This window comes from Microcebus murinus, chromosome 3, assembly GCF_040939455.1.
Source record: "Microcebus murinus isolate Inina chromosome 3, M.murinus_Inina_mat1.0, whole genome shotgun sequence".
Lineage (NCBI taxonomy): Eukaryota > Metazoa > Chordata > Mammalia > Primates > Cheirogaleidae > Microcebus > Microcebus murinus.
Genome location: NC_134106.1, coordinates 101,602,501 through 101,814,364, shown reverse-complemented (window position 1 = coordinate 101,814,364; position 211,864 = coordinate 101,602,501). Strand labels below are relative to the sequence as shown.

The window sequence follows — 211,864 nt, the reverse complement described above, 5'->3', positions numbered from 1 at the left end:
GACCACAGGCTTAAACCACAGAATTTATTGTCTCACAGTTCTGGAGACTAAAAGTCCGAAATCAAGGTGCCAGCAGGGTTGGTTCTTTCTGAAGGCTGTGAGGGAAGGATCTGTTCCAGGCTTCTGGTAGACGAACAACTTCTCTCCACATCTCTTCACACCATCTTCCTTCTGTGCATATCTGTCTCCAGATTTCCCCTTTTTATAAGGACACCAGTCACATTGGATTAGGACTCACCCTAATGTCCCCACTTTAACTTGATTACCTCAATAAATAACACATCTCCAAATAAAGTCACATTCTGAGGTACTTGGAGTTAGGAATTCAACAAACGAATTTGGGGGCCCACGATACCACCCATAACAATGCCTATATAAAATAATGAACCTAAATTTCAAGACCGCCTTGAGGCTTAAATGAGATACTTACAGTATCTGATACAGTACCTGGCATATAATAGGCAATCAAATTATAAAGTAACAGAAAAAATGATTTGACAAACAGCAGTAATCTAGTAATCTAAGTACAGTCCCTAAAAAAACCTTCCACTAATGTAATAAGTTGACCGTAAAATTAGTGAAAAGGTTATTTTCCTTTAGAGCCAGCCAAATGTTGCAGATGTAAGTGTATTTGGGTGACCTGAAAACTTGGGAAATGATTTAGGATTTAAAGTTGGCATTATAAGGATCTAGAGATCCACCCAACAAGAGATCCTTAATTTATCTGTGCGGAAATTAAAGTTCTTTTATTTGCAAAGGGCATTCATTTTTTCATCATATATTTTTTTTTTCATCATATATTTTTCAATTGATTGCTAATGCCAGTCTCTGTGGTACATGCTGGGCATCAGAGGTTAAAGAGATAGACTGCCAGCTCCCAAGAAATTTTTCATTAAGTGATGGAGACAGATGTAACAAGCATTTACATAACAAAATATGATAATAGGGGTAAAAATAGAATGCTACATAACCACAATCCAACTGGGGTGTTGGGGAAGATTTTTTAGAGGAGATAAGAGTTGAGACGGCTTTGATGGACAAAAAGCTGTTACCAAATTAAAGGTTAACTAGACAATAGAGGAAGGGAAGACATTCTAATCAGAGTTATATCATTTGAAACTTTCTAAATATATAAAGTAAAAATTTTCTTATAGAACAGTAAATATGCAGTCTTTGAAGAACAACCACATTATGTTCAACATTAGCATGTAAGTTGAATAGCAGATCTTGACATCATGAGGTGCGCGTGTGTGTGTGCACACGTGTGTGTTTTAATATTGAACCACTTGGAAAGTACTTAGTATGCCATATTATAATTTGAAAGCTCTAAACCTAAAAGCCTATTTCTACCTAATAAGCAACATCGTTGGCAGATGAAAGAATTCCATGTCAATGTGCACCCACGGTAGCAGGATTGAGTGGGAGGGGACCTCTGTAAAAGCTAGTGGCTTACCATCATGAGGGAAAAAAGAATTAGCAAGGGCAAAAAGGCTTCCAAGAATTTGAAAAATAACATTCATTCATTCTTTGGCTGCCAGGGAGCTCAAAGGTAAATTTGCTATGAAATTTTAATAACCATATAGAAATTTAAACCTATATAACAGTTTACCTTTTTCTCTCAGTTTTTATTCCTCTATTCTATCAAAGTGGTGGTTGTATATACATACTAGTAGAGAATAAAAGAAGAGAAGCAATTGAATTTGGGATGTGTTTAGTTTGACATGCTTTTGCTACATGCAGGTGCAAAAGTATAGTAACTGTTTAAATGCAACAGGGGGAGAGAGAAGAAGAAGAAGAAAGATGGATTTAGTGTAAGGAATTTACTCACATGATTATGGGGGCTAAAAAGTCCCGTGTGTGTGGTACACAAGAATCCCAAGAGAGCCAGTGGCATAGCTACGGTCTGAGGACAGAAGAAAACCAATGTCTGGGCTCAAGCAGTCATGCAGAGAAAGAGTGAATTTTCCCATTCTTCACCTTTTTGTTCTATTCAAGTTCTAAACAGATTGGATAACGCCCACTCACATTAGGGAGAGCAGTCTGCTTTACTCAGTCTACCATTCAAATGCTAAGGTCATCCTGAAATATCCTCCCAGACTCACCTAGAAGCAGTGTTTAACTATGTATCTGGGCACCCCATGGCCCTGTCAAGTTGACATCAAAATTAATCATCACACCACCATATCTTAGTGACTTCCAAATCTGCTTCTCTAGCTGAGAGCTATCTTATGAACTCCAGACTCATACTGACAGGCCCACTCGGATGCCTAGTTAGCATCTCAAGTTCACATATTCAAAAACCATGCACCTGCCATTCTCCCCAAATCTACTTCTTTCTGTGGTCCCCATCTCAGTCAATGGCCACTCTGTCCTTCCTCACATTCACCAAATCCTGTTGACTTTATGTTTGAAACAGAAAAATAATCTGGCTTTTTCTTACCACCTTACATCTATCACTCTGGTGCAAACAGCCATCAACTCTTGCCTGGGTTATTGCAATTTTCTCTTGTCTTCCTGTTTTTCCCATGTTCTCCAATGTCTATTTTTGACACATCTGCTGGAAGTCATGTTATTTCTTTCCTTAAAACCCTCAAACAGATTGGAGTAAAAGCAATATTGGCTGACAGTGTTCTGCCTGATCAGAGAGGCCCCAGTTACCTCTCTGGCCTCGTTTCCTGTTGCTCCCCCGCTCGTTTCATCCACTGGAACCATTCAGTCTCATCTTGCTCCTGGAGCAAACTAGGCATAACCTTGCCTCCGGGCCTTTGCATATACTTTTCCTTCTGCCTAGAATGTTCTTCCCACAGATGTCCACAATAGTAACTTCCTCATCTTTCTCATTCAGCTCTTTTCACAGATGTTCCCTTCTTAGTGGGGCCTTATCTGACGATTCAATTTAAAATGACAACCCTGACATCTACACATTATAACTTCCATGCCTGAACTAGCTTTCTCCACAGCTCTTGTCACTGCCCAACCTATTATAGATTGCACATACTTACAATGTCCTTACTTAGCTTTCCTCGTACCCCTATTACTACCTAACATATTATAGACTGCATGTCTCACAAGAAGGTGAGTTCCATGAGGGTAGGCATTTTGTCCCCTGAGCCCAGAAGAGTGCCTTGCAGAGTAAGTGTCCAATTAATATTTGGTGGATATTGAACAACTCAATGACTGAACACATAGATCTGGAACCCAAGTAGGGAAAAGAAAAGGGAGGGGGCTGTCACTCCCATGTGAGTGGAAGCTGAAATTGTGATATTATGATCAAGGGGAGATCACTGAGGCAGAATGTATTAAGGCTGGTGCTAAAGTAATTGCAATTTCAAGCAGTGAATTTTAGATCATTCTAACTAAGCTAAAACATCTTTATTAATCAGAATAGCAACCATTACAAGCAACACATTTTTGTCAATGAGAAATAAGTTTGTTTATTCCTGTAGCATAAAAATCCATGTTTCACTATTCAACAGACTCTCGGAAAGCATTTTCTGCATCCTGCTGGTGGTGGAAGCATTTTCTCTACAGAAAGTTGTGGAGATGCTTGAAGAAGTGGTAGTCGGTTGGCAAGAGGTCAGGTGAATCTAGCGGATGAGGCAAAACTTCGTAGCCCAATTTGTTCAAGTTCTGAAGCATTGGTTATGCAATGTGTGGTCAGGCGTTGTCATGGAGAAGAAGTGGGCCCTTTCTGTTGACCAGTGCCGGCTGCAGGCATTGCAGTTTTCGGTGCATCTCATCGATTTGCTGAGCATACTTCTCAAATGTAATGGTTTCACCAGTATTCAGAAAGCTGTAGTGATCAGTTTGGCAGCAGACCACCAAACAGTGACCATGACCTTTTTTGTGGTGCAAATTTGGCTTTGAGAACTGCTTTGGAGCTTCTTCCTGGTCCCACCACTGAGCTGGTTGTCCTTGGTTGGTGTATAAAATTCAGTCTTCGTGGCACGTCACAATCTGATCCAGAAACGATTCATTGTTGTTGCATACAATAAAAGAAGATGACATTGCAAAGTGACGATTTTTTGATTTTTAGTCAGCTCATGAGGCATCCACTTATTGAGCTTTTTCATCTTTCCAATTTGCTTCAAATGCTGAATGTAGAACAGTTGACGTTGGGTTCTTTGGCAACTTCTCATGTAGTTGTAAGAGGATCAGCTTTTTTTTTTTTTTTTGAGACAGAGTCTCGCTTTGTTGCCCAGGCTAAGGTGAGTGCCGTGGCGTCAGCCTAGCACACAGCAACCTCAAACTCCTGGGCTCAAGCAATCCTCCTGCCTCAGCCTCCCAAGTAGCTGGGACTACAGGCATGCGCCACCATGCCCGGCTAATTTTTTCTATATATATTAGTTGGCCAATTAATTTCTTTCTATTTATAGTAGAGATGGGGGTCTCGCTCTTGCTCAGGCTGGTTTCGAACTCCTGACCTCGAGCAATCCGCCCGCCTTGGCCTCCCAGAGTGCTAGAATTACAGGCGTGAGCCACCGCACCGGGCCAAGAGGATCAGCTTTGATGATGAAAAAGTTCTGGTGATAGTTGTACAACATTGTGAATGTATCTAATGCCACCGAATCGTTGACTTAAAAACAGTTAAAATGGTCGACTTTATATTGTATATTTTACCGCAATAAAGACTCAAAAATATGTAAGAGCTTTAAAATGACCCAGGAATTCCACTTTTAATGACTTTTGTCGAAATAAAGCAAAATGTGAGCAAAGATGTTTATCAGAATGTTATTTATAATTGCTAAACAACTCTTGGAAACAAGACCATGGTCACATAAATGATGGCACACTCCCACTAACCTAGCAGCTCAGGAGACCGGGAACCGTGTCTGTTCTTGCTCTCCATTCATTTCATCTCCACCACCTTCCGTGCGCTTGGCACCTGAAAGACACTCAACAGATACTTGCTGATTTAATTAATAAGGTGAAATGCGATGTAGAAGCATATTTATAAAATATTTTGATGACATAGAAAAATGGTTTGATATAGTAAGTGAGAAACAACACGATAAGACTTGTGTATATAATTGGATTTCAGCTACATAAAACAAGAGTTCTTGGCATGTGAAATAATGGATTCTCTTAAGCCAATCTGAGTTGTAGTTTATTATACCCAAAAACATCCCAACAGATCCTTCCACCCACACAGGAACTTTACTTATAAAAATTTCCTCATGCTTTCCCAGAGATTATTAGAGAAAAATCCAGAAAGTAGAAAGAGTAGTTGTACCATTAATAAAAGTTACCTGACAGCAAGGGAAAAAACAGGAAAATTATTTAAACAAAACACAAAAGAGCAACCATAGTGCCACAGAACACAGCTGGCTGTAGCCATTCAGTATAGGATCAGACAGTTTTATAGACCTGAATAACTTTTTCAGCTAAGAATAATAATCGATATTTTGTAATGAGGATGCTGAGTCACCAATAAAAATGTCCAGGTTGGGCAATCTATTCTGTTTGAGAAGATAGTGCATTATATGCATTATATAACACAGTTTGGAAGGATTTTCATTAAAATGTTTAAAATATTTAAAAGTTTTGATGCTTAACAGGGGTAAACAGAAATTAAATTCTTCTAGAAAATTCACTTATTTTCTCAATATTGTCGAAGAGAAATTAAAAGCTATTTTATTTGACAATCTAAAATTCTTGTATTTATGTTGGAAATTGGGTTTCCCTAAGACCTGGAGTGCATAGCGGGTCACCTGGAATGGAACAGAGGGCTTGTTTAAAATGCAGTTTCCTCAGCCCTTCCTCCAAAGACTCTGGGGTGGAGCTTAAGTACTGGACCTTTTAACAGGGACCCCAGATGATCTGGTCTAGAGACAGTAGAATTAAGCTATGAAGACTTCATTTAGGAATTGCTATAGAGTTCCCTGCTTTACTAAGGCTCCAGCTCAGAACATACTACTGCTTGCTACTCCACACAAGAAGAGGTAGATAGCCTCACTTCTTAGTTTATAGGAAAGTACTAACCTACCTAGCTACTGTATTTTTAAGATAGTTGAGGACCAGATCTGCCCTAACTGTACCAAGATTGTATTGTTATGTTTTTGACTTTAAAAAACTCTTACTCTGCCATTAATAAAATTTAAAGTAAAGTTGGGGTTAACAACTATATCTCAGATTTCATATTTATTCTTGATAAAAATGTAATATCGTGTATGCTATTAGTGGTCTCCAGTGTCAATTCAGTATTTTAGTAGAGTGTTTTCACTGGGGTGCTTGGGCACTGTCGCTGCTTTCTCTGACTCCTTGAGATGTTTAATCCCAAAATCTGATACCTAGATGAAGGGTGAGTTATTTGTAAGACACTAGGAAAAGCATTAGTGAATATAGAAGAACCATAATCAAATTTATTACAAGACTGAAAAGTTTGGGGATTTACTTGGACATGGCATTGATATTTTTCTCCCTGATTCGACCTTAACCAAATAATCATGAAGCTTTAAAAAGTATCATGTTAACACTTTCCAAAATAGTTTTCAATATGGGAATTATTTCAGAATTCATTAACTTCCATTATGTCAATTTTCTGCCAGTCAAAGAATTTTTATTACTGCTTCTCCTCCCCCCCCCCTTTTTTTCCGTGGCAAGTCTGGGCTCAAAACGACCTTCTAGCCACCCAGATTTCCTTAGAAACATGTCTTTTTGCTGCCTGAAATATCTGTTCATTCTTCAAACCTCAGATCATATATTTCCTCCTCCAAGAAGCCTTTTCCCAATTGCCCGGGCAGAGCTGTGGCCCTACAGCTGCCATCACAGCACTCGCCATGCTGCAGTGTAATAACCATGTACGTGTCTGTCTCCCCCAAATAGACTATGAACAGGTCAAAGGCAGGCCCCATAGCTGGAGGCCAGACATTCATTCTGAGCATGGGGATAGAAGAGGGCATGGAGTGTTTGACAGACCTGACAGAACTTGATGACCAATCACATATGGGAAATGGAAGGACCAGAGAGAATTGAAAAGGTTTCTATGATTTCATTCATTCATTCATTCAACAATTCAGTAACTACTTATAAAAGAGTGTCTAGATGATACTTCATTAAGAAAAAAAGGAAATATAAGGAGAGAAGCAACCTGGGGGGATGAGATCAGATGAGAATATGTTAAGCTTAGTTGCCTGCAAAGGCTCCAGGTAAAGCAAGTCTGGAGAGGAGAAGTGGGGTCCAGGCTGCAGATGAAGGAGGAGCCATCAGCAAATAAGGCCTGGGCATGACCAGACACACAATTGGTGGGGCCTGGTGAAAAATAATAACATGGGGCCCCTTGTTCAGAAAGCAGGGGAAAAATTCCCTAAAGGTACTAAGATTCTAAAACATAAAGCACTTCCTTTCTGCCACTCTGTCCCTCTCTGAACATGTCTTGGAATTTTTATTTGCTATTTGATGTTCTAAATTTAAAATTTTTACATTATTGGCATAAATTTTACTATTCATGTTTATATTGGGCAATGCCAGGTCTAAATGTAAATATTAGAACATTTAGTTCCTGCGTGAAATCACTGAAATCACACAATTCTGGGGTGAAATTACACCCCAAAGGGTGTCCTGTGCTGGTGAGAAGAAATGAGCACTATTCCACACTCAGGGAAACTAAAAGGAGGAGGAAAGGATTCCCCAGGCACAGAGTGGTCCAAAGCATCAGGGAAGACTCACTCGGCAAGTTCAGACTGTCACAGGTGCTTGAGGGCCGGGGCAGGGACTCAGAAGGTCCTTATGCACTTGGGCCAGACCACTGCCATGTTTCCTGTTCCCTGTCCCACCAGCCCCCAGACCCGCGGACTACACCTCAGCAAGGGGTGAGGAAGTCAAGTCAGGCGTCTCCCCTTTCCACGGGTCAGATGGATAACCCTAGGGTGTCACAACCTCTGCACCAAGATGCACCAAGGATCTGGGCGGTAAGAGGCTGGCCCCCACCACGTTGCCCACTCTTGAGCTGTGGTACTGCTAGCCTGGGGTGGGGACAGCCACCACTGCCAGGCCTTACCTGGAGATGCCCCGTGAGTGCAGGTGCAAGGCCCCCAAACCTGCCTGCACCTGCACTCAGACCCCCGCCAGCGAGGAGGGCAGCCGCAGTCGTGGCAGGGGGTGTAGGAGGAGGACAGGCAGGGCCCAGGGTGGGAAGGGCGGAGGAGCAGGTGACCAAGAACCCTTCCCAGAAGGCAGCCAGAGGTGGGATGGCACCTCAGCTGAAACGCTAAGTCCCTGGCACATGCCTCGCTCACAGAAGGCAAGTTCAGAGATGACTTTGTAAGGACTCCAGGACGGCAGGTGCAGAGCGTCACACCGCCGGGTGGCGCCCTTCTGAGTGCGGACCCGCTCAAGCGCAGTCACTGCTCGGGAGCCGGGAGGCCAGCTCTGGTCTGCGACGTTGCCCACGGGGATGAGGAAGAAGAGGACCAAGGAGGAGGGAACACTGGGGGAGCCGCGACATGAGGGAGCTATGTGGTGGGGGGAAAGAGCAAAATAAGAGCAGAAACAAAACAGCGCAGCAGACAGAGAATTAGGCCCGGAGGCCGAGAGAAGGGAGAACTACAGCAAAGGCCTCTCCTTGGAGGTCTACAGATATGTTTACTTGTCCTATGAGCATTTAAAAAAATGCGAGGCAATATTTAGACATTAGAAACATTCTCATAAACACCAAGATGTTCTTTAAAGAAAAAAAATTTTAAAAACTTATCAATGCTGTGTCCACGTTCTCCCATGGCCCAAATCAACCAGAGAGAGCAGCAGCTGCTCCTCGGAAGGGACGCATGCCGCCACCGTTTGCCAGCTCCCAGTGACTCACCCTGCGCCCGAGTGTGCAGCTCCGCGGACCCGGCGTCCCCGCGCAGACCGCAGCCGGCCGCGCCACGTGCGTCTGGGGCCGCGGGTCTACACTGCGGGTCTGCACTGCGGGTCTGCACTGCGGGTCCAAAGCTGCGGACAGGTCAGCTAGGAGGGGCCTCAAAATAGGTCATGGGGGCCGGCAAGTGGGGAAACGTCGGTACTCTTAACGAGAACAGTCTGAATGGGGTTCCAGGGTGGAAGCCAGATGGCAGTGGGCTGAGAAGTGAATGGGAGGCGATGAAGCTGAGACAGCGAGGGCAGAGACTCATTTTTCAAGCATTTTTTTTTTTTGTCATAAAAGAGGGTGATGGAAAAGTAGATCGAACCCACCCATCTATCTCTCTTCCTCCCTCAGACTCCCTCCCACACACCCTCTATAACTAAATAAAGAAGGAAAGCAACATGAAATGAAGCAAGAGCTCTGTTTGAAATTTTACACTTTAGAAAAAAAAAATCAATTCAAGAAGCGAAGTGGAAATTAACTGGGATTTTTTACTGTTCCCTGTTGTAGCGTCATACTCAAAGAGATCAGCCATGAGCATTTACTGCTGCTGGTATGGGTGGTTAGAAAAAATAAAATTAGGTTGTTTGTAATGAATTCACAGGTTTTTATATTTTTCGGCTACTTTAAAATTTTTAGCCTATGACAACCTAGTTTTTTATGTCAAGTTTTAGGAAAAAAACCCATATTGTTTATATTGTGGAAACGTAGCAGAGTTACACAATTTAAGAGCTACTCTAAAAACCCAGAAAACTATTTGACAGTCCTATATTTTAAAATAACAGGTAAACTACTCAAATTCTAAGACGTTGTGTGGAATAAGCAACATTCCCCCTTTCAATTGTTGAATAAACTAATCTTAAAATAAATGATGGCATCTGTTTCCACCTACTACACTGTTGTTTGGATGTTTTACAGGCTTGTTTGTTCATACAGAATGGAATTTGGAAGGTCGATATTTTATTACGAACATATTCGGGTTTGAAATTAGGAGGCTTTTGCATTTTACGAAGGGTCTAACTTGGTCAAGTACACCCTACCCAAAAAGTGGAACTTCTCAGAGTTATGAGGGCTTAATGCCTCTCGCTTGGTGCTACTAGAAATGATCTTTGATTTGTTAACAGATTCTGAGAGGGGATTTAGGTCAGGTTTTGGAATCCTTGCAAAGTAATCAGATTTCAGCTCTGGCTTCCGCTAGTGTGACAAAGTACCGGAAGCCCGCTCTCCCCTGCGGCCTGCCCTCGCCAGCTGTGCAGAAGGCTGTGGGCTGCAGACTTTGCCAGGCTCTTGCGAGATGTGCAGATTTCAACACTTACTGGTGAGATTCTGTGACTTTGAGTGGATGTCAAGTACATGACATAAGCCACACTTATTTTTTAAAAAGAAGAAAACTGTTTAATTCTTTTGTTCTTGTTCTCCGAGAATTTATAGACGTTAGCTAGCCTTTACTTAATAAATTGCTAGATGTCTTTAAGAAAAACACTTTGAGCCACTACCTACAACTTTAAGGACCAACCGTTGACATCAATCAATAACTTCAGCCTCCACACTAAGCTGACACTAGTCACACAGACCGCGTCTCCATGAAGTCAGCAAGCAGCTTTGCAAACATCAGCCTGACCACTGGCCCAGCCTGCGCTTGGACGCAGGTGGCACCTGGAGTTACAGGGGCGAGTGTGCCCAGGGTGTAGGGAGGGGGGGACTTTGTCGCAGGCAGAGGAAGTTGATGGGAAGGAGCTACGAGGATGGGAATATTAGCCATTCTCGCTGCCTCACTTCCCTGTGCTTCAGCCACTCTTTAGCTACAGCATTGAAGCTGCTATCTGCAAACCCAGTGGATTTTTCTTTAACCTTTATTCTCCTTAACACCTTGCAGGATGTGATAGTCTTGGCAAGGCCGATTTGTCATGAAATCTCCTCCATTGGTTTATGTGGCACGAACTGTCTAGGTCCTCCTGCTATCTCCCTCTCTTTTCTAACCAGCCTCTCTTGCCTCCTACATTTCACCTCTCCGCCTGCCCCCGCAGTCCTGTGCGTCTGGCTTCTCTACTCTGCCCTTGGTGATCTCATCCAGTGTCCTGTTTTTGGTTCTCTCTTCTACGCAGATGATTACCAAAGCATGCTAAGTAGACTCGACTTCTTTGCCAAGTTACAGACCGATGTCAACAAGTAGTGTAGTGCAAAGAGCTAGGACATTAAAATTTAAGTTAAATGAGATCATACATGTGAAAATTGAACGTGCCATATGGATGTCAATTGTTATTTTCTGCCTTCCACAGCTTACAAGCCACTTTTATTCTTCCTGACATCTCCTAATGATCCCACCTTCCAGTTACACGGCAGGGGGGGAAATCATGGTGCCAACTTTGAGTTTTCCTCTCTCGTTCATCTCATCCAACCAAGGGCCACAGCCTCTAACGACTGCATTTTTAGTATTTGTGCCAGTCTTTTGCATCCTTTCCTTCTTTCCAACTCACTATACTCACACTAAGCAGGCAGTCTCTCACACCCACCCCCAACCATAGCCCTTGACTCAGGCCTCAGAGAATCTCCATTGTTTATCAAAACCGAGTATAAACTTTTCTACCCAGGATTTGAGTTACTCCAGAACATAGATTTCTTATGCCTCTGTAGCTTTCTTACTTGCCATCGTCCTATTCAATCACTGTGCTCCAGGCAAACTGGATGATTTTCTACTTTCCAAAAACCCCTCCAAACACTCCCACCTCTGGACATGGGCTCAGGGCAGTCTCCCCAATGCCTTTCTGTCTTCTCCCCTTATTCTGTCTTCAAGGCAGCAGGGCCTGGCTCCAGGCAGGAGAATAGAACCCACTCTAGGTGTTTCAAACACAGGGAATTTGATATAGGGATTGATTTCTAAGATGCTGGAGGGGTTGGAAGAGCAAAAGGGAAGAGGAAAGGGGCTGAAGGAGCAAGAAAAGAAGCTACATCTAACCCCCAAATTCACACCTGCTGCTGTGCCACTCGTCAGTTCTGGCTGTACCAATGGGGTGCCACCTGGACCAAGCTGGGACTGCTGACGGCGCTGCCCCTGCCTGGGCCGCTGCTCCCCACCTGCCAGCAGCCCTCACTCTCAAAGCCAGAGCAGGACTCCTCTCTCCATTCCTTTGGATTTCCCTCTGGGCGCAGCTGGCAGGGAAGCCCAGAAAATGTTGTTTTCAGACACCGGGCCCTACCTCTACAGAGCAGAAGATGGAAGGGCAGGTGAAAGTACAAGACAACAGGTGAATGTTGGACAAGGGCCCAATGCAAATACCTCTATTTCCTGGAGTGTTTCCTGACTCCTCACCTCTTCCCCCCAATGCTGACAGCTCCGGGAAACTTCTCCCTCCTCTGAAGTTTGTCGGCAGGTCTCTTCAACTCAATTTAAAATATATTGTTGAGGACCCTCTCTGTACCAGCACCATGCTAGGTGCTGAAAACACATCTATGAGTAAGATAGAGTTGGCTTCGGTCTCCGGGAGCTCCATGGAGTTTAAGGTCTTGTTGGGAAGACATAGAATTAAATTACATATAGCTTGATGAGCCCTGAAATAGGTAAAGTACAAGTGTCAGAGGGCACAAGAATGGTGTTTAAACCAAACTGGAAGAGTCAGGAAGTGCTTCCAGAGGAAGCCAAAGAGGTAGGGGCCAGGGAAAAATGCATTTTTTTGTGACAGGGTCTTGCTCTGTCACCCAGGCTAGAGTGCAGTGGTGTCTTTAGAGCTCACAGCAACCTCAAACTCTGGGGCTCAAGTGATCCTCCTGCCTCAGGTTCCCAAAGTGCTAAAATTATAGGCATGAGCCACTGTGCCCAGCCAAAAATGCTCTTGATAGAAACAAAATCACTTCCAAAGGCCCAGAAGTGAGAGAGAGCACGTCATATGCAGGAACCAAAATGTGTGAGGTATAGCCAGCATAAAGATTTTGAAGAGGAGGATGGAAAAGAGGAGAACAGGGAGGTTTAGGGCTGGAGGGGAAAATAGGTGTCACAGGATGCAAGGCCTAGCAAGCCACTTTTAAGAGCCTGGAGTTGGACTTAATCCCAAGGACAGTGGAAGCCATTGAAGGTTTATGGTAGGAATGTGACAGGATCAGGGGCTCATTTTAGGAAGTTCATGTTGGCTTCAGGGCAGAGACAAGAGTTAAGGGAGGCAAGGCAACTATTTAGGATGCTGTTAAAGAAATAAAAAATAGTAGCTGAGACTAGGTTATGGCATTGGAAAGAAATGGTGGGTGGACTCAGGAGGTATTTGGAAAGTAGAGGTGATATGGGCACCTGGGAAGTGGGGGGTTGAGGGTGGCTCTTACACGTCTTCCCTGCCCGAAGCAGCTCCATAAATGGAAGTGACTCTGCTGAGATGGAGACTATAGAAGGGTGTGATGTTTTGGGACTGTATTAGTTTCCTATTGCTGCTGTAACAAATTATCACAAACTTAGTGACTTAAAACAACACAAATTTATTATCTTATAGGTCTGGGTGTCAGAAGTCCATACAGGCCTCCCTGGGCTAAAATCAAAGTGTCAGCAGGGCTGCATTCATTCTGGAGGCTCCCGGGGAGAATCCATTTCCTTTCCTTCCCTTGCTTCCACAGGCCACTTGCAATCCTTGGCTCATAGCCCCTTCCTCCATCTTCACAGCCAGCAGGGTAGCACCTTAGATTCCCTCTGTGACTCTGATACTTCTACTTTCCTCTTAGAAGGACCCCTGTCATTACAGTGGGCTGCCCAGAGAACCCTGGGCCATTTCCCCATCTCGAGATCCCTAACTCAGCTCATCTGCAAAGTCCCTTTTGCCACATGAGATAACATACTCACAGGGTTCAACGGTTAGAATGTGGACATCATTTTTCTGCCTACCACAGAAAGTAAGTGCACGGATGAGTTCCATTTTGCACACATGGAACTGTGGCACAGCCAAGCGGTGATGCTGTGTAGAAAGCAGGATACCTGGGCCCAAATCTTGGGGGCAAGATTTGCTTGATCATCTTGATGTGAGAATCATCAAACTGTAGATGGCCATTGAAAACAAAGAAGTGGACGGGTTCACCCTGGCAGAATATTTAGAGTAAGAAGAGAAGAGGGATAAAAACGTTGAGAAACAGCATCCTCCAGCAGATAAGCAAAGAGCATGCTATAATGGAGAATGACCACGAGCGGCCAGGGAGGCAGGAAGGACTAGGAGTGTCCTCTCTTCAGGGCCCCGGAGTACCCATCTCCACTTCTGCGCACATCTTTGCTCAAACTGGGCCTTCGCTGAGTGCGCGCTTCACGGTGTGCGCACTCCCCGGCTGCCAGCCCAGACTGAGGCTTGTCTCTTATTCCTGATCTAAAATTCCAAGAAAGTCTGATGCCTCCAGCTTGAGTCTAGGCATTGGTCCAACCCCCAGGACTGTCCCTGACACATAATAGGCACTTGATTAATGTTCATTGAAGAAATGGACACCCAAGTCAGAGACTCGCCTGTGGTGTAGCCACCAATGACCACAGACATTGTCCTAGAGCACAAATCTGGCTCTGCGAGACCCAGGAGGGCCAATTTCACGGAGGGTGCACGTGCAGGCTGAGCAGACAGCCGGGGCACGGCTGTCTGCAGTTCCCAGCACGAGGCTGGCTTCGGCAAATCTCTGTGGATTCACCTACGGGTGGGGCTCCGGGGAGTCCCTGCCTGGCCACTAGTCGCAACAGCATGTTTGGTGACATGTTGTGGGCAAGTAACAAACCTGCACAAGCTCCGTCATCCGTGGAGCTTGGAGACGCTTAGAGACACTTCATCTCTATAAAGCTCCCCTTCGCTTGAGATTTAGATCCCATCTTACTGCTCCCGACTGTAGGATTCCGTTCACCTGACATTCTGGAAAAGGGACAGTGGCCACCAAGGGCGCTGGGAGTGGCCAGAGCACTTGACTACCAAGGAGTGCAAGGGAATTTCTTATGGTGATAGAAATATGATTTCGTGACTCTATGTATTTGTCAAGACTCATAGAACTACACACTGAAAAAGGTGATTTTACTGCTTGTAAATCATACTTCAATAAACCTAAGTTAAAAAAAAAAGAAAAGAACCATTTTCCTTCCTTGCTGACACTTATGCATGCATTGCACCCCTGATTTTTCTGTTGTGTCACCTTCTACCTTGAAGTCTGATTCCTCAGGTCAATTTAAATATAGGTTACCTGACAACATAAAGTCAGTGTGTCTGCAACTGTAATTTGAGTTCCCTGGGACAGTGGGCAGAGCTTAGTTAGATTTTGATTGTTTTTCGTTTAGGTGACTCAGTACTCACTAATTTTGAGGGTGTATGTTTTAATCCAGAATAGTGATTTCAATTTTGATTGATATTTTGTTAGCCTTTCACTTATGGTGTCCGGCCCGGCTCTTTCCTCTTCTCCTCTGAAGTCACATGTTAAAACCTCACTATCTGGCCGGGCGCGGTGGCTCACGCCTGTAATCCTAGCACTCTGGGAGGCCAAGGCGGGCGGATTGCTCAAGGTTGGGAGTTTGAAACCACCGTGAGCGAGACCCCGTTTCTACTAAAAATAGAAAGAAATTAATTGACCAACTAAAAATATATATACAAAAAATTAGCCGGGCATGGTGGTGCATGCCTGTAGTCCCAGCTACTTGGGAGGCTGAGGCAGGAGGATCACTTGAGCCCAGGAGTTTGAGGTTGCTGTGAGCTAGGCTGACGCCATGGCACTCACTCTAGCCAGGGCAACAAAAGTGAGACTCTGTCTCAAAAAAAAAAAAAGACCTCACTCTCTGTTACTGTGCAGATATGAAAGGTTCTAATCAGACAGCATGCAGAACTAAATATTAAACAGGAAGATGCAATGTCTAATTATTTCAAATGTGCATGGTACAAAGAGGACCAGAGTTTCTACCATTTTCTCTTGGAAAGGAACGGAACTGTAGACTTCTGGAGTATCATGTTAATAATTTCTTTTCTTCCCAGTTGGACAAGCAGCAGCCTGAAGGCTGGCAGGCGGAACTTGTGTTTGCAATGCCACAGTCTGTGATTTTAAAAGATATCAGGTTTCTAGAAAAAATAGAAGTCTACTTGTGGAGGATCAGGGAGGGATTTCCCACCCAGAGTGAGGCCTTGGGGAAAAAGGATTGTTTTGCCATAGTCATTTGCCAAAAAAAAAAATCTGATTTCCTTGAGTTGCATAAAAAGACAAATCATGGTTTAAAGATTTAATTTTTGTCTTGTGCCTGGAAGAATTTGGCATGTGAATTCTTGGTTTTAACAGTTAGGTGTTTAACATCACCCATAGCTTGCCCAGCATGTAGGAATACTTGTTGAAATTACTTTCATTTCAACACAACAACCAACAGAATGATATGATCAGGAATTTTCTTTTTGCAAGATAGCTTGAAGTTGGTATACACCATAAATCTGACAGATGTATGAGCCTTAATATTTTCATCCAGTAGTATCTTTAAGCCTTTAAGACAGGGACCAGCAAACTGCTGCCATGGGTCAAATCTAGTGTACCACCTGTTTTTCTACATAAAGTTTTATTGAAAAACCACCACACCATTTGTTTACATATTATCTATCCATGGCTGCTTTTTCATTACCTTGTATAGTTGCAATAGAGACAATGTGGCTCACAAAGCTGAAAATGTTTACTATCTAACCCTTTTCCAAAAAAGCTTGACGATCCCTGCCCTAAGAGATTACATTTTCCGGCCTTCTTACTTTTGAAGATAAGAATGGAGAGATAGCATCTGCAGTGTGATAATCTCTCATAAGCAAAGATATTTTATTTTGAATAAAAATAGTAAAAAATTAGTGAAATTATTGGCTTTTTTTCACTACAGAAAACTTTAGGCAAAGTTTCCTGTTGGCCCTCTTTGTGATATATGAGATTTAGGTCTATGTATCTGTGTCTTCATGTACCCTAGCAAATAAATCACTGAAAATAACTTGTCAGAAAAAGCAATAATCATTCTTAAACTCTTGGTGGGTGATAGAGCAATTTAGGCACCTGCAAGCCTTAGAGATCCTCTCTTTGGGGATAAAAATGGGCACATGACATACACTCAAACTGCGTGTACAGTTTCGAGAGTTTGCAGAGGTCTGAGGCTAGTGTGCTCAGTCCAGGTAAATTATTCCTTTATCGAAGGATGAGTCTCCATAGGCAGAAATCCAGGCATTCTTATCTTTAAAAGTAAGAGAAGGGGTCATTGGGTGTCAGGGCAGTTCTGGCATCCATGAAAACATACCTCAGAGGCAGTCACTCTGTTTTATATAATCTGAAGCTTTAAAGAGTTTTTAGGATGAAGATGCTGGAGTTTCAGTCCTGGTTTCTGTGTGATCCTAGACTCAAACAAAAACCTTTGAGAGCCTCCGACTTGCAGAAGCTGCAATCGGGTGGTTAGGGCATTCCCAGTAACAGAAGGCAGTTACCGACGTCAGAGGTTAAAAAATATGCCTCCCAGAAATATGCAAACACTGCACAACTTTGAGAGTTCCGTGAAGGCCTCCCGCACCTGATTACAAGGACTGAGCTACTTTTTATCCCTTTCAGTTTTGTCTCCCTGTTCGTGTATAGTGGAAGTCAGTTCTGCAGAACAGCTGGTCTGTCGAGGTAGGATATCACATACACCTGGAGCAGCAAAAAGATGACCCAGCCAAGTTAAAGACGGGGAGCTGGGAATCCTCCAAAGTCTCCACTGGCATGTGACCCACATGCCCAGGAGTCCTGGTCAAACAAGGGTGTTTATCATTTGCATATAGGCATTGTTTATTCAAAGAGGAACAGAGGGAGTGATTTGCAAGTCCCTGCCAAGTTGCATAAACAGTTACTTAATCTTCCCCCCAAATTCAAATGTGAGATTGAGTGCTGCTGTGGTAGGCTCGGCTTCTACAGAAATCTCTTTTGTGGATCTTGCCACTGTGAGTCAGGAAAATATAACTAGCTGGAATGGTGGAACCACTGAGGCCCTACCCATGCCCCGCATCCAGTCCCTGTACTGTGCTGCAGGTGTGGAAGGGGAGCAGAAGCCATGGGCATAAGGTGAGTTATAACCACCGAATAGCCCTGTCTTACGGGAACAGGCCGGACTGACACCTGTATCCGGTTACCTTGCTTACCAAAGTCATTCTGGGAGTGCAGAGCCCCACCGCTGGCTAGCCAGCCGTGCTCTGTGTCCACAGGCCTCACAAAACACTGCCAGGAGCCAACACAGCAACTGCTTTTAGTCCTGATGAAGTAAAAATAAACCAAAAAATCTTACCTGCGTCTAATAAACTTTTACCTTGAACACTTGGTGATTCATTACTTAGCCTAGATATTTTCTCTGCTAAATCATATTTGTTTCCGTAGGTATGTGATCAGTTTCTTTTTTTTTCTGTATGAGAGAGGAAAAATTAGAAAATTCCACATTTGCATGTAGCAGCTTCCTCTCCCCTCAGCCCTCAAGACTCGAGATAAGTTAGTAGAAATGAGCTCAGCCAGTAGCTAACCAAGTGGCCTCGGACAAATCCCTTGACCCCTTTGGACTTGTTCCTTCAGCTCCAGAAGGAGAGCTTAGGAAGAGATGATTTCTAAATTCCCCTCTAAATCTGCAATGTGATTTTGTAATTGCTTTGGAATACCTTAGGACATTCAAAGAACCTTTGACTCCCACAGCGAAGAAGGAACGCGGCCTGTGTATTATTTAAACAACTGAACTGCGATAAGGTTTTTCCCATTAAGGCATTTGGTGCAGGCAAGCATTTTATAATAAACTTCCCATGAGCTCATTTAAAGCTCCCTTTAAAAGCAAACATATTTTTCAAAGTGAGCTCCTTCTAATTACGTGCTATTTGAGCTTCATGTTTCCTTCCAATCTTGAGCTCTGGGCATCTGTGTATGCCCAGGCAAAGTCCATAGCTCTTAAGAAAGATAATTGGTTTGATAAAGATTGTAGTTACAGTGACTAAGGGGTATAAACTAAATGGATTTGTCCTAATCTCCCTTCCTGAGTTCTTCTTGCTCTCCTGGATCACAGCCTCCACCATCTAAAACAGTCCTGTAAAAGCAAACACGAACTCCATGCCTGCCTGTCGCCGAGCACTGGTCTGAGGGCTAACGTTAAATGTAGCTCTTCCAACATTGCAGGCACCATTCTAAGTCCTTTATATTTGGTAATTTACCAACTTATTTCTACAATCCTATAAAGCACTTGTATTATCCTTATTTACCAATGAGGAAACTGAAGCACAGAGAGGTTAAGTAACTTACTCAAAGTCACACAGCTAATAAATGGCAAAAGCAGGATTCGAAGGTGGTGGGGGAAGCTCCGGAGTCCACATACTTAACCTCTTCACTATACTGCATTATACTTGAACAGACATAGACTTGGGGAGCAATGTCTTACAATAGAAGTTTTTAAAATGTCATTTCATCAAGTATTTTACCATCCAAACATAGGCTAGTCTAAAGATGATTTGGAAATGACAAAATGGTTTCCTTTTGATAATCTTTCAGCACCAAATCATCAGCTCCAAGGTTATATGAAACAGCCGAAGTTGTATTCTTTTCATCTCTACTCCCATAATGGATTTCTGAAAAAGCTACCAGAAAAGCCCACTTTAGGCCATGCTGGAGTTCACAGGTCAGGTTGCCTCCATTTAAAGCAGTTAAGGTTAGAGCCTGGGAGGCTGAAATTACTTTTCTCAGTTGGGATACAGAAAGTCTCTACCTAGGAGTGGTAACCAGAATAGGCGTTCTTTGTGTTCACGCACACAGCCCGTAGAGCCTCTGCCAAGCCCATCTTACAGAAGAGGAAATCAAGGCTCAGAACATTGGATAAACCTCCTGGGACCACACACCTAATGAGAGCCCACGCCAGGGCTGGGGGATTCTGACTAGTAGCACTGGACAGTTTCTATCTGCCAAGCAAGATCTTGGAAGAACAATTGCAAAGTTATTTCTTTTAAGAATCTTCAGATATAGTTTTGTGGGGTGATCGCCGTTAATCTCAAAGCCTAATAAAATGGTTCTACCATCAAAAACATTTGCTTTCATTTAGGGCTGGGTAGGTGGGTTCCAGCCTGGTGTTTTTGACCCAAATGATGGATTTGGTGGCTAAGAAGAGAGCTCATTGAAGTAGTAACACATTTAAAGCTGGGTATTTTCATGATGTGAAAGTGAAAATAAAAGCACTTTTAATATCAATTTTTGTAAGCATTTGTCACTTACTGTGATCGAATTTGTGATGAGGAATGAAAGAAAGGTTGTAAAATAGCAGTGTACATCCATTCGCCAGGATTATCATGGGAAGGCCAAGTTATAATGGTTAAAAGTTAAAAATTAGTTACCTTTCTCCATGCTACGACTGGATAAGCACATTAACAGTTTATAAAAGAGGTTGTGAAACCTCTTGAGGGAAAAAATATTATGTAACCAGTTTAGCGGGGAGAGACTGGCCTCACCCCGCATCTCAGTGGGGGGCTGGACTGCATGGCTGGGAGGTTCTTTCCTGTTTCATAACTGTTATTATTTCTTTGGAAGGGTTTATCTTTTATTGCTAATAGCATTTCACTCTCCTCCATCCCCTCAATGTACGTCACTACCCACACCCAGGACCATTATAAACAACTACCCACCATGGGGCACTAACCTTCGTGAAGTAAAAACAGCAGTCTTTTCTGCCAAACTTCACTGGACTTTGTTGTTAGGGTTTTTGAATATCTAGCTGAACCTAATCTAACAAAATATATGTGGACATCAACTGTAACAATGACGCTGAGTGAAAATTTTAAAAGGTATATTGAAGAGAGATTAGAATTATTATGAGTATAGCAGCTCTAATATCTTAGGAAGAACAGTCTCTTTGATTAGCATTAAAAACATGGTTAGTTTTATAGTAATGTCATTCATTTTTTTCCTCTACATAATGTTCATCTATTATAAGCAGACAGTAAGGCACTGATACATACAAACTTTAAATTGTTTTAAATATCTTGCTTTTCACAATTATTCCCACCACCAAACATGTATTCCGGTAGCTGGGCAAGAATATCCCAATACTAGATTTAAATGATGGACAGGCAGAATGTGAAGTTGCACAGATAATGGGAATTAAATTTTCATTTTGTTACAAAAATGTGGTCTTCAAATAAAAAAGATGCAAACATTCTGTCTTCCTCATGCTCCCAGAGGCAATCTAGGTGGGCTGGAGTTCCATTTCTATATATTATCAAGGAGACTTTAGCTAATTGTTTAATATTGCTGAGACTTCATTTCTTCTTTATAATAAAATGGGTATAACAAAAGAAACTGATTCAGAGAGTTGTTGAAGATCAAATGGACGTATACATTATTCGTAACACAGTAAACATTCGAGACAGTTTAGTTATTATTATATTTCATTACTAATAGTTAATACTTATTGAGGGCTTAACTTGTACCAGACCCTGTTACAAGGGTTTTACTCATTTTACTGGTAATATTACAAAAATCCTGTGAGGAAGGTACTACCTACTGTGAGGTAGGTATATATCCCCATTTACAGATGAAGAAAAGGAGGTACAGTGATTTTTAAAGCAATATTTCCAATGTCACACAACTGCTAAATGGTAGGGCTGGGATTTGAACCCAGAAAGTCCAGTTCCAAACCTTTTCACTTAACCGCTACAACTACACACTAGTACCTCTTAGGCCATGGTACTTAACTCATGGCAGGTCACTGATACAGAAAATTAGCAGCAAAAGTTCAAAATAGTGGGTGATGCATATGTGTTTCTAAACCAAAATATGTACACTAGGGGCTAGAAATCTTTTGCACATACAGAAAATGTCACTGAAAAAATAACAAAAATGACTGAAAAATGAGGCATGCCCATATATACTCAGTTACTGCTGGAAGAAAAGTAAAAAAAAAAAAGAAAAAAAATTCAAATCTTTAATATGAAGAGACAAATCAAGAAAATAATATAAACAGCCTACAAACACAGGAGGAAATTGTTCGCCTAGTAATTGAGGTAACAGTTATATCCAGAGAGTGTGGAAGAGCTATCTCAGCACAAATTTAAATAACCTCCTGCCGGGCAATTTGGCAAGTGGGTATCAAAAGCCTTCAACAGGCTTGCCTTCTACCCGGAAATTCCACCTCTTGGAGTTTACTCTGTACAACGGAATGCATAAACATGTTCACTTAAACATTATTTATAATAAAAAAATTAGAAAAACCTAATGAGGAATTTATTATGCACGTGGCCCTGGGAATTTACTCTAAGGTATAACCATGGATGTGTGCAAAGATTTATCAACACAAATGTTCATAATAGTGACTAGTAAATAATAGCAAAAAAAATAATAATAAAAAAATAAAAAAGGAAGGAAAATGACCTCAGCTGTTAAAAAGGAAGAATGAACTAAGCTGTATCGTAGTTATATAATGTGGAAAGTATGTTTTAAATGTCCATGAATACGCATATGAAAAAGGCTCAGAGGGCCGACGCTCAGAGGTTAGCAGTCATAATCTCAGAGTTGCAGGATGAAAAGTGAATTTGGCTTTATTTTCTTTGTGTTTTTCTGTGTTTTCCAGATTTTCTGCATTGAGCATTTGTTAGTTTTGTACTAGGAAGTATAAAAATATTATAATAAATGGAAAGAAGTAGTGTGTGTCATTGACATAGCCATCCTGGGCTCACTCACCCATCCCCAATCCCATCAGTCAGCCCAGTAAATGGACTGCCCAGATAGGGTGTGCCTGGGCCCGGTGCCTGTCGCTGCAGCCAGGAGGTGGGGTCAGCCAGGAGGAGAGAAGGGAAAGGGCGGCTCCCCAAGGGTCAGCAGGGTTCTGTGGATAACAGAAATTGGGGAGGAATGTGACAGGGGCAAAACCACTACAACAGAGAGCATTAGCAACCTTGAGCCATTTAGGCCTCTTGTGGTGGCAAGTGACAGGAAAGTCAATCAGAACTGGCGACAACAACAAAGAGAATTTGTTGGCTCACACAGCTAAAAAGTCCAGAGGTAGGGTTGGCTTCGAGTGCCTGTCACCTAGCCAGGACGTGGCTCTCACCATCCTCCAGTGGTGACAGCTCCATCTCCAGACGCCACACAAAGGCTCCTGCAGCTCCGGGGTCTCCCAAGGAAGCCAACTGCCCTGGCAGCTCCTACACCCCCATGCTCACCCACGCCAGCGTGATCCAGGGACAGGGAATCTCTCGTTTGTGTTTTCCACACAAGTCCTGTGATTGTCACCTCTCTCATCAGCCCAAACTGGATCACAAGCCCATCCCTGACCCATCAATGTGGCCTGAGGAATAAGGCATGTGGAAAATGGGTGTGAGCTGAGTAGAGTCAGTCCATCCCTGGGTGGCGCCAGTCCCATTTGGGCCACCAAGGACAGCAGAGGAGCTGTGTGTTCTCAGGGAAAATCAGGGTGGGGAAGGAGGGGTCCCTGCTGAAGAGGTAACCAGCAAATGCCTGTCACAGCTCTGTCACAGCCTGACATGTTTTAGACTCCATACAGTTGCTCATTTTAGAACAGGAAATATTTATTAAAACTATTATCTGCTTGCAGCTTAATGTATTCCTGGCATTGCAGATTATTGCCAACTCACATGCGTAAATGAAGAAGTATATATTTATCACAGGTCTTCAGCCTCATCCCAATTTTGGTCTTTCAAATGGGCCTGCTGTGAGAGAGAGAGAGAGAGAGAGACAGAGAGAGAGAGAGAGAGAACTGGAGAGGAGAGAGGGAGGGAGGGGCAGAGGGAGAGAGGGGCAGTGGAGGGGGAGGAGGAGGGAGAGGGAGGAGGAGGGAGGGGGAGAGGGGGAGGGGGAGGGAGAGGGAGAGAGAGAGGAAGGGAGGGGAAGGGAGAGGGAGGGAGAGGGAGAGAATGACACAGCATCGTGTAAGGGGTCCTGCACAGCCCACACAGGCAGCCTCTCTTCCCTTGGGCTGTAATAACCTGACAACAGTTTTTTTCAAATAGACATATATATTTTCATGAAAGTTTGCTTAGAGAAACATATGGGGCTTTGAAATGTCAGCACACTGGGAAGAAAGCAGGAAGTGTAGAGAATTTGTGCTCTTGTCTCCTATTTACAGAGTGGGTTCAAAGTCGTGTTGGGTTAGTAAGAAAAACAAACAAAATGATCCATGCCTGCTCCAGGTGACATCTGTCCACTAGGACAGTCACTAGCTTTTGGTTTTGAAAGGTGTTCGGTAGATGGCACAGGCTAGGGCTGCGATGTTTTCTTTTCACCTCCAGAAGGAAGTTTGCACAAATCCTCTCAGAGCCAGCCTCTCCTGCGATAAATAAATGTGTCTCTGCCAGAGAGAGCAACAAGGAAACCTCAGCGCCTGACAGCTTAAGAGGGGGAAAACATCGCCAAGGCTAATGTCATTGCAAAAGAGGGACAGCTTTGAAGGTTATGTGATTAAAAATGCTCTGCACAGACAATAGCGGGGCTTGGCATATGATGTGACTAACTGATCTGTTTTCCCATGTGGCAACTGCTGCAGAAAAATTCCCCATCTTGTCTCATATGAGTCAACAGAATTCTGCAAAAGTGTCATAAAATGTCACTGAAAACATTTCTGCCACCTCGACTCAGAAGATGATGATGGTGGCATCGAGAGAGGAGGGCCATGGAGCAAAGTGGCCCACCTGGCCACCAGAGGTCTGCCACACATAAAGAATGGGGACCCATTGGCCTGTTCATGAGGAGCACACGAGGACAGGGACTTCCAGTGCCACCACAGTGAGCCCTGCCATGACCTTGTGACTTCGCCAGCACAGTCACAGGATGTCCCAACAATTGGACCACTGAGCACGGTTCTGCATTAACGGGCAGCAAGGGGAGACTTCATTTCTCTAATCTCTGACTCTTGCCAGGACCATTTTATCTGCCGAATTTTCCAGGTCCAAGCCCCAGGTCCTGTGAGACTTCAGGGGCCCATAAATGTGGCTAAATCCCAGAAGGAAATCATTATCGGCTCTAAAAGACACAAAGAACAACCTGAATTAATAAATGCTTATATAAATGCCCATGAAGCACAGAATTATACCCATTTCATTAATGGTCAAATTGATCGTCTATAAAAATTTTATTACATTTGAAAACAATTTTAAGGCTAGATTTTATTTTGCTTTAAGAGAATTCCCAAGTGTGCATGATGACTGCTGAGAATCAGAGCCAAGTGAAAATTAAATGAATCACTCATTGCCAAATGATTTCAAAAACAAAATTATGATAGTCCTCTGGAAAAATTTCAGCCAAAATTCTGTTTCGTATGGAAGGTAAGTGCATTTCAGTATCCTTGCTAAGATGCGGGTGGGGCCTCGAAAAGAAAGGGTAGAGAGGACACAAAGGAACCGTCTGGAACCGCTGATTATTCCTGACCATGCTTGGTCGCAGGGGTCTTTCCTTGCAGGCATCCCCGCACTACAAGCGGTGCAGGGGCCGGGGCGTGCAGAAAGCTGAGCAGAGTGACTCCCTGTCACTGGGTAGCAGTCAGCAGATATTTATGTGCCTACCACACTGCAGGTGACATTCTCCAGCTATGAAAACTAACTCCTGAAATGAGGTAGCTTACAGTCTAATGGGAGCAAAGACTGTCACCAAATAAGTTAAACATATATTAGAGGGAGCAAGTGCTAAGGTGAAGAGTACAGCAGAGAGAGGGAAACGAGTATAGCCATTTTGGAAAGTTGTATGGAAGTTCCTCAAAAAACTAAAAATATTAATAAAAGGACCATATGGTCGAGCAATCCCACTTCTGTGTGTGTGTCAAAGGAATTGCAATCAGTGTGTTGAAGAGACAGCTGCGCTGTGTTCATTTCAGCTCATGCACCATAGCCATCATAGCCCACGGAGGAATGGATAAGGAAAACGTGGTATACACACGAAATGGAATACTATGCAGCTTTGAAAAATAAGGAAATTCTGTCATTTGTGACAATGTGGATGGAACTGGAGAACACTATGGTATGTGAAATAAGACAGGCACAAAAATACAAATACTGTCTGATCTCGCTTATTATGTGGAATCTAAAAAAAAAAATCAATCTCACAAATACAGAGAGTAGAAAGGTGGTTCCCAGAAGCTGGTAGGGTTTTGGGGGAGAAGGGTGGGAAAAGAGAAAATGATAGACAAAGAGTAGAAAGTTTCAGTTACATTAGAGGAATAATTTTGAGTGATCTGTTGCACTGCATGGTGTCCACAGTTAATAATAAAGCATTATATATTTTTCAATTCCTAAAAAGATAGATTTTTTTTTAACGTCCTCAACCACAAAAAAATAATCTGCTAAGGCGATGAGTATGTCGATTAGGTGGATTGACTCTTTCTACAATGTACGCAGAGATCAAAATATAACATTGCACCGTATGCATATATATAATTAGTATTTGTCAATTAAAAAAAAACAACAGAGGGAAAATGTTGAAGTTTGAGATTTTAGACATGGTAGCAGGGGAAGGCCTCGTCCCGCAGGGGCCGTGTGAGCAAGGCGCTGAAGTCGGGGCGGGGAAGGCGTGCTGCTGTGCCAGGGGCAAGGAGCGCGCCAGGCCGGGGACACAGAAAGCGCAGTGGCGAGTCGCGAGCCATCTGGGCGGCTGGAGGAACAGCAGCAAGGGGCCAGAGAGTGGCGGAGGAGCGGTCAGGCTGAGGCTGGTCTTCGATAAGGCCGGGAGCTGTCTGGGAGGCGACGGGCCGGGCCTGGAGGGCCGCGGTGCGGATCTGGGCTCTATTCCGGCGCGGGGCGCGGCTGGAGGCCGAGGCGGGACGCGCTGCGGTGTCCGAGTCACCCAGCGCTGCGGTGTCCGGGTCACCCAGCTCTGGGGTGTCCGGGTCGCCCAGCTCTGGGGTGTCCGGGTCGCCCAGCGCTGCGGTGTCCGGGTCGCCCAGCACTGCGGTGTCCGGGTCGCCCAGCGCTGCGGTGTCCGGGTCGCCCAGCTCTGGGGTGTCCGGGTCGCCCAGCGCTGCGGTGTCCGAGTCGCCCAGCGCTGCGGTGTCCGAGTCGCCCAGCTCTGCGGTGTCCGGGTCGCCCAGCGCTGCGGTGTCCGAGTCGCCCAGCTCGCTGCGGCTGCGGCGTCCAGCGCAGAAGAAGACGGTGCAGGGCAGGAGCAGGGAAGCCACAGCTTTCGCCGTGACGACGACTGTGGCCACGGGTCACGACCAGGAGTGTGGTGGAGAGGATGAGAACAACACGCCGGGCCGTTTCGACTACACATCTTACTCGTGTCTGTGCGCACGCACGCTTCCCCCTCTCCCCACCGGCCCCACGCGGGTCAGGGGCGACAGCAGCGACCCCCCCCTGAGCTGGAGCGTCACCGGGAGCCCAGCCGGCCTGGCGGTCCCTCCCCGTGACAGTGCGCCTTGCCCGCCGGACCCTCGCGCGCCCCCGGGGCCCGGCCACGGGCCGCCCTGGCAGGGGAAGCGGACGCCGCGGTTAGAGCATGCAGCCCAGAAACACGACAGAGGAAAAACGCAGCTACTCTTTTGTTTTAGGAACCAGTTCGTTGCTGGGGATTTCTTTTGTCCTTGCTGCCAGTGGCCGCCCCGCGGAGGTCACCAACTGCCTTTGCCTGCAGAGCGTCGGTCTCCCTGGCATCCGTTTCTTCCGGGAGCCCACAGCCATTGTTTTCAGAAGCGCAGACGATGTTTGCACATGTGGGCTAAGCCCGGGCCTTGCGCCTGACGTCGGGGATATGCACTTTCTCAGCGCGGCCGCTCTGCCTCCCGGCCGGGACTGCGGCAGCGCCCGGCAGCGGCGGGCCTGCGCTAACGGCGCCGGAATGGAGCAGGCATTAATAAGACTCGGGTTTTTTTTTATTATTATTATTTTGTTTTGTTTTTTGAGACATCGTCTCACTCTGTTGCCCGGGTGCTGGAATGCAATGGCATCATCATAGCTCACTGCAACCTCAAACTCCCCAGCTCACAATCCTCCTGCCTCAGCCTCCCAAATAGCTGGAACTACAGACACCGTGCCACCGCGCCTGGCTAATTTTTGTACTTTTTGTAGAGATGGAGTCTTGCTATGTTGCTCAGGGTGGTCTCGAACTCCTGGCCTCAAGCAATTCTCCAACCCAACGTGCTAGGATTACAGGCGTGAGCCAGAGCGCTCAGCTTAAAAAGACATTTTAATAGTGTAAAAGTGACACATGTCTGCTTAATAACATTCATACAATACAAACTTTTAAAAGTTAAAAGTAAAGATTCCTACTGTTTAAGGTGAAGCCACCTGAAATCGCTTGATTTATGGCCTTCCAGTTCTAGATGCTTCTGGGTCCTCTCCCAAGCTACTTCTTTAGAAGGAGCTGTTGTACTAATACGCACTTTAGTAAGTTCACCAGGTCATTCCTATACACTCTAAAGTCTGAGAGACTCTTGTTCATGGCGTTTCTATTAACACAAAATGTGTGTGCATGCATATAGTTTTACACACACACACATATGCTTGTAAAAATTAAACACACACCTGTATGCACAAAGACATTGATGCAACACAGACTGAATAAAGCTTGGCTATTTTGACTCCACATTATATCACCGATAACCTCCGCTGTCAGCATATTCGGCGATAGCTCGTAATTCTACACAGCTGCTTGGTGTTCCATGGTAGGCATGGACGTGCGTTGTTTCACTGACCCCCGTTGGGAGGCATTTGTGCTGCCTTTGGTTATTTGGAGCTGATTTTGTGTCCCACTTTGCAGCTGTGTGCCCTTGGTCAAGTTACTTAACTTTATAACTCACTTTCGTTGATTTATCTGCAGAGTGAGGTGACTCTCAGTCTCCTCTAAGGTGGTTGTGAGGATTGAAAGTGTTTAGCTGAGGGAAGTGCACAACCTTGTGCCCAGCACGGAATCAGAGACTGAACAGTGGTTGAATGTCAGTTATTTTCGGCCCAGCCTCCTACTTTGGGATCTAAGAGTATAGTGTTCTAAGACAAGCCTCCAGTGCCCCAGCTGGGATCTTGCAGGGGTGTCTGTCGCCTGAGGTCAAGGGGGCTACCTGTGCAACGCTCCACAACCTGAGGGCTCGGATGAATGTGACTCCGCTCTGGGCCACTGTACTTACTGCCACGACACACACAAAAACAAGTTTGAATCTGCTTTGGAGAACATTTCTTCAAACTGTGTTGGACTTTCTTTCCTTTCGACTTTTAATTTCGATATAATTTCAGACATGTGCAAGTTACAAGACTGGTACAGATTCTTTGCCCACATCCCCCAAATGTCAACAGTTACCACATTTGTTTTGCAGGCACGAACACGCATTTTTGTCCTGAGCTTTTTGAGAGTCAGTTGCAGTCAGTTGCCCAACCCTTCCCAGCTTGTCTTGAGAGTTTCCTGACTTTTACAATTGAAAGTCTTGCATCTGGGATTTCCATCAGTCCCAGCAAACCAAGACGGTTGGTTGCCGCCGTGATGCCCATTTACCTGTAAATACTTCAGTGTGTTTACTAAAAATAAGGCCATAACCACTGTATAACTATCAAAATGTGAAAATTAACTTTGATACAAAATCCTATTTGAGCTGCAGACCTTTTTCAAATTTTGCCTATCTTCCCAATAATGTCCTTTATAAAAGCAAAACCCCAGATGATGCATTAGATTCACTTGTCATACTTCTTTTCTATTCTTTAATCTGGATTACCTCCTCAGTTTCCGTCTCTCACATTGACATCTGTAAGCCTATGGGCCAAACATGATGTAGAATATCCCTCAAGCTAGGTTTGTTTGATGTTTTCTCACGGTTAGATCCAGGTTATTTATTTTTAGCAGGAATACCACAGAAGTGAGGTACATACTGTTGATTTATCACATGTCAGGTATATTAACTTTGATCACTTGAATGAGGGGTTTTCTGCCAGGTTTCTCCACTGTAAAGCTACGGTTTTCCCCTTTGCAATTAATAAGTATGTTAATATGTGGGGAGATATTTGAAGCATCAAATATGTGGGGAGATATTTGAAGCATTTTGTAAATGCTTCTCATTAAACGCTCACACTTGTTTTGGTATTCATCGATAATTCTTGCCTGAATTATCAGTTATTTTTATGATGAGTTACTCAGTGGTTGGACTTTCTTTTTGAAAATGTTTAAAGGTGGAGAATCTTCACTAAAAGAAGTGTGGGGGGTTTATGGAGGAGACAGGCAAGTTACAGGTAACTGCAGTACAAATGTAACAATTGCTCTGTAAAAAACATAAAGGAAGGGAGGGAGCTATAAGCCCCTGGGCCAAAGCTGGCCCAACACCCGTTTTTGTAAATAAAGTTTTATTGGAACAGAGCCATGCCCATCTACTTACTTACCTAGTGCCTATGACTGCTTTTGCACAGTGATGACAGTTCAGAAGGTGCAACCAAGAACACGTGACCCACAAAGCCTAACATACTTGCTCCCTGGCCCTTACAAAACGTTTCCTGACCCTTGATAAAAGGGCTGTGGAGAGAACTCTGCTGAATTGAACTTGAGTTCTTTTTGTTTTTGAGACAGAGTCTCGCTTTGTTGCCCAGGCTAGAGTGAGTGCCGTGGCGTTAGCCGAGCTCACAGCAACCTCAAGCTCTTGGGCTCAAGCGATCCTCCTGCCTCAGCCTCCCCAGTAGCTGGGACTACAGGCATGCGCCACCATGCCCGGCTAATTTTTTCTATGTATATTAGTTGGCCAATTAATTTCTTTCTATTTATAGTAGATCTGGGGTCTCACTCTTGCTGATTTCGAACTCCTGACCTCAAGCAATCTGCCTGCCTCAGCCTCCCAGAGTGCTAGGATTACAGGCGTGAGCCACCTTGCCCGGTCTAAACTTGAGTTCTGTTTAACTCACACATAGAGAGCATCCATCTGCTCTGTGGACCCTCAGGGGTACACAAAGTCAGGTACGTTCCTGAACTAGAACCTGCTCAAAAGTAGGGCCTCCGCACTGAGGTAGCTCACATACTCCAGAGGTGTCATGCCACCTCTTACTTAAAAGAGACGAACTGTTTTGTTTAGGTATAACTATTCCTTGTTAAGAAGAAAGAATATTATACTAAGTCATAGCAATTAAATACAATTACCAAAATTAGCCTGACCAAAATCTTTGCATGTCAAAGTATTGTCAAGTCCTATAAGAATGTTCTATTTACTTCTAGCACATATTTGGTACAATAAAACTCCAGGGATCAAGAGAATTTGGATAGCTCTCAAAGTATGTAACATGAAGACAGAATCTTTTTGGGTACCAGGTTTAGTAAAGGTAAACAATAAGGGTTATTGGGAGGTTAAGAATATCAGTTTGTCGTTTACATGTGAAATCATTTTTATTTCCAGAATGCATCTTGTTCTCTAAAGCTCCGGGCAGGATTAGGCTAAATTGAATGTGCTGCTCAGAAAGCTATGTTTTGTGATAGGAAGAGGAAGTTCTGGAAAATTAATTAAGAACTCAAAGTAACTTAATCTTGTTGATTGTTCTCTGCTATGGGGAACACCCATGTGGTGCTGGAATGGCCAGCCCCAGGAAAAGATCAGATTTTTAGGCCAAGCTGATATGATTAAAGTAGAGGAAAGAGTTCAATACGTTTCTGGTGAATTTTGGCCACAAAAAGTCAATTTGGATTTTTCTAAACACAAGGCAACAATTTCTTATTGGTAAAAACCATTGATGGTGGATTCCTGTGTAGGACAGTGCTGGGATAAGAAGGTAAAGAGAATGTCAGCGAGTGATAGAGTTCTTACTAAAAATTATTACTGTATGCTCTAGGGAAACGTGCGACAGACAGTAAGGCACATAAAGTGACCAACACGCAGGACAGAATGTTGAAGACCTGCAAGAACGTAGAGATGAAGCCCCAGATGACTACAGAGTGGCAGAGGGTGGAAAGAAAAAGTAGATTTGGTCAGCATAAGACCAAAGCACAGAGCTTCTGCCCAAGGCACGCACAGAAGGCGAATGATAGAAATTAAGGCAGGCAGCAAAGAACTGCTGTGTCCTGAAAAGGACATCTGGGAGGGAGAGAGGGCCCAACTGGGGCCCTCCCTTCTAGTCGCTTGCAGCCCCCTGTGTTGTCAGCACAAGACATTGGTATACCTGGTAAAGCCCAGCAGAGTGGGGATAGGATGAATATTCAGAATAATTAAACATTCTGCTTTCTTAAGAGTCTTGAATTCCTTGCCTTCCTTTAGAGTTTCCTAGACATTTTCACATACATCGGTTTGTTTATTATCACCGCACACTCTGAAATGGGTGTTGTCAGCCCTTTTTACAGAGAGGAAAACCAAGGACCAGGAAAGTGAAGTGACTTGCCCAAAGTTAGGCAGTCCTCAAATGCGGGCCTCTTCATTTCCCATCAGAGCCTTTTATGGGACTGTAAAATGCTCTCTGGTCTGTCAACTTATTTGTCAGACGTGCAGCTGGTTCAAATGGAGCGATTCTAATGAAGGGGCAGCTTCCGAGGCGTGGGCAGGCCCTGAGAACACACAGAGCCCCGGCACGCGGAGGCCCGCAGCAGTGGGAGCGGTCACTGCTCCCCGAGAGGAAGTAACCCGGCTCATGAGCACTGGAGCCCTGAAGGCCGGGCTCCCGGCAGGAGCTGACATAGGGAGGGAAGCGCCCAGCGCCCGGGACTGGCACTGAAGCAAGGAGGACACACTCCTACCTCCCTCTCTCCTGGCTGTCTGCTCTCCAGCCAGTACCTGCCTTCGGCCATCAGGGGAGCCGGCCAGCATGAGGCCATCCACAGGGGCAGCTGCCCGGGCAGAGAGCAGAGCAGGGGAGTGGGATCCAGGGAAGGACGGGAGATACAAAGTGAATAGCTAGCACCCCAACTTCCACAAAATTAGAAAACCCTAAAAAATGCCTCACACCAAAATTAAGTTGAACATAACTTATATAGGCTCAGCCCCTAATCACTTAGCTGAAGCTCTTTGGGCCAGATGTGTTCTAGAATTCAGAATATTTTGTATTCTAGAAAGAAAACCATGTGTACAAACTATATATTATGGGCACCCCCCAGGAGGTCTAGGGCAGCACCCTGTAGTAAAACACATTCACGGTTCTGCTGTGAAAGGTATGGATATTCACTCTAAGTAAGATAAATAATGACTATAAATAACCTCTCATTAGTTTTAAGTTAGTGTTTGCTACCACATAAATTTTGGTGCTAAACTTACCCCCAAAATTGGATTTCAGAGTTTTTAGGATTTTGGAATTGTGGATAAGGGATTATAGATCAGTTGTTCAATTTTGAGAAGTCATTCTTGAATTATGTGGCATTTTATTGTCATTATTATGATTGCTGGCTGTCCTTGTATAGGCTTTCTTTTATTATCAAGTTATACATATGTATTTTTCTGAATTCCAGAAAAATGAGAATTTACCTAATATAATTTTAAAAGTTATTAATTAAGAGATAAAAGAATGGCAATTCACTTTGCAAAAAAAAAAGTCTTTGTCCTGGAAATGATTCATAGGAGGATTCCTTTAAATAGCAAGCATCCTGGTAGTTACAACTTGGCCTTGTTGACAGAAAACAGAGTTGTGCAGCACTTTTCCTGCACATAAAGCATGGGCCCCCAAAAGTGAAGAGGACACCTCCAGGCCCCCATCCCCCAGCGGGCTGGCGCGCTCTGCAGTGCCCAGGTTAGCAGAGTGAGGGCTCGGTTCTTAGAACTCAGTGGAGATCTGAAGTGGCAATTTTGCTGGCAGGCATCCCTGGTCTCCAAAGCTCTGAAAACTGCAGTTCTCAGAACAACCTAACAGGAAGCCTCACCCACTAGCAGGGGAAGCTGAGGAAGGAAGGAAAGATGGCAGTGCCGGAGGAGGGTCCCTGTATTAAACAATGAGCAAAGTCATGTGCCTTGGGGCTGTGTCTGCGTGGTTAGAGGAAGCGCCACCATTCCCGCCTTCCTCGCTGCTCCAACAGTCTGCGGGGACCCTGCGCTCCTGCGGGCCTGGATCGCTCCCCATTTCCCAGGCCCTCTGTGCCCCGTGCTCCTGGCCCCGCACGGCTGCTCCTCACTGCCAACTCCTCCGCTCAGCTTCCACCGGCCTTCAAGGCCTTCAAAGTCAATGCTCACTTATTTATTTATTTATTTTTTTTTTACAAGGAAGTAATTGCTGCTTTCTCTCCATTCTGGCACCCTGCAAACCAGTTTAGTCTTTCCTCATGATGTTCACTACGTTCCACCTTGTATTAGAGGAATCGTCTTATTCCCTTCCACAATTAAAGGTGTTGTTCATTTATTTTTTTTTCCCATTAATTCATCAAGGATTTGCTTGTGTAGTACGGTGCTAGGCTTGGGCATTTGAAGACAAGCAAGGTAGGGTTCCTGCATTCTGGAATGCGTGGTCCCTGGGAGAAAAAAAGGCAGGATCAGAACAGGATGGTCTGAGGGCACGAGAGAGGGACATGTGGCCCCGCTGTGCCGTGTGCTTCCAGGGGGTGGCCAGGGAAGGCTGCATGCACAGGGACATGTGGGAGGGAGGCTAATGGATGTGGGTGATGATGTTCCCGGCAGAGAGAATGGCATGGCACGGGGCCAAGAGCCTGGAGATCAGAATGTGTTCCGAACGCTGCAAGTAACAGCACGGCTGCCACACGGAAGTCGAGCCGGAGGGCGTGTGAGGAAAGGGGAGGGGACAAGCGAAGCTGGACAATGAGCAGAGGCCTGACCGTGAAGGGTCTTACAGACCTTGCTGAGCAATTTAGACAGTTCCACGGGGTCTGCTAAGTGGCCCGGATAGACAAGGCCCTCGATTACGGCACAGGTCACGATGTGATTGCCTGCTATCTTAGGCAGGGTGCCCTCAGAAGCAGATTTGGAGACAAAGATTCCCGTGCAAGTAGGTTGGGTGGAATTGATCCCACGTGGGGACGTGGGTTGGGAAAACGCAGGCAGCCAGCGCAGGGCAGGCTGAAGAGCAGATGGCCACCGTGAGCACCTCCGCTTAGACCTCTGGAAAACCATGGACATGCTTCGGGACAACCCATTGGGAGGTGACGGGCCGGGGTGCTGTCTCCCTGATCCCCTGGCATGGCCCTTGCTTGAGAGCCGCTGTCGGGGGTGCTAACTCCCCATCACTGTGCGTGTCCCATGTGCGGGTGAGCAGGAGCTGGAAGAAGCCACTGGGCACGTGAGAACAGCCGTGACAAGGGGTGTGTCGAGGCATGAGCACCTGCTGCATCTGTTTACTCAGATAGAACAATGGGGGACACAGGGCGGGTTTGGGTTCTTTGCTCTTGTTACGAGTTAGGGCAGGAACGAGATGGCACACTCAAGGGGGCCACTGAGGAGGGTCTGATGAAGGCACGATCCACGGAGGTGTGGGCAGGGGACACACCTACACCTAAAGGGGAGGGGACCCGGCCTCGGCCTCGGTGGGGCCACACTGAGGCTCACTCTGCACTGCTTTCCGGGGTTCTCAGCTGAGCTGCCATCCGTGCAACCTGCTCCCCAGCGCCTGACCCACCTCCCAGTCCCCTGCACAGTCCTGCTCTGGTCGCCTCCTGATCAACCTACGGGTGCAGAGTGGGAGCTGGAGTCGGGGCAAAGAAGTGCCAACAGGAGCATGGTCCCAGGGAGGAAACTGCAGCCCTGCCAAGTAATGGCTTGCCTGGCAGGAAGCTGAAAGCAGAAACATTATGTCACCTCTCTGGTCCAGTCCCCCAGCCGGAGGAACTGAAAGCCAGAGGACAAGAAAGCCCCAGCGACATGGCGGGTCGGGAGAGAGGAAGGTGAGGAGCACATCTGGTGGGGCAAACAGAGAAGACGCCACACACCTTCTCACTCCAGAGCGTGGCCTCAGCGTGCCCGGTTCAGATGGCACCCACACCAGCGAGTCCTCACTTCATGACAAAGCACAGCTTTGCCTGACAACACCTGATATTTCTGAGCCCCTTACCAGGTACGGTCACTCTTCACTGACTCCGTAAAATAACTGGATGGGCCCGGCAGAGCAGGTGCCAACATCCACTCCCTGCTAAGCCAGGAACCAAATCTTATCTCTGGGTTCAGCCTCCAGCGTTCAGTCCAGTACATGGTGTCTTCCCAAGAAATAAGAAGTCACTGCTGCTCAGCGATGACCACGTCATCCATGCGTACCATGGCATCTTTGTGTTAGCAAGAGTTCACTTGGTGTCAGTGATTGGACTTTGGTTTCTAGAGGTCCCTTTTAGCCTCAAGCTTCTTAATTTAATAATGATCTGATGCCATGCACCCTTAGGTGTGGCCGAAGGTGGGAGCCCCGCGTCTCCTTAACTGTGGAGTTTCACTACAGGCCACCCAGGCAGAGGGAGGCCGGCAGAAGTAAAATCGCTGGCTGCCTGAGCCAGGCAGCGTGTACATCATCCTCACACATGGAGAAATCGGGCCCAGAGAGGATGAGTAATTTGTTCAAGGTGACACAGCCGGTTAGGGCGGAGCCAGGCACACAATTTCTATCTTACCGACTCCAAATTCCATATTCTTCTGCTCCAATAAAGGTTTCTAATGGATTATTGCTAAGAAATCCTTGCTAGTTATTTTTAGAAACACAGCAAAACAAGGCTAAGTGCCCTCAGAGGAATCATTTCTGGTCCTAAATGTTGGCCTGATGGCATCTCTTGCAAAACTGTGCCCTTCAGCTTCACTGCCGGCAGCGGTGAGACCGGGCTCTGGAGCCGGACCACCTGGCGCCACTTATCACTTATTCACTGTGTGACCTCAGACAGGTCATTCAATCTCCCCTGCCTCAGTTTCCCATCACCAAACTACAGTTAATAATAGTCCCTGCCCTCGGGGTTGTAATGAGCATTGAACGAGGTTAATGGTGCCTGGCATAGAGTGGGCGCTCAGTAAAATCAACTGTAGTTATTTTTATTAGTCTGTGCTATCCTATCAACTGGATATATTCTGTAAATAAATATGTCTTCAACCCATGGCCTGGCCTATAGAACGTTGGGGTTGACCTTAAGAAGCCAAGAATCCGAGACCTGAACAGAGACCGCGAGAGGCCGGCTGCTTTTGTGCCTGGGTACATTGACAATGTCACATGTGGATGGCAGAGCACAAACTCGCCAAGCAAGGGGCACGTTGAAGGGTGGGCGGTTCTCATCAGAAACGTATTTTGGTCTGTGGTTTCTCTGAGCCATTTTTATCTTTGCCAAATGACCCCCTTGGGAAAATGAGGCAGTTCAATATATAAAAATAGCCAGGATTTAGGAGAGGAAGTGAGAGGTTTCCCTAGAGAGGGCAGAGCAGCGCCGTGGAGCTCAGCGTCGGCCCAGCACCTGGCACACGTGGGCACTCGCTCAGTGGCGTCCGACCAGTGGATGGGCGTCAGAGATTTTTGTTGTGAAAAACCTCCCTTCCTCCTGGGACAGGGGACATTGTCTTGATGGCAGGTGGTGGCTCTGGAATCTCAGGCTATGTCGAGCTGAACTTGGCTAAGGTAGGGCAGTTACCGGTTCCTTCTCCTCTAAGTCGAGGTGTCAGAGACTCAGGATCCCCTCTGTGTCTCCCGAGGGGACCGAAACCCTCCCATGTTCCCTGACCATGTTACGGGGCAAGGAGAGGGGGAGCCTGTTCCTGGAGTCAAGCACTACGGGGAGGAGCTGTCTGGGATTTACTCGCTCACTCACTTGCTCACTCTCTCTCACTCACTCCGCACCAGTTATTGGGTGTTACATTGGTTTCCTAGGACTGTCATAACAAACTAGGTGGCTTAAAGTAACAGCAATTTATTCCCTCGCAGTTCTGGAAGGCAGAAGTCCTGAATCAAAGCGCTGGCAGGGCCCTGCTCTCTGCAGGCTCTGAGGCTGGTCTCTCCCGGCCTCTCCCTGGCTTCTGGCAGTCGCCGGCAATCTTTGGCGTCCCTTGGCTTGCAGCTGCATAACTTCAATCTCTGCCTCTTGTCACGTGACCTTCTTCCCGCTGCGTTTGTGTCTGTATGTGTCTTCACTCGGCTTCTTATGAGGACACCGCCCTCAGCCAGCATGACCTCACCTTAACCAATTGCATCTGCAAAGACTCTGTTTCCAAATAAGGGCACGTTCTGAGGTTCTGCGTGGACATGAATTTGGTGGTGGAGGTGAGGGTGACACTCTATTCAACCCAGTACAGGTGGCTTCTTTATGCCAGGCACCCCAGCAGGTGGCCTGGATGTAAAGACGACTAAGATCCCCACAGTCTCAGAGTCAAGGCAGACGCATGCGTAGATCATTACAATTCCGTGGGATGACTATGAGTAAGTGCTCGATAAATGTAAGGGATTAGCTAAGTGTCTGGCGCTAGGCTAAGCAACGCACATTGGAACCCATGTAGTTCTCATAGCAACCCTAAGAGGTGCGTACTATCATTATCCCCATTTTACGGATGAGGAGACTGAGAGTTCCAGAGAGGATGAGTGACCTCCCAGAGGCCACAGATCTGATCACTTGGAAGTCAGGGCATGCCTCTCTGAGGAGGTGGCACTGGAGTGGAGACCTGGATCAGGAGAAAGCAGCCGCTGTGGGAAGGCTGGAGGGTGAAAGGGGCGAAGACAAGTGTTCCAGGCGAGGCAACAGTCAGCGCCAAGGCCCCGAGTCAGGGCTGGTGCTGCTGCGAGATAGGCCGGGCGACGTCAGGCGTGTTGGGGGCAGGGCCTCCAGGGCGTGGGGAGGAGCTTGAGTGTGACACTTGTGAAACCCCCTTGTGCCGTACACACAGGGGCCCTGTGGTCTTCTTTGCACAGGTCTCCCCGGCCGTGACTGGAGAATGGACAGCAGTGGGCAGGCGGGGGGCGGGAGGCCAGGCTGGCGCTGGGTGTTGCTCACGGGACTTGCTGACGGTTGACGGGGAAAAGGAAAGCTCTCACATTCGGCCTGAGTGAGCAAAGCGCGAGGACGCCAGACAGGCGGCAGGGACAACAGGGCTGGGAGGGCGTGGCCTGAGGAAGGACGAAGTTTGCTGTGTCCGTTCAGCACCCGCTGGTCTTTGAAGCCAGGGGACTGAATCTGAGCAAGGACGAGCAGGATGAGAATCCTGCTGGTGACCGTGGGAGGCGCTGGGGCAGAGCGCACAGGGGCCCGAGACCCGATTCCCAAACCCACAGGCCCCCTGGGGCGCGTGTTCAACACACGCAGTCCTGGGCCTTCCCTCAGACGTCCAAGTCTTAACATAAGAGTGTCCTGGAATCTGTCGTTTTAACAGGCCTAGAGTAAAGTAGTAATAGCTTAACTTTTAGTAAGCACTTCCTTTATGTCGTTTTTTTCTTTTAAGTCCTGTAAGAATTCTGTAGAGACAGGTACATGTTCCCCTCCCGGTTACAGAAGGACACACTAAGATTCAAAGCAGCTAAGACATTTGTCCACGGTCTCAAAGCAAGTCCCAGCATCTGTGGGAAGAGGAGCCGGGCCACATGCTCTCAAACCCCAAACGGATTCCACGAGTCTCCTGAGTCTCCAGGCCCCATTTCTTTCTTTTCTTTCTTTCTTTCAAGCCGAGGATTTCTTCCCTGCCCTCAGCTCACTTCAGAAAAGCAACCGTCCGCCTCTCGTCCTCAGGCGAGGTTAGAATGTTTCAGCTGTCTGTCCATCTCCTCTTTGAGTAAATATTTAAATCGGATTTAAAATTTCCCTCTTCAACCTTTTTAAATAAAAATAAATCTTGCCTTCTGGACCGTGTCCGCACACACGGGGTGAGCGCCGGCAAAGAGCCGGGGGCGCAGTCACGAAAGGGCGCAGGCCAAGCCACCGGGGCTCCTCTGACCTTGCCCCCAGCTGGGCCTGGTTTTCCCGCCTGTCCAAGCCAGGGCCCCTTTTACTTCCTGGCTCTCACATTTTCATTTAGCTGAGGTTTGCCGGGCTGCTTCCAGGCGAGAGGCTCCAGATAGACTTCCAGATACCAGAGTAAATGTCCAAGATCACTGTCAGTTGTAAACTTTTTAAATAACATAGACAAATGCAGCTGCTTTTTTGGTTTGTGTTTTGTTTTTAAGGCATTAGATTCCTGGGCCCTCAAGAGTTGATTGAATAAGGAATTGAGATTGCTGGGTTCACTTGCTCATTGAATTCCACTTTGTTTCCAGAAAATTCCATCTTTCCTACCTCTATTCCCCTTACCCCCTTCCCTTTACTTATAATTTAGCTGCAGTTTCCCAAGACATGCCAGCAGTAAAGATTCTTGTACGGAAGGCCCTGCAAAACAGAAAATGAAAAGGAGACACTTTTCTATTCTCCTTTCCCCAGCCGTCCTCTCCCTCCCTGTTCTGCCAGAAACCCCCGCCAGCTTGCCAAGAGCCACCCAGGAACAGATTTCCTCTCTAATCTGTTGCATCTGTTCACCCACTCCTACTCCCTGTTAATCCCTCCAAATGCACTGTTTGCCACAAATGGGCATGAGACAACTGGCTGATTCATGTGGCTCCAGCCACTCTCCTGGGTTCTGTTTCTTTCCGAGACGCAGAGAGGCAGCCACCTTCGCTCTACTCAGCCAAGTGACGCTCGGTAACTCTTTGGTCACGGGGCAAGTTCCAAACTCCCAGTTTGTGAAAACACGCCTTTGTCATTTACACGTTAATGCCCGTCGATTTTACACGGATGACTTAGTTATATTTATCAGGGAATGATTCTGATTCAAGCCATGGGAAAGTCAGGAGGCTGGGGTGGTATTTATGGTTCAGCAATTGCCTTGCTGTGGGGCCCTGGCTCCGGATATAATCCTCTCTGAGCCTGCATTGCTCCATTTGGAAAACAGGGAGAAACCTTCCACGCAACAGCTATTTGTCAGGTACACTGAAATCTGCTCATAAAAGTATTGGTTTATTTTCTTCTTTGTTTCTTTCCTCCTTTTCCTTTTTAGGTCTCCTTTAGTCCCCCCAGTGCATCCTTGGTACATAGGAGTATAGAAGAGTTAGTACTAAATCGTTATAAACCAAATATATGTCCCCCCAGATCCATATGGTGAAGCCCTAACCCCCACTGTGATGGTATTAGGAGGTGGGGCGTTTTGGAGAAAATTAAATCATGAGGTAGAGCCCTCATAGATGGGATTATACCCTTATAAGAAGATGAAGAGACACTAGAGCTTCCTCCTTCTACCCTGTGAGGGTACATAATGTGAAGGCAGCTGTCTGCAAACCAGGAAAAGAGACCCAGAACCAAACTTACCAGTCACCCTGGTTAGACTTCCAGCCTCTAGAACTGTGGAAAATAAATGTCTGTTACTTAAGCCATCCAGTCTATGGTGTTTAGTTATAGCAGCACAAGCTAAGGCATTATTCTGCTATTTCTTTCTCCATGTTCATATAATCATCTATAAACATCAATGTACATTTACATAGATACATGTATAATGAGTTTTTTCTGTATCTGATTTTTTTCCCCAACATCTAATGGAATCACTCTAAATTCCCCTGATTCAACTCCAGTTTCTTTTTTCTAATGGCCACATACAACTTTATGGTGCAGCTGTAGTATGATTTATTCAACTATCCCATATAGATGACATTCACTTTGTTTCTAGTTTTGTGCCATTGTTTACAATGCAGTACACTTCTGTGTAAATAAATCCTTTGCTTTTGAAGCTTTCATTCCTATGGGATAGATTTTTGGGAATGGGATTTCTGGATCAAAGATGTACGTATTTTAATTCTAACAGATGTGGCTAGATTGCTTTCTAAAAAGACTGAATTAATTTCATTAGTACATATTTCCAACCACAAATGTAATAAAGTCCCCACATTCCCTTTAGCAATAGGGATTATCAATATCTTTCATTTTTCCATCTGATCAGAATAAGTTGATATCTTTTTTTAACTTTACGTGGTAGCTCCCTGATTGCACATGACTTTGAGCCTAAGGCCACATGCAACTGCTTTTCTATGAATTGCCTATTCATATTCTTCGCTCAGTTTTCTGTTGTGGTGCGTATCCCTGTCTTGTTTGTTTTGTAAGAGTTCTTTGTATATTATAGGTATTCACCTCTGTCTGATTTCTGGGTTGACAGTCTTCCCTGCTCCCCAGTCTAGTGTTTATCTGTTGACTTAGTGTCTTGGTTTGTTTGAGCTGCTATAACAAAACACTTTAGACTGGGTAATTTATAATTTATAAACAGTAATTTATCTCACAGTTCTGGAGGCTGGGAAGTCCAAGATCAAGGCGCCAGCAGATGCAGAGTCTGGTGAGGGCCTGTTCTTCATAGATGGTGCCGTCCCTGTGCTCACGCGGCAGAAGGAGTGAACAAGCTCCCTCAGGCCTCTTCACAGAGACACAAATCCCATTCATGAGAGTGGAGCCTTCTGCCCTGATCACCACCCAAACGCCCCTACCTCTTAATGCCATCACCTTGGTGATTAGGTTTCAACATGAATTTGGGGAGAACACAGACATTCAGACCATGACACTCAGTTTCTGGTATCTTTTCCAGACCAAAGTCTTTTCATTTTAATCTAGTCAAATATGTCTACTGTCCTTTTGTAGCTTCTGGGTTTCCAGTTTTAATTAAAAAGCTCTCACCTACCTTAGAGTTAGTTTACATGTGGTGTTCTAGTGGTGTTTACATTTCGACATGTAGGTGTTTAACTCACCTATAGCATATTTACATATTGGGTAAAAAAAAGGGGTTTGTTTTATTTTTCTTCTGACTGGATAATCGGTTGTTTTAGCATCTTTATTAATTATTAATACCTAATTCTTCCCCATTGGATTAAAAATCATTTTTAAAAATAGCTTTATTGAAGTATAATTTACATACCATAAATTCATCCTCTGTTAAGTGATTTTTAGTAAGTAGATAGTTTTGCAATCATTCCTGTAATCCAGCTTTAGGCATTCCTATCACCCCCAAAGGTTTTCTTGTGCCTGTTTACCCTCCAGCCTAGGCCACCATACATCTGTTTTCTGCATCTGTAAATGTGCCTTTTCTAGATATGGAAAATCATTTTTGTCCTACTTGAAAATATACATACATGGTCAAATCTGTTCAGGATTCTCTATTTTCATTCATTTGTCTATCTTTCAACCCAATAGAAATATAAGCAAAGAATATGAAGAGTTTTTGAAAAGAAGTTACAAATGGCTCTTAGAAGATCCTCAACTTTACTTCTAATAAGAAAAAAAAGTACAAATAAAAACTATGCTGAGACACCATTTTTTGCCTCTTCAATTTGGCAGTAATCCCAAAATTTAGTAACACACTCTGTTGATGAGGCTTTGGGCAAACACATTCTTACTCATTGCTGGTAAGAGCATAACCCCTTGCCATAACCCCTATATAAGGCAATTTGGCCAAATTTCAAATGCATATTCCCAGCAGTCCTACTTTTGGGAAATTATTCTGAAGATATATTTTTATTAAGGAAAAAAGTATACATTTTATAATACTGCTAGTAACAAAACGTTAAAAACAACCTCAACATTCACTATTAGGGGACTGATTAAATTATGGTACATTCACACAGTGGAAGCATGAAGCAGTTATATAACAAAGGACAGGAAAACTCTTTTGTACTACAAATATCTTAGAGACTTATTAAGCAGAAGCAAGATTCAGTGTGTACAGTATGCTACCCTTTATATAAAAAATATGGAAAAAACAAGATGCTGTATTCATATCTGCTTGTATATGTATAAAGAAATTCTGGAAGGATCCATATAGTGGGAGGTGAGATAAAAGGTGAGATAGAACTGGGCAGATGTAGGACAAAGATAAGAGACAGGTTTTCACCTTATCTTTTTAATTTTATATTAAATTTTTTTCCTATTTTCTCATAGTTATTTTCAGGCATTTATTCTTTTACGTGGTTTCAAGAGAATTTTACCCATTTCTTACCTTTTCAACACCATTGGCATTCCGATTGTAATTACACTAAATTCATATCTTAATTTTGGGAGAATGGACTTTTAAATTACTGCCCTCCCTCTATATCCTCAGGGGATTGGTTCTGGGAGTCCAGGGATACCAAAATCCATGCATACTCAAGTCCCACAGTCAGCCCTGCAAAACCCACAGATACAAAAGCTGGGCCTTCCTTACACGTGGGGGTCGCACCCCCAAATTCTGTCTTTTCCATTGAGTTTGGTTGCAGATGTGGAACCCACCCATAAACAGGGCCCTGGCCTGAACCTGGCTTCTCAGATGGGGGCGTGCATATCCTTTGCTGTATTGCAGGGAAATAGGATGAACAGGGCATCTTTTCTGGAAGATCCATTTTACTCAAACATTTGGGGAGAACAAATCACTTGTAAATTAAAACATATTCTTCAGAAAAAAAGGGAAAATTCACTTGAATCTTTAAGACTTCACAGAAGTTTTATGCTAACACAGGCTGCTTTAGCCAATGCATCCTAGATTTTCTGGTGTCCTAAAAATATGTATTTTTCCCACCTTCAGGAAAGCTCTCTCCTGACCCCATATTCTCCTCCAGTATTGCCTGTTTAATCAGCTTCTTTTATAGCAAAACTCATTCAGGCAAGGCGTGGTAGCTTATGGTTGTAATCTTAGCACGTAGGGAGGTCGAGGAAGGAGGATCGTTTGAGGCCAGGAGTTTGAGACCAGCCTGGGCCACATAGCAAGGCCCTGTCTGTACATAAAATACAAAAAATTAGCCGACTGCAGTGGCATAAGACTGTATTCCCAGCTACTTGGGAGGTTGAGGCAGGAGGATTGCCTGAGCCAGGTGTTGGGGGTTACAGTGAGCTATGATGACGTCATTGCACTACAACCTAGGTGACAGAGTGAGACTGTCTCAAAAAAAAAAAAAAAGCCACACACACACACAACAACAACAACAACAAACCTCAATCGAAGGGTTGTGTCTAAATTGCTGTCTCCACTTCTCCTCACCCTGTGCTGTCTGGAACCCACCCATCGGTCTTTTGCTCCTATTTTGCTCTTGTTCAGTCGTAGGTAGCCTCCATGTTGCTAAAGCCAATGGACCTGCCACTGTGGCAGAATCTGACATGGCTTATCTTCTCTCCCGGAACACTCTCTTCACTTGGCTTCCAGGCCCTACACTATGAGAGGGTCTCATCTCACAGTGGCCACTCTTTCTCAGTCTCTTTGCCGGTTCTTCTCATTTTCCCAGCCACTTAGAGTGGTGCTCCCTTTGATGTCTGCCTTATCCATCCACATTCTGATCTGCCAGTCTCCCAGCTTAGAATACTGTCTATGAGCTGACAACTCCCCAGTTTATAGCGCCAGCCGGGGCCTTTCCCTTGAATTCCAGCTGAATACTTGACGCCCACACTTGGATGTCTAATGTGCATCTCAGACTTAACAAACTCAAAATGGAAACTCCCCACCTTCCCTCGATGACACTGCTCCTGTTCCATCTCATTAAATGGCAACTCTTTGTGTTTTTAGGCTTCAAACTATGGAGTCATTATCCATTCTTCTTTTAATCTTACACCCCACATGCAGACAGTGAGGAGATTGTCGTGGCTTTAGGTTACAAATACATCCAGCATTCCCACTGGTTCCACCCTGGCCCAAGTTGCTGTCAGCCATCATCTCTCGCCAAGAATACGGACTGGGGCTCCCAGCTGGTCTCCTGGCTTCCGCCTTTGCTCACCTTAGGCTGTTCGCCTAGCAGCCAGAGTGATCCCTTCCTCTGCTCCCCCTGCTCCGAACCCTGCCACGGCCTCCCGCGTCAGGGCGGAGGCCAAGCTCCACGCGCTGGTCCTCATGGCACATTTGATCTAGACTCTTCTCTTTGCTCGCTCCACACCTGCAGCCCCTCCCACACAGGCCTGCTCCTGCAGGATGTCCCCTTCCCGAATGCTCCTCCCAGCGCCGCCTCGCCCCTCACTTCTCAGGTCTTGGCTTAAACATCATTTTTCAGTGAGTGCTTTTCTGATCACCTTGTTTAAGATGGCATTCTCCTACCTCCGCTGCAGGTACCTACTCTTACCATTCCCTGAGTCATCTTTTTCCTTACCTTTATCACCATTTAATGCACCATGAGTTGACTTATTTATTTGTTCTCTGTCTTCCTTCCCTCTAATATAAACTCCATGAGGGATTTTTTTTGTTTTGTTTTTGCTTGTTTTGTTCACCACTCTATCCACTGGCTCATTGCAGGTGCTCAAAAAGTGTTGTTTGAACACATTGAACCAATGATTAAAGCGTGAATGGCACCAGAGTATTCTCCCCTGCCATTCTTACTCTTCTCTAGAAAAGTCTGACGTTCTCTGTGGGATGCAACCAAGAACCACGCAGGGCCTGGAGCAGGGGCGAGATTGGTGCCCAAGGCTGTTGGCCGGCTGTCCTGGGGAGAGTGTGCAGGAGGGACCTGGGCGCGGGCGGTGAGGGTGGGAGCGCTGGGGGGCAGGGCAGTGGGGGGGCACTGTGATAGTCCAGAAAAGAGCCAAAGATGACTTTGGGGTTCAAATCTTTGTGTGAGTGTGACCGAAGGACAGCACTGCGAGAGGAACCAACATCTGGAGTGGGCGCTGCCAGGGAGGCGGGCTTGGATACCAGCTGTATTTATTGTTTATTATTCCCCATATAACAAATGATTTTAAAATCTATTTCGGTGTGAACTTGAAAATATTTTTGCATAAATACATTTGGCTGAAAAAAAGTCTTATATGCCTCCTTCAGACTGTACCTTTTTGAGGAAAGCAGTGTTCTTTTGTTTTTCTTCAAGAAACACAGAAATGTACTAATAAATGACTCAACATATTTTTCTATAATGCCATCTTTTCCCCCTAAAATGCAAACTCTACAGCTATACAATAAATTTTTTTATATTGGTGATAATCTAAGAAACAAGACTCTATGACCAACTGCCTTGGCAACCCTTAAGCATAATTCTGTCTCTCTTTCTCAATATCTATTTATCCATCCACCCATCCATCATGATAATGGCAATGGTGTACATAGCTCATTTATATACGTCCCAGGCAATGTTCCAGGAGCTCTACATATGCTAATTCATTTGGTTCCTATAACAACCTTGTGAGGCAGGTTAATTGCTATAAAACCCACCCTAAATTCTCAGCATATTAACATGATTAAAGTTACTTTTACTCAAGTAATGTCATAGTTCAGTGCAGATGTTTGGCAGGTAGCCTTCTACCTGCATGATTCAGGGGCCCAGGCTCCTTCCATCTGGTGGCACCACTGTCCCCTGGGCCTCAGAGTCATCTGAAGCACCCTCGGTCAGCAGCTGGGACAAGACAGAGCATGGAGGGTCACCGGGAAGACTTTATGGGCCAGGTCTGGAAGCGACACATCGCCTCCCCTCACATCCCACTGGCAGAGAAGGCGACCCCACGGCAGACCTCGCTGCAAGGCAGCCTGGGCCGGAAGAACAGTCTGGCTGCATGGCCGGGGTGGGTTGTAATGGGGACTTAGTCTGTGCCGAAGGCAGGGTGCTAGTATTCTCTTCCACACGTGAAAAATCTGAGGTAGAGAAGTTTAAGAAACATGCCCAAAGTCAAGTTGGCCATTAATGATGGAGCCAGGAGTCAAACCCAAGCTAAGCTATCAGATTCCAGAGAAGGGGCTCGTTACCATTGCCGTTATGTTGAAGATCCACCGAGGTCAGTGGAGGTAAAAACTGGCCATCCACTCAAATGAAGGAAAAAAGCAGGAGAGACTCCTAGTGCCTAGTGACTCCTGGTGACTCTCATTTTCTTGCTCACTCTTAATCTTCTATTCCCCTGAGTGTCCAGCCGGAGGGGGCTCAGCAAGGCCCGCCCTCCTCAGAGCTGCTTGGTAACTGGGAGCAGCCTCAGCACCTCCACTCACAAATGCCTGTCGCCAAGGCTTGCCCTCCTGCCGGGAAGCCAGCATGGAAGGTGGGTGGGGCGATGGGGGAAAGGTTGCCGGGGAGGAGGGGAGAGGCTGGTGGCATGAGGGCTTTCACAGTCGTCCTGGACACAGTTGATTTCCGTCCAGGGGGCTATGCTCAGAAAGTCAAAGAAGGTGGCTTATTTAGGCTCTCTCAGGTGGCTGGGACAGCAGAAAGGGCCCTGAAGATTTTGCTTCTAGTCTCTTCTCTGCCACCCGCCAGTGGTGTGACTGAAATCACTGAATCATGCTCTGTGGGTAAAATGAGGAGTATAGATATTAAAAGATATACAAGGGGCCTTAGAACCCCACGCATCTGATTAAGACTACAGGTCCTCTTCACACAATGCACATACTCCCCTAATTTTGCAGGAGCTCACAGACTTCCTGAAGGGTATTCATGAACCACCCCTTAAGAACAGGTGGACTCCAGGTCCTTTTTAGCTCTACGCTCTTGCTTTCCAAAAGCAGGAAAGAAAGAATCCCTCCCCTTGACTCTGCTGCCTCCTATGGAAGGAGACCTTCCAGCCACCCTCGTGGGTCCAGTGTCAGCCTCCCGGTGGGGCTTGGCCCCTCCCCAGAACCCGGAGTCCTGGGAGCCCACAGTCACCTGGAGCCTCGCCCCCCGCTCAGCCGGCAGCCAGCCTTCCCTGCAGAGCCTCGCGAAAGGGTGAGTCAGGGCAGATCTGATTCCCAGGTAGCACTTATCTGACAAAGGAGATTTAAGGGGCCTTGCTTCTCTTTGTGCCATCTAATCTTTAAAAATCATTTGTCACTGTTAGCTGAGGGTGTCTGCATGCAGCAGGCTGTCAGCGCTCCCCGGGGAGGAAGGAGAGCGCGCTGGCGGCCAGAGTCCCGCAGCTGTCCTGGGCACAGGAAGTCCACAGCGACTTGTCAGAGGTAAGGGGAACTATAAATACCGCAGAAAACGGGAGCTTCCAAGTTCAAAGGAAATCCGGATGTTGTCAAGGTCAGGCTGCAGAGGAAAGAGGGTCCAGAGGGAGCCTTCCTATTTCCTTCCGAACCTTCAGTCATCCCGGCGGGTCTCTGGGGGACAAGCCACAACTCCTCAGCGCTTCAAGTCCTCTGAGCTCAGCCCCATCTGCAGCCCAACCTGCCGCTCTGCTCCGGGCAGCCCCCTTGGTGAAGCCAGGGCGCCCCCAGCTTGATGGCCTCCGCCCTCAAGCAGCTGCTCTTCCAGCCGAGATCCCCCCTGCCACCTTCGCAACCCACTCCTTTCTTCAGGCCTGGCTCTTATGCCGTGTCTACCTAGAAACTTTTCTAGATCGTTACCCATATAAATAAACATACCTCCTTTTTGTCAAGTGTCTACCACACGGCAGTTGCTTCGCAAGCCTTGTCATACTCGATTTCCTCAATAAGCTTGCAAGACAAGTATTATCTCTATTTTAGAGATGAGGAAATTGGGTTTGATTAAATCTCCTGAGGTCATGTAGCTAGCAAATGACAGCACAGCAACTCTTGTCTAATTGACTTCAAAGCTACGGGCAATGCTGCTGCGCTCGTGTACCCATCCACCCGCCCAGCGCCCATCCACCGCCCGCCGTCCACTCTTCCCATCCTTTCAACTGGCCATCCACCCACCCACTTGTCCCCCTCCCCAAATACCAGCATGCAGCAAGACAACCTTCACCCCCTCCAGAGTCCTGGGGCACTCAGTGTTCGCAGCCCTCCCCTGCTGGCCCCCTGTGGTGCCTCTCGTTTCCTAGTCCTTTCCTTACTCCTTAAACGGAACTGGAGTCTCTAAGGACAGGGATTGGGTGTCCCTCACAAAGCCTAGCCCAGCACTTTGAGGACATTGGATGCTCACTGACAACTGGCTAAAGATTGAGCGCTGACCCCGCTTTTATGGGCAACCTTGTCCCCAGAGAACCAGGAGCCAAGAGGCAATGTCTTCAGGCAACCAGACCTGGAGGTGGCCATTCAAGGAAGGTCAGCAGGTGCAGGGCCTTTTGCCAGAGTCCTGAGACAGTGTCTCCTGGAAACCCTAGAAACCCTAATTTCAAACTCTTTCAAAACCTCTTGACAAGGACAGATGGCTGTCAAAACTCTGCGGTGAGCATAGAACTTTAGCCTTGAGATTGTAATCACAGGAAGTGTGGCATTCAGTTTCCTAGGCAACCATAATTCCTTTTCTTTCCATCTTGACGGTCCCTTTGTTACAATGGGACCTCTGATGACTGGAATCCAAACCCAAAATATTCTGCACCCAAAGCAGTGCTATGTAGCACACAGACAAGGAAGTGATAAATAAAAAAGCAGCAGTTGTCTGAAGTCAGACCTGTCCCTGTTTACACAGGGAGACCGGCAGGCAGTTGCAGTCACAGTCGCCGCTGCACTTAGTGGGCACTCCGGCCGCAGTTCCCGGCGCCCCTGCCCCTTCCGGTCCCGGTCACACTCCGTGCCTTGTTCTTACTGCTCTGTGCTACGATCATCTGTTTACCTGAAAGCTTCCCCCGCTAGACTGAGAACTTCTTGAGAGCAATAACTATGTCGTCATCATCATCATCGTGGTGACAGTTAGCATTCTTCAGTGCTAACTATGTGACAGATTTTTATCTGCTCTATGTACCTTATTGGACTCCATCCTGCCAAAGCAATTCTGAGCTCTTAGAGTTCTCAGGTGCCATTTTAGTCTCTGAAATCTCCTGCATAGTCCAGCAAGGTCTATCTTGTTGTAAAAGTTTTTAAAAAGGGAAAAGTAGGCGGCTTGGAAGAAATATTAGGCAATCTTGTTGTTCACCTTTAGTGAACTTGTCATCCTAGAGAAATAAACTTTTTGAACTGGACAGTAAAGATTGCTGATGCCATGTCACAGTGACATTAATTGCTAGAGGGGCCGGGACGTAAAGAGCAGACAGACCTGGACTTGAACCACATCTCACAGGCCATGTCGCCTTGGGCAAATGCCCTCAACACTTTAAGTCTCAGTTTTAAAACATGCTAAGTGGTTTTCTTGGTAGTGTTGGGAGAACCAGCGAGGATGTGGGCACAATGTCTAGTAAGGCATGCTACGTGAAGTGGGTGTTAATAAATTATGGCTATTGTTACCATTATTTTCATGGCCAGCACTCACCCTTTAATATTAGGGAGTAATACAAGCTAGGGTTTAGCTTGAATTATGTCAAGACAGTTTTTACTTCCCTAAAGATAATTAGCCAATGTTCCCCAAGGCAGAGAACACTTTCTCCTCTCATAAACTCAGAAAGTGCTTTAGTATCAGAACATGAACTTGCCATCCAGGAGATACAAGGATACTCAAACATGTTGTGGTCTAGGGTTAAGATCTTATGTTTTCAAAACATTCGTGGGTCCCATTTTAGATCGGAGTGACCACAAAACTCCCGTTCTGGGCCAGGAGTTAGCGTAGCCGCACAGGGCCCTGGCTCCCTGGCAGCTGGAGGCGTGGGAGCCCTCCAGGGACTGGGAAGCAGAACACACAGACAGCCCTTGGCAATGTCTTGTGGACATGTCAAAAGACACTGCGAAATGACTTGGGAATGCCCGTGAGAAGGTTTCTGTTGTGTTCTGGGTTGCAACTGGGTGGTTTGCTGAGCTGTTCACTGGCCCGGCGTTTGCCCGTAGCCTGGAGAAGCAAAGTGCTGATGAGGTAGCCAGAGCCAAGGAGCTGAGTGAGATTGGGCTCCTGGGCTCCTGCCAAGTGCCTCAGGCGGGCGCAGGATGGCTGTGGGCTGGGAGCTGAGAGGCCCACACAGCGATCTTTAATCTCACTGCCCTCCCACTACTGGACCCATGAAACACGGAGCTCATAGCAAAGACCCAGTCTTCAAGGTCCTCTACTAGGGGACCCGCTTGGGGGGAGCCCAGGGGAATCCACTGGGATTCTTTGTGACTTGTGCTGTGATGCCGTCAGTCACCATAGCCTTGACCTCAGCCTGGGCAGAGAGGGGAGACAGGTTCTCTACCTACAGCTTACTGTGAGCGAGTTCATTCGAGTTACTTTCTATACTTAGTGAGGATGAAGGAGGTTTTACTGAGGGTGGAAAACTAGAGAGGCACTTTGAAGCCAAAGTCACTGGGTGGCCCACACTCTCAATAAGATTAGCACAGAAAGCATCCAGGAAGAAAGAGTGTGAACTCCACCAGACCTGGTTCCCAGGTGACCAGCGCAGAAACTGAAAGGGAGTTTCCTGGGGATGGCAGCCAAAGGCGTGCTCCAGGGACACTCCTGCCACAGTCCACTGAGCCGTACATCTTAGGGAAGTGTTAGCAGCACCCATTTGTCTAGATTCAAAATGAAAGAGCATTCCTTCTCAATTGGTTCACCCTGCCTCCATCCTCCTTTCTGATATCTCCCCCATCTAGCTATTATTTTGACATTGTATTGCCAATCTTTACACTTCAGTTAAAACAGCATACCCACTTTATTTCTCAGAGATGACAAGTTATTTTGCATAAAAGGTAAAAAATAGGATTGGCTACTATTTCTACCAAATAGCTTTCTTTAAGGAGTGCTTTTTAAAAAATCTCTGAATAAGACATTCCAAATTGTTCTGATCTTCCTGATCTATTCAAAACATTTTTTCAGTAGACCTTCAGTCTGAAACCAAATGGTTTCCCTCATGCATTTCAATAGATGTTTCTCTGATGCCTGGTAGAAAGTCATTGCCACTGGTCAGCATCTAGAATCAATCCCTCCTCATGCCTTTAATTAAATCTTCAAGTTGGAAACTACGTAGTGAGATTCTTTATTCAAAATACCAAGAGAAAACATGAGCAGGCTTCATTTCTTGTTGTAACAATGCCAGTTTTCCATAATCTGACCTTCACTTGACATCAGTGGACCAGAACCTTTCTTCAAAGCAGTGTATATATTTTTATAACCTAGATGCACAAGATGACGACAGAGGATTATCTTCGGTCATTAAAGATGTTGGAACATTCTTTATTACAGATGGAAAAAATAGCCCCGCGGTTAGTTATGATCTGTGTTTGAAACTGACTTGTCTTTTGTTGTCACAAGGTGTGGACTTCAACTGTAAGATTATAAGCATGTACATTCTTTAGGATCAATATTTAAAAGAAGATTAGATATATGACTCACATTCCGCAGTCATTTTGCAGTATAGTTGAGAGTCACATGTAACTGTAAAAAATTCGAATAGCTTCACAGACAAGAAAACTATCTGAATTTTCTTTCCTAAGCAAGCCATGTTTCTTTTTCAAAGAAAATTTACTGACACATTGCCTTAAGCCTTTAGGATATATAGTATACTGTATTTTCTTCTTCCGTGATCTTTCATTTTATGGGAAAAAAGTCAATGTTTTTAATACATACATCCTTTTCTTCTAGAATATGAATAAATGGTGGCAGTAAACCTCCAGCTTGTCTCCTTTCCCTGCTTTCTCAAGCCACCATTGAACTTCCTTAGGGTCCTGCTCTGCTCTCTCCAGAAAGCATCATTATATAATACACATCTTCACACCCTCTTGGCGTGCGTGTGGCATCAGTATTGCCATCTGAATCAAATTTGGGATAGGGGAGTCCATCCTGCTTTTGCAGGGTGATCACCACAGTACAGTATGATCCCATTAAAATATTTTTAATAGATATAATAGTAATAATTATACATGTGAGCAGAAAAGAAGCCACAAAGAAATGTACTAAAACATTAACAGTGATTCTCTGAGTAGTCAGATATGGGTGTTTTCTTTCATGTTTCTCTGTATTCTCTAAAATCTCAGCTATAAAGCCATATGTTTTATAAGCAAAAAGCAATGTACTATGTGATAGAGTAAACAATGTTCTGCTTTAAAAGAAAATGATTAAATCATTTTGATTAGTTTTGTTGGATTTACCTAATCCTGAATTACAAATAGCAAAAAAAGAAAAAAAAGAATCAAACCACATATGATCTGTTCTTCCTCTGTCTTAAAAAGAAAAAAAGGAAGCATAAGTACATGAAGTTTCACTTTTTAGGAAAGTTATTTTTTTATTTTTATTTTTTTTTTGAGACAGAGTCTCACTCTGTTGCCCAGGCTAGAGTGAGTGCCGTGGCGTCAGCCTAGCTCACAGCAACCTCAATCTCCTGGGCTCAAGCAATCCTACTGCCTCAGCCGCCTGAGTAGCTGGGACTACAGGCATGCGCCACCATGCCCGGCTAATTTTTTTATATATATATTAGTTGGCCAATTAATTTCTTTCTATTTATAGTAGAGACGGGGGTCTCGCTCTTGCTCAGGCTGGTTTCGAACTCCTGACCTCGAGCAATCCGCCCACCTCGGCCTCCCAGAGAGCTAGGATTACAGGCGTGAGCCACGGTGCCCGGCCTTTTAGGAAAGTTTTAATCTAATCTTTGAAACTATTTGGATGAAAGTCAGCATGGGAAAACATTTCTGCTAAAAAAAATCCTCAGGACTCAAAGGCTGAACCAAACTCATTCAAACCTAGAACTATTTAAAAATGTTAATTAAAAATGTATTAACATCAGCATTCTGCACGTGTGTAGCCATTCCCTGTCTTGTAGATTTCTACCCTAGTGATAGTCAGTCCTGTTCTGTAAATTTCTTTTTAGATAGATTGGGGTAGGGAAGAGACAAACTATTATATGGCAGACACTCATGAGCTCCCTGTGGAAGAGACTTTACGTTCCCCATTTAGAGCTGAGGGAACTTAGGCACAAGGTCACATCACTAGGATGGATGTGGCAGAGCTAATACTCAGAACCAGCATTCCGACTTGAAAACCCCACGTTGTGATCCAATGTTCCCTTCCGTCTGGAGTACCCTGATGCGACCTGATTTAAAGGAGTTGAACAAATAATGATTTCACTAGAGCAGTGGTCGAGCTCGAGCTCGCACCAGAATCACCTGGAAAGCGTGTTAAGACACAGATTGCTGTATCCTACCACTAGAGATGCTGACTCTGTCTGGGACGGTGCCTGAGAATTATTTCTGACAGGTTCCCGGGTGACGTGGGTGCTGCTTCCCAGGGATCACACTGAGAACCAGAGGGTGAGAGCAAAGACCTTAACTCTAGGAGTGCTCCAAAGCAGAGAGTTCAAGGCCCACATCCTAGAGGCCTTAAGAGTGTATTTAATTTATTGGGTGTTGGGTGCGTAAGGCTGCCAGAGGGCCTGTGTGGCCTCACTGAAGCTTCCAGTCTCACACAATGGGCTGCTTCTCCACCGTGTCAGGAACTTCCCTCCAGAGCTGCCAGGCTTCCTCCCTGGTCCTCTACTGGTTAATTAGCTATCCCTCAGGTGAGGTTTCACTAGCCCAATTATGCACTTACAGGCCACAAAATTTCTTGTCTTGTTTCAGTCCTCAAAAGTCTACATTTAAATAGTAGCTCCTGAGGGAGGTGTTATTAGGCTGGGGGAAGTGAGGAGAGGGACTTAAGTCTACTTACATCTGTCATGGGAGACCAGAGGCCTGTTCCCAGAGGCTCAACAGGTTGCACTGTGGGTACCTGGCCACTTGCTAGCTGGAACAATGGTCTGGGGAAGTTGAGCCACCTCATCTGGGGAATGAAGCTTTTCCTCAGCTGTCCTTTGGGGAACAATGAGGATTAATTATTGTCTGATGGTATCAGTGGAGAGGAGAAATCTGCTCAGTCTCTGGGCTACATTAACTCTTTTAGGTCTCAGAGTTGCTTTTCCTGAATGGTTAGAAACTGGCAGGAAATTAGTCTCAAGAATATGGGAGGGGAAAAGTGTCATTCCAGAGGGTAAACAGGTTACGTTCTGATGGCCAGGTCTATCTGGCATGTGGTAAAATGCCTTACGTAGTGCTTAGAAAAAAATGTCAGTGAACAGGCCTCAAATAAAAAATGTGGGATGATCCCAATTTAGAAAGTGAGACTTAAAGAATCACCTACATGGCTGCCTTCACACTGGACATCCTAAGGAGTGTTTTTCCCTCCCCTTCCTGTTGTTCTCTCTTTTCTGCCAGGACTAGAGAAAGGGAATTCGTTTGCTCTGCTGTCGAGGTTAACCTTGGCCAGGGGAAGGCAGGAGAAGTGTTCCACCACCTCGGCAATGGCTGGTTACGGCTGTCAGAGATTCCCCAGCCTTGGCGCACGCAGGGGGAGCCCGGACCTAGACTTTGCTGCAGCCTCAAGCATCCCGCTCGGCCGCAGGGGGACTGGCGTCAAGACTCAGTCTACACTGAACCCAACACAGACTTGCATCACACTAGGTAAGTCCCGCACAACCTGCTGATGACAGTTGCCTGGGTCTTGCCAAGGAGGAAAATATGTAAGTTATAAGCTGGAGCGAGAACAGTACATGTTAAGTCCTGCCAAGCTACAGTCGTCTGACCAAGTCTTGCATGTCATGAATGGAGCTGGGATGAAAAACAAATCAAGTTCTGTCATGCTGCATCTCTTAGGTACTCCTCTCCAGGGCCCTTCTTATTCTCCTGGCTTAAGTTTCTCTGTGTTATGGCCTGAGACTTTGCAGTTTTGACTTAGTCCAAAACCCAAGTATGTACACAGGGGTCCAAGTGAGTGCCCCAGTACTGCTGGGAGGCCTGGATACAGGAAACCTGGGAAAAGTAAGAAAGTATAGGGAAAGAAAAGGTAGAGAGATGGTGAAGACGCAGGCAACAGAAAAAAGGTGTATGTTTGCAAGAGCTCTTGCCCCGGGGCTGAAAGCAGCAGGCTGACTCTGGCTGGCCCACTGCGGGTCGCCCAGCCCTGCACGGGTGTGAAGTAACCAGGAGGGCCATATGAGAGCCTGCAGCCCCCTCCCTCTTCTCCCAGAGTTCCTTATTTGGAGTTTGCAGGCCAGGACTGTGCCTTAATTACCGGTGTTATTGAAGGAGGCCCCAGGTAGCTTCATTCTGCTTCAGGAACTCCTTGGACCGCAGCATCTACCACCTGAGAACTTGGTAGAAATGCAGACTCTCAGGCCCCACCCTCAATCTACTGACTCTGCACCTGCAACCTGCGCCACCCCCACGTGATTCCTACGAATGTGAAGGACTAAGTACTGCCTGAAGCGCTGGTTCCCAAACTTGGCTGTATTTTGGAATCAGCTGGGAAGTTTTAAAATATGCTGATATGCCTGGGCTCCATCGCCAGAGATTCTGGTCTGATTCAATTGGCAGGTGTGTGGCCTGGGTACAGGGATTTTTAAGTGATTCTAAGGGAGTTCAAAATGCTGTAAAGTTTGTGAAGCACTGCCCAAAGTACCTTCGGATTTTTCTCCTAGACCAGGGCTTCAGGTTTCAATGGGCATGAGAATCACCGCAGGCCCGGCAGCTGCAATTCCGCAGTTCTAATGCACTTCTAGGTGGCGCCGGTCCTTCGGGTCTATGCAGAGCAAGACTGCGGGGTGTATGAGAGTGACCATATAAAGGAAAGACAGGAAAATAAACACAGGAAACATCTACCTGGGGCCAAGTCCAGGAGAAAGACCTCAGGTTTCAGAGTTGAACGGACTTGGGTTCTAGTTCTCCCCTTATCCGCTGTGAAACCTTGCACAAATCAGATAATCTTCCTGATTATCAGTTTCCTTAATTTTAAAGCAGGGATAAGAAAGTGTAAGAGAGCTATGTGAAGACATAAGGTGACCTGTACCAAGGTTTCCTGTAGAACACCAAAACAAGGAAACAGAACAAATTCTAACAACTATAATCTAAGAAAATTTTCTTGAAATTACATATTGGAAGTGCACATAAACCTCAGAATGTGAACACAAAACAACCAACATCAAGGCATATTTTGGTTTATTATTTGGCTTAAAGAAGAAGAAAAAAATCCTTAGGAAATCTAGGCAAAAACAGCAAGTGATGTGTAAGGGAAAGAAAATTAGATTGTCATCTAATTTTAAGCCAGAAGAAAATAGAGTAACATATTTAAGATACTCAAGGAAAGAAAATGTGAGCCAATTATATATTTTTAAGAGATGGAGTCTCACTTTTGCCCAGGCTGGAGAGCAGGGGCTATTCATAGGTGCAATTATAGCTCACTACAAGCTCAAACTCCTGGGTTCAAGCAATCCTTCTGCCTTAGCCTCCCAAGTAGATGAGGTCTGTAGGGACACACCACAATGCCTGGCTAAGAACCAAGGATTTTATATCTAACCAAACTTACTTTCAAATAAAAAGGGCATATATAAGTTGTTATCAACATGAAGACTTTAGAGATTATTGTTTCTCTCAAGAGCCCTTCTTAAGGAATCTACTGGAAAATGAACTTCAGACAACCCAAATGACTAAGCATGACATTGACACAAGTACTGATGTGAGTATCCAACATAGTTACTTGTAGAACTAAGACTAAATGGTTAAATTGAAGAGGGTGTATTATGTTCTATTTGTTATGACAATTTAGTTATAGTATAACTACAAATAATGGTGCAAGAATGGGAAGAACTTATGACAAAGACATTTAAAAACTTGTGTTGGGGTGATAGTTTTATTGTCTTGAGACTATTGTATGTGAATTACTGGATAAAGAAAATGAAGGATTATAGCTATTTTATTTTATCACTATGAAGAAATATATGTATGTATATATTATATATAGAAGAGAGCTTAAGTAAAAGCACTAAGTAAAAATACAAAGTCTGTATTTCAATGCAAAATTATCTCTGAACACCTGAAAAGGCCTAGTAACAACCTCATAGTAATAAGTTGAGACCTTGAAATGCTATTTTTCATGAAAAGATACCAGGACTTCTTGGAGAGCTGGCTGATTTGAGATTTGAGGTAGAAAATGTACAAGATGAACTTGGAATATCTTGTCATACCAGACAGCAAGCAATATTTCAATGATAACTGGAGTCATATCAAAAGAACTCCAATAGCCTCCATGAAGGGGTTGTCACTAACCAAAGATAGGGTAACATGAGCTTTAATTAGGATAAAAACTGTATTAGATTGAATGAGTTCACAATGATATTAGAATTGGCCACTCTAGAAAAATAAGGAATCAACTCATTGCCTTGATAACTAATAAATAAAGGGAAAGAATCAAGGATATCCTGGCTTTCCTATAACTACTTAGTCTTAGTCTTAAGTACTTGTCTTAGTCTATGTTGTGCTGCTATACCAGAATACCTGCAATTGGGTAACTTACAAAGAATAGAAATGTATTGGCTCACAGTTCTGAAGGCTGGGAAGTCCAATATCAAGGTCATGGCATGTGGAGAGAGCCTTCTTCCAGCATCACCCCATGGTGGAAGGGCAAAGAGACCCTGCTCCTGAGAGAACCCCTTTATTAAGGCATTAAACCCACACATGAGGGTGGAGCCCTCATAGCCTGTTCACCTTATAAAGGCCCCCCCCCAATACTGTTACACTGGCAATTAAATTTCAACCTGACTTTTGGAGGAGATAAGAGTTCAAACCATAGCAGTACTATACCAAATTATCCAAATGTAATTACCAATTTACCATATTAACACACTAAAAGAGAAAAACTATATGATTATCTCAACAGATACAGATAAGGCATTTTTGCAAAATTCAACATCAATTCATAATAAAAACTCTCAGCAAACTTGGAATAGAAGGGACCTTTCTCAACCTGACAGAAAGTATCTATGAAAGACCTTCTGTTCACACCACACTTAATGGAAAAAGAATGAATTTTTTCCTCCTTAGATTAGGAACTTGTGGGTATCATCACCCTCACAACTTCTACTCAACATTTTATTGGAAGTTTTAGCAATGCAAAAAGACAAGAAAAATAAAAGATATTGATGTTGGAAAGGAAGAAATAAAATTATCTTTATCACAGACAATATTATCATTTATGTAGGAAATATTAGGGAATCTACAGAAAAGCTACTATTAATAGAATGAATAAACGAGTCTAGCAGTGTTTTAGGATATAAGATCAATATACAAAATCAATTATATTTCTATATATTAGCAAAAATCAGAAATTGAAATTGAACAATAGCATTTATAATAGCATCAAAAATAGGAAACTTAGCGAAAACTCTGACAAAGAACATGCAAGACTGGTATGCTGACAACAAATGCATAGATATACTGTGACAAGATTACTGGGTGAAACTGAAAAAGACTTATATAGAGAAATATATCATGATTCATGGATTGGGAGATTCAAAATTGTTCAGATGTCAATTCTACCCAAGTTGACCTACGGATTCAATGATATCCCAATCAAAATGCCAGAAGAATTTTTTATAGAAATTGACAAACTGGTTCTATAATTCATAAATGTCAAGAGCTGAGCCGAGAGTGCTATCTGCCAGGTGTCGGAATAGCTGATTAAGGCAACAGGTGAAAACAGAAGTAATAGTCAAGCCTTTAACCACTTACTGTATCATGATAGTATATAAGCAAGAGACAAAACTGGAGAAAGCACCACCTCCCCTTCCACTTTTTCCCCCATGAAACAGCTCTGATTGAGGGTCAGGTGAGTCAGCATAGATGTAGGGAATTGTCTCAATGCCTTTAATTTGTCTCTTACAAACAAAAAGACCTGGGGAGTAGGAGGAGATAGAAGGGAAAGGGATAGGAATGGAAAAGTACTGGGTAGTTAGCATAGAGAAAAATGTCTTCAAGTCCTGTCCCCTGCCCCATCCAGATAAGGAGGTCTTGGCAGAGACATCTGAGGAAGGCCTCTGTGGAAGGCCCCTAATAAAGAGGCCTCCAAGTGGAGGCACCTGGGCTAAGGATGGAGCCATGCATAGGAGCATGTCCAGCTGGGGTGGGAGGGCCTGAGTCCACGACTAGCACTCCCTTCAGAGACGGCAATGCACTGACTGTGCACCAAGTCTGCTGTAGGGAAGGCAGCCTCCTCCCTTGAGACCTGCTAGGTAAAGCCTTTGTAATTGTGTATAGCATGGCCTGAAAGATCACACGTCGGTTTTGGGGCAGGAGCCAGACTCAGTAAGGAGACCCAGAGCATCCAGAATAACCAAAACAACTCACACACACATAAACACACACACAGGGGACTGAAACTACATGATGTCAAATTCATAGGCATGAAGTTGTTCATAATGTTTCCAGTAGTTGCATCATCTCTCTCATTTCTGATATTGGTAATTTTTCTCTTTTCTCTTTTTCCCTGATCAGTCTGGATAGAGATTTATCAATTGCCCTTATCAAAGAGCCAGATTTTTGTTTTATTGGCTTTCTGTAGTGTTTTTACTTTCTATTTCATTGATTTCTGCTCTGATCTTTATTATTTCCTTTCTTTTATTTACTTTGGTTTAATTTTCTCTTGCTTTTAAAATAGTTTTTTAAAAAAATTGTGGTAAGAACACTTAACAGGAGATCTACCCTCTGCACAAAATGTTAAGCGTATAGTATAGTATTGTTAATTATAAGCACAATGTTGTCAGCAGAGTTCTAGAACTTATTTATCTTGCATACCTGAAACTTTATACACATTGAATAGCACCTATTCATTTTACCCTCTGCAAGTCTCTGGTAACTGCTCTGCTGCTTCTGAGTTGGACTATTTTAGATATCTTATATAAATGGAATCATGTACTATTTGTCTTTCTGTGACTGGCTTATTTCACTTAGCATAATGTCATCAAGGTTCACTCATGTTGTCACATATGGCAGGATTTCTTCCTTTTCAAGGCTGAATAGTATTCCATTGTATGTATATACCACCTTTTCTTTTTTATGGGTACATAATAGTTGTCCATCTTTACAGGGTACATGTGATGTTTTGATACGGGCATACAATGTGAATTAATCAAATCAGAGTAATTGGGGAATCCATCACTTCACGCATTTATCATTTCTTTGTGCACGGAACATTCCAATTCTACTCTTAGTTATTTTAAAGTTTACTCTAACTTATTGTTGACTATAGTCACTTTTTTGTGCTATCAAATATTGTTCATTCTAACTAACTATACTTTTGCAGCCATTAACCATCTCCACTTTATCCCCACTTTCCCATTACCCTTTCCAGTTAATGTGGCCATCACCCAAATAGAGTTCTTTGTACCCATTAGGTACAATGGTCCCCCCACCGCCTGCTTGATTTCCACTGAATTTTACTTCTCTCTGTGTATATGTGCTTATCAGTTAGTTCCAATTTAATAGTGAGTACATGTGGTGTTTGTTTTTCCATCCTTGGGATACTTCACTGGGGAGAATGGTCTCCAGTTCCATTCAGATTGTTGCAATAGGTATTAATTCATTTTTTATGGCTGACTAGTACTCCATGGTATGCATATACCACATTTTGTTAATCCACACATGAATTGATAGTCACTTAGGTTGATTACACATTTTTGCAATTGTATCACTAGGTTTTTTTTTTTGTTTGGAGACATGGTCTCGCTCTGTTACTCAGGCCAGAGTGCCATGGCATTAGCCTAGCTCACTGCAAACTCAAACTCCTGGGTTCAACCGATCCTCCTGCCTCAGCCTCCTAAGTAGGTGGGACTATAGGCACTATAGTGCACCAGTCCATTTTTTCTACTTTTAGTTGAGATAGGATCTGGCTCTTGCTCAGGCTGGTCTTGAACTCCTGAGCTCAAATGATCCTCCCGCCTCGGCCTTCCAGAGTGCTAAGATTATAGGTGTGATGCGCCGTGCCTGGCCTTGTATCACTAGTTTTAACCAAATTTATTATCATGTGTCTTCTTTGCCTTTATTTTTTCAGATATCCTCCCCTCCTTCCTTTGGAGATTTCAATTATATTATGTTGTTTAATATTGACATGCAGCTCATTGATTATCTTTCCTTTTTTTTCCCAGTTTTTTTTCTCTCTGTGTTTCAGTTTGGATAGCTTCTATTGCAATGTCTTTATGATTCACTAACTTTTTCTTCTGAAATGTCCCATCTTCTGTATATTAGACACTTTTTTTCTTTAGAAGATTGTGTAGGAACTTTTAAAACATCTTCCATGTCTTTACTTAACATGGTCAATTTTTCTCTAGCTTCTTGAACATATAGGACACAGTTATAAAAACTTTTAACATCCTTGTTTACACATTGTGTCATCTGTGTCATTTATAGTCTGATTTACTGATCTTGTTCCTATTATGAGTCTAATTTTTCTGCTTCTTTGCATGCCTGGTAATTTTTTGTGAAATGATAAATATTGTGAATTTTACCTTGTTAGGTGCTGGATATATTTGAATTCTTACAGTCTTGAGCTCTGTTCTGGAATGAGGTTAAGTTCCTTGAAGTCATTTAATCCTCTTGAGTCTTGCTTTTAAGGTGGGACCAGGTGGGACCAGTCTTGCTTTTAAGGTGGGACCTCAAGTCTTGCTAGGTGGGACCTCAAGTCTTGCTAGGTGGGACCAGAACAGCATCTAACCTAGGATTAATATTCTCCACTAATGATGAGGCAAAACCCTTGTGAGAATTCTAGCCATGGATACTGGTGGGAACATGTACTGTTTGTGGCCCTCTGTGGACTCATGGAATTGTTCCCTCTAATCCTTTTGAATAGTCCCTTTTTCAGCTTTGGGTAGTTATTATATCTCACATGCATACTCTGAGGAAAGGTCCCAGCTGAATAGTTGAGGAAGATCTCTTGTAGATCCTCAGTTTTCCCTCTCTGTACATCTCTCTCTTCTCTGGTATTCTGTCCTGCAAACTCTTGTCTTGGCCTCCTTGGCCTTCCAGGTACACCTTTTCAGGGAGAGCACCAAGTTCTTTCTGGGTTCTTCCTATGTTGCCTTACGGAAACTTTTTGTAGGCAGTAAGTTAGGACAACTGTAAGTCTCACTGTCCTTAGTGCTTGATGTCCCATGTCTGGAACTGTTGTTTTGTACAGTCTAGTTTTTAGATGTTTCAGATGAAGGGTAAATCTGATTCTGGTTACTTCACTGCGTTAGTCTGCTTGGGCTGCTATAACAAAATACCAGAGACTTAGTGGCTTAAAGAACAGAAACTTATTTTTCATAGTTCTGGAGGCTGCGAAGTCCAAGATCAAGGGGCTGGCAAGGTAGGATTCATTCTGAGGCCTCTTCTCTAGGCTTATAGGTGGCCATCATCTTGCTGTATGCTCATATGACATCTTTTTTATGAAAAGAGAGAATGCTTCAGTCTCTTTCTCTTCTTATAAGGACAATAATACCATCATTGAGGCTCCACCTTCATGACCTAATTATCTCCCAAAGACCTCATCTTCTAACACCATCACATTGGAGGTTAGGGATTCAACATGTGACTTTGGGTGGTGGGTATGCACCAGTCCATGATATCCATCTTGGACAGAAGTGCAAATATCCCCAAATTGTGATTTAAAAAAGACTAAATCTACAAGATGTTAATAGTTTGTATATGTGTGATGTTGAGAAACTCTGGGTTAAGCAGAGGTAATCAAGGTTGTTTTACTGCAGGGATTCTTAGAGTTTGTAATGGACTAATGTACAGTATAAATCTCCATGAGGAAAATACAGTATAAAACATTTCCCATATTTACTGATCATGAAACTCTAAAAATGGCAGAGCATTTTTGATGAGTCTTACTGTTCTGAGCTTGCTATTTCTTTTTGCATGATTATGTACCTATTAATTTTTATGCCCCCTTGAAGATAAGAATGTCTTCTTTTCTTCTTAGTAAAGTGCCTAGTGTTTAACGTTTTGTATACATTATCTCATTTAATCTTCAGAGTAACCAGACCTATTTGGTACTGACTTGCATTTTATAGAAGAAATTAAGGTTTATAAAGGTTAGGTAATCTTACCAAGGTCACACAGCTAGCAAATGAGAGTATAAACAAAAAATATGGGCATATTATGAAAATACTTGTTTGGAACAATAGTTACTATTCCTTCTGGCTCCAGTTCATAGGTAATTAATATGCATGGTTTTCTATAAAGCATAAGTATAGGAACTCTCCCCTTCTCTTTCAACTGCCTCTCTCACATGGAACAGGTGTTTGGTGGTTTCTTAGGAGTGAAGAGACCAGATGGTAATTCTTGGAGGTATCCTGACTTAGTGGTTGAGTGTTTATATTGGTAAGAGAAGTCTGGAAGGTCGAGAAGGGTGTTGTTCTCCTTCTCTGGCTAAGGCCACTGACCTTGTCCGAGGGCTGAAGTGTTGGGTTGGCCTTCTGTTGAGCAGAGTTTCCTTCCTTCATACAGTGCCCCCATACAACTTTTCTGTACTTGGGCACCAGATGGGAGTACCCAGATGTCTGACAGATTTGGGGTCCACTCTCAGGATAAAGTTCTATTATCTATCCTCAGATCCAAAGTGCCTTTCTTTCCATATAGGTATTCAGTTTTTTTCCATTTTCTTTACATTCTAACACATGAAATACTTATTCATCTACTGTCTTCTTACACTGGGGGAGGAAACGCATCAGTACAAAAAATAGTATCCCTTCCTCTCCTCCCCAACATGGGTCAGCTTACCACCCAAGTCTTTGGTGGTACACTGTGTATGTGCTATGGGTGCAAATTAAGTTGTATGTACATTGGAAATACTTTGTTTTCTATTTCAAGAAAACTTTGCAGTCATTCTTTTATAAAGGAGGAATCATTTTGTCTGAGTCATTAAAATAATCCTTCCCCATGCCATGAGTAGGTAGAAACAATGAATAGGCAGAAGCCAAAAGAGGAAGAGAGGAGAACCAAATTCAATGGATGGGAAGAAGTAGCTGAGTCACCAAACTAGTACAGTACTGGAGCAGAGACAACCACAGCTCTTGCTGTCTAAAGCAGCAGCCGATTATAATTAGACCATACCAGGCTTCCTAAGGGAGCAGCTGTCCCACCAGGGAGAAATGATCTGGACCACAGCAGTAGAGCTTTAATTTGCTCAATCACTTCTAAGAAGATGGGCCCATCCACACATCCCTGTTTATTCCACCCTCCATCAGAATTCCAAGCTCCCCAAGCATCAATTACCTGAACTTTCTTCCCTTAATCTGACCTAATGCCACACCCTCCCCATTCCCCTTTTTAATAAAACATTCCCCTCTACCTCTTGGAATTCCCAATTCCCAGTGTGAGATCAGTAAACTCCGGTGTTTTTCAGTCTCTTAAGGTTCTTTTCACTTTCTCACTTAACTAAAAGCAGGCTATATCCTGGGGACTCAGTTTCTCTGCAGCCTTTTGAAATGGATGTAGTTTTTTCCTCTCTCATACCTAAAGTGCTTCAGTACCAGCCTTATTCCCCAATGCCAATTTTAGAGTGTTATTCCCCCTTCCCTCTTGCAAACCCCTTCTGCTCCTTTGAGGCTCACACCATCTGGTTATGCCACTCTTCCCCCTCCATGCTGCTGTCACCTACGAGTAGTCTCTGTGTCTTTCCTTCTCATTCTCAGGAAAGCTAGCTTGCAACTCAGTTTCCTTCTACATTATCCCTACTCCTGTCATCCTTCTTGGTGATTTCAACTTGTATGCTGATGATTCATCTAACACTGTGGACTCTTGGTTTTCTGACTTCCTCATACTTTCAATGGTGTTTTCTTCCACTCTACTTCAGCTATCCATGTGCCTTACATCTTCACATCAATAACAATGGCACCCTCTCTAAAATTTCAAATATATATATCTCAATCTGACTACAAATATTTATCTTCCACATTACTTGCCTTTAAAAGTGCTTTTACTTTTTTGTTGTGACCTTCAATCCATCTACCTCCTTTATCCATATCCATCACCAACCCCCTCCTTATATTCTCTTTTCTAGCTTATATTTCGTGACCCATCATTATAGTTTCTGCCTTGCAACCTTCAACTTCCCAGTGCTGTTGAATGAGAGTTGGAATCCAATAAACAGCACCCTTCTTCTTGCTTGATTTCTGGAGTACTTGACACAGAAAATTAAAACCTAGGCTGATGAAAGCAGATGATATATCAACTTTCTTACCAAAAAGTTAATCCCAGGGAATGTGGCTAAGTTTTTCAGCAAGGACTAGCTTTTTAAAACTGAACTAGTAGTCACAGGCAGCACTGAACAAGTGCAGCCACCCTCTCCCCTTGCTTCCAATTCCATACCATGCAATTGAGACTTTGTAAAGCTCAGGGAATAGAGGAGTAGTGCAGAACATATGTTCACTGTGGGCAGCTGGATCGCAAGAAAAAGATGAGAAGGAGGCTGGCTTTACATGCCCACTCCCTTATCTTAACCTCATCAATAGTATCAACACTGTTCTCCAGGGAAGGAGGGAGTGAAGGCCAGCTACAGGCCAGGATCATTACACCAGAGAGATCCTTCCACAGGGAAGGAAACATTAGGACTTGGTGACATATTTTCCCTAACACCTCTCTTTCTCCACCACACTAGTCCAACTTTCTGTGGTCTTCTCCCTGATAGCACCAGAGTAGTAAAAGATAGTCCTCAAAATACCTCTACATGTTTTATCTTATTTGATCATTTTAAAAACCAAACAAGAAGAAATCAGATAGGTAGAATCACCTGTTTTATAAGAAAGGAGATGAAATCAACATGAACTTGTTATTGTAATACATTATAGTTAATATAACATATAGTTAAATCCACTTTATTTGAGAGGGGGTGGTTTAGTTCCTTCTTATTGCTATAACAAATTACCACCCACATAAGGGCTTAAAACAACACAGACTTATTATCTCACAGTTCCTGAGATCAAAAGTACTAAAATCAAGGTGTCAGTAGGGCCGAGTTCCTTCTGGAGGCTCTAGGGGAGAATACATTTCCTTGCCTCATCCAGACTGTAAAGGCTACCTGTATTCCTTGGCTCATGGCCACTTCTTCCATCTTCAAAGCCAGCAGCATGAGACCTTCAAATCCCTCTCTGACTCATACCCTTCTGCCTCCTGCTTTCACTTATAAGAACAGTTGTCATTACATTGGGCCCACTTGATAATCCACAGTAATTTCCCCATCTGAAAGTCATTAACAACATCAGCAAGTCCCTTTTGCCTGTAAGGTACCATCTTCACAGTTTTCAGGGATTAGAACATGAACATCTTTGGGGGACCATGATTTTTTCTATCATAGGAAGGATGGCACCATTACTTCAAGAAAGAGGTGAGGAGTTTATTTCCATGGAAGTACTGTCTCTTACCACATTTGTTACTGAAAAAGCAACCACACAAAGAGACATATACATTGAATGCCCAGCTCAGAATAAGCATTTAATGTTATTGAATAAATATTAATATAGGCATACCACATATCTAAGAAAAAAGTTTTAAAGATAAAGAATAGTTAAAGAAGGAATACAAAAACAATGTTCTAATTAATATGAAAAGGCATTGATAATACCTGAAGCCAACTGCTTAAGTTAAAAGAATGATCTTTAAGAAGCCATTTGGATGATCAGCAACATAAAACTTAATCTATATTCACTGTATGCCAATAAATCTCTCCACCTCCTTCTGAATCTATCTCACTTCCCCCTACTGTTCTATATCTAAATTGGCCAAACTATTATATTGATAAATATTTTTAAATATTTGTTAAACATATCTAAGAGAGAAGTACATTTCATTTAATAATAGGTGAGCTGCAACACTTCTCTATTCTATTGCAAGTTCTAGTCAGTGAATAAGGGAAGAAAAAGAAATAAAAGGCATACTGATTTGAAAGAAAGAGGCAAAGTTTTCTTTATTTATAGGTGACATACTACATATGTAGAAAATCCTAGGGAAGCTACAAAAAAGGAAGCAGTAAGTAGTAGAAGCAGTAAGTTTTGCAAGATCTCAGGATACAAGGTCAATATAAAAAATCAATTTATGTATATATATCAACAACCATTAGAGATTGAAATTAAAAATATTATTTAAATATAATAGCATAAAAATGTAAAATAATTAGGCATAATTTTAACAAAATATGTGCAAGAACTGTACACTGAAAACTATAAAATGTTGCTGAGTGAAATTAAAGAAGGCCTAAATAAATGGAGAGATATACCATGTTCATGGATTGGAAGATTCAATACTGTTACAATATCAATTGTCCCCAAACTGATCTGTAGATTCAATGCTATCTCAATAAAAATCCCAGCAGGCATTTTTTTTTCCTTTTTTCTTTTGGTGCAAATTGAAAAGCCAGATTTAAAAAATTATTTAGACATGTAAAGAAGCTAGAATAGCCAAAATAATTTTGACATATGTGAACAAAGTTAGAGGACTTATACTACCAGATTTACTATAAAAATCAAGACAGTGTAGTATTCAATAAGGACAGACATAAATCCATGGAATAGAACAGAGTCAAAAATCCAGCCCACATATATATGATAGTTGATTTTATACAAAGGTTCTAATGTAAAAGGAAAAAGACAGTCTTTTCAGCAAATGGTATATACCTATGTTTAAAAACATAAACCTCGACCCTTAACTTTCACCACATACAAACATCAACTTTTAAAAAAGAATCATAGACCTAAATGTATAAGCTAATCGTTGAAGTTTCTAGAAGAAAACAAAGGAAACAAATCTTTGTGACCTTGAGTTATCCAAATATTTCTTGGATAGGACACAAATAATCCAAATATAAGAGAAAAAAATAGCTAACCTGAGCTTCAACAAAATTAAACTTTTTCTCTTTAAAGGACAGTTAAGAAAATTGAGAGACAAGCCATAGACTGGGAGAAAATAGACTGCAAGCCATATAATATATCCAGAATAAAGAATTCTTATTACTTAATAAGAAAATTGATTAAAATGGGCAAAATATTTGAACAGATATTTTACAAAAGAATATGTATAAATGGCAAATAAGCATGAAAAGATATTCAATATCATTAGTATTTAGGGAGATACAAATTAAAACCACCTGTTAGAATGACTAACCTGATAATACCAAGAGTTGGTAAGGACTTCAAAAAACTGGAACTCATATATTGCTAGTGGGAATATAAAATGATAGAAATACTTCAGAAAAGAGTTTGGAAGCTTCTTAGAAAGTTAAATACATGCTTACATATGACCCCAAAATTCTACTCCTAGATATTTACTCTAGAGAAATGAAGACAGATGTTCATGTGAAGGCTTGAATACAAATGTTTATCATAGCTGTGTCCCTAGGCCTAATGCACCCAAACTGAATAAACATGGATGTCCATTAACAGTGGTGGATGAAGAAATCACGAAATATTCATATGAGAAATCCTACTCAGCAATAAAAAGGAATGAACTATTGATCATACATTATGGATGAATTTCAAAATATTATACTGAGCAAAAGAAGCCAGACACAAAAGAGTACACATGTATGATTCCATTTACATTAAACTCAAGAAAAGACTAATCTTTAGGGACAGAAGCAAATCAGTGGATGTCTGGAGTGAATGTGTACATGGAAGATTGAATGAGAAGGGGCACGACAGGAACTGTTTTGGGTGATGGAAATGTTCTGTACCTTGACTGTGGTAGTGGTGACACAGGTATATATATTTTTCAAACCTTATAGAACTGTACAATTAAAATGCATTTTATTTTACATATAAAATATATGTACAATTTTATTGCACATAAATTATACCTTAATAAAGTTGACTTAAGTGAAAAAAAATTGAATGAGTGAAACGTTTACATTTTTTTCTTCTCGAAATATTCCTTCCTTTTGGACTTCCACAGGCAACTCCACAAATCAACTTGGTGAGTAAAATAGCTGTGTGACACTGGACAGGCAAGTTCCTCCATCAGTAAAATCAATTAATTAGATGACTTCATTCATTCATTCATTCAATCAACACTTATTAAAGCCTTCTATGGGGCAAGCATTATGCTAGGTTTCAGAGACATAAAGCTGAAAAAAGAAACCAATTATGTCCTCAGGGAGTCACAGTCTAGTGGAAGAGAAAGACAAGCTAACATGATTATAATACAGCTTATGTTTGTTTAGGGTTTGAGGAGGATTCATGAGAGAAGTCTTCCCTGACGATGCAACACCTGAGTTGGGTTTTGAGGTACAAGTAAGAGGCAAAGAGGGAAGAGAAGGCATTCCAAGCAGAGTGAGCTGTATGAGCAAATGGATAAAGGCAAAAGATGTACCTTGTGTTAGGTACTTCCAGTTGTTTAGTAGGTCTGGAACATAAGAATTCATCCTTATAAGGTCATGGTTGTGTCTTGGTTGGAAGAAGTCAAAAAATACTACTCTAGTTGAGCAGAGTGTAGACAGGGGGTCTGTACCCAATAATGATACCCCAATTATAGTGGATCACCTAAAAGGAAAATAACTACCATCAGCTGGGATCCTTTCAGTTGCAAAGAAAACTTTTAGGTCATGTAACAAAATGGTCCAGGGGTAGACTGGTGGAGTGCGATCTGGGGAGCAGCAAGGACAAAAGAGTAGCCTTTCACTCTCTCCATTTCTAGGCTGCAGCAGTTACCGACTCTACATCCTTTCTTTTTCATATCCAGCTTCCCTGAAAGATTAAACCAAAGCTTAGTAATCAAGTATCCTTAGCTCTCACTGGCCTTAGATTTTACACGTATCCTGAAACAACCCCTGTGGCCAGAGGCATAGTACATGGTGACTGCTTGGCCAGGACCTAAAGATGCTGAGGGTAGAAGTCAGCCTCACCTGAAGCACATGGGGGAGGGGTAATCTGAAAATAAAAATCAGAGCCTTTGTGGAAGAAGGAAGACTAGATACAAAGGAGGAATTATGTTTTAAGAAAAACGAATGCCAAAAATTTCTGAACAAGTCAGGAGATACACATATGAACAAATTTCTTCTTCTATTTTCCACATCCAGGATGAATCAATGAAAATTACCTTGAGAATAAAGTGACATAATAAGAATACATATACAAAAAAACTATCACTCAGCACTATAAGGACCACAAGAATGGATGGACAGTTTTATGAGAACAAAGAGAAAGAGGAATCATTAATTCTAATTTATAGGCTCCATGGTGTCTTCACAACTGATAGGATTTTTGAGTGAGGCCTTGAAAAATAGAGAAGATCCTTCTGGCAGAGACAAAATGAATCTCCATAGCTGGTTGAGGCTTAGCATGGAACCTGGTGAGGCTGAAGTGAAGGATGATGGATCAATGTGGGAACATAGGAATTGACAGACCAAGCTGTGAAGAATTTTTCCCACTACGCTATGGAGGCTGGCCTTTATCTTTTAAGCAATGGGGAGTTGTTGATTTCTTTAAGCATAGAAATGACATGACTGAATCTGCATTTAGAGAACTATAGAAATAGACTAGATACAAGAAGACTTGAGACAAGAAGAAAGGAGATAAGTATGGGGAGGTAAAGCTAAATTTTGCAATAGAAGGCTGATGGTCTCTACTTTCCCTGCAAAATAGCGGGAGAGAACACATGCTGAGTGTGAGGGGGTGTTATGCAGTTAAGACAAGCTGGAAACTTCAATTAGCCAGAACACAGCATTACCAAAACATTCTGATCAAAAAGATTATTCAGTAAACTCCCTCATAATATAAAGTCATAAAATATTATATTAGTGGGTGAACTGAAATCCAGAAGAGCCAAATACAATTTGCCTATTAAACTATTTCACCATCAATGCCAATGGCCATAGGTAGAATAATTATGAGAGTACCACTGGTCATTCAGATCCTTATGCTCCCTGGCAAAGCAGATGTGAAAGGGGTGTCAGGGGTTGGTAGGAGATGGCACAGGAGGATGCAAGAGGAAGGAAGCCAAGTGAGGGGGTGTGGGGAGGTGTGGTTAAAGATGGAGTGCGCGAGGCAGCCTGAGTGCTCGATGCAGTATTTCAATAAGCAGCCAAGACTAGCACATGGCAGAGAGAGGTCTGTGGTAGCAGCACAGTGTGTGGCAGGTTTGACTATGGGATTTAGATTCAGAACTACTGCCTGGAGCCGCCTACTCCAAATGAAAGGATCTGTTACACCATGGTCCCTTCATTTTTGATAGACATGGTGTTATCAGGTAAAACAATATACATGGTAATGAAGCTGAGCATTCTTGATATATTATCTTCAGCCATTTGAGTTAAAGTCTCATATACAAAATTAATTACCAACAATATCTTACATTTGTTTGGTGCTTTGTTTGCAGTTTTAAAAAGCACTTTCAAATATAGTATTTTCCCATTTGCTCCTGTACAACCCTGCAAGGTAAACAAAGCAGATACCATAATTTCCTATAGTCTGTTGCCCTCTCCCCACCAAATTACAGATAAAAGAGATTAAATTATCTAGATATATGTTTTAATAGCTAGGAACAGAATTCCCTAGACTAGAATACTAGATCACTACACTGCCCCTTTTAAAAAAGTTTATGAATATTGTCCGAAAGAAGCCAAAGATGGGCATATCTCTACACATTTGACCCAAAGCATTTAAAACTCACTCTCTTCCTAATATTTCTGCAGTTTCTCAGAGTGGGGGGAGGAGGGAGACAATAGCCATGAGTGTGTGTGTATCTTCTTAATTAACATACATTTTACACACATAAAATGGCAAAGCATATGATTATAACTGTATCACCTTCAAAAGCAATAAAAAGAAGCTTATTAAGACTCAATCACAGAATAAATCATTATTTAGTCCTTAGTAGGTCAATAAGTACCTGATGAATAATAAAAGTATATAATGTTGATTTTCAAATTAATAAGCTAGTTATACCAAACTCCACCACACTTGAAGTCTTATGCTAAACCACACACTTTTTCTAATATATAATACCATCAAAGTAAAAGACTGATGAATTACATTTGGATAAAACTTAATAAAATTGTAGGCAATCAATAAGAATACCAATCTATTGATTTAGAGTTTTAGTAAAGTGATCAGCATCTTGAATTTGAATCTAAAATCAAAGGACAATGGTTTTTGGCCTTTTTTTTATGTACTATTATTCCATATTACAGAAACAGTAGGTCTTTAGGAAATGATATAAAATAAGACCACTTATACTAAAGAGCAATATAAGATTGATGCCTTGCATAACATCTTCAGTTCTAGAATGAATGTCCACTGCCTACTTCTAGTCTCTCTCAGTGCTCTGCCCAGAAGTAAATCTTGTGAAACCAAGCTTCTGTGAAAGTAGATGTGGTCTTGACTTCATTCCCTTCACTCCTTTGGGTGTCCTCTTTGTATATTTTCAAAGTAACAGAATCTGGCAACAGGCCTCAGCAATGTCAAGCCTTCTAAGCAAGAGACAGAAGGTTGAGAAGTGAGAAGGCATCACCCCATAATTTTATGACTTTCAGAGAGTGAAGAATAAAATATTTTCAGATAGAGACAACTGCATTTGACTTCCCCAGTAGAAACATTTAAAGTGAGAAATAAAATGGAAAGGGATATAAAAAAATCTCTGGGGAGTGAAAAGTTGCTAAAAACACCAAAGTACATTTGAATTTCTTCTTAGAAGCATTATCGTTTTCAAGTCTTCTCACATCCTACCCCTGCCCCTGGCTCTGAGTGAAAAGCAATTTATAAGACAAAGCAATACATTAACTAGAGAAAAATTTATAAACTAACGTAAAAGAATTGTGCAAGAATCTACATTACCTCTTGAAGTTTATTATAGTATCTTTAGTTCTTATTGCATATATTGTTACATGCCTTTTACAAGTCAGGATTATATATATAGTATGCTCAGTTTAGCAGAAGTTATGTTTATTGCTTCTTTCTTGAAAATCAGCAGCATGCAATGCAATATTTGGTGTGAAGTTATTTTTTCAAAAAGTGAAAAACCACTTAGGTTTAACTGAGGAGGGAACATGATCTTTATTGGCTTATATGCAAAGTTTAATTTTGGTTTTATGCAGAGTTTGCATAGTTCATGATTAGTTTCTAATGAAAAACTAGATTTGTTGTCAGTGACCTTGAAGAAGATCAGGTGACAGTAGCAAACAGAAAAATCTGAAGAAGAGGCATAACTTTTAAAGTAGAAAGGTCAGCAAGAACTGCCTGAAACAAAAAACAAAAAGAATTATTAATAGCAAAGTGAAGTCTATGAAATATGGTACAACAGAAACACCATCATAATGTAATTTTGGCATCAACACATACTCTAAGTTATTTGGATTTGTCCTAAATCTTTGTACTACAGTTATAACTTTCCTTCTTTTTTCTCAATATATTAATGTTAGTACATGCACAAAATGCTAAAACATGTAGTAGAAAATAACCTGGACTTTATCCTTGAGCCTTCTTCAAATATACAAGGTAGCATGAGTTTATAAGAGGTCTAACATTTCAACTTGCTTCTATAAATAAACGTACATTATGAATCTTAGTCCCGTTATTCTAGTGTAAGGAGTACTGCAGGAAATAATTTTGAGATGGAACTAATGTTTATTCAGTTGCAAGATGCATAAACATCCTCTTCCCTTTAAACAAAGAATGTAGGCAGCTATTTTAAGAATAAAATTTACATTTCTACGAGAGATAACAAATAGAGTAATAAGGTAAGCACTATTTAATTGAACCATATTTTAGATATAAATGATACCATTAAAAAGAAATCAGCTTTAAATAATTGACTCACAATTAAAAAGAACCACTATGTATCTTTACTACATCATCCAAACACATGCTCTCTCAACACATCATGTTCTGAGAGCATAATGCATGGATGTGAGCAATAATAAGGAAGTCCCAGTAGTTCCTATGAAAATTACTAGGTATCTGGTTTCCCATAATGGTTATGATGGTTTCCTATAATAATTTTGTTTATGATCCCTTCATAAGAAGATTGTTTTCAAGTAATTAAGGAAATTTGATTACTTAATATTACTTAGCTTGGAACTTACAGGTTTTACCCGAGTTAAAAATTTTGGCTACAAGTAATGTGTGTCCTATGCATCAGACACTAAAATGAGTGAGCCTGGCAATCTCTCAGGAACTATTTCCATCCCATCTGAGTGAAACTTATCCTTACTTCAGCTGCGGCCAGTGATGTCACCTCCATCAGGTTCACTGCTCGGAAAGCAAACACGGCAGCTGCCAGGACTGGAAAAGAATGAACACTATTTCAACTGCTGGCCTACTTATCAGCCCGGCAGAGTTACTGCTGTGCCCACAGCCCGCTACATGAAAGCTCAGAACTGAGGTTTATATGACTGACCACACCCCACATTTTGAGTTAAGGGTCTAGTGATGAATGGAAATTCTCTACTCTACAAAACAGTTCTTGATGGCTAGACAAACTGAATACCACAGTTGTGGGAAAAAGAAAAAAATCAGTGGCCTTTAAAAAGCCATTTTATAAATTGTTTCTTTATTATTTACTACTTAAATTATAACAGATTTAACATGGCATGAAGATCTAATGACTGTCTTGTAAATTCAGGTTTATTTTGATACAGGTATTTCTTACTAATGCAATGGAGAGGCTCCTGAAAAGTTATACAAAGACCAATTTTTTAAATATATCAGATCACGTTTTATATGTATTAAAGAAGTGTCCTGATAGAATCATGGATTTAAAACCTTTTCTTAAAAAATATTTTTATATTTTGTTATATTGACATTTTTATATGCAACATTAACTTTTTTAGAATGTCACAAATGGATATATCTGTGGGGAGGGCTGCTGTGGGACTGATCATGCCATTTACAATGATGTTTACATCATTTATAATGATGTTGGCTATAGGAAAGAGAATTTGAAACTTTGAAAAAAAATCATTATAGAAGAACTTGTAGGTTAATAATATATATTAAGTAGAAAACGACACTTGAATTATTGTTTCCATTAAACATATGCATATTAAAGAAGAGTAATGTTAGCATGCAATACTTATATAAACTACTATAAAACTCCTTGTGAAGGAATGAGTCATGAACAACAGAAGGACCCATGTAAGAGGCAGGTGACACTGATAAAGAAATGGTACTGCCTGGAAATAACTCTTGACTTCTCCCTATTTTTTTTCCATCATCAGTGATGGTAGTGTATTCCCTAACAATGAATCATTGAAGTTTAGGAAATTAGTAGTAAGAAATATTCAGAATTATTTGGAAGATCAGTTCCCAGGTATACTGCACATCTACTGCAAACATATATTTTAAAAAATACATTTTATAATGGGAATAATAATGGCAATCAATTCTCACACCAACTGTATGAGTTAAATACTATTAATAGTCCATTTTACTGATGTAGAAAATGAAGCACAATGAGTTGGGTGACATGTTCAGAATCGCATAAGTAGAAAATAGCAGAGCCAATACTCAACCCTGGTTTTGGAGCCTGTGCCCCTAACTACTACGTGAAAACACTATTAAGGTAAGCAGTAATGACTCATCCCTGAAGTGAAAATCTGTGTGCTTTCCTAAGAATCATCTCCTCTGCTGTTCCTCAGAATGGTTTTCCAGAGAAAGCATGAAGGATGATGTTATGGTGGTCCTGGGCTCTGACACATAAGTAGTTCTGGAGTAGAAGTCAGGAGCCAGACCTCTTAATTTCCCCAGATAGAAGCAGAGTGCAACCAGTGACTCAGAAGCACAGGTACTTTCTAGGCGATACGGTGGCAAAAAAAACACATTAGAACTAATTAGAGAGAAAACATCTGGAGAGAAAAAGATGGTAGTGGTAAAATTTAAAAAGTCAAGTCAGCTGGAATTATTCAGTATGTAACAAGAGATATGAGAGATCCAGGACAAAGAATTTACTCTTTAACTGAAAAGGAGAAAACATAAGTACTTTAAAGTTATTTTAAAGTCATGTAATTCATGATTACAAGAATGTCATAAAATAATTTCTGTGGACCAGCAATTTTTTGCAGCTTCCTCATATCTGGAATCATATTTTATATAGTGGAGACATTTGAGAAACTAAGGAATATAATCACTACTTCCTTTTTTGTGTATAATTGAACAGAGTCACTGGAACCTTAACAGGCTGACCAAATACTCTGCTGGGGCAGGAAAGAATTTTACATAGTGAGAAACTGTTTTTCCAAGGGTAGATAAGAGAGGGGAAAAAGAGAAGTTCACTAATTGACCTCAGCATCCAAAATGCTTATGTGGTCATAACCTTTATTTATCTTGGTGTCACATCACAGAAGTTCCTTTCTGTCTGCTTCATGTTTGGTTTGCCCAGCCCTTCCGCAGAACAGGTTTGTTTGCCAAAGAGAAAAGATCTATACTTTGGGATATTTTCAACTGAAATTTTGTTTCATATGAAATGTAGAAACTCTATCTTCTTTTGGTCTTTTAAACTATTCTCATTACTTTAATTCTAAGCAACTCTATCATGAACATTGACACTTTTGCTTTAAAATGTTCTTCAAAAGGCTCTAATTCACAGTTAAAGTCAGTGATATTTATTAAAATATTTCTAAAGACTATAAAATAACTCACTTGATCAAAAAAGGTGGTCCTAAAGTACTCATATCAAAAATGTATGAAATAATCAAAACTAATTTTTACACATCTAGATGAAATTATCAACCTCGTGGGTCATTATCTGAATCCCATAGTAGGAAAGTTTCCATCAGTCTAGTTCTATTTCTAGATGTTCTAGAATTTTTCCCTGTTGATTTTTAAAAAGCACTGAGGGAAAGTAAGTGGATGTAATAATGTGAATTACATTTCTACCTCTTTATCAGTAAACTTTTTTATTAATATATTGAGCTCATAGCAAAGTGCCTGGTTTAAAGCAAATACAGCATTCAGTATACATTTATTTCTCTTTTCCTTCAGTTTGCTTAAGGGCAATAAGGCACGGAATAGAGAATTTAAATTGGAAGAGGCCTTCAAGGTTTTCTAATTCAACATTTCTTTCAAGGTACAAAAGCTCTTGACCCTTCAGGAGACAAAGAGCCCATTCTACTTTTGGAAAGGCCTAATTATTAGAAAGTACTTTCTTATATTGAGACCCCTTCTTTAACATGCATTAATGTATTTTAAAAATGTCACCAAATGTTATATACAGTACTCTTCAAAATTTCTGGCATATCCAGAGGAAAGTTATTTGGTGGAAAGTCTAAAATCCTGTCACTTGACAAATGATAGCAGAAAACAAGGCTACTTAGCTTAGAAAATAGAAGACTCTGGGGAGAAGTGGGAATGTGAGAGTAGAAAAAACATGATAATGACCTTGGTTTATCAGGAGTACATTTTAACAAGCCATGTTATCCAGAAATGAAATGGGACACTTGAGAAGATAGGGATTACTTAACACTGAAGTGTTCAAACAAAGGATGAGGACTGCTTGTCAGAAATGTTTAAAATACATTGTACCTGAAGCCCTCTAGGATTCCTTCTACCTCTAGATTATATATATATCACTGCCATTCAGACAAAAAAAATGAGGGCAGACATTCTTTCCTAACTCATATTTGTATGGGCTTAAAAAAAAAAAAAAACTGAGAGAGAAGGATGCTAGGAGTTATCAAAAACGTTAGTCAGTGATCTCTCTGATTACACTAGGGGTGACATTTATCTTCATGGTACTTTATTATTACTGTAGTTTTCCCTTTCAAAATGCCACCCAATTACTATATACCTCTCAGCATTCAAGAATAGGTTAATGTGGCACCTACAGAATCTTCATATCTCATTCTTCTTCAACTAAACCTTATTTCCACAACAGCCTAGACAGGTGATTTTACAATATCCATTTAAGGTAAGGAAACATTTTACCAACTTTCCTGATCTCCATCTATTATTGTGAAGATATCATAATTATTATTTGAATTTCCTGATAATATCAATGATAAAAATGACTGGTTTTACTGTGCATACAAGAAGCAAAATAATATATTAATAAGAAATATGTGCCCTGTGTATTATTATATAATTGCCTTGGGTATATATCTGTTGTAAGAACTGCTTAAATATAAAATAAGAGATGAATCTGTGGCTTCCTGAAAAAAAGATAAAATGTTTTTTGGCCTGAGAGAATACCTAAAAGGGGAAATTCAGTGACCAGAGCAGAAGTCAGAGACTAGGAAAAAAAAAAAAAAGAAAAAACTTTTATTTATTTATTTTTTATTTTTTCTTGAGACAGAGTTTCGCTTTGTTGCCCAGACTAGAGTGAGTGCCATGGCGTCAGCCTAGCTCACAGCAACCTCAATCTCCTGGGCTCAAGCAATCCTGCTGCCTCAGCCTCCCAAGTAGCTGGGATTACAGGCATGTGCCATTATGCCCAGCTAATTTTTTCTATATATATTAGTTGGCCAATTAATTTCTTTCTATTTATAGTAGAGACGGGGTCTCGCTCTTGCTCAGGCTGGTTTTGAACTCCTGACCTCAAGCAATCCGCCCGCCTTGGCCTCCCAGAGTGCTAGGATTACAGGCTTGAGCCACCATGCCCGGCCAGGAAAAACTTTTAGATTCAGTATGAACTGAGGTCCAGAAGAGTTGAGATTTCAGCTATGTGAGGATACTCAGTTCTCAGTTTAGATTTTAGATACTTGAGAATAGGCACAGAACAGAACACTAAGGTAGTCAGGGGAGTCAAGAGTAGAATGAAAGTGTATGTACACTCCACTGCACAGACCTCACAGAGGCTGAGAGATAGCGAGCCCTGCTGGACTAAATTAGGGGAGGACAGGGGAGGGGAAAGGAGAAGAGGGAAAATGAGCTTTCCTGGGAGCCAAGAAGAAAAACTAGGAATAGATTGGTGTTGGGCAGTTAGATAGAAGTATCAAGATCATAGAACCTCAGTACTTGTCCTCAAAGCCAGATAAATCTATTAAAGGAATATGAATTAGAAATGAAAAATAACTATAGACTCAAACTCCAATTACAGATGGTAAATATAAGAAGAGGGGGCTTTACTGTAGGAATGTCATGTGTTTTACAGCAAAGCATTTACTCTTACCAGCAAGAATTTCCAGAGAGTTGTATCCGAGGATTCTATCCCACAAAAGCAAGAGTTGATCTGTAGCTAAGTATCCAGAGAAAGCTCGAACCATCCACTTAAATGATATGCGAAGTCTGTAAGCAAAGAAGAATGAAAATTAATTCATCACTGGAATTTTTTCTTATCAAAAGGCAATATCAGAAGAACCCAACCAATTCTATTGTTAAGGTAGCTCCTTTGAGAGTCTTAGATATCACCTGGGCATATAAAACTCAAATAGTTTCTTAAAAGCTACAAAAGTGCAGTGGTAAGAAACCATAAGTCCTCAAATTAGTGGTCTTAGAGTATTAATAAGAATTATATATGCTGGGCTCTCCTTTGTGTTAGAGTTCAGCCTTTATATTACTCATTTCTACATTCTGTTTTTCAGAGTATGTACTAATAAGCTATCAATAAACTGATCTTCTAATAATCTTAACAATTCTAGGCAAGCCATAACAATTTGAATTTTTTTTCAAAATACTGGAAAGAATGTTCAACGGCTTCATATTTTTTCAATTTAATAAATTATTTTTCTATATTTCAGTCAAATGGCTATATAGGATAAATAAAATTAATATAACTAGTAGGAGTTTTGAAGGACAAAGAAAAATAGCTTTAAAGCTATGAGATCTTAGAAATCGATTTCTGATTTCAAACCCTTCATTTTAGTGAGGAGGTCAAGCTCTGAAAGATCAACCAGAAAATTCAATTGAATTCCATTTTGCAGAAAAAACATAACAAAACAAAACTCTAAGATGTGTGAGATCCCACTATTTATAAGTAGATTATGTTACAATAATAATTTATCATTAAAATCAGGAAATGAACTTTTTGGCTCTGGTTCTTTAACAGATAAACTAGTCCCTCCATTTCTGTTTTATCTATTAGCATCTAAAAATCCCTTAACTATCTGTGAGAGGAGCTAGCCAAACACTTTGCTGGAATTGTTATTATGTTGATAAATAGCACAGCTATTTTCTCTTAAAGAGAAAAAGGGACCCAGAGATTTCCTTAGTATCATTGTGTTAATTCTCTTGACACTGAAAAAGATTCCAAGTTTTAGAAATTCCTAAATACTGGATCACTATTGTTTTAATATAACAAAATATATGTGAGCAGTAGTATTGACAAATTAAGCTTTTTTGGTTGGCTTTAGATATCTCTTTATAGATGCAAAAGAAACTTTTGGCACTGAATATTTTAAAACTTAAAATGCATTTGACTTTTAAGTCTAAATTGTTAACTTCAACTAGTTTCATTTTACTCAAATTCTCAGTATCACATTAGAGGAATAGTACTATACATCCCCATCCCTAGATATATAAACAGTGCAGCATCAGTTTTTAGAAATAAGTTTATTAAGGTATAATTTACGTATAGTAGTGCTCCCCTTATCTGTGGTTTTGTGTTCTGCAATTTCAGTTACCCATCAGTCAACTATGGTCTAAAAATATTAAATGAAAAATTCCAGAAATAACAATTCAAGTTTTAAATTGTGTGCTGCTCTGAGGAACATGAGGAAAACTTGCACACTCCCCACCCTGGACATGAATCACCCTTCTGTCCAATGTATCCATGCTGTAAATGCTACCTGCCTGTTAGTCACTTAGTTGCCACACAGGTTATCAGACTGACTGCCTTGGTATTCCAGTGCTTGTGTTCAAGTAACCTTTATTTTATCTAATAATGGCCCCAAAGTGCAAGAGTAGTGATGCTGGCATATTGTTATAACTGTTCTATTTTATTATTAGTTATTGTTTTAAATCTCTTACTGTGTCTAATTTACAAATTAAATTTTATCTTAGGTATGTATGTACAGGAAAAAACATAGTATATATAGGGTTTGGTACTATCTGTGGCTTCAGGAATCCACTAGGGATCTTGGAACATATTCCCTGAAAATAAGGGGGGAATACCGTATAGCAGAATTTACCCTTATTAGTGTACAATTCTGCGAGTTTTGTATGAAGAAGAATCAATTGGAAATTATAGAACTAAAAAATACAATAACCAAAAAACCACAAACCCCACAAAAATCCCTCACTAGATGGGTCCAATAGCAAAATGGAAATGCCAGAGGAAAGAGCCAGTGAAGTTGAGTACAGATCAATAGAAAATGTCCACTCTGAACCATAAAGGAAAAAAAATTAGAAAAAATATGAACAAAGCTTCAAGAACCTGTGGGACAGTACCAAAAGGTTTTTTCCTTTTTCTTTTACACCAAAAGTTTTAACATTTGTATTATTGGAACCCCAGAAGAAAAGGAGAATGAGTAGGGTACAGAAAAAATATTTGAAGGAATGATAGATGAAAATTTCCCAAATTTGGCAAAAGATATAAACTTACAGATTCAAAAAGCTTAGCAAACCCTAAACAGGATAAATCCAAAGAAATCCATGTCTAGATACATCATAATCGAGTTGGGGAGAACTAAAAACAAAGATCTTGATAGCAGTCAGGGAAAAATAAGGATTCATATTAGTTCTTCCTGAAATGCTTGGTAGAATTTGCCAGTGAAGGCATCTAGTTCTGAAGTTTACTTGTAGGTAAAATGTGATTAATTAAAGATGTATATTATAAACTCTCTGGTACCTACCAAATACATGTTTTAAAAAAGTATAAATAATAATCCAATAGTGGTCATAAAATGGAATAAAAAATATTCAATTAAATTCAGGAAGAGAAAGATAAAAAAGGAATAAAGAGAACATGGTACAAATACAAAATTCTAGTAAGATAGATTTCAGTGCAATAATATTAATATATATTAGATATAACTGGTATAAACATATAAACACCAATTTAAAAAGACTGCCACATTAGAAGACCTAACTATACCTTTGACAAGAAATCCACTTGAAAAGTAAAGGCATTGATAATCAATATGTTAAAATAACAGAATAAAAATTATAATCAAAAGAAAGGTGAAATAGCTATATTAATATCAGACATACTAGATTTATTACTAGGAATAAAGAAGGACATTAGACAATAATAAAGGGATCAATTCTCCTAAAAACAAAGCTTCAAATACATAAAATAAAAACATATATAGCAATGAAGGAAGAAACAGACAAAATCCACAATTATAATTAGATACTCTAACACTTCTCCCTCAAAAGTCAATAGAAAAAAAAGTCAATAAAAAAGTAGTCAAAATATAAATGTATAGAAGGTTTGAAAAACATTATCAACAAACTTGACTTCATTAAGATTTATAGGACATTCTGCCCAACATTTGAAAACTACAAATTCTTTTTAAGTATATAAGAAATATTCACCAAGATAGATCATAGTCAAAAAAAAGCTCAACAAATTAAAACGACTGAAATCGTATGAAGCATGTTGTCTAACTGCAATGGAATTAAAATGTAAGTCAATAACAAAAAGATACATCTTTCTAAATATTTAGAAATTAAACATATTTTTATATAACCCATGTTCAGAGAGGAAATCACAAGAGAAATTATAAAATATTTTGAATTGAATGAAAACAAAAAGATAACATGTTAAAATTTGTTGGATGGAAATAAAGGGGTACTTTGAAAGAAATTTATAACATCAATGCTCATATTAAAAAAGAAGAAGAAAGCTCCTAAATTAATGATCTAAATTCCACCCTAAATGAGTAGAGAGATAAGAACAAAATAAACCTGAAGCAAGCAAAAAGAAGGAAATAATACATACAAGAGCAGAAATCAATGAAATTGAAACACAAATACAACAGAGAAAAATCAAAACTTTTTTTCAGAGATGAATGAAATTGATAAACCTCTAGCTAGAATAATGAAGAAAAAGAGAAAGACAATACAAATACTAATTGCAGTAATGAGAGAGGAGATGTTACTACTAATACTATAAATGTTAAAAAGCTAATTAAGAATAAGTAGGAAATGCTATGAAAAACTTTATGTCCATAAATATGATAACTTAGATAAAATGCATAAACTACTGAAGCTCATTCAAGAAGAAATAGATAAACTGACTAGTGCCATATCTATTAAAGAAATTAAATTCAAAATTAAACAGCTTCCAGCAGCACTGGGTTTCATTTATGAAATCCTTTTAAGAATTGATTTCTATGTTGACAACTGAAATTTTTAAACTTTCTCCTACATGAGAATTTTCATGTTTATCATAAATCATTACAATAAATTAATTCCTTTTAATGAATAAAGTATATAATAGGCTACAAAAAAAACAAAATTTTAGTTTCTAGCAATGAAGTGAATATTTTCCTCCTAATAAAGAAAAGCCTAGTGATACTCCAATGTTCATTTCACAATAGCCCCAAAGAGGTCAATTCACAAGTTAAGAAAAAAAGTCTTGTGCTACGTATAAAATATTTCTGCTACATTCTTGTTTTATATTCTTAATCATGAACAGAATTTTATTTTTAAATGGCTACAAAGAAAACAGTGTAACAGAGGAAATAGCCAGAATAAGGGTAAATCCTGCCCTCCCAGCTCTTCTTGAGAATTAAAACCTGCATTCCTGCCTGAAATCAATGATCAGAGGGGTAGGGGAGTGTCCTTTGTTCTTTGTAATATAGGAGATGGCTCAATGGAATTGTCTGGGCAGAGCTCACTAGATTGTCCGTAAAAGAGATAGGGTGGATCAGGACCATCAACTATAGTTAAACAGTAATAGCCCCAAGCAAAAACTCCTTTTAAGAGCTCTGTATTTATAGAGGGGACTATGGTACTTTAAGACATGAGTCTGCCATCTTCCTCATTTGCTGGCAAATTAACAAATTTCTCTTTTCCTCAAACCACTTATCCTTGTCTTCTGATGCGGCCTCAGGGACAAGTGCTAAACTTTTGGTAACAAGAGCATCAGCTCAGTATTATCAATGGATGATATGAAGTACTGTTTTATACAGGACATTTCTAAAATATCTGAAATTCAATGGTACTTTATAAAAAGGAGACATCTATCTCTCTATAATCATTTGATCTTATAACAACTCCATGAGTTGATTTTTAAGATAAGGAAATTGAATTACCTTGATTTAAAAATAAAGAAATTGAGGATTAGATAAATTAAATAATTTTACCAGGATTATGCAGCTTAACAGAAATGAAATTCGAATCTGGGTTAAATTTCCACACACTCAACCATCCATCTGCTATCGATTCATGTGTGGAGAAGACAAATATTACACTATTCTATTTCCCATTAATTCCTTTTGTGGCCTCAAAAAGTTCATGTTCTTTTCAAATATGCTCTCCTTAATAGGAAAAAATAGTTACAGAGGAGAAGGCAGGAACAAAACATTGGTAGATGGTAGATCATTTGGAAATTTCTGGTGCTATAGACACTGTTAGTTAAAAAGAGAAACAGAACCAATACATTGAAGTCCAAACCTAGTCTACATATTCCTCTATAACTCATACTGAGATCAATGAATAAAAATCAAACTTTAGGAAGGAAGAATCCCAGTGTACAACCACTGATAGATAGGTAATTGAGCTGGTTTCCTTTAATAAAAGACAGCAAACTTTATAGATTTCAAAGGTGGTTCTCTGACAGATTTGGCCTAGGTTGACTTAATTTTAGTATTATCACATTTTTCAGGTATAATTTTTGTTTACACAAATATTTGCCTTGGTTTGGGCTAACATCTTTCATTATCCATAGAAATTAGTTCATTTTGGTGATTCTTGTACCAGACACAAAACCTAGTAAGTTCATTAGGATTTTGGTAATTCTTTTAATAATTTTTGGCACAATGTTGTTATAATTTATTACCTTATAATTATTGTTTTATTGGGGAAAATGTTAGCTTAATTTCTCTGAATAATTCCTACATCTATGCAAGTGTTTTACAATGATAAATAAAGAGCTTTCTGATATGAAACTACTCTTCAATTAGGAAAAACATACTTACGGTTGTGCCCCAATTTCTCGTAGATGATAAAAGAGCTGGGGAAGATAAGTTTGAAGAAGAGTTTCAAACAGCAAACAGAGTGACACAATACCCTGGATACAATAATGAATCATAAGAGAAATAGTTATTTTAGTATTTAAAATTAACTATGCCAACAAATTATTCAAATAGAAAATGAGAAAATACTATCAACATAAATATTCGTCATATTATTTAAGAGTCAGAAACAGGAACTGTACCAATGGATCTCTAACATTGTGTTTAGAGATCTATTTTGTCCCTCTTTATACATACTCACACTTACAGATATGCTAAAGGTTTCCTTTTTAACACAATAGGCTCCCCACATAACCTAGTATGTAACATTTGGAGAGTCCAAAGAAAACATCACTTTACAGAAAACCTCCTACTTTGCAAGCCACATATTATCATTTATGCCCAGCAAAGTTAGTTTTTCCAGTTTCCAGGTATTTCCCTAGTGCTATAGCCACACCCTTCACTCTCTCTCAATGTATGTTCCTTCCCCTCCAGCCTGTGCTCATTGGGGAAAATATTTCCTGTTTTTCTAGCCCTTTCTTTGAAATCTACCCCCAGGAAAAGACTGGCTGCTGACTGCTTAAAATTTACATCAGGAAGTTATCAAACAAGAATGTTTGATTACTTAGTATACACATAATTTTTTTTATTGAAATCTACTTTTTAAAAAGTATATTATCTGTAAAGCACAAGAAGTAACTGATTTAAACAGATGGTTTTTAAAGTACGTTTATTATTTGACAACTCTGAATAAAGTCTTTCTTGCAGCTCAGCATTCCTCAGAGTTGATCTTTGTAAGGAAGTTTTAATCCTCTTATTGAATTTCTAAAGAAATAAGGCTGTCAGGGTTCCAAATAGTTCAGTCTGGCTGCAAGCCAAAAAAGGGATGACTGCCTGTAAGTCTTTGTTCCATTGAATAAAGAAAGGGCTGAGGGAGGCCTGGTTCAATCAATTAGCTGAAAAAGGACACCTCAGGGCCAGTATGGAGGGAGAGAAGGAACACCCGGAGCTTCCCAGTGTCAAGCTTCAGTGCTCTGCACAGGGAGAACACCACTGGTGTGTACTGTGCAACCAGTTTTCTGAAACTCTGAAGCATAAAATGATATAGAATGTAAGAGTAAAAAATCTGATGCTAAGAATGAGATACTAGAAAATGAATACTAATTGTTATTAATATTTCTGATGATTCTAGATTAAACATTAAGAACTAAATCAAGTTCTCTTAGAGAGAAGAAACCTGCAATAATTGGTGGTCCTTTGCTTATATGTGACATTCTGGAATCCTGTTATTTGCCAACTTTTACTAGCAATGTAAAAGAAGAAAACTGTAGATGGAGGAAGATGGAATAGCAATACACAGGTTGAAACTGGAGGGATAAAGAACAGCTATTTATTATAATTTAGTAGCAATAACACAGTCTCTCCTTTAAGGAAATTTGGTAGCCCTGACATATATTCCAGTTGAATATTTCTTCTGGAGAGATAGTAAAGTTACCCACAAGTAGACCAAAGCAGGTCCAAAGGGGTGAAAAAGCACTGAAATAAAATAAACACTGCTCTTATTCAAGCGTATGGAAGGAAAAAAAAAGATATGATAAAGGAGTGCCCAAAATAAAACAGATAAAAATGCTTAACTCCCAATATGCTTTTCCTTGACTCATACTGAGGGCAAAGGAGGTTTGTATTGAATATATATTAATACAAAGAAAATATCTAGTATTGATATTGATGATATCAATATCAATTGATATTGATGATTGATATTGATGATATCAATATGATTGATATTGATGATAAATAATAATTAACCAAATATGAAATTGACAAACAAGTGGCAAATATTTGATTTTCATTAACAAAGAAAGATGATGATGATGATAATTATAACAACAGCCATTTATTTACCAAACACTTGCTATGAGCCAACTAATAACTACACTGAGTGCTTTGTAGAAATCTCTACAGCGCTACAGATAATATATATTATTAACTTCATTTCATAGATAAGAAACCAGGAAAGAAGGTAGAGGCATCTTTGTCAAGGATAATAATACATTCTATGTTTTTTCTTTTACTATATAAAAGATAATTTCAATGTAGTTGATACAGGACTTTTTCCTTTCTAATTATTACCCAAAATATCAATTCATCTTCTATTTATGCCATAAGAAAGAAAACATGTTGCTTAACATCACAAATTAAGATTTGTTGCTTTATAATTTAACTGAGAAGACTTTTTCTTAATGAAAAAAAGAACAGTTTAGAGCCTGATTTAATTCATTTTTTAATGAACTTACAGAAGGATGAGAAGAAATGGAATGAAGTCTGAAGAAAAAACGTACATACATCTCACGGAATATCTGATACAATTTGGAAGGTTCATGGTATAGAAAACAAAGTGGTGCAACTGAAAGAAAAAAATTAATTTATAATACTGCAGAACTACTAAAAATTTATGAAATATGAAAGAATACATCAATATTTTATAGTAATTACATTCATTCATAGACAAGTTTAAAACCATATCTACTTTTTCATTTTGAAAAGGGGACATATGTACAAGTAAAATTCAAACAGCCATTAAATATTACAAAGAAAGTAGGATATTACAAACTATTGTAATTCCACTAAACAGCTAAGAATGACATAATGGAATTCTATAGAAATATTAAAAATTCAGAGTAACTTATAAAAACTACATACAGTCAAGTCTCTGTTTTTTAACTGAAGTAGTAAGAAAGTGAAATCAGGCAACTCATTTTTACTTTGTCCCACAAAGGATTCAGCCCACTTTCTAAAATTTTTAATTTTGGAAGTCAGGTAAGTAAAATATAAAGTGATTTAGGCCGGGCATGGTGGCTCACGCCTGTAATCCTAGCACTTTGGGAGGCCGAGGCGGGCGGATTGCTCAAGGTCAGGAGTTCGAAACCAGCCTAAGCAAGACCCCGTTTCTACCAAAAATAGAAATAAATTAATTGACCAACTAAAAATATATATACAAAAAATTAGCCGGGCATGGTGGCGCATGCCTGTAGTCCCAGCTACTCGGGAGGCTGAGGCAGTAGGATCACTGAGCCCTGGAGATTGAGGTTGCTGTGAGCCAGGCTGATGCCACGGCACTCACTCTAGCCTGGGCAACAAAGTGAGACTCTGTCTCAAAAAAAAAAAAAAAAGTGATTTATAACTAACTTTTAGAATTATAGTCTTCAATTAGTTCAAATTAATTCATTTTGAAACTAAAACTTTTGAGTAATAGCCTTACACTATTCATCTATATTGGTATATCTCCATATATATCAGCTTTCATCGACTTAAAACAATCCAGACAGAGGATTTAGTTCTCTAATGAATGTAGAACTCACTTCTCTTTTGCCCACAATTCTTAGAAATTAAGCACAGGTGGGTCAACTCAACCAGCTATCCCACAGCTGGATGTCAGAAAGTCCTAGTCTTGGAGACCGAACTGACCACATGATTATTTTGCACTGACAAAGGTGGTCATACTTTCCATCTTTTCAAGCCTCAAGAATTTTGGGCAGTATAAACACATTTATAATGCTGCTACATAAAACTACATTACCTAGCTATTAATTTTAATGAAAATGCCTCACAAGGTAATTTCAAACAATATAAATTAGACAAATAAGAAGTTCTGAGGTTCTATAATCTGTCGATAATGCTCTGAGAGCAGTGGGTATTAAGTAAGAAGGGAAACCAGTAAGCCAATTTGGCACTCTTCTTTTTGAAAAAGTGGAAGGAAAAACACTAAAATATTTTAAATGCTTACAAACACAAAAGTTCAATTTTCTGGGATAAAGGGCAATGTCTGGTATTACTGATAAGTAAGTCTCTAAAGACTAGCATCACAAGTGAGAAATTTTACTTTTTCTAAAGGGCAAGAGAGAAAATCACTTTTTGGAGGTAAATATCTAAATACATGTAAAAATAACTACTTGTATAAATGTGGAAAAAATTTATATATTGTATATAAATGTTGAAAGACAGACATGTTCTTTCACTTCAAAACTAATTTTTAAAACCTATTATCCAAATAAGTTGCTACTTATTAAAACAGCCCAAATTAGGGTGTTCTGTATATTTAAAAATAATAACTCATGGTCTAAATTGTAATAACAATCTAAGAAAAGGTAATGTGGCACAAATACATGGTATTATTATAAATTCAAAGTGAAGGTTAGAATTTATATACTTTTAAAAAATGACATGTATGTTTCGTCTAATTTTAAAGTTATTGATATGTAAAAAACCTGTAATCTGATTCAGATTCATAAAATCTGAATGGGAAAAAATCTGAAAACGGGATTCATAAAACCCCATTTCTTCCAGTGAAGAAATGAAGAGAAAATTTTAAAATAAGTACTTTTCTACAAACATATAAAATTCAAAAACTTTATAATTAGTCTTCCAGATACCACATTTTTATGTTAAATTCCCTTATGTAGCTATGAGATGGAAAGCTTTAGTTCATTACATATAATATGGAAAAAATATTCTACATGACTTAATTTTTAATTTTAAGCATCTTTCCCTATTTGGTTCTTCCATAAAAATAAATTTAGCTCATAATATTTTTTTTTTTTTTTTTTGAGACAGAGTCTCACTTTGTTGCCCAGGTTAGAGTGAGTGTCATGGCATCAGCCTAGCTCACAGCAACCTCAAACTCCTGGGCTCAAGCAATCCTACTGCCTCAGCCTCCTGAGTAGCTGGAACTACAGGCATGCACCACCATGCCCGGCTAATTTTTTCTATATATATTAGTTGGCCAATTAATTTCTTTCTATTTATAGTAGAGACGGGGTCTCCCTCTTGCTCAGGCTGGTTTCGAACTCCTGACCTTGAGCAATCCGCCCGCCTCGGCCTCCCAGAGTGCTAGGATTATAGGCGTGAGCCACCTCGCCCAGCCTAGCTCATAATATTTTTAACCAATTAGATATTATACTGTAGGAATTTATTTATGAAGCCGTAAGGTACTATACACCTACAACAAACTTCATTAATCTGCATAAATGTGAGAGCAGAAGGCATTTTCAAATGAGAGAAAAATTCTGAGTTTTTAAACGAAATAAGTATTATAATTTTAAAGAAACATAGTAACTAAAGCTGAAGTGGCAACCTTAGGGATGATTTGTGATTATTCTAGTGTACTGGTTCTAAATAAGTGGTTGCTGGTAATGTATATGTGGATGCTTAAAAGAGTATAAATAAACCCTGTATCAAATATTTTACATCATTGTTAACAAATGTTTTCCCCTTGGGTGTATAAACCTTAGCCCACTTAAATGACCATAAATATGAATAGGCAGAGGCTGAGTCCATAATGTATTTTGAACACTGAGAATTGCTAGAAGATTTAAACTTTCATAACATCAAGTACCCTCCAACTCATTTAAATACAATTTCTTAAAACTATTTACTTGACAAGTTTTTATAGTTGGAATTATTAAAGTAGAAGGATAAAACGGCAAACATTTTTATTATTAGAGGTAAAAATTTACATTCTTAATCTTTTATGGTTTTCTATTTTAAGTTCCTAACATGTTTACAAGAGAAATATGCTGTAAGGTCACTACAACATTATGTATTATGTTATGAAATTTTGGTTGTTTAAGAGAATAAAGTACCTATAATTCAAGCCTGTGACCAACACCATCCAGATGGCATAAAGTCTCTAGGTGCTTTGGATTCTTTCCATTGTATGCTAGTTTTAAAAGTTTTATATTATGTCATTCACCAAGACTGTCTGATGTTGAACACTGAGGTGATTTTTACAAAGAAAAGTGTTAATTTTTGCTGATTCTTGTTACAAAGGCAAAACATTAATGTATTCCTTTTTATTCTAAAGGTGGAGGGTAGAAATAAAGGGGACAACAATCTTAAGTGTATATGTAATACATAAAAATTTAAAAATTAAGTGGCATGAAGGTATAGAGTGTCCTTCCTCTTAGTAATCTTTGCTAAGCTTCTTGCATTCCTCATTCAATGACACGTGGGCCCAAAAGGCACTCTGAGCTGTACCACAGGATGACCGAATGCTCCAATGTAATCGTTGCTATGCATACCAGTAGCCTGGAGAAATCATGAGCTCAGATCAGTGTTGTCCCTTCCTTAGGATTCTTTCTGATGTATTATTTTTTAAAAAGACTCTTATGAGAATTAGGAATCAGAAATGTAAGCAACCTGATTTTATACCTATTAGACCTAAACATTAATGTGTAGCTCCAGTTTCCACTGGATTGAAAAATGGTAAACCACAGAACCACATTCACAGTATGTTCTAATTCTAATTTGTCAAGAAATCATCATCTAACCAATTATAATAATCTTTTAGTTTTAATTTTTTTAAATGGACATATAAAACAATATAAAACTTGATGTTAAAAAGTGTTCATAATAACTTGTGGGTGACTTGACATAAACTGTGATTTTTATGTTTAAGTTTCTAAAATGTAATAAAAACCTATGGAAGGCTAGTATGCATTTTACTTTATTTTTTCTTTTATTATCTTACTATATGAAAACAACTATAGCTGTCAGTTATTTTTTTTAATTGAGTACAACATAATGATTTTAGAGCCCAACTTACCATACATTGAAAATCCATGAAAAGGGATAACACCTAAAAAATAAAAAAGCGTTTATTTTCAATAAGTAGTAGTGTGGATTATTAGTACTATTACTGATTATTAGGAAAACTTTAAAACTGAAAATAGAAAGGTTTTCTATTTTTTGCTTCAACTTTGTTCATGAATGTCAGAAAGACTTAGTAATGGTAACCAATAAAAATAAATTTTTTAATATCTTCATAAAAGCAAACAAGAGATTTTCATACATATATCCAGTTACCTTTATATTGATAATGATGAAAAATCAAAACTTTGAATATATGTATACAAAAACAGGACAAAAACATAATAAGGTAGGTCACAGAATTAAGTTTAAGACTATAATGGCCTTAGAGGCAAATAGAATATGTCCCTCTTAAAACAACTTCACTTTATTAGAATCTAACCTGTTAAAAGATAAGTGATCTTTTCAAGGCACTTCTTGAAAACATCACCTTCCAGAGAACACCATAGGTATTTACTAAACTTACTAAAAATTAATCATGGGACATGGCTTAGAAGAAATACTGACAGGAATACAGTACTAATTCAGTATAATCTTTGGCAAGGATTATATATAAGTAAAGTATACATCCTTTTCAAAGAAATACTCAAAGCTTAACTTGGTGTATTAAACATCTTGCCACATTCTAAGTAAAAAATTAGAATTTGTACAGGTTAGATTCAAAACAGAAGTTCTGTAATATATACCATTACATAGTCAACACTGTACAAAATCATGCTGCAAACAGTATAGAAGAAAGCTGAGAAGTTTACTTTTTTGAAAATTGGCATAGAAACACTTTATTCATCTGACATGTTCAGAGGTAAAACTTAGTGTTTGCAGGGACTGTAAGAGGTCATCTAGAGTAAGTTCTAATAAATAATTAGTTCAATCTTAGTTTTTTAAAACACATCCAGCAATAGGGGATACATTAATGTCTAATGCTACCAATTATAATTTTGAATGGGTTTAATTTTGGAAGAGTTATTTCTCATAGTGACTCAAATTCTAGCTCCCTATAATCCCTAATTTATTAGTCCCAGTTCCAATCACAAAGATCACATAGACCAAGTCTAATTTATCTCTTATACATACATAAAACCTTAAAGAAATATCACCATCAGGATTTTTTTTTGCTTCAAGACTTTGTAAGTTTCTTTAATTTTTTCCTCAGATAAAGTAGTCTTGAATAGCTTCCCTATTTCATTTTCCTCTGAACAAGCTACAGTTCTTAAAGTGAGGTGACTAAAACCTCTAAGCATTTTTCTTCCCTACACACCCCACAGCTAAGATAGTGCACTTGAGCAGTTGTTTCTGGACCTAAGTAAAGGATTATATTTTTATCTCTACTATATTTCTTCCTTGGAGATACATTCCAATTGGAGATAATCCTGGATTCTCCTGTTATCTAATGTATTACCTATTCTTTCTGGTTCCACATTACTGAAAATTTTGGTAAGTATACTATCTATGTCCTCATCTAAAGCAATATAAAAATGCTCTACAAGACAGAGGACAGGAATTGTTACTAGAGACCTCCTTCCACACTGATACCAATTTATTAATCAGCACCCTACTGCAGTAAGTTAAGAGCATGGACGGGTGTCAGACAGATTTGGCTGGGTTCATCTGGCTCTGTCACTTTAAGAGCTTTGTATGCCTTTGGGTAAGCTTTTTAGCTTCTCTAAGTTTTAGTTTCCTCATCTGTAAATCAGAGATAATGCTAGAACTTATATAATATCATTAATGAGATAATGGTTATACGATAGGCTATTTATTATTAATAGACATTAATTATCATTCACAAATTAGTTCATATTTCTTTGTTGTTTGTAGAAGCAAAGTTATAAAAAATAGTATGAGGAAAATCAATCATTATTCTGAACTGGTAAGCCAGGTAAACCATCTTCAGAGTTTTGTGCAGCAGAGCTCCACAAGCTATAATTCTCAGGATCACCCTTTTCCTTTTTTCTCTAGTCTTCTAGCACAGATTCATGTTGTGCAACTTTGGCTGACTCTTGTGTTGTCTATCAATTTTCTTATTCCTCTCTATTTGATTAGCCATTCTGTTCTTTCAAAACTTTCCTGCGCTTCAGGTGTTTAACACCTGCAGACCTCACTTCCCCCTCACTAGGAGGCTATGCCACTGACATGAGCTCTCTCATTTGCCTGCTCTTTATATTTCACCTGTTTTCTCACTTCCAGTCTCAAAGGAAGACATATCCCTTTTCTTTTTCATCCAACATCTTCACCTGTGCCCTAAATCCTGTTTCCTTCACTTTCACAGTGGTGGGCAAGTGACAGGTCTGCGGCTTATGTGCTGCCTGTGAGCTAAGAACGGCTTTTACATTTTTAAAGGATTATGTACAAAGACAACAAAGCATAATAGGGGACAGGGACTGTCAGTATCCAGCAAAACTTAAAGTATTTACTCTCTGGCCGGTTACACGAAAAGTTTGCCGTCCCTGCTTTGGGATCCTGCCCTGTGGATGATGCCCTCCACCCGCTTTGCGTGCACCCTTCAGCAAACACATACTGAGCCTCCACCCTGCCAGACACTGTTCCAAGAGATGGAGCTGCCTCTTTATTAGGGCCAAAAAAACATAGTAAGAACAAGTGAATATATTTCAGATAGTGGTAAGTGCTACAAAGAAAAATAACAGCGGGAAGGAGCATGGGGAGGACAAGGCTTGAGGAGGGCGGAGGAGGCCTCACAGACCAAAGAGCCAGCGAAGCATGGAGGGGAGAATCGCCTGAGAAGGGTGAGGAGGAAGCCCTGGGCTTCACACAATGACTGTCAGAAACAGCGCTAGTTTACTGAGCACAGCTGGTCTTAAGGTGGGTAGTGGCAGGACACAGGCAACGGGTGGGTAAGTCTTATGACAGCTTCTCCTATTTCACTGCATCCTTTCAGCCAAGGATATTATAAATATCCTCACGTATAACAGTAATAGTAAAAATAATAATAATAAAAAGTCCATTTTCTTCCCAGCACTACTTTCCTGTCAAATCTCTAATTTCTCTTTTCCTCAAAGCCAAGCTTAATTTTTTTTTTAACTGTCTACATTCATTCCCTTTACTTCCTCATTATATACCCACAATGCTCGCAAACTGTTTTTCATCCCTATGACGCTAACTTCCAGCCGCTAAAGCCAGGGTGTCCTCTCTTTGTGTGCTGCACTTAATGGACTCATGGCAACTGAAGTTTCCTTCTCAAACTTGTGCTGACCGGGCACTGATGACACTGTGCAGATCAGGTTCCTTGTCTCTTAGAAACTTCTGTAGATCAGTTTTTAACTTTATTTTGTTTTGTTCTCTCTTCTGGCCACCTCTTAAATGAAGCTGCCCTCCAAAACTCTGTCATACTTGTTTTCTCTCTCCCTCTACCAGTATTCTCATTATTAATACATAATCCCAATTATAAAAGCCCAGTATCCTGAGTCTTCTTCTGAACTCTCTATTGCTGTAAATAACTCATCACCTTCTTAGTCATTCAGACAAGAAGTCATATTTGCTCTCTAGTTCTCCCTCAGTCCTTATACATAAATGTGATTATGTCTCTTTCCTCTCCTTTTTGTATAATGACTACTTAACTCTTCAGTCTTCATTTCTCCTCTCTACCCCACAAACACAACTCTAATCCTGCCAAATTGATTGCTACCCCTTCAGCCTTGGGGCATAGGCAATGCTCTCCTCTCCCTCCAGCCTGTCCCTGCCCCACCCCTCCAACATTTTTAACAGTACTCCTCCTAGGAAGATCTCCCCAACAGCCCCAACCTCCTCACCCCGAAGCAGTTCCTTAATCAGTACTCTCTATCGGCTGACTTGCCCTGAGTGAGGTCCTACTCCTTCTTTGTGTGCCTAGACAAATTGTGCAATTCTGGCTCTACCACTTTTTACCTGTGTACACTTAGGTAAGTTACTTAACCTGTTTCCTCATGCAAAATTGCTCTTAGACTTAGACAGGAAGGCTTGAGCTGAGGGCCCTGCTCTGGCCCTCCTCTGGCTGTACCCCTTACCAACAACCCATACCTCTCCTTTCAGACCACACCCTCGGTACCCAGGACCCTGAAATTCTCAGCCCAAAGGCTCCTAAGCCAGTTCCAGGGCCTGCAAGTTCTCTTTGGTGGAAACCACTCCTGATAGGTATGTACAGAGAGGTGGCTGAAGGGTGGCTCTTTGTGGAAGGTGTGAACAGAGCTGGGATCTGCAGGCTAGCAAGTCCATGTGCATGTCCATGGGGCCTGGTGTCCCCATGTCCCTACACCATGTCCAAGGTGTAGGGTGGAGCCATAGATGAGAAAGGGGTGGGATACCACAGGCTAGGGACGGCTAAATTCTGAATTTAAAGCTTGCCTTCCAGATTATTATGAACACATATGTGTTAAGACAAGAAAACAGAGTAGACTTTATTAGCTAGTGTATTAGTCTAATTTGTAACTTTTAAATATTTAGACTTATGGTAGGTGGGCCTCCATTTGTACTCCTGCTCTGGGCCTTGCAAAAGTTAAGGACAGACCTGCCATCATCTATAGAGTGGAGACAATACCAGTGAGGGGGTGAGGATTAAATATGATGTATGTAATATGACTAGCACAATACTCAATACAAAATCAGCACTTAACAAATGTATTCTTTCCCTTACTGTCTTGTAATCATTTTTATTTTTATTCTCTCCTAGTAGAATAAATCCTTTGATTATAAAAGCTATACCTTATTTACATATCGTTATCCCCAGAGGCAAGCACAGTGCCCAAAATATAATAGGTACTCATTAAATACTTGCAGAATGAGGTATAAAGCTCTTGAGAACCCCCTCTACCATTTTTTAAACCTCCTTTCCTTCCCTACTGCTATGGAATTCAGACTGAATTCAGGCTCCGATGAACTTTTATCTATGGTTCTGCAAGAACCTCCTAATCTGTATCCCTTCTTCTAAATTCTCAGCTCTCAAATGAACTTTCTAAATGGCTCAAGTTATCTTCCAAAAATATTGATGAGACCATGAAAAAGACCTCTACATCTACTGAGGGTTTTCCACTGACCATTTGTCCATCCACCAAATTTTTCTGAGCTCCTACTCATCCAATTAACTAAAATTTAAAAACCTATTCTATAGCCTCTGGAGATATTAAAATGAGTATAGCATTGTCCCCGTATTTAGGGAATTCACATTCTGGCCTTGTAATACTGGCTGTCTACAGAGTGGAATTCAAGATCTTTGATCTGACCTTAAACACTTATGATTATGTCCTGCAACCTGAGATATATCTGCCTCCCTTTTGTCATATTATCGTGACTTCATACCCTCTACAGTATCATGACACTAGATTATTTATCATCACCAGAACTCATCATACTTTGGTAGCTCTGAACTTGATAATTCTGTATTCTACTCAGTCATCAAAACCGTACTAAGGCCAGCTACCACCTCAGAGAAACGTTTCCTGATCTCTTAGTCATAATTAATGCTCATTTTTCCACATTCTCATGGCACTTTGTTCGTATTTCCAACACTATGATTTCACTATATTTTGTGATATAATTAGCTATTTAACAGATTGTTCCAGAGAATAGGAAATACGTTTTATTCATCTTTGTAATACAATTTATGGTGCCATGCACATAGTTGATGATGAATGCATTCTTGCTGAATGAATGAATCAGTGGATAGATGAGTAAATGAAGAATAGAGGAGCAACAAGAGAAATACTGGTCTCTTGTGAGATTAGAATTCCATTGTAGGCTCAACACAAACCAACTGCGTAACCTTAGGAACATCATCAAATCTCCTTAGCTTCAGTAACCTGCTTGACATGTAAAGTGACTAAGATTGTCTCTGAAGTATCACCTGACTGTAAAATTCAATGTTAACAATTATGTCTAGAGTAAACAGAAAAATTTGTGAGATTTGAAGATAACTGTACATATGAAGATTTTCCAATAGTAAGATTCTTTACCAACTTAAAGTTCCTTTGCTTTCTAGAAACTGAAAAAAATTAAAAACCAGATTATAAGGTCAATATTCCTAATGACACAATAGCCACCAGCTCCAGTTCTAGGAACAGTTAGAAGGAGAGCTCAAAGAGTATCTTTCTTCTTCAAGTCTCTGCCTCTCTCTGTTCTCTGGTCAAGTCTCTTTTTCTTCTTGTGAACACCCATTTTTTTCTATCTTCCTCCTCTTGCTGTTTCATTTTATTTCCTTTATTATTTACAGACTTTTAACAAATCATAAAAAAGTTTGTCTTTTCTAGCTTTTCTACAATAAACATGTTGACATGTCAAAGAAAAACTAAGAGAGAAAAATAAGTTAATAAATAGAAGGCATGTTTCATGCCTTACAGAAGTATAAGTACTTATATCTTTCTACATACTAAATCTCAAAGCAGATTTCTAGTATATAAAACCCCTATATTCTTAGTTCAAAAACACTTTGCCTACCTCTGTTAAGCTACTACAGAAACATTTCAACAAGCAAGTTAAGGTAGTCAGAAAGGAAGCTCTTATTACTATTGTTTTCATCTTCTACAAACTTCTATTAGGATCTGCTAAGTGGAGGAACACTCTGCTCAGGACAAGGCACTTTTAATAAGGAAGCTTACAATGAATGACTTAGTGAACTGCCAAGCAGCAAAAAGGGATTCAAGGATTAAGAGGCCTCACATTAATCACACTTTTACTACATTTCTCCCATGTTGTGAAATCTATATCTGCTCTCTAAGTAGCTAGGTGACAAGCTATTTGAAGCAAGGACCACATTTCGTACTGTGTATTACCTTCAGCACTCAGCACAGTATCTTCTACAAGTGATAGAAATCAATATATATTGTTGATATGATGGAAATTAGAGCATTTTTAAATATAATCAAGCCTTGTAAACAAAATATTAAAGTATAAAATTCATTTATGAATAAGTAATTAAGATATAGGACAGGAGGCTCTCAGTAACTCAATGTTGAAAGAATAAATGACCAATGAAGTCATACAGACATGAATTTGAATCCTGTTTGATTCTGGGCATATTACCAACCCTCACTGAATCTCTATTTTCATTTCTGAAAACAGATAAACAAGATCAACTTCACTGGGTTGTACTAAAACACAAATGAGTTAAAAATGTATTTCAAGTGCACCAGTACAGTGTTTAGTACACAGCAGACGTTCAATAACCTGCAGCAATTTTATGCTCTCAGAAGGGGAGTACCACATTTAAGTATCAGCTTAAACCTATGAAAATCTTTTTTTGTCAGTACTAGGTAAGGATACACCTCAGATTAGCCAAGATTAGCCAGGGATTATGGCTCCAAAAAAGGCTACACAGTCCACTGAGTCGAAGAAGAACCAAATCAAATTCTGGCAAACAGAAGGAGGAGGCATAAGAAGCAGTGAAGAATCCATTAACACTCTGGAGTGCATACTACCTAGAGAATTTCTTTGATCTTAGGTTGTCATGTTCTTGGCTAGTTTTTCAAAATCCTTTCCTTTGCCTCTCATCACTTTAGTCTTTCAGGGGTCAAGTTTCATTCACCTGGCTATCTCCCAAGAGTGTGCTTCCAACAGGCATCAGGATGCTTGGGACACATATCATCTCTGGCTTTAGAGTTCTGCAAATCTGCTATGAATATTATTTTAGGATCTTAACCTTCCCTTATGCACTTAGGAAAGCTTAAAATATTAATTGCCTATTCTGTTCAATATGAGCAACTTTATAAGTGATGATTTAACATGCCTTTGAAGAAGTTCAGAATGGTAAACGCTGTCAACAAAAATAAATCTTCAACTAGATGAGCTATAAATAAATATGACTCAGAAAATACCCCAAATATTAACATGCTTTGCACTCATTAAATATTTTCCCTTCATTTCCTCACTGTCTCTATGAATACTTGTACCATAACTCTCACATCTGATTCACTTCAACTTCACCCTAGTTGAAAGCAAATTAGTGCACTCTTTCACTTGGGATTACTTAGCACAGCTTATTTAGTTCATCTGTTGAAATAGACACTTCCTCTGTTTATTTTCATTCCACATACAGTCTACAGGTCAGTAAAAGTAGAGATTAGGATAATGGTTAAATTTTTTTCTAGCTATTCCATTATCTTTCTGAATATGAATTTCAGACTTACGACTTTGTTACTTGATTTTGGTAGTTAAAATTTCCCAAAACATCCAAACATAACCATATTTAAATATAAATCTAAAAATAATACTTTAAATAAAATTTTAATGAGATTTTCAATTTATGTCTAAAGTTACACTTCAAATGAATTTTAGAATATGAGATGTTTTAAATGTATTCAATATCAATGACAACATACATTGCTATTTATCAACCTGACACCTCCAGAAAGATTTAAGATGATATATTTTCATTATTTCTTCTAAGTGCCTTTCCTAATCTTTGTTGTAAGGTGCTGTCCTGTGCACTGTAGGATGTTTATAAGCATCCCTCCCCTGAGTGTGACAACTAAAATGTTTTCAGACATTGCCAAATGCTCCCTGGTGTGTGCATGTGTGTGTCTGAGCGAATGTTGTGGGAATTGTCCTTGGTTGGGAATTACTGCTTAGAGTCTTGAAACTCCCCTACCCAATGTTCACCAGTCTTGTGGGTAACAAATGGTGTTAGCAAATTATAATGGTTGCTTATCACTTATAATTCAGTCTCTGTCAGATCTATGTGTATTTTTCAGGTAAGTCTGGTCTCCTTGCTTTTACTCTTATTCCTCTGTATTCTATGTTCATTCCCTTACTCATTTAACAATGTTCACTGAGCACAGACTAGATTTTTACATGCATGATTCTAGGTGCCAGACATGTTGGCCATCAAAACGATTAAGGTCCTTGTTCTCTTGATGTTTACATTCTAGTGTGACAGTGAGCTGTGGGCAAACCTCTCCATTGGTCCCCTGAGACCAAGAAAGCCAGGCCAGTTTTGGTGGTGGTACTGGTCGAGGTGTCCTTGAGATTTCAAAGCAATACTATCTTTGGCAGAGGTTCAAAGCAGGGTGGGTAATATAAAAATGTTGCTTAGTAATGCCTTAGGTGAAAAAAATGGGACGGTAGACTGACTGGACTTTGTCTCCCCTTGTTCTGCAACTTCAAAATCATTGTCCAGAGACAAGAGTCCTCCCTGATTCTGTAAGTTCTAAAACAACCTGAAAGAAGAAATGATTCTGTAGAATTAAATTTATGAACAGCTTTGGACCTATTTCATTAAGGATTAAACTATTTTTATTCTGAATGAAAATCTTTCAGGAACCTCTTACATACATCTTTTACTTTTTCAATATATTGACCACTTTCCTTTCTTCCAAAAGACACTACAATGAGCTCAGTAACGTTTTCTGAGGCAGTAGGGCATGGCAGTAAAAATACTGATTATGAAGCCAGACAGCTTGGGTTCAATGCTGGGCTTTGCCTCTCACCAGCTGGGCAATTTAACATCGTGTGCCTCAGTTTCTTTAACTATAAATATTATACCTACCTCATAGAGTTCTTGTAAGGACTAAATCAGTTAATTACATGTCTTAATCAGTTAATAAGGACTAAATCTAATACATTATATGTATTAATCGGTTAATAAGGACTAATCTGTTAATACATGTAATGTACTTAACACACTGCCTGGTATACAGTACTGCTCAAAAACTGTTAGTTGCTACTGCTATGTCTACTGTTATGATTATGATTATAGCAATATTTTTTTTTTAGTGTCTTGAGCTCATTATAAAGATCTTAAATTATAATATGCTACAACCTAATGATAACTTTTTTAAAGGCCTAGGGTTATGGCTTTTACATAAAATGGTCCCAGAACGATTTGCTGGAGTGCTCTTCTATGCTGTTTTATAGCTTTTATATTTTCCTTTGTGAAGTCTCTGGTTTTCACTTCTCACTGTTGGTAATTTTTCATATCTTGTATTAGCCTCTTTCCACACTTCTATTTCTACAGGGGGCATAAAAAAGTGTAAACCAAGTTTTTAGACATATGTGTTAATAAGAAATTATATGTTCTAAACTAAGTTGAAAAAGCTCTCCTCTGAATAGAGAGCAGGCACTTGAGACCATGGAGATCTCTTTTGGCTCTTCAGAGGTATTTTATTTTTTTCTTATTTCCTGTTTCTTAGGTAAATATAACATGTTATCAGAAAATTAAGTTTCTGGGGTGAGTAGATGTAATGATGGGTACATATAAAGTTAAAATTAGGAGGCCTCTGATTTAGTTCATACAAATACACTAAGTAGTCATTACTCTCCTACTACATGCTACATACTGGGGGAATAAAATGAATGATATGGTCCTGAACCTCAAGAAGGCTGCAATTTAGAGAGGAAGATGAAGTATAAACAAAAATATCAAGGTAATATAGTTAGAGATGCCAATGTTTTTCACACCAGGTGGTAGTCTAGAGGAAGGGCCCTTAATGTAACCTGGGAACTCAGGGAATGCTTCCCAAAGAGAATCATGCCTAAACTGAGCCTTGACAACATTCAAGTGAAGAAAGGTTTGATGGGCTATTCTAGTCATGGGAACAGGAGAGCTAATGAGAGGCAGGAAGCAGCATAGTGCTGTTGTGACAGCATACAGCTGTGTGTGTAAAGAATAAACAGTTTGATATTACTGTGATTAAAAAACGATGATGGGAAATGGTGAGCAATGAAGCTCAGAGGTAGACTCTACAGGGTCAGACTTGAGAGATCCTCATATGTTATGCTGACAAGCTTGAATGTTACTTGTTAAGAGATGGAGAGCCATTAAGAAAACCTTGAGAAAAACGGCAATTTTCAGATTTTCATTTTAGATGTATAACTCAGATAGCAGTATAAAAGACAGAACAAAACTAGAAAAGACTGGGGAAAGGGAGACCAACCAGAGGATAGCTGCAATTAATAAGCTAGAGATAGTAAAGCCTGAAAGAGGCAAAGGCAGCAGTAATGGTGAGAAAGAGAGAGTCCCAGATATATTTGGAAGATAAAATTGGAAGGCCCTGGTGACTTAATAGATGAAGTAGGTACAAGACTGAGAGAAATCTAAGATGACTATCTGGTTTTAGGCCTTGAATTACTGCGTAAATGATAATACAATTAACTGAGATAGGAATAGGTGTTTTGTTTTGATTTGTTTTAAATTTAGTTTTTCATTTCTTTTGGAGGGTAGGCATAAGAAGATAAATAGTGAGTTTCTTAAGTTTGAGGTAATTATGGGAAAGGTCAGATATAAATTTTATAGGGTAATTAACAGATAGACAAAACCATGAAAGTAGATGGAAGCCCTAGCAAAAAGTGTAAAAAGAGAAGAGCAGCAGAATAAGGGTGAGATGTTTAAAGAGAGACAGAGGCAGATGGCCCATGAAAGAAACATCACCACACTGAGAGGCACAGAGAGATATCAGTGCCATGAAAGCCAAAGCCAAGTATGAGTTTCAGACACAGTGGTCAATAAAGCTAAACACACTCTAACATTTTCCGAGGACTCACTGTATGTCAAGCACTGTGCTGTTTTATATACCATATCTCATTTAATCTATCATCCACGCGCTACAGATGATGAATCTGAAGTTCAGAGAAGTTATGTAACTTACCCAAGGTCATAAGGTGAGCTGGCAGAACTGGGATCTGAACCCAGGTCTGCTGGATTACAAAGCCCATGTTCTTAACTCTGCTGGAGTAAAAGAACTTCTTCAGGATGCAACTTAATATTATGATAATAAGGACTGCTATATATTGCTTTTCCAAGAAGCATATCTTAAAAATCTAATAAATCTCAAAGGAATATTTAATATTAATATCTAATGAGGTCATTATATATTTGATCACTTTATATCATTAAAATAGATTATTTCAGTGATACGTTTTTATAATATCTTTATATCATAAATACCATAATGGTCAAATTATGAGAACAATAAAATGTAACACCAGGTAGTCCACTCAAGTGACTAAAGCACTGCTCCAATAAAGCCAAATGAAAGGTTCTAGTTGGACTACTCAGTGTTCTTCACAGGAAAACTAAGTGCCCTGAACTTAGACATCTAAGCCTATTTCAGCTTTCTCACAAATTTACTGATAGTCCCCAGAAGAGAGGGTATGCATAGTTTAGCACAAACCTAACACAAATGTGGAAAAATTCATTACAGTATACATTCTATGGAAGGTTTATTTTAGGTAATGAATGATTATCCATTTAAAGATAGAGAATAAGCAAGTCGCAGTCCTATCATAAAAGTTGTAATTTTCCTATTTCCCACTAGAGGAAGCAATAACATTACTCTTACCATTTGGTGGATAAAAGACAGCATATTCTTCTAGTCCCAGTTTTCCTGTAAGAGAAAACCAAAGAGTTTCAAAAAACTTGAAATCTTGAAAAACTAACTTATTCTGTGAATATGTTAAAAATTAATAGAATTTTAAAAACTAATATAAACCAATCTTATTTCATTTCATGATATAGAATTAGTTTGAAAATTTACTATTTAATCTTTTGATATTAGCAAACTCTTTCATCAATTAAAGTCAACAATATAAACTTAAGTACAAAGAAGTGATACAAAATAATCAAAAGAATAAATGCTTTTGAGCTCCTTAAGTACTGAAGAGAAAGATCTGTTTATATGCACATAATTGTTTTGCTAATTATAAGTAATTCTAATGTATTCATTCATGCAAGCTCCAACTTTGCAATACTACAGTAGTTTATATTTTTACGAAATGTGCTGATAAGTTAAAAATTACATGTCTTTAACTGTATAGTGGTCATATTTTCTGAATCCCAAAACAGTTTATATGAGAATGGGACTAAATATTTGAAATCAGAATTGTCCCAGAAAAGTAAAGTATATTCACTATAATCAAATGTTTAACAGAGTTTTAAAAAGTAGCTTTCCCTCAAAACTGTTATGGTCCTTAGTTTTCCCCCCACTTTTCACTGAGTATCTTTAGATAGTTTTTATCTTGACAGTTTTTCTAATACCTGTGTGTCTATAGACAAGTCACATGCATTTTTTCACTGGGCTTTAAAATAACATTTTTAATTTAAAAAATATATATTTTTTGTTCTTCTTAAGGGGTGGTGACAGAGAGGAGATAAAGAATAAGAATGAGTGGTTCAGGTTAGGGTAAAGACAACAGGACTGATCTTGTGAGGAAAGAAGGAAATAATGAAAAATAGATGACAGATTAAAATCGACTACTGAACTAGGTGCTGAGAGGTGAACACAATAAATGTAAGATATGGTCCCTCAACCATATGGTTATAATCCAGATGAAACCATAAAATGTTAGGGTATATTTGCTAACTTTTCTGGCTTTAGGTGTTTGAGACCGTGTCTCTAAAAAAAGAAAAGAAAAGAAAGGAAATTCAGAGGAGAGGAAAAGTAATGATAGCCAATAGCTTGGTGGACATGAGGAGGGTACAGGCTAGTTCTACAAGGACCTGTGATTTTTGGGGTGGAGGAGTAGAAAGCCTTCCACATGCAGGGAATATATGGAGGCTAGAATGAATATGGGGTATTGTGGAATAATCATGGAAACAAAGTTAGCTAGGTTAAGACAGTAGCAACTGATTGAGGGCCTTAAAATCCTGGCTGAGTTTAGAGGTGAGCCCATTAGATATTAAGTTCTACAATCAGTTTTTCAGCAGATGATGTTAAAGAAACAAACAACAGGTTTACATAAGTTCAATTTAGAAGCAATGCAAGTAAGAGAGCCCTAATTTGGGGGGAGTCTGACTCCAGCACAAGGTAATGTGACTTGTCCTAGGGTGGGGTTGAAGCTATCAGGCAGGTAGGTCAGACTTAGGAAATACAGGATAAACAGTTTCTTTTTTCATGGAAACTGCAGAATGACCATATACAATGGGGTCTGAGCTTTCAGTGCTGGGTATTCACCACTTAGTAAAAAAGACAAGGTGGGAAGAGCTTTCACCTCAAGTTACTTTTCAGGTAATGGCAGGATATTGAAATAGTGATATCTTATAGGCAGCTAGTGATAAAGAGAAGAAAGCACTAAAAACCAGAGCTAATAGCATATACGTTATATCAGAATTTTAAGTGTGGCGGAACATTTTGAGAGAAAGAATATAAAAGGTAAAAAATAAGTAGAAAAAGCAAATCCATGTGATAAACTCATAGTTAGAAAAGAAAAGTCAACAGATATAACAAAACAGCAATAGAGAGAGCAAAGAAGGAAGACAATGAAGGGTAACATGAAATGCTGCTTCTGGGAACCACTTTTCCTGTGACCTGTGATAAGCTGCTTGGGCACTGATTTAAATGAGAGTGAAAGGACAGTTATAGTCTGAGAGGAAATCTAGTAATTTACCAAAAAAAAGAAAGAAAGAAAGAAAGAAAGAAAGAAAGAAAGAAAGAAAGAAAGAAAGAAAGAAAGAAAGAAAGAAAGAAAGAAAGAAAGAAGACGAACGAACACTAATATATGTCATAAATCAGCATTCTTGGCAGGTTTATGTAAATCTTAAAGAATACTTCCTTAAAATTACTAAAATTTTACCTCTTATATACGATTTCGGTGGTGAAGCACTGTTATATGCAAAGTGACTCAATACAGATGTATCCCGGGAAAAACAGAGTAATACCTGGGTACAACATTGGAAAAAACAAGCAATTAAGCACTATTATAAAACCAGATAATTCATTACTATTTCCTACTCGGAAAGTGTTGATGTGTAATTGTTCCAAATTCAGTACAGTGCTTTGTGAGGGGAAGAGTGCCCTCTGTCAGTATACCTGTGGTGTTGTAGTGGGATGCTAAGTGTCAACTGCCCAAGTTCTTCCAAAGAGTTCTTACTTTTTGCCATGTAAACTTTGATCAACAGCAGAAAATGCAAGTTGCTAACCATCAGCTGATTCTTTTCTTGTGTTTTCTAGCTGGGAGAAAGAAACACCTGGGAGAAATTTAGCAGATGAGAGATGTATAGGGCACACCCTAGGTAACTACAGTGGCATAGGGCAATTTGAAAAGTAAATACACTAGGAAATAAACTAGATTCATTGCTGGGATGTTGGGCATGTCAACTCATAGACCTACACTTATTCAACCTGCTGTGCCTGTTACTTACTTTTATCTCTATGTGCTCTATTCTGGATGATTTCTTCAGATTTTTTTTTAAATCAGTTTACTAATTCCCTTCTGCTTTTACTATGCACCAGGTACTGTTCTAAGGATAGTAAGTAGCAAGTATGATAAATAATTATATAGTATACTAGGTGGTAAGTGCTATGGGAACAAGGTAAAAGGGAACAGGGAAAGGGTGGTTGTCATTTTAAAGAGGGCAGTCAAAGAAGGCTTCATTGAGAAGCTAACATCTGATCAAAGTCTTGAAAGGAGTTGAGAAACTTAGCATATGGATATCTGGTGAAGAGCATTCCAGACAGAAGAGCCAACAACTGCAAAGGTGCTAAGACAGGAGCATGCCTGCTGTTTTGGAGAAGCAGCATGGATGTCAGTGTGGCTGCAGCAGATGAGTTGAAAGAGATATGTCACAAAGAAAGAGAGGACGGATCAGGCAAGGCATTGCAGGCCCTTCAGGGAATGTTGGGTTTTATTGGGAGGATTTTTAGCAGAGGAATGAAATGATCTAATATATTTTATAAGGATTGCTCTGACCACTGTGAAGAGAATTGGCCATAAGGGTCAAGGACAGAAGCAGGGAGACTTGTTAGGAGACTACTGATAGTGGCTTGTACTAAGATGGCAGCAGTGTGTGGTAAGTGTGTGAAGAACCACCCAGAGACCCTTCCCTTACAATGAAGCACTTTTTAGAGCAGCTGGTAGTGCTATAGCAGACAGTCCTCAGCAGCCAGTCCTTTCATGGATTACCTCTACTGAAGACAGCTATTTTGCTCAAATATCAAGATCACACCAATTTGTTTCTTTTTGGTCCTGGAATGGCCTACATCCAATGAAAATGATGTAAGGGAAAAAGGCCTCAACCTCTTGTCCCCCACTCAGGATGAGTCTGAGAGTTGATCCCATCTTCAGAACTCTCTGCAGCATTGGCTGAGGCTTCCATTTAAACTGTATTGCAGCTAGACTTTTCCTTTTGCCCAACCCTGCCTCACTTACTGCGTTTCCATAGTTGTTGATTCTAAGAGCACTCCTTAATAAAACCTTCAGCATGCTAATCTCCATCTGAGTTGGCTTCCTTGGGAATCCGTCTTACAACATAGTGAAAGTGGGGGAAAGTGGTCAGATTCCAAATACACTGTGAAGGCAGGGCCAACAGGATTTACCAATAGCTCGGATGTAGTGGTGAGAGAAAGACATGAGTCAAGGATGATAACAAGTTGAAAATGGAAGGATGCTTGATTTAAGCAAGTGGAAAGTTAGGAGTTGCTATCAACTGAAACAGGGAAAGCAGCAAGCAGAACAGTTTTGGGAGTGAAATCAGGAGTTCAGTTTTCAATGGGCTAAGTTTGGGATGTCTGCAGGACATCAAATGGAGATGCTGAATCAGCAGTTGGAGATTTTAGTCTGGAGCACAGGAGTAAAGTTTGAACTGACGATATAAATTTGGGAATTATCAACATATAGATGGTAACAAAAGCCACAAAATAGGTAAGCTGGGTGAAATCAAGTGAGTGTAACTAGAGCAGGGAAGACCAAGAACTGAGACCTGAGTAATTCTAAAATACCAGAGAGAAGAGAAGGAACCAGTCTAGAAGAGTAAATCCATCTCTGCTATCCACCATGATGCTATGAAGGGACTTTAGAGCCCCTTCCTTGGGATGGGTCCCTGTGAGTATTGGAAGTAGCTGGGAGATCTAGAGTGTTCTAGGCAAAGAAGGCAAGTCAGGTTGTAATCAGAATGCATTTCTGGTAAACTGTTTAATAAGATCTCAGAAGAAAATGACTTGAATTTCTATAATTCTAATGATTTGTTATTAGTTTTTCCTTATTCTAAACAAAAATATATATTCTTACCTGATTTTTTATTTGTAATATTACATTCTCTTTCTTAAACAAGGCCCTCCAAATTGTATAAGCTTTATATTCCCAAAATGCTGGGTTTATCTCCAGTAACCAGAAAAATAAGAGGAAATCTGAAAAGAGTTGGTGTCTTGAAAGCCAAGTGAAGGAAGAACAGAACTGGGTCAAATGCCGTTGAGAGATCAATTAAGAAGAGTATGGAGAACTGGTCATTGAATTCAGTTACTGGTGACCTTGACAAGAGCTGTTTCAGCTCAAATGGTAGGGCACCATATATGACGTTTGGTATCTGCTTTTTTTTTTTAACCTAACAATGCATTAAAGAGATCTTTTCACATTGACATATAGAAAGCTGCTTTGTTCTTCATTCTGTATCTTTGATGCAGTCCTTAAATTTATCTAATGGGTTAGTCCCCTATAAAATAACATTTATCAATAAATTATTTTCAATTTTATGCTATTTCTGATATTACCAAAATAATTAGCCTTTTATTGTGCCATTTCACACATGAGTGCCTCTGTAGGACAAATAAATAGGAATAGAATTGCCCAGTCAAAGGGTACATGCATTGAAAAATGTGATAGCTATTTGCTATATATGTACATTATTTGTTATCTTTATGCAGCATTTCTACATATTTATAGTGGAAGGGGGCTGTGTTAGTGAGCTCAGTCCCTTACATTGCCTGAATCTTTATTTTCAACTATATATTCTAAATAATTTTTGTTCATATTTAAAAGAAGGCTGGGCATTGTGGCTGATGCCTGTAATCCTAGCACTTTTGGAGGTCAAAGCCCAAGGACTGCTTGAGCCTAGGAGTTTGAGTTTGCAGTAAGCTATGATGACTCCACTGCACTCTAGCCCTGGCAACAGAGCAAGACCTTGTCTCAAAGCAAAATAAAACAAAATAAAACAAAGTAATAAGAATTTTAATATTTTATTTGGTAAAGAGGCATTTAACTGAATCATCTTATTAGTTCTAGCTTTTCAGTACTATTCCTTGAATTTATATATATATGTATATGTACACACACACACACATAGATACTTGATAATAATATGTGTCCCTTATGATATCTGTAACTCTATTTTTCTTATTTTATTCATTGGCTAGAAATTCAAAAATGATCTATGTTCTTTCCTTGCTTTAGAGGAAACATCTCTAATATTTCAATAATAAGCAACATTAATTTACATTAAGATGGTGAATATTAGTTTCATGTAAATACTATGTGTTGAGAAAATATGCTTACTTTCTAATGTAGAAAGAGTTAGTATAAAAAGAGTTAGGGATGAAAAATTACCTTTGGGTACAATGTATATTATTTTGGTGATGAGTATAGGAAAAGCTCAGACTTAGATACTATCTAACATATATATGTAACGGAATTCAACTTGTATCCCCTAAATATATTGAAATGAAAAAAATAAGGTTGTACAAAAATGTGACTATATTTAACATTACTAAACTGTATATTAAATGGTTAAGATGATAAATTTTATGTTATCACAATTAAAAATTTTTAAATAGATGTTATCAAATACAGTTTCAAATATATTTTTGGTATCTATTTAGATAATAATATGATTTTTATTTCTTGACCTATTAATGTGATATTTTCTAATAATTAAGCAAAATCATTAGGCTCTAAAAAATTCTAAACCCATAATATGTTATTGATCCAGTAAATAATATTAATATTTTCTCTTGCCAAACTTTCATGCACCACTGTGGGAGGCAGAATAATGCTCCCCTAAAGATATCCACATCCTAATCTCTGGAATCTCTGTGCTATGGTTTGTCTCTACCAAAATTCCTATTCAAATTGGATTTCCAATGTGGTAGTGTTGGAAGGTGGGGCCTAGTGGGAGATGTTTGGGTCTTGGGATGGATCCCTCATAAATAGATTAATGTACTTTTGTGGGACTTGCTTCATTATCATGAGAGCAGGTTGCTCCTTCTGTATTTGGTCTCTTTGCACATGCCCCCTTCCTCTTCCATTTTCTGCCATGAGTTGAAGTAGCATAAGATTTTCACGAGATGGGCTGCCCGATCTTAGACTTTCCAGCCATCAGAATCATGAATCAAATAAACCTCTATTCTTTATAAATTACCCAGTGTCAGGTATTCTGTTATAGCAACACAAAACAGACTAAGACATTAAGATTAAGACATTAAGTGGATATGTTACCTTACACCAGCATTCCCCAACCTTTTTGGCACCAGGGACTGGTTTCATGAAAGACAACTTTCCTACAGATAGGGAGGGGTGCAGGGTAGAGGGGGCTGAGGGGCAGAGTTCTGTGGCTCAGTCCCTAACAGGCCAAGGACCAGTGCCAGTCTGCAGCCCAGGGATTGGGGATCACAGTCTTATACAACAAAAGAGATTTTGCAGATGTGATTAAATTGAAGGTCTTTAAATGAGAAGATTATTCAGGATTATCTAGGTAGGCCCAATATAATCACAAGAATCCTTATACATGAAAGAAAGAGGTAGCAGGGTCAGTGTTAGAGAGAGATTTGAAGATGCTATCTGCTGGCTTTGATGATGGAGGAAGAGGCCACAAGCCAAAAAATGCAGGTACACTCTAGAATCTGGAAAGGGGAAAAAATTCTCCTGCAGAGTGTCCAAAACAATACAGCCCTGCCGACACCATGATTCTAGCCCAGTGAAACCCATTTCAAACTTCTGAACTTCAGAACTATAAGAGAATTTGTTCATTTTAAGCCACTAAATTTACAACTTATTACAACAGCAAAAGTAATACAACCAATAAAATAGTATAATAGATGAATTCAATTAATGCAATTAAGTAAAATAATTTAAAAAGAAAATATACTTACAAATATCTTTCTACTATTGCCTAGAGGGAAATGATTCCTAAAGAAATGCTCATATTAGCTTTCCCTTAGTTTAGCAGAGTGGGGGAAGCATAGTAATTTTAGAAGAAGCTCTGTGCTTAAATATATCCCCCTGGAGTCCCTGGTGTCCTGGAGAAGACAAGATATCTGAGACTGCTCTAAGGAGAATATTGGTGACTGTAAAGTGAGAATGCCAGAGGTGGTATGTTAGACAGTACACACTGGTGTGCAACCCTGGGACATAAGCAAAGAGCTGCCAACTCCTGTCCTAACCTGAGTTGTTTTAACTTCTGAGATTCTAATTTTATATCTGTAAGAAAATAATAGTTCAATTGCAAATTTGCTAGAAAATATGTTTATCTGAAGACAACACTTTCAACAAAATTAAGTAGAAATTTTAACTTTCATTACTTACTAATTAAGTAAAAATTAAACTTTATGGAGATGAGGTTATATATGATAGTAATTTACTTTATTTAGAGGAGTTATAAGAAACTGGATATGTATAAGTCTAAACTGTTAATAGCAGAATTCTACCTAAAATGTCTACATGTAGCTAAAGAAGATTTACTTGACCCTAAAAATTTCTTTTATTTCTGGAAAATATATTTATGGTAAATGTTTCTGAAAATAAGTTATTTATATAACAAAACACAAGAAATGAAAGATATCAAATGGACAATCATTTTTTTAGTCTTTAAGCAGAATGAACAATCACTTTAATATACAACTATTATATAATGTTTTCATTTGTTGTGTTCTTGCATTTTTATTCAAACCAATTCAGTGAATTACAAATGATAAATTTTCAGAAATGTCTTTTTAAGACACTCTGCCTTAATTTAAATTTTCATAAATTAAAGAACAATATGGCTTACCAGGTTTTGAAAATGGACAACCCTAACTTGGGGTCCTGATGGCTATATGAGTTTTGGCTCTGAGCCTCTGCTGCTTCATCTGTAAAAGGGGAATAAAGCTACCTTACAGGAGTGTTGTAAAATAAGTTATAAAGTGGACTCTGGGAAGATGGTAGAATAGAAAGCACCGACAATCTGTCTCCACACCTAGACAATAATTGCACTGGCAAAATCAGTCTGATGTAATTATTTTAGAACTCTGGAGTCTACTGGAGTCTTGAAACTTTCAGGGGAAAGGCTGGATGGCAAATTGCAGTCAATTTTGATCAATTTCAGCTCCTACCATATAGGCATCTTCTACCCTAAGCCCCTTGGTAAGCAGTTCCAAGATCAATTTGCATGCAGGTTGAAGGATACAGGGTGGCAAAAAGGCACTCTGTCCTCTGAATACTTGATATCTGTACTCTGATTGCTGACTGCTGCTTCTGACTGGAAAAGTGCAGACTAATCAAGGGTGGCGATGGGAGGAAGGGGTCATTGTTGTTGAACCTCCCCCCATTGTTGTAAGCCTCTCCCCTTCTGGCTGAAATGACTTTCAGGGGATTTAAGCAATAATGCCCTCCCCACCCCTTCATTTTTCTCTTTTCTTCCTTTTGAGAACAAGATATTAAAGACTAGGTCATTCAAAAACAAACGTGTGGCTGGGCATGGTGGCTCACACCTGTAATCCTAACACTCTGGGAGGCCAAGGAGGAGGATTGCTAGAGGTCAGGAGTTTGAGACCAGCCTGAGCAAGAGCGAGACCCTGTCTCTATTAAAAATAGAAAGAAATTAGCAGGACAACTAAAAATATATATAGAAAAAATTAGCCGGGCATGATGGCACATGCCTGTAGTTCCAGCTACTTGGGAGACTGAGGCAGAAGGATTGCTTAAGCCCAGGAGATTGCAGTTGCTGTGAACTAGGCTGACGCCATGGCACTCTACCCAGGCAATAGAGTGAGACTCTGTCTCAAAAAAAAATAAAACAAAACAAAAAAAACTCAAGAAAACCAAAAAACAAAAAAACTGCCTGTATATATGGGGAAAAAGAAGAAAATTACTGCGTATGCCCATGGAAAGGTCCAGGATCACAGACTTTAAATTTATACTTCAGGCTGATTCTTGGTACAGCAAGAAACAAAAATAATAAACAAAAACAAAAATGAAAAATCCTAGGGAAGGAGGAGAATCTGATTTCCAGAGATTCCACATTATTAGATTCAAATGTCTAGTTTTCAACAACAAAAAATCACAAAGAATACAAAGAACCTGAAAAATATGACCCATTCAAAGGAAAAAAAATATCAACAGAAACTGTCTCTGAAAAAGACCTAAGAGCAAATCTACTCATTAAAGTAGTCAAAGACATTATAATAACTATCTTCAAGATGCTCAAAGAACTAAAAGAACATGTAGAGAAAGTCAAGAAATGATGTATGAACAAAATGGAAATATCAATAAAGAGATATCAAACCTAAAAAGAAACTTCCCAAGAATCTGGAGCTGGAAAGTACAATAACTGAAATAAAAATTCATCACAGGGATTTAAAGGCAGATTTGAGCAGGCAGAAAAAACAATCAGCCAACTAGAAGATTGAGCATTAAAAATAAATGAGTCTGTGAAACAGAAATTTAAAAATGGAAGACAAATAAACAGAGCCTTGGGAACCTGTGGCACACCATCAAGCCAACCAATGTATGCATGTAGATGCATACATCTACATATATCTACAAAATGAAAAGACAGAGAGAGAGAGAAAGGGGTATAGAGAATATTTGAAAAAATAATGGCTGAAGACTTCCCAAATTTGATTAAAAACATGAATGTAAACATGAAATAAGAAGTCCAACAAACTCCAAGTAAGATGAATTCAAAGAGGCCCACACTAAAATATATTATAACCAAACTATAGAAAATCAAAGAACTTTGAACGCAGCTAGAGAGCAGCAACTCATTACATACAAGGGATTCTCTATAAAATTATCAGATTTCTCATCAGAAACTTTGAAGGCCATACACAGTGGGCTGACATATTCAATGTGATTAAAAAAAAAAAAAAAAAACCAAACCAAAAAAAACCCCTTTCAACCAAGAATCCTATATTCAGCAAATTGTCCTTCAAAAGTGAGGAAGAAATTAAGACTTTCCCATATAAATGAAAGCTGAGAAAGTTTATTTCCACTAGATATCCTTTGAGAAATGCTCAAGAGAGTCCTGCAGTATGAAATAAAAAGACATAAGACAGCAACTCAAATCTGAGTGAAAAAATAAAGATATTAATAAAGGTAAACACACAGGCACTACTATAAAACTATAAAAAGTAATATTATTGTAACAATGCCTGGCACGATGGCTCACACCTGTAATCCTAGCACTCTGGGAAGCTGAGGCAAGAGGATCACATGAGGTCAAGAGTTCCAGACCAGCCTGAGCAAGAGCGAGACCCTGTCTCTACAAAAATTGAAAAAATTAGCTGAGCATGGTGGTGCGTGCCTGTGGTCCCAGCTACTCTGGAGGCTGAGGCAGGAGGATCACTTGAGCCTGGGAATTTGTGGTTGCTATGAGCTGGGCTGATGACATGGCACTCTAGCCCAGGCAACAGAGTGAGACTCTGTCTCAAAAAAAAAAAAAAAAAAGTAGCATTATTGTAACAATGGCTTATAACTCTACTTCTTGTTTTCTGTATCATTTAAGAAACTAATACATTTGAAAAATTATTAATTTAAAATTAGTATTATTGTAACTCCAAGTTTTTTCTATATAATTGAAGATATTAATGCATTTAAAATAATTAGTTTGAAATGAAAAAATAAAATACTCATGAAACAAAAGAATTAATAATTTATATTTTCTATACACAATGTTTAAAGATGTAATACTGTGATGTCATCAACTGAAAGGGGTGAGGACAGTACTGTAAAGGAGTACAGATTTTGTATGTTATTAAAATTAAACTGGTACAAATTTAAGTTAGAGTGTTACAACTTTAGGCTGTTAAATGTGATCCCCATGGTAACCACAAAGAAAATAGCAATAGAATATACACACAAGGAAATAAGAAGGGAATTTAAACATTTGCTATAAAACCCCCCAAATAAACCCAAAAGATAACAGTAATGCAGAATATGAGAGACAAGAAGCTATAGGTATATAGAAAACAAATAGGAAAATGAGATAAATAGCTTCTCATCAGTAGTTACTTTAAATGCAAATGGATTAAACTCTCCAATCAAATGACAGACATTGACAGAATGAATTAAAAAACATGGTCAGATTATATGCCATCTACAATTTTAGATCTACAGACACAAATAGGTTGAATGAAGGGATAGAATGGAAGGGATAGAAAGGGATAGAAAGAAAGGATAGAAAAAGATATTCAATGCAAATAATAAACAAAAGAGAGCAGAGTAACTCATATCAGACAAAATAGACTTTAAATCAAAAAAGTTAGAGGAGACAAAAAAGATTAAAGTTTCAGTATAGCAAGATATAAAAACAATAAAAACTTATGCACCTAATAAGAGACTACCAAAATGTATGAAGCAAAAACTGATAGAATTAAAGGGAGAAATAGATAGTTCCACAATAATAGGTGGAGACTTCAAGATATCACTTTTAATAATGGACAGAACAATCAGAAGGGAATAGAAGACTTAACAAAATGAACCAACTAGATCTAATAAACATATAAGGACACTCTACTATGTATTTACAAGATAAGCCATGCATTTGATGGAAGATTTGTCATACAACAGAAAGAGTAAATCTCTGTGTCTTCTTTTACTATATATGAATTCTTTCCTGTGAATATTTTATATAATTTGGACAATATGCTAACTTATATAGTCTGTGGTCATGCCATTTAGTACTGGAACCTGTAAATGATACTGTGAAACTACTCAATTTCTTTGAATAAGAGGTGTCTTCTGTTTGAACACATTTAGAAACTCTGACATAATTTAAAACTTTCACCACCACTAAGTATTTTTAAGAATTCCATGTAAAATAAAAAATAAAACTTTAGAATACTAAGATTGACTTATTTCTAAAAACATAATTTCTATAATATTCAGTGTTGTTGCCTATAAAATTTAGGTAACATTAACATGAGGCATTCGGGAGCAGTGCCGGTGTATGCTTGTAACCTAGGCCGAGATTTTCTTTAAAGAGGAATTACTGGATGTTCTCTCATCTGTATGTGGACACAGTGATGCTACGTGCCATCTAATTTTCTAGTCTAGTCACAAAGTCCAATAAATGCGCTATGACCAAAACCATAGTCAACAACATTAAATTCGTTACATTATCATCAATAATTTTCCCATACAGCAGCTGTGTTACTGCTGGGTAGCTCTGCCAAAAGAAACCCTGTAATTAATAATAAGAACAGGCTTTCTTTTGTCTTACTTCTATTACACACACACACATAATTTTCTTCCTGGAGAGAAAACAGAACTCAATTTCTGATCATAGTATATTATTTACAATGCATACAATTACATATATTTTCATTAGTTAAAATAAATTTCTACTAATTCAGGCTAATTATTACATAAATAATTATGATTCAGTAGGTCTGTGGTGAAGAAAATAAAAGAAAAAGGAAATAATAAAAAAAATAATTAAAAAGTAACACCATGGAAAGTGTTTTCTTAGTAACTGTGTATTTGAGGAAAATTTAATTTTACATAATTCCCAAAGAGAAAAGCTTAGTTACTGTAGTTATCCTTTTAGATATGTTATGGGGATAAAGATCCACATTAAAGCTTAGAAAGATGAATGGATAAAGAAAATGTAGTTTATACATACAAGGAAACATTATTCAGCTTTTAAAAAGAAGGAAATGATGCCATATGAGACAACATGGATGAACTTGGAGGACATCATGTTAAGTGAAATAAGCCAGTCACAGAAGGACAAATACTGCATGATTCCACTTACATAAGGTATCTAAAATAATGGAACATGTAGCAGCAGAGATTAGAATGGTGGTTGCCAAGGGCTGGAGGAAAAGGGGAAGGAGGGGTAGCTATTAAATGGGTATAACAAGTCAGTTATGCAAGATGATTAAGTTCTAGAGATCTGCTGTACAACACTGTGCCTACAGCTAACAATGTCACACTGTACACTTACAAATTTGTTAAGATGGTAGATCTCATTTTAAGTGTTCTTACTATAACATTTTTTTTAAAGGGCTTATTTACCCATTTCCAAAGTACTAAAAATAGCATAGGTCATGAGACCTATGAATGAAAAATTTATGTAAAATCTAAAAACAATGTAATTTGGACTAAGTTAACGATAAAAATGGAAAATAATAGTTAAAGCACAGTCTATGATATTAATTTAGTATCTACTGCTCTATGTAAACACTTTAAAACAATTTCAAAACATTTTATATGTTCACATTCTGCCTCCTTAGCTATAAGAATATAAACCCATCAAAGGTGGTATCATTTACATGTAGTATAAAGATCAGTAACTTTTTCCCACCAGAGCCGTTGGCATTCATCAACACTCTCAATGTCCCTACCAAAACAAGCTGCATCAGAGGCAGATCAATAACTATTGACTGATGCTCATACTGCTTTTTCTCAAAAAATGCATCTGCTGTTTGTAAATAATTCTGTTTGTCTAACTCTGTCACTTAAACTTGATATTCCCTTACAGGTTAATTATGGCACTATTAGGAGAAATTATTACTATTCTCATTTACAACCTCTGCCCTCTGACTCTGTTTACCAAATAAGGCAGAATTATTACCTGGCAAGCCCCTTTGACCACCAACAAAGAGATTTTGTAGTTGTAACTTAAAATTGGCAGTCCTCTTCTCTCCAGTCACCAAACTGGATGAATTTGTTAAATTTACATTCTATCCACACAGTAAAGTAGAAAAGTCACACAGGTTACTGTAAATCACACCATTATTGGCCTTTGGCTGATATTGTAATGTGTATGTTGATATATTTGGTGTCATAAGCTTTGTGTTAAGGATTAAAATGGCATAGGAAAGACCAAAAAATTTTAATAAGTTGGTTACATTTTTGCCAAGTGCTAGATATTCAGTTTATTTGGTTTTATTTATTATATATCTTTAATTATGGGACATTAACTAGAAGTCAGTTCATAAAAAATGATCCATCACATCTGGAATTAAACTCTAACTGAAGGAAAACTAGAGCCCCATAAAATGATGGTAACTCTCACTCAGCCAATAATTACCAATACTAAGTTTTGAGATAAACAAAGAAAGCTTCCTTTGTAATAATGAAAATAACCCATCAATAAAAAAAAAAATACATGATACTACGGAAAAATTTTTTGTTTCAAATTAATAAGGGGGTACAAATGTTTTTGATATATGAATACATTATATAAAGCTAAAGTCAGTGCTTTTAGGGTACCTGTCACCAGAATAGTGTTCATTGTACCTGATAGGTAAGTTTTGATTAATGAAAATTTTTATTCAGTCTCTACAGTGCACTAGGCACTGGAATTAACAATGAGAACCAACACAAAATAATCAGATAAGCTACAATAAGTACTATAATAAAAAGTATGGAAAGTACTACATACAAGACAAGGCAGCTCTTGCAAGCTGTCATAATTTACCATCAGCAGAAGAAGAATAAAAATTAACTTAAACAGGCATTTAAAAAAAAGATAAAAGTACTACATAGTACTTTAAAAGCATATATTAGATAGCCATGACCTTGTTGTATGTGTTTGGGTAGGGAGCAGGGGTTTGGCCAGGTGTCTCCGAGTAAATGATATTTAGCTGAGAGCTGAAGGAAAAACAGGAGTTTACTAGGTAAAGAGGGAGGCTAACAGTCTTCCATATAAAAGAAACTGCAGGTCTCTTGGCCCTGAGGTAGAACCTTAAGGAGTGAAAGATCAGGGTGGTTGGAATACAGAATGGAATATACTCTGCCAGAGTGTCAGGGCAGAGAAGTGTTCAAAAGCACTAATTCATGTTTTTAAAGTCTAGAGAGGTGAGCCAGGTCATGCAGGGTCATACAGGTTCTGTGACAGATTTTGGTCTTTTGGTTTTACACAGAAGTGACATGAATTGATTGGTATTTCTAAAAGACCACTGTGACTTTACTGTGTAGAATGGATTAAGGATGGGGTGGTTAACATTAGACAAGTAGATGAATAGGAAAGCCAATTTATTTTTTAGTTGTACTAAAGAAATGTAATGAAAGACCCATAGTTTAATGCCAATAAAACTATTCTGTTTTTAGGAAAAAAACAATAGAACTTTCCTGCATAACAAATTATAAAAATCTCAACAGATAAAAACCCTGGTAACTAGTAACTCTTGAAATAAAAGAATTTTAAAATCTGGGTTTAAAAAGAATAAACAAAATTTGTAATATTTTTATGGAAAAACCCAACTGCTTTGCCTTGTAATTAATGGCATAAACAGTTCCTTTTTTTTTTTCTGGTCGCTCTGATATGTACATATAGACAGTCTATTCTAAACCCTCCTTTTAATGATAAGATTATGAAGACCCATGGAGGTCTGGTGAATTGCCTAAGACCACAAAGATATTTGAGGACAGAACTACTGGAACATGAGTTAAATAAAAGAAAAAATTATCATTCAATATTTATTTCAGCACTTTTGAGATTTTTCTCATTGTCTTTGGTTTTCACAGTTTGACTATGATATGTGAATATCTGCATTTATCCTACTTGGCATTAATTGAATATCTTAGATATGTAAATAATATGGACACATGGACATACAGTGTGGAATGACAAGCAATTGAAACTTGGAAGGGTGAGGGAGTGGGAGGCAGGTGGATGATGAGAAATTGGATACAATGTACTTTATTCAGGTGATGGATACCCCAAAATCTCTGACTTCACCACTTATGCAATCTATCCATGCAAGAAAATTATACTTGTACCCCCTAAAATTATACACACAGAAGATGTGTAGATAATGTTTTTCATCAAATTTGGGAAGTTTTCAGCCACTATTTCATCAAATAACTTCTGTGCCTTTCTCTGTCTCTCCCCTCTCCTTCTGATACTCCTATTATAAATATGTTGGTGAGCATCATGGTGTCCTTAAATTCCCTGAAGCTCTGTTCATTTATCTTCATTCTTTTCTATCTGTTCTTTGGATGACATAATTTTTAGTTGACTCTCTTCCAAGTTCACTGATTCTTTTCTGCTTTTTCAAATATACTGTTGAGTCCCTCCAGTGAATTTTTGCATTTCAGTTACTGTAATTTTGAACTCCAGAATTTCTATTTGATACTTAAAAAAAAAATGATTTCTATCTCTTTATTGACCATCTCTATATGATGAGATACTGTCATCATTCCTTTCTTTACTTCTTTAAGCATGGTTTCCTTTAGTTCTTTGAATATATTTATAATGGCTGCTTTGAAGTTTTTGTCTAAGTCCAATATCCATGCCCTCTGGTAGCTGGAGCTTGTGGTTATTGCTGCTTGCTTATTTTTAGTGACTTGGTTGGAATATTTTATTGAAGTCTATTTCTCCCACGGTGTGAAGCTTCTATGTACCTTAGTGGGTATAGCCTTGGGCATACATATAATTACTCTTCAATGACATTGGTTTTAGCAGGGTTCTTTGATGGTTTCTTCCTCTGATCTCTCTGTTAAGCTTTCTATCTTTCTTGGTATCACAGCCAGATGTTAGGTTCCTCTAATTAGCCAGCTGATTATTTCACTGTTTTCAACAATGTCCTCAGGCATAAATGTACCACAGTCTGATCCAATCAAATTTGGACCCCTTTGCAGAGATCATTTTTAAAGCCAGTCTTTGAGCTTTATTTCTAACCTATCAGGACTCCTCCTAGCTATCTGCATCTCTGGCTTCTCTGGTAAACTATCTGCTTATGGTTTTAGAAAGTCCCATTGGGTTGGAATTTTCTCCCACTCTAGATAGTCATTTCTTTGATGAGAGCTTAAGAGCTCCTGTTACTATGGCTGGCATCCCCCTCTAGGCAAAATCTCTGAGGTATTGCTCTGCAGCTGTGGTGGGGACAGTGGCCCACTTCTGTCAGAGAGACACTTCTACTTTTGAGAAAGGCAATAGGTGGGGCAGTAGCCTCTGGTCTTCTAAGCTTGCCTTTCCCTGTGTGGAACCTCCCCCCCATGAATAAACTGGGGTGAGGGCACTTGAGTCCCCAGTGTTCTCAGCCTTCTGGGAGCAGTCAGACCTCTGGGGCCAGATCTTTGCCCTATGACAAGGGATCCCCCAACTTCATGGTGACATGCGTTTGGAATTTAGGACATGCAACATAGAGCTGAGGGGGATGAGAAATACTGGCCATCTGCCTCTCCTGTGGAGATACTATAGCCCTTGACTAGAGAAGCTGTAGAGATTAGGAGCCCCATCTTCTTGGACACACTCAGCTGAATTGAAGCTTCTGTCATTCTGATGTTGGGGTGAGGGGAGGTAAAAAGGTCATGATTCAAGTGTTACAAATTGTTTCTACTGAGATTTAGTATCTTTTCTTGAATAAATGTTTCTTCATTTGCTGACTTGTTCTATAACCTTAGGACAATTTCCAGAGACTTCAAATGCTTTTTTTAAAAATAGTTTTCACTAGTTATGATTTTTCTGCTGGGTATAGTTCTGTGGAGCTCCTCATACCACCATTCTAAAAATTATAATTTCCACTCTGTATTTCTAAAGTACAGAGGTTGTTAGTCAACTAGTGTTACCATATAAATAAATAACTTATATGTCTAAAAATGTACATACCATGATTAAAAACACTTTATTACTAAAAAAAGTGCTAACAATCATTTGAGCCTTCAGTGGTTGTCATCTCTTTGCTGGTAGAGGATCTTGCCCCAATATTGATGGCTGCTGACCAATAAGGGCGGTGGCTGCTGAAGGTTGGGGTGGATGTGGCAATTTCTTAAAGTAAGACAACAATGTAGTTTGCCACATTGACTCTTTCTTGCATGAAAAATTTCTGTTTGGCAGCACTTTACCCATAGTAGAACTTCTTTCAAAATTGGAGCCAATTCTCTTGAACCTTGCTACTGTTTTATCAACTAAGTTTACGTAATATTCTAGATGCTTTGTTGTCATTTCAACAATGTTCACAGCATCTTCACCAATAGCAGATTCCATCTCGAGAAGTCACTTTCTTTGCTCATCCATAAGAAGTAACTCCTCATCCACTGAGTTTTATCATGAGATTGCAGCAGTTCAGTCACATCTTTAGGTTCCACTTCTAATCTAGTTCTCTTGCTATTTCCACCACATCTGTACTTACTTCCCCCACTGAGGTCTTGAACCCCTCAAAGTCATCTGTGAAGATTAGTATCAACTTCTTCCAGACCACTATTAATATTGATATTTTGACCTCCACCCATGAATCACAAATGTTGTGATTTGGCAAAATGTATCAATGGCATCTAGAATGGTGAATCCTTTCCAGAAGATTTTTAATTTACTTAGCCCAGATCCACTAGAGGAATCACTACATACGGCAGCCATAGCCTTAGAAAATGTCTTTCTTAAAAAATAAGATTTGAAAGCCAAAATGACTCCTTGATCCATGGGCTACAGAATGGATATTGTATTAACAGCTGTGAAAACAACTTTAATATTCTTTGTACATCTCCATCAGGGCTCTGGATGACCAAAGGCATTGTCAATGAGCAGTAATATTTTGAAAGGAATCTTTTTTTCTGAACAGTAGGTCTCAACAGTGGACTTAAAATACTCATTAAACCACGCTGTAAACAGATGTGCTGTTGCTCCATTTATAACGCACAGGCAGAGTAGACTTGCCATAATTCTTAAGGGCCCTAGGATTTTCAAAAAGGTAAATGAGCACTGGCTTTAACTTAAAGTCACTAGATGCATTAGCACCTAACAAGAGGTAAGTGAAGGCTTAGGGGATACCTTGCATATTATTTAGTAATTCTCACAGAATGTATCCAGCAGCTCTTCTTTAGGAAATGAGGACATAATCACTAACTGCCTTCAACAGTGGCATTCTTCTTGTCCCAAATAAAACATTCTGGGACAAGAAGAAAAGTATGATTCAATATTCTATTATATGTTAAACTTTGAAGTCAGACATTGATTTCTCTTCTCTAGCTATGAAAGTCCTAGATGGCATATTCTGCCAAAATAGGGCTGTTTCATCTACATTGAAAATTTGTTGTTTAGTGGAGCCCACCTTCATCAATAATGTTACCTGGATCTGCTGGATAACCTGCTACAGCTTCTACATCAGCATTTGCTGCTTCACCTTACACTTTTACATTATGGAGATAGCCTCTTGCCTTAAACCTCATGAACCAGCCTCTACTAGCTTTAGGCATTTCTTCTGCAGCTTCCTCACCTCTCTCAGGCTTTGTAGAATTGAAGAGAGTTAGGGTCTTGCTCTGAATTAGGCTTTGGTTTAGGGGAATATTGTGGCTGGTTTGATTTTTCTATCCAGATTACTAAAATTTTTTCTGTATCACCAACAGGGCTGTTCCACTTTATTTTCATTCATGTGTTCATTGGAATGGCACTTTTAATTTCCTTCAAAAACTTTTCCTTTGCATTCACAACTTGGCTAATTTGGCGCAAGAGGACTAGCGTTTGGCCTATCTCAAATTTTGACATGCCTTCCTTACTAAGCTTAATTTTTGATTTAAAGTGAGAAACATGATTCTTGTTTTCACTTGAATATTCAGAGGCCATTGTAAGATTATTAATTAATCTAATTTCAACTTGTGTCTCAGGGAATAGGGAGGTCTGAGAAGAGGAAGAGAGATGAGACGGGGAACGGCTGGTCGGTGGAACAGTCAGAATACACACAACATTTATCAATTAAGTTTGCCATCTTATATGGGTACAGTTTGCGGCACTCTAAAAAAATTACAGTAGTAATATCAAAGATCACTAATCATAGATTATCATAATATACATAATAATAATACAAATTTTAAAATATCGCAAGAATTACCAAAATGTGACACAGAGACATGCTGTTGGAAAAATGGCACTGAGAAACTTGCTTGGCACAGGGCTGCTATAAACCTTACATTTGTTAAGAAAAAAAAGCAGTATCTGTGAAGTGCAATAAAGCAAAGTGTGCCTACATATTAAAAAATCTATTGAGTAGTAAGAATTAGGCATAGAAAAGAAAGAATTAGATATAAAGCTATATATTAGCTACATGAACAAATAAACTTTTAGAAGATTTTTGTATTCTCCAACTTTTAATTAGTAACTGACTTTATATTTAAAAATGTAATTTTAAATAATTGTTATTTTAAAATAAAGACATTTTAATCATACATTTGAAATCATAGAAGTCTCTTAAAATTATTTCTGAGGTTATTTAAAATTTTATTTTATAAAGTTTTATAACTCAGCTGTTGGAATGTATTGTTTTTTTTCTGAGACAGAATCTTACTCTGTCACCCTAGCTAGAGTACAGTAGAGTCATAGCTCATTACAACCTCAAACTCCTGGGCTCAAGTGATCTTCCTGCCTCAGCCTCCCAAGTATCAAGGGACTATATGTGTGTGCCACCACACCCTGCTAATTTTTTCTATTTTTAGTAGAGACAGGATCTCCCTCTTGCTCAGGCTGGTCTCGAACTCCTAGGCTCAAGTGATCCTCCTGCCTCGATCTCCCGGAGTGCTAGGATTACAGGCATGAACCACCGTGCTCAGCCTGGAATGTATGATTAATTAAACCTTCTTGAGAGATTCTTATTTAATTTTATCATCTCTCCTAAACATATACATACCACCAGCACCACTGCCTGCTCATCCAAACCTTGAACTGGTTTACATTTAATCAAATGTGGAATGCTGTGTGGAATCTAGATATTTCCTCCATGACATTTATATTGACATTCACTCAAAATCAAATTATTAGAATGTGTATATAACCTTAAAAAAAGAACATCACCTAGGAAATTCTATATAAATTACATATTTTCTATTTATGATAAATGCTTTTATTTTAGTAGATATGAAAAAACCTAGGTAAGGATCCAAGCATCTACAATAGCAGCATAGGAAATGATCAGAATAATTATGACACTCCAAATTGATTGCAAAACATTTATTTATTCAATACCTTTAATTAAAGAGTTTCATGCAAAATGCCTTCTCCAAACATATTAGGATGGCTTAACTAAGAATTTGACATCCCATTTAAGAAACTGTGCCAACAACAAAGATAGAGAACTTACTTGCCAATACCTCCTGGTTGTAGCATATATGATTAAAAGGAACAATCCAAAAACTCATTGGGAACTCTTATTCTCCCACCTAACCTTGTTTTAGGTTCTCTAATGTACCTAAAACAAGAACATTATATAGTTTAATTTTTAAACTTACCTGATATAAATAATCTTCAAATACAAAATAATAATCATCATTGCTTGCTGTCAACTTCACATCCTATAATTAAAAGTAGAGAGTACTGAAATGAACCCAAATGAATCTGTTTGTGGTACTAAAGCATAGATACAATATTTAGAAATAATATTGCAATGAATTTATTACTTTATGATTATAAACTTCTCAATTAGATTTTATCACTGCTATATATTTCCTTGAGTAATACATGTTACACATTATTTGACCTCAAATTCCACATACTTTTTTAGGCTTCATTAGTAATTCTTTACTATTTATTTCAATTTTATATCCTTTTAATCTAATATTTAAGTATCATAAAGCTGGAAAAGCAAAGTAGATGAAATCATAACATCTGAAAGCAACCACAGCAATCTGCCCTATCTCACTAATCAAGTCCACATTCCTGCCATTCCCTCAAAATACCAAATATCTTTCATGCCTTAGTGATTATTCACTTTCAAGTCACCACTTGCTACTGGGAGGCCAGTAACACTAATTTTCTGTATCATAAACTCAACTTTTAAGGGCCAGTTTATTGACTTCCCCTGAATAGTGTATTAGCTCCTTCCTTTAAATATGTCTCCATTCTCACTTTCTGAACTGAGACTACCTTAAAGATTTCTATTCTCACTACAAGACTTTAGGTTCTTTGTGCCCCAATGTCATAATTGCTTTTCATATACTTAGCACCAGCACAATGCCTAGCATCTAATTAGTATCCAATAAGTGTTTGAAGAATAAAAAATAAAAATGATGAAATTATTAACAGAAATTAATTATAGTTTCCTGTGATACACTATATCATTATACAGGTACCTGTCCCCAATAACAAACAAAAAAATGCAAACCAGAAAAATAAACCAAAATATTTGTGTTTCTCCCACAATGTCTCTGAACATTTTGTACAGTGACTTAGAACTTGCTGCTTATGTGCATCAGTGCAAAGAACATGAACATCCCAAGAGATTTAACTAAGATGTGAAATCCAGTTCTGCTGTATGACTTTGGTCAGTAAGTCTGAGACTAGGTCTTCATATTTGTAAATGAGGATACCACCACCTACTTCAGAAAGTATGGGTAAATGCTCGGATAGTATCAGATACAGAATAGGCATCCAGAAAACTATTTTAAAAATTAACTAAAAGCCCCTTTACTTATAGTAGTCTTCATCTATTTATAAGTAAATATAGATCTCGAACCTTATTTGTATCAAAAAACCTAGACCTAAAGGACACCATACTTTTGGACCCAATATATATTCAATTCAACAAATACTGATTGGATGGGATGAAGAACACAATCAAATAATGATTGGATGGGATGAGGGATATGATATTCTGAAGAAGTCTACAATCTCACTAGCAAGAAAACATGCTTAGTGAAAACAGGAAAAATTACAAGGAGATATGACAGAAATCCATAATAATATGGCTCAAACACTCTACAAAATTCAAACAGGCTACTGGGCAAAGTGGCAATCAGGGGAGGATGAGATGAGTTATAGATGACTTTAGGGGTGGTGAATAGTATGCTGAATCCGAATAATGACACAAATTAATGAGACAGAAAGAGGCCGATCGTCTAAGTGAGAAGACAACATGGGCAAAGGCAGAGATCATGCATTCTCAGCAGGGGAGACACTGCCTCTGTGGGAGTGAAAACTGGTTCTTGGGGGCCAAAAAATTTTACATATTACAATGGTATGTGGACCTCTAGAGCTCGTCTCTACCCAACAAAACTTTATTCTCTGTTATTTAATTTTTCTTTTTTTAGAGAGAAACTAAATAATTTTTCTCTTCATGGGTATGATAAAGAAGAAAGATTGAGAAACACGTGTATAAATTGTCAGATCACAGGTAAACGGTAGAAAAATGCAGAGGGTGTGGCTACAGGGCAAGTTTAGGGGGAAAAAAAACAAAACCAACTCAGTTTAGATAGAACCTTAATTTATTAAGTTAGCTTGGGGGGTGCAGTTGGTGATATCCTGTATTTAGTACTGCCTTGTTCCATTCATTCCTTTAACCTTTAACTAAAGTCATTCTACCTTGTTTTCAGTTAGATTTAAAACAAGTCTTTGCCATAGGGAGCTATAATAAAACTTTACATATTTTTAACCAAAATGTTTGTACTCTCATATTTTCCTGAAATAAAAAAAAAAAATTCTAACTCCTTTAAGTGCTGACTGTAATAATATTTGGAGTTATACCAAGAAGATCAGCAGAGTCCAACACAAGCCAAAAACAACTGGACAGATATCTTCCTAAAAACATTCATGTGCACAAGATTGACTTAATACTCAATTCCTCGGGCACAAACTGTGTACTTTTTTTCTCAAAACAGATTTTCTTCTGACTCAAACAGAAATTCATGTTGGCAACAGAGAACTCTCATAGTAGCACTCACTGCTTTGTTGAGCTTTTTCATTTGTAAGTTTCCTCTCATTTGTATAGAAAGAGGTCAAAGGTCTTACAGGCCAAAAGATCTCTTATGCTTTTGCTAAAATAAACCACTGAACATGATAATTTGACCTCAAAGTTAACAGGAGTTATCTGTGATCCAAATCTCATGTAAAACTTCTGTGAGATTCAAGATTTTTCATCAAAGGACTGTATCCTCTAGATTCTCATTTCTGTTTACTGTTCAGTGCGTAGTGGTTAAGAGTATGGTTCTGAAATCAGATTGCCTGGGACCAAATCTTGACTTTGTTACTTAATGTGTGAATTTAAACAAATGTCTTTAATTTTTCATGTCAGTTCCCTTACCTGTAAAATACTAAAATAACAGTACTTTCTGTTTTGCTATAAAACGTGTGGCAATGTGGCTTGTAAGTAGGGGAATGATGTCAGTATAACATGGAAACTGTCTTGGTTCAGGTGCAATTTTTCTTAAGCAAGGGGAGCCACAGCAGTGGGATAGAATTATAACCTTCAGCAGGAGGGTAAAAAGCCTTCAGCTCAGCTGCACATAAGCACGAGCCCAAAGCTGCATTTTAAGAACATTTAAAATGGATGTTGGCCCTGGGGCTCCCTCTCCAAAAGGCACACTCCCAGCCTGGCACACTTTTCAGTTGCTGCACTTCTTGTGCTCACCTTCACAGCAGCCCCACTGGCCCAGAGCACCACTTCTATTTGCATTATTTTAGCATTTCTGTTTTATTATTTTTGTATATTTTTCATGGGTCCTGCCAGAGCAGCCTGCCTAAGCTGTTTAATTCTTCTCCCGAGCTACCAATTATTGTTTTTATTAGTATGCAGGTTACAAAGTTGCAAAAGCCTTGAGTGGGCTTACCGCCAAACCTTTTTTCCCATAAGCTCTGTTATTGTTAATGCATGATTTTGCAGAATGTGAGGTTTTTTTCCCCAGGAAAAAAATGCATTTATCATTCATAGTCTAAATGCTGGTATCTGCTACACTTAGGTAGTTTTCAGGATTAAATAACATCAATGTAAAGGGTTTGGAAAACTTTGGCACATAGCAAGCAGTCATCAAATGTTAGTTATTATTATTACCCTTGGCCATGTTCTACTCAGACAAGTTTTCAGGTCCTCTATGTATTATATTGTTTTCCTCATTTCTGAGACCTGTAATATAGAGACCTCCTCTATCTTTTAAATTTTAAATTTAAAATCTATGTCTTTTAAACAGTCTAATATTAATTTAGAATTAGACATATATTATGCTCAAAGCATCTACAATAGACTCTGAACTTGATTATCAAATACTTGGAGGCAAAACCTCAATGTATCCATATCATAAAACTTGAGATGTACTTTACCATATGTCTAGAAACTGAAAGAAATTAAAAGTTAAAAATAACCTCAATATAATAAGCAGGTAGACTCTAAAGAATCATGAGATAAATAAGGTAAAAATATTACAGTCTGATTTTCTTTTCACTTGCATTTTTGTTTGATTTGTATGGAAAACATGAGTTTATAAAGACAAGAAATGCTTATTCTCTTAATCAAAAAATGGGAGGACTAGGAAAGAATCACGAGGACAGCTTCAAAGGGAAAAAAGATAACACTGAATGCAAACTACAAATTTTGAAGGCTGACCTTAACTTTATATGCATGAATTTAATGATCACTTAAAATTATTTTTCAAGGTTAACAGATATCACTGCACATAGTGCAAGCCCTGCATACTGAATATCAATTTTTAATATTAAAGAAATGGTGAAGACTATGCTTACTTTCACTTACTTTATAAATTAGACTGTCCACCAAAAGGTCATGTTGTATCACATTGGTCTTAAGCTGCTCATAATACAAGATATCCTAAATTTAAAAGTAAAACAAAAAAAGGTTAATCACATTTATAAAGTCAGCCTCAAACTTTAATAAATAATAATCATTAATAGTATTATAAACACTAAGAGAGCAGGAACTCAGTTTTATTCACAACTATATCCTCCATGTCTGGCCAATAGTAGATGCCCAATAAATATACCTATTCCCATCACTTGGAATAACATCTGGCACCTGGTAGATATTTAGTCAAAATTTGCTAAATTATAATTTAACTTTAGTAGCAAAAACAGTATTTATTAAGTACTTATAGGTGCAAGGCACTGTTTTACCCACTTTACATGAGTTAACTCAGTTAATCCCATACCAACAAAATGAAATATGTCAGTGACTATTATTCCCATTTACATATGAGAAACTGAGGTCCAGAGAGAAAAGTTACTTGCTACCCCAAGGCCACAAAGCTAATAAGTTTTGATCCCAGCAAACCTGGCTCTATAACCTATTAAAAAAAAAAACCAGAAGTATTACACTATACTGCCTTTCTAACACCTAAATTATTATTAATACAAAATAAAAAGTTTAACATAACAAATAACCTCTGGTAGTAAAATCAATCATTGCATATAAAAGAAGTCAGCTTTTAATATTAGAATATGGTCCCATAATACTATAAAATCTGATTAACTGCACTATGATGAGATTAGGCTAATGTTTAATATAATAGACAGTAAGAAATGGAAGAGAAGGAAAATGGAAAGGAAAGAACAAGTGAGGAAAGAAAGAAGGTAGAAGAGGAAGGGAGAGAAAGAGAGAAGGGGACTTGAGACTGTAATCAGGTTAAGCACTAGGTTCATAGTTGGACAGGAAATGAAGGATGAAGATAGGGATCAACTGGGCAGTAGCTGCACTGAAACAAGATGGAAATATTAATATTATCTCATTGCTTTAGCTGACCCTTGTATTCCTCTGAATCCTTCCTTTCATCTGTCAGGCACCTTAGCCCTGGCCTCCGCTCCAAAGGCTACCTGGCTCATGGCACACACCAATCTATATACAACTCTTGCTGAAGACATTCCCTCCAACAAGTTGTAGGACAGGTCATCTGGGACAAGGAGGAATATTTATTGTATGAACTAAAATAAAATCTTAAGCCCCCCAGATGACTGAATGGACTTCCCCTTGGTCACGGAGACTCCAGAAAAACCTTAAAGCTGAGATGTCAGCCATTAGGAAAAGGGAGGTCAAATATGCCTTGTCATGCCCTGTGGTCCCTTTTGGAGTTACTCTTTGTTGCAATAATGTACTAAATCATTGACAGGCCTCAGGCCATGCAAAACAAAGCTTAAAACATACCTGCAGGCCATCAATTTACTTAACAAATCACTTGAGTTTTGCTAAATGTCTGGTAGCTTGTCTCTGATTAATAGACATCCTTATACTAAGTTGAAATATTTCAAGTCTTTAGACAAAGCTTCATTTCTCTAACCGAGTACAAATCAAAGAATCTTTAAACCCACCTACAGCCTGTAAGCTCCCCTACCCACATCCTGCCTTTTTGGGCTGAACCAATGTATTCCTTCCATGTGTGATCTTGCGGTAATTTCTGGCTCCATGAATGTATTATATAAAACAAAACTGTAACTCAGTTACTGCAGCCACAGTTTTTCAGAACCTCTTGAAAAAATGTGTTTTGGGTATATATACTCGGCTCAGAATAAACCTCTTTAAATTATTTTAAGGAGTTTGAGTTTTCTTCAGTTAACAATTGTATGTGGCATTCTTGGCAAGATGATATCTGACGCTATGTTTCCTAACATGATTTCTTAATCTTGAAATGTGTTTAATACATAATTCTCTGGTTTGAGTCAAAGTGCTCTTTGCCCTAAAGATGATCTGGGCATTTACTAGCTATTTTCAGTCATTTTAATTTTAATAAAAAAGCTTTAATTAGTTCTCATTGATGTTTCAATTTTTTTTTTTTTTTTGAGACAGAGTCTCACTTTGTTGCCCAGGCTACAGTAAGTGCCGTGGCATCAGCCTAGCTCACAGCAACCTCAAACTCCTGGGCTCAAGCAATCCTACTGTCTCAGCCTCCCAAGTGGCTGGAACTACAGGCATGCGCCATCATGCCCAGCTAATTTTTTCTATATATATTAGTTGGTCAATTAATTTTCTTTCTATTTATAGTAGAGACGGGGTCTCGCTCTTGCTCAGGCTGGTTTCGAACTCCTGACCTCGAGCAATCTGCCCGCCGCGCCTCCCAGAGTGCTAGGATTACAGGCGTGAGCCACCACACCTGGCCGATGTTTCAATTTTTAAACTAAAGCAAAATTATTTTACTGTTTTATTTATCTTCCATTGTATCTATTGAATCTCTCTGGCTAGAATGCATAAGCTAAGGAGTTTAGAAGTTTGCCTCTTTTAAAACATAAAATAAATTTAAAATTATAAACTAACACATGACCATTAAAATAAGTGAAACAATCTAAAGCAAAATAAAGGCAAGTATGTTTTCCCTTCCATTCTACCCTCCTGAAGTTTGAAGTAACTAACATTATTTGTATTTTGTATTGTATTTGTGATGTAATTTGTAATTTGTATTCTTCTACACCTTTCTCTTTGCTTACGTAATCACAGTTGGGAGTTGGGGTTGTTTTATTGTTTTATTTTTAGAGATGGTCTGGGGTGCAGTGGCCCAATCATAGCTCACTATAACCTCAAACTCCCAGGCTCAAGTAATCCTCCAGCCTCAGCCTCCTGAGTAGCTGGAACTAAAGGTATGTGCCACCATGCCCAGCAAATTTAAAAATTTTTTTTTAGAGATGAGGTCTCACTATGTCACCCAGGCTGGTCTTGAACTCCCATCCTCAAGCAATCCTCCCACCTCAGCCCCCCAAAGTGTTGGGATTGTAAGCATGAGCCCACACATCTGGCCTCAGTTGTTTTTTAACATGAAATGGAATCATACAATACCCATTATTTAGCTCCCTAGCCTAATGATATATCATAGTTGTGCCTCTATGTTATTAATAATAAGTATAAATTTAACTCATTCTTTTTTTTTTTTTTTTTTTTTTTAGTCAATAAGGTATATTGGCATTAACTCATTCTTTGTATTAGCTACATATGGGGTAATACATCTAAAGCTGTGGTATAGTTGTGTTACAATTTATTTAATCATTTGCCTATTGATGAATTCTCAGGTTGTTTCTGTGTGTTTGTTCTTACAATTAATGTGGTAATAAATATCTTTATGCACTATACTTTTATATTTAGGAGATAAATTGGCAAAAGTAGGATTATAGACTGAGGCTGTATATATCTTAAATTGGGCTCCAAATTGCCTGACTACTTTCCAAAAAAAAAAAAAGAAATATCAATTCAAATTCCCACCAGCACCAAAAAAGTACATTTTATCGATATCTTTACCTTTTAAAATATTCATTTGCAATGAAAAAATGGTATTTCATTGTTGTGTTAATTTGCACTTTCCCAGCTAACAATAAAGTTAAAGATCTTTTCATATGTTCACTGGCCATTTGTATTTCCACTTGAATGATTTGCCCTTTACAACATTTACCTATTTTTTTTTAATAGATTATCCCTTAATAATTTGCTGGAATTTGTTTATAAGGAGGATTAACCCTTTGTCATTTATGTTGCAAATACTTTTTCTTCAAAATAACATGTTGTTTGATTTTTGTTTATGTTATTCATTGACAATTTTTAAAAATATGTTACTGCTTTTGGATTTCTTGCTTGCTTTAGGAAGGCTCCCCCAACCCATGTTTATGCAAATATTTTCCTAATTATTTTTCTAAAATTGCTAATTTTTTTCATTTAAATATTTATAATCACTCACAATTTATTCTTGTAGCTGGTTATCAAAAGGTTTATTTTTTTCAGAAGGATGGTCAATTATCAACATCACACAATATGGAAATAACATTCATCAGAAATCAAGCAGGTGGGAGGGGAGAGAAAGGGATGGATAAATTCAGACCTAACAGGTACAATGCACACTATCTGGAGGATAGGCATACTTATAACTTTGACTCAAATGGTACAAAAGCAATTAACATAACCAAAACATTTTAACCTCTAAAATATTCTGAAAAAGAAATTATCAGCAACATTTATTAAATGAACCATACATTTACAATTGAAATAAAATGCTAGATCTATTTATTGACTCATCATTCTTTTTCTCATAATTTATTTGGCTATTTTAGACATTTAATCTCTACAAGAACTTTAAGATAATTCATCCAGTTAAAAATAAAAGTGATTCTCTTACATATGTTTCTCAAAAACTGACAAGTATTTTGATATTAAGCCTTTCCACTCAAGAATATGATTCTGACCTTAGCTATGTGACCATAGGCAAATAAATAAACTTTCTGAGTCTCAGTAAAATTATGATAATAACACCTTTTTGTACATTTGATATGAGGAATAAATGAATTAATACATGTAATATTTGCACAATAGTCTTAAATAAGGGACCTTTAAAAGTTTTTAAGCAGAAAAGCTGAGATGTAATCTTTTAGTTTTAGAAAAAGCAGAGTAGGGAAAAGATTTACAGGAAACAAGGCTGGAGGCAGGAAGACGAAGTAGGAGGTTATTTTAATTTAGGCAAGAAATGATGGCATTGTGAAATGGAGTGGTAGCAATGAGGATATAGAGAAATTGTTGGATTTGAAATATATTTAGTGGTTAAATCAAGAAGGAATTATTGAGTGATATAATATGAGATTCAGATAAAAAGAAAGTTAGGAATGATACCAGGTTTCTGGCTGGAGTACCTTGTTTGACAGTGGTACTGAAAGTGGAATTTTCCTTAGGAAAAGTTTTAACATCTTTAATTTCTGGTGCTTATGAGATATATAAGTGCTTAAGTCCACTAGACTGTTGCGTATGTTTTTGTTCTTGAGACAGGGTCTCACTCTGTCACCCAGGCTGGAGTGCAGTGGCCCGATCATAACTCACTGTAACCTTGAACTCCTGGGCTCAAGCCATCCTCCTCTTTTGGTCTCCCAAGTGCTAGGATTATAGGTGTAAGCCATTGTGTCCAGCCAACAGTTACATCTAAAGCTCAGTAAAGAGAGATCTGGGAAGAAGATACAAAGATTTGAGGTAAATGGTAACTGAAGATACAGGAGCTGATGAGATTTACCAAGGAAATAAATGAATGAGAACAGACAGATCATCAAAAACCCTAACTTAAAGGATGAAGAAGATCCTCCACAAATAAAGAATACAAGAGCAGTGTGTCACAAAAGCCAAAGGATATTTCAAAAAGGAACAGTTGATGAGATGAAACACTGCCATGAAGTGTAAGAGATAGACGTTTCTTCTATTTAAATAAAAGAAGGATGAAGAAAGAGCAGGTGCCAATGCAATTACGTTTAAAGTTGGGTGGAAGGAATTTGAATGAGTTTCTAATGATGACTTCTCTTTCCTTAGGGTATTGGAAGGGGAAGTCTTTTGCTATGACTCTGAAGAGAAGTTGTTGTGGACAATGGATGTTAGAAACAGGCACCGTGGAGACTAGGCACCAAGAAAATCTAGGCAGGCCAGACATTGTTGTGGGCTGAGGTAAGATTGTGAGAATCTTATTAAGAAATCACTAAAGAAAATCTTAAATGTTAATACTAGTCTTTGCTATTTTATTGGTAAAAAAGTACCTAAAGCAAAAGTATGGGAAAATTTTATCTTTAATTAGCAAACTGAGATTTATAAAAATTTTAAAAGACAAATATTTACTAAACATGAATATTTTGACATATACCTAGAGATTAGTGAAAAAGAAAATATATAAAAGCAATCCTTTTAAACTTAACACATATTTTCTTAAAAAGAAAAAATCAAAGTAGATAATATTCCATTGAAAGTACTAAATGAATTAACTACCAGGAACTTAAAGTAATATATCCAAAATTTCTGTACTGAAATACAGAGAACGGCTTTATGAATGTAAAATGTGTAATGTTCCATTTATGTCTCTAACTCCTCAACTATGATCACAATTATACATTCATCTTATTTTATATGACTGAAAAGTAACTGAACAAAAAGTTCTAATCAAGTATTCATAATAAGAAGTATTTTCCCTCCTTCCACTCTCTTCCTCTCTCTCTCTCTCTCTAAAGTACCACCTACAACAATTATTTTGGAATTGCCATAGTTCATTGAGATCACACTTTTACAGTTGAAATTATGGGTAAATGATGAAAGATGTTTTAATCAATAAAATCAAGATTGTTTTTCTGAAAATATTAAATTGTGGATATTGAATAGACTTCTCAATTTGCATTTAGAAAATTCAGATGGCTACAGCTCAAAAATTCAAGTGTAAAAACCACCTTGGAACATTGAATTAATAATAAACAATCATTATCTGGGATTATTGTTTTATTATAATCTGGGATTATTGTTTTATTATTACCTGGGATTATTAGAATGATATTTCTGGAAACTTTCTAAATTTGTGTTTGAAATGGCAGTAATTCCTCTGCAAAGAGACAGAATTTGTTAATCTAATTCCTGAACAGTGAAGTCAGCAGGTCAACTACAAAGTTAGATCCGGACAAGAGTTACATCTTCTTCTGTAAGAATTGATACACCCACAAAAAATGCTCAACATATACCCAAAACTGTTTTGTAAACTGTTACCTCTAAAATGTCACCACAAAAGATCAGCAATATCATTTGTCTAAATCTGCTCTGAAATAATCACAAGCCTTATTCTTTCAAAAAGGTGATTTTTGACAGTACTGTTTACAGGAGATTTAAAATATATCGTATACACACACACACATACATAATTTGCAAGGGTTAGAGGTGCAGTTTATTAATAATGTTTGACTTTCTTAAAAAATTGCCTTTATCTTCCACTGCTCACAAAAAGAAAAAAAAAATTAAAAAAATAAAAACAAATAAAAATTTAAAAAATTGCCTTATTATTTGTAATTAATTTATGACATAAATGTGTATAATATATAATTATTATGATTATTACCATAAATAGTGACCGGTTAGGTTCCAGGCACTGTGTTAAAAGACTCATATACATTATATCATTTAATTCTCACAACAGTTATGTGATATAAATATTGCTACCTATATTTCAGTGTGGGTTATAAGGTTCAAGAAATTTAAGTACTTGGTCAGTGATATATTTTTAGTAAGTTGGAGGAGATAGAAGCTGAAACCAGGTCTGTATGATTCTGAAACCCAGGTTTTTATCCATTAGGCTAGAAAACTATTAGTGTGCTATTCATTAAAACCTTTTATGTATAACTTCTATGGTTGATGGGCTTAAGAAAAAAAAAATACCCACTAAGAATATTTTAAGAATAATCAATGTTTTACATAATTTTTCTTTACTGAATCTATTAACTATCTGTTGGTGATTTGTCTTCATATACATTTCCTAAAATAAAATGTTCTTATACTTAGAAAAATAATATTTCTAGATAACCTATCAATTTTTAGAACCATAAAAAATGGTACATATTTCAAATGCAACAAAGGATCAAAGAATCTATTTACTTAAACTGAGTTGCCCTTCTTTATTTCTCCCTATTCTAATATCCCAATTCTACCATGTCTTCACTGATTTAAATTGTCAGACTCCACTTCTCATAATATTACTTATTGTTTTGTTTATATAGAAAGTCACACTATTTCATTAATCATAAATAATAAAAACTTCTATATTAAGTATACAGTGATTAAATTATATGTTAAATCTTGTCTTAGAACCCAAAACTACAGTGATTTTGAAAATCAAAAGCAGGGTAAATAATAAACTAAGAAACAAAAGTTTCTCTATTTTCAATAATTGGTTTGAAATTTATCTTTGAAAAATAAATATCAATAGCTCAATTTTGGCCTACCCATTTTTCTTCTTACCTCAGGTTGACTGGAAATATTCAGAATGAGAGCCCACAGTTCAGCTCTCAGTGCAGTGGGACTGCCTTGTCTTACATACTGTTGAGCCGCAGCACTATCTTGTTCTGCTAGAACTGTTAAAAGTATATTAAAATTTCATTAGAAAATTCACAATGCAAGAAATATCACTAAAAATTTTAATTATAAATCTTTTGGGAAACTGACATTTAATTTTTATATCTAACATAATTACATTATATATTGACCTTTTTTACCTTTTGGATTTTGATATTGGCCCTATTTACAGCCCTCCAAATTTCCAGCCTTAAGCTCCTCCACCCCCTTTCCAGCCTGGTAAAAGCTATTTAACACAGGGACCTTGAGATCACTTTGCTTTAACTACAGCTCTATGGACCAGAAACTAATGATGCATATATATAATAATTTTCAGATTCCATGATCAAGCAAAGTAATATCTACAGAAACCCTAAATCTCTTATGCATATTCTACTAAGTCATGAATGTTCTAATATTTGGAGGTAGTATGGTACATGTAGTAACCCGGCTAAGAATCATAATACACAAGAATGCAAGATATCTATTCTATTAAATGATTTCTTAGCTATTTACCAAAATCAACAGAAAAGAGGGATTTTTTTAAGAAATAAAAGCAAAGATTTGATAACCTATTAGGCCAAAATTATTCTTAAGCAGCCAAGTTCACAAAATTAACATATTATCTTTTGCTTTCATTTTCATTTTTATTTTCTTTAAGGAAAATATAAGCTATTCAGTCTGCAAATAAAGGCACCCCCCAAAAATCCCAAATAAAACAAAAATAAAAAAAATACTAGACAACTGCTGCAGTTTGTCTAACAGCACTGTTTTCTTATATTTTCTTCTTAAAAGGGAGGGGGGGAAAGCTTATACTAAATGAAAATTACATAAGCAGAAGAAACAAAATGATCACATGAAATAAAAAAGAGATAAAACATATTCTTTAATTTGCTTCTGTGTTTCATGAAAGTACCAAATCACACAAATGAAATATTCTAAATAATATGCTATAGAAAAATTAAACTAGGAACTTTGGTACATGACAATACAATTGCCATAGCGGGGGTTCGTTCTGACACAAAGACCTATCTGTACTTCATATTTGAAAGACAAAACAGAATTTATAAATACAAAGAAAAGAATCTTCAAAATATGGGGGAAAATTATTCCCCAGAATGCTAAGAGCTGCTTTTGTTATTAAGCCTTACCATTGTGAACACTCATGGCGAATGTTACAGTTACATTTTCGCCTGATGCAGGAGCATATTCCCATTAACTCTGATGAGAGGTATGTGGGTGCATCAAAGAGAGAACATGCCTCTTTGATTTTAAAATGAAATTCTACTGCTGAATGGATTAATCTAACAACCCTGAAGAATGTGTGTCTGCATTTCCTTTTTAGTGAACAAGCTGTGTACTTCTTTATCTGTATTTACTGATAAAGCCAAAGTGATATATTTTCCCTCTTATAAAGATTCCCATTATATAATCTGCATAGTTAAGTATTACTTCTCTTTAGGTTTTTAGCTTTTCAGAAATTAAATCTCATTTGGCGGTATTGGAAGCAGACATTTAGCTAGGACTATCTCATTTTTCAGAAATTATAATAAATATAATTAAAAGCTTACCTTTCTGCCCAATACGTACATGCTCATTTTCAAAAAGTTCTAAAAATGTTAAAAGAAAATAAAATTACTTAAAAGACACATGTATGATCAGTCACATTTGAACCAACATTAGGTATTTTTTTGTATTATTTTTTTCTGCTATTCTGTTATTTTAATTATTTTTAAAGCTGGATGGCTCTATAGAAAACTATAAGTATTTATTCTATACATAGAAAAATTTTTTCTAAGTTGTTTATGGTATGTAGAAATTAAAAGGGAGTTAAGGTCATTTAATCAGAAGAAAAAATGATGAATTGATTTCTCTTGTTAAAATAAAACAAAATATCTTCTTATAACACAAAAATGTTTCTGTATAATCATCATTAATTTTTTCCTAAAAGAAAAACAAAATTTGTTGACAGCTTCATTTACAAAGTCCTGCTTCCATTTCAATCTACCATTGGATATCTAATAAAAGCATATCTAATAAAAGCCTTATTACTACATAGGTAAAACCTCACTATACAAATGCCATTTTATTTTTTTATTTATTTATTTATTTTTTTTTTGAGACAGAGTCTTGCTTTGTTGCCTAGGCTAGAGTGAGTGCCGTGGCATCAGCCTAGCTCACAGCAACCTCAAACTCCTGGACTCAAGTGATCCTTCTGTCTCAGCCTCCCAAGTAGCTGGGACTACAGGCATGAGCCACCATGCCCGGCTAATTTTTTCTATATATATTAGTTGGCCAATTAGTTTCTTTCTATTTATAGTAGAGACGGGGTCTCGCTCTTGTTCAGGCTGGTTTCGAACTCCCGACCTCGAGCGATCCGCCCGCCTCGGCCTCCCAGAGAGCTAGGATTACAGGCGTGAGCCACCGCGCCCGGCCACAAATGCCATTTTAAAAGACTACATAGGGAGGATTACTTTTTATCAAAGAACTAATCATACTGGGAAAAGACTTATAAACTAGACCATATTAAAATTTAAAAAACTTCTGTTCATCAAAAAACACCAGTAAGAGAGTGAAAGGATAAGTAACAGAGTGGAAGAATATATCTGCAATACGCATAACTGGCAAGGAACTCCTATCCAGAATATACAAAGAACTCCTGGTAGAAAAAGGCAGACAATCATCAGACACAAATAGGCAAAGGAGTTGAACAGGTCCTTCCTAAAGGACCTATATATAAAAAGTTGCTTGACCACATTAGTCATAAGACAAATGCAATTAAAACCATTATGGAAATGCACAACGACCATGATGACTAAAAGAAAACTAACAATTTTAAATGCGAAAGATATGGAGCAAAGTTATCAATATAGCTGGTAGGAATGTAAATTGGTACAACCACTTGGGAAAACTGCTCAAAAATATCTACAAACACTGAACATATGCATATCCTATGACAATTAGCAATTCACTCTCAGGTATATATCCTAATGTGTAAATATGCACACCAAGAGACATGTATGTGATTATACACAGCAGCACTACTGATAATAACCAAATAGTGAAAACAACTCAAGTGACCGTCAATAGTAGACTAGGTAAATAGTGGTACATTCATATAATAGATTACAGTACGGCAATGAGAATGAATAATTTATAATTCTACACAACACTATGGATCTTATAAACAAAAGCAAAAGAAGCCAAACACAAGAGTACATACTGTATGATTCCATTTCTATAAAGTAGAAAAATAGGCAAAACTAATCTTTGATGTCAGAAGTCAAAATAGTAGTACGTGGGTACATGGGGGTGGCAGAGTCTTGATGTGTGCCTAAGGGGGCTTCCAGGATGCTGATAATATTCTCTTTCTTGATCTGGTTGGAGGTTACACTTTCTAAAACTTCACTGATGTGTATACTTATTATTTGTGTAGTTTTCATTATGGATGGTATACTTGTATAAAAGTTATTTAAAAATTAGAGCTCCTTTCCTCTTCTTTCTCCCAACCTGAGAAAGGAGGAGCTGCCTATTGGATTTGTGAGATTCCAACAGCAATTACATAATCTTTTCTAATGAATGGCTAACTGTGGTAAAGGTCATAAATTGACATGTGGCTGTCTCAGTATGTAGAATCTGGGTCCCCTGACAACTTGGTGGCCATCTTGGAATTTGATTTTCTTTTGACAAGAATGCTCAGGCACTTTGAAGTTCTTATCAGGTATGGCTCAGTGGCCTGCTGTTATGAGATAAAGTCATCGAAAGAAGGATACCTGTGCTGGGCCAAGATTCTGAGACTTTTCTAGAAAGCCTGGTCAGTGATGTCCCACTTTAGCCCAGCTAAATATAAAATGGGACTGTATGTCTATTTTCCATTTGTTAATATTTCTTATATGTATATAGCTCTCTTGAAAAGAGGTGAAGGAATGGAGGCTGCTAGGGTAAAGAGGAATGAATAGGCCAGGACCAGAATCTGGGTAATCCAAGGACATCTAAATGCAGATCAAACTGCACCATTGCTCCCAACAATGAATAACAGGAGCAGCCAGTTTTCTATTACCTGAAATACTTTAAAAATCTATCTTTGGCCGGGCATGATGGCTCACACCTATAATCCTAGCACTCTGGGAGGCCAAGGCGGGAGGATTACTCAAGGTCAGGAGTTCAAGACCACCCTGAGCAAGAGTGAGGCCCCCATCTCTACTAAAAATAGAAAGAAATTAGCTGGACAACTAAAAATATATTAAAAAAATTGGCCGAGCATGATGGCACATGCCTGTAGTCCCAGCTACTTGGTAGGCAGAGGCAGGAGGATCACTTGAGCCCAGGGGTTTGAGGTTGCTTTGAGCTAGTCTGATGCCACTGCACTCTAGCCCAGGAAACAGAGCAAGACTCTGTCTCAAAAAAAAAAAAAAAAAAATCTATGTTTGACATATAAAATTGCCACACTGAGGCAAAATCATAAGAATCTTCTTAATCAAGGAAAGACTAATATTTGTTTTATAGATATGCAATATAGTTACAAAATAAATATACGAAATTTGTATTATGTATTTGTATTATGTAATTTTTTAAATTTAAAAAATCCATAAAGGTAGTCTTTTACTAAATAGAATATTTGAACCTGAATACCCTATTCTTTTATTCTATTCTTAAAGTCTCAGATATAATTACTGAGCTGACTATACAATGATCAAGGAAAGTGCCTGGGATCCCTGCTATGATAGCTATGATTGCCCAGACTTAGTAACCAAAGACAATGCTCTAGTGAATATATGAGATGGTGAACAGTGACAGTGAACAGCATGAGATAGCAGATGTAATGCTCAGCCTATTAGAGGGGGACTTTTTCAGAGAATGACAAAAAATATATTACAGAGACTGGAGATGGTTTTCATATGAATCCTATAACTGGTTCTTATCAGTAAACTTGATAAGCATATCACAAAATTGGCCCATACCAACCTGACTTTTTTTCATGCTCCTTTACTAAGGACTAACTTTAAATTTCTTTTAAAATTAAAATTATGATCCTTTTATAACCATTTCAATCAATGTAATTTTATACAGGTCAAGAATTTCTTCTCGTAATATGCTAAAAATGTTTTCTATTCATAATTTTCATTGAATAAATAAAGAACAGTTGAATAATCAAGTTAAAAAAGAAGTTGTCAGCCAATTTTGTTTTCTAATAAAAGGTGATGATACCACTGGATGATGATAATGCTTTATTACCAAAAGTAGTATGAAATAAATAATAATCAAAAAGACTGATTTACAGTAACTATTCAATTATGTGAAATACAATAATTTTGCTTTCTACATGCTATTTCCTAGCCCAACAAAAGAAACCCAAAGAAATGTGTTTCACAGAATGTCCTGACCACTATATTAATAAATGCACCTATATTAATAGATCAGGCCTAGGGGAAAAAAGTTCTCTGGTGAAATGACTTTGGGAGATGCTAAGCTAAAATAATTTAATTAAGACTTCACAAGTCTTTAAGACAGTAACATACATTATATATCTTAAGAAAGTATATGGCATAACCATATCCAACCCTTACTTGAAAAGATCCTCTTTTTCACAGAGCATCTTATGAATGTTTCATAGAACACACTTCAGGAAATTTGTACCAACTGAAGATGCTTTTTTCTTTTAGAAATAACAAGCTGTAGAAAAGCCTATTTAGCAGAACCTCTATCTAAGAAGATTCATTATCATGCATATTAAAATAATATCAGACATATGACCCTCCCTTATCACAAAGTCTTATAAAGAATGCTGATCCTGCTCACCCTGTTAACATCAGTCTTATACATGGTTTCCACAGTAAGTAGGTGGGGGGTGAGGGGGGTGTATGTGTATATTTAAAATAAATACATATTCATGAAAGTTTATAGAAATAATGGATATAGCTAAAGTTTTTTTTATTATTGCTAAATAAGATTTCAATAGTATAATGATAAGGACTTTTCTCCTGATTTTTACATAAAAATTGATGTTAATAAGTGAGAAATACTCTTCAATATAGTAATTGAATAACTGTAATGATAAAACATGGATAATACAGATGTTAAAAATGAGTAAGAAAACAATTCCTTTAAGTTACACTTAAGCTTAATCCTAAATATAAAACTTGCCTCTAGCCAAACACAAGTACTAGCAATATTTTTAAAGATTAGTATTACTTTTCCAATTTAACCAAAGTCATAGACATAGACTAAAAAATAAAAGTAATAGTGAATTCTAGGCAAAAGTAGTTATATATGACCCCATTCTTCTTTCTCACTAATATTGTTGCTAGCAATTCACAAGCCAGGCAGAAATCCAAGTACTATATCACTAAAAACAACTCCATTGGATAAACACTAATTTGACCCAATATTTAGCAGTCTTGCTTTGAAAAGTAGAGAGAGAAAAATAACTGAACTAAGAGGTTGTCAACCTCCTCCAGCAGACTTAGGTACTCTTTCCTCTGCTCCAACAGCCTCTTATATATAATAATAGCAAATGCCACACAGAATCTTATTTGTCACTTACCAGTATTTGCTTCCCTAAGAGCAGAGATTATGTTTTATATCTATGTATTCACCAGTCCTTGGTCCTCTACAGAGTCTCAAACACATTTGTTTTATTATGAGTGAATCAAAGAAGGAAAATCTATACTCTAGGTTAAGAAATATAGTATATTAAGTTTTCTAAAGCACAGCTACTATAAGATTTATAAAATTTTAAATAATTAAAAATGTTTATCTTAAAAGTATATAATTAAAAGCAAAAAATATAAATATAATTGAAGGTTGTATTATTATTTCTTTTCCTTTACTTATATATGACTATCACTTGCCACAAGTCAAAGTATATTTTATTCTATAAGATATCTTATATCTTCTTATAAAATACCTTCTTTAAAAGGTAGCATAGTATAGCAAACTTTGGAGATAGATTTCTTAGTTTTGAATCCTGGCTCTATCACTAGCTTTGTGACCTTGAGCAAGTTACTTAATATCGCCAATTCTCTGAATTTAAAATGGTGGTAATACCCCTAACTTCACATCATATAAGAAAATTAAAACCATAATGCAATACCACCATACACTACCAGACTAACTAAAACAAAGACAATGAAATACAATAAGCCTTAGCAAGGACATACAGCAACTGTGACTCTCACACATTGTTGTTGGAAACATAAACTGGTACTAGCACTTTTGAAAACTCACTGGCAGTTATCTACTAAAGCTGAACTTACACAAACCCTAAGACCCAGAAAGTGCATTCCCAGGTGCCTACTAAACAGAAGAATACACATATATTAACCAAAAGACACATACTAGAATGATGATAGTAGGCTTATATATACTAGCCCCAAATTTGAAACTTCCCAAATATACATCAACAGTAGAATGGATAAATATGTGTAGGTTATAGGCATACAGTAGAACACTGGAACTATAAATACATACAATATGGCTGAATCTCACAAACATAATTTGAACAGAAGAAGACAAATATCAAAGAGACACATTGCTTTCATTTATATGAAGTTCAAGGATTGGAAAAATTAAGCTATGCTGTTAGAATTCAGAATAGTGACTATCAGGGCTGATAACTAGAATCTATTTAGAACTCAGGAAAATCAGCAAGAAAAAATCAAACAACCCTATCAAAAAATGAGCAAAGGACATGAACAGAAACTTCTCAAAAGAAGACAGAATAATGGCCAACAAACATATGAAAAAGCGTTCAACATCTCTAATCATCAGGGAAATGCAAATCAAAACCACAATGAGATATCACTTAACACCAGTGAGAATGGCCTTTATCAAAAAGTCCCTAAACAACAAATGCTGGCGTGGATGTGGAGAGAGAGGAACACTCCTACACTGCTGGTGGGACTGCAAACTAGTTCAACCTCTGTGGAAAGCAATATGGAGATACCTCAAAGCGATACAAGTAGATCTACCATTTGATCCAGCAATTCCACTACTGGGCATCTACCCAAAAGAACAAAAGTCACTTTATGAAAGACATCTGCACTCGAATGTTTATAGCAGCACAATTCACAATTGCACAGCTATGGAAACAACCCAAGTGCCCATCAATTCATGAATGGATTAATAAAATGTGGTATATGTATACCATGGAATACTACTCAGCTTTAAGAAACAATGGTGATATAGCACCTCTTGTATATTCCTGGATACAGCTGGAACCCATTCTACTAAGTGAATTATCTCAAGAATGGAGAAACCAGCACCACATGTACTCACCAGCAAATTGGTATTAACGGATCAACACCTAAGTGGACATATAGGAGTAACATTTATCGGGTGTGGGGAGGGTGGGAGGGGGGAGGAGGGGAGGAGTATATACAACCAGAACTAGTAAGATGTACAACGTTTAGGGGATGGACATGCTTGAAGCTCTTACTCGAAGGGGTAGGGGGGCATGGGCAATATAAGTAACCTTAACAATTGTACCCCCATAATATGCTAAAATAAAAAATAAATTAAAAAAAAAAAGAATAGTGACTATCTTTGAAACGAGAGATAAAGTTTGAAAGAAGGTGAGGGGGCTTCTGTTTATTGTTCTGAGTGGCATTTTAATAAGTGTGTTCAATTTCTAAAAATTCATTAGGCTATCCTGTTATGATATATGTGTTTTCTATATATATTATACATGAATAAACGTTTTAAAAATGGTAACAATACATATCTTTATAGAGTTTCTGAGAGGTTAAAATGAGATACATGCAACACATAGTATGTGCTTAATAGCCATTTATCATTACTATTTGTAATAATAACAGCAATTATTATATAATACTACTATCAGAATAACAATAAATGGCCAACTTCCTTATTTTTTAGAGGAAGAAACAAGTCCAAAGATGTATAGTGACTTGTCCAAGTCACAAACCTAGCCAGTGGCAGAGGAGAGACTAGGATAGTCCCCAACCCTTGTCCAGTTTTTTTTCCACTATAATATAGACCTCTCATATGTTAAGTCAATTTTTGCTTCCTTTTTATTATAGCTAAATATCAATCTGGTTCTTTTATGAAAAGTACACTGTATTTATGCACAAAAAGAGAAAAGTTAGGGAAACTGTCTGGATGATTAAAGTTTAAAAGACACTATTTTTAAAGCTTAAAATATTTTTAAAGTCTACTTGAGGTAGCTGCCAGTGCGCAAAAAAAAACGTAGAACTTGGTGATACAAAAATAAAAGCACACAGTAATGGCCAGAAAAGGAAAATATGAGTGTTGCCAATGAAGATTCTGCTAACAAAATAACTTATATATGTCTAGTGACTTTTCAAAATTATTTTAAAGACCTTCAAATAAAAAGACAAAATTAGTCGAACTCTGGTAATTATAACATACAGGATTTTATTCAACAATTAACAGTAACCAAGGAGAGGCAAAAGTATGCTTCGTTTTCAGATATAAAAAGTTGCTAGATTCATTTAGAAATAGCAATAGAAATCTTAAACTCACTCTTATTTATCATTTAGCATTAATTATATGCCATATGAGAGAAATACTAACCAGGAGGCACTTGTGTAGAATCATCTATTCCCAGTTGTCCTGTATTTAAGCCAAGTTCTATAAAGCATTCTTTCTGAAAAATAACATATGCAAAATTAACATAGATCTCATACTTTGCTGCACATTATTAAAAGATCTCCTTCAACTAAATATCAGATGAAATAAAAACCACAATAAAACCAATCTTTCCTTCATTCAAATATTTTAAAAAAGAAAGGACATATTAGATATATAAATAATAATGCATTAGTCTAAAATTAAGGAGCAGAACAACCATGAGTCTTTTTACTACAGGTATTACTATGTAATATTTATTATTTTCATGGGAAATAACATGTACAAGTGTTTAGGAAAGATTAACATATATAACGGAAAAAGAAACAAACATATAATATTTCTTCAAATGGAAAGGCTTTAATAATATTTTTTCCTCCTAATTTTTCCTACCTCAGAAAAGTTTCACTTTGATATCTTTTGACCAATATGAATGCTGCCATTGTTTAAAACAAAAACCTGCTTTTCAAAAACAGTTCTTGATTTTGCCTTTTTAGGTAACAGACTAATCAGTAAAGTAAGGAATGATAATTATCCTTTTGAGTAAAGAACTAACATTCAAACCTTTCCTGAAACACACACACACATTCTTTTTCTCTTTCTGTCACACACACACACAATATATCATTTATCAATTTTATCTTCTAAAATCATTGTCTAAAATTACCAACATAATCCTGTATCTGTGCTTTCTATGGTACTACACGTCACTCAGCTCTTAATCAACTAAACACTGTAAATATCCAAAACAACTTAAATTAATTTTTAAGTAAAATTGGACTATCAAGTGCTCTGCTAAAATAAGGATAAATTAGATTTATTCTCCAGACTTCCTCTATTTATCTAGTAATGTCTAGGGAAAATAATCACATTTGTCTGGTATTTTTTAAGTATATAAAAACCTCATATTATTCACATTATTTTTATGCCCAAAGTAATTAAATATTTCTATTAATATTTGCCTCAGTATTTTGTTACTAATTCTAATTGCTAAAACTATACTTCCTTCTCCTTAAAAAAATGAAATTAGTTTTAACCTTTCCTAATTATCTATTATTTTAGTTATTAATGTCCCTCACAAGATACTCAGCCTAACAAATACATAAACACATTTAATTTTCGTATTGATTTTAAATAATGATCATATTTCAACTGTTAACTAAACTTGATTTTTATCTGCACTAGAAAAAAACCACTTCATTTTATGTTACTAACTTTTAATGACTAAAGAAGTATAAATTGAAAGTTCTTCCATTTTCAACCACTGTCTTTCATTTATTTTAAGACACTCTTCCTTCACTGAAATCATTAGATTGTTAATGATAATGTATTTCATTGTTTTAATAACCTTGATCTTCATACTACAGAAGGAATTTAGGTCCAAAAAACACTTCAATATCAAGTTCTGTAATCAAAATGGAGAGTTTTACTTATGCTAAGATATGTTAAGGAGTGTAAACAGAACTCTGAACACCCATTTTCCACCTTACTGCTCTGGACTATCTTTTTTTTTTTTTTTTTTTTTTTTTTTTTTGAGACAGAGTCTCGCTTTGTTGCCCAGGCTAGAGTGAGTGCCGTGGCGTCAGCCTAGCTCACAGCAACCTCAAACTCCTGGGCTCGAGTGATCCTTCTGCCTCAGCCTCCCGGGTAGCTGGGACTACAGGCATGCGCCACCATGCCCGGCTAATTTTTTTATATATATATCAGTTGGCCAATTAATTTCTTTCTATTTATAGTAGAGACGGGGTCTCGCTCTTGCTCAGGCTGGTTTTGAACTCCTGACCTTGAGCAATCCGCCCGCCTCGGCCTCCCAAGAGCTAGGATTACAGGCGTGAGCCACAGCGCCCGGCCATGCTCTGGACTATCTTTAAATCAACATCATCAGATGTGGACCTTAATCTCAGATTTCCTTCAAATCTCTACCCAAGTATCATCCCTTCCAGGAAGTATTCTTTGACTTTACATGCTGAAAGAAGCAACTTTCTATGCACATACATTACCCTTTATCAACCTCTATCCATGCACATAGTCACCTCATATTGAAATTGTCTTTTTATTATCCATCTCTCCCCACTAACCTGTAGTTATCAGAAGACAAGGACTGTCTCTTATACATACTTACACCTCCCCCATCCCTGTACTTGGCATAGTGCCTAACACAGCAGAGGGGTTCAATAAATACTGAACCACACTACTGGGCTCTAATCTCAATCTGCAGCATCCACATGACTAAATTAATAAACAAGAATTAGTCACAACTTCACTTGAGAGTTAATAAATCTCAGTTTTAAGAAATTTCCCTTTAATATGTATGAGTCTACATAACATTGTACCTAGGTTTAAGGACTACCCATTATAGGATAACATGACTCACTGAGCCTCACCAAGTTCAATACTCATACAGACAGACCAGGGTCACAGATAAACTGTTCAGCTGGAGTTGAATCATTAAATCACCAGGCCACATGATACAGGGAAGGCAGTGACAACTATCCCAATGAATGCAGAAGAGAAGGGCCAACCATACTCTTAGCGCATATAGCCACAATTTCTTGAAAATTAGCCATGGGCTTTTGGTTCTCCAATAGCCTTAAAGCTCTAATACATTCACATTGGCTTAGGTCCCTTCAGACAGACAGAACACACACTAGTCCCACTCACACATACGCTGAATCTTTTCCTAAATTATCTTTTGCCTACTTCTTTACCTAGCAAACTCCTTTAAAACCTAGTTCAAATGGAGAAGTACATCTGAGAAGACTTTCCACTACTAGAAGAATCTGCCACTCCCCTTCTGAACAACCACAGCACTTTCTACAAACTTCTACTAACAGGTCTTCTAACACTTTTTTTAAATCAATTCTTATCAAAATTGTAGTAGTAGTGGTTAATAGTGAGATATTGCTTTACTATCTACATGCTTCATATATTGTATTAGTTTCTTACAGCTGCCAGAAAAAAAAAAGTACCACAAACTGGGTGGCTTCAAACAATAGGAATTTATTCTCTTACTTCTGGAGGTTAGATGTCTAAAATCGAGGTGACAGCAAGACATGCTCTCCCTTAAATGCTGTTAGGGACAATCTGTTCCACATTCTTCTTTTAGCTTCTGGTGTTGCCAGCAATCCTTGGTGATTGTTGGCTTGTAGATGCATTACTGCAATCTCTGCCTCCATGGGCATATGGATTCTCCTGGGTAGCTCTCTTGTGTGTCTCTTCTCCTCTTCTTATAAAGATACCAGTCATATTAGGGCCTTCCCTACTTCAGTAAGATCTCATCTTAACCTAATTCCACCTGCAAAGACCTTATTTCCAAAGATGATCACATTCATAGGTACTGGAGGTTAGGATTTCAACATATCTTCTGGGTAGACATAATTCAACCCATATCATATATCTTATTTGATCTACATAATGTTGCTGTAAATTATTATTATCCCTACTTTATAGATGAGAAAACTAAGCCTTAAAGAAGACCAATAACTTGCCCAATGTTACACAGCTAGTAAGTGGCAGAGGCAGAATTTAAACTCAGGCTGGCTGACTTCAGAGTATCATCCCTAACCATCATATGATACTACCTCTACATGTAGCAAATAGTCTGAGAAATCAAATCAGCTAAAAACTTTTAACAATAAAAGTTCCCTATCTTATACACTCCTCCCTAACACACACTCAAACATATAATCATAATTGGCCCTCTACCGAGGAACAATCACTTTAAATTTTTTATCTCTTTTTTCCAAGCGTATATTGCTATTTTTAATTCACCAATTTCAGATATCATCTATTGATTTTTATATGGTAAATGAGGATTTTAGCTATGTACGTTCTCTTACCCTCCTTCCATTATCTCAATATAATTATATATCGATTCTTAATTAAATCCATACTAATAATTTGCATTATTGTGACTACGTAAATATTATTCACCAGTGTGCCATGTGGTATTCATACATATGTTCCTTTCTTATACTTTTTTCCACATTATCATAATTAAACCATTTTTGCATTTATATAATTTTCTCTAATCATTCACCTCCTCTTCCTACACCCTTTAACAACTGTGAAAAGACCCTTCTCCAAATAATTTTGCATGTGGTCAAGCCTGTGAGATCATCCATATTTTGGTGTTTTTCTTGCATGCATTCCTCCTGGAACCTTCCAACCTTCTGCTCCAATCTGGCATTGTTGTGCTCTAGTGCTGCTGCCCTGGAACTTCTCTTCACTGTCATTTCTAGAAATTCTCCTTGTCTTTGGTTGGAATCCTGTTTCCTGGGTTCCATATTTTGCTTTTTATTTATGACCTTGTTTGAAGTATTTCTACCAGCAGTTCTCTGAATAACAGTAAATATTTTAGAGCACGTACATCAGAAAATGTCTACTCCACCTTCACATTTGATTGACTGTTGGTTACATGTAGAATTCTAGGCTTGAAATCATTCAGATTTTTAAAGGCATTACTTCAAAATCTTTTTACTTCCAGTCTTGCTACTGAGAGTCAGATGCCACTCTGATTCCTGACACCCTGTATATACCTTGCTTTTCTTTTACAAAAAGTTTTTAGTTTTCTCGTTTTTAAGTACATTAGTATGGATCTTTCATTCCATGGCATTGGGTACATGCTGAGGCTTTTCATATTGGAGATCCATGTCTTTCAGTTCTTGGAAATTGAATAATTTTATTCCCTCTGTTTTCTGTTTCTGGTACTCTTACTGGTCAGATGTTAGTCTCCCTGGATTGATCTTCTAATTTAAAAAATCTTTTCCCTCCTATTTTTCATCTCTCTAGATTTTTGCTTTATCTTCTGATCAAGATTCCTCACCTTTGTTTTCAACTCTTCTACTGATATTTTTTTGCATACCATATTCTTGATCCAAAAACCCCTTTTTCATTCTCTAATGTTTTGTTATTTTAATGAAATTCTGTTCTTGTTCCATGAGTAATATCTTCTTTTATATTTCTGAGGATATTAATAGTTTCTTTAAAGTCTTATTTTGGAAAGACATTGTTAACGTGTCCAGGTGAAGACAATCTTGGGTTTACCTTCTCCCATCACTGTTGCCCTAAAAATGTACTGGATCACAAAAAATGCTAAGAGGAATGCCAGCTGTATTACTAAGCAATGTATTTACAAAAAATATGACTTTTGATTGGTAAATTACATCTAAAATAGACAACTGTGAATGGACTATAAACTGGGAAACACAAGCCTTAGCTATCTTGTGTGGTGTCTTTTGACAGATCTTAGAAGACATGCTCACATGTATTGCAAGAAATGGCTTCTATTGTGTATGAGACTTCCCCATGTTGTGCCTATGTGACCTTGTCGCTTCCATTTGTATGCATTCCTTGTGATGCTTGTGAAGTAGAATCTGGATGGTTGTAAGAACTCCTAGTGATCCTCTACCTGATAATGGCATGCGGGTATACTGACATGCTGTTTTATGTCCTATATCAGTCTACAAATCTAAGTGAACCTAGTGCCAGGTTATGTTCTATTGTATCCTGTGAAGCGAATACAAATCCAAACCAGAAACACCTATTAGTGGTTATTTCCTAAATTGGCTATTTCTTCTTGTTTTTGTTTGTTTGTTTGGGAGTAGGGTTGGCTTTAGTTTTGGCCTCTGCCTTTCACATTGGAAGAGTTCAAATTTCTGGGGATCCTAGGTTGGTCATTCATGTTTAGGAATGAGGCAATAAAAAACTGACTGGAAGCTCTGTCTGTAAGAACTGGGCATAGAGTGTGGTGGGCTTCCCTGTGAGGCACTTTCATAGCCAGCCAGCTCTCTTTTTTGCAAGGGTTCTCCAAATCCCTATTAGTCTTGTCTCTGGCATTCTACAGTTGGTAGAGAGTAAGGAGGAGAGGGTAGAGGCTGGGGAAGGCACAGTGGAGGTGGAGGGATAAGAGTAGGAGTCTCACTATTCAGCAGGCTTTCACTTAATCCCTCTGTTTTCAATACCTCATACCTGCTCTCTGTCTGAGGTCTCTGAGTGCACAGCTTCTCTGACTCTGTATTTCTAGTGAATATATGTCTTGTCTCCTGTGGGGGAGGAGTCATCAGAGTGTGTGTGGCAATGGGACTCTGGGAGTCTAACTCCTCCTGATACAGACGTCCCCATAATCTCCATTTTCAGACCTGTGGCTCACCACGGCCTTCTGTGACATGCAGTGTCTCCAATTGTAAGCATTTCTAATGTTCTATGTAGAAAATCATCTTGCTTCTTGTATCTGTCAGTGTCTAGTCAAGAAATAGAAACTATGTCAGAAATGTGAACAGGGAAAAATAGAAGAAGCAAACAAAGAAAGCATCTATGATTTCTAGGCTAAAGGAGACTGAACAAAGAAACAAAGAACTCAGAACTCTCTCAGCCCTTAAGGCTGAGATTCAAACCTCTATGGAAAGGCCAGGCTCACACCTGTAATCCTATCACTTTGGGAGGCTGAGGCAGGAGGGTCGCTTGAGGGTAGGTATTTGAAAACAGCCCAAGCAAGAGCAAGATGCCGTAACATGTAGACAAAAGGTAGTGAAAAACTTGTCAAAAGAAGCAGGTTATAGGTGGGGCGTGGTGGCTCACGCCTATAATCCTAGCACTCTGGGAGGCCAAGGTGGGCAGATCATTTCAGCTCAGGAGTTTGAGACCAGCCTGAACAAGAGCGGGACCCAGTCTCTACTAAACAAATAGAAAGAAATTAGCTGGACAACTAAAAAATAAAAATAAAAATAAATAAATAAATATATATATATAAATTAGCTGGGCATGGTGGCGCATGCCCGTAGTCCTAGCTACTTGGGAGGCTGAGGCAGCAGGATTGCTTGAGCCCAGAGTTTGAGGTTGCTATGAGCTAGGCTTATGCCACGGTACTCTAACTGGGCAACAAAGTAAGACTCTGTCTCCAAAATAATAATAATAATAAAATAAAATTTAAAAAGCAGCAGGCTATAGCTGGGCTGCTGAGGGCTGCTGAGGTGAGTGTTACTGAGCCTCCTGCATGCTGATCTGATGGTTCCTACACACAGAAACCACAAGTGAAGCCCCTTCTTCCTGCTATGGCCTCCAGAACCTTCTATTGGCAAACCTAACTAACATCAAGCCAGCTGTCAAAGGAGATATGTTTTTAAGTCCAGCTCTAGTTTTATATAATAAAGGAGAAAGCAAGAGAAGAAGGATTTGGAACTGAAAGATAATTAATTATTGGCACACTTCTCATCCATACTTCCCATCTTCTACAGGTATTTAGGTTTGACCTTCTCCCCTGTTTAAATCATTTATCACAGCCATCTGTCTTAATACAGTAAAGCTCAGAGTTGTAAGTCGCTTCCTAGTTTCACCAAAGACAATATTTACATTTCTGTGCTCTTTACTGTTTTAGGGTCACTTTAAAAAGAAAAAGGAGTCATAATTTCTCAACTCCACCATTAGGAAATCTCCCCACCTTTCATTTTAAAACTGACTTCCTCACCAAAATGTGATGATCTCCAGAGCAAACACAGTCTCTAATTCATTCTTATTTTCCCCATCTTCCTCAGTGACTCACCATGTTATGAGCTCCATAAAAGCTGGCTGAATTAAATAAAATGTGCTTTCTTAAAAATAATTTTATAAAACTCACAATTTGTTTCAGTTTTATAGCCATACAGCAGGCACCTGAATCCCAACATGCTATCTCATAAATCTTTTTATGAGATAGCTGTTTATTAAAATGAAGACTAAGCAAAAGCATTTACAGGTCTTCACAAGCTCATTTTTAGTTCTATTAGCAAAACAACTTGTTCTCTATATATACATATTTGAAATGAAAAATAAATGTCACTTTACTAATTTGTATAATAAGTAGATTACCCTATTGCTTTAGATACATACTGTACTAGAACATTTTTTCTAATGGCTGTCTTCTAAAATATGTTAATTTATTTTAAAATGTCCATACTTACCAATTCAGGGATGTCTTTTACTTTCAGAGGAACTTGGATTAAACCCAAATGAGTCCTGAAACTAAGAGAATCACCATTTTCATAATTTGGGTTGCGAAGATTAATTAATACCTTTAAAAACAAATCCAACAAAACTGATTAGTTTCCTTATAGGATGTTTACACTTACAAAATTAGTAGTGATTTCTTGGTTTATCACCACAAAATTAATAACTATTTGGGATTATGCATATACTTTAATTACATTCTAAAATAGTATAAAATTGTATTCAAATGTTAAAATATAATACCATAAACATGCTTTTAATTAGGATGGTTTTAACATTCCAACTAATGTTCTACCAGATAAAACTCTAAAAAGTTAAGAATTTAGTTAGAAATAAAATTTTCTGATGGTTAGAAAAAATAAAACTTTCTTGATTATAATATTTTATAAGAGAAGGTGATAGAAAAAATTGCTTAATTACAATATTTATTAGGAAAAATTTTGCAACCAACTCTAACACATTTAAAAAACAGAAATTGACAAAGGTTTTAGAAAGAAGGCAGAGTAACACTGCAGGGCATCTCATCTAAACCAAATCCACAAGGAAAAAATATTCAGATGCCGAACTAAAAAGACCATTTATATCATTTTTTAAAATAAGCAGATAAAAAACAACTTAGATATTTATATATCATTTAATGTGGGAATCTCACATCTATATGTATGAATATAGAATATAATTCCAAAAAACTAGTTAAATATGTTTGCAAGATAGTGCAGAAAGAATGTTAATGAAGTACTACTTATACTGAAAAAATATGAAACAGCTGAAATATCTCAAGAGGGAATTACTTAAATTATGGCTATTTCATATAATAAAATACAGTTATAATGGGCCTTAATTAATATAGGTAATGACATGAAAAATGTTCACAATATATTATTAGTTTTAAAAGTGTAGTAATGATAGTAGTTATTGCTGTGTGATGATATTGTAGGTAATTTCATTTTAAATTTTACTCTCAAGCATGTTTTCTTAATTTTCTAACAACATGCATTTTTTCTGGAAAAAATAAAAAGAAGTTAAATTTTTTTTTTTTTTTTTTTTGAGACAGAGTCTCACTCTGTTGCCTGGGCTAGAGTGCCGTGGCATCAACCTCACTCACAGCAACCTCAAACTCCTGGGCTCAAGTGATCCTCCTGCCTCAGCCTTCCGAGTAGCTGGGACTACAGGCATGTGCCACCACGCCCAGCTAATTTTTTTTCTATGTATATTTTTAGTTGGCCAATTAATTTCTTTCTATTTTTGGTAGAGACGGGGTCTCACTCTTGCTTAAGCTGGTCTCAAACTCCTGAGCTCAAACAATCCGCCCACCTCAGTCTCCCAGAGTGCTGAGATTACAGGCATGAGCCACTGCGCCCTGCCAGAACTTAAAAATATTTTTAATTGAAACTCTTGAGGGAAAGAAACTATTAAGAATCCAGTGGAGGAGATTATAATGACAGAAACACTATCATATCTGAAGACAGCATTAATAAACTGATAACTAATGGCAGATAAAATGTAGTGTGCTATAATACCAAAAGAGTTTCCTAAAATTGCAAACACTATATTGAAACTAAAAACATCAATGGTGTTTGTTTTAAAAAATAAAAGATTTAGCAAAGAATCAACAATGTTAAATGTAGACTAATATAGAACAACACAATTTAGTCTAATTACATAAATAAGGGATCATACTGGATGGGAAACTCACAAACAGAAAATAGAAAAAGAAGAAGAAATTGTAAATACATGGGTTAAAAAAAAGAGAAAATATTAGAAATGTAGAAACTATAACTAAGAAAATAATTATAGAAAATGTTCTTAAATTAAAGGAGAAAATCTCAGAGAGTAATAAAAGGATCAATTCAGCAACTGTCCTCAAGGAAGCAGATTATTATAAGCTACTAAAGAGAAAACATAAAAATCATATGAAATTTCAGCCCTTAAGTGCTACTCAAGGGAAGCATTTGAGAGAAACTTTTAATAAGCTAAGAGAAATAATGCCAATATCATAAAGGTAGTTTCTTACTAATGACTCTTTAAAGTTAAAAGGAAACTATTTATAACTTCAAAAGACCTAAAATATGATAATTTCTATCAAAATTTTACTCTGACAAAATTGGTATCAGAGACAACAGGTTCAGAAAATAGATAACAATAAAATATGAAACATTCATTCATTCATGCACTCATTCATTCTATAAATACTTATTGAGCAGCTATGTGCTAAGCCTTGTTTTACCTGTTGGAGACAGAGCAGTTAAGGTTAGGATTAATTTACAACTGGTTCATGGTAACACTATGCTTAATTCCAGAGATACCTGGAAGTCTGGTAGTGACCCATGGCCAAGATGCGGTGACATATACTAACTAGTCATTTATAATGTGCTACTTAATGTCCAAAATTCCCCTGGAGGCATTCAATGTAGATTTGTTTACATTGTTTATTGAAAATGTACACTTTGGTGGTTTGATTTTGATTTAACCAATGAGAGTATAAAAGACCCCTAAAAAAGTTGTGCCTTGGTTCCCTAGACCTAGATATCTTACATTATCTTGATAGTTATAACTCAGAAATGAAGCACCTCCTGTCCAACTGAGAAAGAGCCCAGGGAGCTCTGCTGGAAGTATAGATCTCTATGTGCTTGCATCTGCTTGCTTTCTTTTGCTGAAAGAATGCCTTATGTGGATGTACCCTGTGAAGTCTTGTGAGTGTTATCAGTTATCTGACTCTGTAATAGTTGCAGCAGTGAACAAAACAGAATGAAAAACTCCTGCCCCTGTGCAGATTCCATTGTAATGAAAGAAAGCAGGAATAAGCAAAATGAATTAACAGTACATTAAACACGTAATATAAATGCTGTGGAGAAAAACAAAGGTGAAAAGGGGTATAAGGAGTTCCAAGCAGGAGGACCAGGAAAGGCTTTGCTGAGAAGGTGACATTTAAGCAAAGACATGAAGAGTGAGGGAATGAACAGGCAGAGAATTGGGTAAAAATCATTGCAAGCAGAGAAAACAAAGAGCAAAGACCCTCTACCTGGGAGGAAGCCAGGGGAAAGCAGGGAGGCTAACGTGGCTGGAGAAGGACAATTGGGAGGAAAAATAATAGGTGACCTCAGAAATAAAGCAGTGTCAAATCAAATGGGGTGTTTTAGGCCACTGTCATGACTGACTTTTAAGTATTACAGAATGACATAGTAAGTCACTGAATACCAAAAGAGTGGCTTATCCTTATTTGCATTTAAAGGCCTCACTCTGGAAGCTGTGCTAAGAACAGATTCTAGGTGGGCAAAAGTAGAAGTAGGAAGACCAGTTAGGAGGCTAATCCAAACAAGAGATGACGGTAGCTTGGACACAGCAGTGGTGGTGATAAAAAGTGGATGGATATATTCTGGATATATTTTGAAGGTAAAGCTGACAGGATTACATGTAAGGTCTAAGACAAAGAGGAGAATAAAAAATAGTTGAATTAAAATAGAGTTCCAAGTACCTACTAAAGAGTTCTACTTGAATGTTTAATATGCCTCTCAAACTAAGCTCTTCATCTCACTAATAGACCTCCTCCTATATTCTCTATCTCAAGGGCAAATAACCTCTGCCCAACACCCAATCTAGATACTTGAAGGCTATCATTATCTTTTCTTTTTCTCATAGTCCCTAAATCTAATCAGTTCCCAAATCCTATTTAAAAATCTCCCTCAAATCTGCCAAATTCTTTCCATTTCCAGTGCTGTTCTTCTTAGTTCAGAACCTCATATGTGTTGCCTGAACTACTGGGGGAAGGGAGAGAGGGCGGAGAATAAAAAAGAAAAAGTTTTCCTGAATATGTGCTAGGAAGCAGGCATGATTTACAGTCACCATTTTTTAATCAAAATCTTCCCAATTGATTTACCTGACCCTAAACTTTCCATATTCCAATATATTTTTCAAGAGCAATTTCCAAATATAGATCTGATCATGTCATTCCACTGCTTCAAAAGCTCTAAGGCTTTTTCCATGGTGATCTCTCTGCATGGAGATATTCTTGCATCATCATTTCTTTCAAATTGTTCCTTCACTAATATTAATACATGTATATTTATTTATCCAATAGAACCTACCTCAAGAAAATCCTTAGGTGCATAAACAGGTCTGAAAAGGCTTAAATCTATAATAAGACAAATTAAAACAAAATTTCAGTTAATAACATTATATGAAGTCTTATTAATAATAAATGTTTCTGATTCTTTCATATGTTGCCATGCAGATAGGTTAATTCAAACATTGCTGAGTATTGATTATTTGTCATATATTATGTTAACTATTGGGACCATAAAAATGAAAAAACAATCTCTCTCCTTAACATACTAGATGACATATTCTAGAAGAAATTGTGAGTATCATATTTATAAATTGTAGTAAATTATTTATAACTGAATTGGCCAATGTCAATGTAATGTAAAGGTTCTACATGAGAATTCTCAAAGTACTTAGAATACGAACAATGCATTCTTAGTGAATTACTCTTGTTGTATTAAACTGGTCTCCCTTTTGAACTCCAATAACCCACTGCTTCCTCTATTATGTCTCTTATTTCCTGACTAGTCCCTCATACATTTTTTTTAAGCAGTAGTGAATGAGAGGAAAAGAGGGGTTATATACATATCTATCTATACAATTATAGGTATCTATAACATAGTAAATGAAATATAGTTGTTACTCATAATATATTTATAAATTGACTAGATTTTAAATATTAAAATGAACTAAAATAAATTTTTAAAGTCTTGAAACTTATTTTTCAACATTTAACCTATTTTAACAACTCAATATAAAAAAGCTTATAAAATATTTACCATAATTATAAGTCTCAAAAATCCACTGAATAAATTTAATTTACTCTTTTATAAAAATGTTCTATAATTCTGCTTTAGAAAGAGATAAATGATCTAAATATTCTCAAAATAACAGATAACATACACCAAAATCAGGAATTCTTAAACTGCAAAATAGAAGGTTAAGCAAACAAAACAGATGACAGAAAATTAGTGGGCAGAGATAGTTGCTATCCTTCCAAAAGAATTGTTAATTATGTTATTTTGGATTCATAGGTAAGAAGGCAATTCTTTTTTCACTATTACATTTTTAAAAAGTTCTTCACATACCTGGTTCATCAGTTCCCATTTCATTCCATTTATTAAGAAGTTCTTTTTGTTCTCCAACTGGCCTCTAAAAAAGTTAATTTTAAAATGGGTTTCATTTTTTTGAAGTTTAGCAATGCAGCTAAAAAACAAGAATCAATAACTTATTTAAAGGTTTAAATAAACTGCCATTTAAGGAAAAATAATTTCACTAAACATGGTAAATGTTTTGGGGAATTACACTTAAATCATTATTATTATTTAACTAGTACATTATATCTAGTCTCAATGGCTCAGTTAGAATATGGAGCTAATGAGTCCAAGAAAAAAAAGTAAATGATCTGTACTGGCCAGTAAATGTCACAAAGAAAAACTGCTCCTCAGCCACATACTACATCTCTTACCCCATCCAGAAATCTCAGAAATGCATCACAAGGGGGACTGGCCAAGAGAGTGTGACTGTGAGTCAGTAGCATCATCTTCCTATATGAAAGACAGTATATTACATAATACTACATATTTAGACAGTTTTTCATATAAATTTATCCTTGTTTTACACCATCCTTTAGGTGGCTTCAGAGATTTGTCCTTGGATATTATCCAAAGTATATCCCCTCAATCCTGTCTGACAGGAAAGAATAAATAGTAGATGGGGAGAATGACATGAAAGAAAACTGGCTCTTTACTATTTGTGAGCAGCTATAAAGAATCTAGAACATTTCTCAACCGGTTTTTCTTTCCTTTCCTGTCTCTCCCTCTCAATGCCCAGAGTGACAGACAAATGTTGAGTATTAGTTCTAAATAGAATTCCAGCTCTACAGAGATGAAAAATTATTCTTTTTGTTCCCTATGTTAATACTAAAAGATGGTACCATATTGCCTATTACAAGATCATAGGATGTTTGAACACCATCTCTGATTCAAGGAATATGGCTATTGTGCTAATTAGATAAAAAGAAGACCAAATGTAATTAAAATCTTTAAAATGTACTCATAATATTTATAGCCAAATGTCTAAATTTATACTATAAATTCTATATTTCTATTTTCAAAGACATAGTTTGTTACAATAATCATTATAGCACATGTGACAGAAATCTATGTAGAATACACTCACATAATTGGCCTTTTACAGATTTTTATTTTAAAACAAGTTGATACACTAGTTTAAAAAATGTGGCTAACACTTACATAACGGCAAGATACTTTCTAGTACTTGATTCGCAATAATATACTTAAACAGAAAGATGTTAAAAATACCTTTCGTGCCAATGGGATACTCAGTTCAGTGCACATACTATTTAAACTCTTCAAAATTCTTTTTTCCCAACTTCCCTGAAACATAAGTAACAATCTATTACTGTTTCTGGGTAACAATACTGAAACTAATAAAAAATACTAAAGATATTATGAGTTATACAGAAATGGTAAAGCTGATTGAGATTGGTTATCCTTATTCATTTGTTCACTCAACAAATATTGATTATTGCCTACTATGTGCCAGATACTATCCTTAGTGCTGTAAAGTAAGCAATGAATAACAGAAAGTCTCAGTCCTCAAAGAATTGACATTTCAGTTGAGGATAGGAATGAAGATAGATAAAGAAATAAATCAAAAGTCATATGATAATAAACATTATATAGAAAAATAGCAGATAATAAAAGGTAAATTACATTCAAGTATTTTATAAATATTTGATACTTAATAAATACTTTATAAATACTTGAATCCCATTAATGGCATAATAAAAAATAAAAATGTACAGAAATTATAATATAATTTTTCCAAGCATAACATTTTACCCTTAAATACTTCAGCATGCATATTCTTAGAATAAAGACCTTCTCCTACATACCACAGTACCATTATCACACTTAAGAAAATTAATAATATTTTATAATATCATATAATATGTAGCCCATATTCAAATTTTTCCAGTTGTCCCCTAAATATCTTTTATAGTATTTCTTTTTAAAATCCAGGATCCATTTGAAATTCATGCATTACATTACATTTGGTTGTTATGTCTCTCTCAGTGCAATTTAATCTAGAATCTCTGTTTTTTTCTTTTTCATCATATTGACTTTTTAATTTATTTAATTATTATTATTATTTTTTTTTTGACACAGAGTCTCACTCTGTTGCCTGGGGTTAGAGTACCATGGCATCAGCCTAGTTCACAGTAACCTCAAACTCCTGGACTCAGGCAATCCTCCTGCCTCAGCCTCCCAAGTAGGTGGGACTACAGGCATGTGCCACCATGCCCGGCTAATTTTCACTATTTTTTAGTAGAGACGGGGTCCCACTTTTGCTCAGGCTGGTCTCAAACTCCTGAGCTCAAATGATCCACCCGCCTTGGCCTCCCAGAGTGCTAGGATTACAGGTGTAAGCCACCATGCATGGCCTATACTGAGTTTTTTGAAGAGTCCAGGCCAGTTATCTTTAGAATGTGTCACAATCTGGATTTGTCCTACTATTTTTCACAGTATTGATTACCTTCTTGTCTACCCTCTCTATTTCTTATAAACTAGAAATTTAAAAATTAATTTTGACAGTTACAGGTTTGATTATCCATATATAACATATTTGAATATACTATTCTTTTTAATTTCAAGCTAAAATGTCATATAATTTTTTTTTTTGTAAATATGACTACAGGCCACTTCCAGCTAATTGAAACCAAAATAAAATAATGCCAAAGTTACAAAATTCAGACCTAATGAGGAGAAAAAGAGAACTATATATTACATTACTCATAAGGAACAGTTATAATCAATTAATGAAAGCAGAATAACAGTTCTTTTATATGGGTATTATAAAGATTAAAGATGTTAATGCATGTAAACTGCTTCAAACAGAAGCATAATAGGATAATAATAATCCTTCAATAACTAGTGGCTCTTAATTTATAGCTATCACTATTCATAGCATCTTTAACACACATATTTAAATATATTATTTTCTTTATATAATTAGAATATGCTCTCCATACTCTACTCCCACCCTCAACATTTTTATTTCTACTCTAAATAAATCTTATTCACCTTTTAAAGTGTCAGCTTAAATAGCCCTTCCCCTCCATTAAATATTCTCACCTGGTCCCCCACCCCAGATAGCATTAGGTGCCTTTGCTTATGGGTTCTCACAGCACCCTGTCCTTCACCTACCATGGCACATATCATCACCCTTTGTCTAGACATAATAAATGCTCAATAACTGAACAGATTTCTACTCTTAAGTAATGTTGCAAGTATTTTTAAAAATTTTAATACAATGGCGTAAGCAATGAATAAACAAAAAAATTCATCTGTAGGAGAAATACACAGCTGTATGAAATGTATAAGGTTTAATTTACTAAATATTCAGAAATAGATTTTCAAGAATAAAAGAATACTCTCAATAAATTACATGAAATAGCCCGCAAACTAACTCCATTTAATGGCTTATTTTCAATTATCTTCTTTTACTATAAAAAGATCCAAGACTTATTTGGTATGCCTTATTTGGGGAGCTTGTTAATGATCAAACACTAATTATAACAATACAACCTATCTTTCATCCCCAACATCCCTATGCCTATTTTATTTGGATAAATCTTATTCATGTTTCAGATCTCAGTTTAAATATCATTTCCTCTAATAAGCCTTCTGTTACCTGCTTCCTCTACTCCAAACTCTGAAGGGAACAGGTGAGAAAAAGCTTATTTAACAAACAAACAAACAAAAAACCCTTACTTCTAATTAATCATTATAATAAAAATACAATTTATATAAATACTAAAAATCCAATACCTCAATTTTTATTATTTATTCTATTATATAAGGAACCAAATTGTTAACTATTAAATTATGATTACAAATATTCTCATTTTCAATCACTCATGAAAATGGCTTTAGAATTGATAAAAAGAATAACTCTCAGACATAAAAACAAAATTAAAGTTACAATAGAAACCAATGTGTGGCTCATAACAAACTTGACCTTTGAAAAACAGAGGCTTGGCCTGGCGCGGTGGCTCACGCCTGTAATCCTAACACTCTGGGAGGCCAAGGCGGGAGGATCGCTCAAGGTCAGGAGTTCCAAACCAGCCTGAGCAAGAGCGAGACCCAGTCTCTACTAAAAATAGAAACAAATTAATTGGCCAACTAAAAATATATTGAAAAAATTAGCCAGGCATGGTGGCGCATGCCTGCAGTCCCAGCTACTCAGGAGGCTGAGGCAGGAGGAGTTCAGGAGTTTGAGGTTGCTGTGATGCCACGGCACTCTAGCCCGGGCAACGGAGTGAGACTGTGTCTCAAAAAGAAAAACAGAGGCTTGAACTGTGCAGATCCCCTTATACACAAATTTTTCTTACTAAATATATTGGAAAATTTCTGGGGATTTGCAACAATTTGAAAAAACTCACTGATGAACCATGAAGCCAAGGAAATATACATAAAAAAATTAAAGAACAGTTAGGTATGTCATGAATGCATAAAATATATATAGATACTAGTAGTTCAATTTTATCATTTCCTACCGTAAAATATACATAAATCTATAATAAAAAATTATCAAAATTTACACACACACAGACCATACATAGTGCCATTCAGAGTCAAGAGAAATGTAATCAAATGTAAACATGCAGTATTAAACCATAACTGTAAAATTTAACTGCAGTACATACTGTACTACTATAACTACTGTTCACAGTGACCTCCTACTGCTATTGCAGTGAGCTTGAGCGTTGCCATGATCAGCTTAAAACAACATGTGAAGACCTGGTGCAGTGGTTCACACCTGTAATCCTAGTATTCTGGGAGGCCAAGAGAGGAGGATTGCTCAAGGTCAGGAGTTTGAAACCAGCCTGAGCAAGAGCGAGAACCCATCCTTACTAAAAATAGAAAGAAATTAATTGGCCAACTAAAAATATATACAGAAAAATATGAGCCGGGCATGGTGGCGCATGCCTGCAGTCCCAGCTACTCAGGAGGCTGAGACAGGAGGATCGCCTGAGCCCAGGAGTTTGAGGCTGCTGTGAGCTAGGCTGACACCATGGCACTGTAGCCTGGGCAACAGAGGGAGACTCTGTCTCAAAAAAAAAAAAAAAAAAAAATCATGTGAAGCTAATCATCTCCACATGAGCAGTTCGTCTCTCCAATAAATTGCGTGTTATAGTAAAAAGTGATCTTTAGTAGTTTTCATGTATTTTTCATCATGTTAGGTGCCATACTGTAAACCCTGAATCACCATGGGACCCACACAATGTGCCAGTAGTGATGCTGGAAGTGCTCCGAAGAATCGAAGTCATGACATTACAAGAGAAAGTTGAATTGCTTGATGAGTACCACAGATGGATGTCTGAAGCTGTGGCTGCCGGCCATTTCAAGACAAATGAATCCAGCCTAAGGACCATTGTAGAAAAAAGAAAAGGAAATTCATGAACCCACTGATGTATCTGTGCCAGAAGGCATGAAAACTCTGCACTTTTTGTGAAGTACCTTTTTATCTAGTACTGAAAATGCAGCTTTTATGTGGGCGTAGGATTGCTATGAGAAAAAGGCATATCAATAGACTCTAACATGATTCAAGAAAAAGCAAAGTCATTATATGACAATTTAAAGCAAAAGGAAGGAAGGATCTAAAGCTGGAAAATTCAGTGCCACCAAAAGATGGTTAAATAATTTTAGAAAGAGGTTTGGCTTAAAAAATGTCAAGATAGCAGGAGAAACAGCTTGTGCCAACAAACAGGCTGTAGACAACTTCCCAGACGCCATTAAGAAAATCATGCCGCAAAGGACATTTATTAGTAAGGAAGGGAAGTAAGTACTAGGATTTAAGGCAAGAAGGGACAGGATAGGGTAACTCTACTGTTTTGTGCAAGTGCAAGTGGGTCTATGATCAGGACTGCCCCTATCTATAAAGCTGCTAACCCCTGACCCTTGAAGGGAAAAAATAAACACCAGCTGCCAGCTAGTCTTTTGGTTGTACAGCAAGAAGGTCTGGACAATGAGAACTCTTTTTCTGGATCAGTTCCATCAATGTTTTGTCCCTGAAGTCAGGAAGTACCTTGCTAGTAAAAGACTGCCTTTTAAAGTTCTTTTGATATTGGATAATGCCTCTGGCCACCCAGAACCCCATTAGTCCAACACTGAAAGCACTAAAGTGGTCTACTTGCCCCTAAACACAATGTCTCTAATTCAGCCTCTAGATCAGTATGTGATAAGGACCTTTAAGGCTCATTACACATGGTATTCTGTGGAAAGGATTGTCAACAGTATGGAAAAGAACCCCAAAATAGAGAACACCATCAAAGTCTAGAAGGATCACACCACTGAAGATGCCATTGTTGTTATCGAAAAAGCATGAAAGCCATCTATCTAACACAATGAGTTCCTTCTGGAGAAAACAGTTCACAGATGCTACGCATGATTTCACGGGATTTAGAAAAGAGCCAATCAAGAAAATCATGAAAGAGATTGTGGATATGGCAAAAAAAAGGCGCGGGGTGAAGAGTTTCAGGATATGGATCTTAGAAAAATTCAAGAACTAATAGACAACACACTAGAGGAATTAACAGAAGATGACTTGATGGAGATGAGTGCTTCTGAACCAGTGCCAGGCAATGAGGAAGAAGACGCAGAAGTAGTGCCAGAAAACAAACTGACATTAGATAATCTGGCAGAAGAGTTCTGATTATTTGAGATCATTTTTTACTTCTTTCATAACATGAACCCTCCTGTGATATGGGCACTGAAACTAAAGCAAATAGTGGAAGAAAGACTGCTACCATGTAGAAACATTTTTAAAGAAATGAAAAAGCAAAAACGTCAAATGCAAATTATGATGTATTTCTGTAAAGTTATATGACGTGCGCCTGCCTCTCCTGCCTCCCCTTCCACCTGCTGCACCTCTGCCACATAAGACAGAAAGACCTACCCTCTTCCTCCTCCTTCCTCAGCCTACTCAATGAGAAGACAACGACGCGGATGAAGACCTTTATAATGATACACTTCCACTTAATGAACAGTAAATGTATTTTTCCTTATGATTTTCATAATAACAGTTTCTTTGTTCTAGCTTACTTTATTGTAAGAATATAGTATATAATATGTATAACAAAAATATGTGTTATTCAACTGTTTATGCTATCAGTAAGGCTTCAGATCAAGAGTAAGCTATTAGTAAAGTTTTTGAAAGTCAAAAGTTATATGTGGATTTTTTGCCTACAGGGTTGGGGGAAGATCAGAGCTTCTAACCCCCGTGTTGGTCAAAGGTCAACTGTACTATACATATTTTTAAGACTGCAATATACAATTTTAATACAGCATAAAACCTACTAAAAGCCCAAACATGAAGGCCATTCAAAAGAGAAGGATGACTTTTGTAATGACATTTTGACAAAATATTCTGAGACATATATGTTAACTTATCTTTTAAAGAATTATTTTGACAAAAATAGCTCATTCAGGAGTTTTCTATAAAATGATTAATAATAGTTCTCCTAAACAGATATTCCATTGTACCAAAAATTTCAATTCACTAACTTTAAATTTAACATTAAATGTAATATAAAGAGAAAAAGTTATACATAAAAGAAATTAGACATCAGAAGAAAGTATTCTGAATGGGAAAAGCTAACAAAAACACAACTGTGAAATTCACATGCGTTTATATATGTTACTTTATTAATCCTACAAGATGTGTATCATTACTCTTATTTTAAAAATTAGAAAACTTTTTTTTGGCATATAAACAAAATAATTTATTTCTCACAGCTCTGGAGGTTGGGAGGTCCAAGATCAAAGTACCAGTAGATTTAAGTGTCTAGTGAGGGCCTTTTTCGTCATAGGATTTGGTATTTTCTGGTTGTTTCCTCACATGGTAGAAGGAGAAAACTTTTTTAAAAGAACACATAAAAGCAGAATGAGAAAGAATATTAAGAACTGATTATCATCTTTCTGCACTATGCAACTAAAGCAGGAACTTAGAAATAACCAAGAACAAAAGAAACAATATGACTAAAAATTAAGGAAAGAGGAAAGCAATGTCTAATCCAAAAAACAAAACAAAACAAAACAAAACAAAACAGTTTTTATGGCTAGAACAGGGGGAAATGAGGTATAATACCTGAGTTTTCAAATAATGAAAAGAAATTGATTCAACAAACATTTGTTTATTGAGTATCTATTAAACATGTCACTAAAGATAAATAAAATAGCATTCCCATCACCAAGAAACATATCACTTTTGTCATGGAGGTGAGGAGGATAACACAGACATAAAAAAATATGGGACAGACTGCAAAAAGTTCCTAAGAGCTGTATCAATCCATATGTCATAAAACATAGAAAGAACATGAAAGAATGAGCAAGGAAACAGGAAAGCTAGATACAGCAAAACTAGCTTTCAATGGAACACATACCACTTCCTTGAAAATCCTAAAAATAATTAAATACAAGTGACCCCAGTGATTGGCCATGTCTTCCCCCTCTCCTGACCCATATCTAGAACACTATGACAAGGCAGTGAGGTCTTTTCCAAGGTATTCCTTGCAAGAACTTCAGTCATATGATTGAAGAAGTTAGTTGCACAGAAATCTCAAATGGTCAGAGAAGTCAGTTCCACAGACAACAGAAACAGGAACAGAATTTCCTGAAAATGAGGGGTTATTCAAGATGAAAAAGCAAGTGGCTGCTTTTAAGCTGGGTCATCCTTTAAGTTCCCTCAAGAACTCTAATCTTAATTAAGTGGTATTCAATCATTCCTTCATTTACTCACTGACTCACTGAATATATTGAATGCCTTCTATATGCCAAGCACAAAATGAGAACCAGAAAGTGAAAGTTACAAGGAGCAGATGACTGTTTAATATAAGAAAGACACTTCACACAAGTAGAAAGAGTTAATCAAAATATGGTGAAACTCAAAGAAATCGTGAGCTCCTTGTTTCCAGAAATCCTAGAGCAAGAGGAGATGAGAAATGAACACTTGCCAGAGTTTGCACTAGAAAAACTTGCAGGTCCACTCTGGCTCCAGTTTTATAGATACTTAATTTTTCAGGTTCCTATGTGAAGGTGAATAAATGAGCTCTAAGTCTCAAAATGAAATGCTCAAGAAAAATCATAATTATTTCTGTGCTATTATTTAAATTAAAATTTCAATGAACACTTAACACCAAAAAATACATTAAAAGTAATAGTCTACTCGAAAGATTTCTAAAATAAATATAAAGCTTTAAAATGTTATTTAATAAGAAAATGAATGGCTTTTTACATTAAAAATGTTTAAACAGTAAAACATTTACCTTTTACCCAAACCCACATCCTCTCTAAATACAATTATTGTTGCCTTCAAATCAGTTTCCCTAATAATTGGAATCTATGGTATTGACTCAAAGGATTTCAAGGGTTGTATAAATAAGATAATTTCTAAGTTACGAAAAGCAAAATATTTATAAAAGAATACCAATTGTATTAAGATTTTTTAAATGAGTATTATAGCATTGCTACTTTTTTATAACAATGAAAGTAGTCTTTAAAATCCATATATATTAAACATGCAGCATGTTAAAAAAAAACTTATGAAATTATAAAATTAAAAGATATTTTCTTCACCCTGACTAAAAATAAAACAAAGTAAAACAAAATAATTTTAACCCAGCTATCTAATGGCAAAACATTTTAGTAATTCTTCTCCAATTATAAAATAACACATTTAATCTAGATAATTTAGAAAACAGAATATGTAAAGAATAAAATAATAAATCTCTATAAATTCCATCAACCAAAAATAAATATTATTTTAAATATTTATTTAATATTAAATAAATTAAAATATTTTGTTAAAAATATTTTAACTGTTAAAATATTTTGTTTTCTTTTTACATTTTTATTGCATATATATGTGTGTAATTAAGACATATGTATATATACACACACATTTATTAAAATGAAATTTTTATATTTTGCTTTTTCTATATAAGGTTATAATGTTAATGTACATATTTTCCTATTTCATTATATTAATATTTCTTCAAAATTGTTATTTTTGATGTCTATTTAACATTGTTTTTTGGAAATACCATATTATATTTAAACAAGCTCTACTGTTGTTCATTTAGGTTCTTTTAAATTTTTTACTATTATCACAAACACAAATTTCTGTGTTTCTGATTCTTTCCTTTATACAAGGTTCTAGAATCAGAATTACTAGGTAAATGGCTCTGAATATTTTCTAGGAGTGTACATTAACCATTTTTTTAATTCAATTTGTTCCTCATTTTTTTAACCTCCCAAAATTAGGAGAAATCATTCATCATGTTAAAAAATATCTATTGGGTATCTATGGGGACTGTGCCAGATGTTGGAGATACAGTGATGAAAACAGAGATGCTGGTCCTGCTTCACAGAGTCTACAGAATCCACGTGATGATACAGACGACCCAAGTATTAGAGTAGGGGAGTACAGAGCACCAAAGGGAAAGCACCTGCATCTCTGAGATCTGGGAGTCAGAGAGCCCACCTAAAGAAACTATCATCTCACCTGCTAACCTAAACAATGTGTAGAAGCTAGCTACAAATATATAGGATTGTGGGAAGGCCATTTCAGGTGGAAGCGACAGCATAAGCAAACATTCTCCTATTATAAGTAAAGGAGGTCAAGTATGATTAGAGAGGAAGAATATTTGTTTATGTGTGGCAGGATGGGGAGGGACTGTGTGAGAAGGCAAGAAGAAATGGGACTGGAATAGTGAAATGGGGTGAGATCACTTATAGCCTTGTAAGCCTTAATAAGGAATTTAAGCTCTATCCTTAAGTTGTGGAAGTTTTAAGAAATGGAGTGACAATACACAAGGCAGAAAGGCCAATTAGGAAAGGGATGAGAACTGAAGTATTGTAAAATCAGCAAAACTCTCATTTTTGCTAAGGTTACTGAATTGATAAAGAACAGGGTAAATTCAACCACATAGTATGTCTTAAAGTTTGCCTGAGCATTTCTGGGCTATAGAGAGAAATAAGCTGAATATTATCAGGTAGTATAAATTCTGAAACCAGACTGTCCAAGTTCAAATCCAAGCTCTACTACTTACTAGTTTTGTGAAGTTAGACCTATCTAAGACCATAAGAGTAACTCACCTCATAGAGTTGTCATAAATATTAAATGGGTGGATACATGTAAAGCACTAGAATGGTACCTGGTACATAATTAGAGCTCTATGTGCTTACCAATATTAGTTCACAAGAAAAGTTATACATTTGGATTTATAACACTATATATCAATTTCTTCACATACTATTTTCTCTGCAAGATATAGCAAAGAATTTTTCAAAACATGTCACATGGAAATAGAGTTTCATAATCACATAAGCTTGCATAACAGTAGATTAAATAAAATTAAACAGGTTTCTTTATTGTAGAACTTTTCTAAGCCTTTAACATGCCAAAATAAATGGTAGGCAACAAAATAAAGAAGTACTGGATTAATAATCAAATTATAAAATAAATATCCATGAGTCCACACTAACATAAATAATTGAATAAATAAATAAATAATAAAGAAAAGAAAATTCTTCCATGTAGAAGAATTCTAAATAATTTATAAAGATACTTCCTCAATGTGGAGCATAACTCCCTACTCCTTAAGTGTGAGCTATACATAATGACTTCCTTCCAAAGAGGACAGTATGGAAAGAAGGGAAAAAAGAGACACCTCACAAGTACTCCCTCAGCCAGGTGATCGAGGTCAACATCAACAGTATAAATCATGTTGATAGTATGTATCCTGATGTGATGTGCTGAATGCAAATGGCGCTTTTGTGGTCCTCCTCCAAAAAACCCAAAATCCCAGCCTAATCATGAGGAAAACATTAGATAAATGCCAACAGAGGGATGGTCTACAAAATACCTGACCAGTACTTCTCAAAACTGTCAAGATCCCAAAACAAGGAAAGTCTGAAAAACTGTCATGGTCAAGAGGAGCCTAAGGAAACATGACAACCAAATGTAATGTGGTATCCTAGATGAGATGCTGGAACAGAAAAAGGACATTAGGTTAAAAACTAACGATATCTGAATAAAGTATGGACTTTAGTTAACAATAATATATCAATCGATATTGGATCATTAATTGTAACAAATGTACCATACTAATGTAAGATGTCCATAAGAGGGGAAATTAGGTATGGAATCTATGAAAACTCTCTGTATTAGATTGTCAAAGCTCTTCTAAAAAAAATCAAGTCTATTAAAAATAGTAAAATCAATTCTGATTCATCAAGAGGAAAGCAGTGTGCCTAAATTCCCAAACTTATTTGTCTATGGAATCTTTTGTGTGGAGCATCTCTCAGGGCTAGTATTCAGCAGAAAACACTCTAGAAAATGCTAATGCAGAATAAGAAGCCCCATAACCTCATCAGTCTAGAAAATTAAGTACCAGTCTAGCTTTTCAAAAATTTCAGAGAGCTGATTTACATCTCAAGTCTTAAGACATGATCAAAATCTAAGTGAAGATAAAATAACTCATAAAACTTTAACAGAAGCCAGGCGAGGTGGCTCTCGCCTGTAATCCTAGCACTCTGGGAGGCTGAGGCAAGTGGATTGCTTGAGGTCAGGAGTTCGAAACCAGCCTAAGCAAGAGTGAGACCCCGTCTCTACCATAAACAGAAAGAAATTAATTGGCCAACTAATATACATAGAAAAACTTAGCCGGGCATGGTGGCGCATGCCTGTAGTCCCAGCTACTTGGGAGGCTGAGGCAGGAGGATTGCTTGAACCCAAGAGTTTGAGGTTGCTGTGAGCTAGGCTGACGCCACGGCACTCACTCTAGCCTGGGAAAACAAAGTGAGACTCTGTCTCAAAAAAAAAAAAAAAAAAAACTTTAATAGAAAAAAGAAATCAAATTTTTCCATGGTATAATTCCAAAATATTCTCTGCCCACATTTTACTGAATAAAATGGGGAAAGAAACACCAACTGGATTTTTTTAAAGTTCTTTTTGATTGTAAAGGGCAAAGAACCACCTGCTAAGAAACCACCTGTACCCTTCTACTTCCTAGTGCTCCTATAAAACTTCCTAGCCACCTCCTTTAATCACACAGCACTTTTTTTTTTTACAGCACTTTCTACCATGTATTACAGTCACTTGTGTCCAAGTCTTATTCAACTACTAAACGATGTAGTTACCTAAAGGCAGAATCTGTATCTAATTTATTACTGAATCTCCACAGCAGAATATCTTCTACTTAGTAGGCATTCAGTAAATATGTTTTTGAACTCCTGACTTTGATCAAGCCACCTGCCTCAGCCTCCCAGAGTGCTAGGGTTACAGGTGTGAGCCACTTCGCCCAGCCATATGTTTTAAATAAATATTGTAATAACTGCTAGAAAAGATGGCAAACTCCTATACCATTAATTCAACATAAACTTACTAAGTTCCTGCTACAGAAAGGTCAGTGTACTAGATGCAACAGGTATGTAAAAATATTTTTAAACTATTAATTCTTTCAAGAGTCAGATAACAAAAGTCAGTAAAATGTATACAAAAATTACTACAATACAACACAATTTGTGATAAGGGCCATAATATAATAGAGATCTATAAAAGATCAAGAGAGGGAGAGATCTCTTTCAACAAGGGTAATCAAGAAGAGACACCATCTGAGCTGACCCTTACAAAGTAGATGGGATTTTCATAATGTAAAGCAGTCAGAAAGGGCTTTCGAAGACAAGAAAACAAACTATAAGAAGTGTTGTTGATGCAAGAGAAAAAGGCAAAATGATTCACTTGCATGGACACATAAGACAGTTATAAGACAGTGAAGATTGACAAAGTGGAAGAGGAGGCTGGGCACAGATAGTAAAAATTCTTCAATGCTGAGCTTTGGAGTAGAAACTTCATTTGTTAGGCAACTGCTAGTCACTGAAGGTTTGTTAAAAGGGCAGTGAAACACATTAGAAGAGTTCACCTACTTACTAATGAAAGTTAATAATATTGAGAATACATAAAGAGATGGGGAGAGAGATAGATTGAAAGTTGGGAGGTATAAGAGTAAGACAAGGATGCGAATTAAAGCACACTGTCTGAAATAAACACTCAATAAAAGATAATGATTATCAGCATTATCACCATAATCATTTTCTGATCACTATGGCAATAGCCTTGATAACAAAAAGAAAGACTGTAAGACTATGGGAAGAAATAATTTATAGAGCTTTAGTGACTATTTGGATATGGAAAACCGGTATCAAAGATATCTCAAGTCTAAATTACTAAAATAATGGAAACCTACAAACAAAAATAGGAAAGTCAGGAAGGGACATTTATTTTAGGAAGAAGGTAATAAAATCAGTTTTCAACATGTTGAATTTGATCTCACAGAAGAAATGTATGATGGATAATTGATCATAGAGGATTAGAGCAAAAAGAGATATGGCAACAAAGAAAATGGAAGCTGTGAAAGCTTGTATGACATAATCTGAATATTTTAAAGTAAGCGGCAAATGTTAAAAATGAGTGAGACAGAGGCAGAATTGGGGGCCACAAAAGCATGTAAAGGTTTTAGAAAAACCTAAATGGAAAGCAAGTAATGAATAAAGATTAATGAAAGTACTGACAGGTAGCAAAAAGAATCTTTAAAAGGTAAATGAATTTACACTAGACTAATGGTTAACACAGGACTTGTGTAATTTTTCCCTGAAGTAGTCAAGGGTTTGGGAGAGAAGAGAAAATATTAAATAATAGAGTAGCCTTAGGCTAAGGACTACAATGGCAGACAGAATAGTAGTCTGATGAAGCAAGAGATTATGAAGTGCAAGAAAGAACATGATAGAACGGAAGTCATGTGACCCAGACTAGGTAGCTTTCACACAAAGAGGAGAGAACCGCCACAGAGAATAGGGAGCTGAAGAACTGGATGTTTCAAGAAGAACAAATCTAGAAAGATAGGCAGATACTAACTGGTAGAGGAGGTAAATAGTATGACTGTGGTCAAAGAATCCATTAGTTCAACAAGCATTTACTGAGAGTGTTCTGTGGGCTAGGTACTATGCTAGATGCTGAGGATAAAAAGCATAGTCTCTGCTATTAAAAGAATGAATAATTTAGGGCATGGATTGGAAAACCTGTAAAAGAGCAGATAGTAAATATTTTAGGCCTTGCAGGTCATAAGGTCTGTATTGTAAGCACTTACCTCTATCACTGTATTACAAAAGCTGCCACAGACAATATGTAAATGAATGAGTGTGACTATGTTCCAATAAAACATATTTTATTAATTCATATAATTTCCTGTGTCACAAGATACTATTTTGATTTTGATTTTTCAGCCAGTTAAAAATGTAAAAAAAAATTCCTAGCTTGCCAGCCATATAAAAATAGGTGTCAGGCTGAATTTGGTCCATGGGCTGTAATATGCTAATCCCTGATGTGAATGGATAAAAAAAAAAATATATATATATATATATATATATATATATATATATATATATATATATATACAATGTACATACTTATCATCCATGTATATTCTCAGCAACTAGCAGTAGGCTTTAAGAATGGACTTATTATTTCTCTATTTGTTTTTTTCAGTTATGATAGGAAACCAGCCTCTGTGTTTTGTTTTCTTACACCTACTATGCTAAAACTGATATTTTCTCTATACCCTTTGAAAATTTTCAATTTCACTAAAAATATTAGGCACAACCTTCTTAGTTTTAATTTCTTGAGTTTAAATCTTTACAACAAAAGACCACACAATTCTTTCATACTAGTATCATGTAACTATCATGCTTTATGACAAATAAGTAAATACTATCCAATTTCCAGCCCTAAAAAATACCACATGGAAATAGAAATACAAATTTCTGCAAATTATCTCCACATTTTTGTTTGTATTGCCTCCTTTTGTCATCTAATTTTGATGATTTATTTAAATAAAAATAAAAGTTGCAAAATAAAAATCTGCCTAATGTCCACTGTTGTGGAATGTGATAACTCAAGCAGCAGAAAAATTTCAAGAGCAGAACTATAATGATAATTGTTGAAGCTGAGTCATGGGTTCACGGGAGTTCTTTAAGGAATCTTTGACATATTTCATACTAAAAGGGTTTGAAAAATCCATTTCTGAGGCTATGCTGGAGAACGAAGGTCAACTGTGACTGTGCTGCCCATGAAGCGCCCCGGCAGCGGCAGTCACAGAGTCCCAGCCGGCACCACGAGGAAGGCTACGGACAGGATGGTGCCAAAGAGAGGTGGACCAGGCTGTGCCAAGGTGAAGGGCAGTTAGAAGAGTTAGGGCATGTGACAGAACGTACTGAGCTTCTATTTTAATAGCTTTTTATAGTTTTTCTGTTTAAATTACTTTATTTCATCCTTTAAAAGTGATTCTTAGTTGTTTGCCAGCCCATTTGATAGCAGGTTCATCTGAGTTCTGTAACAGAATACAATTAATATGTGACAGCCTGCTGTGAGAACAAATATATTTCAAAGACAGTATGAATAACACTGGCTTCAAGGCCAAAATTTTATAGGAACAGGGTATAAGTTCATTCACATTTCATTCCTTTATTATCATAAGGCATGAAGAATAGATTTTCACATAATACTTTCATCATATTTTAAATTTCAAGCCAGTATGGTAAACGATATTTTCCCTTCTACTCAATTTTTTCTAGGATAACTATAGTTAAATAGGCAAGATCCTTGGTTACTGAAAATAAAGAGAGAATATCCGAATACTATTAACATCAATTTAGTGGTTCTTACCAAGGCTTTCATAATGAATAATACATACTCCTGACAATAAGGACCTTTTACTCTGCATAACTCAAGCATGTAAAAATGAAATAAAAATGAACAATAGCCAACCTGTGCCTTCCTCATGTATACCAAAGGTTCTTTAAGATGCTCAGGAGGTGCAGCAGGATGACTTGGTAAAGGAAATCTAGGAGCAAAAAGAGGCAGCTAAATATTACACATTTATTCTCTTGGTTGACAATACTTACCTCTATCGTCCATTTTATAAATGAAACAGAATATTTGATAGTTCTATATATTTACACAAGGTGCAAGGGCCTACTAAAACTTTAATTCTTATCCTAGTAGTATTGAATTTCTAGATTAAAATTTCAATTACATAGTAAAAGTTACATTGCATGATAATCTGAATTCATAAATTGAGGTAATTTTAAAATTACCTATCTCTGTAAATGCTCACATAAAAATTGTCATAACCATTAATTTTAGCATACAAATATTATAACATTTAAGGGAACTTTTAAGGTTAAAAACATCCATTAACTTACCAATGTATTAATTCATTTCATGTCTCCTAATTTCCTTGTCCACATGATTGTATATATTTTTTACATAATTGAAATAGTAATATAAACAATGCTTTTGGTAACAGCCACATTTTAATATGTAATACATAAATCTACAAATTTAATATAACTTAAAAATTTTAATTCTGTTATCCAAGTAATATTATATTTTATATTATATATTGTTTTTATTAAGAAAATAGATTTATTTAGTCAGCAAATATTTTAGCCATTCTAGGTTCTAAGTATAAAGTGATGATTAAGAAAATATTTGCTGTTTTCATGGACTTCATATTCTAGTGAAAGGCAGTCAATAATTATGAAAACAAACAAATCAATAGAATAATATCAGATAGTAATAAGTGCAATGAGAAAATGAAAGGTAGGGTGATGAGATATAAGTAATTTGAGAGGCAGTGAAGGCCTCTAGGGGATACAATATTTGAACTAAGACATGGGTGAGAAGAATTTGCCAATCAGGCCAATATCTGGGAGAAGAGTATTCCAGGCAGAGGGACAGCAAGCACAATAGTCTGAAGAGGGAATATTTGGAATGTTTAAGGATCAAAAAAAAGCCAGCATAGTGGGAACATAATGACTGAAGTGCAGAGAGGTATGAAATCACAGACAGAAAAGGCAATAGAAAGACATAATGGTTCAATATTTACTTAGAGATTTCAGTCCTTTCCTCAACAATATATAATTCCTATTGAAATCAGTCATAGGACTTGTATCTACAGCAAAGCAACCATGTTCCATTAACCAAAAACCACAGACTGAATGCTCAAGAAATTCCTGCTCCAAAGTGGGACATTTGTTAAGGGTTAATAATCCCAAACACTTGCATCTGTCCCAGAGCCTGAGTGTAAAAGGCTCAACTGTCCACAAGAAACACTGCTGGAATAGAAAAAGGCAACCTATCCCACACAATGTATAAGACAATTTCACAAATTGATTATTTCTGGCAAACTATTTTTTCTACTAAAAAAAAATTGGTAGTCTCTAGATACTTCGATATTTCTTGTCTTATATGCAAGACAGTTTAAAATCTATCTCACATTACCCAATTTGCTTCCATTTTAATGGCAATTATGTCTAAATTTAATAAAACTTAGAAATTTAGTATTAAAACTTAAAAGCATTTACTGATAATCTTAAGAGTTATTTAATGATCAAAGAAATTTACCCAAAAATATAGGTAATAAGAAGAGGCAACTCAAAAGTCATTCACATTGAAACCAAAATCAAGTTAGATATTTATTTATGCATAAATACTTCACAAAAGCCTACTAAATGTTCAAAGTAAAAGAGATATAGAAGTGAACAAAACAGGTCAAAAATATCTGCCCTCATGGAGCTTACAATTAGTAATATGAAGAGATAAGTTTGCCAGATGGGATAATGCACAGAAATCTATACAGTACCCTTGACTCTATTTCTTCTTGTTCCCCAAGTCCCCATAAATACCTCTCAGCTTTTCTACCCACTGACAGTATCCTATTTTAGGCAACCATTATCCCTTTCCTACATTCAGTTCCTAAGCAGTTCCCCCTGCTTTCATACTATTTTCAACCTATTCACTAATATGCCTGTCAGCCAGGAGTGATACCTTCCTTTATTCGCAATTGTATTTCCAGTGTCTAGCATAATGCCTGACACATACTAGATAACCAATACATTGTTGAACAAATAAAATGCAAATGTGATCATGTTACTACTTTGATTAAATTTTTTAAATGGCACCCAAATGTTTTTAGGATCCAGTCTACAAAGCCTTAATTAAGCACATCCCCCGGCCGGGCGCCCATAATCCTAGCACTCTGGGAGGCTGAGGTGGACAGATCGTTTGAGCTCAGGAGTTCGAGACCAACCTGAGCAAGAGTAAGACCCCATTTCTACTAAAAATAGAAACAAATTAATTGTCCAACTAGAAATATATTGAAAACATTAGCCGGGCATGGTGGCGCATGCCTGTAGACCCAGCTACTCGGGAGGCTGAGGCAGAAGGATCGCTTAAGCCCAAGAGTTTTGAGGTTGCTGTGAGCTAGGCTGATGCCATGGCACTCTAGCCTGGGCAACAGAGTGAGACTCTGTCTCAAAAAAAAAAAAATCCCTGTGGACAAATCTAGCATCATCTGTTGCCAAGTCCCCTTCACTCGCTACCATCCAGCCATACAAACTTTTGTTCTCCTTTGTGCCACTTTCTTTTCCATCTCTAAATCTCTGAGCCTATATTTCCCTTCTGACTAAAGTACTTTTCTTCTCTACTTCTTCCCCTAACTCCTCTACCTTAGCTTTCTGACCCCAGCCTGAATATTGTTTCTTTTGGTAAGCCACTAGAGCACCCCCAAATCTGAGTTATGTGCCTGCCCCATGGTTCCATGTACTTCCCCAATCACAGGACTTATTGTATTGTAAATGCCTCCTTAAAGTCTGTGTGCCTAACTGGGACGTAAGCTCCATGAAAGCGAAGACCACCTGGATTGTTCATTATCCTCAGCACACTGCTCAGTGCATAAACATAAGCAAATATATAGTAGCATTTTAAACTAAGAGGGCTAAGAAGAACTTTATGATTAGGACATTTTGGAGGTACCTATGTCTACTGCCTGAGCACTCTCCCAGCGAAAGCCATGAATGCATCACAAAGACGTATCTGAATTTGTGTTCTACTGTAAAGTACTCATTATCTAAAACCCTTCCATTTTAGGGCCACTAGTCTTTAACACTCATATCTCTCTAAAGTATGGTAGACATGTGTATATATCAACTGTAACAGTAAACTATGGTATATGTTTTTATAACTTGTACATATAGAATACGTTTTTTAAAAGGTTTACTTCTTTAATTTATGTTCTTTAAGGGAAATAAGAGGTCATCTAATTCTTTATAAACTGCTCTGTACTTGAAGACCAAGACATAGAAATAAGCTGGTGTATTTTCATTTTGTGTGTAAAGATTGTGTTAGTTAAATCTTTATAATAAGGTTAGGATTGATAATTACACTGTTTCCTCAATTTAACAGATATTTATCATGTGTTAATACTGGTACAGTTAGTTGCTCAATAACTATTTGCTGACTCAATGTACTTTTTGTGATGATATTACTAAAAGAAACACAAGACACAATTCTTGTTACAGAATATTTTTAATGCAGTCAAGAGATAAGATATAGACTTATGGGAAATATAGCAAAATGCATGGGCTTTGGAATCAGATAATTAAAAGTCAAGCTCTAGCACTGCCATTTACTAGCTATACAATCTTCAGCAAGTTACTTAGGTGTTCTGCCATAGTTTGAATGTTTGTCCCCTTCAAAATTCATGTTGAAATTTAATTACCATTGTAATAGTATTAAGAGATGGGACCTCTGAGAGGTGATTAAGGCATGGGAGCTTCACCCACATGGGTAGGACTGGTGCCGTTATAAAAGGATGTGTTTGGTCTCCTCTTGCCCTCTCTCGTCCTCTCACCTTCTGTCATATGATGACGTAGCAAGAAGACTCTTGCCAGATGCTAGTGCCTTAATATTGGACTTCCCAGCCTCCAGAACTGTGAGCCAATAAATTTATGTTCATTATAAATTACCGAGTCTCAGATATTCTGTTATAGCAGCACAAAACAGACTAAAACAGGGGTCCTCAAACTTTTTAAACAAGGGGCCAGTTCACTGTCCCTCAGATTGTTGGAGAGTGCACACTGTGGGCCCAGGAAGAGTCGGCTGCTAAGCAGGACAGGCAGTGGTGGCAAAAACATCCAGAGGGCCGGATAAATGTACTAGGCAGCCTGTATGTGGCCCGTGGGCCGTAGTTTGAGGACGCCTGGACTATTACATAGTCTAAGCCTCAGTTTTCTCTTCTGTAAAATGGTGATCATAATAAATTCTACTTCATAGAGTTGTTACGAAAATTACATTAAATAAGCCAATGCATATAAACTGCTTAGCACAGTATCTGGCACAAAATAAGCATCTGACCAATGTAAATTATCATTAATATAATATTGAATAGTTATAAACACAATAATAAATATGTAAGTTATCATTTAAAATGAGTAGAAAAGATAACGAATTGAGCAAAGTAAACACCCAAGTAGAAATAGCTAACCTAGGCTAGATTTACAAATTGCTAGTAAATAACAGAATACAGAAAATTTTCTAGTATATTTGTTAAATAAGAATATGACTAAAATCTTTGGTATGCTTCATAAAATGAAGTGTCCTATTTTCAGTTATGATCTGTATAGCTCATGTGATCTACACTTCTCTTAGGCATGAGAGTGTGTGTATATTTTTTTAACCTCCAATTATTTAATATTACCTAATGAATATTCCTACTTTACTTTTTGCTTTCTTTACTCATCTATCTATTGATTGCTGCCAGTGAAAAATGCAACTGAGAATAACTCAAAATCCACTTTATTCTTTTGAGTTATGCTAGAGGAACATTTCTTCCCCACTCCCAATGTGCCCTTCCATGTAAAAAGAGCTCTATTACTGTAACATTCTTGACCTCTCTGTAGGACATAACTCACTACATCACAGAAGTTTAGTGCCTTATTCATCTTTTAAATTTGAGAATAATCTGAACATACTTACCCTGATCCAATGCTATTTGACTGGAAGGTTAAGTCTATTTAATTCTGTAGTTCAGTTAAGGGATTCATTTTGTTCCTACATTAAACTATGTCCTCCTGCCTAGTCTTTATATGTAATAAAAGTGTAATTTTGATCTCCGATCTGCCTTTCTGTTTTATCATACTTCTCAATTTATTCAGAACCCAAGTGACAAGGAAAGGTAGTATTTATTACTGGACTCTTTCGAAAATCTCAAGTTATTCAAAAAATATTTATTTAAAATTCTATTCTATAGTATACCAAAGATACAGTACTGAATGAAACATAGTCCCTGCCATCAAGTAAAAGAGCAGTCTGTCACACAGACCAATTTTCAGGAATCATTAGTAATATCTCCTCAGACTGAGAATCCAATATTTGGAATTTCACACAACAGGCATCTCTAGTACATAATGTAAACTTAAAACCTTACTGTCATGATAAATGTCTATTCCTTTGGTGACTAGTGCTACCAAACATATGATCACGGTCAACTTCAATTAATAGATAGCACTTGTATTTGATGTTATTTAAGAACTCAAAAACCAACTGGGAAGATGGTGATAAGCAAAGAAGTAAATAATAATTTAAAAATAAAATTAACTAAAGCACATATCTACAGGCCTTCATCTGAGTCTCTTTATTTTAGAAACAGTTCTGCTAAACTGGATTATCTTATTTCCCAGTTAACAAATTAGAAGGGCAAGTTGGAAATGAGAGTGTTAGAAACTAGAGAATGCTAGAGACACAGATACAGAGATAGCAATAAAAAATAGAAGTAAAAAAAAAATAGCAGATATAAAAGCTCTATTAGACTATGAATTCCATGAGGCAAGAATTGTGTTTCTTCTTCTATACTAAATCCATAGTGCCTAGCATAGTGCTGGCACATTGTAGGTACTCAGTAAGTACTTGATGAATAACAGAATGTTGAATAAACTACAAAAGCTAACATTCTAGATCTAGAGTTTTTGAAACGCAAACAATACTCCTGAATAGATCCTGACACTAAATCTAGATAAACAAAAACACTGCTGTTCTTAATAAAGACAACAATTTTGTAAAAAAAGATAATTATATTTAGAATAGTCAGTTTATAAAGACAAAAAAAATGTAATATCCAAAATGGCAATAATAAAAAGAATGTTAATAAACTTCAGTTATTGGAAATATTAACTTAAGAGAAATACCTTACTCCCTAATTTACTGGATGAATGAATTATTAATGTAAAATATGAGGTAGTTAAAAAAAAAACCCCTATTCATGATTGTCAGGCAGGATTGTCAGTAACTTTAAATTACATTAACTTACTTGAAATGCTATATAAGTACTAATGAGAAATAATAATACAATGAGTATACATAGCAATACCGATTATTACTCACAAAGTAAATATAGCTAAACCAAACAGTATCTCAAAACAGTGTGGGAAAACTCACACACTAAGTTCACTATAAACAGCATTCTGAAGTTTCTTCTCCCAACCTGTTTTAAAAAAAGAATAAAATATATGAACATATTAGCTTTTTAAATAAACAATATCATAACTAAATTTATCTCACTAAAATTTGGGTATAATATTTATTTGTGAAAATTTTCTCAACTGTCAATTGCTATGTAAAGTGGTATTAAGGAATTATTTCCTATATATTTATCATATCCTTTGGCTAACACTGAGTAGCAATGTCATCAACATGATATTATTTTTAAATAATATCATTATGGTACCATTTTCTCAAGTTAAGAGGAACATTTCCTTCTTTCACTACCAAGGTACTCAATGCCAAACTCTCTGGAATGTTGTATTACTAATGCTATGAGGAATGTGCCAAGGGAAAGTATAAAAATCAGGCCCCTGATGAAGATAAATCAGAAGTATGTAGTTATAATTAACTAGTCAATAAAATCCCAGACAACAGAAGCAGATTATTTTGAGTTACCAATAGTCAGAGCAGTTAGTTCAGCTGCTAAATAACTATCTGGGTACCACTTAACATGTCAGTTCTTATGTGTAGAGGTTGGAATAAGGAACCTCTCTCTTGCTTTACAAAAAAATTAGAATTTTCTTTTTGTTTTCTTTGAAAGCATAGAAAAATAGTAGGAAGAAAGTGTAAAAGGGAAAAAAACCACAATTGAAAATTAAAAAGACAAGTTACTTAACTAAGGAGATACTTAATATATTCAAGATGTACTTTGACTAGGAAGGTAAACAGTATTTGAAACTAATTATCACAAAGCAGTCATTCTCACAGTGTTCCTGAATTTTTGCACCATTTTATTAAAATGCCCAATTTTCCCCAAATAGAAACTTATTCAGCCAGTTTTCAGAATTTTGAATGAGTAATTGGAAGCCTGGGGATAAAATATTTTGCCTTAAAGAATTAGGAATAAATAAAACATTTCCTTTTTTGCCTTCAATAATTAGGAAAAAACTTACAAACCTGATATTTTAAAGAATTCCTTAATATCTTCTTTTAGTGATTCAAGTTTAATCTCAGGTCTCTGAAGACTGGCCTAATTTTTTAAAAAAGAAGAAAAAGAAGAAGACAGGAAATGACAGGTCAAAAGTAAATCACTTGGGTTGATTTTTAACACAAATGAAATTTTTAAAAAGGACTGTCCAAATGTGTATACTATTTGAAAAGTCTTCTTTGAGGATAGAGCTTAGAACTATTTAGACTAGCTTATAAGAGAGGCTTCCTCATCTATTCTTAAAATAGAGGATCTGTGACAGTATACTCAAAATATACAAACTTGCAGCTTTTGAGTACTTAACATCTTTACCTAACATTTCAAGTAGGAAAAATACTCATATTTTATGAATTTATTCCCTTACTATTATATCCAACATATATGGCACCTATACTTAACGACCAAAAAATCACTTGCACACATAAATAGATCTTTATATAGGGTCTTCCTCTTTGAATTCCTGTTCAGTGTAAACATGCATTTGTTGCATGTATTTATGGAAAATACATAAAACTATTATACTAATTCATAAATGCTTATTATTAATATCTTATCTTCAAGTGCATGCTTTCTATTCTACTGGTTTTTTACACTGTAATTTTTATCAAAAACAATTTTTCCTATTTGTAATGGCTTTGATTGCTCTCAAAGCATTAATGTTTTATCACCCAGCTTTATCAAATTCTAGCAGCCTATTTCTTAAGAAGGCATTCTATTAGGGGTGTCTCATAAGCATTTCAAACTTAAGAAATCAAATATTGATCTTATCTTCCACTCATTTCCTTGTTCCTTCTACTTTTTTAGTCTTCATCAAGGAAATCACCATCCACCACATCTTCCAACTCAGAAATCTCAAAGTTATTCTCAATTCCACTCTAACTCTTCCATGATTCAACCCCTTTCTGGAAAGATGGCAAAATCTCCACATAGAAACAGAGCAAGAAACTAAAGAGTAAAACCAAAATCCCATGGAAAATACTTACAACAAAACTAGATGATAAGCTATCCCCCACAAATACAAGCAGCTGGGGACAAACCAAGAGCCATAAGACCTGTTTGATATTAGCATCTGTACAGGAAAAAGCAGAGGAAAGCAATGGGGTATCTGATGTATGTGAAAACAAGAGAACTCCCAAACAGCCAACAAATATACACCTGAACACATGATGAGCCAATTTTCAAACAGGAGCTAAAACTGGGAAAGGTTTTGCCTAATCCAATATAGCAGGTGAGGTCTGAAGAGACTGCAGCAGTCTAACACCTATAAATTCTTATAACTACCAATCAGGGTTCCCTTTCCAGACAAGGTCTAAAAATGTTAATAAAGTTATCAAAATTGAGCATGATAGAGAACTAACTCATTGCCTTGAAAACTGGCAAATAAAGAAAAAAGCATTTATCTTGCCTTTCCTGTTGGAGATGTACCATTGGATAACCAAATAACAAATGAGAGGAAATGTCTCTTTAGAAAATATTATAGCTAATAGCTAAAACAGATATAAATATCACAATTTTGCAACCTTCAATGAATTTCTAATTCTAAGCATTGAACAGAAACAGCTACTGCAAAGAAGACAACCAGATATTATGTGGTTCTCAATGAAAGAACACTCTACTGCCTATTGTCATGCTAAAGTCTGATGAAATCTCTGGGTCCATCTGTCAACTTAAAAGGTATACAAAGGATAAAGGAACATTTGAGCCATACCATGAGTTTGCAATCAGAAAAGTCCAGGCTATGGGAAATTCTAAGGTCAAGCGGCCCAGTTCTTCAGATGATAAATTGTAAAGGGGGGTGGAGGGGGCAGGAAGGATGGAGAGAAAATCTATAAAATCTATAAAAGACTTAAATATAAAAAAAAATTATTTGGCAAGACTAAGGTGTAGTGTCTAGGGATATACATTTGGTTAATGAAACTATCAAGAAATGAAGAGAAGTGATTACCATAAGCACCATAAGCTATCAGGGAGGGAGGGGTTTGTGATTGGGATTAGGAGGGAGCAAATGGAGAGATTTCTACTGTGGCTAGCAAAGTTTCACTTCTTCACAGAGTGGAGAGTAATTGTTACAAAGTCTGTTTGACTTTATAATAATACATTACAGATTTATATCTATAATATAAATATATATTTATATATTTATAGAACAATAAAAAGATCAAAAAAAGAAGAGAAAAAATGTGTACCCCAATCTATTCTTTCTCTCCATTTTAAAATCCCACATTTTGTCTAGGTCCTCATCACTTCTCATTTGGATTATAGCAATAGCTTCTGAACTAGACATTTTACCACCTTACTTAAATTGCAACCACTCTCCACCCAACATTCTCAAACCCCTTGACTCTATTTTTCTCCTTTCTTAGCATTTACTGCCTACTAATATAATTAATTTATTTACTATGTTTATTGGTATATTATCTCATTATACTGGAAAAGGTATGTTCCACTACAGCAGACATCTTTGTCTTTTTCACTGTTGTATCCCAAGTTTCTAGAATAGTTTCATATAGTAGGTGCTCAATGAACATTCATTGAATGTATGAACCAGTTTCTCCCTTTTCCAATCTATCCTCCAGTGTTTTCTTTCTAAAACATTAGTCTTTCTTGGATATGGCTCTTCACAGCATACATAAGAAGTCTAAATTTTTCAACAGGGCATACTTGGCCCTTCACAAGGTCAACCCAACTTATCTCTACAAATTAATCTCCTGTTGCTGCTCTGCCGAGTTAACAACATCCTCTTTTTTCTCACACCTCCTCCTCCCCACACAAACTACTACTCTCTAGTCATAGTGAACTGTATTTGCTGATTCCCCAAGTCAAGTCCTTTAAGGGCTCCAGGCTTTTGTTCATGCTTCCTCAGATGGAAGGTACTCCCTTACCACCCTGGCAAACACCTACTAACTTCCAAGACATCCCTCAAATAACACCTTTTCCTACTCCCCCCAGCAAGGATAGAACATTATTTTCCTCTGTTACAGCACTTATCAAATTATAATTTCCAGCTTAGCTATTTAATCTTTTTAACTAGACTATAAATTCATTTTTGCATCCCAAGTATTTACCCTGATGTTAACTGCTACTTGACAAAATTATGTTGACCAAACCACCTTCCACCCTTTTAAAGCAAATTACCTCCCAAAACAAACATGGAACTTGATAAAATTATTTTTAACTGAAGAGACTGGTTTCTAGTCTGTTATTCCTAGGAAAGATTTTAAAAGCCTTAAACCCCCTGTGCATTATTCGAAAGCACCAGAGCAAAAGGAAATAAGCTTTCTTAATCTAGTCTGTATTTGGAAATGATCCAAAGATAGCACAAAATAAAGAATTTTAAAAGAAAAAATTGGTTATTCTTTCTAAACATTTTCAATATTTCAGAGTTGCTAGCCTCCTACGTATAATTTTTATACTAAAGGCAAACCAAATTTACTAACTACCTAAGCTAATTATTAAGAAATCTTCAGAAATTTAAGAATCAAAAGCAGGACTGTGACAAGAGGACAACATGGAAAGGCTCAGTGGTTCTCTAACCTGATTCAGCAGCATAACCCTTTCTGCAAATAGAATCTAAACCCTATTAGGAATCCTACCATATAAAAATACATTGAAAGTGATATTACTATACAATGAAAACAAAAAGCCTTTTCTCATTTACTAATGTTATGACTAACAGGTACAGCATTATTCTGATATAGCCTCAATATCCAACTTATTTCTGTATTTTGTTTTGGTTGCTCAATATAGAGAAAAATCCCAATCACAAACATAAGAGTTTACATTTTTATTCCTTCCCTGGCAATCTCAGCACACACCCAAATTAAACTGATAGAGGAAATGGAAAAAGAAGTGGTTGGAAATTTTATTTTGAGGTAAATCCTAAAATTACTTATCATAAATACAAAAATCAAAGAGCTTCAGATACTTATAATTGCTAAAACTACGCATAACATGGTACCACTACCACATGACATATTGCTAGCTCACTTGTCACACATCTCAGCAGTATGCCATGACAGGGACCTGTTGTTGAACAGATGCACTTGCGCTTTGCCTGGCCAACACCAAGCACAACATACGCACTGCAGTAGGAACATCACTTGGAAAATGTATTAATTCCATGAGCAAACAGGCCCAAACCGACATATTTTAATAGACCAGTGTAGAGTCACATCCTTCCACATCAAGGACACATTTGTAAGCTGTCCCCAACACATGAAGAGAAATAAAAGAAACAGCTCTTTTTCTGGAATCACTCAGAAAAAGTTAATTTGGAGTACAGTAGTGGATTATGCACTAAGTACTTGATATTTAATGCATTTGAAAGAGTGTTGATTCTTAATATAGTTTTTAAATCAAATATTTTTAAATGAATAGAACTTTTCAGAATCCTTGGCTATAACAGAGCAGTTTGAAAACCACTTGGGACTAAATGAGAAGGAGATTTAGTATCAAAATATCTGGAATCTTCTCAGACTTATTTACTAGTTTGGTCAAGTCACTTAACTTCTCTGCATTGCAGTTTTCATCTTTATTTAATAGGAAAAATAATACCTGAAACTAAGTTATTGTGAGGCTCAAATAAAAAAAACCTCAAAGTTATTTTTAGGTTGTGAAGTCCAATATAAATTAAACTTGTTGTTTTTTGAAATATAAGATGTACCCAGATGGCAATGGACTAAATATTTGTAAAAGACTGGCAGGGAAGAGGGTCAGGGGGACCATAAAGTTCTTCTATGTCAACTAACCACTGAATGCCTGCCTCCCTTTGCAAGTGATTTTCTAGCTTACAAACTCTAACTTTGAAACTCTGTCATAAATAAATAAATAAATAAATAAAGTGAAGGATGAAGCTAAAGCGCTCTCTCTCTCTCTCTCTTATTTCTATCTTGCTCACCCATATTAGATTAATGTTCCTAAAAACCAGCTCCATGCTTTTACTCTCCTCATAATATCTCAGTGACCCCTTCACTACCTAAGAATCAAGGCAACCTCACCTAAGCATTCACAACCCTCTAAAAATCTAGTTCCACCCAACCTATATAATCTTATTTCTCTAGAAATGCTCTATAACAGCAACCTTCTACTTAGCCTTCTCACTGGGCCTACATTGGGAATTCACTGCCATCTTCCCACCTTGAGTGCCATCCAGGACTTTGCCAATCCCCAGCCATTCCCTCTCAGTATATTTATACACTATTCATTTGCAGTCTTTTTCCAATAATTAATCAAACACATCCTATGTGCCAGTTGCTGGGTATAAAAAGAAAAACAAAATATAATCCTCCCTCCTCTGAGGAACATACTAAAGGATACAAACAAAAATCTAAGAGAGAAGTGCTATTAAAAATAGGTATACAGCAAACTGATATTAACTGAGCAGCACCTAAGTGGACACACAGGTACTACAGTAATAGGGTATTGGGCAGATGGGAGGGGAGAGGGGTATATACATACATAATGAGTGAGATGTGTACCATCTGGGGGATGGTCATGCTGGAAACTCAGACTTGTGGGGGGAGAAGGGAAAGAGTTTTTATTGAAACTTTAAAATCTGTACCCCTATAATATGCTGAAATAAAAAATAAATAAATAAATAAAAATAGGTATAGAGGCTGAACTAGTTTGCAGTCCCACCAGCAGTGTAGGAGTGTTCCTATCTCTCCACATCCACGCCAACATCTATTGTTTTGGGACTTTTTGATAAAGGCCATTCTTACTGGAAATAAAATGATATTTCATTGTAGTTTTGATTTGCATTTCCCTGATGATTAGAGATGTTGAACATTTTTTCATATGTTTGTTAGCCATTATTCTGTCTTCTTTTGAGAAGTTTCTGTTCATGTCCTTTGCCCACTTTTTGATAGGGTTGTTTGATTTTTTTCTTGCTGATTTTCCTGAGTTCTAAGTAGATTCTAGTTATCAGCCCCTTATCAGATGTGTAGGATGCAAAAATTTTCTCCCATTCTGTAGGTTGTCTGTTTACTTTCAAGACTATTTCTTTGGCTGTGCAGAAGCTTTTTAGTTTGATCATGTCCCATTTATTTATTTTTGTTGCTGCTGTGATTGCCTTTGGGGTCTTCTTCATAAACTATTTGCCTAGGCCGATGTCTAGGAGAGTATTTCCAACATTTTCCTCTAGAATTCTAATAGTTTCATACCTTAGCAATATGGAGATACCTTAAAGTGATACAAGTGGATCTACCATTTGATCCAGCAATCCCATTACTGGGCATCTACCCAAAAGATCAAATGACACTCTACAAAAAAGACACCTGCACTCGAATGTTTATAGCACCACAATTCACAATTGCAAAGCTGTGGAAACAACCCAAATGCCCATCAATTCATGAGTGGATTAATAAAATGTGGTATATGTATACCATGGAATACTATTCAGCTCTAAGAAACAACGGTGAAATAGCACATCTTGTATTTTCCTGGATAGAGCTGGAACCCATACTACTAAGTGAAGTATCCTAAGAATGGAAAAACAAGCACCACATATACTCACCAGCAAACTGGTATTAACTGAGCAGCACCTAAGTGGACACATAGGAACTACATTAATTGGGTATTGGGTGGGTGGGAGGGGGGGCAGGTATATACATACATAATGAGTGAGATGTGCACTGTTGGGGGATGGTCACGCTTGAAGCTCAGACTTGTGGGGGGAGGGAGGGCAAGGGCATTATTTGAAACCTTAAAATTTGTACCCACATAATATGCTGAAATAAAAAAAATAGGAATAATGCTGTTTCCCACATCAATCCCCAAATATCCTTATCATTAGCTTAATTGTTTAGGACTTTGTCTAATTTCTCTCAAGAGTCAATCACCACCCCAGAGGAGAGTTTCAATTAAAACATGTTGAATTAGGTCTCTCCATTTCTTCTTAATAGCTTTGGTTCTTTCCAAAACTGTACACCAGACTTGTTTCTGTAATTCTAGTAGTCCCAGTGGACACACATTGTAGCAAGGAGTAAGTTTTAGTTTCAAATTGAATGTTTTGGCTCTGCAAGAGCTGACCATGCCTTACGCTCAATCTGTGCTGTATAATTCCAGCCCCACTCTAGTTTCTCTCTCCTAAGGATGGATCCCTCATAGTTTTCTTTGGCTGACATGCCCAAGTTGACCCACTTCTCAGCCAGCACTAGTTGTCTTGTTCCCCTTTCATCCACATCTTTACTTCTTAGACTCCTTTCATGATACACTTTATGCCTGTCTTCAGCTCACAGGTACTGTGTTTCCCAGAAAATAAGACCTACCCATAAAATAAGCCCTAGCAGGATTTCTAAGCATTTGCACAATATAAGCCCTACCCCCAAAATAAGACCTAGTGATGGGCGTGGCTACACAGCATATCTGCACAACCCATGCATTTTGTCCACAGAGCGGTAAAGAACATGAGCAGCCCTTCTCATCTGCCCCATGAGAGCTCTATTGCTCGACATGAGAGATTGGGGCCAATGGTTCTAAAGGAAATAGAGTCGCAAGAAATTCAGGATGGAATTCGGGGTTTGGAGAGTTATTATGATGTTCCAGAAGAAGACGACTTAACTATATTTGAATAAATGTAGATTGTACTGTACTTAAAAAAAATAACACATCCCCTGAAAATAAGCCCTAGGGTGTCTTCTTGAGGAAAAATGAATATAAGACTCTGTCGTATTTTCAGGGAAACATAAAAGTAATCAGTCTTCAGTTCACAGGTAGTAATCAATTTTCTCTCTCTCATTTCAATTTGGTCTTACCTAATTCAAGAACCCACATGACCTTCTTAAACAACTTAGTGCTGAAATAAAATATGAAGAGATATACTTACACAAAGCAAACCCACATGTTAATATTTATCTTATATTTTAAGTAAATATATTCTATGGAGATAAGAACTCCCCTATTTTGAAATCCTTTACACCATCATTCATTTCTTCACTGTTTTATTTTTCAGGAGTAAAAGACACAATAGCCAAAACAGATATGGGTAAGGATGACACCACTCCCTGGTTCACACCAAATGCAATCAGAGTCCCTGAATCAATAATTTATATATCAACTGCAGTAGTCCAATCTGGAGGTCCCCTAGCATATGCCAAATCCTGCCCTAAAGAGATATATAAAAAAAGGACAAAAGATATTATGCTCTAATCATGGCACAGGCCTTTTAATACCAATATATGTTTTATATATGTTCTATACACTTGAGATACAATTTTATAAGTTCTTTTAGTATAGGGTCACTAGTATCGAGATGCTCTGAGTTCTAGACTTATGACAACCTGTTAGTTGCATTATTCCTTCTCTCCCCAAAGCCTATCTTCTTTCAGGTTCCTTCCTCTCACAATTCTATTATTTATAATGACAATCTTAGTAACAAGACCTATTAAACACTTAATGGAATAGAAATAACATTTGGGGATTTACACAACATCCATTTTAAATACAAATAATGCATGATAACACAAAATAACAATGCTAATCTTGTGTTAAGACATCAAATTTGGAATTAGGCTATCACTGCAGTGTCTAGAAGATGAGTGAGCAAATTCAATTTTAACATAGAGGTTGACTTCACAAAATAACTCAGGAAAACTCAGAAAACAAACAAAAAAATCCTTTCCAGAGAACACAAATTCTATGTTATCACATTGTTAAACAATTAAACTTCAATATATAAAGGGATACATTAAAATACAGTCAATGTCTATATATGCTAAGAAAAGAGGTAGAGGTGAGGAAAAAATATCTAAAAAATCACTTATAATTGGCTTTGGGGGTTTTTTTGTTTTTTTGTTTTTGAGACAGAGTCTCACTTTGTTGTCCAGGCTAGAGTGAGTGCCATGGCATCAGCCTAGCTCACAGCAACCTCAAACTCCTGGGCTCAAGCAATCCTGCTGCCTCAGCCTCCCGAGTAACTGGGACTACAGGCATGCGCCACCATGCCCGGCTAATTTTTTCTATATATATTAGTTGGCCAATTAATTTCTTTCTATTTATAGTAGAGATGGAGTCTCGATCTTGCTCAGGCTGCTTTCGAACTCTTGACCTAGAGCAATCTGCCCGCCTTGGCCTCCCAGAGAGCTAGGATTACAGGTGTGAGCCACCGCGCCCGGCCTGACCAAGTTTGTTTATCACATTTTCAACTTGCATGGTTATTCCGCCCGCCTCGGCCTTTCAGAGTGCTAAGATTATAGGCATGAGCCACCTCGCCCGACCTATAATTGGCTTTGAAATATGCTACGTGATTTTGTTTTCCTCATTAAGTTGGGCCAACACTGCTCTAGCAATTTCTGAATCTACCTCAACAGATAAAATGAAGGCAATGCAGAACATGCTGGTGGCAGGAAAATGCCCTCCTAATTGAATTTTTAAAAGCAAGTAACAAATAAACAACCAGTTGTTTAAAAGTATATTATCAAAACTGATTTTTAAGTTGCCTTTTAGGAGTTATTTGATTTCCACTAAACATCAGTGCTAATAGATATAAACTAAGGCTAAGTTGGTACCATATATTTTTCAAGTCCAAGATTATATTATTTTAAAAGATCTATAATTATATTCTTTTAAAGTATGAATCTATATTATAGATCTCTTGATATAAAATATAGGTCTTTTTTTACTTATCTGGTTCTTAAAACCAGCCAAACACATTTTTAGTTTCTCATGTAATCATCTCCTTACCACTGCTTTACCTTTCTCTTTCCATTTCCTTGCCCAACTTTCCATTACTTCAAGGATTAACCCCCTGATGTTATATATACAGATCCATAATCCTTTATTTGAAATCCTGAAACCTGGAAAGCTTTGCAAAACAAGTTTTTCATGACTGAATTGGTGGCACAATCTGTCCTGACTTGGACTCATTTGGTGGCAAAAACCCAATCTGACTTAAATTGACATGAGACTATTTCTAGGCCTTATTTATCACACTTAGTATGAAAATTCACATATTTTGCTGCAGAAATATTAATGTATATTACAAGGTCCTGCCAGACCCCAGTGAGGATATTAAATAGCATACAGAATAGACACGAATTACCTTTTTAAAATTTAAAAATATGTGAATTCCTAAACAAACCTAGGCCCCAGATTTTGGATAAAGGATTGTGGACTAGTATATATTTATTTGTAATACTATCATCTTTCCATGAGGGCACAACTTTATTTTATTCACTGTTGTATTCCCTGGGCCTAGAATTATGCTTGACATATAGTAAAGTCTCAAGAATACTTGTTGATGATCACATTTAATTAATATAAGTAGAGTTCAAAATAGGAACAAAAATATTTCTTCACAGCAGTAATCACAAAATGAGGTTATATTATACACAGGTCCTGAATCTCTTACTTGCAATTCTGAAATACAAAAAGCTTTGAAAACAAAGCATTTTGTCATCACTGCTTATTTTCTGGAACTTTAAGATTTTCTATAAATTAGGAAACCACTATTAATTTATTAGATCCCAAATTTGAATAAAAAATATTTAAAGGGTAAACATTTTCAAGAAGAGCAGAGCCTCATACCAGAATTTGAATTCCTTTAGGGCAAGGATGCTTTTAGTAATGTTATATTACCTAGCGAATGATCTGGCACATAGTAGGCACTCAATACCTATCGTTAGAATGAACATTAAAAGGAATGGGGATTTACTCCATTTACTAAATACACATTTTTAAAAATGTATTTATTTATTTTTTCCCAAATTCTGTGGGTACAAATATTGTTAGGGTTACATATCTTGCCCCTGCCCCCCTCCCCACCCCACTCTGCCAGAGCTTCAAGCGTGTCCAGTCTTCAAGTGGTACGCCCTGCACCCACCATGAATGTGCGTACCCTTCCCTTTCTCCCCCCTTCCACCTGTTCACCTCCCATTAACAAAAAAAAATTTTTTTTAGACATTTTGGTTACAGTGTATTTCTTTGCCTCTCCCTAAAAAGGGATAGAGGTAATCCTTTCCCCTCTACAATGCTCATTACATCCTTAAGATGTGGGTCTCCCCACCTCAGATCCCTCTTGAACACTACAATTATTTGAACACCATAGTTTTAGGCTGTCAGTATCAATTTGATGGTGAGTAGATGTGTAGCCCATTTTCCAGGTCTTGTGTCATCTCGCTTTGTTTTACAGGCTTAAGCTTAATCCACGATAGCATAAACAGTGCTAGTTCACTATCGTTTCTTAGGATTGAGTAATATTCCATTGTGAGTATATACCACATTTTAGTTATCCATTCATGAGTTGACAGGCACTGGGTAGTTTCCATGTCCGTGCAATAGTGAATTGTGCTGCTATAAACATTCGGGTGCAGATGTCTTTATAATAGAGTGACTTATGTTCTTTTGGATAGATGCTCAACAATGCTATTGCTGGGTCAAATGGTTTTTCTATTTGAGGAATCTCTATCTTGTGGCAGTCATTTTGCTAAGTGTGGGAAGCAGCAAAACTAGAGAGACATAGACTCTTCCTGCCTTCCAGAAACACAGACTTGGAAGCAACCAAGTTGTCTTTCAACAGGTGACTGTATAAACAAACTCTGGTAAATGCATACAATAAGATATTATTTGGTTTAAAAAAAACATTAGCTATCAAGCCACAAAAAAAAGAGAGAAAGGAACATTAAATGCATGTTGCTACATGAAAGATGCAAGTGAAAAGACTACATACATACTATGTAACTTAGAGACAGTAAAAATTGATTGCCAGGGTCTTGGGGTGGGGCAGAAGGAAGGGAAGAATGAACAGGTAAGGCACAGGAGATTTTTAGGGCAATGAAACTATTCTGTATGATACTGACAAATACATTGTTTATTTGTCAAAATTCATAGTTACCAAGGGCATTGGTAACACCTATGACCCCAGGTGCTCAGAAGGCCGAGGCAGGAAGATCCCTGGACCAGCCTGGACAACATAGTAAAACCCACAGAACTGTAACACAAAGAATGAACCCTAATATAAACTATGGATTTTAGTTAATAATAATGTATCAATATTAGTTTAACTGTAACAAATGTACCACACTAATGCAAAATGTTAATAATAGAGGAAACTATGTGCAAGGGGAGAGAGATATATGGAAACTATACTTTCTTGTTCAATTGTTCTGTAAATCTAAAACTATCTGAAGGTTATTAACTTTAAAAATCTCCCCAAATTGAAAATCCCAGACATAGGCTTCATTAGAGAATTCTTCTGAACATTTAAAAATAACAAATCTCATAACACTGTTGCAGCAAATAGAAAATTTTAAAAAGGAGGCAATACTTCTGTACTCATTTTATAAGGCCAAAATAACCTTGATATAAAACCTGATAAAGACACTACAAGATATGAAAATTAGCTCTTCCCCTAAGCAGCCTGAGGTGATCTGTGAAAAGGGTTCGCTACTCGACCTAGAAAACCCCACAAAATCATACAAGTCAAGATTCAAAAGTGAATCTTCATGCACTTTGAGCCCACTTGTGAAACTACTCAGACCACCAGGGGTATGCATATACGAAAAGCCTCCAAGAATCTAAAAGACGACTCTTTAAAGAAACAACAGGTACCATTCCAACATTACGACGGTGGAGTTGGTAGCTGTGCCGAGGTGAAACAGTGGGGCTGGACACAGAGTCGGTGGCCCTAAAAGAGTGCTGAATTTTGCTGCACATGCTTAAAAATGCAGAGAGTAACGCTGAACTTAGGGGTTTAGATGTTGATTCTCTGGTCATTGAGCATATCCAAGCGAACAAAGCACCAAGATGCCACACCGAACTTACAGAGCTCATGGTCGGATTAACCCATACATGAGCTTCCCCTACCACATCGAGATGATCTTCACTGAAAAGGAACAAATTACTCTAAACCCAGAAGAGGAGGTTGCACAGAAGAAAAAGATATCCCAGAAGAAACTGAAGAAATAAAACCCTATGGCATGGGAATAGATGCAACATAAAATAAATGCAAAAACACTAAAAAAAAGAAGAAAAGGAAGGAAAATTACATACCAGTCTTTCTCATAACATAGTAGCAATCCTTAAACACTTATTAGAGTTCTGCTAAGTCTATCATAGAAAGCCACCGCAAAAGAATGTGAGTTCTAGCCTAACAATGAGAAAAAAACAGTATACTCTTCAAAGTCAGATTCTAAATTACTTTATCTTTGGCAGAACACAGGAAAAAAAGGAGAGGATATCATACAAGGGGGTAAGAAGAAATCAACCCAAATGTTAACTATTATAGACTATGTACGGGCTAGCATGTCAGTTTGGAATCACTGGGAACTCAAACCACAAGGAGAATTCACACTCCTTTGCATGTTCTTTTCCATGGGTATACACCAGTTACCCACAAAAAGGATTGGGAGCAGAGCAGGAAGCTGCAGAGAGCACCATTTTGTAGCATAGGTGTGCAAGAAGGCTGCCACTACAGGGCAAATTTAAAACGGCTACTTTGGCCAAATTTTTCTCTCATGTCAGGCAAAGGCCTTAACCACTGAAGGAAGGTTCAGAAACCCTCCCATTCTTGAGACAAAGCAATAATTTGTTGCTTCTAAGGGTGGGATAGATTCAAAAGCCCTCTGCCTCATAGGAAGGTAAGAAAACTCTCTTGAGCCAGGATCCTACCCAATACAAAGGAGAGGTAAACTGGCACTAGGGAAAGGGCCAACTATGTCTCTTTCACCCAATACTTGCTACAGACACCAGGTGGAGCTGAGTTGCCAAATGGAGAAGGGGAAGGAACATCCAAAGGTGAGAAAAATCCACTCCCAAGGATAAGGCACATGGACTGAGACAGAAGAATAGAGTCCTACCGTGAGCCTAGGACTGACTAACAAAGGACAGACTACTGCTGTGGGAGAGACAAGAAGAGAAAGATCTCCCTCTGTATGCACTGAAGACAATGACAGCAACAACAAAACCCATACTTGACCCTTGACTATACTGACTGAAGCCTCCACACTTAGTAAAGACATAGAATACTTGAACAAAGTTATCTACTTGATCTAATTGACATGTATAGAACAGAAACAGCAGAATAAACACACTTTTCAAGTGCACATAGAACATTCAACAAGGTAGAATTTATTGTGGGTCATAAAGGAAACATCAATAAATTTAAAAGAACTAAAATCATACACATTATGTCTTTTTCTTTTATTTGAGACAAGGTCTCTCCTGTTGTCTGGGCTAGTGCAGTGGCATCATCATAGCTCACTGCAATCCTCAAATCATGGGCTTAAGTGATCCTCCTGCCTCAGCCTCCCAGGTAGCTAGGACTACAGGTATGTGCCACCATGCTCAGCTAATTTTCTTCAATTTTTTTTTTTTTTTTAGAGACAAGGTCTTACTATGTTGCCCAGGGTGGTCTCAAACCCCTGGCCTCAAACAATAATCCCACGTCAGCCTCCCAAAATGTTAGGATTATAAGTGAGCCACTGTACCCTCCCGTGTTCTTGACCATAATAGAATTAAACTAGAAATCAATCAAAGAAAGTCATTAGCAAACAATGTATTTCTAAACAACCCATAGGTTAAAGTCACAGGAGAATTTTTACAAATTTTTGAATTGAGTGAAAATGATAATACAATACATCATAATCCATGAAACCCAGATAAAGCAGTATATAGAGGAAAATTTATAGCATAATAGCATTAGAAGGGAATGAAGGTCTCAAATCAATAATCTAAATTTCTACCTTAATGACTAGAAAAATGCAAGTTAAATCCAAAGCAAGCAAAACAATAATAATAAAGGGAAAAATCAGAGACTGAAAACAGAAAAACAATGAAACCAAAAGCTAGTTCCTTGAAAATATTAATAAAATTGATAATTCTGTAGCCAGATTAATCAAAAAAAGATAAAACACACATTGCAATATAAAGAATGAAAGAGGATCTGGCCCTACAAATACAATAGACACTAAAAGGAAAATAAGAGATTAATATAAATAACTTTATGCCAATAAGTTTGACAATGTAGATTAAGTGCAGCAAATTATTGAAATATAAAAACTACCAAACCTTAAAGAAGAAGAAACAGATAACCTGAATAGCTCTGCAAATACTTTTAAATTGATATTTTTTTATTAAAAATGTTCCCACAAAGAAAATTCTATGCCCTAATGACTTTGCTGGGAATTCTATCAAGTGTTTAAGGAGAAAATAATAATTGTTTGCAAATTCTTCCAGAAAATAGATGAGGGAACACTTCCCAACTCATTTTATAAGATCAGCATTACTTGATATCAAAACCCAAAAGAAAATGTTACAAGAAAAGAAACTACAAACCAATATCTTTCATGAATACAGTTGCCAAATCTTTAGCAAAATATTAGCAAAGTGAATCAACAGATATGATGCATCATAACCAAGTGGAATTTTTCTCAGGAACACAAAATTGGTGCAACATTCAAAGCCAATTAGAGTTATTTACCACATCAACATGAACAGAAAAAAAATCACATGAACATATCTACAGAGCCAAGAAAAGTATTTAACAAAATTCAACCTCCATTCATGATGAAACTCTGAGAAAACCAGGGACAGAAGAGAGCTTCCTGAACCTGATAAAAAGCAATACAATATTGCACTGGAGGCATTATCCAGTACAGTAAGTCAACAAAAGGAATAAAAAGCATACAGATTGAAAATGAAGAAGTAAAACTGTCTTTATTTGCCTATGATACATGTACCTCGAAAATCCTAAGTAATCTACAAAAAGGTCCTATAATAAGTAAGTTTAGCAAGGTCTCAGGATACACAGTAAATATACCAATATCCATTGTATTTGTGTATACTAAAAATAAACAATTGGAAAGTGAAATGAGAAAAAAAATCACAATTTATAACAGCATCAAAAAATATTAAATACTTAGAGAAAAACTTTAAAAAACAGTATGCAATATTTGCATACTGAAACTATAAAACACTGGCAAGAGAAAATTAAAAAGGTATAAATAAATGAAGAGATTAACTATGTTTACAGGCCATAAAACTCAATAGTGTTAAAATGTCAATTTCCCCCAAATTGATTTATAGATTCAACATAATCCCAATTCAAATCCCAACAAGTTTTGTAGTAATTCACAAATTAACCTAGAATAGCCAAAATAATTTTGAAAAAGAGGAACAGAGATAGAGGACTAACTACTGTTCTCAAGGCTTATTATAAAGTTACAAAAAGCAAGGCAGGGTAGTATTGCACAATGAACAAACAGATCAATGGAAGAAAACAGAAAACCAGAAAGAGTTGTGTGTATGTATGTGTATGTACAATTTATTTTCAACAAAGGTGTCAAAAAATTAGTGGAGAAAGGATAGCTTTTTTTGACAAATCAGTACTGGAAATACTGGACATCTATAAGCAAAAATAAATAAATAAAAATTTAAAAAGTTTACCTTGCACTATATACAAAAATTGGCTCAAAAATAGATCACAGATCTAAATGTAGAAGCTAAAACTATAAAACTTCTAGAAAAAACATAGGAGAAACTTTTTTTTGAGAGTTTGAGTTAGGCAAAAAGTTTTAAGTAGGACACAAAAAGCACAAACCATAATAAAAACTTATGTCATCAAAATTAAACATTTTTGCTCTTTGAAAGATCCAGTTAATAAAAAGATAAGCCACAGACTGGGAGAAAACATTTGCAAGATTCATATCTGATAAAGACTTGTATCATATATAAAGAATCCTTACAACTCAACAATAAAAATACAAACAACACATTTTTTAAACTGGCAAAAGATATGAACAGACTTCACCAAAGAAGATGAGAAAACACACATGAGAAAATCCTTAATATTATTAGTCATTAGGGAAATGCAATTAAAGCTACAATGAGATAACATTATGCTCCTACTATAAGTGTGTAATTAATTAATAAAAATAAATCAAAAACTAGCAACATCAAGTGCTATCAAGAATGCAGAACAACTGGAAGTCTCATAATTGCTGGTGAGAATGTAAAATGGTACAGCCACTTTGGGAAAGTTTGGCAGTTTCTTATAGAATTAAACATTATACTTACTATATAACTCAGCAATCCAATCCTAGGTATTTATCCAAGAAAATAAGAAAAAAAAAATCCAAGCAAAAAACCTATACCAGAATGTGTATATCAGCTTTACTCATAATCTCTAAAACCAGAAAACAACCCAAGTGTCCTTCACACAATTAAGCATAAACAAACCATAATATATTCAAACACTGAAATAGTATTCACCAATAAAAAAGGAACAGAACTACTGAAATACCAACAACATGGATTGAATCTCAAAAGCATTATGTTAAATGACATAAAGGAGGCATAGAAGTTTACATACTTATTCCATTTATATGACATTCACAAAAAAGGCAAAGGTCTCTTGATCAATCTGTGCATGCTCAGTGCCTGGCACGTATAAATACCCAATAAATGCTGGATAGGTGAATAGAAAAGTGATCAATGCAGGGAGGGTAAAGTATAAGAAAATGATACATTGACGCGGAAGCAGAAAGACACCTGGGACCAAGTCCACTCACCCACAAGATGGAAAAAGTGAGATAAGGCGTGGTCCAAACTACCTTCAGTAAGTCCAGCTGCTTAAAAAATCAGATTCTTGTATCTATGACCACAAGAATAGATATATGAATGAGTAAACTCAGCGTTTCTCTGGCCTGAAGGAAGGTGTGATGCGCCCCACCCTTCTTTAAAAGTCTATTTCCTATGCCTGGGGCCGAGCAAGCATTGCTTGCACCAGAGGACTCTAGTTTTTGTTTTTGATTTTTTTTGTTTTGTTTTGTTTTGTTTGCGAACCAGAGTGGAGCTGGAGACCCCATCAGAGGCGAGCTCTGCCTTGGGTTAGGAGGGTGTAGAAGGAGACGAGACCTCACCGCGGCACCGCCCGTCTCCATCCCTTCCCACCCGGCCTCACTTACCCAGGCCTGCCGTTCCAGCTGAGCGTACAAATTGGAGCCCTTGAGCTTTTGGACTATCTGGGCAATAATGAGAGAGATATCCGACTCCTCCTGCGACATTTCCCCTGCCCTAGCCCGCCGAGCCGCGGGGACAGGCCGCCGGCGCGGAAAGAACCGGCTACCAGGTCCCACTAAGGGCCAGTGACAATTCTTCGGGACCTTATTATGCTGGGACTCCTCCAGCGGGCGTTACTAGGCAACTGCGGGGCCGTGTGTCCGTGCCTCTCTGGTCCCCTCCGCGCTTGAAGGCCCCAGCGCCTGTGTTCCGCCGGTGGAAAAAGACCCGGGCGGGGAGGTAGTTTTTCATTCCATTGTTCCTGCCTCGTCTACGATTAAAAGGCGAAAACTGAAGCTCTTTTTTCTGGAGCCACAGAGCCTCAGATGCACAAAGGAAACCCAGAGAGTTGTGTATTTCACTACGTAAAGGATCATTCTTCCACTTCTCAATCTCTGCAGAAACAGAGCTGCGCACAAATTGATACGATACGGCAAATTACGCCCAAGGATTGCCAGGCTCTAACACTAGCTGTGTGAACATGGACGAGGTGCTTAAATTTCAGAACTCAAGTCCCCCTCTGTAAAATAATACCAAGTTCACAGGATGTTGTGATGTTTTACCGCAGCTAAGGTAAAAATGGTGAAAGTGCCTAGCAGTCCATTTTATTTCATTTTCTTCCGTTTTTATTCCCTGGAGTCTTATAGAGAGAAGTAAATATGCAATCTCTTCTCATCTAACAACTCCAAATTAACCGCGAAGTATTATTGATAGCTTTTCTGCAAATGATTAGCAATTCAAGGATGAGTAAGACATTGTCCCCGTCTTCAAGGAATTTCCTGTCTGGATTCCTCCTCTTCCATGTATTCATTGATTCCATCAGTTATTCATAATTCATTCAGCTCTCAACTTATTGATCATTTGCATACAAGGAACTGTAAAGACACAAAGGTTTAAATAAAATATGGTTCTTGCCTTCAAAGAAATATACAAAAGATTTTTAGGAAAATTAGAGGTAGCTGATTTAAATAATTGAGTGACATTCCCAAAGTCCAGTGGCAACCAGGAAAGGTTCTAATGAATAATACACATATTAGAATTACCTCACAGAAATAATCAAGAATTAATTTCAAATGCCTGTATGCATATTTTAAGCACAGCGGCAAAAATAAGATTCCAGAAAAACAGGCCAAGATTGCTGCAAAAGCTACTCTAGATTAACTACATTAAACTTTAATGTGCTTAGGAATCGCAAGAGACCTTGTAAATCAAATGAAGGTTCTGATTCAATAGGTCTCTGGTGGGACCTGGTAAACTTCATTTCTCACAAGTCCCATGAGATTGTGGTGCCAGTGATCCAAAGACTACATTCTGAATAGCCAAGGACTAATGCAGGTAAACAACAGGAATTCAAAGGGACTGGACCCCTTACATCCATGCGCAATACTCTTAACATTGGTAACACTGCCATCTAGAATACTGTGATGATAAGTACAAATTTTGAATAACCCATTCAGTCGTGTGTTTATTAAAACAACTTTAGAAAGAGGCAGTCAGGAAAGAAACAAAGCACTTAAAGGCATTTAATGACAAACTGTATAAAACGTAGTTTCTCTACAAAACATTCTTACAACTCAGAATTTGTCAAACCTACAGTTGAGTGGATCTCTCCAACTCTCTGTAGTCCCTCCATCTCAACACTCCACCCATCCATGAATCTCTGCCACAAACCTCACTTTGAACAAAAAAAGAAAAATTATGGCGACTTCCTTTTTTTATTTATTTTTTATATATCAACCCCTTGGTCAATTTGCAAATGGTGACTTCCCTTTGAGAGTGAAAGTGGTGGAGTGATTAGTAGCTAAAGAGATAAATATACTTAAGTTGAAAAGGGTTATAGAATGTAGAGGAGAAAATATTAATAGATGAAGCTGTGGAAAAAGAAAAAGCATGGTGCCTGGTGTCAGAAGATATTCTAGCTTCCTTCCTAGTATGTACCCTAGGAATTGCATGAGTCTCTTTCACCGTCAGAGTTTCAGCTTTCTCATCTGTAACAAGAGAGTAAAATACCCACCTGGTGGGATATTATGAGGAACAAATGTACCAAGTATTAAAATATTAATAAACATTAATAAATTAAATATTGAAGCAGAGATGATTAAGTAAAAATAATGCCCAGTTGATAAAGGCATGGAAAGTGATTAAATAAACATAGCAACATATATGAAAGTGCCCAGCACAATCCCTCACATGAATAGAGATTTCAAATAATTTTTTTAAAGGAGAGAACAATTGTAATCTTAAAGCACCAATTAAGAAGTTTAGATTTGATTCTGAAAGCATGTCCAAGCAAAAAAAAAAAAAAAAAAAACTTAATACTACTATTTTAAAATTGGTGTTTTAGAGTACAATTCAATTCTAGAATGCCCTGTACTGTCTTTTTCCAATTCAATTTAAGAAAACTTTTCAGAACACCTGCTCTAGGGTAGAAATGGCAAGGAATGCAAAAATGAGTAAGTGGTCCTTTCTCTCAAGAAATTCTCAAAGGAATGATGAGGCCAGTATACCAAGAGCTGTAATGGTAAACAGACTCCTTGGGTCTCCCACCTGTATGTCTGGAAATTTTATTGCTTTAAAGTCATTGTCCCATAAGAAATTGAAGGTGCAGATTCCCATCTCCACCCCACAAGGGGGAACTTTGCCTTAGAAATCCTTACTGTACCAAGAGTGTGTGGAGATTGGAAAAACCCTCTATCTCAGACATTTCAGAGTAAAACATGACCCAGCCTAACAGATGAATAGCAAGAGGGGTCAATTTTATCTGAGTGGTTAGAACTATATAAACAGGGACAAAAGTAAAATAGATATAGAGGAAAGTGTCCTCAAAATTGTCTCAAATTTAGAACAGAGGTACTTTGGGGTCAACATGAGTAGGGCTCTGGGCCCAACCTGCCTTTCTCAGACCTGCTGTGCTTTGATCTATTTTACATATAATGTCGTGTTGGATTTTGCTGGGGAGAGGCAGAGGATGCATTTGAAAACCACTAACTCGTGGCATTATATGGCAAGGATGTGGACCACATCAAAAACAGGCTGCCAGCCTAACACAAAATTGAGGTACACTTCAGGGATACATTGGAACATATCCTTAATTTATTTGTATAATTGTGGCTTATTTAACCTCTGCCACCCACAGTGAAAAATATTTTCAGTTGTTTTAGGAGTTACTGCTTTTAGCATGCTGTGTCTGCAGAATAAATTGAACTGTATGTTGTCAGGAATCTTTTGAGGATAAATAGAAATTATCCTCAGTAGGCTGGTGGGCCTACTGCAGATGCCCCGCCCAGGAAATGTCCTGAGGCAGAGTTCAAGAGTCTGTTACCAGGACTTGAGCCTGAAACAAGCTCTGTGTTAGTGGAAGGTGCAAAGCCACGGGCCCTGGAACAAAGTGGATGTCTTAGCAAGGAGAAGTGCTTCAAATGGGAAACTGAATTAAATGTCTGATGCAAAGGAGAAGAGAGAAAAAGACAGTACTAAAAAAATGGTTCTTAGCTCAAAATTTCCTTGAGTTCTCATGCTTTATCTCAAACATTCATGAGACTGTATTTATTCCAAAATATGTGTTTATTATAATATAAAAATGTTTTAAATAATGCAACATGCAGAAAATCAATGCACCTTTCTTATCCTTGGTTTTCAGTACGCTCTGGTCATGCAGCTGTATGCTCCATGGCATGCAGTCTCTCAGAAGCCCCAGTGACATTGAATGCAGTGGCCCAAAGCTGTACCCTGCTTATTGAAATGCCCTGTTGTGTTTTCTTTCCCTTTTCTGTCTCACTTCCCTATTCCCCTACCAATATTTCCTCCTATATACTCTTCATACTCGAATTCTTACTGCAGTTTCTGCTTTCTGGAAGAATCCCACCTATGTCTAGTAGCTAATATGGTGCCTGTAAGGTAACAGGTACTTAAGAAGTGCTGGGTGAGGGAAAAAATAACTATTTCCAGTTTTCTGCAGGAGGCATTGCTTGAATGGGTTTTTGAAGCTTTAAGAATGATTCTACAGCCCAGCAGAGTCTTCCAAACCTTGCGCTGGAAAAGAGCAATGTCAAGAGAGGTGTATCAGTCAAGGTTCTCAAGAGGAACAGAACTGGTAGGAGCGGGAGGTTGTGGGAGGATGGAGAAGGAGAGGAGGGTAGGGAGTGAGGGGTCACAGAGAGAGAATAAAAATATAGAAGAGAGATTTTAAGGATTTGGCTCATATGATTGCGGGCTCTGGCAAATCTGAAATCTATAGAGCTGACAAACAAGTTGGATGTTCAGGCAAGAGTTGATGTTGCAGTCTTGAATCTGAAATCCATAGGAGAGACCAGCAGGCTAGAAACTCTGGTGGAATTTCCATGTTGCAGCCTTGACACAGAATCCCTTCTTCTCTAGGAACCCGTGGTTTGTGCTGTGAAGGCAGTCAACTGATTGGATGAGGCCCACACACATCATGGAGGGTAACCTGCCTTACTTAACAGCAACTGGATATAAAAGTTTATCACCTCTACAAAATACCTTCATAACAATACCTAGAATAGTGTTTGACCAAGTAACTGGGTGCTATAGCCTAGCCAGGTTGACGTATAATATTCACCATCACAACAGGTCCAACAGGCTCTTGACATAGCCCTTTAACTGGCCCTTGACCTGGTCACACCTTCATCACACAGTCTCATTCTACTTCATCTCCCTGACATCCTGACTGTCTCTACAACACTTCCATTTTGACTTCCGGTCTTGTGGGGCTCTATGGCACTCTACCATGCTACTTTATTCTTCTGTCCATGGTTTCTCTGCTGAATTGGACTCCACTCTTGGGGACTCACTTCTTAAGCTGGGTCCACAGCCCCTTTCAGGATGCACCTCGCCGGCGTTTCAGTCCAGTTGTCCATTGTACTGTCCTAAAACAGGCTGTGAGATTCTCCCCAGATTCCCAAAACAAAAATATGTTTGATTGGTGGAACTAAACATAAAATATATGTCAAATAGCACTTTTGTTAAGGAAAAGGAAATGGGGCAAATCAAACTGCAGCCCCTGGGAGGCAGAGGAGGAGTAGCTGTGATTCTCCGCTAGTATTTTTGTCAGAGCATTTATTGGTTATTGAAGTTACTTAATGTCAAAGCATACTGGAAACACTTTAAAAGAGCATCATTGATACATTATATCAGATAAATAAACATTTCCATCTCAACTGACTCATTTGCTAGAAAAATTTCACTCAACAATACAAATAAAGAAAGAAGACAGGGAATGTGGATGGTTAAAAAGTACATTTTATGGTTTTCAGGATATGAGTAAAGGTGTAAAATTTTTATCAATTTTAAGGGTTATATTTATATTCTTTTTTTTTTTTTTTTTGAGACAGAGTCTCGCTTGTTGCCCAGGCTATAGTGAGTGCCGTGGCGTCAGCCTAGCTCACAGCAACCTCAAACTCCTGGGCTCAAGTAATCCTTCTGCCTCAGCCTCCCGAGTAGCTGGACTACAGGCATGTGCCACCATGCCCGGCTAATTTATATATATATATATATATTAGTTGGCCAATTAATTTCTTTCTATTTTTAGTAGAGACGGGGTCTCGCTCGTGCTCAGGCTGGTTTTGAACTCCTGACCTCGAGCAATCCGCCCGCCTCGGCCTCCCAGAGTGCTAGGATTACAGGCGTGAGCCACCGCGCCCGGCCCTATTTTTATATTCTTGAAACAATGAATTTTTGTCAAAATTAGGACAAACTTTGGAAGTCAAATATTTCACTTCCTTTTGACAAGAGTAAAATTTGTTCTTTTGAAGAGTAGCATTAAGAGAATTGCTCCAAGTCACACAAGCTGGAGGCAGAGTTCCAAATTCACTCCCAAGTTTTCTGACAGTTTGTCCCATGATTTTCCACTATTCTAGATTATTGTGGTGTATATGGCTTGTTGCTATTATTGTCTTTTTTCTTCTCTTTTCTTTTTTTAGCTCCAGAACTGCAGAGATTCAAAATGGGAGGAAAGAAACTAATATTACGTCACTTATCCCTTGTAGGTGTTATTTTCTCTAATTTTTACAGACTAGGAAACTAACACTTGAAAGCTAAGTAACATGTCAAAAGTGACAATAAAGTACAGAATAAGAAAGCTAGGACTTGAACCCAATTTGTTCACATTTCTACTCTGGGAAAATGAGAGTAATTTTGGCCTCAAAAATGTTCAGATCCCACTTTTCTTCAACAAACCCAACTAGTGATAAAAATGGCAACTCCAAAACTTTTCAGAAATCCTCCCTTCTCACAATGATAATATTTAAATTTGAGAACTTCTAAAGACTAAAAAAGCTTACAAGATATAAAAGGGGAGAAAATATTTTATATTCATTGTGCATTTCTACACATCTTTGTAAGAACTTCCTTTGGAAATCTAATATCTTCCTCTGCATTATTAATTTCCAGATATTAGAAAAAGAATAATATTTTATTAAGTCTTAGAGATGCAATCTTAAAAATGTGAGGGACATGATTAGTAAGAAAAAAAGAATGTGGACCTTGCAGCTCAATAGTGCTATTTTGATCTATTATTTTTGAAAATATATAATGTTTTCTCTAATAAATGGATAGACCTAACAGTCATTTTTGCTATTTCTCACTTCAAAGATAATAATAAAATTCAGGCCATTATTAGTTTTCTATCAGAGAACAATTATTTCTTCAAGCTATTTCTTGATTTAATTAGATCTTATTAGACTTTGAAATATGTTGGCATTTACCCAAAAGACTATTGTTTCCTTGGAAAGATAGTTGTGAGTCCAGTTTTTTCTTTGGTAACTGAACAACCTGGTCAGAGAAACTGGAATATTGTTACATTTAAAAAAATTATTTGGAGAAATCTGATTTAAATTTCAATGGGATTCATTTTTAGGCTCTACAAAGAGAGGAGATCATCTAAGCTCTAATCATGTGCTGGAGCTTATGGTCCGGTAGATGCAGGTCAGATACTGCCATGGTTTGGATGTTTGTCCCCTTCAATTCTCACGTTGAAATTTGATCCCCAATGTTGGAGGTGAGGCCTATTGGGAGGTGCCTGGGCCATGGGGCAGATCCCTCATGAATAGATTAATACCCTCCCTCAGTGGTGAGTTCTCAGCTCTATTGGTTCCCATGAAAGCTGGTTGTTAAAAAATAGCCTGCCACCTGCCCCACTCTTTCTTGCTTCCTGTCTCGTCATGTGATCTCTGCACTCACAGCTGCCCTTTGCCTTCTGCCATAAGTGCAAGCAGCCTGTGGTCCTCATAAGATGCGGATCTTGAACTTTATAGCCATGCATCAGTTAGGGTTCAGTTGCAAAAAGCAAAAACTACCTCAGCTTTCATATACAGAAAGAGATTTGGTACAGGCCATTAAACACAAAATAGTTAGCAAGTTCTAGACCAAGTCTCCAAAAATGACTCAAAATAACTCCGCCAAGCTGGCCCACTAAGGCAGCTGCCATCTCCTTCACAGTCAGGGGGCAGAGGAATCCGAATATCACCATCAGGAACTGCTGAGTTTGAGGCTATACTGCCTTAGCTGCAATCTAAGGCTCAAGAGGCAGCCTCAGCCACCACAGCTGCCTCTCAGTACCGTCAGAGCCAGGAACTGGATTCCACAGTGCTGCTGCAGAGACTCAGTGCCCCCATGACTGTGCTCATTCCAGCAACACCTGCAGCAGCTGAAGATCTGTGACCTCTGCCTCACTTCC

General features: G+C 37.8%; 1 protein-coding gene and 1 non-coding gene across 6 annotated transcripts; both read right to left on the bottom strand.

Annotated features, from left to right (window-relative positions):
- Positions 1 to 74,085: 74,085 nt before the first annotated feature.
- Positions 74,086 to 204,328, bottom strand: TBC1D19 (TBC1 domain family member 19). 5 transcript variants are annotated; one of them, XM_020286307.2, is made up of 21 exons: positions 204,078 to 204,328; positions 186,147 to 186,219; positions 185,145 to 185,190; positions 178,635 to 178,710; positions 163,046 to 163,120; positions 161,810 to 161,873; positions 160,766 to 160,812; positions 156,635 to 156,745; positions 148,644 to 148,716; positions 140,660 to 140,698; positions 138,996 to 139,108; positions 131,031 to 131,105; positions 126,802 to 126,864; positions 107,245 to 107,329; positions 105,015 to 105,059; positions 92,714 to 92,746; positions 88,407 to 88,516; positions 86,074 to 86,165; positions 80,160 to 80,275; positions 75,267 to 75,337; positions 74,086 to 74,293 (listed from the first exon to the last, which is right to left on the bottom strand). In XM_020286307.2, the coding sequence occupies exons 1-21, from the start codon at positions 204,174 to 204,176 to the stop codon at positions 74,219 to 74,221; spliced, it is 1,581 nt and encodes a 526-aa protein (XP_020141896.1). In that variant the 5' UTR covers positions 204,177 to 204,328; the 3' UTR covers positions 74,086 to 74,218. The 5 variants fall into 5 exon arrangements, with proteins under 5 accessions (XP_020141896.1, XP_075857271.1, XP_020141894.1 ...); XM_076001156.1 differs by having other exon boundaries at positions 86,074 to 86,108; XM_020286305.2 differs by lacking the exons at positions 185,145 to 185,190; positions 186,147 to 186,219.
- Positions 118,933 to 119,011, bottom strand: LOC142870352 (small nucleolar RNA SNORD74). The gene has a single exon (XR_012918763.1). It is a non-coding gene; the product is annotated as a small nucleolar RNA SNORD74 (small nucleolar RNA).
- Positions 204,329 to 211,864: the final 7,536 nt, after the last annotated feature.

Excerpts from the sequence above, each read along its gene's own strand:
- TBC1D19 (XM_020286307.2), bottom strand. The coding sequence starts at position 204,176 with ATGTCGCAGGAGGAGTCGGATATCTCTCTCATTATTGCCCAGATAGTC. Across the intron at positions 161,874-163,045 it reads GTATCCCATTGGCACGAAAG|AGGCCAGTTGGAGAACAAAA; the intron begins GTATTTTTAACA and ends TAACTTTTTTAG. Across the intron at positions 75,338-80,159 it reads CTCTCTGGAAATTCTTGCTG|TCCTGGCAGCTGCCGTGTTT; the intron begins GTAAGAGTAAAT and ends ATTCTTTTCCAG.